General features: G+C 33.1%; 25 protein-coding genes, 1 long non-coding RNA gene, 2 other non-coding genes and 10 pseudogenes across 64 annotated transcripts; 18 read left to right on the top strand and 20 right to left on the bottom strand.

Annotated features, from left to right (window-relative positions):
- Positions 1–1,716: 1,716 nt before the first annotated feature.
- On the top strand, positions 1,717–7,927 carry LOC111301385 (telomere repeat-binding protein 5-like). Of its 4 annotated transcripts, none has more exons than XM_022897001.2 (11): positions 1,717–1,994; positions 3,287–3,470; positions 3,557–4,415; positions 4,535–4,729; positions 4,828–4,887; positions 4,992–5,071; positions 5,399–5,640; positions 6,077–6,394; positions 6,718–6,781; positions 7,043–7,123; positions 7,457–7,927. In XM_022897001.2, the coding sequence occupies exons 2-10, from the start codon at positions 3,390–3,392 to the stop codon at positions 7,106–7,108; spliced, it is 1,965 nt and encodes a 654-aa protein (XP_022752736.2). In that variant the 5' UTR covers positions 1,717–1,994; positions 3,287–3,389; the 3' UTR covers positions 7,109–7,123; positions 7,457–7,927. The 4 variants fall into 4 exon arrangements, with proteins under 4 accessions (XP_022752736.2, XP_089600954.1, XP_022752735.2 ...); XM_089744828.1 differs by having other exon boundaries at positions 6,983–7,123; XM_022897000.2 differs by lacking the exon at positions 7,043–7,123 and adding an exon at positions 2,085–2,147.
- Positions 7,928–10,935: 3,008 nt separating this feature from the next.
- Positions 10,936–13,576, top strand: LOC111301383 (scarecrow-like protein 30). 2 transcript variants are annotated; one of them, XM_022896998.2, is made up of 2 exons: positions 10,936–11,835; positions 12,010–13,576. In XM_022896998.2, exons 1-2 carry the CDS (start codon positions 11,328–11,330, stop codon positions 13,452–13,454), a joined length of 1,953 nt encoding a protein of 650 aa, XP_022752733.2. In that variant the 5' UTR covers positions 10,936–11,327; the 3' UTR covers positions 13,455–13,576. The 2 variants fall into 2 exon arrangements, with proteins under 2 accessions (XP_022752733.2, XP_022752732.2); XM_022896997.2 differs by having other exon boundaries at positions 10,936–13,576.
- Positions 13,577–15,829: 2,253 nt separating this feature from the next.
- On the top strand, positions 15,830–17,667 carry LOC111301382 (ubiquitin fusion degradation protein 1 B-like; annotated as a pseudogene). The gene is made up of 6 exons (XR_016328329.1): positions 15,830–15,974; positions 16,064–16,186; positions 16,285–16,415; positions 16,584–16,807; positions 16,930–17,165; positions 17,302–17,667. The product of XR_016328329.1 is annotated as a ubiquitin fusion degradation protein 1 B-like (transcript).
- Positions 17,668–17,947: 280 nt separating this feature from the next.
- Positions 17,948–20,140, bottom strand: LOC111301381 (uncharacterized protein C24B11.05-like). Of its 2 annotated transcripts, XM_022896995.2 has the most exons (9): positions 19,989–20,140; positions 19,556–19,635; positions 19,368–19,433; positions 19,175–19,272; positions 19,039–19,076; positions 18,868–18,955; positions 18,503–18,787; positions 18,339–18,404; positions 17,948–18,210 (listed from the first exon to the last, which is right to left on the bottom strand). In XM_022896995.2, the coding sequence occupies exons 2-9, from the start codon at positions 19,614–19,616 to the stop codon at positions 18,055–18,057; spliced, it is 858 nt and encodes a 285-aa protein (XP_022752730.2). In that variant the 5' UTR covers positions 19,617–19,635; positions 19,989–20,140; the 3' UTR covers positions 17,948–18,054. The 2 variants fall into 2 exon arrangements, with proteins under 2 accessions (XP_022752730.2, XP_089600953.1); XM_089744827.1 differs by lacking the exon at positions 19,556–19,635 and having other exon boundaries at positions 19,989–20,131.
- A 6,105-nt stretch (positions 20,141–26,245) lies between these two features.
- On the bottom strand, positions 26,246–31,366 carry LOC111302149 (abscisic acid 8'-hydroxylase 2-like). The gene is made up of 8 exons (XM_022898088.2): positions 30,825–31,366; positions 30,309–30,627; positions 30,053–30,202; positions 29,715–29,963; positions 29,492–29,581; positions 29,181–29,366; positions 28,144–28,262; positions 26,246–26,697 (listed from the first exon to the last, which is right to left on the bottom strand). The coding sequence occupies exons 1-8, from the start codon at positions 31,085–31,087 to the stop codon at positions 26,592–26,594; spliced, it is 1,482 nt and encodes a 493-aa protein (XP_022753823.2). The 5' UTR covers positions 31,088–31,366; the 3' UTR covers positions 26,246–26,591.
- A 15,212-nt stretch (positions 31,367–46,578) lies between these two features.
- On the top strand, positions 46,579–48,149 carry LOC111302146 (small polypeptide DEVIL 9 pseudogene; annotated as a pseudogene). 2 transcript variants are annotated; one of them, XR_016328328.1, is made up of 2 exons: positions 46,579–46,970; positions 47,461–48,149. The product of XR_016328328.1 is annotated as a small polypeptide DEVIL 9 pseudogene, transcript variant X2 (transcript). The 2 variants fall into 2 exon arrangements; XR_016328327.1 differs by having other exon boundaries at positions 46,579–46,975.
- Positions 48,150–50,078: 1,929 nt separating this feature from the next.
- Positions 50,079–53,040, bottom strand: LOC111301378 (laccase-2-like; annotated as a pseudogene).
- Positions 53,041–53,945: 905 nt separating this feature from the next.
- ZIP2 (ZRT/IRT-like protein 2) lies at positions 53,946–56,664 on the bottom strand. Of its 2 annotated transcripts, none has more exons than XM_022896987.2 (3): positions 56,527–56,664; positions 54,654–55,293; positions 53,946–54,470 (listed from the first exon to the last, which is right to left on the bottom strand). In XM_022896987.2, the coding sequence occupies exons 2-3, from the start codon at positions 55,255–55,257 to the stop codon at positions 54,079–54,081; spliced, it is 996 nt and encodes a 331-aa protein (XP_022752722.2). In that variant the 5' UTR covers positions 55,258–55,293; positions 56,527–56,664; the 3' UTR covers positions 53,946–54,078. The 2 variants fall into 2 exon arrangements, with proteins under 2 accessions (XP_022752722.2, XP_089600950.1); XM_089744824.1 differs by lacking the exon at positions 56,527–56,664 and adding an exon at positions 55,390–55,530.
- On the bottom strand, positions 56,253–60,512 carry LOC111301380 (E3 ubiquitin-protein ligase SDIR1-like). 5 transcript variants are annotated; one of them, XM_089744826.1, is made up of 10 exons: positions 60,293–60,471; positions 60,130–60,180; positions 59,054–59,213; positions 58,897–58,951; positions 58,723–58,775; positions 58,402–58,630; positions 58,150–58,264; positions 57,959–58,007; positions 57,515–57,640; positions 56,253–56,664 (listed from the first exon to the last, which is right to left on the bottom strand). In XM_089744826.1, exons 3-10 carry the CDS (start codon positions 59,129–59,131, stop codon positions 56,539–56,541), a joined length of 831 nt encoding a protein of 276 aa, XP_089600952.1. In that variant the 5' UTR covers positions 59,132–59,213; positions 60,130–60,180; positions 60,293–60,471; the 3' UTR covers positions 56,253–56,538. The 5 variants fall into 5 exon arrangements, with proteins under 5 accessions (XP_089600952.1, XP_089600951.1, XP_022752727.2 ...); XM_022896990.2 differs by having other exon boundaries at positions 56,298–56,664; positions 58,723–58,778; XM_089744825.1 differs by lacking the exon at positions 60,130–60,180 and having other exon boundaries at positions 58,723–58,778; positions 60,293–60,512.
- A 1,834-nt stretch (positions 60,513–62,346) lies between these two features.
- LOC111301377 (E3 ubiquitin-protein ligase RDUF2-like) lies at positions 62,347–63,622 on the bottom strand. Its single transcript, XM_022896986.2, has one exon. The coding sequence runs from the start codon at positions 63,541–63,543 to the stop codon at positions 62,476–62,478; it is 1,068 nt and encodes a 355-aa protein (XP_022752721.1). The 5' UTR covers positions 63,544–63,622; the 3' UTR covers positions 62,347–62,475.
- Positions 63,623–73,874: 10,252 nt separating this feature from the next.
- On the top strand, positions 73,875–80,647 carry LOC111301376 (pumilio homolog 2-like; annotated as a pseudogene). Its single transcript, XR_016328324.1, has 9 exons — positions 73,875–74,966; positions 75,968–77,523; positions 77,597–77,738; positions 77,833–77,940; positions 78,398–78,610; positions 78,707–78,817; positions 79,076–79,270; positions 79,502–79,676; positions 80,195–80,647. The product of XR_016328324.1 is annotated as a pumilio homolog 2-like (transcript).
- Positions 80,648–83,277: 2,630 nt separating this feature from the next.
- LOC111301375 (transcription factor LUX-like) lies at positions 83,278–86,647 on the top strand. 5 transcript variants are annotated; one of them, XR_016328325.1, is made up of 3 exons: positions 83,278–84,553; positions 85,664–85,892; positions 86,310–86,647. XR_016328325.1 is itself a non-coding variant. In XM_022896983.2 (2 exons), exon 1 carries the CDS (start codon positions 83,507–83,509, stop codon positions 84,533–84,535), a length of 1,029 nt encoding a protein of 342 aa, XP_022752718.2. In that variant the 5' UTR covers positions 83,278–83,506; the 3' UTR covers positions 84,536–84,553; positions 85,668–86,039. The 5 variants fall into 5 exon arrangements, 3 of the variants coding, with proteins under 3 accessions (XP_022752718.2, XP_022752719.2, XP_022752717.2); XR_016328326.1 differs by having other exon boundaries at positions 83,342–84,553; positions 85,664–85,946; XM_022896983.2 differs by lacking the exon at positions 86,310–86,647 and having other exon boundaries at positions 85,668–86,039.
- LOC111301374 (Tetratricopeptide repeat (TPR)-like superfamily protein) lies at positions 86,625–88,823 on the bottom strand. Of its 2 annotated transcripts, none has more exons than XM_022896980.2 (2): positions 87,804–88,705; positions 86,625–87,713 (listed from the first exon to the last, which is right to left on the bottom strand). In XM_022896980.2, the coding sequence occupies exons 1-2, from the start codon at positions 88,474–88,476 to the stop codon at positions 86,893–86,895; spliced, it is 1,494 nt and encodes a 497-aa protein (XP_022752715.2). In that variant the 5' UTR covers positions 88,477–88,705; the 3' UTR covers positions 86,625–86,892. The 2 variants fall into 2 exon arrangements, with proteins under 2 accessions (XP_022752715.2, XP_089600949.1); XM_089744823.1 differs by having other exon boundaries at positions 86,680–88,529; positions 88,686–88,823.
- Positions 88,824–89,593: 770 nt separating this feature from the next.
- Positions 89,594–93,943, bottom strand: LOC111301373 (protein TOC75-3, chloroplastic-like). Its single transcript, XM_022896977.2, has 7 exons — positions 92,688–93,943; positions 91,878–92,099; positions 91,646–91,753; positions 91,336–91,527; positions 91,004–91,252; positions 90,285–90,539; positions 89,594–90,054 (listed from the first exon to the last, which is right to left on the bottom strand). Exons 1-7 carry the CDS (start codon positions 93,870–93,872, stop codon positions 89,815–89,817), a joined length of 2,451 nt encoding a protein of 816 aa, XP_022752712.2. The 5' UTR covers positions 93,873–93,943; the 3' UTR covers positions 89,594–89,814.
- Positions 93,944–95,124: 1,181 nt separating this feature from the next.
- LOC111301849 (uncharacterized) lies at positions 95,125–97,197 on the top strand (annotated as a pseudogene).
- Positions 97,198–99,102: 1,905 nt separating this feature from the next.
- On the top strand, positions 99,103–99,976 carry LOC149514776 (uncharacterized). The gene has a single exon (XM_089744822.1). It carries the CDS (start codon positions 99,103–99,105, stop codon positions 99,487–99,489), a length of 387 nt encoding a protein of 128 aa, XP_089600948.1. The 3' UTR covers positions 99,490–99,976.
- Positions 99,977–99,999: 23 nt separating this feature from the next.
- On the bottom strand, positions 100,000–104,437 carry LOC111301372 (transcription initiation factor IIA large subunit-like; annotated as a pseudogene). Its single transcript, XR_016328323.1, has 11 exons — positions 103,989–104,437; positions 103,606–103,779; positions 103,360–103,512; positions 103,184–103,241; positions 103,051–103,108; positions 102,727–102,853; positions 101,214–101,366; positions 100,969–101,032; positions 100,680–100,819; positions 100,461–100,544; positions 100,000–100,362 (listed from the first exon to the last, which is right to left on the bottom strand). The product of XR_016328323.1 is annotated as a transcription initiation factor IIA large subunit-like (transcript).
- Positions 104,438–113,498: 9,061 nt separating this feature from the next.
- LOC111301369 (uncharacterized) lies at positions 113,499–118,401 on the top strand. 3 transcript variants are annotated; one of them, XM_022896974.2, is made up of 13 exons: positions 113,499–113,748; positions 113,837–113,926; positions 114,052–114,174; positions 114,464–114,631; positions 114,716–114,802; positions 114,942–115,072; positions 115,571–115,615; positions 115,704–115,760; positions 115,951–116,739; positions 116,840–117,016; positions 117,131–117,280; positions 117,382–117,495; positions 117,580–118,401. In XM_022896974.2, exons 1-13 carry the CDS (start codon positions 113,728–113,730, stop codon positions 118,226–118,228), a joined length of 2,601 nt encoding a protein of 866 aa, XP_022752709.2. In that variant the 5' UTR covers positions 113,499–113,727; the 3' UTR covers positions 118,229–118,401. The 3 variants fall into 3 exon arrangements, with proteins under 3 accessions (XP_022752709.2, XP_089600945.1, XP_089600946.1); XM_089744819.1 differs by lacking the exon at positions 115,571–115,615; XM_089744820.1 differs by lacking the exons at positions 115,571–115,615; positions 115,704–115,760.
- LOC111302468 (protein PLASTID TRANSCRIPTIONALLY ACTIVE 16, chloroplastic-like) lies at positions 118,308–122,971 on the top strand. Of its 6 annotated transcripts, none has more exons than XR_016328320.1 (7): positions 118,308–118,446; positions 118,759–118,793; positions 120,790–120,968; positions 121,508–121,975; positions 122,077–122,145; positions 122,403–122,476; positions 122,839–122,929. XR_016328320.1 is itself a non-coding variant. In XM_089744821.1 (6 exons), the coding sequence occupies exons 1-5, from the start codon at positions 118,421–118,423 to the stop codon at positions 122,137–122,139; spliced, it is 756 nt and encodes a 251-aa protein (XP_089600947.1). In that variant the 5' UTR covers positions 118,308–118,420; the 3' UTR covers positions 122,140–122,145; positions 122,839–122,971. The 6 variants fall into 6 exon arrangements, 1 of the variants encoding a protein (XP_089600947.1); XR_016328317.1 differs by having other exon boundaries at positions 121,508–121,960; positions 122,419–122,476; positions 122,839–122,918; XR_016328321.1 differs by lacking the exon at positions 122,403–122,476 and having other exon boundaries at positions 122,839–122,881.
- Positions 122,831–125,124, top strand: LOC111301370 (tropinone reductase homolog At2g29290-like). Of its 2 annotated transcripts, none has more exons than XM_022896976.2 (5): positions 122,831–123,028; positions 123,766–123,877; positions 124,090–124,306; positions 124,397–124,503; positions 124,695–125,124. In XM_022896976.2, the coding sequence occupies exons 1-5, from the start codon at positions 122,931–122,933 to the stop codon at positions 124,884–124,886; spliced, it is 726 nt and encodes a 241-aa protein (XP_022752711.2). In that variant the 5' UTR covers positions 122,831–122,930; the 3' UTR covers positions 124,887–125,124. The 2 variants fall into 2 exon arrangements, with proteins under 2 accessions (XP_022752711.2, XP_022752710.2); XM_022896975.2 differs by having other exon boundaries at positions 123,766–123,973.
- On the bottom strand, positions 124,945–125,852 carry LOC149514775 (uncharacterized). Its single transcript, XR_016328322.1, has 2 exons — positions 125,594–125,852; positions 124,945–125,402 (listed from the first exon to the last, which is right to left on the bottom strand). It is a non-coding gene; the product is annotated as an uncharacterized LOC149514775 (long non-coding RNA).
- A 5,385-nt stretch (positions 125,853–131,237) lies between these two features.
- On the top strand, positions 131,238–133,506 carry LOC111301368 (putative protein phosphatase 2C 24). Its single transcript, XM_022896973.2, has 4 exons — positions 131,238–131,909; positions 132,015–132,320; positions 132,808–132,913; positions 133,026–133,506. Exons 1-4 carry the CDS (start codon positions 131,415–131,417, stop codon positions 133,379–133,381), a joined length of 1,263 nt encoding a protein of 420 aa, XP_022752708.2. The 5' UTR covers positions 131,238–131,414; the 3' UTR covers positions 133,382–133,506.
- Positions 133,507–135,040: 1,534 nt separating this feature from the next.
- Positions 135,041–137,970, bottom strand: LOC111302145 (methylsterol monooxygenase 2-2-like). Its single transcript, XM_022898085.2, has 7 exons — positions 137,811–137,970; positions 136,906–137,043; positions 136,590–136,735; positions 136,303–136,422; positions 135,970–136,182; positions 135,782–135,862; positions 135,041–135,341 (listed from the first exon to the last, which is right to left on the bottom strand). The coding sequence occupies exons 1-7, from the start codon at positions 137,838–137,840 to the stop codon at positions 135,257–135,259; spliced, it is 813 nt and encodes a 270-aa protein (XP_022753820.1). The 5' UTR covers positions 137,841–137,970; the 3' UTR covers positions 135,041–135,256.
- A 4,761-nt stretch (positions 137,971–142,731) lies between these two features.
- LOC111302467 (uncharacterized) lies at positions 142,732–144,683 on the top strand. The gene is made up of 5 exons (XM_089744818.1): positions 142,732–142,839; positions 143,095–143,504; positions 143,589–143,733; positions 143,959–143,999; positions 144,324–144,683. Exons 2-5 carry the CDS (start codon positions 143,421–143,423, stop codon positions 144,453–144,455), a joined length of 402 nt encoding a protein of 133 aa, XP_089600944.1. The 5' UTR covers positions 142,732–142,839; positions 143,095–143,420; the 3' UTR covers positions 144,456–144,683.
- Positions 144,678–147,424, bottom strand: LOC111301366 (DNA-directed RNA polymerase II subunit RPB7-like). The gene is made up of 4 exons (XM_089744817.1): positions 146,529–147,424; positions 145,849–145,914; positions 145,692–145,760; positions 144,678–144,919 (listed from the first exon to the last, which is right to left on the bottom strand). The coding sequence occupies exons 1-4, from the start codon at positions 146,610–146,612 to the stop codon at positions 144,734–144,736; spliced, it is 405 nt and encodes a 134-aa protein (XP_089600943.1). The 5' UTR covers positions 146,613–147,424; the 3' UTR covers positions 144,678–144,733.
- Positions 147,425–148,639: 1,215 nt separating this feature from the next.
- LOC111301362 (serine/threonine-protein phosphatase PP1) lies at positions 148,640–153,730 on the bottom strand. 2 transcript variants are annotated; one of them, XM_089744816.1, is made up of 4 exons: positions 153,295–153,730; positions 150,754–151,313; positions 150,455–150,673; positions 148,640–149,062 (listed from the first exon to the last, which is right to left on the bottom strand). In XM_089744816.1, the coding sequence occupies exons 1-3, from the start codon at positions 153,395–153,397 to the stop codon at positions 150,500–150,502; spliced, it is 837 nt and encodes a 278-aa protein (XP_089600942.1). In that variant the 5' UTR covers positions 153,398–153,730; the 3' UTR covers positions 148,640–149,062; positions 150,455–150,499. The 2 variants fall into 2 exon arrangements, with proteins under 2 accessions (XP_089600942.1, XP_022752704.1); XM_022896969.2 differs by having other exon boundaries at positions 153,205–153,724.
- Positions 153,731–154,277: 547 nt separating this feature from the next.
- On the top strand, positions 154,278–156,932 carry LOC111301360 (metal tolerance protein B pseudogene; annotated as a pseudogene). 3 transcript variants are annotated; one of them, XR_016328316.1, is made up of 2 exons: positions 154,278–154,636; positions 155,764–156,932. The product of XR_016328316.1 is annotated as a metal tolerance protein B pseudogene, transcript variant X3 (transcript). The 3 variants fall into 3 exon arrangements; XR_016328314.1 differs by having other exon boundaries at positions 154,282–154,636; positions 155,760–156,932; XR_016328315.1 differs by lacking the exon at positions 154,278–154,636 and adding an exon at positions 154,657–155,216 and having other exon boundaries at positions 155,760–156,932.
- A 972-nt stretch (positions 156,933–157,904) lies between these two features.
- On the bottom strand, positions 157,905–160,008 carry LOC111301364 (ras-related protein Rab11C-like). The gene is made up of 3 exons (XM_022896971.2): positions 159,818–160,008; positions 159,535–159,739; positions 157,905–158,689 (listed from the first exon to the last, which is right to left on the bottom strand). The coding sequence occupies exons 2-3, from the start codon at positions 159,697–159,699 to the stop codon at positions 158,204–158,206; spliced, it is 651 nt and encodes a 216-aa protein (XP_022752706.1). The 5' UTR covers positions 159,700–159,739; positions 159,818–160,008; the 3' UTR covers positions 157,905–158,203.
- A 2,807-nt stretch (positions 160,009–162,815) lies between these two features.
- LOC111301367 (uncharacterized) lies at positions 162,816–164,722 on the top strand. Its single transcript, XM_022896972.2, has 4 exons — positions 162,816–163,062; positions 163,202–163,307; positions 164,160–164,262; positions 164,436–164,722. Exons 1-3 carry the CDS (start codon positions 162,951–162,953, stop codon positions 164,236–164,238), a joined length of 297 nt encoding a protein of 98 aa, XP_022752707.1. The 5' UTR covers positions 162,816–162,950; the 3' UTR covers positions 164,239–164,262; positions 164,436–164,722.
- A 121-nt stretch (positions 164,723–164,843) lies between these two features.
- On the bottom strand, positions 164,844–166,561 carry LOC111301363 (UDP-glucose iridoid glucosyltransferase-like; annotated as a pseudogene).
- A 969-nt stretch (positions 166,562–167,530) lies between these two features.
- TRNAS-AGA (transfer RNA serine (anticodon AGA)) lies at positions 167,531–167,612 on the top strand. The gene has a single exon. It is a non-coding gene; the product is annotated as a tRNA-Ser (tRNA).
- A 998-nt stretch (positions 167,613–168,610) lies between these two features.
- Positions 168,611–171,342, top strand: LOC111302144 (uncharacterized). 4 transcript variants are annotated; one of them, XM_089744813.1, is made up of 7 exons: positions 168,611–168,788; positions 169,400–169,462; positions 169,789–169,905; positions 170,323–170,489; positions 170,582–170,657; positions 170,741–170,802; positions 171,202–171,342. In XM_089744813.1, exons 1-6 carry the CDS (start codon positions 168,626–168,628, stop codon positions 170,755–170,757), a joined length of 603 nt encoding a protein of 200 aa, XP_089600939.1. In that variant the 5' UTR covers positions 168,611–168,625; the 3' UTR covers positions 170,758–170,802; positions 171,202–171,342. The 4 variants fall into 4 exon arrangements, with proteins under 4 accessions (XP_089600939.1, XP_089600940.1, XP_089600941.1 ...); XM_089744814.1 differs by lacking the exon at positions 168,611–168,788 and adding an exon at positions 168,835–169,048; XM_089744815.1 differs by lacking the exon at positions 168,611–168,788 and adding an exon at positions 168,845–169,048 and having other exon boundaries at positions 169,815–169,905.
- Positions 171,343–174,244: 2,902 nt separating this feature from the next.
- Positions 174,245–175,221, bottom strand: LOC149514774 (uncharacterized). The gene has a single exon (XM_089744812.1). The coding sequence runs from the start codon at positions 174,888–174,890 to the stop codon at positions 174,288–174,290; it is 603 nt and encodes a 200-aa protein (XP_089600938.1). The 5' UTR covers positions 174,891–175,221; the 3' UTR covers positions 174,245–174,287.
- On the bottom strand, positions 175,042–175,113 carry TRNAD-GUC (transfer RNA aspartic acid (anticodon GUC)). The gene has a single exon. It is a non-coding gene; the product is annotated as a tRNA-Asp (tRNA).
- Positions 175,222–175,325: 104 nt separating the features above from the next.
- On the bottom strand, positions 175,326–178,013 carry LOC111301358 (uncharacterized; annotated as a pseudogene). The gene is made up of 4 exons (XR_016328313.1): positions 177,333–178,013; positions 177,152–177,188; positions 176,547–176,808; positions 175,326–176,459 (listed from the first exon to the last, which is right to left on the bottom strand). The product of XR_016328313.1 is annotated as an uncharacterized LOC111301358 (transcript).
- A 151-nt stretch (positions 178,014–178,164) lies between these two features.
- On the bottom strand, positions 178,165–179,433 carry LOC111301359 (universal stress protein PHOS32-like). The gene is made up of 4 exons (XM_022896965.2): positions 179,006–179,433; positions 178,802–178,911; positions 178,593–178,711; positions 178,165–178,472 (listed from the first exon to the last, which is right to left on the bottom strand). The coding sequence occupies exons 1-4, from the start codon at positions 179,178–179,180 to the stop codon at positions 178,382–178,384; spliced, it is 495 nt and encodes a 164-aa protein (XP_022752700.1). The 5' UTR covers positions 179,181–179,433; the 3' UTR covers positions 178,165–178,381.
- A 2,433-nt stretch (positions 179,434–181,866) lies between these two features.
- On the top strand, positions 181,867–184,294 carry LOC111302142 (uncharacterized). The gene is made up of 6 exons (XM_089744811.1): positions 181,867–181,963; positions 182,048–182,370; positions 182,468–182,743; positions 182,823–183,129; positions 183,593–183,700; positions 183,799–184,294. The coding sequence occupies exons 1-6, from the start codon at positions 181,948–181,950 to the stop codon at positions 183,909–183,911; spliced, it is 1,143 nt and encodes a 380-aa protein (XP_089600937.1). The 5' UTR covers positions 181,867–181,947; the 3' UTR covers positions 183,912–184,294.
- Positions 184,295–185,749: 1,455 nt separating this feature from the next.
- On the bottom strand, positions 185,750–186,222 carry LOC111302141 (copper transporter 6 pseudogene; annotated as a pseudogene).
- Positions 186,223–202,481: the final 16,259 nt, after the last annotated feature.

Below are 202,481 nucleotides of genomic sequence, written 5' to 3'. Positions count from 1 at the left end.
TTGATGACATGATGTCCTTTTTCTCTCCTATCCTATATTTTTTACATTTCACTAATTTTTTTTTTCTGTCAAAGTTGCCATTCAATCTGCTCCATTTTAAGAGAGTAGCAAAACTTTTGTAATGAACATAAGATAGTAAACAAAATTACAAAATGTGTTTTAGATAGATAGGCTGGTGAATTAATTGTAGAATAATCACACCAATCATTTGTCAGATGGACACCAGGAGGGAAGAGGGAAAAAATCGAAAAATTAAAAATCAATTGAAAATTATAAATTTTGATGTAGCTTAGATTAAATATTTTTATTTGTTTCGAATTAAATTTAAATATTAAATATATATTAAATTTGAATTAAAATATAAAAAATAAAAAAAATTAAATTAAATTGAATTATATATTTTATTAATTTTTAAATTTTTATAAAATAATTATTTAAATATATTAAAATTTTTATTAAAATAATATATAAAAAATAAAAAAATTAAATTAAATCAAATCGATAAAATTTAATTCGAATCAAATTAATTTTAAATTTAAATTTAAATTTTATAAATTTATAATATTATATATTACCTACAAAATCAAACCGAATTCCCTGTTACACCCTATTCCTACCTCACATTGCCTGTTCAGTTTCACCCTCAGCTGGCTTCTTTGGTTTTCGACTGAGCAAACGATGTGACAAATGGGGATTTTTCAAAGGATTTCTCTTCATTTGAATTGAAGTATCTGAAAATCCCAGTATTTTAAATCAGCCTTGGGACAGATTTCTTGAATAAAACAACCAAAAAGTGCTGCCCTTTTCCAGCTTTCTATTCTCGGGAGCCTTTTATTTATTATTTATTATTTTTTTAACTTTTTGCCTTAAACCAAAGCAATTCTGTGTCTCGTAATATCCCATGGCCATGGGCCGGCTATTGCTTCCAAGGCAAACCAGCCTTTGTTGTTGTTGTTGTTGTTTATACAACCACTGTCATGCATCTTTGCCCTATGCCTTGATTTTCTTGGATTTGAGATTTCACGTTGGCAACATCCGCATTAGATTCTTAACCAACTCTCTCGCCTGTGCCATTCTTCGCCCTCTTTTTTTCTAAACTGACGCCGAGTGAATAGAACCTCTGTACTGCTTACCCACTGCCTTTTGGCCACGTGTCACCCATTCTTTCCAAGTTATCAAGAAGCTGAAATTATTATTTTTTATTTTCTCGCTATTAAGGACAAAATTTGTATGTGGGGTCCACCACTGATGTAGGACCCGCCATAAACTCTTTTCCCCTAATTTAACGGCATTGGATTCTCCGCGTTAATTTTAACGGAGATTCCTTTATGGCCGTCAAAGAATGGTTTGGAAAAAAAATTCTAAAAAAGGATCAGCCGCAACGTTGTCGATAACAAGGACCAAAAAGCGACCAATGACCGCCTTCCTTTGCCACGTAGGATTATTCGTATTTTCCTACGTGGCACTCGTATTAATACAGAAATAAAATACAGCCACAAATTTCTGCGAAGAAAAGGAAAGTAACATGCTTATCTTCCACCATGTGGTTAATTGACGAATTTGTCCTTTATGTGACCTGATTGGATCCTTCATCCTTGCCATCGGACTAGATTGTTCCTTCCTACCGGTCATAACTGGTGAAGTTTATGGTGAATACCGATAGGTCCGGTAACCTGGGGTCTGGTATAAGTGTTGGGGTTTAAGCAGAAGTTGGGTGATTTTCAGAGGGTTTTGGCGATCAGTGACAAAACAAAGAGAAAATAAATTATTTTCTTTTTGAATTAAGAATTTTGAGAGAATCCCAAATGGCTTTTGTTTAACATACACAGAGAAACCTTCCCCTTTTGTTTTCGCGGGAAAATATGGGATAGAAAATGGAAGAGAGTATTGTTCTTTCCTACTGGGAAGAAAATTTTCAATTTTGTTAGTTCTTTCTGCGATCTTACGTTTAGCTGCGAATTTCGTGTTTTGAGCGAACATTTCATTGTTTAGAGGTGAGAAAATCGATTTTTTGTTGATTTTCCGTAGCGAATTCCCAGAAAGTTCTAATATTTTTCATGTGTGTTTTTTTTTTTTTGGTCAAGGTGGGTCCTTTTGTGTTTGGTTGCCGAGAAATGGTGAGAAAGTGGAAGGAAAATTGGATTTTGGTTGGTAATTCGAGACAAAGTTGTTAAATGACCCCAACGTTTTAATCTTTTTTAGCTTACTAGTTTTAAGCTTTCAAATGCATGTACCTTTTGTCTCTCTGTTGTCAATTTTCTTCTGAAAATTCTTAAATTTTGTCTCTTTCTAACGTTAAATTCTTCTGTTTTCGATAATTTGGTTTATAACTTATTCGATCTGGGATTTTTGAGACACTTTATAGGAAAAGCCGAAGACAGGATCAAAGATTCTTTCTTTTTATCAGTTATTTATAGTTTTTTTTTTGTTTTTCGAGATGGATTTTTGTTCAGGGTTTTAGATCTTCTTAAAAGCAAAATTGTCTGGGATTTGATCTTTGGTGGTTTAAGGGTTTTTCTTTTTAAGTTTAATTTGCTAATTTCTCTTTCATTTATTCTCCCGTTCTCTCTTTTGAATTTGGAAAATTGTGATATTTTGAACAGAGAATTTTTGGTTTTTAAATGTCTCGATCAGTTCTCTTCTTTTTCAATGTTTTTCTTAATTTCTCAGATTTATGGTTTTATTTGATGCATAAGATTTTTTTTGGTTTTTGAAATATTAAGTTTCATAGAAGGCCCTTTCTTTTTATTGGAGGTGGGGGGTTGATGGTGGTTGGGATTTTCCATTTTTCATCAGCTCATGTGGATCTTTTTGAAGTTATAATTACAGGATTGAGTCAGTGCCCTTTGCTTTTGGGTTTATTGACAATTGTGTTAAAGTCACTGTAGGTTTTTTTTTTTTGGGGGGGGGGGGGGGGTGAATAGATGGAGTGAGATGTACAATCCTAAGCACAGCTAGCGATTTTGATTGTTTGTGGCTGACTGGATGTGGATCCAAATACAGTGGCTTTTGATATATAGATGTTTTTACGTGTAATTACTTTTTATTAGTTAGAGGGTTGCCCTTTGCTTGGTATTGGCATATGAGTTTTATTTTGTTATGTGTTTTTAATTTATTTTTTTACTATTTTCTCATAGAAGGAAAATTTTCTGTACTTTGATCATTTGTCGTGCCTTGAATTTCCTTTTCTGTTGTCTAATTTATTTCCTAAATGGTAGTGGCTTTTACTGTTGATTATAGATTCAATTTATGTCATTTTGATTAACTCTTGCATTCATCTCGTCAGGGTCTAACCTTAGTTGAGACATATACTTGTATCTCTTGGAAATTGATTTAAGAATGCTGGTGAATTGCATATGATGGGTTCTTTGTGGTGTGATCTTTGAGATATGGTGTTGCATAAGAGGTTAGACTATGGATTCAATGGCTATCAGGTGCCTGCTATTCCGCGAGCAACCAGATCAGCCAGGGTAATATATTGTTTACCTCTCTTTCCTGTTCTGTTTGCAAAAACACTGATCTATTTTAAATAACTACCATTATTTCTTTTTTATAGAAAAGGGTTCCATTTAGAAAGAGAGTTGATGATCAAATAAGTGCATTTGACTTACTGGCTACTGTAGCTGGAAAGTTTTTACTAGATAAAGAAAGTACTCCTGCTTCTAGTAATAAATTGAGTGCTGAAGATCAGTCTGCAGTTGGGAAAAATACTGTAAAAGTGGAAAGGCGGGATGGGGATCGGTCATTGAAGCTAGAAACTTGCAAACAAGACAGCACTGATAGGGAATTATTGGTTTCTGAACTTGTTTTACAAACCAATGATCCAAACTATAGTTCTAGGAAATCACAAAGCATTCAAAATGATGCCCATTTTGGATTTGCCTCTGTTATATCAACTTCTGATTGCTCAGAAAGAGTTGATGCTCAGAAGTTGATGAATGGTAAAATCAAGAATGAAATGGGAAGTTTGTCTTGTAAGGTAGAGACAGGTTCCTTTGTGTGTGGGACAGCCGGTGATTTTATTAAACCAGAGTCTGAAATTAAAGGGCTGATAGATGAGGAGCTGGATAGAGCTGATAAGGTTTCCATTGTAGAATTGGCTGATACATGCCCCTTAGAGGATCCAGTAGTCGTGGATGGTAAACCTCCCGCTCTAGTTAGTTCAGACAGTAGTGGTAAGTCATGTTCATGTGGGGACCACAATCCCCTTAGTTCTTTTCCTGCAAAACGGGATGATGTAAATGTAGTTAGTAGAGATGATGACGAAAAGTCTTCAGGTTGTACTCACCCTAGCCCAATAAAAAAATCATTTAGGCCAACACCTCGTATTGGAGACCGAAGAATAAGGAAGATACTGTCTTCTAAGTACTGGAAAGTAGCTCCAAAATTGAAGGATGTGACGTATTCCAATTCTGGTATGTGGCTTCTTGTATTTAAAATCAATGCAACTTTGAGAAAATTGTCTGGTACCAGTTAAAATAGGATATTGACAACTGTGTAATATTTTAATGAAATGGATATGTTGATCCTTCAGATGAGAATTTGAAGTCTGCTTACTGCGATAGGCATTTAAGATATGAAAGAAACTACCCTTTCAAAAAAAGGAAGTTTTTACACTGTAGCTCAGTGTCAAATTCGGATGGAGGAATCAGCAGTGAGGGCATTTCTTATTCACCCGAGAAGAGAATCAATGGAAATGCTTCCAGTGTATATTCAAAGAAGCATGGAGGTGATTTGCATACTTTTCATCTCTAACCATTATATTCTTGTCTTGGTGTTTATTGCTAACAGCAGTATTTTGCTAACTCATTCTAAATCTTTGTGGAGTCTCTGGAGAATCATCTTCACTAGCAGACCAACACAAATCTCACTCTAGGGATTCTCACGGTATGGGAGGCTTTAATGGAGTGATTCATATGTCCTCTTTTCACTTGATTGGTGTCTGACATTCAAAGAGTTTCTTACATCAAGATGTCTTTCCTTTTACTCAGTGAAGCTTAGGATCAAATCTTTCAGGGTGCCAGAATTGTTTATTGAAATTCCAGAATCTGCTACTGTTGGTTCATTGAAGGTATAATGATCTATGATTCTGATAATTGTGTTATAAGTGATTGGCTGTTGTTCATTTTAGTCGAATGTTGGTATTTGGCAGCAGAATGCTTAGAGATATTTTTGGCTTTTAATTTTTTTTATACTGGCTAATGGAGCTATCTTGGATTTTCTTATTGCATTTTGCTACGTGAGGACCTTGAAGAATTATGTCTATTAGTTTCACTATGTGCAAGTGTGTTTATGTCTTTCTGGCAGCACCACCCATTTGGGTAGTGTCTATTGTAAATTGTAATTCTACTTGTTGCTTGTTCATTAGCATTCCTTATGTTGTCAAATTGATCTGTAGAGGACTGTCATGGAGGCAGTGACAGCGATACTTGGAGGTGGATTGCGTGTTGGTGTACTTCTTCAAGGAAAGAAGGTTAGAGATGACAATAAAACTCTGCTGCAGATGGGGATTTCTTGTGATAACCAGATGGATGCTCTGGGTTTTAGCCTGGAGCCTAACCCTTCACGAAATTCCCCATCTTTATGTCCTGGAGGTTCTCCAATAATGCTTCCCTGTGATACCCCTCTACCTCTAGCTAGGTAATAAATATAGTTTTACGAGTTTAGCCGATATCTACACTTATGTAATGGTTTAAAATATGGTCTCACTAGGTGGTTTTTTTTTTTTTTTTGGAAAAAAGGAAAATGTTGCAATTGCTAGCAATTATTGGAGCTATGATCTTCTAGGATCTAGTTTGTTCTCCTAAATGCAGCCCCGAATAAGAGGCTGACTTTTTATTTGATAACAGTATTATGTTTCATGAGGCTGCATGGATTAGATGCATGAAGCTTGTTGTTGATCATGGAAAGTTGTTGCATGATAGTTACCATGGTCCATCAGATATTTAGCTCTTACATGTTAGAATTCAAGATTCTTACTCCTATCTCTCTCAAACATTCTAGGCTATCAAATCAATTAAGACTTATTTGGTTATTCTTCAGATTCAGTTTATGATTTAATACTTTTTGTTGCTAGATATCCAGCAACTTCCGGTTTAGGTAATCAGGTTAATTGTGATGCCTCACCTGAGCCTCACATGCCTATTTTGGGCAACTTTGTTGAGAGTGATCATGATTCTGCACCCTCACCTACTGACATGTCATTTGACAAAGGCGCAACTGATTCTAAAGCCCTGGTAGCTGTGCCAGCAATGACTATGAAAGCACAAGCTGTGGTTCCAGCTCATAGGAAATCTAAGTATTCTGAAGTTGTGCAGCGTAGAATTCGTCGACCTTTCTCTGTTGCTGAAGTTGAAACTCTGGTTCAGGCTGTTGAGATTCTTGGAACTGGAAGGTATGTTTGAACCTAATGAAGAAACTGAGGAGCTGTTGAGATGTGGTCGAGTCTTTGAAATTGGCTACTTTGCTAGTATTCAAATTGATTCAGCATGATACCCAATCGGAATTTTGTATAAATCCTGGCCTCAGTAGCTGCTCTAGGGGAAAATATATGCTCTGAAGATACTTAAAATTCTGTTTTCTTTGCCCACCACTCCTGTCCTTTACATGTAGGAGTGTGCTGGATGTAACTTAGAAACAACTGGCCTATTGTGTGGTTATACTAGACATCCCCTAAGCTATGATGGCCAGAATTTTAATGGTTTTATTAATCTGCAGGTGGCGTGATGTTAAATTAAGAGCTTTTGATAACGTGAAGCATCGCACATATGTGGATTTGAAGGTAAGTAAAAATTCTCTTGGTTTTTCATATAGTTGGTGCAAAACTGTTTCTTATGTTCTCTTCTTACCTCTCTCCCTCTCTCTCTCATAGTTCAGATTTTGGTCTAATTTCTAAAAGTTCTACTTGATCTGCTGATAAATCAGCTTTCTTTTCTTCTAATTGAATTCTTATATCCTGTCATATTTTCATTACTTTTATTAGGTTATTTGTTTGTTGCCCAACCGCTTTTATTTTAAACCTGATGCATTAAAATTCAAACAGTCCACTTTATGTCTTGGAACCACCAGGCAACATAGTTTAATCTGTTTCAACCTTTCCAGCGCATAGTTGATTGTACAACAGGTAAATGATTAGACAGCCATTACAAGCTTTTATCAACTGTGTAGCTTTATCTGTATAATTAAAAACTACCCCACAAGGAATCTTTTGAATCCTAATCTCGCACTATTTCTCCCAATATATTTGTTTATCCCTTTTACCAAGTGACCCAATGCCACTTTTTTCCTTTAGATTTTAGCTTAGTTGGATCTTCCTGCTGCATTTGATATTTCTCTTGGGAGAGTGAACAAACAGCATGAGTTGTTTTTCCTAGGTTTGACTCTTCTTGATGATTAGATCAAAAAGCATTATCACGTGGTTGTGAATTGTGATGGTATGTATTTTGGAACCGTGCAGGATAAGTGGAAAACGCTAGTGCACACGGCAAGAATATCCCCGCAGCAAAGGCGGGGAGAGCCGATGCCCCAGGAGCTCTTGGACAGGGTCCTAAGCGCACACGCCTACTGGTCCCAGCAGCAAGCCAAGCAGCAACTGAAGCCACATCCGCAGCAGCCAGAGAGCTGCCTTCTCCTCTATAACTATGAAATAAGAGCTAGTAGCAGAAGTGATTTTGGCCAAAAAAACTTAGGTTGATGATGGGTTTAGAGAAGGATTGTCGAATTATTTTCCCTTCCTTCATTGTCTTGTATTTTTATTGTTATGATGTAAAAAAGTTATGACAAGGAAGAAACAGAAGTACCAAGAAATCTGTATAATATTTTATCTGCTCTAGCCCTGATTCTTCCCTTGAAATTAAGAGGCTTGGGCCTTCTGTAAATTGGCTGTTGATGATGGAATAAGAGCTTGCTAAATTCGAAGCACTGAATTCAGATTAAGTTTTTTCTTTATTTTATTTTGTGATCAGATTAAATTATCAATTCAATTAAAATATACCGATTCATTAAATTTTTACTTATGAATTTTTTAAATTAACAAACCATCTATCAATAAAAAAAATTATTAAAAAAAATTAGAATCTAACTATTAATGCACTTGTTTACCACTTCTACCGAACCCAACGTCACTCCAGAAAATTTCAGGACCACAATAAAACTCACGCACGGCATGAGGTGGACTGTTGAGGCGTGTGCCATGCCGTGTTTTTGGGTGTGGAAGAGACTGAGTTTACACGTGTTCTAAAAATTAATGAAATTGTCAACTATAAATTTCTACAGGACCAAACATCTTTTTACCTTTTTTCACGCAAAAAGTCTCTTATTCCAGATGACTTGCTAGAAGAGAATAATTTCTTCAACTGTGAGAACATAAAAATTTCCTCTAGTTTCATGCGTGCGGCACATATAAATGATTGAAGAAATGAAAAAAAAAAAAATTTTTACTAAAGTTTCATTTGGATTCCTGCAATCGAATCATATGCATCAAATGCGGTTTTTGTATCCAATTACATAAAATATAAATCAAAATATCGTATAAAATATTAAAATTTATATATTTATATAATATATTATATAAAAATTACATATTTAATTTGTATTAATATAAAAATATAAAATATATTTTTTTAAATTTTATTAAACTTATATATAATTATTATTAAAATTTTAAATTATCACATTCATATTTTTTATTCATATTGTATTCGTATCATATTATTATATCATGTTTCAAATTATTAAATCTAATCATATATTATATATAATATTATATTACAACATACATAAAAATTTGATAAAATTTATTTATGTAAATGTTTAGGTGGATAACTTATATTATTAACATGTAAGATGGTTCTAAATAATTTTATCCAATCAATTATTCAATTTTTAAAAATTTTGAAGTTTCAAAATTTACATTTATCAAAATTTTTGAATGTATATAAATTTTATCCTAATTTAAACTTGAAAAAAAAGTATCTCATATCTTACTCTTACTCATTTATATGAAATACAAATTTCAAATGGTTTTTAAAGATTAAATCTCTAAATCTTAGTAATTATAAAAAATCACACACAATCTAAATTAATATTTAAATAAATTTAAATAAATAAAATTTATGATTGAATCACGGTTATTTAATAATATTTTTATATTTATTTTTCTATGATTTTTAATAAAAGAGAAAGATATTTTATCTTAATTTAAAATTACACATATATCTATATTTAAAATTATATTAGCATTTTTTATCTTAATTTAAAATTAAATTTAGATAAATTAAAATTTTAAAATTAAATAATGATCAAATATATATTTATGATTTTTTCTTACAATCGATATTTTCTTCTTTATTAAAGATAAGCGATCAGATATTTATCACAAAAGTTTGACATGATAAAATTTTAAAATCAAATATGAAAAAGTCTTTCATGATATGTCACATGTATAAATTTTAATTTTCATACTAAAATAATATATATTTTTAAGAGTGTATGTAATTGTAAAGTAGAGATTAACTTTTTTATTAAGGTTTGTATGTAATTTTACTTTTATAATTCAAAACTTTTATAATATTTATTGGAATTCTTTTATAATAATTTTTATATATGCGATTTTTGTAATTTTGCACAACAAATTATAAATTGTTATAAATATATATATATATATTTATATATAATATAAAATTAATATAAATTAAAAATTTAAGTTATAAAAATATAATTTAAAATTCCGTACGTGCATGACATGGGTAAAAAAAACTGGTAAAATATATTTAAATAGCATCTTTACAGTTTAAGTGTTAAAATAATATCGTTACGATTGAATTTACATTGCATTTTCTTTGTAGTTTCAAGTTAGAGAAGTTCGAATTTTTAACTGCATTCACACAATGCCTCAACCACAAACGTGATTGATCATGCGTTGCACCATTCTAGAATCAGATAAGGAGTCAAACCCATGAGCTGCATCAACATAGAAATTGGCTATCATTGTCTTTGAAGAGCGGCCACGAATGGTGGGAAAAAGAAACCACTATTTATTTCCCCATAGCAAATCGGAATAGCCCTTTTTCACATCCTCAATATTTATTCTTTATAGTCTATAGTGCATATTTCAAAGTAGTAGGAAGCCAAAACCAAATTGGAAAATCCAACAGAATAGGAAAAAAAATCAAATATAGTAAGGAAAGGTCTCAGCATGATCAGGTAATGCAAGAGAAAATTCCCTTTCGGATGGGATGGAATGAATCTGGCGTATATAACGGAGATAGATTAGCTAGATTCTTGTTGGTGTTTTCAGTTTTTTGAGCTTTGACCCAATCTAATCTGTCAAATGCATGATTATTTGAGCTATTTTTCCTTGCTTGAAGGCTATAATGTCTTTCTTTATCAGCTCTAGTCCTGACCCTACTACAGTCCAATGCAGAGTTGTCAGCTGTTTCATGATCTTGATGAACAAATTCATAGTGTAGGACACCCAACATTCCACTAGAGAGAAAATCCATTTTCATATGTAGCATTGTAAAGAATCCCGGCCTGAGGTTCCAAACAAAGAAGAAAGACAAGGAACCGGTGGCTCCAGGAGAGAAGTCCACAACAGTATTAGGTATAACTATAATTGAAGATTAATCAAATAATATTTCGGTTAAAATATCCGCAGCCAACGGTACTGTTTTGGCTTTGTTATCCATGGTTGGTATCGCGGGACATTTTCATAAAGTGACTTCAACTTTATCAAGTTTCAAAGTTGACTAATTGATTTTAAATTGAGTCATTGTCATGAGACAATACAGCCAATAGCTGCTCCATGGTGACGATGCAAAGACAATTCCGCGTTCCCACTGTGCCTTTTCAAATGGCTTGCACACCAAAAAAATGTCTTGCGCATTAAGCAACTTTTGTTAAAATGGTAAGTGCTGTCTCCAAAAAAGTCATATTTAATTAGAAGTTTATACATTAACTTGGCACTAAAATCTGTCTCAAAACGGTGAGTACGAGGTGGCGGCTGCTCTGCCTTAACTGTACTTTCCGAGAAGGTTCACTCAGAAAGCTCAACAGCTTGACTATTATAGGCGTCTTGAAATTATGGAATTATCCAGGTTCTTTGCTTAGCTCTTTGACTGCTCTTCTTTTCAACAAAGTTCTTTCCTTTCTTTCATTTATATATCTTCAACCCTTGTTCAGCCAGTTATCCTCTTTCCTATCTTGAGTTTTTCTCAAGATTTTGGCAATCAACAAGAGGGTAGAACACTTTTTTGGTTTTTGTCAATCCAATTTCATCCAGGTTTTTTTTTTTTTTTTTACTGTATCAAATAGGTTTCTAACTTTCTATGGATACCCTTTCCCAAGATTTTCCTAGTTTCACGTATGGGTTCAAATTTGATCATGGCTCAGTGCCAGTATATTCAAATCACAACCTTGTTAATGGGTTTGAAAACAGTCCTGAGCATATTGTTTCAACTCTGCCTTCCTTTCCAACTAGTCCAGAGTCTCCTGTTGATTCAGCTTCATCGTCAGGCATGAGTTCAGACGGACATCCCCTTGATAATATTCCTTTTGCCAATGAAATGCTCAAGTATATAAATGAGATGCTAATGGAAGAAGATCTGGAGGAAAAGACCTGCATGTTGCAGGATTGCTTAGCTCTCCAAGCTGCTGAAAAATCCTTCTATGAAGTCCTTGGCCACGAGTATCCACTTTCATCCGATCCTATATCTCTATGTCCCAGTCAAGATCATTATAGCCCAGATGATAATCTCACCCAAAGCAGTAGTGGTAGCAGTAACAGCTATACTGTTAGTACCAACTCCGTTGAATCGTATGGGATAGACAGTCCAGGTGAATTCAACTCCTCTTACAGTCAAACTTCTCTTATTGATTCTCTTGAAAGAACCTCTTTGTTTCCGGATTTACAAGGAGTGACCATGAAAGAGCCTTTGAGGCACTTCAGAAGAGAGATAGGGGAAGCTAGTAAATCCTCTCTCAATGTTGATAAGTTGCTTTTGGCTGCAGAAAGCAACCTATCTGGGCCTTCTCTTCCTGATGGAAGGTATCAATCACTTTCAGCATCAAGGGAAAGGAAAAATTATCAGCGTGATGATGGTGATTATTTGGAAGAAGGTAGGAGCAACAAGCAATCTGCACTTTCTCTTGAAGATTCAGAGCAGTCAGAGATGTTCGACGATGTACTGCTTTGCAAAGGTGAACATGAGGACTGGCCAAATTGTTCTCTTTATGGGAACTCGCAGCAAAATGGGCAGCTAAAAGGTTCTAATGGCGGAACAACACGCAGAAAGAAAAACGGCAAGACAAGTGAAGTGGTGGATTTGTGGAGTCTTCTTACTCAATGTGCACAAGCTGTAGCCATCAATGACCAAAGGACTGCCAATGAGCTGCTGAAACAGATAAGTCAGCACTCTTCAGATTCTGGCGATGGAACCCAAAGATTGGCACATTACTTTGCTAATGCCCTTAAGACGCGTTTGGCTGGCATGGGGGCACCATCGTATTCGCCTCTGGTAAGCAACAGGACTTCGGCTGCTGATATCCTAAAAGCTTATAGGGTGTATGTTTTAGCTTGCCCCTTTAAGAAAATGTTTAATTTCTATGCAAATAAAAAGATAATGGAAGTTGCAGAAAAGGCAACCACGCTCCACATCGTTGATTTTGGCATTTGCTATGGGTTTCAATGGCCTTGCCTCATCCAGCGTCTCTCAGCAAGGGCTGGTGGACCTCCCAAACTTCATATTACCGGTGTTGAGTTTCCACAACCAGGTTTCCGACCTGCAGAAAGGGTGGAAGAGACGGGGCGTCGCTTGAAAAGGTATTGTGAGAGATTCAAAGTCCCATTTGAGTACAACGTGATAGCAAAGAAATGGGAAACCATCAAACTTGAGGAACTTAAGATTAAGAAAGATGAAGTGGTTGTTGTTAACTGCATGTATCGGCTAAAGAACCTTCCAGATGACACAATGGCGCCAACCAGTGCGAGGGACACTGTTCTGAAATTGATCAGAAGCATCAATCCAGAATTATTCATCCATGGGATTGCAAACGGGACATATAACGCTCCATTCTTTGTTACAAGGTTCCGGGAGGCACTCTTCCATTTCTCTGCTCAGTTTGATATATTTGAAGCTAATGTTGGTCGGGAAGATCCACAGAGGATGATGTTTGAGAAGGAAAGACATGGGAAGGACATTATGAACGTTGTTGCATGCGAGGGTTCGGAGAGGGTTGAAAGACCAGAGACGTATAAGCAATGGCAGGCTAGGACTCTGAGGGCAGGGTTCAAGCTGGTTCCATTGGATCAGGAGCTCGTGAAGAAAGTGACGAATATGGTCCAATCTAGTTATCATAAAGATTTTATTGTAGATGTGGATGGCCGCTGGATGCTGCAGGGATGGAAGGGGAGAGTTATTTTTGCCCTTTCAATTTGGAAACCTGTCAGGGATTAACTCTGATTAGGAGTGATTTCTTCCAAAGCTTATTATATCATTCAGTAGACTCACTATCCTATTTGTTTTAGTTGTAAATATCAACTCCTAAAGTAAAGATTGCATGTGTGTTAAAGCTCCAATGTGCTTATTTAGAATGAATTCAAATGCATTCACAACAAGCATGTAGACAACAAATCCTATGCTTTTCTTTCATTTTTTCTTTTTCCCCCTTTTTGGATAGAGGGGGAATTGTCTTTCCATGGATTGCCTCTATCTAGATGGCTTTCTCCACAAGCACAGTGTTTCATCCCTGGAAACAAAATTTACAATTTTCAGGAAACAATCTCCTATTGCATACCCCATCATTAGATGAGGGTATGATGGACATCAGATGGAAATCTTTTTATGTTCATTGCTGATGAATCAGATATATACTCAGGGCACAAGCTAAGTCAAGAGTGCAACAATAGAATGCTTCATAGAGATGTTATCCAAACTCAAGCTCCTCCTCCAGGAGAAAGTGAAGGAGAGATGATATGAGAGTGCTTACTGCTGCAGTTATTTAAATATAAGAATCAATTAACAGATGGAAACCAAACAACTTTCATATTGAATATGAAATGGACTGAAGACAAATAGTTGAAGTAACATTATGGTTATGTGTCTCCTTTGAAAGACAAAAATTTTCAGTTTTTACTCTCTTGTAAGAGGGAAACAGAGGAAGGGAATTGTTCTGTTTTTGTAAGAGTTCAATTTTGGGCTGCCAATTTCTTTTTCTCGGCTGACTGGAGTTGAAATTTTAGGTCCAAAACCCATGTGGGCCCAATCTAAATGGGCCCATCGAGGTCCACCAAACCCAACCTTTGTAATTTGCAAATTGCCTTTTTTTTTTTTTTTTTTGGATAAATGGAAAAATTGCAAATTGCATTCACTAATTGGAGAGGATAATTTGGTATTTGATAAACGTGCCTTGAATTGGTCATCCATCTATGAAGTATAAGTACTGATTTAATGATTGAGTAAAATATTAAAATTTTAGCATCGATATTGTATTTATATAAAATTTATATATGAAATAAAAATATAAAATATATATTTTTTAATTTTATTAAATTTATATATAATAATTATTAAAATTTTAAATTATATTATCTTTATATTTAATTTTATATCACATTTAAATTATATCATCATATTATATTTTAAATTATTATATTTATAATTTTACATGAAAAAATAAATCAATAAATTATAAGAAAACACTTTGATTTTGGATAAAAAAGGAATTAATTAAAATCCAAATTTTATACAATTTATACCTTCACGATGAAAGGGTTCGCCCGGTTGGTTTAGGACTCATAAACCTATAAAAAGAAAAAGCAAAGAGCTTCCAATCTAACACAGATATTTGGCAATCCTCGTCTTCACTCATCAAAACCAACTCAAAGGTTTTATCTTTCAATCGGAAACCCAAAGCCCATTTTTATTTTCACAATTATGTCTTAATTTGTTTCACAATGTCCTCTCTTTCAAGCTTTGTCTCTTATCTTTTCATCTTTTAAAAAAATGGGTTTTTTTTTTTTCTTTATATTTGTTTCTTTGTACAATATGTTTTTTATGGGATTATTGTTTCATGTTAAAGTCTTAATCATTTATATAAAATCAGTTGTTTTGGTTTTGGTTGATCATGGGAACTGGGTTTTGTTTATTGCTTTGATTAATATCACTTACCTTTTTTAGTTATTGACTGTTTTCTTTTATGGCCGACTTTTTAGTGATTTTCTGGGAAGAAGTTTTGAACTCGATCTTAGTGATCATGGTATGTTTAATGATTTATAGTTTTTCCTTCTCGTTTTGTTTTTGTTTTATGGTCAATGGCAATTTGGTTTGAAGGCTATTGATTGATCACAAGCTAATGTAGCTTGAACGATCTTCTATTTAGCTTGACAAACTTACAGGCTGCCTCTAGCTTATATTATAGTTTTTAGATAATTAAGATTGTTCTCTTTTATTTGCTCATTTAGTTTTGTTGATTGCAGGACCGTGGAAATTCAACATTTGAACAGTGTTATCGTTGTTAATCTGTCTCTTTCATTGATAAGGTTGGTGGGTTACACGTTGAATACAGGACACTTAGAAAAAGGATTTTTGTTGGTTTAACTTTTATGCTATACTCTGTAGGTGATCCTATTGACACTTTTAGTTTATTGCTTGGTTAATTGAGGTGTAGAATATTCCAATTTAATGGCTACTGTTTTTTTATATTAGCAAATGAAGTGCTCTTGATTTTTTGATTGTTCCATTACTTTTCCTTCCACTTTGATTCTAATTCATTTAAAACTTTACAGGCGCACCTCGAGAAGGGAGATAAAGGTATGTTGATCTTCTTCACCAATTTATGTGATACTATCCCTCTCCCAATCTCTTACCCTCACTCTAATTTCAATTTCCAAAAGTAATTTTCAAGGCAAATGACTAATTATCAAGATTGTTTGTCATTGCCAGTTATTATGCCTCCCTCAGCTCTTCATCGCCTTGGTAAGTAGATAACTCAGCTTCCTTCTTTGTATCCCGGTTAATGCATGCAAATGGAAGCCTTGTTTAACCCTAATGACTCTTCTCTCCAGCATCCTTGCATGTCGAGTACCCTATGTTATTCAAGTTGACTAATGCTCCTGCGGAAAGAGTTTCTCATTGTGGGGTTTTAGAATTTGTTGCAGATGAGGGCCTGATATACTTTACCATACTGGGTATGGTTTTAAATTGTCTTTATTCGTTTAATATCATGATTTAAAGATGGTGTTTTGTTGATTTTGTGCCGTTTGCTCGTCCTGCGTTTTTGTTTCAGATGATGGGGAACATGCTCCTCCAAGAGGGAGATATTGTGCAGGTGAAAAATGCTAGCTTACCAAAGGGAACCTATGTGAAGCTGCAGCCGCACACTAATGACTTCTTAGACATCTCCAACCCCAAAGCAATGTTAGTTATGCTTACCAAAGGGAACCAATGTGAAGCTGCAGCCGCACACTAATGACTTCTTAGACATCTCCAACCCCAAAGCAATGTTAGTTATCTTTCTGGCAATTTCTTATGGAGTAGCTGATACATTTATTTCTTAAATTCCTTTTCTGCTGTGTTTGCTCGCAGCTTGGAAACTGCACTGAGGAGTTACTCTTGCTTAACCATTGGAGACACTATCATGGTCCCCTATAACAATAAGAAGTACTATAATAATATAGTTGAAACAAAACCCATCCCTGCAGTCAGTATCATTGAAACTGATTGTGAGGTGGACTTTGCCCCTCCTCTTGATTGTAAAGAACCTGAAAAGCCAGCACCCTCTCTACGATCGAACAATATTGCACCTGAAGGTTTTTCCCTCTTTTTTTTCTTTTCGTTTTTTAGTTTATAGAAAAAAATTTCATTGTTGAATTTGACTGTTACATTTGCAAATTATTCCATTCAACAAATGACCATTCTACGAATATTTCAGTTGAAGAAGAGCCGCCAAGAAAAGTTGCCAAGTTCATCCCTTTCAGTGGTTCATCAAGGCGCTTGGATGGCAAACCCTTGACACAACCAGCTCCACTACCTGTCTCTCCCTTGCTTAAACAATATAATTCAAATGAAGCTGTTGCTTCCAAGTCATCAAGCTCTACTTCACGTCAACATTCTGGGAAGCTTGTGTTTGGTTCGAATGAAAATCAGCCCCCAAAGGAAACGACAAAAGTATGTTGTGCTATACTAGTTTAATGATACAAGTTACTCTAGTCATTCACATAAATATTTTAAGAATTCTTATTTTATTTCCCAAAAAGTCAATTCATATTTGGTTCTTTCGAATTCTTATTGACTTTGTCTGTAGGTTGCCATGAAGAACAGTCAAGAGCCGCCTAAAGAGGAAGAACCAAAGTTTCAATTCACAGGGAAAAAGTATTCACTGAAAGGCTGATCACATTCAAACTTTTATGTGGGCCATCCTTCTTTGATATTTCAAATAGCCCACTTTTTGCTGATTGAAGACCCTTGCTCCAAAGGGCCCAAAAACTTATCTAGATTTTTTTGCTAGTATACATTTCAACTAATTATATTCTGACTGATTCAAATTTTGGGTATCGGCATGGGGCACATGAATGGTTACATGTCAAGGGTAAAAGAGACTGGCAAAGAGTATATAGACAAGATATTTAAATTTAGGTGTATATAAAGCTGAAAATCAGCAGTTTTTAAACACGCTTGTGGGTATGTTCTCATTTCCTTCTTCCCTCTCCGAGAAGCAGATGCCTTCTGTTTTAACTTCAAACATGATCTATGTGTTCCACCCCATTGGTGCCTTTGTTGTGTTCCTGGATAAGCTCCTTTGAATATGAAATAAGGAAATCTCCAAAATGCTTTCAAAAGTTAACGAGATCAACATAAGAAAATATGGTTTGTTTTATGATGGCTACTTTCGAGGCTGTCTCAAAGAACAGGTCAAAATGCTAGTAGTCAAACAACAATATGCAATTAAATTTGGAAAAGAGACCAATTTAATTAAATTTTTATTCCTAGGATCCCCTCTGTTACATGTTACAAAGAGAGTGGTGAACGCACGGCAAATATATATATGGTTTAAGATCTAAGCTCTAACCGTTGTCTCAACAGAAACCTTCCCAGAATACCGGATGTTCTCATCCTTCTCATCTGCTTCCCACAGCTCTGGCAATGCTTCCCTGACGTTGTGAATGCTCTCTAATGCATAATCCACACCGTCGGTTCGATGAGAAGTTCCCACCTATATGGGTATCATGGGAAACTAGCGAGTAAAACATTCTCAAACCAATTGAGGAATAACAAAATCGAATGGAAAAAAAATCACCAGGCAGCAAATTATTCTTTGTAGTTAGATATTCAGTGGCTTACCCACACCGTGTGAAGGCCCATAATTTTACCAGTCTGAAGATTGCGGATGCTGTCATCAAAGAACAACTGCAAAGCAAGACATTGTAACATTGAAAGGAGTTATTGAATTCAAATCACTCCGAAAGTTTTTAGACTCTGAAAAATAAAAACATTGATTAATTTACCGTTTTCTGGGGTTTGATTTTGGCAATCTGAAAAACTTGTTCAAACGCTTTTTCAAATGGTTTGCAGACAACTGGAGTGCTTGGAAGTTCAAGATCAGAGTCAGGACGAGCACTGTAGTTACTGATGTCAAAAATTTCACTGTTTGAGATGAAACCATCAGCAGAAGAGTTGTCTTTGTTTGTGGGATTCAGAGTCTCAAAGCATATAATCCCTTCAAAGCAGTCCTCCAATCCCAACCTGTTAAGCACCCTGGCAGCATGGTTCTTATCTGCATTCGTGAAAATCTGTATACAAGACCAGAACAAAGTCACCAGGGAGCCTCTAAATGATTACAAATGACAATTCATAAGAACTACGATCGTACAACTTTCCGAACAGGCAGGCTAAGCAAGAGATTCCTCAAAACAGGGTCAGGTTTTAGCATTGTATAAGGCAATCTCCCATGAACAAATCTGTAAGACAGGAATAAGTTAGAACCATACACGATACATAGAATCATCCACAGATAAAAGATGAATGGGAGAAAAATCAGTACCCATGAAAATCATCACAATCAAAGCTGTAGCCAATAGCCTGGAAGGAAAGAAAAAGAAAAAACTGTGTCATCATTCTATAGTTTAAGCATTCTCAAAAGAGTTTCACTGTCAAAAGAATGTTATGACAGCCTTTACCTTTAAACCAGCCATTGTTGTGCCATAATGCTTGTACAATGAAACACTTAATTCAGGAACTTTTTCCTCCTCTATTCCAAGAGTCTTAATCATATATTCTAGAAAAGGGTATCCAAAAAAAAGTTATGAATTTCAAGAGGAATCTAACAACTTGCCAAAGTAATGAGACCCTTCAAGGAAACACCAACAATACCTTGAATGTTCTTGGTAACTTCCTTGGACAAACCAGAAGTCAGAGGATAAAGAGTGTCATCTAAATCTGTAAGTTTTTTAATAATGGATCAAACCAAAAAAAAAAAAAAAATCAATGGTTAGCCAAAAAAGCTTACATTTTTATATATTAACAGATGAATGTTCATTACAGAAAGATAATAAATTTACCAAATAAGAGACATTCGTATTTTGGATCAAAGGCCTTATTACTCTGATCTTCATATTCCATTTTTGATCTTCAAAAAATGCTACGCCAGGAAAACTACCAATTCAGGCATAATCCAAAACAAATATTAAAAATATCTTAGAAACTCAAAAAATTACTTTGATTTCAAGGGAAAAAAAAAACAGTTTTTTATCACCAAAAGTTTTTGCATTGACGAAACAGGCCCCAAATTCAGACAAAGATTTCATTATCATTATTGTTTTAAATGTCCAGAGAGACAGAACAGAACACATTAAAACATCAATGTAAAATTAACCCAGAAAAAAAAAAACCCTTAATCGACATGAAATAAACCAATGTAGCATCAAACAAACTCAAAAACAAAAACTGAAAAGACAAAATGAAGAACACAACATGTAAAGAATCGAACATTACCAGATCCGAATCAACAATGTAAGAAAAAAAAATCTTTTAAAATTTTTAATGAAAGCCCAAAAACAACGAGGGAAAGGGAGAGAAAGCGAGAAGAAAGGAAAAGACACGATAGCGTTCAAGAAGGCATTAAATAGATGGAGAGAAGGAAAGTCGTTTGAAGGAGCGTTTGGAGAAGAAAAGGAGAAGCAGAGAAGTCATGATCTAGAAGGTACTGCAAAATTTGGGAGCTGAAGTGGTCCAATAAAAACAGGACACGTTGGGGACTTCATGCTTCCCTGTAAGGTCGAAGTAAAGATGCGTTGATGGCGACACGGACACGGTCAGCCAGATTTGTTTTTAATGTACCTCGTTAAAATTTTAGTTAAAATATTAAAAAAAACTTATGAACGATTTTATTTTTTTAACATAAGCGCTTTTATTTTTATTATATCTAAATAAACATTAATACTTTAATTTATATCAAAATAAGTTTTTATTTTAAATAAAAATATTTATGTTAAGGGTTCATTTAAATAAAAAATTAAAAGTTTATAAGTTTATTTGAATACAAATTAAAAATTAAAAATTTATTTGGGTGTAAATTAAAAATTAAAAATTTATTTAAATATGTAATAAAAATATAAAAATTTATCTAAATAAAATAATAAAATTTAGGAATTTTTTTATTATTTTAATTTAAAATTTTTCAAAATTTAAGTATTATATTAAATATTTTATTATAATTTAAATCTTATTTGTTACATTAGCTTTTTTAAAAACTTTCGTACCAAAAAAACACTTTTTTAAAACTTTAATTTTAGATTTTAATAAGTAGTTTAATTTCATCTGCATACTAAAATATAATAGTTAGTAAATTTAAAATTCAAATTTCATCATGTGTAATCTTTTCAAACAACAATTTTTTTTATAAAAAATTATGATAGAAATCACTTTATAATTACATTATTCTATATGAATTTTATCAAGTGAGATATGAAATGATATTTGGGCATTTAATTTTTAATAATAACTTAAGAGGCTAAAATGATAAAATTAAAAATTTATAATTCATAATAATAAAGTGAATGGTGTAGTATATTTAAAAATTTTCAATTATTATATATTTCAAAAACAAAAAAAAGAGAAGTAAATGGTTAGTGTAGTCCATATTGCAAATAGACCTAACAATCTAAAATACAATATGATAATATGATATAAATATGATATGAAAATAAGATATAAAAATGATACGGTTTAAAATTATAGTAATAAGTGTACATGAGTTTAATAAAATAAAAAAATTATATTTTATATTTTTGTGTCGATACAAATTATGACACGTAATTTTTATATAATACATGATACAAATACATGAATTTTAATATTTTATACAACATAAATACATAAATCGTCAGATCTAATTGCAGACACTAAATCATGAAAATATGCTTTATTGATGATTAAAATTAAAGATTACAAATTCCACGTTGAGGAGGAAAAGTGGGGTTGTGGATGCAAATCTAGAGCAAAAATATTAGAAGAGGGATTGTGAAATTGTGAAATTTTAGATTTGACATTTTGTTGTTGAGAAGCAATAATTGGACTTGAGTTATCAACTATGACATCACTTTTTTCTGAATATAATTTGCAACCATTTTAGAATATCTGACACCTTCTAATTTTTTATTATATGATTCCCACAGCTCTGGCAATGCTTCCTTGATGTTGTGTATGCTCTATAATCATTAGTCTGCATCATTTGTTCTATGAAAAATGCCCATCCAGATTATTTAAGGCGTTTGTTATTTAAAAATACCTTAAATAGTTTAAAAACACCTAAAATGATTCCTTAGAAGGTGTTTGTTATCCAAAAACAACTAAAATAGTCTAAAAATACTTAGAATAATCCTTTGAAAAACTTAAAAAAATGTTAGAATGAGGGATCAAACTTATGATCTTATAGTTAATAGCTATATGCTCTAACCAATTGAACTACTCTAATATTTTTATAATTAAAATATATTATTTAAACTAAGAATAATTTCATCTTACTTTTTTAAGATTATTCAAGATATTTTTGATCAAAAAAAGTCTTAAATAATCTCTTACAAAAAATTGAGTGGGGTTATTTAAAGTGTTTTTGACTAAAAACACTTTCAATAACCCCTGCCAATTTTTTTGATGGATTATTCAAGGTGTTTTTAGCCAAAAAATACCTTGGATAATTTTTTACAAAAAACTAAATAGGGATATTAAATACATTTTTGGTAAAAAAACAATTTCAATAATTCCCTTTAAATTTTTTTTTTTGAGATTATTCAAAGCATTTTTACCCATAAATGCCTTCAATAAAAATTGAAAGAGATTATTCAAAATATTTTTTTACCAGAAAACACATTAAATAATCCCTTATAAAAAATTAAATAAGCTTATTCAATACATTTTTTGACAAAAACGCCTTGAATAATCTTAAAAAAAAAATTGCAAGGGATTATTGAAAGCATTTCTATAAGCAAAAGCTGCTAAATTTCTTTTAAATTTCAAACTCACAAGACCTCATTTTTGTTTTTCTTTCCCGTACTCATTTCTTCCATTTCTACTCATTTTGGATCATTTTCTTCTCATTTTCTACCTAAGTTTCAGTTATTTTATGGTTAATTTTTATCTTCTTTCCTTTCATTTCAAGTTAGTTTTCTTGCATTTTGGGTCAAATCTCTAAATTTTTTGTCTAATTTATTTGGTCAAATCGTTAAACTTCTTGTCTTCTATGTTGCATTTTTGCTGTCGTTCAAGTTTCATTGGTAAGCTTCATTTTAACATTGATAATTTTCAGTGTTTTGCCATTTTTTTTTAACAATTTATTTTGTTATTGTAGTTCTGAGTTTGATTTTGTTTGATTTGTGAGAAAAATTCAAGATAGAACAAAAAGTGAAAAAAATATGATTTTTCTCTGAAAAACTTGAAATTGAATGTTGAATTTAGTTACAAACACAAATAAAATTTTAGGTTTAGTTTTTTTCTAACAGAATATTTTTTAAATTACTAAAAAGTTATTACTTGTTAACATAAATTTGTTGATTCATTCAAGATATCCTTAGGAAACTATTTTGAAATAGTCTATTATGTTTTAAATGTAATTTGAGTATTAAATAATCTTTTGTGGGATTTTTTTTGGATTCGTATCATTTTCTTACAAATTACAATGTTTAAGTATTTTTAACTCGATTTTGCTTTTTTTACTATTTCTTTTTGTCTTTATTTGCTAGTAATTTAATAAGATTGTTATTGAGTTATGTAAACTGGAACATGTATTAGATATTTACCTGGACTTATAGATCCTTGACTAGTAATTTGTTCATGTAAAAGACGTTATTTAGTACTTTTAAGCTTTATCCCTCGTTAAAAGACAAAGGGGGTGTTTGTGCTGTTTGTAGTTTATAGGTTTTGTGCATTGTCTATTTGTATTGCTATTGTTTATCAGTAGAAGCTTATTCTTTTACTAAAGTTATTAATACAAAATTTCTCTTTCCTTATGTAGCCAATGTTGTCGATTGTCAAACTAACAATCGTGTTTACAAACAGACGTATGCAAAGACTAGCATACATATATATGTCCGGTGGTGTGCATGTGCTTGTCTTCTTGATTTCATGTTAATGTTACTTGTTACCATATTCAATTAGATTATTTAGTATTTTTCTTCCAATATCTATTATTTTCATATGGTGTATGTTATATACTTAAACTTTACATCTTCAATTCAAAAGGAAATAGGTAGAACTTTGAAGGATTCTTGTAAAGTACTTTACATTTTTCAGATTATGATGTTTGATGAAACAACTTAATCTTACTTGAAAGGATTCGTTGTGCATGAAAATCATCAACAACAAAAGATAAAGAATCAAAGAAAGACATCTATAGTCATTTGTGAATACTGCACGGTAAAATATTTGCTATATACTTAATCTTTTTTTGTTACACTATAGATTTCTAGATGTATGAATATTTGATTAAAATTAGTATAAATTTTTTATTGATGTTATCTCTATTTTTTTTTGCATTGTTTAAAAAACACGATATTAATGCATGACATGTAATAGCTCTCAGCAATTTGCATTCTCAACAAGTCCATCTTTGCGAGACATCTCCTTATTGAGAGAGGGATTGCAAACTATACAATAATGTTTCATGCAAATGGAAGCAGAAATAGAACATGAACGTGTTAAAATTGAATAAAAGCATGTTAGAATGGACCAAGAGTGTGCAAGATTTCAACAATTGTATGATCGATTGATATTTTTATGAATTTTATGCAACAACAATTTTCAGGAACTAATTTAGGTGGTCCACCAACTCAGTTATTATATTTAGTAACTATTTATATTTTTTTAATATAAAAATAGCTTATTATTAAGTATTAAAATTTGTATTACTTTATTCAGTAGGTTCTTGAGCATGCTAATGATCAAAGTAAGAAAATCTTTCACTAAATGGTAGTGTTTCAAATCTATCAGTCATCAACTCTATACATTTTAGATTTTTGGTTAATGTACTAAAATAATTTGAATGTTGTTGCATGTATTAAACTTTTTGTTCCATCCATATTGAAACAAATTATGTATTTATAATATTCAGTTTATGAATTTAAGTTCGTTTTTATTTCTTTTAATATTTTTTATTTAATGATAATAATCAATATTAAAAAAATTTTAAAAAACAAAATTTGTTAATTTAGGGGTATTTGTGCCTACAAGCGTCACTAAATGCCAAAATATAATAACGATTTTTTCTATAAATACCGCTAAATTTAGTGGTGTTATCTATTATAAACGTTACTAAATTTAGCATTTAACGACATTTCTAAAAACAAACACCACTATTTTCTCTGATACAAGTATAGTCGACACTTTTAGCAGTATTTTTGACAAACATTGCTAATCTTTTAGTGACGTTTATAAATGTTACTAAACGTGAAAAAAAAAAAAAAAACGTCACTAAAAACCTAATCTCCTTAGTGTAAGTACGTTTTTACATTGTTGAGATTGATTTCTACTGGCCATTGTAGCATTTACAAATGCTTCATGCAGAATGTGCTTTGCCTTGTAAAATAGGTTTTGTTACAGTTCTGCTTTCAATGGGTTCTTAAACTTCATTGGCATGCATTACCACATTTTGCAAAAGAAAATCCAGTTTAACATTCTGATTTAAGTGAAAGAGCTATAGTGGTAGAGATACTGATGTGATTTTTACACGTTCCTATATGCAGACCATGACTACCATTCTGGTTATTGTAGGAAGAAAATATTTTGTTCTGTATCATAGCAACATGCACATGTGAGTTCTAAACAACGACAAAGATCGCTAAAACTCAGAAGGGCTTGAATGATGAGCATTTTTTAGGGTACCCCTCTGTCCCTATTTCAACCCTTTGAGCGGTGGTTCAGAATGTTGTTTCGAGTTCAATTCTCAGCTTATGTATTAGCCGCAGATAGATTAAAATTGGTTCCATGTGTGTGGTTTGAAATGTGGACCAATCTGCGGAGGGACCTCTCCTCGAGTTGTGCTCAGCTGGTGGGCTGTCAGATCTGCTCATATCTGTTGCAATTTGCCCTGATGGTGTTGGACACCATCCTGGTCCTTGTTAAGTACTTTAAGAATCCTAACCTATGTGGGGACTGGCAAAACTGAATGCTTGAACCAACAATTGAGAGAAAACACCTTGAACGATGCATCACAAGTTAGCAGTCAAAACAGATGATTTCGACATCAAAGGGTACAGATTGAAGGTCTCAGTTGCTGTTTTCTTTTCACATTTTGATGGGACTAAATTTAGCGGTGTGGTTTTTACATTTTATTAAAGATTCATTGTTCAAGGGCAATATCATGAACTTGTGTCCTATAAACATCTTGTAGATGAAGAAATTTGTCAAAAGTCATGGTTAGTTCAATGCCTTGTAATGAAAGATCACGCAACCCGAGAGGGAAGAATTGGAGCATGTTGAACACCCTTTCAAAATCTCACTTCTTAACCAAGTTTTTTTCACCCTGCAATTTTCCTCAGCAACACAAAAGTCTGATTGGACAGATTTCAGTGACCCATGTAAACTATACAAACTCGTGCTGAGCCTGAAATGCGTGGGATATTCCTGGCATGACCAACTTCTGCCACGTGTTAGGCAGCCTGATTCTTGGTGGTAACTTTCTATGGGTCAAAACCTTCTTTGGCAAAGGTTATCTTTGGTTCTTTATGCACCAGGTAACAAAGGAAGATGGAGACAAATTTCGGGCCTATGATAGCTACTTCATTCATGTTCTAAACCACATAGATTTGATCCGCAAGTCAAAGGGACTTGCTTTCAAACACCCCAATGCAAATACAGTTCTTGTTTCCTTTTTGCATTTTGCTTACTCTTTTTTTTTTGTACACAATACATGTACTTTACTCGAACAAACCAAGATAAAAAAAACCTACCTCAAGAAAGCTTCTAAGCAATTACAAAAGATTCCCAAAGCGTGTGGGGGGGGGGGGGGGGGGGGAAAGAAAAGCTTCACCGGGTTAACCTGCTTTTGGCCCGAGTGAACAATGTTTCAATCTTCAACGAGTCCAAATCTAGAAAACCTATTGTTCACGCTCTCTTGATTTTTCTAGGTGTGACGTTTACAGGTAAGCCCCGTTTGGGCACTGGAAAGGGACCATACTGGATCCCATCCTCATCTCCTACAACTTGCCACCTGCAGTGAAAACATTGGAAGGATTCAAGAAGAGCAAAATTTTCAATGAATATGGCTGGAAGATCTTTGTTTTCGTCAAAAGAAAAGATATTGAAAACAAAATTTATGGGAACATTTCTTGAACTTAAAACTCGCTAGCTAGACATTGACATTTATCCTCTTGCAGCTTTCGTTGAAAACTGACTACACACGATAAGATACCCGGATGTGGACTACAATTGTAGGCTTTTTTTTTTTTTTTTTGTGGCAGGACAATTTTTTTCAAAATCGATCTTTGTCTCGAAGACATGGACAAGTCCCATTCTCCTTGTAATAGTTCATGATCAAATACAGGGTCCCACTCTCGTAAACCATATCGTCGACAAAGCAAATTTGCGTTGTCATCCTAGTTCTCAGTATCTAAACATTGAACTTCCAAAAGATATCCAAAACTATAGTAGATGCGTATATCTGAATTATCCAGTTCAAATTGTTTGTGTGAAAAGCCTAAGTATGACATACAGAGTTGAAATTGGATAATCACAATGCCGAAACATCTTTTTTTCAAAGGTTTGGTATTGTCTTTCATGCAAATAGGTCAAAGAATGTTGCTCATGGACGCCAAGTGTAACGATAGATACAGTGGAAAAATCTTCCACTTCCGAAAATATCCACCATCGACTTTAAAAAAGATTTCACAATTCGTGTTATTTTATCGTGTTTCGTATCAAATATAATTTTAAACACAATACGAATAATTTTAACATAAATATAACATACTTATTATGTGTGTTATACATTATACGATATGATTAATATATTTAAAATTAATTTATACTCAAATAATATAATACAACATAACATAATTGATACAATTATATATGAATAATACAATTTGATATGATTAATTCATTTATTTAAACAAAAAATAATTTAAATTAACATTTAAACCAAAAAAATATTTAAAAATTAAAAATTTATAATCTATTTAAATACAAAAATAATAGTATAAATATAATTATTAATTTATTTCTTAAATAAATTAAAATAATTTATTATTTTTTGTGTTATAAATAGTATCATATTTTAAACGTATTATTATTTGACACATACACAACATAAATAATATCATATTTTAATCATATTGATATAATTAAAACACAAAATATAATTACACTAAATTCATATATAACTTTTTTATATTTTTATATTACATTATCGAATTGTATTTAAAATTATCAAATCTACTTTCAAATATATTTCACCCCATGCAAAAAAAATTGTAGCTTTTGATGCCCCCGAAGGGCTAAGCCAACTCGCCTTAAATGGCAGCATTGGGACTAAATTAGTAGTTAGGACCATTTCCACAGCCTAATGACTATGTTCTCGAATGGGGGGGAGTGAATTGAACTACTACGTTTTCGATCATCTCAATTATTTTGTGAACAAGAGAGAAGAAATGGGTACCTGTATCTGGTTGTGAGATGGTGGAGGAGAACCAGCATCTCAAGCTTAGCCAGTTCACTGCCTGGACAAGAGTGAACCCCACTGCCAAACGGCATAAACGTGTTGGGTCTCGGTGGAACCTGCAACAACATCACTCGAAAACAATATTAATATAGCAGAAAGTAATATTCTACACCAAAAAGGCCTAAGCTAATTTAGCTGAAATCTCTCAGATACTTCCAAAGAAAGTTTAGACACAGATTCAAACTGCCCTGTTGTTACTTACTACCCTACAGAATCAGGTCACGTCACGTGCCTCTGATACTTGAAAGATTTCATCAACAGATGGTTTGAGTAGAGGAAGATTAACGGTAAACAAATGAAAAGCTCACCAGCATCAGATAAACCATTGATAACCTTACATTTTTGCTCAAAACTGGATAGTGCATGAGCCACTTCACGAATCTTGGTCAGAGACTCCAAATATATTAAACAATGCCAATGCTATTCACACACACACACACACACACACACATATATATATATATATATATATATATAGACACACTATTAACAATTTTATATATGATTCGCCAAGATTTGAAAAGTCAACAAATTGCTGAGTGATAAATATATTCTTTGCAATATATTTTTTATGTTTAAAATGATCAAATTTAAATTTTAATCACTGAAATTAAAATTTTAATATTTTCTCAATAAACAATCTTAATTATAGACAAAAGGATACAACTTTGGCGATGTCAATTTAAATTTTTTATTCACTTTTACTCATTTGCTTTTTACTTTTAAAAATGTTAAAACTAGTGTGTATGTTTTCTTTATTTGATATTTTTAATCTATTATGATTTTACTATAGTTTTTGTTTTTTTTTTTGGTGAAAAATGTTAAAAAATGACAAAAGATTTGTTAAGGTGGTATATTTTTATAAATTAATATATTATTATTTCTTGTATATATAAAAAAATAAAAAAAAATTAATTATTTTTAACAAGTGTATAGAGAAACTGATTTATGTATTGCTTGGCCTGATCATTTACCTGGAATCTTGAAGGGTCAAATTTTTCGGGCTGAGGGAAGAAATCTGCGCAATGATGGATGGTTCTGAAGAGAGGAAGAACCTTCCAACCTTTGGGGATATAATAGCCATCAAACTCAACATCTTGCACTGCTTCTCTGAACGTGAATGATAGTATACTTGCTGTTCTTAATGTCTCTTGAATCACCTGGATTCCAACATCAAATATATATATATATGGTAAGTATGGGTTTTATCTATTAAAAAAACATTTTCTTAATTTGGTATTAAATAGTAAAACAGAATGAAACTTGTCAAATTGATATGATGCACCCTGGTTGTCAGTGGCATGTGCCTCGTATCATCCCACGTAAGCTTGCGATTTGCTTCAATTATTTTGCGTTGAATCCCTTCTTGTTCTCTCTGCAGGATATGATTGAGAAGGAATAAAATGTAGGATACAGAAAGATTTTGATTGCCTTCCATTTTTTTTTTAGTGAAATGAAAGCAAAAGCTACTCCTCAATCAAGATCATCAAGGTGAGAAGAATATTTACTGTGACAGCTTCTAGTAAATCTCCATTGTCATGCAAATACTTTACAACCCATGTTAAGACGCTTGCAGTAGTGTCATGAGCAGCAAAAATCACTCCAATTACATTATCAGCAATCTGGGAATCACTCAGTTGATCAACCTTCTGGTTTTTGGCCCCCAACAGACTTCCCAGCAATCCTCCTCCTTGTTTCTTATTATCTCTTCTATCTTGTATCAATCTTCTTAGGGTCCCATTCAGCAGCTTCCTAGCCTTTTCAAAACAGATAAGATGAACTGATCATATTAGGAATGAAGAGTCCAAACCGAAAGACTCTGAGACAGCAGAATGAAAATATATACCTTCATTGCTTTATGGAAAGAGGTCCCTGGAAGATCGAAAGGCATAGAATTGTAACCTTTCTCCAGGCATTGATAGCGTTGCTTGATTTCTGTCATTTCCAAGTCTTGTTTGTGGCCAAAGGCAGAAATCATTGCCACATCAAAAGCAAACTAAACATGCCAAAATAAAAACAAAAATTTTCTTAAAGATTCTTGGGGATGTGCAGAGACTAGTCATGCAGTAACAGATAAAAATATTTATAACAAGCGGACATACTCTCTTCATTTCTTGCAAGGTGTTAATAGTGGTATTCTCCCAAGTTGGTAGAAATTTCAAAACAATCTGCTCAATCTCTGAAACTGACCCTCTAATTGCAGAAGGTAAAAAAGCGGCCTGGACCAACTTCTTCAGCCTTGAATGATAGGCACCTTGATGGAAAAATAGAGCCTCAGGCCCTATCAACTTCTCTTTGCTTGGCGGATAAGTTGGCTTAAAAAGTTGAGCCTGTGTCACCAGAACAGTCCTTGCTGCCTCAGGATTTGAAATCATCACACAGGGACAGCCCAATATGTGAGTTTTGAATATATCTCCATACCTGAAATAAAATAAAGAATCTAGAACAACCAAATTGCCTGAACTGATAAATGAAAGACAAACAAAATGGTCAACAAGGAAAATGAAATTCTTTATTTATTTTTTCTATTAATTTGTTTTCTCCATAAAGTAAGAGAATATTAGTTACAATTTCTTTCATTAGCTTTATCTGAATCTTATATTTGTTTTTATGTATACCTTTGTTGCCTGTTGGCAAAGAAAGAATTGGGATTCTCGGTGTAAAGCTTGAGAGTCTCTCCAATATAAGGCCAACCCAAGGAACCAGGTGGCAGACGTTTGTCCTTGGGATGTTGCCATTGATGAATAGACAACAACAGCAGCAGCACCAACAACAAGAAGAAAGAAGAGAATAGAACTGGTGTAATCAGAAAGAGAACCTGTGGTGATGCTGGCAATGAGAGGAAAAGCAGTTGCATGGTGGCAGAAGAAAAAACGAGCATCAAATAGATAGGCGGCAAAGGCTAACTTGACCGTAAACGATAGGGGGATTTAGCTGGGGGGAGCTGGTGGGGTTTATTTATATAGCATTGAGGGGGTGTGGTCTAGCCTATGTGGGGGCCTTGTTTGACAGCCGTCACTACCTTTTGGGGAACACCTTGCATTAGTTCTTTCAATTTTTTTCTTCTCAGATACTCAAATAATTAAATTGAACAAAAACAAAGATGAACATCTCGACATTTGGCTCAAGGATTCAAATGATTTTTTCTCAATTAAAGAGAAAGAAAAACCGAAGTGAAAATATTGTGAGCACGGAATGGTAACCCCAACTCGTCATAGATAGGCCCAACCCTAAGGCTAAGGGTTGGGTAAATGAAAGCAGGTGAGGCCGAAAGCCGAAGGAACATTGGCTTACACGTGTCATCATACCAGCTCAGTACGTGCTATCTGTACTCTTGATCCCATTGTCCCCCAGTCCGTACTTCTCAGGCGACTTGAAGAAAGTTTCAAAACCCCACCTCTTGTTCATCTCCGTTCAATTTTGCTATTTTAGGCGAAAATAGAACGGAAAGGGGAAAAAAAAAAAACTAAAGCGTTTAATCGCTGCTTTTTGCTTAACTCTGCTTCGAATATCACTGCGACACGTTCTAACTGATTGGCGGTGTTTGAGAAGGGTTCGGTGGTAGGAAGTGTGTGGCTGCTTCTGTATCACGGATTAAGTTTTCTCTCAACAAGTAATAATTTGTGCGACATTTGAATGGACACTTTCACCTAAATCAATCTTTAATAGTTCGATATCTGAACAAATAATCATAAGTTACAGTTAGTCTCTAGCATACGTAGTAAGACACATTCATATCGAGATCAATTTTAAACACACACAAAAAAGTACATTCACATCGACAAAAAAAAATATTTCAAGGTAACAATCGGGACAATAGAATCGAGGGTGAATTTCATTAAAATCGAGGATATTACTTCAGGACTTCCCACCATCGCCAGGGCCAGGAGGCAACCCTTGGCAGATGGCCTAGGCCCGTATCGCGATCGGTGAGACAGCCCAACAGTACGCTGCCCGTTCACCCCCCTAAAAAGCCTTAAAGATTTTAGAGCTATGCTACCACTAACTATTATAATGTTTGAAATGGGGACACTTTTCCTAACATAAAAGATCTACCCGATCATGGTCTTATACATGGGTGGCTCATGACAACCTAAGCCTCGGTCATTGTCCTATACAAGGTTAGCTCATGACATCTTCCCCCACCTATTCTATCGACGTCCTCATCGACTTGCTAGCTTGAAATTCTTTAATCTTTCTTTTAAATCTCTGAAGATTGTGTTCTCTTTCCCAACTGGTTTCTTCTAGTCTTAATCATTCCCACTTCACTAAGTATTCATGAACTAGTCTTTGAGATATCTTAATTTTTCTGTCGGTTAAGATCTCTTCGACTTGATGTTCTGAAAGTGGCTTCATGGTGATGACGGTTCTGGTTAGCTCCCTTCGGCTAGCATCTGTAAGATCTACATGAAAAGGTTTTAGGTTGCTCACATGAAATACTAGGTGCACCTTTATCCATTTTGGTGGGTCAATTTTGTAAGAAGCATTTCCCACCTTAAAAAGATCTTCACTGAACCATTTTATCTATGACCCAGTCTACGATCTCTCTTTCTCAAGAACCTGATTTGTTCAGAGACTAGTCAAACAAGAACCAAATCACCAACTTAGAATTATTGTGCCCTGCGACTTTTGTCTGCCCATTTCTTTATTCGCTTCGATGCTTTCTCCAGGTAAGCTTGTTCAATCTCCGTGTTTTGTTTCCTCTCCTTACCGAGATTAAAGGCTTTCGGATTCTTCCCTTCATATTGTTTCAAAAAAGTGTGAGATAGCCTTGATAATTATCCGGTGACCACCTCAAATGGGCTCTTGTTAGTAGAAGAGCTTTTGTTAAAATTAAAGCAAAGTTGAGCAACGTCCAACAATGAAGGCCAGTTCTTCTGATCAGCTTGAACAAAGTGCCTTAAGTATTCTTCTAGTAATCCATTGAACCATTTCATTTGACCGTCGGTTTGAGGGTAGTAGCTTGAGGAGATGTTGAGTTGGGATCTCAATATCTTGAAAAGTTCTCTCTAAAAAAATCTCATGAATCTCGGATCTCTATCGTTAACAATATTTTGAGAGAGGCCCTAGTATTTGACCACATGTTTAAACAATAGTCGAGCTATGTCTTTCATTATACAATACTTGTGAGTGGGAATGAATGTAACATACTTAGAGAACCGATCAATCAATACCAAAATAGCTCTAAGATCACCAACTTTAGGTAGGCTCAAAATGAAATCGAAAGAGATACTTTCTTACGGTCTGACGGGTACCGATAGTGGTTCAAACATGCATGTAGGTTTCTTCTTTTTAACTTTATCTTGTTGGTAAATGAGGTAAGTCTTTGTATAGTCCATCACATCTTGTCGCATGTGAGGTCAATAGTATCCCTGTTTCAATAAAGCCAAAGTGCGTTGCCAACCCGAATGTCCAACCCATGGTGTGTAATGACATTCTCTTATCAGCATCTGTCTCAGACCTCTTACTCTTGGCACAAACAATCGAGGTTCCTTGGTCCACAAGACCTCATTTTCTTACCAAAAATACTTGGACTTTCTCTCTTTCACTAGTTTCAAGATGGTACTGGCCTGTGGGTCCTTCTTTAAATGATCTTCAATCAACTTGTGAATATCTATCGTGGTTCTACTAGCTACCATTGGGGCAATTCTTCTAAGGGCCGCTAACTCTGTTCGTCTGCTCAATGCATCGACCACTTGATTGGTCTTTCTAACGGTGTGCTCAAAACAAATATCGAACTTCGTTAAAAATTCTTACCATCTAACTTGTTTCACTGTAAGCTTTGGTTGGGTGAGGAAATGGCTAACGACCGCATTATCAATCTTTACGACAAAGTGTGAACCCAACAAATAATGTCGCCAAGCCTTCAAGCAGTGAACTACTGTCAAGAGCTCTTTTTTCTGGCCATATATTTCCTTTCAGCTTCGCTTAGCTTCCTACTTTCAAATGCTATCAGGTGATGTTGTTGTAAAAGCACTCCTTTAATAGTGAAATCAGATGTATCCGTCTGAACTTTGAAAGGCTTTTCAATATCAGAGAGAGCTAAGATGAGATCTTTCATAATAGCATTTTTTAATCCCTCAAAGGTCTCTTAGCACTCACTTGTCCAACACCATTTATGCTCTTTTTTTAATCGCTCCGTGAGGGCTGTGGTCTTGCGAGAGTACCCTTTCACAAACCTTCCATAATAGTTGGTTAGTCTCAAAAACCAGCGGAGTTCACTAATATTCTTCAATGTTATCCATTCCTTAATGGCTCTAACCTTTTTTATGTCCATTCGAATGTGGTCACGTTCGATAATGTGATCGAAAAAGTGGATTTGGGTCTGAGCAAATGCACATTTCTTCTTTTTCATGTATAACTGGTGGTCCTATAACCTTCGAAGCACCTAGCGCAGGTGTTCTTGATGTTCTTTCAGAGTGGAGCTATATACCACTATGTCGTCTAAATAGATGACTATAAATTTATCTAGATAGTCATGAAACACCTGATTCATCAATGTACAAAATGTGACAGGAGCATTGGTCAGTCTAAAAGGCATAACAAGAAATTCAAATGCACCATACCGTGTTACACAAGTGGTTTTTGGTTCATCTCTCTCAACGATTCTGACCTGATGGTAGCCAGATCTCAAGTCCAATTTAGAAAAGTACTTTACCCGACTCAATTGATCAAACAAATCTACTACAAGAGGGATGGGATATTTGTTTCTCATGGTGACTTTGTTCAGGGCCTTGTAGTCAACATATAATCGTAAACTTCTATCATGCTTATTCTGAAATAGCATTGACACTTCGAAATGAGCCTTTAATGGTTTAATGAACCCGACTTGTAAAAACTCATATAGTTGTTTTCTTAGTTCGACCAACTTTGGTAGGACTATGCGGTAAAGGGCTTTAGTATGGGGTTTAACTCTTGAGAGGAGCTCAATTTCATGGTTCACTATTCATCGAAGAGGTAGAACCTTAGGCAACATCTTTGGCATAACCTTTTCGAATTCTTCTAACATTTTTTTCACTCCATCGGGTATCGGTTCCACTCTCGACCCTTCTTTGTAGATCGATATGGCCTCAAAGGAGGGTTTTCCTCTCTTTACCCTTTTCTTGAACTATAAAGCTGAAATCATTTTCTTCTCACTCTTTGGTAGGATAGTGACCGGTACCACACATGGGTGTTTCTCTAAGAGCAACATGTAACTAGCGACGAGTATAGGGATCACTTGAACCAACATCATGAAGTTCAATCCAAGAACAACATCAAAGTCATCCATGAAAGAAACTATAAAGTCTACCTTTCCTTCTCATGGCCCCAATTTGGTCTTCACATTCTTAGAGCTTCCACTGATCGTAAAGGCTAACGAATTGACCGCCTTCATTCATCCACAGTCATTGCTAACTTAGAGACCATACATTTTTACTTCTTCTGGTGTGATGAAGGTATCGATTACACCCGTATCTACCATGGCCTTGGTGGCCTTCTCATTAATCATTAAGTTTACATACATCAAGCCTCTACCCTGCTCTTTCTTTATTGTATTCAATTGGGTGTGGAGGGCATTGAGAAACCTTATTGAACCCATATTGGTTGGCTCATCTTTAACTTTTTCAACGTTTTTTGGCACTTTTGCAGACTCTTGAGATGAGGCTCTTAAGACATTAAAGATTCCTCTGTGTGAGCATTCGCCACCTGATGCGACCCTTTGCAAAAAAAACAAGCTAACAGTTGCCTAGGCTTAAAAATCACTGCGTTGCTTATCTTAGGTTGGGTGCTATCACGATCAAAGGGCCTCTTATCTGATCCCTCATTGAAAGGTCGATCCAACCTAGTCATCTTTTTCTCACTCCCAAAGTTGAAGCTACTGCCAGCTGATGGAAGATTTTTTCATTTTGAGGAGACATCATTATAATGTGGAGACATTTAGCTGCAGCCATGGTCGTGGCCATGTCTTGCACATTTTATCTTTGTAGTTCTGTCCTAGCCCAAGGCTTGAGGCCCTCAAAAAAATAAAATATCTTGTCCTTTTTGGACATGTCTCGAATATCTAACATCAGGGTAGAAAAATTCCTTACAAACTCTTGTACTATTCCTGTTTGCACCAATTTTTGAAGTTTTCTTCGGGCCATATACTCCACATTCTCAGGAAAAAATTAGTTTTTCAATTCTTGTTTCAAGTTTATCCAAGTCTTAATCGGACACTCGTCATTGACAAACTTGGAGCACCACCATAGCTTGGTATCTCGGTACATCGACGCCATTGTTACCTTGTCTTTCTCTGAATCAGTGTGTACAATTAAGAAGTACTGTTCTATGTCAAACAAGAAGTTTTCAAGCTCCTTGACATCCCTTGCCCCCTCATAGCATCGAGGCTCCAGCACATTGGTCCTTTTTCTTTTTTTCGTCGAGCTCGAACCCGATCTGGTCACAGCCATTTGTAATATGCTCACTTGTGCTCTAAGCTCCTCAAACTCCTTTTGGAGAATATTCAAGGCATCTTTAGCCTCCTCGCTCATGTTGTGGAGAGTATCGGATAACTCCCGTTGGGTTGTCTCGATCTCTCTCAATCGATCTTTAGTCACCATGTCAGTTTTCACTGTGGCCACCGCGGCCTCAAGTTCCTCAATTCTCTATTGATAATTGGGTCCACCACTTGTGGCTATCTCCTCCATATTCTAACATTTCTCAACCGTGCTCTGATACCACGTGTCATGGACTAGACCTTCTCTCAACAAGCAATAGCCCGTGCGGCACTTGAATAGACACTCCCACCTAAGTCAGCCCTCAATAGTTCGATATCTAAACAAATAACCATAAGCCACAGTTAGTCCCTAGCATACGCAATAAGGCACATTCATACCGAGATCAATTCCAAGCACACACAAGAAAGCACATTCATATCGATAAAAGAAAAGCACTTCAATGCACTAATCGGGACACTAGAATCAAGGGTGAATTTCATTAAAATCGAAGATATTACATCGGGACTTCCCACCATCACCAGGGCCAGGGGGCAGCCCTTGACGGATGGCCTAGGCCCGTATCTCAATCGGTGAAACAATCCAACAGTACGCTACCCACTCACCCCCTAAAGAACCTTAAAAATTTTAAAACTATGCTACCACTAACTATTATAATATTTGAAATGGAGACACTTTTCTTAGCACAAGAGATCTACATGATCATGATCTTATACATGATAGGCTCATGACAACCTAAACTCCGATCATGACTTTATACAAAATTGGCTCATGACACTCTGCCTATGCCTGCATGCTTTGGGAAATTGATTTTACATTATGAAAATGCAGGGCTGCTGCTGCTACCAGGTTTCTTCATGTGGTTGCATGCCTGAAACTGATGTTCACAAACTTCCACTTTTTACGTGTTGGCATGGGAGTATTGTTCCAAGGTTTTTAACGCACGAATGTCATCAATCATTGGATGAACCCTGGGCTTTCTTTCAGTGGGTTTCTCCCTAACACCTGAAAAAGATATATACATTTTGTAAGCTTTTAAAGTTTTTAGTGTTAGCATCTTTTGATTGATATGACAAAGTTGGCCCATCTTGATAAATTTTTTGTTTTTACTTAATTTTTTAATTTGATTAATGAGTATGTATATATTTTTTAAAAAATTAATGTCATAAATAATTTTTAAATTATAATATAATATTTAAATTTAAAAAAATTTTAATATGATATTTGAGTTATAAATTTATTAATTAATATAATATTTTTAAAATTATTTATTCATCATATATTATTATTTAAAATTAAATATATTAAAATAAATATTATATTAATTATTAAATTTTATAATTTAAATACTTTATTAAAAAAATTTAAAATTTAAATTTTTATTAAATATTTTATTATAATTTAAAAAATATTCACATCGTTAATTTTTTTTAAATACCAATCTTACCAATATCTATAGACATCAATTATGTTTCTCAAGTTTTATGTGAAAATATATATATCAAAAATTAAAAAAGAAAAAAATATCTAAGAAGAAACGAAAAGCACGTGAGAGAAAAAAAAAAAAAAAGCAAGGAACCCAACACGCGCGTGGTACGTGTCCAAACACTTCACGTGGGTGCACCGTCCCTTGTTCGGCTACCTCAAACCAAGTGCCCCATCTCCCGACTCCCTCTACCGCCACCTCAGCTACAAATAGTTTTGCCCCGTTCGGCTCTTCACCACCTCCATCCAGACGTGTAACCCACTTCCCACGTGGACCCATCCGTACCTAGCGCTCTGTACTTCACATGTCCCACGTATGAAGACAAAGTCAAATTAAAGATACGCATGAGAAAAAAATGTGCAGGAATTTAATGCGGTCGGCCACAACGAAATCCAAGACACGTGGACGGTACACACATGGACACATATAAACAGTACTAGGAATGACCGCCGAATATTTTACTGTAGGAATGAACACGTGGGGTAGAAAAATAGAGACAGTCTTAAAGAGGACTGCACTGCTCTTGTCTGATAGCATCTCGCTAACCATGCAGACGACAATGGCGGATCTTTTCGTGATCATCATCGGGATGGTGTAATACTCAGTCACAGCCCACTCAAATAGCCAATGCCACCAAAATTTAATGCAAAGAAGAACAATTCAATTTTGACACGGCAAACAATTACAATTCAATATTTAAATAACTAGTACAGTACAAAGATATCTTGCCAAATCTTCTTCAACAGCTCAAAGAGTCACTCTAATTGATATTTTGTGAATTTATATTATATAAAACATAAAATATTTATATTATAATTTATATTAATATATAAATATAAAATATATTTTTTATTTTTATTAAATTAATATAATTTATAAAATTTTAAATTATATTATTTTATATTATTTTTATATCATATTTAATAAAATTGACAATAGCTAACTTTGATTTGATTGAATTTTACAGTGTTTTTTTTTAATCGAATTTTTAGTTGGGTCCATTTTTATTTTTAAAAGTGGAGTTGAGTTTTTTTTGCAAATCCATCGTGAACCAACTTAATATATATAATTTTTTTATTATTTATTTAATTATATATTTTATATTTATATTTAAAAATAATATTTTATTAATTTAAAATTATATCAATTATGATTTTATATATATGTAAATAGAGTGAGATTAAATATAAAAATTAATATTTTATTATTAAATTAACTTTAAATATTTATTATATAAAATTAAATTAAAATTTAAATAAACAAAAAGAAATTTTAATTTGATCCGATGTCATCTTTACTATTTAACCTATTGCGTGATTCACATTTTTTTTTCTTGGCTCCTTCGAAGACGGACGTTGGTGAAACTGAAAACAGCTAATTGAATTTTCTTGTTGAATTATCATTTTTTTTTTTTGCCACCAAGCATGCCCCATTGATAAAAACTGTGTCAAAATTTTCGATCCATATCCGTCACAATTCCTTCATAGCTCTTTCAAGTTATGGTTTTAGTTAATGTTAAGAACTGCACACATCTTCTCAGTGGATGTATCATCAGCTAGATGGGGTCGATAAATGGTTGGATCAAAGTCACCAATGGGGACAGTGCTTTGAACTTTTGAATGAAAAGGAATTAAGACTTTGTTTGCCGTTTCATTTTCGATCGATATGAAGTGACAACCAAATGATTGGATGGTAACATTTTTCCTACGAGAACGTCCATCGATGAACTAAAACCACAGTTTTGAACGCTGGGCCTAAAAACACCAACGTTTTTTGGATACATTAAAGCTTTAGATTAAATCTAAATATACGAATTTATGTCGTATAAAATATTAAATTTTTTTTATTCATATTTTATTTTATAAAAAAATATATATTATAATTTATATTGATACAAAAATATATATTATATTTTTTTATTTCATTAAATTTATATATAATTATTATTAATATTTTAAATTATATCATTTAATATTTTATTTTTATATCATGTTTATATTATATTATCGTATCATATTTTAAATTATCAAGTCTATTTTAAATCACTTATTGAAACTGTCAAACAAATTTGATAATTTAAAATATAATATAATAACATGATACAAAAATAATATGAATAAAAGATACGAAGATAATATGATTTAAAATTTAAAATTTTTTTTAAAATATATATGATAAAACTAAAAGCTTATATTTTATATTTTTATGTTAGGAACTATGACAATCTATTTTCATATAAAATATAATATAAATATAATATTTTATATAATACAATAATAAGATTTGTGAGATTTACTGTCAAGTTGTTCTAGATAAATGGGATTACAGTTTTGGTCAAGAAAATCCAGTAAAGTGGACATTGAAATGGGCCCTTTCTTGGATAGATGTGATCCAAGCAAACATGTTCATTACCCAATTAATTGTTTTGTACACTTGAAATGGGCCAAATTTGATTGTTTGTTCAAAAAATTTTTGTTTGATCTATTAGACTTGGTTTTTGCAAAAATTAAGTTTTAAATTTGCAAAACAATCTTTGAATATCACACATCTTTTTTATTATCAAAATAAAATCTCATTGACATAACATTTGAAATTGTAATTATACTTTTTTTATATGTACTCGATGTTGTTAGCCTTTAAATTTGATCATCAAAATTAAAAACTCAATACTATATTAATAAATCATACGACCGTCGATAATTATGCTCTTTATTATCATGACAAAATTTTATTAGCCTATAATAATGTTTAACAATCTAAATATACCATATATCATTATTGACAACATGTGGATCATTATTTGAAGACATATGATTGGTTTTATAATTATCGGATTTTTTATTTATTGGCTTAATATTAAAGTTGACGTTTGAAGATTATAAATTCAAAAAAATTTATACGTGTAATATATTTTAATCAATTAAATATAAAGATAGAAGATCCAATAATAGATTAAAAATAAAAAAAAAAAGATTGGTTTTATAATTCTTCTAGGCGGCGCAACTACCTTTATAATTATTTTCAAAGTCCCAGAATCAAGTGCGTCATTAGTTGTTTTTAATTTTTTTGGTTCCCATCAGACATCCCACTTTTAAGTAATACTACTTGTTTGTTTCGAACTGTTAATAGCTATGTTATCAGCCAACCTCAAAATAAATGTAATAATTTTAAACACGATACGATAATATGATAATAAAATAATATAATTTAAAATTTTAATAAAAATTATAAATAAATTTAATAAAATAAAAAAAAATTATATTTTCGTATCAACATAAATTATGATATATAATTTTTATATAAAATATAATATAAATATATAAATTTTTATATATATTATCAAATCTACCTCAAAACCATATACATACTATAATTGATAAAATTAATAATCCTAATCCATTAATATATAGTAATCTAGCTTTGATTCCCTCACAATATTCTAGAAATCTCTGAAAACCAAAACTAAAGTTGGTCACTTTCGATGATTCTGTCCTTGGCCGGCCCTTTACACGTAGAACAAGCACTGCGCTTCCAAATTAACTGCTAATTACAATCATGATTCGTACTAAACTAAAAACATATCATATGGTAGACCACTTGCCCTAATCAATATTGGATAAATTAATTATTCATAGTTTCACTTTTTTTCTCTTTTCTCTCTTATTTTTTCATTCGACATGATTGTCATCTTCTTCTTCATCATCATATATAATAATAATAATTGATTTTTTTTTTTAATTTTCTAATGATATGAAACATTCCCAGTTACAACCTGCAGCAAAACAATGATTTCTGATATCATAGTTGCTAACTGTTTTAAATATTTATAGTAGTGATAATAAAAGAAATTTTTATGAACAATGGAGTGTAAGCTACCATAGTTATATTTGTATGAGCTGTGCTCTTCATAATTTTCATGTATCAAACTAATATTTGTTTCTTCTTTTTTAATCTTAATACAATTTTTAATTATCTAAAAAAAAAAAAAAGATATCCTAGGTATGTAAGATAGATGTTTTCTTTTTTCTTTAAATATTTGAGGAATTGTTAATGAAACTTTTATACATGTTGGAAAAATAAACTTTTGAATATTTCTTAGTAATATTGCTGCATAATTTAGTGCATGGTATCTCTATCTTTGAAGAAAATTAAGGTTATGTGGACACAATTTCTAGGGTTTTTTTATTTTATTTTTTAAAGAAGATTAAGGTTAGACATTTGAAGTTGATTTTGATTTTTTTTTTTTTTTTTAACATGAGGCAGTACTGTATAGTTGGAATCATGGATTCCTGTATCTTAAATTTAGGGCAAAAAAATAAAAAGATTTTTGGCCACTGATATGTATAGAATTAGCTGTTGCAAAGCCATGGATTCCTGGAGTTACATTAATGGATGTACATGTAATTAAATTCTAGTTCTACCTAAACTTCTAATTTTAAGCCTGTGGGGATGCAATATGACAGAAAACTAGCTAGGCTCTGGCTGGTGTGTGCAAGAATCCCCAGGGAAGGCAGCCTTTTGATCAAATCTGAGACTTGGATCACTGACAAAGTAATTACTCCCATAATCCACATGAAAGGCTTGTTTTGAGGGGAATACAGGCCAGATTGTTGGGCTTTAATTGGTGCGTATAGATCATCATCATTATTTTATTGCTCTCGCGTTAACCAAAGCCAGCACTAGAGAAGTCACTCAATTTGTCATTATCTTTCAGTAGATCTTACTAAAAACAGTTATCTATTCAACACCTGTGTTTGTAAGTAGGCTAGGTATGGACTCCCCAGGATGATTGTTATCCTGGTACAGAAAGATTACAGTGGAAAAGCACCCTGATGCCATATTTATATATCTCAATTACTTCAACCAATCATCCCTCCCTTTCCTCTCTATATATACGTTCTTCTTCTCATTAATTTCTCACACAACAACTCTCTTCGGGGTTTTTGTTAACGCATCCTCTTTCTATATATAGTTTCATTCATATTTTCAGATTAAGGAAGAATCATAGCTATCATATTCTCCTTTCCTAGCTTCAATTTGATAGTCCTAGATCAGCTAGTTTCTTTCATTCAATATAAGTAGAAGGATTATGTGACCAGATTTGATATAAGGCAAACCTAGTCTAGCTAGCTAGGTTTTTCCTTTTTTCTTTTCTTTTTATCTCCCCATGTTCTTATTCTTTATTTGCACTTTGGGTGTGTCTTTCTTTATTGTTTTGAAGTTGCATAATGATTTATTGGGATGGGTTTGTTTGCTTTTTTCTTTTTTTTTTTCAGCAGTATTGATTTTACTAGATGGATTCTTTTCTGATTTAAAGGGTTAGGGTATTATCCATTTATTTGCACTTGCATGGGGGAGATCTCTTCAAGACCCATCAGTCAGTGTCTGCAGATGCGGCATCATCATGATTCACAAACTAGGTAAGGGCTTTTTTGGAGGCCAGGTGGTGGCATACTACAATCACCTCCTTTACTTGAAAGTTTCCTTTCATATTAATGGGAATCTTGATGATGCTGCATCAGCAAACATTTTGGCTACTCTCACTGTTCCATTTCAAATAAAGGAAGATTATTCCCAGTTTGCTCAAGGTGAAAGTCCTGTTACAGAGCATGCCATTCGGACAATATATATATATATATACACACACACGCACGCACGAAAGGTAATATATAATTTCTCTTTAACATCTATCATAATCTTTTGACTGATTCTACTCATGCCCTTGATTCTTTTCTGCTAAAACAGGTGACTGAGGGGGAGGGGGGTTTAGTTTATGGAGAGCCAGGAATCTAACCAACTTGAAGATCTTGATTTACCCTTTTTGCTTTTAGCCAGCTGCAACCTATTGCAACTATTCTCTTCAGATATTGGTAAATAAAATTGTATGGTTCTTCCTAAGGAACATCCTTCCTCAGGTTGGTATATATTTGAGTATGAAGGTTTTAATTTTACTTCTTATAATATAATAATTCATTTATACATTACTTTGAAATTGAAAACTTAGAAATTCTACCCTTTTTGTTAACAAATTTTATGCTGAAATTGTGAACTTATATAATAGCTGTCACAAAGAGGATGCCCAGTCATAAGCTCTCTTCCTATTTTCCTAGGAAAGGTTCATATTTGTCATCTAAAAATGTCTATATAAAATTGCTCCCTAATTATATATATCTTCAGCTTTCTACTCGAATGTAGATGATGACCTTGTTAAACACCAAATTAAAGCAGGAGGCAGCTGGAAGATTTCTGAAGGTTATCTCCATTCTAGTATGAAAATTACAGTGAGTACAAGTAAGGGGAGGATGAACATTAATATACTTTGGCAACAAATCAAGATTAGTCAGATAATTTGAAAATCATAACATATGGAAAGCTCTATAAATTCAACCCTTTGTGTGTTTTAGCATTACACCCCATTGGTGTTTCTTGCTTTATTTTTCTGCATGTTGTTTATTGGTTTTCTAGTAAAGGTTTTCTGTCTTGTGAGAAATTACTCCTTTTTTTTTCTTCTAATGCTTGAATAGTCACTGATCTCTAAACATCAGTAATTGTTTCTAGCTTGGTGTGGCAGCAGGTGACTGGCGGTTACCCAGTCCCCATTGTATGACAGGTGAGTGTGTGGACATAAGCTAGCATTGGCAAAAGGCTTCTCAATATGCTTACAATTTGTGACAGAAAGGGGGTCCATGTTGAAGATGTAATAATTAATATAGCAATTGTTTTCACTTATAAGCCTTTTGATGGAGAAGGCTGACCCAATTAGCTGAATATGTAGGTAGAACCAACTGGCAACTGGCATCTTGGTGTTGTTGACAGTCAAATAATATTGCTGATAGTCTAACCTCTCATAGGAACATGCCGCATTTAACCTGGGAAAAATGAGCAAACAATTTACAAATAATTTTTTTTCCCTTTACTTATGATGATCATGTAAATAGTAGTTCAAAAGATATCATATGTAGATTTTAACAACATATGAAACATCTATATCTTCTCCCCATAGGCCCAAGCATAGACAATTAGTATAATTAGTTGCTTAAACTCACAAGTTATACGCATCATATCAAAATCTGATTTCCCTCTGATATCATAATACATATCTTCATCCTTTTTATCATGCATGCCTTATGCATATACAAATACACATACACACATGCATATCTAAGTGCTTATATGATTGTGAATGTTTAGCATGTATGGTAACCTCGGAGCTGAATCGTGGAACAACTTGAAATGTAACCATCTTGTTGTTGGTTCAGATTTCAGCATTTGTGGTAAAACTAAGGTTTAAGAATATATCGTACACTGTACTTGCTTGCAAGAACAAGCTAGAAGTCTTTAACATAGACAGTACTTCAGCTTCATTCTTTAGCTTGTGGCAATAATGAAGTCTGCAGAAATTCCATGAATGAACTAGAATCATGGTTCTGATCAGATTCACCCACATTCCTTCTAGATTTTCACTACATAACTATAACAAGCACGCGCAGATTTCTTATTGAACCACAGGAAACTCCATTTTTTAAAATTTTTTGTTCATATAAAAGAAGGCAAACCCAGTAGTAATAAGTACTCTGACAAGAGGCTAACAAGGTAGTTAGCTTGGGATTTTTACTGTTTTAAGAAAATTAGCACAAGCTTTTCTGACTAGTTTGTCAGGCGTGGCATTTGATAATGGATCAAAATTGGGCCCAACACTGTTGAAACATTGTGGACCTGAACTCTCGAACTATATGTGGTGCGCAGCTCTCTGCAGTAGAGCTGGATTCTGGGGTTTAAACATGTTAAATTCCATGTATTTCTTTAGGTTTCAACAAATTTCAAAAGGAAACCAAAAAAAAAAATGTCAGACCTGATTTTCCATGAAATTTATAGGCTATATTTATGAAAAATGTTTTGCAAAAATACACAAAAAAGAAAAAAGAAAAACAATGGGCAAAATGTAACGCCCGCAAGATGTGAACAAACAATGTGAAAATGTGGTCTGTTCCTCTGAATTTATAGATTTACATTAATGGAGGCTGTCGACATAAATTTATTTGATGTTTGACCTGTTTTTAATTCAAGTTGGACCCATTATTTTTTTTCTTAAAAAGATATAAAAAATTAAAAGAAAAATTGAAGGTTACTACTACTACTACCACAATTTCTTCTGCCCATGCTTGTGCAGCTCACATGTTTCCATGTGGGACTCCCAAATGTTGATATTCTCAAACCCACATGATCATTAAGGGGGAAAAAAAAAATCTTTGCTAAACGCTAAATACACTAAAAAAAAAAAAGCAGTTCAAAAGATGCATTGTATTGCAGCCACAACACGCCATGTGATTTGATTTTGACCCCTCCTTACAATGTTTGACCATAAATCTACAGTTTTTTTTATATGTATAAACATAATTAAGTTCTTTATAACTTGTAAAAGAAAAGGAGAGGTGAAGTAAAGGGAAAGGAAAACCCAAGTTATAGGATCTTTGCCTCTATGGGGTAGTACAAAATTTACAAATCTTGAAGTTCATTTGTGTTTGAGATACTTTTACCATGTAAGCATGAAGGTATCTATTGATTGAAAACTTGTTGAAGAGAGTAATTTTTTGCAAAGACAGTAAATTAAAGTTATTGTAATGGCTGAAAGGCCTTCCTTGGATGTGAATAGTCTGACTTGGAAGGATGGGCATGGGCTACAACTACAAGAAGGGAAGATACATATGTAGAACTGTAACCTCTCAAACATGAAGTTGTGGAGAGAAGAGCAAAGAGGCCCCATTTATAGTTTGTGGGACTCCATCAAGAAGCAGAATGGCACTGTAATGTATATTCCATTCACCAAACTGCAAAAATTATTTGAGTCTTTAAACCTAACCCTGTCTTTTTGTAGAACAATGGACACAATATCCTTATCACAAGGACCAGCTAACAACGCTCTGACCCTCCCCCCCCCCCCCCCCTTTTTCCCTTTTTCCTCTCTCTTATGTGTGTGCTTTTTGTGTGATATGAACTTAAAATACTGACATTATTATAGAGCCCCGTACGACAATTGTGTCTATAAATATCAATGATGGAGCTCCAAGAGTAAGGAGATTCAAAAATCGGGCAAAGTCTTATACGAGAAGTGGCATTTTAAATGCTAAATAAACACTGATCAAATCAAACAAACAAAGCTAAAATTCTAAGGCCCTACTTCAGTATATATATGAGAACATATAGCCCCACTACTGTATGCAGCACTGAGAATCCTTCTCAATCACATCTCCTTCTCACTCTCGTTTTTTTTCTGTTCATCTCTCCCACGTGCAGACAAAGAGGTTATCAGGTTAAGTTAAAGAGATCAAACTCTGAGAACTGTCTATCCATTATTGCTATTGTTGCAGCTTCCAAGCTTATTACATGGATGAGAAGTGGAAAATATCAAAGAAGGAAGCTTCAGGTGCCCATTGTTCCAGTTCTTCAAAGTTTCCTCTCACCAGGAGTTTTTCAGCAAAGAGCATTTCTTCCAAGTCTCCTCTTCTTAGGAGTTCTTCACAGAAGAGCTCATGTTCTCCATCTTCTTCATCATCTAAATGTTCACTGCCTCGAAGTTTTTCACAAAAGAGCTCTTCCATTTCGCGTAAATGTAGTAGCTTGGCCAAGGAACAGAAGGCAAGATTTTACATTATGAGGCGCTGTGTTGCCATGCTTGTTTGCTGGCATAAGCATGGAGATTCTTGAAGGAAAAAAGAGACGCAGGGAAGGTTCCTTTCCATTTTCTCCACTCATTTATGCAGGATGGTTCTTGGATTTTGTTTGTTTTGAATTCATGGATTTCATCCATTGGATAAAGAACAGATAAATGTCGCAGTTTTTCTTGCTCAACTTCATTTTTAATTAGTCCAGTTCAGCTTGTAATTATAAATGAGAGAGCTACAAGTTTTATAGTTGTAAGGAAAAACTATATCAACAATTAGATTTCTGTCAAATCTTAAACCAGCAAGACTTTTTTTTCTAATCTTTTCTTCCTTCTTTTCCACCCTGTGATTTCTTTTTGTTTTCCCCTTGAGATATTAATCAAAGCAGATCTCAAAATCAGGTCTTCTTAAATTTGATTTTCCTTTTTGGAGTGGCTTTTGGTTGGGTATTTTTGTTCCAATTTTCTTCTTTGTTTGTTTGTGTTGATGACAGAGAGATTCCTTTCAGCTGTTCCAGTTGCCAATATAATAATAGGACATCATTGGATATTGGATCTGCATTGGGAATGAAAACAATCCTTTTCCCTTTTAGAAAAAGGGGTGGGAAATGAGTATTCTGTAAAAAGTAGAAGGCAAACCTTGGATTGATCCTTAAATAAAACTCTGGCTCTTTTCCTTTCAGTTCTGATCCCCCACTTTTCTCAATTTCATATTTCAACTCACCAAGTCAGCCCTGAAACTGTTTTTTAATGTGCTAAAACTCAGTAAATGGTGAATGATAAGCTTGAGAATCAGTGAAAAACTTTTCTTCAACACTTCATTGGAAGGAGTAGCACATCCTGACTGCTAAGTTTTCCAAGTGTAAGGCAACAAAACACAAGGAAAAATCTTTTAAACTCAAAACACACTTAAACCAAGAATTATGTCTGAGATGCATGTAATATGGTCATTCATCATGAAGCTCCATCTATCATCCAAGTTCCAGCCTTCCCCGAATAACATTTTAGCTAAAATTGGTGACGGTCATTACTTCAAAAGAAGGGGATCTCACTACCATGACGCATTAGAAAATTTGTTAAGTTGTGTTCAAGCTCTGATGACAGTAAGGAAATAGCAAGATGAATTGACTACCCCTTTCCTCATTCAAATTTGCCTAGGGCAATGTTTGTCTGATAACATAGATTAATATGTTCTTCCTCCTGTTTTTAACTTCCTTGCATTGTTGCAACAACTTCATCTTCATTAATGCTAATGGTGGTTCTGCAATTAGCACCAGGATTTTGCGAATATGGATGTGTTTTAACTTTCAGCTATGGTTTTACATAAAAAGCATCCATTAGATTAATAATGATCTTTGGTGTCCAACTACCTAGGCTCAACACAAAAGTTATTACTATGAATGAACCTCCGTACAAAGTTGAAAACAACTGACAGCAAATTTATCATATTACTTCAGTGCATTTGACTCCTGAGCCTTATGTCTTTTAGGCTACGAGGGAGAGGATTAGTATAAGTAACTGTAACTGTGATGATCAACACGATTTCAACCAATTCAAAAGGCTGTAAAAGCTCAAATTCTTTCAATAAACTTTAGATCTTAACCACGATTGATGTAACTTTGCAAATATAGAATTAACAAATCCAAAATCTTTTATGTGTAATATCAGAAAAAATAAGCAAAAATATCAATTTCTCTAGCTGTAGCTGAGCAATCTTGGTAAAATTAGAAATTAGCAAGAAAATAAGAAATGGGATGCCGCATACCTCATGACCAAGGCCCTTCCAAATAGCTTGATTCATGTGTTTCCCGAGAAAGATTGGCCACAGCAGGATCAACAGTAATCTCACAATGGGATTTGCATGGAATTCTTTATTGAAAAATATATAAGAAAATACAAGGATTAGTAAGGAATTTCTTCAGGATGAAACACGAGTCAAGAATATTAAAGGAATCAGGGAATTCTTATACCAAGCAGGGCGATTGGAATCAATGACTGAATCCAATAGTCGGGAACAAAAGAAAAAAGAAAGTTCACCATATATTATTCCTGTGATGAGATTAGAAAGCTTCAAAATTGGCTAAGAACAAGACATGAAAATTGGCATTGTTTGTTAAAAAAAAGGGAACTGGTAAGGACTAATAATTTCATCACTGCTCTCTTTGGATAGCCAGTTGGCAATACAGCAACTTTTGCCTAAAGTTTGGATTCAAACATTGTGATCAACATCAAAAAAATCAACAAAATAATCATGTCTTATCAGCTACAGGATTATAAGTTACTGACAAATAAACTATTAAGACAGAATTATTGCGTTTCCAAATCAAGTAATGCAAGTAATTTCGAATTTCTTTTCAATTGACCATAATTAACAAGTTTAATATTTTTGCAACCTGAATTATTGCTCCAACAACTGCATTGAAACTGTGGGTCGTACAAGTACAAAAACTCCACCATTTTCTTGGTGAAGGACTCTAGCTAGATCTCCGAGACAGGCTGAGAAAACAAGCAAAGAACCATATGTTCAATGCCAATGTTAGCTTTGGATATACTCGTAGACAATTTGTCTTAGGTAAAATACAGCATAACAAAACCATTATACAAGTTACAAGAAAACTATCCCAAAGAACGAATTAAGAAAGGAACAAAAATGGAGAAATTAAAATTATGCATAGCAGGGTGGATGCTACAAGTCCGAGTAAAGGACAAAGGTCAACACTTGGGAAGATCAGAATGTGGAGGAGGCAGCTTCTGGTTAGGGAGCTTTGCATCCAAGACTATCCATGTCATTCCTAAGCCCCAGCTCAGATGAACATCGAAGTGACAGTGCATAAGCCAAACTCCTGAATCATTTTAATTAAAAAAATATTTATCAGTAAAAGAAATATTCATATTATGTTTGAAATAAATTGTATAATCTCAGTTGTCACCAGGATTGTCTGTTTGAAAATGGATTGCCATCCCACCAGAAGGCATACCAACAGCGTTTCTTTCAGCAGGATCAACCAGGTTAAACTTGGCAGGGTTATTGTTAGGATCAAAGTTGCCAAAACCCTGACAAACAACATAGAAGTTATAGCCATGGAGATGGAAAGGATGGCTCTGAGCACCCAGGATTCCGGTGTCCTGCAGGACTACTTCCACACTTGTAGTGAATGGTACCACCACAACTTTAGTGCCATTAGTTACAAGTGTGTTGTTAGGGGGAGTATCTGTATAATTGAATGGATCAAGAGGGACGGTTGGGAAATCATTGGTGTAAACACCGTTAGATTGGGAGAAGTAGGATTGGAGAAATGCAGTTGTTGGAAGAGCAAAAGAGATATTGTTCATAGAAGCAGCAAATTTTGTGCCATTAGGTCTCTGGCAGGATTGGTTTTTGGGGCAGAGGCTGCTTCCAAGACCAACTGTGAAGAAAAACTTTTTGTCTACTTTTTGTGGGACATTGACAGGGAACTTTGTGGTGGCTAAACTTCGGAATTTGCTTGAAAATTGGCAACAAAATTTGTAGCATTGATAGTGGGCAAGCCTGGTTTAAGAAGTGGACGGTTCTTCAAACTGGTGGAAGATGAGGAATTTGAAGGTGTTTCATATTCAAGAATACCGGCTACATTGGTATGTCAAAGGTACCATACCAGTGAAATATGGTCAGGCTAACATGAAGAAAGTGGCATTGGGAGCTTGAGATTTGGTATTCAGGAGAACATTGGTGGTTTATCCAGGTGCTATCACCATTGTATTGGTTTCAAAAGGCTTGACATATACTGCATCAGCTTCCACAACAGTGAAACTGTGATTTGCAGTGTTGAAGAATAGCTCATCATTGAGTGCAGCATTGATCAACCTAAGGAGATATGTTTCAGTTCTCCAGGTTTACCCTCAGCTTATATGTATCTATAAATTACATACATAATCAAAACCCAGTATAAGAATTTTGCTGTGAATTTAATGGGCTATTGAATTTGTGACCAAAGGGATAAAATAATATACATTTGTCAGAACAATTGTACAATGGGCCTGAAGCCCATTTAGATTGTAGGCATCAGAAAAATTCGGGCCAGCTCCTGTTTAAAGAGACCGATTGATGACAGCCTCAGGATCTGCATTAAGCCACTCTGTTGTAGTTTGACAAGCCGAATTCATTCAGTTAATTGCCATCAAAGAACATCCCAATTTGCCACATGAAGAAAAAATTGATGATTTGCATAAGATTACCAAACAAGATTGGGACTTTTTTATAGGGTTTAACAAATGGGTAAGATTCATTGCGCAGATGCAGGATGATAAGTGGCCCGTAAACAGTTGCTCTAAGCCATGAAATGTGAGCATGCCAGAAGAGAGTTCCTCTTTGTCCAGGAATGGAGAAGTTGTAAACATAAGACTGGCCAGTTTGAATAGGACATTGTGTGTGATACATGAAGGCCCATCTGCGTATACACTAAATTTGCCATTCTCAAAAGGGTTATCCATTGAAATTAAAACATGTATAATTTTACAGAAATCCAACGGCTTCATAGTTCATACCAATGAATGCTGATATTGTTAGGAACATGGTTAACTGCTTAGTATAACACGGGGTCCAGGGAACTTCCTGTTGACTGTGACAATGCTCTTAGTGTGGCACAAGCGGGTGATATTTTTCAGCTTTTTCTGCAAACGGAATTGAGGACTATGTTACTTTCACTTCACAAGTTATCTAAAGCAAACAATGCCGCAATGCATACGTTGAACTTGTAGTGCCTGGTGACACCTGCATGCTTTGCATTGACAACCTCAGGATAGGCGATGAGACAGCCAACAGCAACAAGGAAGGTCGTGAGACATGGTGGTGATAAAAGAGCTGAAGCACCCATGTTGCTAGGCAAAGTAAAAACATGTAGGAAACATAATATTGATTAAGTCTTTGAAGTTTAGCTCATAATTTGGAGTGATTCATGTGTTCAAATAGAGACATTGTACAATCTTGTGTCCATGTTTGGTTGATTGGGTAATAAGATGTTACAGGTTTGAGAATTCAGAGAATTACAAAACCATGACCCAATCTTCACTGGAGTATCATTAAAATCAATTAATCTTTTGTCCTTGTTGATACACAAAATTTCACCATTCCTAACCTTAATACAGCAAATTGATGATGATACCTTCTCCTAGAGAGATTTCAAGAAATTGTTTCAATGGGGAGATAAACAAAAGAAGATTCTCAAAAAAACCAACTTAAATTACATGCATATAAAGAAAACCAAGTGAAAATACATGAAACATTTTCCATAGTTATTTAAAAAAAAAGTTCACAATGATCAGTCTGGTTAGTAAGAGTGCATCCTCTACCTTTTCTAACCTGATGATTCCAAACTCTCAAATTTTGCTTTAGGGATAATAAAAGAAAATTCTTTATTAAGATTAATGGAACCTTTGAAAGACATATTCATAGAAAATCATTTTACTTCATACGTATTACCACTGAAGAAAACTGTGAAAAAAACATCCCAACCCATGTGCATATGAATATTGTATCTTTTGACCTAATATTTATGATCATGAGAATATATTTCCACATATGCCATCTGTTATTATGATACAGCTAGATATTTTTCGAGGTCTACTCTAACCGTTATATCTTGGTGATGAAGACAAATCAAAAAAGTTACTAGCTACCATCTTCCCACAGCTTGCCAATCATTTACGTTCTTGATGATGATCATTTTCATGAAAGATTCACTGAGGCATGCACATTTGGTTGGTGATGGCAGCTCTCTCAACCAAACAGAACTCTGGGGAGTCGCAAAGCTAGTGGGAAGTGAAGGACTTTTGACCCACCTCCCTTTTAAGCAAGAATAGAAATGATTGGAAAGTTCTAACCGTAAATAACTAAGCAAATCACCCAAGCTTAATCATCAAGTTAAAGATAAACCAGATTTAGCCAGAGTATATGGCTAAAAGGGTTTTGTGAAAATAGTTCATTTATCAGATTTTATTTGTGATTAATAGAGTAATTTTAATGTATAATTTTATGTTCTTGCAATTAATTATCTGGTAGTATTTGATATTTGATGTTGCATTCATTGTGTATCAGCTTGTTGATGAACAAGCTGGCCAAATATGTCGAGACAATTGACACTTGCACAAGTTTTTTTCATTAATGATGTGATGATAACAAAATAAAGGTGGTGTTTTACAAACTCTGAAATTCATGTAATTAGTATATAGAGAATTGAAGAAACATACAAATTTGTAAGTAAACAGTTACAATATTAGTCCCAGATCATAACAACTGATATAACTGCTACTCCAAGAAGCACAGCAAGAAACTTGAAGAACGGAGTGTCAAAGTAACATTGAGCTTGTGGTTTGAAGCCCTTGGCAATAAGATGATTGACGGCAACATAAATGAAAACTCCACAAGCAAGTCCCATTGAGATTGCGTACATCCAGTCAGCTACTTTTCCTTGAGTTGTAGCATCAATGGCAATCCCGATCCCTACACCAATGGGGCTAGAAATAGCAAAGGCAAAAGAGTAAGCACAGGTTAACAGAAATGGCCTCTTCGGTAGCATTCTGAGAAGTGCAATGCCCATCGCAATGGCCGCAAAAATTTTGTGCAGCGAAATTGTCCAAAGATTCCTCCATGCATCTGCCTTGGTATCTGAAAACAAATAATTTATTTCAGCAAGGAACATATTTCTGAACAGACTTATCACTAATGGGTTTTAAATCTTAGGGCTGAAACTTGAAAGCAAGTTAATTAAGTTTGTGCAATTTTCAACTCGGATTCATCTCATATAACTGTTTATGCATAGCTTGTTGAATGAAAGCTCTAGAAACTTACCTGAAACACCAACGGCAATGCCCTCAAAAACTGAATGAAAACACAGGGCGAGAATAAGAAGTAAGGTATCCCCAAAAGACGTTGTTCTCAAGAAAACTGGATTGGCATCCATTCCTATATCTTTAGAATGATGCTCATTACCAGTTCTGCCTTCTTCCACTTGCACTCTTTCTCTTTCACCATTTGATGTAACATAGGTGACTATGCAATCACCAAGCATGGTGAGTAGAAAGCCCGCCGATGCCAGCATGAATGCAAAAGGGTAGGTGTTGGTCGTGAGATCACCGAAAGTTCCATTAGAATCGCTCAAGAAATGAATCAAAGAGGTGGCCAGAAAAACCCCACCGGCAAACTGTGTGCCTAAAAGGATAAAATTTTCGTTCCATCGATAAAAGTAGGGGGAGACGCCACCTGCAAAAGTGCTCACTAGAAGAATGATCAAGCACCATACTTTCACCAAGATTAAGCCCTTATCATGCAAGTTTGCATGGTCACCGCCACCCTCGTCCCCTCCATGACCTTTGGTTTTAGAGAATTGTAAGAGAAGGAGAAAAACAATCAGGGAAGTTGACTTCAGTTTTCCCAAGGAAGAAATTATAGCCATAGATAAGAGTTGATGGATATTTCTTCCCCTTTTTTCCTGGATTGGTGAACGTTAGTTATGATATAAGCGTGGAAAAAAGAAATTTATATAAAAAAATGAAAAAAAAAAAAAAAAACTAGATTTGCTCGCCACTTCTTAATTTGCAGTACAGCTTTGACTTTTTATAGTTTGTACTATGGTATAGTTGTACTACAGACGGTAAAATTTGTTAATTCCTGTTTGTTGTCGTTCAGACCAATCTGTCGAGGACGACCACAACAGGATTGGGCCAGGTTTCACTTGGAGGACAAGGACTCCACCCTTTTCCAATGAGCTGATCCTGTTCAAACAAAATGGGTTTTTTCCTTCTTTTTTTTTTTTCACAAAAATTTGCATCACCAAAATTTCCTTTTACCTCAACTATTACCATTTACCCACTTCTCGTTCAGACCAATCTGTACTATGGTATAGTTGTACTACAGACGGTAAAATTTGTTAATTCCTGTTTGTTGTCGTTCAGACCAATCTGTCGAGGACGACCACAACAGGATTGGGCCAGGTTTCACTTGGAGGACAAGGACTCCACCCTTTTCCAATGAGCTGATCCTGTTCAAACAAAATGGGTTTTTTCCTTTTTTTTTTTTTTCACATTAAAAAATTTGCATCACCAAAATTTCCTTTTACCTCAACTATTACCATTTACCCACTTCTCGGGAATAATCAATTTGCAGCCTAATCTCCAGGCTTCACTTCAGATTACGAGAAGAAGATCACCCAAATATCCTTTTCTATAGTATGAGAAAGATGATGAAGAATTTATATGACATAATAAGTGATGTTAATGAATGATTAAACAAACACTAGTGGTGCAGCTAATGCAAACCCCTCCAATGGTTCAAAGAAAGCATTTTCGTATTGCTTCGTTTTAGAGTTAAAGATGGAGTCAAACCAAAAATGAAGCATTTCATCATGTCCAATTAGGCGTGCAGAAAAAATGTATGCCATCATAATATGTGACATGTGGTGAAGTCCTAATCTTCCACAACTACCACCAGAATTTATGACCCCAGACAAAGTATATTAGATGAGATCATATGGAATTTTTTAGTTTAAAGTTACAGGGCTAAGTATGGTGAACCTAAAACCTCGTTTTCTCTCATGAAGCCTAAAGATAAATAACATAATGATCATAGAGGATATTTACAGACACAGCATAAAACATTATTTAATGCATACTTTAATGCAACTGCAAACTTGGACATACTTTAATGCATATACAGAGAGTATTACTTGGGAGTCAAGTTAAACCATGTCTGAATCATCTGATTCACTCTCCCTGTTTTCCCGCCAGCTTGACCCCATTCTAAACTTGCATACAGGACAGGTGCCTTGTTGCCGCAACCATGTATCGATACAGCTAGCATGAAACTGTAGGAAAGGAAGTTATTAATATAATAAATATCATATAATAGAAATGTGATCAAGATAACCACCATTTACAACTTGGTATTATATGAAAGATTTGGGTTTGGGATTTAACTATAAGCATCTCAATGAAGGACTAAGTATAAAACCACAAGGATGCCGGCACACGAAAAAGGATCAAGAATCATCAAGATTTCAGATATGTTTGGGCAATTATTTGGAAAAAAAAAATGTCAAGGGCAGACTTCAGAATGATAATGATAAAAGGTCATCCATTTGAGTTACGAAGACAGACATTTACACTTTAAACAAGTCAGGAATTCACAGCCACATGTAACTATGAAACATTTAGGCATAAGAATATTTTCTCAATTCACACCCATGAAAAAAAAATTGCACGAAATTGATCCTAATATGCTGTTTACAATGTTTATGAATGCAAAACTATTCATAAACGGAAAGATCGGAGGAAACACTAAAATTGTTACACTACTCAGAGATGGAAAATTTGCATATGATACAAAATTTCTAGCATTCAATGTTCAACAACATATATCATTGTTCATATGCAAATCGGAGGCTTGCAAAACCTTGAGCCTATGTCCAAGAAAGCGTTAGCTTAAATTGTTGTCAAGTCTATATAATTCACTAGAACAGTCACTGTTTCACTATTGATGTGACATGTTAATTAGTGTAATTCATTTGACATAGATATGATAATATAAGATATTGGGGGAAAACAGACAACAGTTTTGACAAACGAACGGTACAACTTTTTTTTTATAAGATGAACAGTACACTTTAAAATAGTTAGATGACAACAGAAAACATGAGCAGACTGTAAAAATAGAACCTGATGCAAACATGGCAAGCTCCGAACAAGCTCCCCCCTGTTAACTTGATCCAAGCAAATAGTACAAGTTAGTTCATCTTCTGAAGCCTTCATACTCCCATCAGCCTTCCTAGAATCGTGCTTTGGCTGCAATATTTATTTGTGACTAAGACTACAAAAGCCATCCATGAAGCATTGCATATGAAATGATTCAGAAAGATGCACAGACACAGAAAAATTTTTATTGAACACTTTAATGCCCTCTCCGATTATGTCAACTTTGAATATGAGATGTACTCAATGACTTGTTATGTTACCGAGACCTTCTTTGAAACATATTAAAGCTTCATGAAAATTTATTACTGCTTGAAAACTGAATGATCAACCACGGAAGGAATTGCTTGAGTGTGGTATGTAATCACCATTATTTTCTAATTGATTAGAAAAAATTATACTTAAAAGTACCTCAACTGGCACTGACGAAGATGATGCCTGCTGCAGTGATGATCCAGCACTGTAAAAAACAAGAAGAAAAATTGATGCAACTATGAATTCAGTCAAAGGAAAAATAAGCAAGCCCTGCATGCTAGTTCACAATCAAAGCAAGCTATAAGTAGTAAAATCCCTACTACCTAAAGAGAAGCATTTATGAGTACCTCTCTGGGCCAGGGACCTTGTACTTGTGCACAGGTAAGGCATTTATCTCTTCCTCACTCATTGAATGAGTTGTGGAAGTATTATCAGCATCCAATGCTCTCAGGGTTTCATAATCTGGAGCAGAAAGAAAGGAATTATTAATCTTCAGAACACCAAACTAGTTACAACCAAAGCTCTCTTTGCATATCAGTCAATGCATGTTAAACCCAAACCATAGAATCTTATAAGTGAATTTTGAAAAAGCACTGCACCTAGGTCATCAAATTCACGGTCAAGAAGTGCAAGTTGGAGTCTTAGTCCTTGTAAGCGTCCCCTTGTAGCAAAGGCAATTGACGGTGGCAAGTGCAAACGCAACTCGGTATGACCAAGCAAACCACTAGCTGCTGCAGCGTGAGCTCGGGCCTGAGCTTGAAGTTGCTGACAAGTTGCATACATCCTCAGGCTCGTAGCCATTAAAAAGACACCCACTACTACCCAAAGCTGCATACACAGACACACAGGATACCTCCATGATTGCCATGTGTTAATAGATACATCACCATGCTCCCAGTGAATGTTTAGAGAGTACATACCAGAAAGTTTGGTGACATTTGGTGAGAGTTTAAAATCATGAACAGCAAAAGAACTGCTGAAAACAAACAGATAAGAACCGATTAGAAATGCAAGTTAAAGATACAATAAGGAATGATTAAAGACAAAAGTTAACAGATACAATGGAAGAAAACATAAGGAACTAGAAACATTACCTGTAACAAGAAATGCCAGTGAATTGGAATTAACTGGTCGAGCAGCATGTATACGCTGAAAAAGAAATAGCAAGGGGAGATCAAGTCCCATTATGTAGTATAAGATAATCAGGCAGTCCAACAGGTAAAATGTGTAGATGTGAATAAGCAGACATACCACAGCAGGACGTTCAGGGATAAATCCTGAATACCCACTCTCAATATCTCCTCTAGCCCCTCGGTAAACAAAACTCATTGTTGCAAAAATGCAGAAATTTCACTTGTCTATAAGGTGGTAGATGGTATGCAAACAACTTCTTCTCTTGAAACTTCAAATCCTATGATATTTCAAATGTATGTGAATCAATATTACAAGTCATTTCAATCACACAAAGCATAGAAGCCATGAAATCATGCTTTATTTAAATTGAAATTTACTCAAAATTTAAGGATTACATAGGTTGATTATTAAGCTAAAACACTTGCGCTCACATACTCAATGTCTTATCCACCAATTCCATCTATGGCTGGTTAATGGTTATTCAAAATCAAAATATGTTATTCTACACTCACATGTTGACAATTTCTGAGCCAATGCTTATGCTTGTGGCTAAGATAGAAATCATTTTTTCTACATATGATTCCAAAATTTACCCATCTACCAAAATGCTGTAAGCTCTGAAGTGATCATTACAAAACCACAGATTTCTATCTTGTTAATACAAACCATAACTATAAAAATGTTATAAAACACCTTCAAACTCCAAAGAGAAAGCAACCTAAAAGGAATTGGTATTCAACATGGGAAAAGAAAAAATATCATAAAATTTTCAGTGCCGTTAAAGCTTAACAAATTTGACCTAGTTATGAAATCCAATAGACAATTTGTTTAAGCTTAACACCACCATATCTCTATCTCTCAGTTTCCATAAAAATAACTTAAAAAAAAAAAAAAAAAGCCAAAGCGCCTAATTGTTTATGAATTGCAATGTCATTTACCTTGTCAATTGTCATTATTTTAGTAATTTAATAGTCTTTAAAGACCCACCCTCTAAAGCATAGTTAATACTATATTATGCTGATTACTTCACACATTCTCAGAAGCAAAAGATTCAAACTTTATTATTTAAATTCCTTCCTTTATTAATGATTTGAACATTATTAAAAAATCAAATCCAAATACAGAACCAACTGGAAAATCAAGAAAAAGGAATAAAATTTGAAAGAAAATAAATAAATATAATAGTAACGCACGTAGCCTAGATTGCTCACGAAAAAAATGTCGACTTTCGAGGTCTGGTTTGGCTAATGAGAAATCGCAAGGTGAAAACAAAAGAAAATTGTCAGTTTTCCTCCGTTTTCTCAGCAAACAAACAGAATTCAATGCTAAGAGACAAAGAAAAGAAACAATACTTACACAAGAAAAACGAAGATCAATCGATCAAACGACCGTCCTTTTAATTGCTTAAAATGAGAAATTGGAGAAAAAATAAAAAGATAAAGAAAAGAAAATGCGAGAAAATTCACTCTCTCGCTCCTTTTTTTTTTTTTTCTTTTTCTTCTTTGCTGTTGCAATTGCGTTCTCTTTCTTTGTCCGAAACTGGCCTGTTGTAGCAATTTCTTTTTCTTTTTCTTTTTCTTTTTGGGTTCTAAATTTTTTTTGTGAAGAGATAGAACTCTGATAGTGACACGTGTCCTTGCTTTGGATCTCATCTCTGCCACGTCTTGTTACAGCGTGGATGACTTAATCACAGCCGTTCATCCGGCATTTGTCCACATCAGATTTCTGGTGTGAGGATTCATCATCCAAACTTCCAAATATCTCATTCTTTTCTTGCAATATTTTCTATACGGATTAAAAATAATTAAAATATTATTTCAAAAATATGTATTTAATTTATTATATTAATTAAATTAAAAAAACAACACCCTAATTATAATTTTTAAATGTCATAGTAATCAATATCCCCGAAATGTAAAACAATATCATTGTATTTAAATTTTGATTGTTTAATTATATTTTAATTTATTAATAGATTATTAGTTAATTATTTAATTAGTTTTATATAAATATAATATTTTATTGTAATTTTTCTAATATTTATAATTTAAAAAAATAAAAGTAATTCAAGCATGAGTGTTCCATGACAGTTTTAATGGTTTATCAAAGCCTCAAACTTGTATTAATTAAGTGATTTTAATCACTCTTTTAAATAAAAAAAAATAATTCAAACAATATTTTGGTTAAATAAATAAATAAATAAGTTGGTTAATTGTTGACGACATTTAAGACATTAATTAGATGTTAACAGCTCATCAATAAATTAGTATAGTTTGGAAATGAGTAGTTTCACAACATTAATGGATAACCAGATAGGCCGGAGAGCATAGTTTTCTCGCCACCATGTATTGGTTGGTGGAATCTCTTTTTCTTTATTTTCTTCCTTCTAAGTAGATTTAATAAATTTAAATATAATATGATGATATAATATAAAAATAATATAAATAAAATAAATATAAATAATATAATTTTAAAATATAATAAAATTATAAAAATATATTACATATTTTATATTAATATAAATTATAATATATAATTTGTTATAAAATAAATATATAAATTATTAATATTTTATATAACATAAATACAAAAATTATCAAATTTAATTCCACCGTTCCTCTTTGTCCAAGCTGTGTGCTGTCGCCATGTGAGCCTCATTTGGAAACATGGCTTGAGAGTTGGTCAATACAGCCTTTTACATTTCAGGAAATTCATTGACAAAATCTTTTTTTTTTTTTCTTTACCCTTGCAATGTCAGTCACAGCCCACAGATGCTGTAGGAATGAGGTGTTTGGTAATGCGGACAAGTGGGTTGACGGGCAGGATTTGACTAATTCCTTGTCTGGATAAAAGATTTTGTCAAAACTTTGCCGTATCAGCAACTTCAGAATTTATATTTTGCCAGCTTGCATTCCTACTTTCTTTATTTGCTTTCTAACCTCGAGAATTAAGTAATCTTCTACAATTTTTTTATACAAACAAGATTTGATTGAGTTTCCAATCAAACAACATATGCAACTTTATATTTAAAAATAAAACAATTTTTTTTTAAATCTCAAATGTAATCTAATTGATTCATACAATAAAACTTTAAATACTGTTTATAGAAGCTTCTATTTTGACTTTCATCTTTTAACATATGAAAGAGATACATGTAACAAGTTAATTTCCTAGAACTAGTATAAGCCATTAAAGTTAAAAGTGTAAATAATCAAAGTTTTGTGTAAATTATTTGTGAATATATTTTATATATAAATGGGGAAAAGTGTAAAAAAAAAAAATAGAACAATACCCCAAAACCTGTCTGAAACCAAAAGGTTTCTGTTTTTGATCAAACAAAAGCCCAAAATTGTATAGATTCTGTCAGTTCCATCCCTTGTTCTTGCATCGGAATAACAGAGAAATCAAGATGAAATTGCAACTTGAATACTACTATATCAAAATTTCGAATTCTTGCTAATAAAATGCTATTTACGATAATCAAAGAACACATATTTTCCATAAATTCAAAACCCAAAAAAAGTAAAAAAAAAAAAATCTCATTCCAAGACCGAGCTTGAGCTTCTGCTTCTACTTCTTGTAAACCTACCAAACATAGACGTTGAATCACTTCTGGTCAGACTGCCAGATTCTGCAATTCCACGATGAGAATGAGACCTCAAACCCCTCAAAAACGACGTCACACTTCTAATAACTCTCCTGAACCCATTCTCCCTCCTAACCCCAACCCACGAAACTCTCCTCGGAGCTCCATGACCAGAACCCGAGCCCGATTCCCCGAACCCACCATCCATCTCCGTATAAACCAAGGGCACTTCCCTTTCTCCTCGAAACCTTCCCACCGCAAACACCCCACCGGGTAATCTCCATATACTCAACCCCACCGCGTCCGAAACGTTTTCGTTTGACTCGTTTCGATCCGACGGCATTTCATATCGGCAAATGGGACACGAGTTTCGAAGTGAAAGCCATGGGATGATACAGTCTTGATGGTAAATATGCTTACATGGCATCTCCCTAGCTTCCGTCCCAAGCTCGAAAGGCTCCTTACAAACGGCACAGTAAGTTTCTGAACAAACATGGCTCGTCGCTATTTGAATCGTCGGCATTGATTCGATCGCTGATTTCGAAGCGGGCGGGTTCTCCGGTTGCCCTAGTCCGGTTATTTCGATCTGGGAAAGTTGTTCTAATAACCGATCAAAACCCAAACCCATTAGAGACTCGGACATCGAAGTCGGTATGGGCCTTAAACCCAACCCAGATCCGTCATCATAGAGAAATTCAAAGCCGCTGTTGTTGTTATCGCCGTCGGTGGTGCCACGGAGTACGATGATTGGATTGATGTTTGACCGGTCAACGGAACTCCGACGATTTCGACGAAAGACGAGATTTCGTGTCCGATTCGAATTTTGACGGTTATTATCGTTGCTGGTGATCATGAACATAGAAGGGAACCGACGGTTGTGATTATCCGATGTTTCGATCTCCTCGATGAAACCTCCGTCGCAGTACGGGCAAGCAACGGTGTTGTTGGCGCCGTTGTCTAAAGCCAAGACACGAACCAAACGGGTGCAGCTGTAACACCAATATGACGACGTTGAAGACATGCTTGACCGGCTAAAATTCCAGATCCAGAAAAAAGGCAAGCAGGAGTAAAAGAACAAAGGATTTTCGTGTTTGAAATGTGCTTCACTCGCTTTTAAAGGAAACGAGGCCACCTTAAAGTTTAAACGCCGTAAAATTATCAAGCCACTGGCGATTTATGAGTGGAGAAAAAAATTAACGGCGTTAAAGATTGACCGGTCAAGTGGAGGCTAAGGTTAAAGTTAAAAGTTAGGGTTGACTGGATTCTGGAAACAGTGAAACAGTTAAACTGTCGGGACGCCGAGTTTGAAATTCAAAGTCGGCGAGAAATGAGAGGCGCGTGTGACGTGTTGGTGCGTGGGTGGGCAATGACAGGTACAACTAGGAAGATTCTTGTAAACGAGGCAAAGAGTGTCTTGTTCTGTGTAGGCGCGTAGTATGGACCCACACGCGTCCAATGCCAGTAAAATATGGTCCCACAAACAGTAACTTCTGATTTTATTTCAATGCTAAATTTCGGCATGATCGATGTGCTAATTCCTTAAATTGAAATTATTAACATTAAATAAAAGTATAAAATTTGTTGAACAAAATTTAAAATGATAACTCTAAAAATTATTCAAACTCATAAATAATACGTCATTTATTGATAAAATTTTAAATTTTAAATTTTAATGATTAATATTAATTTTTTAATAATCTCAAATATTTAAAAAATATTTTTTTAATATTTTCAAATATTTAAAAAATATTTTTTTAATATTGGCATCTTTAGTCCAATTAAATAAATTTAAGTTCTTAAAATTTATCATCAAATTTTAATATAATATTATTTAGAGGTGATAACAGTTTGAATTGAACTGAATTTAATTCAAATTTTTTGAAAAATATATAAAATTATGAAATTTTAAAATTCGATCTAAATTTGAATTGAATTTTTATACGATCTAATCTAAATCAATTTCTATCAGTTCAGTTTGTAACCTTGTTTTATAAATTTTTAAATTTTTTATTTTTTATATATTATTTTAATATAATTTTTAATATATTTAAATAGAATTAGGTATAAAATAATTATTTTTATTTTAAAATATTTTAAAAATTAATAAAAATTAATAAAAATATATAATTTGATTCGATTTTTTTAATTTTTCACTTTTTGATTGAAAAATCGATTCAAACCGAACATATATATTTAATATCTGAATTTAATTTAAACCGAATAAAAAAATTGATATAATTCAATCTTAATTAAATTAAATATTACGATTATCGATTTTCTCAAAATTTTTCTCACCCCTAATATTATAGTGTATTTTTACAAATTTTGAGCATGTGCAATAAATTATTATTATTATTTGTAAAAATATATAAATTAAATTGAAGTAATATTTTTATATATTATTATGAGTAATAGTTCATGGTATTAAGTTAATGTGGCATAACATTTGAGATTTAATTTAATTATCATCAACTGGAATTTTTACTTTTTTTTTATGCATCACAATGTGATCATGATGACATTTTCTTTGATGATCATAACTCCATCCACAATGATAATAAACAGACCATACAATGTTGTCTCCGAAAGCACACCTCCAAAGAAAGAAATAGGCATGTGTTTGTCCTAAGATTTCATTTGGACGATTATGATAAATTAAAAATAGTAAAAAAATTTAATATAATTATGATTAAAAATATTTGATAAAAATTTTTATGTTAAATTACTCTCATTGAAATTAATAGTTTAATTTAACCGATAATACAATGAATTCAATTATATTATATCAAATATGCGATGAAATCCAAAGGAACATTAAGTTTAATGGCCAAAACTTAATTAAGTAAATTTTTGTTTAAAAAAAAAAAAAAAACAAGTCTCCCTTATTTTCACTACGGTCCATATGGCAAGACCAAGGAATGCGCTTATTTCCATTTGTTAATTGACAAAAAATAAAACATTAGCTCTAAAATCAATTTTTTTTTTTTAAATTCGAGGGTAGATAGATTATTTGAACATTCAAATCAATATAAAATGTATCGTATCTGACAACTTAAGACAGATAACTGTAAAATTAAAATTTAAAATCGTAATAAAAATAAATTTTTGTTTGTTTTATCATATGAATTTATATTTGATATATCGTTCGTGCATAAATTTTATAAATCTTTTAAAAATATATTAATAAGGTGATATTATATAATTTATTAATAATTATGGAATTTATATGATGATAATGTATTTAATATAAATTATTTATAATATTTCTCTAAAACAATCTTTTTTGGTATATTGTTAAGTCAAATGTTTTAAAGATGCCTGCTTACACCTTATTTATTATTCCAATTTAGTACCTGGACAAAATGGAGAACAAACAATAATATTTTTAGATAAATCAAATAAAAGTATTGAAAAACCAGTTTTTGAAAATACTTGTTATTAGGATTCCAATATTCAAATTAATCTCATTTCAATAAGCTAACGTTTTATTGCAAGAATAGAACTCTCTTTTAAAGAGAATGCATAAATTTATTGGGACTTAAAAAGACAAACATCGACTGTGGCCAAAGAAAATGGGAAAGAAAATAAATAAATAAATAGAAAGTTCGACAAATAATTTACGAATAAATTTTAGTTTTGTTTGTTTATATTGGTTTAGTAAATTTAATAATCGATCGATCATTAATAATATTTCAAGATTCGTAATTAAGAGTCGTTTGATATTATCATGAATTTTATATTTTTAAAAATTTTACTTTGTTTTATTTTTATTTTACTGAAATTGAAAACATACTTGAAAATTATATTTTTGTTGCAAAAATATTAAAACAAGAGACCATAATGGGAAGTGGTTGAGCGTATGATTTACTGATTGGTAGGGGTTTTAACTTTTAACCCAAGTTTTGGCAGCTTTGATGATCATCTTTCAATAATTTTGTTTTCAATTCTCAAAAAAAAAAAAAAAAAACCCATGAAACAAAAATATTTCCAAATGACCCTTAAATAAACACACCTAAACATAACAAAATTTATTTATATTCGATTTATTTATGATTTTAAACAAGTCGAAGAAAGTATTATAATATATATATATTTTTTTTTTATATATTGGTATGGTAACTGTTGTTTCACCTCTGTCTGATTTGGGTGACAGATAAAAAGATGAAAATTTTGGATATGCATTCATTGGTGTTTGTTTTTCCCAATTTCCATTTTCTTAAAAGCAAATGGTGCCTAAGTTTTGGTTCTAGTGCAAGTGCACGCCTTAAAAGTAACACTAACAAACATTTTGTTTGCAACTCCTATATCAATAATGATTGAGACTTCACTTTGAGGCCCCTTTTTTTTTGGAAGATCTTGCTTGTTACAAGGTCATGTACATCATAATTCACTACAAATGAAATTAAAGTATAAATATATGATGACATTTTAATCTAAAATCATCAAATCCTACATATAGCATAGTCTTAATTTAAACAAATATTTAAAAATGTGACTTAAGTCACACTTGTTTATCATAAAAAATTAAATGTCAACAATTTTTTTATTAAATAAATGGATTAATTGAGCTTTTACTCAATTATTTACGTAAAATAAATACATAAATTTATATATTTTTTAGTATAAAAAAGACCATAATCACCTAACCAAAAATAAAATTATAAATATTAAAATTTGAGCATCAGATCTGTTTGATGTTATATCTTAAAAACAATTGAATGAATCAATTTAATTAAATTTTAAATTTCATATAAGTAAAATCACAAATCCTTCAATGCAAAAATGGTTTGCTATTATTAAGGGTTTTTGTTTTTTAATAAATTGTGAATGGACATTTTTTCCATATACAAGTAAAACTCATAATTTATTGCTTTGATGTCATAAGGATTCTCATAATTTAGGACACGTGACATATTTTGGCATCAAATTTTTTTATGGGTACTTTTTTATAATTTGATTTACATCTCATCTTACTTAATTATTAATAACCTTATTTAAGTTTACTTTTAATCGGATTTTCTTGACTTTGCAAATTGAATTAGTCTTAAGCTAATTATTATTGAAGCCCATTTCCCTGTCTCCCTCTTTCTCATTGTTCTCAAAATTTGAACTTACTAATTAATACCATTTAAATATAGTTTGAGAATTAGTCAATACATGTGATGATCTTAAGACGTGTACCTACTTACCATATCAAAGTTAATGCTCACACATTCAAGCTTGGCTAACCAATTAACTTGTGATTTGGGTTTAGAATTTAATCTCAAAATAATACGATGATATGTTAAAAGTCATTTTAAAAAAAATATTTTTTTGAATACATAAAATATTATAATACGATATAAAATAAATTATAAATATTAAAATTTAAATTTATTAAATATTATATTTTAAAAATAATTATATGAATTGATTGAATTAAACTCGAGTTCACTTTCAAGATTTTGATGCCTAATTATAATCACCACATAATATTGGAGGAAAATGGAGCGTTTTCATATGGGAATTTGACTTGGACAAAGCTTCGTAAAGTGGTTACGCTCCAAAATTGTGACGCTTTTTTCTTTTGTGACCCGCTCCTTTCCCCTTTCACTTTTTTTCCAAAGTGAAAGTAGCTTTCGACATTTCACAAGAAAAAATAAAAGAAAAAGGCCAAAAGTATATTCTTGTGAAATGAGCAATGGCAGAGACATAATCAAAGTGCTGTTTCGTGTCATTTTCTGCATAAAAATATCCTTGTAATAAGAAAGCAATTTTTTTTTCTTTTTTTGGTTTTTTTTGGGCTGATTTTGTCATAAATTTCCTTTGAATTTAATGGACCCAGGCCGTGCATATGCTTGACCAACCAAGCAAGATGCTTGACCTAGGTCCAGTTAAATGTTTGATTTCTTGGTCTGAGAAAACATTGGGTCGGGTCTACCCTATTTGTTTCACTATCTGCAGCCTTGCTGGTAATTATAAATCTTGAAAATTTTCATGAATTGTATCACAAAATTATAAATAATTTACGTATTTATTTTATATAAAATATTAAAAATTTATATATTTATATAATATTTTATATAAAAATTACATATTATAATTTATGTTAACACAAAAACATTAAATATATATTTTTATTTTATTAAATTTAATTCTTGTTAAAATTTTAAATCACATTTTTATTTATATTATTTTTGTATTATATTATCATGTTGTATTTGAAATTATTATATCTAGTTACAACTATAATTTACTTACCAACAATCAATTTTTATCTTATATATATATATATATATATATATCATCCCTCCTTAGAAATAAAATGACCCTTGAATTTAGAGGGAAATTTTAGAGAAATTAGAGCCAACAAGCCAAAAAAAAAAAAAAAGCTTAAATTCTATTGCACCGATGCCATGGAACCAAAGTTCTTATATATGTAATGAAACATGGATTGGGACAAATTGCATGTTCTAACGTGGCAACAAAACAGTTAGAGTTGGCCATCGGGTCGAGTTCGGAGTAGGTTTTGCTCACCCCGAATTCGACCCGACTTTATGTGTTATTAAATCTAAACTCGATCTTACTCGATTTTTTTTTATTTTTTCATACTCGAACTTGATTTCGACTAGATATTATATAATCTGTATTCAACTCTATCCGACTTGAAATTAATAAAATATTATTTTTTAAATATAAATATTTAAAAATATCATTATATAAATATATATAAATAAAAAATCAAATAATTAATTAAAAATAAAGTTTTATATAATATTAGGTCAGGTCGGATTTACGTAAAACTTGAATTCGATCCGATTCTGATTATTTCTTAATCATATCCGATCTGATTGATTAGAACTTTAATTTAAAAAAAAAAAATTGACTCCATATGGTCGGATCGGGTCGGATCGAAATCCGTCGAGGACAAATTAGATTACCGACCCTAAAAACAGCATGGCATTGGGATCAAACACCGGAGAACAGAAAATGGATCAAAGTTTTGTTTTGTTTTTTTTTTTGTTTTTTGGTAACTAACGTACCAGAAAGCTGAAAGTTTAGACCATTTGAGAAACTGGATGATCAATGCCAACGGACCATTTGAAATGAAAAAGCTGAACAATCATCTAGCAATAGCAATTGCATATTAATTTGAGTTGGATTTTTTTTGGTTCAACTCACACACACGTAACCTTGCCCATATTTCACGGTTCTGTCTTTGATCATGCTGATGATAACAAGGACAAGTTGATGATATTGCAATTAAGTCTCAACCTAAATTTAAGATTACTCATTTGCAAATTGCTAAACAAAGGTTAAGAGTACAGTTTTTTTTTTTTTTGGTTAAAAAATAAAATTTAAAAATTTAAAAGTATTTTCGAGTTATAAATGTATAATTATTTTTTATCATTAAAAAGTAATTTATAATTAAATTATAAGTATTTTGATCATTTAATTTGAATGATGTATATAAATATCTCATCACTCCCTTTATAAGGGATCAATTATTCTTTTAACTCTCTTATTTTTACTTCTAAACTTTTTTTATTAATTTTTTTGTTCTTATCTCTTAACTTAAATTTCGATCATCGACATAAATAAGGATATTTTTAAATTAAAATAGATAAATTTTTTTAAAAAAATATTTATATTAGACTTACAAATTACTTATTAAAAAAATTAATGATAATTAAATTAAAATTAAAATTTTATAAATAAAATATTCTAATCTTACTAACCAGTTTTCATTGGTTTACAGGTAAAGTTGTGAAATGCAAAATACAAAACACCTTTCTTTTGCCAACAAACGGAGCACTTTATGCATTGAAATCATCAAAAACAATTCAAAGATTGAGTCAAGTATAATGATTTTTTGGCAAAAAAAAAAAAAGGTATAATGGAATTGAAGTGGGGCTCATTGTTTTGAAAACAAGGCGTGAAGCGAAGATTCAAAAGTTTCGGCTAATGACTTTATTAATTAAAGGGTGAAATTAACATATATACATATCAGTCATGACCAAGAAAATATTGAACCTACTAATATAAAGTTTGAAAATATGATTTCATATTAGAAAAATAAATATCATGCATACATTTATTTTGCAAATCTAAAACTATATATTCATCTTTATTATAGTAATATTTAATCAAATGGTTTATCCTATAATTAGTTTATTCTCATGGATCAAGAAATGATTTTACTTTGGGATTTTTTTTTATGGTAAATGGTAATTGTTGTCATTGTACATTGCTTAAAATGATATTAAAAGGATATGTAATCAATGCATTATATTTTTTGTTTTGTGAAAACGGTGCATTAAATATAAATTATTTTATTAAAAAATTTAAAAATTTTAAGTGCTTAGTATTATTAATTAAAATGATATTAAAATAAACAATATAATTAAAATATATTAGTTTTTATAAATAATTAGATTTAATAATTTATATTATCATATCGTGTTTTGTGTAAGATACGATTTTAGATACGATATGAATAATTTTTACTAAAATACATGATTGATATGAATAACTTAAATACAAATATGACACGTTTATTATACGTGTTACTTGTGATACGACATGATTAATATATTTAAAATTAATTTATACTCAACTAATACAACACGATACAATATAATTAATACAATTATATATATGAATAACAAGATTAGACATGATTAATTATTCAAATAATATGATATGATATGGTACGATGAATACGATTATATACGAATAACATGATTAGACACGATTAATCTATTTATTTAAATAAAAAATATCATTTAAATTAGTATTTAAATAAAAAATTATTTAAAAATTAAATATTTATGATCTATTTAAACATTAAAATAATATGATAAATATGATTATTAATTTATTTTTTAAATAAATTAAAATAATTTTTAAAATTTTTTTATATTATAAATAATACCATGTTTTAAGTATATTTTACTATTTGATATAAATATAATACGAATAATATTATATCTTAATCATATCGATATAATTAAGACATAAAATATAATTATATTAAAATTATATATATTTATTTTCGTATCATATTATTATATTGTATGTAAAATTATTAGGTTTATAAAAAAACTTGATACCGATGATGCCATATATGCTGAGATTAGCGCCGTACACGTGTTATAATTTGTATTGTTTTAGGGTTTTGTCAGATAAGTGTAAGAGATAATCTAAATTAAACTGTACCCCCCACGTGCCAAAGCCATTTCATTAAAAGCAGCAGATGGGTGGTGGATGGATGATGGGCACATGGAACAAGTCTCACACTTCCAATTTTTCTTTTCCTCCCTAAATAGGTTTTGTTTTCACTTTCCTTTTATGAGTTAACTATCTTTATCAATCAACAGACTTAAGTTTTAAGCTAACTCTTGCACCTGCAATTGGATACCCAGGAACTTTTATGGACTAGCATCTTGATGTACCTTAACAGCCACATCAATCGGTTCGACCCTCATCTCGATAGATTTAATATCATACAAGTCAATCAGTCACGTTATTATTTATAGAATATGAGATAAAATGATCAGATTAAGTAGGTAGAATATTTATTACTCTTCTCCTTCTACCTTCTGTAAATATATATTATTGACTTAAAGTATCGAAGTGCATACTATAATACTGTTTCGGTGTTCTTAATTTTCGTCTTTGATCACGTTTTCTGACCTTTTCAACCTCGAGCAAACCCTTCAATCATCAAACCAAAAATTACATCACTACAGTTTTTCAAACAGACTTAATGGCCACCAATCTCCTTAGATAGAGTTCCCCTATAGGTTTTTTCCCATGCTTGTTGCCTACCAAAGGAGTGAAAATGACAGTTTGCTGAAGACTTTCTTGTCAACTTGGTAATTTTTGTCAATTCATTAAGCAAAATGAACTTTAAGATTGGTGACAATTTGGGATCTGATATACAAATTCTATGCAGGAGTTTGGGTTGTTGAGTTTGAGTTGCCTTGTCTTAGAGGGCAGGTTAATTAGCGTTAGAGTTGGATGGAATTCAATGGTACTACTCGTACATATAAGGGTTTCCAATTTGTTCCACAGAAAATTTCCTACTATTAAAAACAAAGCATTTAAAGAAGAGAAGCAACGACCTTTTGATAGGCTTCTCTAGTAATTTTAATGTGGTAGGAAGTTTGGCAGTGTTGCCAGAACCACCCTAATTCCCTAAATGCAAGAGAAGATAAAATCTTATTAATGGATAAAAGAAAGATGAGACTTGGACTGTCATAATTTGATGTTGATAGTGAGAGTGTGAAACTGCCAATTTTAAATAAAAACAAATAAAGTTTAATAATTTGAATAATATTCGAAGAATTAGTTATGTGGTTAATGAAGTAAAAAAGAAGAGTTTTGATGGAAAAGTTGATAATGAGCCTAAGGCTAATGCAGGCTATCATTTTTCTCCTGGGCAACACTCAAATAAGCTAAAAGATGAAATGCTCCAATTGGCTGTACTTTTCTATATAGTAAAGAACCTCTTCTCTTCCATCTATTGCAAATTGCACCTTATTGCCATCTCCTTTTGAAAATGAGCTATCAATTTTCAAAGCAAGAACTCCCTGGTACCTACTGCCTAATGGCATGCTTCTTGCCACCATTAACAAGAGCTTCCATACCATTTAGTGCCTGAAGAACAGCTTTTATGAGAAATTTGGACATCAACAGGTTTTACTCTCAATTTGGTAGTTGTAGGGGCTGATTTTGCTTAGGCTTAACCAAAAACATGATTTCTTGAAACTAATGCACCGAGTCTGAAGTGCTTTGGAACTGCAAAACTTTCCACAGCTAAAGAGTTTAACTGTGTTTGCCATATCCTAAAAAGAACAAAAAAAACAAGACAAAGATTGGGAGAAGATCCAGGGCAAAACTCTAGAGTTATTAAGGTAAGAAAAAAAAAATCCAATGTGAAAATAAAGGTAACCAAAAAGGGGTAGTTCAGATATTCAACTAGATTTACCTGTACTGTACTTGACTTGTCTTACTGAGGCAATGCTTTAAAGCAGCATCCAATAAAAAGTGTTGACGTGTCAGTTACATATTTCATGTTTCTGGAACACGAGGTAACACAACCACCATTTTCTTTTGCAAAGATAAAATCTTTTCCCTACAACAGTCGGTTATCGCTTGGTCAATTACCCCTGATTTTTAGGAAATAAAAAGAAATATAAAAAAAAACAGATTTTTTTTTTAAACTCTTACTGTATTTAATCGTAGCCTCTCTGAATTGTAACAAAACCCTAAAAGGGTTCTTGTAAGAAACAATCGCCGCCGGATTTGATCTCAGCCGTCAATTGTTTCTTACTATATATCACTAAACTTCTTTTCACTCTCTTCTTTGATCTCAGCTTCAAAAATAAAGCTCTCTCCTTTCCAAGATATTTACTTTGTTTTTAGCTCTATTTTTATTTTTGTAGTTGCTGGTTTCACTAGGAAAAGATGGTTCTCTTACCTGGTTTTTGTTGGTTAATTTTATGATATCAAAATTTGAAGAATATTTAAGTTTGGGTATTTTTGTTTTCTTAGTTTGATAATCTCGGGAGATGGATTTTAGCTGTTTATGAGTTTAGGGTGGTTAAAGTTTTGATCTTTGACCTGTTTAGTAGCTTAAAGTGAGAATCTTTGAAGTTTGTAAATATGGGTTTTAGGTGTATTAGTGTAGAAAAGTTTACGTTTTTGGGTTTAGTTTAGGGTTTAGAGTTTGATTATTGATTTTGGGTAGTGATCATTTTGGGAGTTTTGATAGAGGGTAATGATCAATTAGGGTTCTTAAGAATGTTATCTGAATTGGGTAGGAGACCGATGATAGGAAGTAGTGAAGGATCATTTGGGGATGATTTGGAGAAGGAGATAGGATTATTGCTCCGTGAACAGCGTACTAGGCAAGACGCTGATGATCTTGAACGCGAGCTAAACTTGTATAGAAGTGGCTCTGCCCCTCCTACTGTGGAGGGTTCACTGAGTGCAGTTGGCGGTTTGTTTGGGGGTGGAGCTGCTGCTGGTACTGGTGGTGGTAGTGTGGCTACCGCCTTTTCAGCTTTTGCTGGAGCTAAAAATGGAAATGGTTTTGCATCTGAGGAAGAGCTTAGGTCTGATCCAGCTTATCATTCATACTATTACTCAAATGTGAATCTCAACCCGAGGCTCCCACCTCCGCTGCTTTCCAAGGAGGATTGGAAGTTTGCACAGAGGTTGAAGGGAGAGAGTTCAGTGATAGGTGGGATTGGAGATAGGAGAAAAGTGAATAGGGCTGATAATGGTAGCAGTAGGTCCTTGTTTTCTATGCCGCCAGGGTTTGATTCCAGGAAACAAGAGAGTGAAGTAGAGGCAGAGAAAGTGCATAGCTCCACGGATTGGGGTGGTGATGGACTGATTGGTTTGTCTGGTATAGGACTTGGAAGCAAACAGAAAAGCCTTGCTGAAATTTTTCAGGTGATAACCAATTGTAGTTTAACTCTTTGTCATAAATTTCACTTGTTCTAAGATTTTTGATTTTGTACAGTCTCTGCCTTTTGTTGCTTATAACAGTTTGCTTATCCAAGGACTCTCCCTTTATGAATTATTTGTAGTGACTTTTTTTTTCCTTAATTTTTATGTTTTGATATGTAGCATGCTGAATATCCTTATGGTACTGCTGTCTTCAATTGAAAATATGCTTAGTGACGCTTGTTTTGGAGAGTCTCAAGTGCAGTTTTCTGGCTTGTCTTTGGCATGTAATAAATGGATATGTACAAGGAAATTCTGTCATTGGTAAATAATGGAGCAGTTTGCTGAGTGTCTCTGAGTTGGATAAATTTGTTGCCTTACTTTCATTTCACTAATTTTAAATGCTGTTTGAAATTAACTTTCTATCTTTGTTGATAACTGGTGTGCCCATTTATGCTATTGTATGGGCTTGATTAATTTCGTTAGAAATGTGACTTGGGGGTAACTGACATAAATGGAATTTTGACGTGGTCATAGTTTGTCTACCACTTGAACAAGAATAGCAAAGAAAGAAAGTAACCAGTCGTCAAGTCTATTTCGTAATATTGTAAATTGGGTCACGGAAACCATAATAACAGCATCCTTTTTACTTGTGTGTGCTAAGTTGTCTCAAGATTTGTACTTGGACTCACAAATCATATCTATGACTAATACAATTATTCACCGTTCTTGTGATTCCCAAGGTAGTAATGGTACTATGTGTAAAACTTAGTAGGCCTATTTGTGATAAATTTGTGTCTGGTTTGCAAATAGCTAGGTTGTTTAAAGTATATCCTAGGTTTCAAAATGCAACTCTAAATATTTCTCATTTAAATTTTCAAGTTGTTCCTCTTCCCTTAGCTTTCTATGTAACTATCAAACTAAGTTCTTCTTGTTCTTATATTAAAAACTTCTGGAACTTTGCCTTTTCTTTTGTTGCAGTGATTTAATATCTGGTATCTTTGCAGGATGATTTGGGACAATCTGCTCCAGTTACAAGGATACCATCTCGTCCTGCTAGTCGTAATGCTTTTGACGAGAAATTTGAGAATGTAGGTTCTGCTGAATCTGAGCTGGCTCATTTGCGCCGTGAACTGACTTCTGCAGATACTTTACGGTCAAGTGCAAGTGGTCAAGGATTGTCCGTAGTCCATACTATTGGGCCACCTTCTTCTTACACTTATGCTGCTGCTGTAGGAGCTTCCTTGTCTAGGAGTACCACTCCTGATCCCCAACTAGTAGCTAGGGCTCCTAGTCCTTGCCTGACACCAATTGGAGCAGGCAGAGTTGGTAACTCAGAGAAAAGAAGCATAAATAGTTCAAGCACATTTGGTGGTGTCAAATCTGGTGTCAACGAGTCTGCAGATCTTGTAGCTGCTTTATCAGGCATGAACCTGTCATCAAATGGTGTGATAGATGAAGATAATCAGTTATCATCACAGATTGAACAAGATGTTGAAAATCACCAGAATTATTTGTTTGGTCTGCAAGATGGTCAAAATCATATCAAACAACCGGCTTTCTTGAAGAAACCTGAATCTGGCCATTTACATATGCCTTCAGCTAAGAGTAATGGAGGCAGATCAGACCTGAAAAACCCATCCTTGCTTTCTGATAGGCAAGCTGAGCTGCAGAAATCTACCATCCCCTCAAACAATTCTTACTTGAAAGGATCACCTACTTCCATTCTTAATGGTGGTAGCAGCTTACCGGCTCAGTATCAACATGGTGATGTTGCAAATTCGTCATTTCCAAACTATGGGTTAAGTGGTTACACTTTAAATCCTGCTTTGGCCTCTATGATGGGTAGCCAACTTGGAACTGGTAATCTGCCACCATTGTTTGAAAATGTTGCTGCTCCATCAGCTTTAGCAATCCCTGGAATGGACTCCAGAGTACTTGGGGGAGGTTTGGGTTCTGGACAAAACATTTCAAATGCTGCATCTGAGTCGCATAATCTTGGTAGAGTTGGAAGCCAAGTAGCTGGGAATGCTATGCAGGGACCTTTTATTGATCTTATGTATCTTCAATATCTAAGGACATCTGATTATGCTGCAGCACAGCTTGCAGCTCTTAATGACCCCTCTATGGATAGGAATTTCGTAGGTAATTCATACATGAACTTGCTTGACCTTCAAAAAGCTTATCTTGGAGCTTTGCTGTCACCTCAGAAATCTCAGTATGGTGTACCTTTGGGTGCTAAATCTGTTAGTTCTAATCTTCATGGTTTTTATGGAAATTCCTCCTTTGGAACGGGCATTTCTTATCCCGGAAGCCCCTTAGCTAGCTCTGTTATTCCAAATTCTCCAGTTGGACCCGGTAGCCCTATCAGACACACTGACCTGAATATCCGTTTTCCTTCTGGGATGAGGAATCTAGCTGGGGGTGTCATGGGATCCTGGCATTTGGATGCAGGATACAACATGGATGAAAGCTTTGCCTCCTCCTTACTTGAGGAGTTTAAGAGTAATAAAACAAAGTGTTTTGAACTTTCAGAAATCGTTGGTCATGTTGTTGAGTTCAGGTATGTTGTATCTTAAATCATGTTTTATGTTGTCATACTATCACCCTGACTTTTTTATGCTTCTTATGAGCAGCGCAGATCAGTATGGCAGCCGATTTATTCAGCAAAAACTTGAAACAGCTTCAGCTGAAGAGAAAATTATGGTTTATGAGGAAATCATGCCTCAAGCTCTTGCTTTGATGACTGATGTGTTTGGTAATTATGTTATTCAAAAGGTATCTGCTTCTTAATCTGTTGCATATCTGCATAGTTGTATAAGTTTATGGTTTATTGTATTTTTTACGGAATGAAATCTGTATCTGCGTACAGTTTTTTGAACATGGACTTCCAGCTCAGAGAAGAGAACTTGCTGGCAAGCTTTTTGGTCATGTTTTAACACTTAGTCTTCAAATGTATGGCTGTCGTGTGATTCAGAAGGTATTAGTATATGCTTGCTATTCTTCTGGACTTTATTTCTTGTTTTTCTTCAGTTTGGTTTGCTCATAATCATCAAGTTGCATGTTGAACAACTTCACCTGTTGATTGTTTTCATATATCTACCTTCTCATAATTGCAGTTTCTTGACAAGTTATGAGTTTCTTTCTAAATGACACTTGCACAATTTTGTAATTGACAAGTGAAAACGTGTCATTAGTGTTGTCATGTTATATTTTCCATTTCATACAAAATTCTATAAGTCTTGTTTATGTTTGTTTTTGAATGTGTGCTATTTATGCTTCAATCATGGTAACAGAGCTTAATTTTGTGATCGCCTTAACTTGCTTTTTATATAGATTTCATAAAAGTGCTCATGCTAATTGATCTGAGTCTGAATGGTTACATGAATGATGCCCCAGCTTTCTTACACTTATTTATGCTTTGTTTATCATTCAAGGCCATAGAAGTTGTCGATCTGGATCAGAAGATTAAAATGGTTCAAGAGCTTGATGGTAGTGTGATGCGTTGTGTACGTGATCAGAATGGCAACCATGTTATCCAAAAGTGTATTGAATGTGTTCCTGAGGAAAACATTCAATTTATAGTTACAACATTTTTTGATCAAGTTGTTTCCCTTTCCACTCACCCATATGGGTGCCGAGTGATACAGGTTCCGGGATTTTTTGCTTATGTTTTAACTTTTGGAACTGTTCTATGTTAAGAATGAGTCATTTGTGTTCTGTATTAATTTTTTTCAACACCTCAGAGAATACTGGAGCATTGCAAGGACCCAAAAACACAGAGTAAGGTTATGGACGAGATTTTAGGATCTGTTAGCATGTTGGCCCAAGACCAGTATGGCAATTATGTTGTTCAGGTTGTGATTCTTTTCTCTAAAACTTATATTTTGCATATTATAGGATCTGTTGGGGAAAAAGTAATCAACCAAATCTTCTTGAGGGTCTTCACTCCTCTTTCCTTTATATCTATTAATATGCTGTCCATAATTTTTGTGGTATTTGTTGTTTATTTTTACAGTGTATCTTTGAATGTGTTTATTTTTATCGTTAGTTTGGTCTCTATAGTATTCTTATACTGCTTGACGCACGAACTGACCTTTTCATTCACTTAGCAGCACGTACTGGAGCGCGGAAAGCCTCATGAGCGTTCAATTATAATTAAGGAGTTAGCTGGAAAGATTGTCCAGATGAGTCAGCAGAAGTTTGCCTCTAATGTTGTTGAGAAGTGCTTGACTTTTGGTGGTCCTTCTGAACGTCAGTTATTGGTGAATGAAATGCTTGGTTCCACTGATGAGAACGAGCCTCTTCAGGTTTGTCTATTTTTGTGCTGATTTTTTTAAACTTTGAACAGAAATACTTTTGATTTTTAAGTCCTCCTGTTTGGAAAAAAAAAATCCCAAAAGAACTTCCCCTCGTTTATAAATCATTGGATGAACCATGACTGCCATTGTCTGTGCCTGGTTTAGCTGAGTATGGTCATCTTATTCGTGAGAACTATGCATTCATTCATATTTTTACTGACAGCTGTTTGTCCATCTCAGGCAATGATGAAAGATCAATTTGCGAACTACGTTGTACAGAAAGTACTAGAGACTTGTGACGACCAACAACGTGAGCTGATCCTTTCTCGAATTAAGGTCCATTTAAATGCATTGAAGAAGTACACTTACGGAAAGCATATTGTTGCGCGTGTAGAGAAACTTGTTGCTGCTGGGGGTACTTATTTTTCCTTGTCTTCAATGGTTGCTTATAAGTTTACATACATACATATATATATATATACATGTAGAAGTGAATGCTATACTAAGTTTATATATATATGTATATATATGTATACACACACACACACTCACTAAGAAACTCATTTACACCATACATGGATAAAATTCAATATGCCGACACTCTCTGGCAAGTGTTTATAAACAGAGTGAAAATTTTAGTTGCTTATAATTTGTTTTTTCACAAACTGCAATTCAGTTTTCTATTAAAAAAAAAAAAAACCTTTTTAAGGACATTTTGATGCTAACCATAGGAGTTTGATGGAGTTTTGAAGTGAGCAGGCATATGGCTCTGTCAAAGCCATGAAAGACATATAGCTCCTATTACTGGATGTTGAACTATATTTACCAAAATTCACCTTTCTTTCTGATCGGTTCGAATTTGATCCCTATTATCATCTTATATTTTCTGTATGTTGAAGCCTTCTAACATGCGAATTTGCACTCTTTTTTCAGAAAGGAGAATTGCTGCTCAGTCTCCACACCCGGTGTAGGAAAGAATGTGTTTGTACAGCTAACAGAAGCCATGAGAGCTTCCCCACTTCCTTTCTTCCCATATCTAGGTCTATGGTTCTACCTCTCTTTTCAGACAGGTAAGAGCTGTACGGAAATAAAAGTTGTTGCGCTTGTATTTGAAACTGTACATTGTGTAGCTTAAGCTTTATACATAGAGTGGAGCAAAGCTGAGGTTCAGCTGTTGAACACAACTGATGCCCCTGCAGAGGAGATAAAAAATGATTATACAAGTTTTTAAGGGTGTAAAAATTTTTAAATGGTGAGGTAGTTCATATCATAACGCGACTGTACAAATGTTGGCTTGTGGAGAGCTGTTGATGTTTAGGTGATGAGGCCACAGTTTTTTTATCCCTCGATAAATTCTTAATGGCAATTTTCTTTTCTTCCCCTAAATGCACACTATTTTGGAAGTTTGTCTTTCCTTCTTGCCCTTTGTGAAAGTTGCAAATTAGATTTGATAATTTAAAATACGATACGAACATGATTCAAAAATAAAATATAAAAATAATATAATTTAAAAATTTAATAATAATTATATACGAATTTAATAAAATTAAAAAAATATATTTTATATTTTTGTGATGTAAACTATTATATATAATTTTTGTATAAAATATTATATGAATATATAAATTTTAATATTTTATATTATATAAATGCTCGAATCGGTATATTTAAGGTGAACTTATATTTTAGGCAATTATTGGGTACAAATCATTTGGAAAAAAATTGAAAATTATCTCTATGTATGTAGCCGGCAACCCAACTCAAAACACTGCAATTCAGAGACTACACGTAGTTACGAAATCATAAATTTAAGTCAATTCAGGACGAAAGAAAGAAGTAGCAATTTTGAGAACTTACCCAAATAGAGAGGATGGTTAGAGCAAGAAAGGCAACGAGGAGAAGAGCTTGTATAATTGTTGCCACACCTTCATCTCCAGGAGAGGGCATATCTGCTGGGAATTGCCAAGTGGGGTGGAATCCGACGATAAAACTCTTTCAAGAGTAATAAAAGTTTCCCAGTACATCGTCTCAATTGGGTTGTGAAAATGAATGGCTTGTCTTGGTGTTGTTGATAAGGAATCAAATATGATAATCAAATCGACTTTTCCCTTTTAATTTAATGATTAAGAGATGAATTAAAAATTATATGGACGTAGATTCGATCCTGTCATCCCTCCTCTTTTATAAAGACATTAGTCTTCTTTTGCAACAAAAAAAAATGATAATCAAATCTTATATTTGATCATCATATATTTATTTTATTTAAATTATATTATGTTATTGTATTAAGAAAAAAATTAATAATTTATTACATATCATATATATATATATATAAATTTATTAAAATATATTATTTAATTATCATATTTGATTTGTAATAAATGATTAGTTTTTTTTGAATATGTGATATTAATTAGAATGAAAAAGACATATTGGTACAGAATTATTGTTTCATACGATGTTTTCATCCGCCTTGGCAAAACCCGCCAACCGGTTTGAGAAAAATCCAAGTGTTGTACTTTATGAGACAAGACAGTTGGCGCCTAGGCTGATTTGGCTAGAAATCCAAGGGCATCGATTATTGCTCAGACCAGTTGCAGACAGCAGTCGGCTCTTTGGCTGATTGGGCTAAAAATTCAAGTGGCATATTTGAATGAAATTTTTTTAAAAAATATTTTAATAATTCTTTTTAATATTTATGTTTATTTATTTCATTTTTAATACATATAAAATTTAAAATTATTATATTATATTTTATGTCAATATCAAATATCAAATATATTATTTATTTAAGTTATATAAACTTTTTCATTACATTATTTTATATATTTTTCATATGTTTAAAATCTCCTATTAAATATAAAATTATTTTATTTTTAAAAGAATACATATTCGAATCATATTCGTTAAAAAAATTATTTTATTTATTCATATTTATTTATTAAAATAATATATTATTTATATTTAATTTATATTCATTCAATTAAATTAAATAAATTTTTTAGTAAATATTACACGAATATGTTCATTAATATATTCACAAATATATATAAATAAATATATTAATGAATAATAAATAAATTATAATTACATAAATTTAAATAAATAAATCTTAAATAAATATAAATAAATTCAAATAAATATAAACTAACTTCAAAATATGATTAGAATAAAAGATAAAAATATAATTTATTAATATTATTGTAAATTAATAATAAATAAATAATAAATAAATGAGTTTTAAATAAATAGTAAATAAATTTATAAAAAATTATTTATATTTAATTCATTTAATAAATGAATATATAAATAATATTTAAAATTATTTATTAAATTTAATAAATAAATAAAAATAAATAAAAATAAATAAAAATCAAATATATTTATGAACGATTTTTCGAATACTCCATTCACCTAAATTCCTAGTTAAAGATATAACATATAAACACATGTATAAGTATGGGGCTCCAAATTTTTTTTCCAACAAAAAAAAAAAAATGGTCTCAAAGTGGATAAGCCCAAGGGCTCCACTCATCAGCATCTCATCTCATTTTAAACCTTGTTATTCTCTTACCCATCCTATGATCTTCCACCTCTTTATCGTTCATGGTTTCCCATCATACGGTTCACAACTCCCCATGCTATCCATTCATGATTCTCCCATTTCTGTCCTCCCAGCTGTTCACCAACACCCTCTTCTTCCCTTGGTCAGTCCGCTTTAAGAAAAGGTCCAAGGGCAAAACCGTCTTAAAAAATACCAATTGTCACGTGCCCCGAAATACCCTCAAAAGTGCACCGACTTTGCTTACTGGGCCAACTCTCTTCCAACCCCACCATGTCCATTTCCGTAATAAAATCCCCTCCACAACCGACGATCCAGCGCGACCACTTACTTCCGTACGACACACAAGTAATTTACGTGGCAAACTCTAATTGGAGAAATTTGATATTTTAGTATGTAGAGATATTTGGCGGATCAAAAATATATGGCTAAGTCGTCCACGTTGGCACTAGCTAGACCGACCTGGAATCAGATATTGCACTTTTTTTCTTCTTCACTTCCTTTTCCTTTCTTTTCCCACGAAAAGTTTCTTTTTTTTTTTTCTTTTTCTTTCCTCCCAAACAGCCCCGATTTTCACGCGGATATCTGAAAATCTCTTAAGTTTTACTCTTTCTGTCCGATCCAAACAACAATATCCGAAAACTCATTCAAAAAATCCCTGATTTGATGGTCAATGAATAAATATGGGAGAAGAAGTGAAGATGAGTGAATTTGAAGCTAAAGGCGGAGACGATGAAGAAGCAACCGCAACCTCCATCGCTGCCGTCGTTGACGAAAGGGTTCTGGAATGGGAGATGGGATTACCGAACTGCGATGATTTAACTCCGTTATCTCAATCCTTAATCCCACCGGAACTCGCCTCCGCTTTCAGCATCTCGCCGGAACCTTGTCGGACCGCTCTCGACGTCAGCTGCGCTTCTCACAGTACCCTCTTTTCCATCCGCTCCATTGGGGTTCACTCCACCACCGATAACAATAACAACAACAATAATAACAATTTTCGTTCTTTTAGTGACTCGATGGTAGTTGAACCGGAAGGGGAGGGCTCGGGTTCCGGTTCCGGTTCCGGATCCGACCCGAAGAAGATGAGGAAGATGGATATTGCGGAGGAAGCGGATTCAGCGGTTAGGACAACGGAGGATTCGGACGATCCATCAGCTAGGACATTGAAACGACCACGTTTAGTGTGGACGCCTCAACTGCACAAAAGATTCGTTGATGTGGTGGCCCATTTAGGGATAAAAAACTCGGTTCCCAAAACGATCATGCAGCTAATGAACGTCGAAGGCTTGACCCGAGAGAACGTGGCCAGTCATTTGCAAAAATATCGGCTTTACTTGAAAAGAATGCAAGGGTTAAGCAACGAAGGCCCATCGGCTTCCGATCAGCTGTTTGCATCAACGCCGGTGCCGCAGAGTCTTCATGAGAGTGTAAACGGCGGCGGAGGAGGAAGTGGTGTTGGTGGTGGTAGTGCGAATGGGAATGGGCATGTGGGGATGGCTATACCGATACCTTATGGGGCACCGATGATGCCGGTACCGATGCCGATGTATGGTCATGTGGTGACGCATCAAGGAGGGTATCATCATCAGAATGGGTATGAAGCGAATTCGTATGGGATGATGCAGCAGAGAGATTGGTCTGGTGGGAATAAATATGGGTCAGTAGCGTCGTATCCCCATCATATGGCTCTCAATGATAATTTAAATTAGCTGGATTTTTGTACAAAGGTCAGTCCTTTTCTTTCTTTTTATCATTTTTATAATATAAGTTTTCATCTTTATTAATTGGTTGACTGTTAGTTATAAACTTGTAATCTAGTTTTTGTTGAAAAGACTGAATTGCTGTTAAGGAACTTCCTTTTGCTAAGAACTGAAATTTAATATGCTAATTTGCGTGAAAATTTTGGTTCTTAGATGTGAAGTAATCTTGATTCTTGACATATACAGTGATATATAATACTGTTGTTCTGGAACTTGCTTGGGTTTTGGGGGATTGGAATGGAATGGAAAGCGGTTGAGTTTAGATTATTTTGTTATTATTGAGAATGGATGAAGACATGATTTAAACAGGATTAAGAAGCAATAATTTCATATTTTGTACTCATCTCAAAGAAAAGAATCACTTTTGTTTTTAGGTTACTTTATTATGTATACTTGATTATGATTGATGCCTTTTCTGCATACAAAAGAGACATTCTATGCAAAAGGTAAGCATTTCATGTTCACCAGATGAATGGATGCTTTGCTCGGTGGTCTTACCCTCTTTTCTTCTGTGATGTATTGGAGCTTGTACTTTCCTCAGCAGTCAGCACTATCTTTGAGCAACTGTTCAGTGCTTATCTATTTCTCAGCTGTTGTTTCTATGTTTATTTATATTTTTATATATACTTTTTGAATAGAACTGTCTGCTTCATTTACCTTTTGCATTGCAAAATTTATCTAATCTATTTTCTTCTTTTCACCTACATTGCCTTCCATCTTCCTTATCTTTTTTTTTTTTCCCCATTCGTCACATTCATAGTATTAGTTAATGTAGTCCAACTGTTTCGAAACCTTGGTTGAAGTGGTTTTGCTCTAGGTTGCTCTTGATTATGCTGGGGATAACTGATAAAACCATAAGTTCTCCAGTTTCTCAGAAAACTGCTTAGATGGCTTTGATTTAATGTTTCTTATGTTTGCTGCCTGTTGATTTCTTTATCGTATTTATACAGTTTCAATTAAATCATTGCATTACAAAATCAATCATGGATATTATTCTTTTGTAGATTTAGAAAATTTTTATCAACTCGGTGTTCACTTGACTCTCTGAAATGTCTGGATTCTCATGGTTTTTGACAGACAGATGGTTCCTTATGAAGTACTTTGACCATATTTGAGTGGAGTATTCCAGTTATGAATGAGACTTGAATGAACATGGGCGAGGCAAAGCGATGAAACCTCTCATTGGATTGCTTTCTTGATTTAATTGATAGCGGACAGAAGTTCTCTGCATATTTTTCTTCTTCTACCTAGCTTATAGCCAGATAGCAGCAGCAAGTACCCCAACAGTTCCCTCATCCTATTCCTAGTACGTAGATTAGAGCAACTCCCTGAACTACTTTCTTAACTTGTAATTTAATCGGTAATTGCCATTACCTTGTGTATTATTGAATCATTAAACTTTATTTTTGGCCACGAAACTAAAGCTAAGCAAAAGTCCATCATTCATCAGCAATCTTGCTCGTTATTGGATATGACTCTATGACCTTTTCCTGTTTCTTTTTTAGAGAACTTTTTATCCCCTTTCCATTGGCTTGAAGTAATTAGCAGCCAATTGTGCATCCTCACATTATAATTTAAGTCATGTTTGCTTTTCTTCTTCTCAAGTATTCCATATGAATACATACAAAACTTTGAGTTTTGTTGACATATTGGGCATGGTTTGCATCGATTGATTTGCGCAGGTTACTAGTATTTGTCAAAATTTCTGTTCTATTTCTTGCAGGAGGTTTCCCTTGTGGTTCGCTAGTTCTACAGCTTGCTGCCAACTAAGGATAACAAAGGAGCACATGATGTCTGTAGATACACTGCTATTGCTGGAGTAGAACTGCCACATGAGAAAATTGACCGTTCGGTATGGGCAATGGTCTTTCCAAGTTTCAACATGTCACTGCCCAAACATCGGAAAGTTTTAGGTTATCAAGGAAGAAATTAACAAATCGATCTCGGGTTCTTGATTCTATTGTTCTATATGCTTTTGTTGGTTTCAGATTTTGAGTACTTTATTCCATTGTATGGGCATCTTTGCACTTATCCAAATGTTTAGAAGATCATTGATTGTCAGCATCGTCTACCCAAAAACAGGCAGCTGGATGCAATAACCAATAAAAACAGGGCATGGATACATTACTTTTTTGGCTCTACTAACCTTGCAATCATTCCTTCATGAGAATGCATGGCATGAATGAGAAGTAAGCCCAAAGCCAAACAGCTGATAATAGAGCTTTACAGGCGAACTTGAGATAATCATGATATAAAGCACGAGGAATACAATCACTCTCATGCAAATACATTACTTTTCTAAGAAATCAGGAACCTTCTATCCAACTGCATCCTAGAAATTTTCTTAGCTTCCTTTTCTTCATCATCTTCTTTAACCTTGCAACATTTCCCCAACTGCCCACATCAGCATATAAATTTGCTAACAGCAGATTGTTTCCCTTGCTACCAGGCTCAAGCTCCCGCAAATGCTTAACTGCTAGTTCAGCAAGATTAATATTCCCGTGGGTCCTACATGCTCCTAATAGTGCTCCCCACACAAATAAATCTGGTTCTATACGCATTGTCTTGATAACATCATAAGCCTCATCAAGTTTTCCTGCACGACCTAAGAGATCTACCAGACAGGCATAATGTTCTAATCTTGGGGTTATCTTGTACTTCTCTTGCATCGAGTTGAATATACTGTTTCCAAGCTCAACCAATCCAGCATGAGCACAAGCAGTGAGGACCGCTGTGAAAGTCAAGTGGTCCAGCTTCCTTCCCTCCTCCACCATTTGTTTGTAAAGCTGAATTGCTTCTTCACAGTATCCATGATTTGCATAAGCGAAAATCATTGAATTCCAAGCAACAGTGCCCTTTTCAGACATTTTATAAAACAGAGTTCTTGCTTCAGATATAAAGCCACACTTAGCATACATATCAACAAGAGCACTCTTCACATAAATATCATCTACAACCCCAATCACCACTGCATATCCCTGAACCTCCTTCCCACACTTGAACTTCACTGCACTCATGCAAGCAGGCAAAAGACTACTAATTGTAGCTGAACTTGGATACAACCCCTGCTTCATCATCTTCTTAAAAGTATCAAAAGCTTCACCATATCGAAAATTCTGCACAAGCCCTGAAATGACAGATGTCCAAGATACCACATCAGGCTCAATCCCAGAAGCCAACATCAATTCAAAAACTTTAGACACCAACAGATATTCACCTTTCTTTGAAAACCCAGCAATCAAAGTGTTCCAAGTAACCACATCAGGCTTAACTCCAATCAACTTCATCTCCTCCACCAAACGTAACCCTTCTTCTACAAGCCCCTTTCGAGCATATCCTGAAATAACAGCATTCAAAGCTACCAAATCTTTCTCAAACATTGCATCAAACACTTTTTTCGCCTTTTCAACTTGCCCGCATTTCGAGTACATATCAATAAGAGAACTGGTAACAAAAGCATCATTTTCAAAAGATTTCTTGAGGCACGAGCAATGAATTTTCTTTCCCGTTTCTTCATCCAAAACATGCGCACAAGCTTTCAAGATGCTGGGGATAACATATTTGTTGACTTCAAAACCTTCAGCTTGCATTTCAGAAAAAATATTAATCGCCTCTTGATAATACCCACGTCGAGAGTATGCCCCTATGATGGAAATCCAACGGTGGACATTTGTTTTGGGAATTTTATCGAACAGTTTACGAGCATCGGATATTTGCCCACACTCCGTGTAAAAAGTTATGAACTTGGATGTCAAATAAGTCAAATGAGCCAACCCATTGATGATTAAGTGCGCGTGGAGCAGTTTTCCTGGTTTCAGCGCTCGATCACGAGCGTATATTTCTATAAGATCGGCGTAAGCATCAGTTGATATTTGATGCGAACGGTGCATGATCAGGAAAATTGTTCACTTGGGGTACCCAAAAATGCTCCGCCGTTGATAACCTGTAAAAGGCCGGAAAATTGAGATGCGATTTAGTCGGCGGCTATGAAGGTCACCTGTTCTCGTTACTATAAAACTTATATAGTTTCATTAGGGGCCCCACTTGGACAGTAATGTCTACAAATTGATGAACAATGCTAGACGTTGATTTTGCTTACTTTGACATTAAGTTGGACCCATCACGGGGTATGCAAAATCTGATTGATATGAGCCGTTTGACCTTCATAATGGCACTGACTTGGATGAACTTAAGTTCCAGGCAATGAAGCAATGCTTCCATTGCCAGTAATCTCCATATGAAATACAACCTTTGTTGAAGTGATGAAACCTATAATTATCACTTAAGACTATTAACTCTGCCTGTAATCATTGATTCCAACTTCATAAACATATGACAATCAGTGCCAAACTCTGAGGTTCTTGAAAATTCTGACAGGCTTTCCTGCTGGCAAGCTGCAAGTTTTCCACTATGGTATAAACAAACAAGAATCTTCCTTGACCTGCAGTGGAGCCCCAGTAGTAGTATATGCAGGGCCTTTTATTTGCATCGTTACTTGCTTCAACTTATGGTACATTTTGCTGATTATTGCGCAAAAAGAATTTGTGTATCTTGTTGCTCACTTCTGTCCAACTAAATCCTGGTTCTTTTCTAACCTCCTTTAGAAGGGGGGAGGTACTTCCATACTTTAAGTCAGAATACAAAGATTGCTAGTTGCCAGTTGCAGTAATTGTAGAAAAGGGCTTTTCTCTGACGGGGAACCTGATAGCAGATAGCAGCCCAAAAAAAAAACTAGTTGCAGATTAGCAGCATAGCGTTAATAATTGTATGTGGCAATTCTTTGTAATCTGAAAGCAAATACAATTTTTTTTCTATTGATTAATAATCTGAAAGAAAATTAGGCCTTTGGAGTTAACTAATTTCCCTCCTATATTCTATGTTTGCTTTTCAAATCAGTAATTGTAATTGTTTGCTACTGAGTGAGATTGTGAGAAGGTAAAAATACTACCAAGTCTGCTTTAGGTAGATATATACTAGGCAAAAAGGGTCTTTGAGAAGTACAGAAAGTCTAATCAAGCACCAACAGTTTCCTTGTGATCCATCTCAATGTTTACAGAACACGATAAAAGTATAACGCACAAGATTAAACAAAATTATTTGAAACAAGAAAGATGATTAAATCGCATACCTAGTTCCATGCATCTCAAAAGATCAAGAACAGTTCTAACAATAACTAGAAACCGAAACGGCCACCCTGTATCAAGCAAAATTAGACCCTAAATCATATTTTAATATCTTTCTCCAAATCGGAAGAAGATTGCACCAGTTCCGGTGTTATGATCAACAGCATACTCGGCTCTCACTAGACCTAGCTTGACACCAACACCATATGATGAACCGTGACCCATTCGCCTGTAGACCTCTGTCGGATTTCCCTTTACATCCTTTGAACTTCCTAGATCATTCCCATGCTCAGCAAACGCGTAAACATGTGTATTCCTTACAGGTATTCTAATCTCAGCTCCAAGCTGCAGGTAACATCAGAAAATGGATTTCAGATAAATTTAGTCATATCATGTAACATAAACTCAAGCACACTTATCATATTTCAATTTATAGCTAATTAACTCTCCTACAGTTTTGTTAGCATTAGACTCCTCATTAGCTTCTATTTTAAAATGAAATACAACATAAATGATGACATTAAAAGATAAAAAAAATATTAGGAAAGGGAAACAGGTATCTGAAATATTATTACCTCAAGAATGTTTCTGGCTGCACCTAACTCACCCATGTTATAACCTCTCACAGAATAGGGGCCCCCAAGAGTAAAAGCATCATAACTTGGAAGGTCGCCCACACAACCTCCGTAATGGCCATGAAGGACTAGAACAGGTGGTGGGGGTTTATTAGCACCTTCTTCCACTTCCTTTAGTTGGAGAAATTGTGTAAGTGTTAATTGGTGGCGGTTAAAGAATGGAAACTTGCTGCCAATCCCAAGTCCTTGGTCCACCTGCATTGAGTAAATAAATGCCAGTAATTAAATAGGAAACAAAATTTTAATCAATATGTAGGTTTATAATACACCACATTGTAAGTAAAAGTAGGAAGTGGTTTACAGTAATAGAAGCACTTGTGAGTAAGCTTAAACTCATGCATTTGAACTATTTCAACAATGAACAAAACAAGATATATCCAACAGCCAGAATAATGAGGTATTATTCTGAATCTGATACATTTAATCCTGTTCATACCATAAGGAATGGCTAAAAAGCCTAAAATGATAAAAAAGATAATGCGAATGGCTTTGTATCTGTCTTGGAATAAATATGATATATTAAGGCCCGGTTACTAGCATGTTTCAAGCAAATGTTATACTATCAATGGTTTCACTTCATTCCCAATATTGAACAGTATCAGCAAAGACAGACTATCCTGGTTCAGTCGAAGATTCACAATGTGAATATATGGGCTAACCTGGAACACATTCCTCTCACCAACTATAGCCCCATTTACAAACTTGGTATTATCACGTGTGATATTTGCCTGTAGAAATGCCATTCGATCAACACCAGTACCACTAAGAGTGGTTGGAGGTCCATCTGCACTGATGCCTCCACTTGGCAGAACTCTTTGACCATTTGGAGAAATATGACTGCTTTCATCACGCGTTGTTATCTCTTCCATCACAAGTCCATAAGTGAATTTACTTTGACGGGTGAAATTCTGCCAGTCTCATATCAATCACAAATGATTCCATGGTACATAAAATCCAAAAATTACTTCATGAACTATATATAGCAGATTACCTCCGTAATGTTAGCTTTAACACCAGCTCGGTCAACCCATATTGGTGGAACTTCATCAACTCCTGGCCCACCAGTGAAAACTGGGCTCAGTTTCCGGCTGTTGAAGCAGCTTGTACGAAAAGTTCGGTTGCGTGGATTATAAACACCATCTAAATATGGATGCACATATTCTAGCTTGAAAGAAAGATCATCCTGAAGAAAAGAATAATAGGAACATCTTAGGATGCAAAATTTACACTACTCACAGGTGAAAACAGTCATTGCAAGAACCATGAGAGAGAAAGCAACATGTATATTTAGGAAAAATTACCTGAGGATTAAAAAAGTTACTGGTAGTCAAGGAACCGAGAATGGATCTGTTAAGCCCATTGAGATTTCGGTGCTCAAAAGAGACAGTTCCACCAGGTTGAAAGGAAGCCTGAACAGAAAACATAGCACAATATGTAAACGATATAAATAAAAAACTTTTAAGTTTGAGCCACAATCTCTTATTATCTACATGCAGAATTGCAGAGCACAAATATATAACCACATTTACATACCAATGTGGGACGCCCCCCACGTCCAGGTACAATACTCCACTCCGTACTGACTTCAGCTGATTTTTGATCCAGCTCTTTCAGCTTTATCTCAACAATGATGCCTCCCTCATTCTTCTCATCAGGTCGTGGGTTCACCTCGATATTTGAAAACAAAGCCAGTGAGTTTATGTTCCTCAGGGCTTGTTTCCCAGCTTCAATATTAAAAACATAGCCTTTTCGAAGCTGTAAATCAAAAGCACAGACATAAATCAACAGCAAGACTGAAACTAGTTACTTAAATCAGCAACCAAAAATACAATAAATGAGAAACTTAATAAATAGGCATAGTTTACAACTCTATAACTAAAGGTATAAACTAACAATTAAACCAAACATTTCAATCAACAAAAGATCACTCATTACTGCTTGAAATGAAGACATATATCTTATCAGAAAATCTATAGTTTATGAGAGCATATTCAAAAGCAGCAAATTCAGTGCTTGATTTGATATTCACACAATATTTTTTATCTATCTTCTACACTTGATTTGATTTTTCATGTTCCGCTAACTATCGAGTTAATTTTTCTGATAGTTTACAGCTATTTTTGAATGTAAAAAACAATCAAATGTATGCTTCAAGAATTTTATAATTAAACCAAATATCATATCCTACCCTAACTAGCATTGAAGGTAAAAAACTATAACATGAAATATCAGAATTCACAATGTGGCTTTTCGTTAGTTTTGCAGTAACTCAAAAACTACCCACAGACACTCTACACAGAAAAATAGATAATAAAAACCAAGAAACAGCCATCAATCATCTACCTGTCTAGGTAACTCTCTCCTGACAACAGGAAGTTTGGTGTTCCCTTCAACAACATTCCCAAGCTTATCCAGGAACTGAATCACAAGCTGTGTAATATCCCCTTCCACAACCTCACAAAGCACTTCCTTAGTATTCAAGTTCCCAAAATTGACAACCTGAGCACAAGCATACCCTTCATCATGGTACCATTTCTGAACCCTATCCCTTATCTTCTGCAACAACCTAGCACTCACTTGCCCTCGGCTCGTGATCATCTCCAACACTTCCATACGCACTTGCCTTGGCAGCAAACAAGGCCTAGCTTTCGCAATCCTCCTCTGATATTCCTCGTCTTGCTGCCTAAAATACTCCAATTTCTCCCTATCTGTCATATCAGGGTCCATTTCAATAGGCTTGGATTGAGGCATTAGCCCCACATTTATACACCTAAACCTATCAGCTGATTGCCAAGTACTTTCTGTAAAAGAAATGGTTAATCCCAAAGTTCCATCTGGTTTAGTTTTGCACTGCATATCAACTTTCTCAAACATTCCACAAGTGGCTAAAGTTTCAAGCTCTTTTTGTAACTGGGCTTTTGTGTAGATCCCTCCTGGTCTTAACGAAACCATTTCAAAGAATGAATCTTCAGATCGTACCGTGGTCCGGTACTGTCGGTCAAAGAATGAAATATCCGAAAGCTTGTACTTTTTGAACCCACTTAGCTTGTGGAGTTGAACTACTATGTTGGCTGGTAATCCATGAGAATCCCATTCTTGGGTTTGGTTGTTATCGTCCGCAATTGCAGGCGAAGGCGAAAAGATCTTTTCCCAGAAGTTGCCACTTCCATCACCGCCGCCGGAACCAGCTCCACCACCATCACCACCACTAGAGAAGCCACCATTGCCGCCGCTGCCGCCGAAGTTATCTCCACCGCCTCCAGGGAGACGGGTGGAAATGGGGCTGATGCGGATGAGGAGAGTGGCAGCGGAAGCGGAGGCGAGCACAAAGGGCTTGGAGAAGGAGTGCAGGAAGGAACTGAGCCTTTGCGGCTTAGGGTTTTGAGACGGGAGGTGACATTTGATACTGGTGGAGCGTCGAGAAGCGAGTGAAGAAGAGGAGGAAGAAGGGGGCAGTCGCCGGCGGGTGGTAGAGGAAAGATTGGTGGATGGGTTGAGGAGGTGTAAGGAGGCGGCGTAAGAATGCATCCTCTAAAGGTTTTCTTTTGTGGGTACGGTGTGAAGGGATAAGGGGACGAAGTAATTTCGCGTATACAGTCGATTTCTTATGAGAAATGGGGAGTATTGGGTTTTATCTTTTATGAGAAAGGCTAGTGTGACAAGGGTTTATCAGACGGTAGAGGGTGTTCAGGTCGAGTTACCATTTCTTAGATGGAGCCCTTTGGTTATTGAGACTCGGCGAAATCTACAATGTTATTGGTTGGTAGGAAAGGCAATTTATGTATTTATATAGTACAAAATATTAAAATTTATATATTTTTATTATATTTTATATGAAAATTATATATTATAAAATATATTTTTATAAAAATATAAAATATATTTTTATGATTTTATTAAATTTAATTATAATTATTATTAAAATTTTAAGTCGTATCATCTTCATGTTTTATATTCATATCATATTCGTATTATATTTTAAATTATCAAATTTAATTTTCAAAAAAATGCTAGAGAATTTACCTTTTCTTTTTTTCTTTTAATTTGCAAATATGAGCAAGTTTCCAATGCCGGGGAACACATTTCCATTTGTTATAACTTACAATTCATAAGCATAAATTACATGCACTTTGGAAAAATATTACTTGCTTGTTCAATAATGCTGTCTTTTTTAAATTTATCACGCTTTTATTTTTTTGATAAAAAAGTTGAAGTATGAAAATAAAAAAAAATTATAATTGTTGAAATTTAAAATTTTTACTATTATGCAAAAATTATCTGAATTAAACTCAAGTTTAAATTAAACGTGCCTTTCATCTCTTATCTCAAATAGAATGAGAATGTGCATGGAACTGCCTCATCATTAGACTTAGTAGAAGCAGGACATGATTGCAATGGCTCTTGTCAAATTCCTGTCACATTAGACATGAGGGTAGAGAAGAGGTAGAAGCTTGACTCTTGCCTAGTCAAATTGCTATTTTAGGAAAAGGAAATCAAAGCAATGTTATCCTTGTTTCATTGCCATGTGTACAAGTTGTGCCCACAGACATCTCAGCTGTTCATCAAATTATGAGTCAATTGTTAACTGTCCATGCAAAATCACCGGAGAGTAATGCTGGAATAATGTTCTTTTCTCTTAAATGTCTCTCATTTGGTTGAATCTAAAACGCAAAACTAATTGTGAAATCAGACTTTCAAGATCGGAAGCAATACAAAACTTCAAGACCCCTGATCTGTCAGCAATTGGAGAACATGACTCAACTTGATTCCATGCATAGATATGGCGATTATAATCCTTGAAGTACTACCACTCCAACTGAACAATTTCTTCGAGGTAATCAAGGGCCAAAGTTCTTCAGGATATTTTTTCTGCTCAACAAGTGATTTCTATCGTAGTTTTTTTTTTTTGTTTTAAATAACTTGATTTCGATCTTGTACAGTTGGGGATGCTCAAACCAGGTCGCCACGTTCATATTTTTCATCATCCACTAGGAGTCAAGAGGTCCACGATCCTGAAGATGTCCAGCACCATTCCATAAAGATAACCATTCTTGCAAAAGTCAAGGAGAAGGCTCGAAGATGGAGACAAAGTTTCATCAAAAAGAAGAACAGTGAAGGAGATAACACCACACCTTAATGGGGTGTTAGGTTGGAAGATGATGAGGACTACGAAGATGAAGATCCTGAATATCCTGGTGCTCCAAGTATTATCATAAAATCTTTTTATATATCATGAATTTGATAAGTGCTAACATTTTAAGCCTCAAAAGTTTTGACTCGATTTTGCTGATGCTCATGATTCTGACATTATATTTTCAGTGTATGAATCGGAGCTGGCACTTGAGGGATATAAGGAGAATGCAAGGCAGAATCCAAGGGCAGTGCCTGTAATCTCGGAGAAGCATGTTCTGGCAAGCAGTGTCAAAGCTGTTTCTGAACAAGGAAAAAAGAAGCCTACATTAGCTGAAACCGAGGCCAAGAAACATGTACCAGCTAATGCCACGGGAAAAGTTGCAACCCAGAACATTGCTTCGAAGATTCAAGGACTCTTTGTTTCGGCCCCAACAGCTTCAGAAACTGAGAAGCATGGTACTCATGAAGCTGAAAAGTATAATACTCAAGAAACTGACAAGCATACCCTAGAAACTGAAAAACCACTTAGCCCCAGACAGAACAAATGGGATAAAGGTGTTTCAGTGAAAGAGTATATAATGAACAAATTTGAGCCAGGGGAAGATGAGAAAGCACTTTCTCAGGTACTATCAGAGGCAACACGTCCAATGAGAACAACTCCTGGAGATGTGGATGTGATGGAAAAAGTGAAAGGGGCTGTAAACTCTTTGCTCTGTGGAGAGGAACCAGCCCAATCTACAATCAAGCAATCAGATACAAACTCATCTCCACAAGTTCCCATTTCTACCAATGCTCAAGCTGGTAATTTTCTCTTTTTTTCGTATTCAAACAACAGCTATATACTTTCACATTTGGTTTTAGTATTAGAGGAATCAAAATTTAATAAATGGATGCTATATCATATCTAAAATTCTTTCTGGAGTATAGATGCTCTTTCAAAAATTATCAGCAGATTTTATGGTAACAGAGTCAAATGTATATCAGTTGTAGCTCTTTCTGTCCTGTCCTGTTATGGAGGTCAATAGTCCTCATCTTTGGCCTCTGCTAACTTAAATTGATCCTTATTCAGGATATCAATGACTTTTTTCTTTTATCCTGCGTTTATGACAGATGACAGTAAAGGAAGAATACTCCAAACCAACTGAAAGATAAATCTAAACCCTGATGGCGAGACGATTTTCTGGACAGTGTTTCTAATAAATAGTTTCAAGAAATCTGATTTTATGTTTTGTATTCAATATGAAGCATCAACATCATTAACTGTAAATGACCGTACAAATGTTGAAAGTTTGTATCCAAGAATCCTCACCTTCCGAACTACTGCATCTGACTTTTGGTATGTGGTATAACAGTATAAATGAGCATATGACATAATGTGTTGAAGAACGTTACAACTAGTTAGGTCCTGAATCAGTTTCTTAAGATTGCTTGACGTCACCATTCAAGGCAAAAAAAAAAATGGGAACTTAAAAACAGAAAATTCCAAGCCGCCAGTCTGAAGAAAATTCAGGTGCAATAATGTCAACCACCATAATACACCTAGCTCAATATTCAGCTGTGATTCCTTCACAATGTTCTGCACTTTCTTGCTGTCATGAATTTGATAAGATTCCATATGGAAGCCAGTTCATTTCATGCTGAGGCCTCCTTTTCTGAAACTTTGTTCATAATAAAAGCAAAAGAAATTGAAAAGTTTGGCACCATATTTCATCAATCAAAAGTCTTGCTCTTTGGTCACCTATGCGTTAAAATTTGACAAATTCGATAAGTTGATACAAGTAACTGAATCTACATGATTCAGAAATGAAAAAAACTACAAAAAAGGCCAATATATATACCTTAATCAAAAAGTATCATTGTTCTTTTTTTAAAATGAGCAGGGAACGAAAGTTATTGTTCTTTCCATAGATAATCTTTTCATTGGATTCATTGTCCTGTTTTGATGTTACTTTTAAATTCCTTATAGTAGAATGCATCTTGCATTTTCAAAGCAGCCAATATGGCTGTATTCCTTTGAAGTATAGATAATTGAGGAAACAGAAAAACCCACGGCAAGATTCTTAATAAAAATAAACAAGCAATTGCATGTCATCTTCTCTTTTTTTCTTTATTCTCTCAATGGCTGCAGTTCTTAAATCACTCCATCTTCTGATAACATTTTTTTTTATGTTTTTAGAACAGTTTACCTAATCCCAAGAGGAAAACCACTTCATGTTTAATGGCTTTAATGGAGCCAAACTGCATCTAAACGCGATTGCTAAGATTCAACACAATGGTCTATTAGAGCTAAACAACACTTCAAAGGGACAAATTGGCTGCGCTTTCCTCCCATTTCCTCTCAAGTTCAACAAATATTCATCTGGCATCTTTGATTCCCAATCATTTTCAACCAATTTTGTATTTGCCATGGTTAAAGAACTGACCAATCCTAGTGACCATGTATTGCATTCACTATCTCACCTACGATGGAGCTGTAGGAGGCTGTAGCAAACCAGTTCCATGGACTTTATAATTCGCAATGGCCTTTCTTCAAACCATGTGTTTGCTCTAGATCTGGACACAAATCAAAACCCTGAATTTGGAGATATCAATGAAAGCCATGTTGGCATTGATGTAAGTAACTTGAGGTCCTTGGAATCAGCTCCAGCAACATACTTTGCAGAAAATGAAAGAGAAAATAAAAGCTTGGACCTCTTAACTGGAAATCCAGTGCAGCTCTGGATAGATCGTGATGAAGTAGCGAAGCTGCTCAATGAAACACTAGCTCCAATAAAGAGAAACAAGCCTAGTAGACCCTTTTATCAACAAGCATTGATGTTTGTACCGTTCTCTTGGATTCTATGTATGTTCGTTTCTCTTCACCCAACTCGTGAATTGGCTTGTAACCATTATATTCTTGGCTGGAGCTTCTATAAAACTGGGAAAAAGCACAATGCCTAAACTACTCAAACTTCCACTTCCTCCACGAAGAAAATCAAACTCGAAAGCAGATTTAAGAATTATTGTCCCTTCAATAACAGTCATTGGCTCATTGCTTTGCTTGGTACAATCTTTGGCGGTGTATATGACATATGAAGGAAGAAATATGAAGAAACACATGAAGTCTGGGAAAAAGAATATGGTCTTCAAAGATTCTCGACAAGGATCTTCCAACATTACAAAATCCTTGATAAAAATGAATCTGTCGTTTTGAAACATAGTTATTAGCTGCAGTTTAAGAGAAACATCTTTTCACCCTTCTTTCTTTTTATCCCTAAAATGCAAAAATAATTATGTGTTTGACTTGGAGAATTAAAAATTGTGTGAAAAAAATAATTAGCCACTCAAAATGTTCCAAGCCCTGACCAAGCCCTGAGTAATTTCAGTAAGTGACCGTTGCCCATAAGTTCATAACTGTCTTTCGAAAACGTCATTCCATTACTGTGCTTTTCACCCTATTAACTGACCCCATATTTCCCGGTTCCAAAGACAAGGCCTTGATTGACCATTCCCTTCATATCTTCTCCTTGCTCTTTCTCTATTTTTTACCCTTTTTTTTTTTCATATCTCTGCAATTACCTGGATAGATTTTGGAGTATTGAGAGAGATAGAAAAGAGAAAAGGGGGGGATCGTTTCATATCAAGAATGGAGGACGGTGGGAACATATTTGAGAAACAAGATATTGGCATGAGCAAAACCCAAGTAGGGAAATCACCCACCAGGCTACAAAAGCTTGCCCCAGCATCTCTTAAGCTTGATCAGATGAAAGCTGACGCTGCCAGGACCAGCCCTTTTGGGCCTTCTGAAGCTGCAACTCCAATTCCCCTACTGACACCGCTGGCTTTATCACCGAATCCATTTCCAGTGACAAAAGAATTCGTGCTTCCAACCGATGACAAGAAAGCTGCAACACCAGCACCAACAGCAACAGCATTTGGCTGGAAAAATCCAGCTGGGGCAGGATATGTGGAGGCTTCAACTTTGTTCGATTTGTTTCAAAACAAATGTGTTCTTGTCAATAATGCACAGTGATGTTTTTGTTCTGCATCTGCACATCAAATGGTTAACCTTCGTGTTTTTTCAGACCTTATAAGATAGATTTGCTAGTTTTATTCATAAAATGATAGTACCATGATTGATGGTGATCCTTCTCCATAGTCCATACCGGTGACTTTAATATATTGTACAATGCATTTCCCCACGCTGGCAAACTTTCTTGGGCGATTTATTGTTGCCTATTCTAGGTATTCTTTTGCTTGTCAAGAAATATGATCATGAGATCTGTCTCCCATAGTTGCCGTTGCTGATTTTACACTTGTTTTAACCATCTCAAATATGGGATTCTCTCTATTCATCTCTCCCGTTGCTTTACAATGACAAATTGTTGCCTTGAAAAATCTAATGCGATAAAAACAGAACACTCAAGGACACAAACACTCCATGATCATAACAGGAGAGGCGAATGCTTGTCATATGTTCGAATCATTTTCATTACAAGCAAAGGCGGTATTTCAGCCAAAACCAAACAAAGTGAGAATGATATAAAAGTAAACAAACAATGGGATTCGTAAATTGACCAAATCGTCTAAGTATATAGTATAAATGAAATTAAATATTCCATTGAAGAAATTTTTAAAACTTCATGAAGCATCATCTCAAGCAGTCATCTATTCGACAGCTGAAAAAAGCCCTTCCTTTATCTACAATAAGACAACCATCCAACCCAAGTCTTAAGGAAGGTATTAATATAAAGCATCCCATGCCCTTCCATCAAGCTTGACTCTAATATTAATTAAAGAAAATTTTCGAAACACCCCTTGACTTGTTGATCTTTTTAAAGCAACTGCTATTTGATGGTGAATGGACAATTTTCTAACAAAATGAGAATTCAAATTCACCTGTCGCCTGCAAAAGATAATAGCATTCAGCAAAAAAAGTTTACTAAGGAACGGAAAACATCAAAGAGTAAAAAAATGCCATATATTATTCAGTGACAAGCAAACCTTATTAAAGACAATGTCCTTATTGTTTATACGCAAGATGCCATCCTTCAGTAAGCATTTCCATCGGCTCTTGTGACGAGTCACCTACAAATAAAAGCATATAATGCCATCTTTTATTGTCTACATAGAAGTGATTAGAGTACCAAAACTTGTATAAGTACAAATTACTGAATTGGTTATGGGCAGCATTGATGCATGCTGCAAAAATAGCAAAACCACCTTGTCAAATTGAGCCAAAACTAGATGCTGCGTGTTCAGCTCCTCTCCCTGGTCCACATCATCTTCATTCAATGGCTCATCATCGTCATCATCTCCTGGATCATTTTGAGAAGCAGGGGCAGAAGTGGCAGCCTGAAGGTCTGGCAAAGAAACAACAAAAGCAAGTCAACCAAAAAAAACCAAGGTGCTTAGATAAGAGAGAGAGAGAGAGAGAGAGATACAGAAGAAAAGGAATAAAATCAAAGTACAATAAGATGCAATCCTCAGTTCAACCATCAGTCAAAGTTACCATTTGGAGCCGGTGTGTTCACTACATTGTAGTCTTCATTGACAACTCCTTGATAATTGTATATCTTCAAGGTGAGAGAAGAAAATCAAAAGGCAACAGCCTGTAAGTTATTGAAATCTCCAATGATCTACATGTGGAACAAAGAGAAAAGGTCCATTCCAAACCATATGCACAAAGTAACACTGTGTTGCAGAACTACACAAAATAAGATGAGAAATTGACCTATGATAGCATATGATACTTACATTGGGAGTAGAAAGCATATCATCATATGGATCGGAAGTTGGTCCATCCAGTTGAGGAATCTTTGAAGATGACCAAGCTAAGTGTTCTAAGATCTTGCCATTTGCAGTGGTTCCTGAGTCATTTCTACCCAGGAAATTACGAACTTCAGTTTCCTGAGAGTTTAAAACTATATGATTAAAAAAGATGTATAAAACATGACTAATAAAAACTCATATTCCAACAATGATTCTGGTATAAAAGTACCCTTTGGTTTCAATTAGAATGAAAAAGTTTCCGAATAAATATTCATCAAATTATAGCTCGGAATTTGAACTATTTGCTTTTGCAATTTTATTAAGATAAAAGGTAAGCAAAAAGAAAAGAATGTGGGGACAAAAAAAAAAAAAGCTTGTCTGAAGCAGATCCAACAATAATAGATCAAAGAATTCAGGCTAACAAGTACAAGTAATCCATCAGATAACAAACTTACAAATGTTTCATACTAGGAATCCCTCTCTAAAAGAATCCGTACCCCAAAAAGGACAACTAGCAAAACTGCAGTAAGCAATGATTCATACATGGAATTGACCGAGAAATGAATAAGCAGACACACGGTAATTCACTAAATTGAACCAGCAATTTCACTAGTAAGTGGAGTTAAGCAACATCATCTTATCACACTGATCTCAATGACCTGTCACATACTGTCGAACAACACCTTTAACCTTTGAGAACATTCTCTGTCAGCTCAAAATATACTTAAAAACACATCCTTTAAACCTTTGAGAATCTTATTTCCTGATTCACAAAGCGCTTAAACGATTGCTAACCTAAAACTTGTACCTAGACAGAAGACTACCATAAGTCTAATAAAGTCCAGAAACAGAACTTCAAGGAAGACTTGATCTGTGTCAAGCACTAGTAATTAACTCACCACTCCTTTATTCTCCATTTACATAGAAGAAACTAGTTCTACTCCTACCAAATATAAAATAACCAGTATTTGACCAAAAGGACATGAAGCTATCACAGAGAACAATGAGGACTACAAAAGAATTAGATTGACCTTACAATTCCGATTTCAACATTACTATTTTAACCAGATATAACAAACAGATCAATTTCCGTCTGTCAATAGTTTATCAACTGATGTTAGATTGGTAAGCAGGAAAGTTCTCACCTGCATAAGGCCCTTGGAAAATGATAATAGCCAATGGATGTCAGGTCTTAGAATACCTGTAGTTACAGTAATTCCAAGTTTGCTATAACTTATCAATGGCTGGAATTACTAAGATACTTTTTCTTTTACGCTGCAGCAACACAGAATCAAGAATCCTTTTTTCTTGCCCCAAAGAAATTTTGAAAATTTTCTGGGGAAGAAAGGAAAATCCATGACCCACGTACAAATGGAGATTGAGTAGATATCTACCAGAAACACACATCCACAGAAGATCTCTAACCAGGATTTGCATTAAAATGACAATGTCAAATGAACACAGATATGCTAGACTAACACTAATTAAGAGAACTAACCTCTGTCTTTGCAACTTCAGATGTAGCGTCTCCAGCTCCATCTTGTTGGGGTATATATCCACCATTTTGATATTGTGCAGCAAAATCATCACGTTTTCTCTTTCCAGAAGACATCGTAAACAAGTCCGGGAATTTTCTACAATATTAAAATTAATCACCCACTTAAGTAATAACAGTTCGTTTTGAAGCAAATGTTTCCCAACAGATTCAATTTAAACCTTTGGGTTTATTAAATCCTTTTGCCATGACCCGTGAGTTCAACTCAAACCAGAAAAAACCAGATATCATTGTGCAGTTGTAATGTTACTTATAACGGGAGTTACCTGTGTCAGGGGTTGATGAGAGGTTCCTCTGTCCACCTCATCCCGCCCTTCCACATAAGCTACAAGCAAATAGTGTTTATTATTAACAAACCATAGTGGGTTAGAACTGATAGATCTTTTTACACCGTACTAACCAACATTAACATCAACACTTAGTGGGGTCCTTTGATTCGGCCAAGGAGAAGGAGATTACTGCAGAGAAAAAAAAAGAATATATATCACCAATAAATCTACAATAACCCGACAAGCTAATTTTTACTTTCTGTGTCAAGTATAAAATTATGACTACTGTGAAAAGAGCATTGCTTACCATATACTGGCTAGGCCTTCCATCTTTTACATCAGTATTGCCACTGCTATCATTCACAGGAGTAGGATAGCCACTACTTCCAGTAGGGATGTTATACATAGAACCATCAGCACTTCCTGGCAACGGTGTAGGAACAGGTGTTTGCAACGGTGTCTACGCAATTTAAAACCCCACATTAAAAAGTAACAAACAAAATTTCCCACCACAATTTAAATTCATAAAGCACTCGAAAACAGAACTCGTTACCGGAGGGAAAAGCATATCAGCTCTAGGAGTTTCGTATTCCTCGGTCCCTTCGTAAGGAACATTAAGATCGTGCACTGGAGTAATTGGGCCACCGGGAGTGGCCTGTTTCCGAGCCGAAGACCTCTCTGTCGGACCACATATTACTCCCGCTTGCATCATCTTCATTTCCCAAATCTAAAACCCAATATCCCAGGCAATCAATTCAACAAGATCAGTTTCATTTCAATAACATTAATCAAAAACTCTAGTGTTTCAATAAGATCAAACCCTAACACACAAAGAATCCCAAAAACACAAATCTTTTTTTCTAAAATAAAGAAATCAAACCCTAAAAATTTCATAAAAAAATGGAATCAAACGGAAATGAGAGAAGGATTTTTTACTCCTTGAAGTTCGTTGAGGACAGTTTCGCCAGGTCCACCGTTGTTGATGAACTCATCTCGAACCTTGCTGATGACGTCTTCGATGACGTGGATGCATACGGTGCTCGTCGCCGACAAGGCCATTTTTTCTCTAATCTTCTACCTAGCTCCTCCTCGGATTCTTCCTTTCTCGGGAAAATTTTAGGAGAAACAAGAGCGGAAAATGGGAATCGAAGTGTGAATCGATCGGGTAAGATTAGAGGAGGGAAGGAGCCTAGGCTTTGGAGAATCGAAGAAAGAAAGAGAGGGACGGACGAGAAAAGGTGAATAAAGAGTGGAATATAAATAGGTTTGCATCCGATTGTAACCGGTTGACCACGTGGCGTAATCTGAATAGCTCCTTCAGATTTTATTTTTTTCCTGAGAGGAGAGAAAGAGAGAGAGAGGAGTAATGAGATAAGGCGCTTACTGTCCAATTCATATTTTTTTCCCTCTATATATAGAGCACTGAACAGGACAATCGTGTTTGATCACAGTCTTAGTCAGTGTGTGATTGAGTGTGGGCCCATTTCGAATGAACGGGGCTTGTCAGCATCTACTGTAATTTTACTTCTTTTTACTGTCCTTTCTAAGAAATTCGTTCCTGACGATTGGATACTTTTTTGTTTGTGAAGAGGAATATTTATTTTTTTTATTAATTTTACAATTAAGGCACGTTTAGACGGGGAGATTTTTTTTTTTTTTTAATTTTGTTTACGAGAACGTAATTTTTACTATTATTTCATAAATATAGATTTTTGGAGTAATTTTAAATTTTTAACTATACTCAAAAGTTTCAAAGTTAAGAACTTATTTCTTTTTATGATTTTTAAAATTTTAAAAAAGATTTTTTTATTTGATATTTGACCTAAATAAGAATTTTTTGTTTTATTTTACTATTTAAAAATCAACACATGGAAAGAATCTTTTATTACATTTTTTATTTAAAAAAAGAAATGTAATATTCGACTAAATAACAAAACACTTTTGACTAAATAACAATGACCAAACAAATATTATGTTTGTAATGTCATAAATATAGTCTTTAATAATACAAAGATTATATTTTTATCATAAAAATGTAATATCTGTTAAATAAAAAAAATTTAATAATAAAAGATGACGATTCATTGATCAAAAATATAGTATTTGTTTATATAAAAATTATATTTTTTACATAAGAAATATCGTCTTTGTGTAATAACTTTTTTGAAAAACAAAGATAATTTTTTTTTTTTTAGACTATATTACAGAGCTCTAATCAAATTGTTCTTTGTTTCAACCAACATCAATTTTAACCTTCGTGATTTTATTTTCATGTTGTTCTTTCTATCTTGTCTTTATCAGTAAATAATGAGTTTACTATCTATAACGAATAATCTATTTTATGTTATTTTTTTTATTTAAATGTCTTCTTGTTTTATTTATTTATATCTCATTTAGATCTTGATTGAAAAATTATTAATCTATCATATATTTTCTTGATTTTGGTTTTTGCTCTTGATTCACAAATGTTTTATCATTGGTTTTTATTTTTTGTTGGATGTGTCTTAGATGCCATCTACCAAATGCACATATTTGCTTTCGACACATGTTTTTAACATTAACAAAAATATTTTTTTAAACAATTATGACTTGTTTATCAATAACAAAGAAGATGCAATTGGTAACAATGCTTATTTTACAATTAAACCAAATGGATACTATATTTCAACTATTATTTATTGTTATTATGATATTAGTTGCATAAAAACTTAGAAAAAGACATAGATTATCTTATTCTGATGACACTAATGATAGGTTTTAGATTAGAGAGTTGAACTTAAACAAAATAGTTTTTTAGAGTGATAGATAAAGTATAGATAATTATGGAATAAATAGGAGAGTTTTAGCAAAATTATGTAAATTACTTTAAATACAATGGGGATTAAAAGCATATAGACATATGTTAATAGAAAAAATGGTTATTAGTTTTTTTCACATCATTGTCCATCATATAAAAAACAAGGTTGTGAAGTATTAAGTAACTAAATCTGAAGAAAAAATTAATAGGCATTCCCTATTATTTAAAAAGCCAAAACTGATACTAGAAAATTTAATAAATAATAGATGAAAATGGTTCAAAGGTTATTTGGGTGCCTTAGATAGAACATAAATAAAAGTGAATATAGACTCAGTTGATAGGCCTAGATACAGGACTCGAAAAAATGAATTTGCTACCAATATTCTTGGTGTTTGCACATTACACATACAATTCATATATGTCATACTGAGATAGAAAGGTTCTGTAGCAAATGACAATGCTTAATAATGCCATTACACGTAAAAAATAATTAAAGATCCCACAAGATATTAGCTTTAATATGTTGATCTTAGTTTTGCATGAAATATATTTGTAAAACATATATTAATGTTGTGACATTGGAATGATTTTTACTATTTATGTGATGTTAGATAAACAAATGGTGAAGGTTTTTTGGCACCTTATAAAGGTTAAAGATACTATTTGAATGATTGAAAGTCATGACACCAACCTACAACACCCTAGAAATACTTCAATATGAAACACTTTTAAGTAAGAAATTATATCAAGAGATGTTTCGGTAAATTGAAAGCTAGATGGGCAATTTTAAGGGAAAAGTCATTTTATCCAATAAAAACACAGTGTAGAATCATTTTTGCTTACTACTTTCTTTATAATATGGTTACACTGATGTTTACTCCATTTTTTTTACTATTTTATTGGTTACATTGATGTTTGTAAGATATGGTTAAGTGTAATATTTATTTTCTATATTTGTTTTATATATATTTTTCTTTTTTTTATTGGTGTACGATGTATTTGACTATTGTTTGTAATAATAATTGTTTTGGTTCCATGTTTATTGGTTTACTTCCTAAACTAATTATATGTTCATCTTCATTAGCTTTTGATTTGATATACATTTTATTGCATGATATCTAACTATATAATTATGATATCAAAATATCTTCATCTAGTGCCAAAATAAAAAATGCATCAAGAAGAAGAAAAGAAAACTCATCAATAGGTAATCACACCTGGATAAAAGATAATGATGTAATACTTATCTAATATCTACATGTATTTACAGATGATTTTATATGAAAAGCCAATAATGGAATGTTCAAAGTTGGCTATCTAGAACATCTGAAAAAGGATGTTGGAGTCAATACCTCATAAAATCTAACTTAAAGCAAACCCATACATTGAATCAAGGGTAAAACTACTCAAGAGACAATATCATACTTTTGTGATATGATTAAACATGCAAGTGGATTAGGTTGGAATGATCGGGACAAATGTATCACTATTGATAAGGTTGTTTTTTATAAGTGGATTCGAGCTTATAAAAATATTTGATACATATGTAATTTAACCTTTATGTACACTCATCTCCATGCTAGAGGGTTAAAGAATAAACATTTCTCTCACTTTGATGACTTCATCATGATATTTTGATCAAACAGAGCAATTGGTTAAAGAGTTGATGCAATTGAATCATTTAATGCTAATAAAGATATTGACTTTGGCTATCATGAGAATGAGCCTAACATTGATCATGAGGGGGAGAGATTAGAGGATGAAGAAGAAATAGGTTCAGCTTGTACGGCAACTTCAACCACAACTAGAATATTGTTAGGCAAGAAACATTCTAAAAGTGATGATTTGGTCAAGCACATAGGCGATATTAGTGCTGTATATTGTGAAGTAGCAAGCAAAACCAAGGACATTTAATCTTTCTTAAAGAAAAAAGCTAAGAGCAGTGATAGGCAAATGTCATTTTTTAATTAAATAATGTAACTAAATGGTTTTTGTCGAAATGAAATATTTTCTGTTGGTCAGTATATCTTGAGGGATACTCACAAAATTGATTTCTTCATTGCACTACCTTATGAATTTGGAAAAGATTACATACGAAAACAATTACATAAATGTAATAACTATCAACCATTATTTGACTTTTCTTATTCAGGACACATGTAGCTTAGTTGTATTCTTGACAACATTCAAATATTTTGTATTGTTAAGTTACATTTTTTCAATTATGAATATGGTTTTAGGGTTAAATATTATAATTACAAATTGTAATGGATCATATTAGTTTTGTTATTACAATTATATTGGTATTTTGTAATTACATTCTAATGTTTTGTATTGTATGTATATTATAATTACATAGATTAAATTTGGATACAACAAACATAAATTGAATTTGGATACGAGCCACATGTGAATGACAAAAGTTTATCTTGTATAACTGAAAATTTTTTTATTTGTATAAATAAAATAATTTTAGACTTGTGTAAATGATACAATTTAAACTTGTATATATGAACAAATTGTCACTTGTATAAATGAAACAATTATGAATTGTATTAATGAAAAAATATAGAATCGTATGAAGTACAAAGAATTTGGAGTTCAAAGGAGATACTTGATGACATTCTATAGGATTTTTTGTTTGAAAAACACAGAATGCATTATCACGGGATATTACAACAGAGGGAAAACATAAAGCTATATTTTCTTAGCACAATGGCAAAGCACTAGGGTCTGATGGTTATAATGCTCACTTTTTTAAATTTGCATGAAGCATAGTAGGGGAGGATGTTACTAGAGCCATTGCACATTTCTTTCAAAATGAAGAATTGCTACTGGCTTTTAACTCCACTATTATTGCTTTGATGCTAAAAAGTCAGTCTCCAACCAGCATAACTGATTTCAAAGTCATATCGTGCTACTCTATTATTTACAAGAGCATTACTAGGATATTGGGGAGTAAATTGTAACAGGTCCTGCCAACACTGGTCAGCAGGAATCAAAGCCCCTTTAAAGGGAGAAGCATCATGGATGATGTATGACTGGCATAAAAACTGGTGAAAGGTTGTAGTAGAACAATGCTTTCTTTAAGATGCGCATTAAAAATATATTTAAAGAAAACTTTTAATTCTTTAAATTAGGATTTTCTGATCATGGTGCTTGAGGCTATGAGGTTTTCATGGAGATTTATCAACTAGGTTAAAAGTTGCCTTACAACGCTATTATATTCATTGTTAATTAATGAAAGATTGGTTGGGTATTTTAAGGGAGCTAGAGAAGTAAGACAAAGGGACCCTATGTCACCCTGTTTATTTGTCATAGCAATGAATGTCCTCTCTAGGCTTTTAGACACAGTAGTAGCTCATAGAGTCTTTCTTATCTCCTTAAGTGTAAAAAGATCCAACTGACACATTTAAGTTTTGCAAATGACCTATTAATCTTCACAAAAGGGCACCTGGAGTCTATAATAGGTGTTTAGAAGGTACTAAAACTATTTTACTCATTTTTTGGCTTACAGCTAAATTGTGCAAAGAGTGAGCTATTTTGCAGAAGAGTGTCGAGAGAAAAATTAAATGAAATAATGGTTGGAACAGAGTTCAAGCATGGTTCTCTTCTTGTTAGATACCTAGAGGTACCACTGGTTTCTCGCAAGCTTAGTGTTGGAGACTGTACGCCATTAATTGAAAATATCATAATGAGAATTCAGTGTTGGGCAACAAGACACCTCACTTATGCTGGTCGGTTATAGTTAATTCAGTCTATTATCTTCAATCGTTATAATTATAAGTGTAGGTACTTTATTTTGCTTAAGCAGATTCTTAAGAAGATTACTTAGCTTTGCCTAAGGTTCTTTTAGAAAGGGCAAACCGGCATTGTAAAAGGGGCTCAAGTCAGTTGGCAAGTAATTTGTAAGGCCAAGTTTGAGGGAGGGCTTGGATTAAAAGATATAGAGGTATAGAATCAAGTTTATGTACTCAGACTTCTTTGGCATATTTTTACATAACTGGCTCTTTATGGATAACATGGATTCAGAGTTATGTGCTAAAAGGAAAAAATATATAGGAGATTCCAATCTCCCATAACTATAGCTGGGGATTGAAAAAGATGCTTAAACTTAGAAGTATTGCATCCATATTCTTAAAACAAACAGAGAATGGACTAATATAGAAAGATCCTAGATACTCTATTACCTATGTGGATGAGGAAATACGGAATAAGCAGTTGAAGGTCACTTGGCACAGACTTATCTTGCGCAAGTTACATGTTCCTAAACACTATAATAGCTTGGATGGCCATCTTTAACAGGCTCCCTGCGAAAGATAAGCTGATCTCATGGGGTATTATTATGGATGTAGGATGTGTGTTATGTAAAAAGGAAAACGATAACAGAAGTCACATTTTCTTTAGCTGTACATACTTCAAATGTGTCTGAAAATAGTTACTACAGTTATGTAATCTACAGAGAAAGGTAACTAACAGGGAATAAGAGTTCCAATGGGTAGTAAGCATGTTGAAAGGGAAAGCACTAGTTTCAATTATATTGAGGTTGGCCAGGGGAGCATATATTTACTTGATTTGGGCAGAAAAGAAAAGAAGACTTTTTAGATTACAAGAAAGCACATGCAAGCAGATCTTGGAGCAAGTAAAACAAATAGTAAAACTAAGTTTAGTAGGTATAAAAAATATAGAACATGACCAAATTAAGCAAGTGCTAAGTGAGAAATGGGAGCTAGGTAGAGAAATGTTTGTATAAAAGTTGAATAGTGTTGTATTGGTTACTTGGTAGTAGCAATTGCTACTTCTTGGATAATAAATTCATTACTTACAAAAAAAAAAATTGGAGTTCTATACATCAATTTATAAATTTACATAAATCAAAATAAGGAAATAACTTCGTATTCTTAATTTTCATTGTAAAAATCTAGATATGCAGTCACACAATTTATGACAAACTTTATCAATTTTCTCTTGCGTGAATATATTCTGCTAGGAATAAGTTCAGTAAAAGGGAAATTGCTCATATCATCAGCTAAGAGCCATTGAAACTTAAAGAAGTAGTATGTTGAACAATAATTAGCAATTTAATCAAATAGGGGATAGTAACAAACAAGTCATTGAAACTACTTCATTTTATACAAACAAGCCAACGCATCATTAACTAACATTAACTGACCCTTATTCTCCTAGTTCTTTAATCAAACAGATGATAGTAGAAGTAGTAACAAGCCTCTTATTTTCTGTTCTGGACATTTCTTTCCGAAAATGCCAAAAACCATAGAGATTTAGATAGCATTTGTTACCTCTAACAAAGGCGATGTTAAAAACAACAATAGCAGCAGTAAGACGACGACAATGATGGCTACGAACATTGGGGTTTTGGGGTTTTGCTACAATAAACTTGATTTTGGGATTATGGGGTTTATGTGAATTTATTAAAGATTACATCAAATGTGGCGTTTTTATATTAAAAAATTTAGTATTTATTTTCATATTTTTTTCATATATCAAATACGATATTTTCAATACGAAAATGTGCTATTTATATGAAAACCTAATCTTTGTTTATTAGGCAAATACGATATTTTTGTTACAAAAACATTGTATTTGTACTTTTTATTTTCGTTATTTTTTTTCAAATACGACATTTTTCAAGATGGAAATGATGTTTTATTTTTATTATTTTATTTTTTTTCTAAATATGACTGTGTTTTTGTTTTGAAAAACGTAATATTTGTTCAATTTCTATTTTTTCCTAAGGCAATTATGACGATTTTACATTAACGTAGCATTTCATTATATTTTATTTTTTTAATAACAAAAGCTATATTTAAATTCATATTTTATTGGTTAAATATTACGTTATATTTAATAAAATCAATTTATTCGACATGTAATGAAGGATATTATTATAAAAAATTTTATTAAATAATCTTATTTTTCTTTCAACCAAATATAAAAATATAAAATTTTCATACCAGTAAAATCATCTCTCTCCTAAATCAATATTTTCTCAAAAATCACTTTTTTTTTTTAAATCTAAAATTTTACAAACCAAACGTATCATTTGAAAATTTGAAATTAATAAACTTAGAACTTTCATTAAAACTTGATACAAGGAGTAAATCAAATCTAAACTTGATAATAGTTTGAGTTTTGTAATATTGTAGTGTCACGTCAATAATATTTTGATCATATAATTTCATAATTATTTATTTAGTTAATCACATTATTATTTATAAAACAATAAAAAAATTAAATTAAACATGCATATATTTTTATAATCTTTGTATCTCTCTCACTCTTATCTTTTTCCTTTGCTTTAATATTTTTTTTATAAACTCAATTAATTTAAAAGTTGAAACATTGTCTTAAAATATTATTTTTGACATCTTTTAGTATATATTTTTTTGTGATAAGTCTTATACGTTCTCTAAATCAATCTCTAACAAATTACATTTTCATCAAATCAAGAATTTTATCAACAAGCTTCAACATATAAATATTAAATCCAATTTAACTCACAATTTTAATTTAAAGTTGAGATCAAATTCAACAGAATGAAAAAAAAATAAAAAATAAAAAATCAAATAACTTATTTTCTTTAATAATTCAACAATCCCTTTTTGAATTCTGTAAATATTTAAATCATTAGCCTAATTATCTTCAGTATCATACATAAATGACGAATTTTTTTTCCTAAATGACGAAATATCTTTGCTGGATGAATCATCAAAATTTTCTAAGATGATTAAAAAAAAAAAAAACTTATTTTTTAGTTTTAAAAAATCTCCTTTAATATCCACATATAAGATGGAAACGACAAAAGCATATTTTCCCTGAATAATAATAAGAGCATAGTACGCATCATTTCCTGATCCAATGGATGTAATCTTTTGTCTTGTCTTTGGAGTCGATCGTTACTTGCAACTCTATGTAACCAAAACAACCTCGTATCAGTTTTGTCCCTTTCGACAAATATGAAGATATCCTTAAAAACTCTTGTATTTTTGGGCTAACGGTTGATGAGAAAAAAATTTAAAAAAATTTAAAATTAATTTAAAATTATAATATACAGTTTGATTTCAATTAATAGTTTTATTTGGTTCAGATTAAAATTAGATATTAAATATATATATATATATATTAAGTTTGAATCAAAATTTAAATTAAAATATAAAAAATTAAATAAAATTGAATTATATATTTTTATTAATTTATATATATTTAAATTTTTATAAAATAAAAATAATTATTTTATATAAAAATCTATTTAAATATATTAAAATTTTATTAAAATAATATATAAAAATTAATAAATTAAAAATTAATAAATCAAATTTAATCGAACTGAATTGATAAAATTTAATTTAAATTAAATTAATTTCAAAAAATATAATTCAAATTTAAATCGAATTTTAAAAATTTATAATATTATATGTAATTTAAAAAAATCAAATTAAATTCAATCAAATTTAAATTATTATCGTCCTTAATTGACGAAAAATCGGAGACCCTCTCAACCCAACCCAATCAAATTCAGATCAAATCGAAGAAACCCATTTGACCCAACACCCAAGAAGGGACAAAGTTGTAATTCCACTAGAACGAAGGCCTGCCCAATAAATATCAATTTCAACAACCATCTATCCGAAAAACAATCCAACCCTAAAACACTAAAAGCCCAAATCAAACAAGATATTCGCTCTCCTCTTGCGTCTCCACAGACATTTTTTTCGAATTTCCCTTTCCATTCGATTTAATCCCCAAGCTCTAGCAATTCATGGCGTAGAATTCAAGTACAAATCTATTGCTCTCTCTAACAAGTATTTCTCTCATCTCACCATCTCAAGGAAAGAATCGATCTTCAAACCCTAGAAAATGTCGGGCGGATTTTTCCGGGTAATTATTATATATATTTTCTCGTGTGTGTTGCTCAGATCTTTGCAATTGAATCGGTTCCGACTAATTTTTTTGTTTTTTAAATTAGGGTACTTCGGCTGATCAAGACACTCGATTCTCCAATAAGCAAGCGAAGCTACTGAAATCACAGAAATTTGCTCCTGAATTGGAGCATCTGGTTCGCTTTTAAATACATTATTATTGATTTTTCCATTAGAATTTGACACAATTAATGGTTTTAATGTTCTATTTTAGTGTTTAATTTCATCAAAACTAAAAAAAAAAAAATTGTTGTTTTTCTAGGTTGACATGACGAAGGTTAAGATGGATGTTATTAGACCTTGGATTGCTACTCGGGTAACTGAGCTTCTTGGTTTCGAAGATGAAGTTCTTATTAACTTCATCTACGGTCTTCTCGATGGAAAGGTAATATAATGTATTCCCCCTATCTTTTTTTTTTTCTCTGGTAATGTGTGTAGTTTTATAGTTTGACGTGGTTCGGAAGTGATACTGCTAGCTGTGGGGTTAGTAGCTTCAAGATATACTTCTTGTTAGTAGATCATTGCCTTGGGCGGGTGGCTTACACATTAGATCTTTTCCTTGAGTTGTGAGCTGTATCTCTATTCTGTGGCTTCCTGCAAAGTGTTTGCTACTACGATTTTTGATAATGGTGCAATGTTGTTTATAGTTCATCTTGTTGTTGCCTCCACTGCAGGAAGTTAATGGCAAGCAAGTTCAGATATCCCTCACTGGATTCATGGAAAAGAATACAGGAAAGTTTATGAAAGAGCTTTGGATCCTTCTGCTTAGTGCACAGAGAAATGCAAGTGGTGTTCCTCAACAATTCTTGGATGCCAAAGAAGAAGAAACTAGGAAGAAAAAGGTTAAAATATTTCTAGGAGTGTGGTTTGCGATCATGTTAGTATTCTTGTTTCTTGTTTAACAATATTGTCATGGGTGGCTGCAGGCAGAGTCAGACCGGATAGCAAATGAGATTCAGAAGAAGAAAGAAAAGGAAAGTAGAGAACTTGAACAAGAGAGATTGAGGAAGATGGTAATACTAAGTTTTTCATGCTGGAGTTGCAATGTATAGGGTTGGGTTTTTGGTTTTAACTTTCGTTTGTGTTTCTTATGGCATTCAGCTACCTTCTGCAATTATTTGGGTTCATGTCCTTTACCTCAAACTACTGTAGGACGATGGTGATGAAGCGAAGGCTGGTGATGTGGAGTTGGATCCATTCTCAAAGAATATGCCAAAAGGTTCAAGTGCACATCCTGAGGATGAGAGAGATGCTGACCAAAGGAATGGTGTCGGAAGGAGGAGGTGAGGACTGAGGAGTTTTTTCTTTGATTTGGTGCATTTTTTCTTTCTGTCTATGGGTTATCATAGGTCACTTTTGAACTTATCAAATAGTACCAATATCACCTGAAAATTTGCTGCTTTTGTTAGTTTGGGGTTTTCTTTTGGGGGGTGGGGGATTAAGAATTTATTTATTATTTCTTTCTCGGTACATTCAGTTTTGGGCCATGTGATTTTAGGTGGGTTTTGTTCATTCTATAGGCCTGTTCCCCCCCCCCAATCCCAAAATTGGAAATCCAAAGTTGTAAACAATTTCATATTTGTTGAAGTTTGAGATTGTCCATTAAAATGGTTTGAATTTGTAGCCTTTTCTTCCCAAATGGTTAAGCTCAGTAAGTTGAGGGATTATTAGGAAGTGGTTTTTGAATAGAAAAGATATTTATTGAAGTAAATCAATGCAGTTTATTTAAAACTAGGAATTTTTAATTTTTAGAACACTTATGATGTATTAATCTCTTGCAGAGTTTCTAAATCTCCACGTTCAACTGACTTTTCTCCATCCCCTCGGTAATTTAATCACTGCTAGGTTTTAATTGTATTGTTTGGATTGCATTCAAAAAACATGTTTATTAAATATCTTGGGTTTCATATGCAGAACATTGCTTTCTCGATCAGTCAGCAGATCATTTTCTAATTCGAGAAGCTATTCAGAGTATGTTCTCTCAATCTAAAAGTAAATCATAAATGCACTCAGATCATTGGGCCATGAGAAAATTTGTGTGTTAACCTTTCTATCCTTAAAATGGGTGATTACATGTTTAATTTTTATGCTTCTGATCTTTATTAGTGTTCCATTAGTGTAAGATTTTTTTTGAGATTTAAGCATCTGAATTTACATGCAGCGACAAACAGAAGTCTAGGAGTGTATCTAGATCACCTCAACCTTGGCGGCGCTCTATTTCAACTGATAGGATGTATCGTTCCCCAAGAAGGCAATCTCTAACTCCTAGGTCTAGGCATACACCTCGATCATCACGCTCTCCTTCAAGACAAAGACCATCTTATTCCAGGCGAAGATCTCATTCTCGTTCACTTCGCAGATCACCATCTCCTGTAAGACGTAGATTACGTTCTCCTTACCAGCGCAGGTCACCTACATCTGTGCATCGTAGATCCCGATCACCCATCCGACGTCATAGATCACCCTCACCTTTCCGACGTCATAGATCACCATCACCTATCCGACATCATAGATCTCCATTATCAATTCGACGTCGCAGATCACGATCTCCTGTTCGACGTCGCAGATCTCCATCACCCATGCATTATAGATCTCGTTCACCTGTACGCTGTAGATCTCGCTCGCCTGGGCAATGCATATCTCCTTCACCTAAACGCCGTAGATCTCCATTGCTTGTGCGCCGTAGATCTCCATCACCCTTGCAACGTAGATTACCCTCTCCTGTGCGACAGCGGCATCACAGATCTTCATCAACACCCCGACGTAGGTCATCATCTCTTGTGCGACGTAGATCACTTGCTTCTGGTCGTAGGTCAATAACTCCTCATGGTAAGTCTCCTTCACCTTATCAATCAAGTTCTTTGTCTCCTGTGCAACATAGATCTTCACCAGTTAGGAGATCTCCAAAGAAACGAAGATCACCTTTGCTTTCTCCTAGAGAAAGACAACGGTATGTTGACATCCTCTTCATAGAGATTTTGTTTATTTGAAACTTCTTAAATTGAATTTGCGGAGCAGTCTAAAGTCTATTGCAAAATTCTATGGTGCAGAATGCGTGGAAAGTTGTCTCCTGTGGGACTTAGACCCTCTAGTGTTAGACCCCCACGTAGAGATCTTATGGATCAGAGGGATGCAGGTGATAAAGTGCCGGCCTTATCACAGAATAAGTCTCCTGTCTCTGAATCTCCGTCACATGTGAGGAATCGATCTGCTAATGAAGATAGGAGGTAATTTATTAAACTTTGCTTTGAGATGTTTTGTTTGTATCATAATCCAGTACATTTTTATTGAGTATCCATGCTTATGCAAGTTATTTATTTTTTACATTGTTGATTCTGAAGGTCTTCGAGTCCATATGAGAGTCCTATGAAGCAAAGGAGGGAGCAAATTGCTCATAATGATAGCTTTAGTCCTGAATGGAAACCAAGAGAATTGAGAGGTCAGCGGGACAGTCAAGGTACTGGGAGAAAAAATGAAGCCAGCAGAAGCAGGTTAGATTCCAAATTAATCATTTTTCTGACTATTTTAGTGCTTCTGTTGGTTCTTGTTAGATGATGAATGTTCAATTTGTTTTGGTCTAATTTCTCTATAGGCATTCACCACCAGTCAGTAAGCAGAGGGTTTCTCCTAGGAAGGTTCATACTCCCGAACGATTGACAGGCAGTCTGTCTACAGAATCGAGAAAGAAAGACCTTGAAATGAAGAGGTATTATTTTGTCACAACCATAACGTTATTCTTGTTTGATTATCAGTACGTAGAGGCCTGACTATTCTAGCTCATTCCTCTCAGTGAGAGGTCCTCTGGAAAAGTGGTTCATTTGGGAACTCCTGATCGACAGAGATCACCAGCATTATCTGAGGACTCATTTCAAGGCGAGAAGCAAAGTGAATCACACCTTGGAGAAGGAAAAAGATCTGATGAGAGGAGCCGTTCCCGTCAAAATAATTTGAAGGACAGTGATCAACACCACAAAGCAGAAGCTTCACCAATGTTGCTTGAAAAGGTTGATCATAATAACCGTGGATTGGAATCAGGTTCTGAAGAAAGTGATAAGTGCAGAACTAAGTATAAGGAAAAGAGAAAGCATAAAAGGTCTGAGAGGCGTGAAGTTACTTCAGATGGCGATTCTAGCTATGATTCTGAAATTGAGAACAGGAAAGAGGCTAAGAGGAGGAGGAAGGAAGAAAAGAGATTAAGAAAGGAGGAGAAGCGTAGACGTCGTGAGGAGCGGCGTCGCAGAAGAGAAGAACGGAATGCAAAGAAGCTTAAAATGAAAGATCAAGATGTTGACTCTAATTCAGATGGTGAACATGCGGCAAGGATGAAGTCTCATCCAACTGATGATAAAGAGGCAGAGACTGAACAGAAGCAGCTTGAAATTGAGTTAAGGAAGAAGGCACTTGAATCACTCAAAGCAAAGAAGGGCATTAGTCGCTGAATCTTGTGTTTTGAACGCTAATATGTTATTTATCTTTGTTCTCGTTCAGCTGATACATTTAAAGTTTGATAGGAATTTTATGTTTCAAATTGGAGTGTCTCTATATTGGTTACTGCTTAATGTAGTTTGTGTTTACTGCTGGCAGCTGGAATGGATAAATGACGATTTCCTGAGCTTTTCTGTTGCAACTTTATGCAGACCTTGCTGCTAGATTTCTGGTAATAACTGTTTTCCCTTAATTGGGAATTTGTTTTCCTCATAATTTGTCATGATGGGTGTGAACTTTGAAGGCGTGTTGTTGCCTTGATTAATTTTTGTGGTTGACTTATTTGATGTAATTGATGTGAAATGTGAGTATGACTTATGCCTGTGGGTCGAAATTAAACTGGTCTGTATGATCAAATAGGTTGTTTATTTAGAAATGAAACGTTACATAGTCTTTTCTGATGCATTAATATGAGATTGCTAAATCACCTTTATGGTCAATTGGTAGATAAATTTATTTTCAACTAGATGACTTGGTTGAGCAGGCCATGTGCAGATCTCCAATTGAACTTCAATTCAGGTGCGGAGTTTTCATTCTTTTATGGGTTCTTTAGGAGAAGAAATCAGTCTGGAGACGAATCCTCTTTGTTCATTAATACTAACTAACTACTTTCTCACTGTTTGGTTTAACCTCTATGGTTGGCAGCTTGATAGTTGTTGCTGGGACATTTTTATCTTAAATTATTGCTGGTTCTCAGACTTGTGCTGTTCTGCTGATGACATTGTCATGTATTTATTTGCAATGATTAACTCTGTATGAGAATATTGCTTAAAATCTTAAGGGTATTGATTTATTGGAATTTCCTAATCAGCTACGGGTCTGGAATGTCATTATAATCAAATCTGAGCCTTTTGGGTTCTAGGTTGTTGGGCATGAGTTGCAATATGGCCTATGTTTGAAATGTAGTGTATGTTTGAAATACGGCTAGAATGAAAATCTTTCTTATGCATAGTTATATTTGGTGATCCTTCAATCGCCATGTGATGCTGCTTTTTCTCCTTTCTTGATGGGGTGTTGATGATTTCATACTTGTTAGTGAGGGTCTATCTGCCATGCTTCTTCATTATGTCTCAACTATTTGGGTTCTAACTTCTAAGCATTTATCAAATGCCCTGAATCGGTATTGGTGGCTTTGTTGCAAAGGAATATACTATAGTTAAAAGGTGGAGGCGGTGAAAGTTGAGCTTGAGCAGGATGTAGCATCTTGAAAGCTTAACTAAACGGAGTTGTCTTATCATATGCCATGGTCTCTTTATCTTGGCAGTTGGTAGAGTAACTTATCCCCCCGCCTCGGAAATTTCTAGTACGGTCACATTTTGGTTGGTTCTTGTTCATTCTTAATTTGTACAGCAATTTCACATCTTTTTCATTTTCACGAAGCTACTAAAGAGAATCTTTGGATGGTGAAATGGTTTTATGCGCTGTTAAGCTTCTGGGGTTGAGGTAGATTTTTCGAGTGCAGATAATTTTAGTTTTGTCATTATTGGTGGTTGATGACAGTTGACACTAGCTTCTATCCATGTGGTGTCTATTTACAATGGGATCTGTTAGTAACTTCTGAATCGGACAGAGTAGCAAATGTAATTTTCCCTGACTTCTCTTTCTCGAGAAATTATTTATTTTCATGTTCAGAGAAAGATGGGAAGAGGACCAGCCTGAAAACCAGGTTGATCCAAACAGCCATCTGGTTGTAGGATTCATCCAAGGCCTTCAATGGATGAGTGGCAGTTCTAGTTTTTTCTGTTCACAAGTGTTCTGTTGCCTGCTCTAGAGGTGATTATTTGCTCTACTAGAATCAGTATCTTTGCTAATTTGCCAATTGTTTATTGGTTGATATTCAGGAACCTGATATAATTAGGTAATTTACCCAGTTCATGGAAATAGAATTTCGTTTCTGTTAAAAAGTCCCAAAACCGAAAAGATTTAAACCTGAAAACTCTGATTCGTCTTAATTAATCTGGATTTCTGTTCGCATAAAGCTGTTGTCCTTCTGTTTATGTGGACCATGCTTATCCGACTGTAATCAGTGGATTAAGCTTGCTCGAAACCAAATGAACTGCTGACGGATCTGTCATTTTCTGGTGGTTCAGCACGCATTAAATCTGGTGTCCAATTTCCTTTAGTAGAAAAAATTGACTACGTGGCTCATCTCTATTTGATAGCTTGCCATCACGCTTTCTCATCTGGAAAAAACACAGTTCGGTTGCCATAGCCACAGGCATCGAGAACTATGACCTAGACAATAGTAACATACAGAGAATAGTACTAGAATTTAACCATATCCATGGCTCCAACTCTCACCTCAAACAACACGCCCTAGTCAAGGCTATCCCTCATGAACCCAAGATTCACAGTGTTGCCAAAAGCTCCGGTCCTTTTCAGCTTGGAAAAGCTAAAGGCAATCCCGAAGAAGGCCAAACTGTAGATTCAGGCAATTCTAGTCCTTTCCGTTTCAATTTCGGCAAGGTACCTGACGTGAAAACTTTAGTGCCAGTTGTGATTAAACCTTCTACAGGCTTATTGTTTGGGAACCCAAGGAGGAAAGATCCAAGCACTGCCTTTGTTGCTGGTGCAACGGGGCAGGCTGGCATCCGCAATGCACAGACATTATTGCGCCAGGGTTTCACTGTTCGGGCTGGTGTGCCAGAACTTGCTGCTGCACGAGAGCTGGCTCTTCTTGCTGCCAAATACAAGGTTAGCAATCCTAAACCATAGACACGAATAGAATTGTTAAAGGAGCAATGAACAAGTTGATATATCCAATTCTTGTGGAAATTGTTTATGTTAATCTGCCAAAATAGAAGAAACAGGATATTGTTATTAACCAAATCAGAAGTCATGAGACAAATTTCAACACTATATTGCATTCTAAGATTAGATGTAACAATTATATGTAAAAAGGTGTTGGAATATTTTCAAAATATAGCAAAAGAATGAATCTTAATTGATTTAACATTATGTATTATTAGTCATTGGAATGAGAAACTAATGACTAAGAAGCTATACAATAACTTTGGAAAATTTTCAAACAAAGAAACTTCCAATATAGGACATTTCAAATGCTCATACATGAGAATTCAAATTTCATTTGAAAAATAGTCCCCCGCTTATTTTCAGCAATTCTGGCAACTCAAATCATCAACTTTTGTCCAAAATGACACCGAAAGTAACATCTATGGACCATATAAAGACCTGAATTTTATCTGTCAAACACTAATCCGTTGTCACTACAGATCATATCCAATGAAGAATCAAAACGACTCAATGCTGTAGAATCCACCTTCCAAGATGCAGAATCAATAGCCAAAGCAATTGGCAATGCCAGCAAAGTTGTTGTCACTATTGGCCCTGGTGAAAGTGGTCCCAGTTCCGCGGTCTCCACATCAGACGACTTACAAGTGATCCAAGCTGCTCAACTTGCGGGCATAGGCCATGTGGCAATAGTTTATTATGGTAACGCAGCGGGTGCTTCTACTTATAACGTGCTTGATGGCATCACGTCATTCTTCGGCAACCTCTTGTCTCAATCTCAACCGTTGTCTCTGCCCGAATTCTTACAAAAAATAATCCAAACTGATGTTAGCTATACGTTCTTAAAGACAACCCTGATAGAAGATTATTCTGCAGAGAGCTCTTTCAATATTATCGTGTCAGCTAAAGGAAGCATTGTTGCAAACGACTACAAAGTAATGTAATATAATGTAATGTATGCAGTTTTATCTGATTCCTTGTGAAATTTTTTCTTTCTTGATCAGAATTTTCGTTTGTCTTATTGCTCAATGTTTTGAGAAATTGTGGTTAGGTTGTGAAATCTCAGATAGCCTCTCTGGTGGCAGATGTTTTCTCCAACACAACTGTTGCATAAGATAAGGTACAATTAATTTGAAGGGTTCATTATTGGGTGGTAACTCAGCTATATATATAGGTTCATTTAGCTGGTAAAGTGATCAGCTGAAGATGAGATATAAATCCAAGTGTGACCATGCATGGTTTTGATTCCATGTAAAAGTGATTTATTTGTAAACGCTTGTATCATGCATAATGCAAGTATTCAAAGTCTACTTAAAGATGGATAGTAGTTTATTTTATTTCAATGATCATTTCTCGGTTACCCACATATCTTAGCAGTTGATAAATGAGACAGGTTGTGGAAGTTTTTGCAAGCCCATCAGCTCCATTGAAGGGTGTAGATGAGCATTCAGGTAAATTGCTTGGGTAACAGTGTATCAATTATATAGTCATAAAAGATTTTAGATTTCTTGGGAAAGAAATATGTCCTGATTTTTGCTTTTGTTACTTGCTTGGGAAAGAAATTCGTGGGTTGATCTCACAAAAATTATGAATATACGTATACATACACATATACATATATATATATATATATATAGAGAACTTCTATAAAAAAAAAAAAAAGATATTATAAGGTACTATTGCAATGATAATGAACAAATGAAAATTGAGTTACATAAATGACAAGTGTGGATTTGTGGAAAGTTTCCATTGGTTACGTTTCAAATCTTATTGTTTATATGCTTATCCTTTTGTCCTCTCAATTTGTGGAAAGACTCTTCAACCTGCTAGATACTATTTAAGAAGGGAGATTCCAATGATTGAAGCCAAATAGATCAAAGAGAAGGAATAAGAAGATCAGTAGAAATGGCTGATGAGGCAGCAGATGTAAGCGGTTGCAGGAACAACAGATGGTCACTTCATGGCATGACTGCTCTTGTTACTGGTGGAACCAAAGGAATTGGGTTCTCTTTTTTCTTCACCTTGAATTTCTCTATTTTTCTCCTACAATACTATATGATTTTTCTTTTCATGGTTTGGTTAAATTCAAAGTATAAATGTATATGTTTCTTTCTGGTTTAGTCCCCACAAGAAAATCTCAACTTATGACATGAGAAAGACGTTATATTTTATTATTTAATCTAATATCATATACTATTTATTTTTTTATGCTAAAATCCAAAAGACATAATCATATGAATTTAAATAAAAATTGATAATTCGAAAACATAGTTACATAAAGAAAGTATACAAAATTTCAAATAATTTGAATATGTTCTTGTACTTTATTTTATAGGTATTTGCGTCTTTCAATAAACATCAATCATATTTTGCCCATAAATACTCATTTTATTTTATTTTTAATTATTGATCTTTTCATTAAATTTTATTAATTTATTTTTTAAATTATTTTTTATTATTTTTATGTTATTGTGCTTATTAAGCAAAGTAGACATCAATTATCATCTTATTATCATGATTTTAAGCCAATGTTAAAACTTGGTGTAATTGACCAACAAAAAAAACCAGTAAGGATTTTGATGAAGAGACTAGATTTCATGTGATTCCATATTATTTTGACTCTATAGGAAATTGATGATAAAGGGTTATATTATATTACAATTACCATTCTGATCTGAAGAAATTGATGAAACTTGCATTTGATAATTTGACTGATCTCAAGAAACCTGCAAATGATCAGCTACGCTATCGTAGAGGAATTAGCTGGACTGGGTGCAAGAATCCACACATGCTCGCGGACTGAAACTGACCTCAACAGATGCTTACTTGACTGGGAAGCAAAGGGTTTTCAGGTCACTGGTTCTGTCTGTGATGTATCATCTCAGGCCCAAAGAGAGAAGCTAATGAACACTGTCTCCTCTAAATTTGATGGAAAACTCAACATCCTGGTAACCAAACATATATATATATATATATATATATTCTTCTGCTTTCTCTCATTCTGCAAGCATTGTGTCCTGCGAAATCTGTGGTTCCAATCATGCCAAATTTGGTGTGGCTCTAGATTAACAATGTGGGGACATTTATTTCGAAGCCGACTCCAGAGTTCACAACAGAAGATTTCTCATTTATCATGGGGACGAATTTCGAGTCTGCTTACAACTTTTGCCAACTTGCATATCCTCTTTTGAAAGCTTCAGGGAGAGGAAGCATTGTTTTTCTGTCTTCAGTTAGTGGTGTGGTGACAGTAAGTGTTGGATCTATAAATGGAGCAACAAAAGGTATAGTATTTCGTGTTTTTCCCGCCAAAATAAAACCTCTACTCCATTGAAAGATTGAATTTAAGATGTCATTAACTCCATTGTTTGCAGGAGCCATAAACCAACTTGCAAAATACTTGGCTTGTGAGTGGGCAAAGGACAATATAAGGGTCAATTCTGTTGCACCATGGTTCATCCGAACTCCCCTTGTTGAATCTGTAAAAATATTTTTCCCCGATGTTTACTCTTTAATTTTATGTTTATATCAGCATGATCATATCATTCAGATCAGTAACCAACAATGATCTGTATAATATTTTTGTTCCTCGATCTGTATAAAACTTTCACTGTTGTAAGTAAATGTTTTTTCTTGGGTTGATAGCTGGTTTCATTCTCCATTATCTTGCAGATCATTGAAAATTTCTCGGAAGCCATCATCTCTCGAACTCCGATGGGTCGAATCGGAGAGCCAGACGAAGTGTCATCCTTTGTGGGGTTCCTGTGCCTACCAGCAGCTTCCTATATGACAGGGCAGACTATTTGCATTGATGGTGGGATGACAGTGAATGGCTTCTTCTACCCTGAAACCCTTACTGGATAAGAGCACCTAGGCCAATGCAATAGACACCTCAACTACATGATCAGCTTTCTAGTGTTGGAACATTTTCAAAATAATGTCACATAACTTGTGTGTGATGATAAGATCTTATGTCTTATTTCCTGAGACTTGTGTTGGGATAATTGTGTCTGCACAGACAGGCATATGAACAACTATGTAATATCTATTTGAATAATTATGTCTTTATAAAAATGCATCTATTTGATTATAAATAAAAGAACTTGTACATGCAACAAAAACCAAGAAAAACTACTCGTCTTCTGAAACCAAATCAGATAATGCTCGATAAATTAATTTCATCAATGCAAAATATAATTAATTATTAGGTATATAGATTTTATAATATCCTCAAAGTTTATACATAACCAAACTATTTCCAGGAAATCATTCATATATAAACATAATATATCTCAGTTAGAGCAGAGAAATAAGAATATGGCTGAAGCAGATAGCTCAAACAGATGGACTCTTCAAGGTATATGACTGCACTTGTCACTGCTGGAACCAAAGGAAAATGAAAAAATATCAATTATTTAACAATATAAAATCTTAAATTTTAGTCTGATCACTTGAAGCAAATAAAAGATGCCGATGATTGCATCACAGTGGCCAAAAAAATCAACGAATATCAATCCAAATCTACAATGGCACCATAGAAAATGATTTCACAGTCCAAGCTGGTAACTCACCCACCTTCCCCTCTGAAATTTCTTGCAGCTACCAAATCACCTATTCCCCTACCAAACCTCTCTCACTTTTTGAAGTTATGCCAGCACCAATCTGAGTCGACTAATTGGCAAAAAGCTGAGGAATCCTTGATGAGTTTGATCTAAGTTGGGGTGCCTCATTTTTCCTTGATGGGCAAATGGTGGGGAGGGAGGAGAAACCCGGCTGATATGTTCCTCGGAAGATTTCATTAATAGAGTGTTTATTTCATTAATTTCGTTAATTTTGAATTGAATTAATTAAATTATTTTATTTTATTTTTATTAATCAAACTTCAAATATTAATTTTAAAAATTAACCAATTAAATTTGTTTCAGTCAATTCAATTTTTTTTTTTTTGTTAACTGAATAATAAATATATTTAAATTAAATTATATGTTAAACTCCTAATTTCTCATTTTTTAAATAAATTAAATAAAACTACTTAATAAAATATTCAAATATCAAAATATTATATTAAAAACTTTAACAATTTATAAAATAAAATAATCAATTCCATATATCTTTTATTTTATATATGAATTATATTATATTTTAATTAAAATTTTGATTAATTCAATTTCAAATCAAATAAATCAAAATTAAATTTTTTTAAAAATTATTTTTATTAATCGATCGAAATTAATTCGATAATCAATCAATTAATTAAATTAAATTAATTCAATTAAAATCAAATTATAAACCGTCTTTATCATTCATATTTGTTTTATTCAATGTTACACCATTTCGAGGACATCATGGATGATGCTAAGTTAAGTTGCGTGAAATTTAATTGTTTTTTTATTAGGAAAATTTCTGATTAGGAAAGGAAACCTGACCAAACCAGAAACTTTGGTAACATTGTACACGCAAGAAACAGATCAGCTTTCATTCAGTAGTCTAATCTTAAGATAGATGAGACAATCTGTATCATTGATTTATGTAAAATATTATATTTATATTATATTTTATATAAAATTTATTTTTATATCAATATAAAAATATAAAATATAATTTTAAATTTATTAAATTTATTTATAATTTTTTTAAAATTTTAAATTATATTTTAAATTATTAAATCTAATTTGAGATATATTGGACAAAAATCATGAAATTTTTACCTTAAATTAAAAAAAAAAGAAGGAATCTCTCTGACTTAAGAATTTGTTAATAAAGAATTAATTTACACCTGTTTGATTGAGAGTGCTGTTACTGTTAGAGTTAGAGAAAGAAACCAAACTCTTTAACAGCCAATTACGTGAACTTAATTTTTAAAAATAATTGAAGGCTTTCTATCACTTTCTGACACGTTTTTTTTCTTAAGATAGGCCAGCTTCAATGCCAATTTTTTGAAAAAAAAATAAAAATCCTATTAGTTAATTATTTTGACTTCAAACCAAAGGAATATAAAATTTTTTGACTTGAAAGATATTTTACGGTATTTTTAAATAATCTTGATGTATATTCGTATCACTTTCTCAAGAAAATTATTAACACCCCTTTTAGGGTACATGAAATTTTCCATGGGATTTGCCCTTCAACAAAATATTTGATTTGCTCTTCAACAAAACCCCAAATCCAAATTCATGGTCATATCTTATGTCTTTGTTTACTATATATATATATATATATATATTTTTTTTTTTTTTTTTCAATAATTTTTTTCCTTTTTTTTTTTCACAAAATGAGTGTGTTAATTAGAAATGAATTTAGATTTATAAATCATAAGCCTTTCTTCACTTAATAAATATATATTTTCTGAATTCATGATAAGTGATATAAATATATTAGAACTTACTAAAATTTTCATTAATGTGTAAGAGATACAAAATTTTGTGTAGGTTTGTATCAAAGTGAATCCCTTTCTTTTAATAATTTATATAAAAAAATATATGAATCTTAGATGAAAATGATCTTCCACTTATATATTATGAGTCTTTCTTCACATAATAAATCAATGACAAACAATAGATGAGAGTGACCTTCCACTCATAAATTATGACTCTTTCTTCCCTTAATAAGTCATTGACAATTGTATGTATTTTAAGAAGGATACTTAAGTTAAGCTAGGGAAATTTTGATGTGAATGATGTAGTGATTTAGAGCAAATTTCTTACTTTAGGAATATATATATATATATATATATATAGAGAGAGAGAGAGAGAGAGAGAGAGAGAGAGAGAGAGAGATTTTTAAGGGAATGTTTGATTTGTGGAGTTTTAAATTTTAATAAGGAATGTTATTTTGGAAGAAAGTGATATTAAAAGAAAATGTGTGATTTTTAAGTTTTATTAACTTATGAAATATAAGATTTTTATATTTGATTTAAAAAAATATAAATTTACTTAATAAAATATTTTATTATATTGTTCTCGATAATATTTAAATAGCACATGATATTTGTAATATGTTACATATAAATAATAAGGTTTCATTGAAATTAAAAGAATTTTGAAATTTTTTTCATTTATTCAATAAAAATAATTTTACAATCTTAATTAGGTATCTTTATGCAAAAAAAATATGTAAATTAATTTTCACTATAAAATCGATGTGGGGGTTGAAAGGGGGTAGTAAACGTTTTTCCTAGAGGTTTTAAGAGGCAAAGCCCTGTAACAAATTTTACAAGTAATAATATCAAGTAAATATATTTTAGATTTTATATATAATAACATTAAATAAAAAATATTTTATATTTTATTTTAATTTTGTTATAAAAAGCAATGTCCACTATTTTTTTAAGCTCAAAATGCAATCTTTATTAAATTTTCAAAATTTTGTGGTCTTTATTAAAATTTCTAAATTTTGAAAATAAAGTTTCAATATCTACCACATTTTTTATGTTCAAACATGATTTTTGTTGAAATTTTAAATTTTCAAAAATAAAATTTCAACATTCAGTACGTTTTTTTTTTTTTATCTAAGAAATACAATTTTTATTAAAATTTCATAATTTTGAATAAAGTTTTAACATCAACTATATTTGTTATGCTCAAAATGAAGTATTTGTTAAAATTTTAAAAATAAAATTTCAACAATCATTACAATTTTTTTATGCTCAAAACACAATCTTTGTTAAAATTTCAATTTTCAAAAGCAAATTTTCAACATCCATTAAGTTTCTTATCTTAAAAACGTAATTTTTGTTAAATTTTTATAATTTTGAAAATTAAATTTTAAAATCTATTACGTTTTTTTATATTAAAAATATGGTATTTATTAAAATTCAAAATTTTCAAAAATGTAGTTTATCTTTCAAATATCAATACAATTAATATTTAAAATAATTTTAATTTCAAATAATTTAATATTATTGTATTTTTAATTTTAAATAATTTAATATTATTTACAAAATATATATTAACAACTATTATATTTTGTTAAATACGTTCAAATCAATTATATAAACTAAATACAATTTTTATCCTAATAAATAAAAACTCAGTACAAATAAAAACTAAATTAATTTTATATTTTTTAAAAAATAAAATTTAAACATGATTATTGTCGGTATCAAATAGGTAAATTTTACATTCCATTCAAATTATAAAAAACTTTCAAGGAAATGAAAATTTATGATTCAAATCTATTTTCATTCTTTTGATATTATTAGAAATTTTTAAAAAATTCAACCAATCATGTTAGGAGAATGACATATAAAAATCATATTATAAAAAAAATTTTACTTTCTTTCAAGCTAAAAGTAACAGTGTAATTAAATCAAGTTGAGTTGATATAGTAAAAAATTCGAACGCTCGATTTGAATTCGATCAAATTTTAATTTTTAAATTTAAATTTAATTTAAAATAAAAATTAAGTTATTTGAATTCATTTGATTATATTTATTTAATAAAAATAAATTTGATTTTTATATTTTATTTTAAATTTGATTGTGTTCAAACATAAGTTCATATTTAAATTAATATATATAAATAAAACAATAAGTTTTTAATTAAATTAATAAAAACATATTAAACTTTAAAATTTTAATTAAATTTATAAATTATTTAAATCAAATATTAAAATACTTAAACTTAATTTATTTGAAAAATTAAATTATTTAAATTTAAATTTAATTTAATAATAATTAAAACGAGTTTAAATTTTAATCAAAATGAATTGGAATAATATTTTAATCCCTATCCAAAACCCGGTAAAAGACAAGAGAAAAGGTGTCATTACCAGCAGCAAAGATTATCTACTTTCGTCGACTTTTAAACTCCTACAAATTAAAAAACCTTTTTTTTTTTTTGAGAAACCCAAAAAATCCTCCACTACCTGAACTTAAATCCCCTGTTCTAGGCTGTCAGATGCCACCCAGACTTAGGTGTCAACTGCAAAATCCTCCTCTTTCTACACTTGCACTTACCAGTTTTTTTGTGCATGCGTGGTTATGTCACAGGCGCCAAATGTAATCAAAACCATTCCCTGAAAACTACGCCTAAATGAAATCTGCCCAACATGCACAGAACTAGCCTCACCACGTAGCCATCCCCTTCAAATTTCCCTTACCTCAACTGATCCCAAATCCCTTCTTTTTCCTAGAAAACCAAACAACCCTTCTCTTACCTGCCCTCTTTTTCCATTTCCAAAAAAAAAAAAGGAAGAAAAAAACAAGTTGGGAAGAGTTTCAATTTCGAAGAAGAAGGTGGATATGAGACCAACACCAACCAACTAACCAGACATTTCCCATTTTGATTTGATTAAAGTAAACTCTGGTTAACGCTTTCCTCTTCCCTTTCCTCAAATTTTTATTGATTTTTGATTTTTCATTTTCAAAATCACGTGGCAATCTGACCTTCTTTTTCTCCAATGTGTCGACTTCATGCAAGATGTAACCCTCCTCAGTTACTATCAAGTTTTTGCTTGCCAGCTTGATTTTACACGTGTACCGTTCTCTAGTGGCTCTCCCACCTGTGGCCCCCACTCTTCCCGTATTCTCCTCTCTGTCACGTCACACGTGGTCCAACCTTATTCTTCCACGTGGATATTGTTGCCTAAAGCTCCCCTCTCTCATTATTGTGTACGGTAAAGGCCTCCTCTTGCTTGGGGGCCCAAACCGTAAAAATAATAAATTTTGTGGACCACAAGGGCTCTAGATATTCTATACGTAGGCGTCAACGATGTGGACGTGGGACCCACAAGTCAAATCAGCAACTGATACGTAGAAAAATATGATTGGACCACGATACCAAAACGGAATAAAGTTGGGACACGTGGCTCAATTTCGTATTCCTTGATAGAGACACGTGGACAGACTCGAAATCAAAAAAAGGAAAAGGTTTTATTATTATTATTTTTTTCATCTCAAAAAGAGTTCAAAATAAATGGAAAAAAATGGAGGACCACATGCGTGTCGAGAAGGGGTTCCTCTGATGCCGCTGTTGAAACCTGATTGGGCCACGTGAGACGGTACCTGATTAGAGAAAACACGTGGTGGATGCAAGGGAAGAGAGATGTGGGATCAACGGTGGAGATGAGTTCATTTAGGGGAAAGAGCACTGTGTCACGGTACAAATTGAGTACTACCTGTCTTTTTGTCTGCCCGTGATGGTGACGGGCAGCCTACCCGTACCCAAAAAAAAAATAGCTTCTACCTAAAACTGAAAGCCTCTTCCGTTTAAAAGCATTCGTCTGTAGGGCGCGCGAGCGTTCTTTCTATTTCGTTTTCGCATTCGACTTGCATCGATTCTTTTTAAAGCGTAATTAAGAAAAAATTTTCATTTTTAATTACGAGTGTAAGAGGTTGAGAGATTTGTTACCGGAAATTTTCATGATAATGATACGGTGGTTTAAGATGTTGTGATGGCGGAGATCAGCTGCGGAGTGGTGAGCGAAGGTGAAGCGTCAAGACCGTGCGAGCTGAGTTCACATGCAGCGAGAAGACGTAGAATGGAGATTAGACGGATAAAACTCGTGGAGGTGGCTCCATCTGAGACTAAGAACGGCCGGAAACGCCAGAAGCTCCAAATTTACACCGCCTCCCTTGCTCTTGACTGTGAAAACGCTGAAGACAATTCAGCCTCCGATGAAGACGGGAAAAAACAAACGGTAAAAGTTAAAAATGGAAGATCGAAAACGAAAGGAACGATAGTGAAAAGTCACTCGAGTCCCTCGCTTTCGGTACCTGTAATCAATTCGGAGTTATATCCTAAATTCGGCGTTGCTTCAGTTTGTGGAAGGCGTAGAGACATGGAAGATGCCGTCGCTATTCACCCGTCGTTTCACCGCCAAGGCCAGGACTCTACCGCAATTGGCTTCCACTATTTTGGCGTCTTCGATGGCCACGGTTGCTCTCACGTACGAGTCTTAAAATTTTAACAATGAAAATAAAAATCAGTTATTTCTTTTCTTTTCTGAAAAAATTATTTTTCTGTGGCCTTTTTGGTTGTTACTGTTTATTAGGTGGCGATGAAGTGCAGAGAGCGGTTACATGAGCTGGTGAAAGACGAGTTGGAGAGCGAGGAGGAATGGAAAGGTGCGATGGAGCGTAGCTTCACGCGCGTGGATAAGGAAGTGATCACGTGGAACGAGAGCATGGTTGGAGCTAATTGCCGATGCGAGTTACAGTCTCCCGAGTGCGATGCCGTTGGATCTACCGCCGTTGTCGCTATCGTAACGCCTGATAAAATCGTTGTTGCTAACTGTGGTGATTCCAGAGCTGTTTTGTGTCGTAACGGCAAGCCCTTTCCTTTGTCGTCTGATCACAAGGTTAGCACTTCCCAGCTCTCTCTCTCTTATTTAAGGCAATAAATACTTATGATTTCTTAGCCTGTTTGGTTTCCGGAAAAATGCCGGGTAATTTTCATGTGCAATAGAGACAAGATAACCGATAGTTTTTCTTTTCTTTTTTCAGTTTCTAGTTAACCAAACGACTTGCTTTAAGAAACAAGACTCGATTTCGTTCAAAAGCATCCCCTCCCCCTTCTTTTTTTTTTTTTTTGGTCCGATTAATTTCCAGGCAGCCAAACAGCTTAAGCTAGAACGTAGATTAAGCATTTAGGATTTAGGCGCATTATCTTCATGCAAATCATGTGGAAACATTGAGATTATCTGAATCCAACGGCTGGAATTTGCTTTGGCGGTTTCAATAACGAAGCTTTGAAAATAATTTTTGAATTATTGTCTTTATTAATACCATGATAAAACAATGTGTAATTAAGCTCCTTGTGTTTTTTCATTTAAAACATGTTAACAGCCGGATCGTCCAGATGAGTTGAACCGGATCGAAGAAGCGGGTGGTCGGGTCATTTACTGGGATGGCCCTCGGGTCCTCGGAGTCCTCGCAATGTCCAGAGCCATAGGTAAAAATTCGAAACACTGAACTAAACTCGCACTTTCTTTAACAACCGGAGCATGATAGCACCATTTCCTTATCCTGCGCCGCCTAACTCTAAAACATTGTGTACGCAACAGGCGATAACTACTTGAAACCTTACGTGAGTTGTGAGCCGGAGGTTACGATTACGGATCGGACGGCTGAGGACGAATGTTTGATCCTGGCGAGTGACGGTTTATGGGATGTGGTGTCAAACGATACTGCTTGCGGGGTGGCACGCATGTGTTTGAGAGCGAAGAGAGATGTGCCATGTTCGCCGCCAGGAGGAGTGGAAGAGGAGGCGGCCGTCGGGTCCACGATGGGAGCGGGAGGAGGAGATATCTCGGATAAGGCGTGCACTGACGCGTCCATGTTGCTGACAAAGCTGGCATTGGCCAGGCATAGTACGGACAACGTTAGCGTAGTCGTGGTGGATCTAAGGAGAGCCACGTAGCTATTTGAAGTTTCAATCTTTTTCTTTCTGTTCTCTTTCTTTTTGTTTTTGCTTTTCCAAGATTTATGGTGTATCACAGGTAAAATCAAGAGACAAGGGAAGTGCAGTGTTAAAATTTTCCTCAATGAGCGGAAAAGATCCTGAGTAACGCAAAACCAAAGCAAAAAATGCTTTCCTAGAATTTTTTTTAATTAATGCATTAGATATTTTTTAATTTATAAAAAACTGGTCTCACAATCACAAATGATTGATCGATTTTACTTTTTAATTTTGCGTAATCAAAGCGTTTGAAAGATATGAATGATAGTTTTATAAATGAGATAAGATGTAGGGAGCAAAGTGTCAAATTTAAGGATTTATGAATGGATTTGGAAGCTTCAAAAGAAGATAGCTGCTAAAGTATCACCTCGAGCAAACTTCGTAATTGTTTCTTACCCAACACAGAATTTTGCAACCCCAAAAATAAGCTAAATTAAGAAATTATTCCACCAAAAGTTTGGGGTTTGTTTGGTGAGAGACGTTTTGATAGAATGACATCCTCGTACGTCCAATCATCACATGCCAATCAACTATTCTTTCCAATTATTGGCATAAAGCGAGAGAAAATTAAGTGGCAAGGAATTCTGCCTCAGTCACTCAAAAAAAAAAGAAGAATAAGGCCACCCCATTTTATATATGCTAAATTGTATTACTAGATTAAACGTGTACACTTGAAAATGCAGGAAATCTTTTCTTCTAAAATGTTAGTGCCGTAAGGACACTTGAGCACATTACTCTCAAAAACAAACGTAGAAATAGTGGCTTAAGTTTTAAAATAATTTATTTAAAATTGGTTAGATATTGATTTATGGATTAAAAAAATTGCAAAAAAAAAAATTTAAGAGAAAAATTATTCTTAATAAATAAGTTTGTAATTTATGAATAAATAAATTTGTATATTTATAAACATGTGTCGTTTTCATAAGATTAAGTGTAAGATTTTATTATGTAGACATTCTATAAAATTAATGTATTTATAGAAGTGTATTTTTGAATGGATTAGATAAAAATAAAATGATCACATACGTATGATGCATGAATTCGTATGAGTATATGTTTAGATTTAAAATATTTCATCGAAAAACATTAGAAGAGTTTATAAATATTAATTATTGAATTATTGATATAATTTGTATGATTATAATTTTCTATAACTAGTGAATTTATTTTTTTTTTCATTTATAAACGTAAGTCAATTGAATTGAATCAAATTAACTTATTATATCTTATATGATTGATTAATTATTTATTTTCACTATTGTTGGTGCAAATATTCAATTAGAATAAGATTTTTTTATCTAACAAGTGATATCAAAATTGTAAAAATCTCACAAAAACATGATATGAATTTTCCAGGAAATACTACAAAATTAGCTTATGAGAAGAGCGCAATTTCTATCTTTTCTGGTAAAAGCTCAAAGATTCATCTCATTCAACACTACTCATGCTTGCCTTCATGCATTGTTTGCAGGAAATCAACTTATCAACTACCCTCAATTCTCATTTTTCCTTCCTTTTTTTTTTTTTTTTTTCCCTATCGTCTTAAACAACTCTCATGATAGGAATTTATATCGTCTTAAGAGCGATCAAGGACAGAGGAAGAGGACCATAGAACATGAGTTAAGAATAGGACAGCAACTTCATTCATGTACGGAACATGGGTCACAAAATGTCCAAAGAAATCTTTCCAATGATTCCACATTAGCACATGCTGTGAACATGAACAGCAATTAAACAGGAAAAAGGTGGATGAAGGAACACAATGAGACCTTTTCCAACATGCCCTTTATCAGGAACTCTATTCTAATGTCAAGACCTCGAAACTAATTTTCTCCATTATGTTTGCTTATTGTCATCTTCTTCAACTCCAATGTACTTTAGTGCTTTCAATTTCCTGTATCCCTTATCAGTGCCAAATATCCTGAGAGAATATACATGGCGATCGCCCATAGTCAGTATTACATTGATACCATTTTCTAGACATTGTTGCTACAAATAAAGGATTTCAGTGCACATTGAACCTAACAGCAAAATGATATTTGTCACCAGGAGATAATGTCCAGACCCCTCAATTTATTATGAAGAGTTGGATTGCAAATGGAAACAGAATTGACAGGAATGAAAGTAGTGTTGGTGAGAGCATTGACAGATATTTCAGATGGTTGTGACTTAGAAGTTATAACCTCAGACAGAGACTTAGGAAGACAATCCATAACAAATATGAACTCAGAATGGTGCTATTAAATCCCAAAAGCAGATTCAGCATCCAGAAGTAGGCCTTTTATGATAAAGTGGCTTCTTGAATGGAATCTGACCAAGAAAACATGCTAACGGTTCAAAGAATAAATGTGAAAAACTAACCAGTCCATGTATACAAATGTTGATGAGTAGTTGCCAGATTTCGTATATAGCAAACGGTGATGATAGTCATGAAAATCAGCACTGGAAAAATGAAAATATTAACGATTACGTCACAGCTGATGGATAAACATAAACATAGAACTACATACAATCACTGAAGCAAAGCAAAAAGTGAATGCCGAACTCACCCCCCATATAAAGGCAGAAAGTTTGAGAGGCTCCATGGAAAATGGTAACCACAATGTGCCTCAACTGTCTCAAGGACTCTAAGAACCATCCACAACCAAAGAGTTATGAGATGTGGGCCAGTAATGGCAGGACCAACGATTGTGGCAAAGCCGAGGAACAATATCTCAGCAGGGTGAGCATACTCAGAAGTCAGTCCAAATGGAGTAGCATATCTGAATGATTTATATTACATAAAGTAATCAATAAGCACATGCAAGAGAACCTAGCAAGAAAACTATTGTATTCGTAGTTTTAGGTTTTAATTAGTACAAGCACCTAATATTCAGACTTACTCATGATGGATACTATGCACATGCTTGTAAAGCCATTTTGTATGTAAAATACGATGTCCCCAGTAAAACACGAAATCCTCCAGGATGAAGTAGAATATTATCTGTGATAGAACCACTTTCCTGCAGAACCATATAAAGCATCTAGCTAATTAAAGCTCCAAAAAAGAGATGGTAAATATATGGAGGATATGTTTCTGGATAAGTAAAATATAATTCAAGGCTATTATGTCTGAATGGGGTAAAAATGGAGGATAAAAAGATCTAGCATATAAAGAACCTGAAAATACCAGGATGGCAATGGCAGACTACTTTTCATGCCCATCAATTTGAAGACAGGATAAGAGAGAATCATAAGCGGTAGGTTGACACTAATATGATACAGAAGCAGGCGGGTGATACATTTTTCCTGAGCAGCAGAGCTGTTGTTTTTTGTCTGCATAGAAACATTAATTAGAAACAAAACAAATTAATTATGAATTCTACTAGATAAAGACAAAGAAAGGATATTTTTTCATCCCTAACATCCCCTTCTAAAATTTATATTAACAAACTAAGAAAGTATTAACAGTCAATAAAAACAGCAGCAAAGAAGATGGAGTTAACCTGAATCTTGTATTTGCTCAGAAATCCAGCTCTTTCCAGATATATAAATGGAAGTCCGGATAAGAAAAAAACACTTTCATGAAGAAAGAAACTTCCCATACTTGCTAGTTGGAAGTCACTGAAATGTGTGATCAGATACTGCAAGGTGAACAAAGAAGACTTTCAGGTAGAATATCTTATTGGCATGGCATAAACTGCTCTTCTATGCATGCAAAGAGTATGATATGATTCAAACTAAATAACAAACTATCCGGCGGTGAAGTCAATAAGCAAAATGAGACAAATTTGCCAACAATTCGAAGTTCCGTTAAAGATCCTTTGCTACAGACCAATATACTATAGATCAAAATAATCACTTACAAGGAACACATCAAGGTTCTCTAGTCTAAATGCCATTTTCAGGTACTTGTTATTGTTCAGTAATATCCTTGATAAACTAATGAAGTAGGCAATCTAACAAAAAGCTATAGTGAAGCAGTAACATGGATTCAAAACCCAGACCAATCTCCTTTCTGCAGCGATCATCATCCCAGTTATGAAAACAATAACAATCATTTGCAAGACTTAGAAGCAAAAAAAAAAAATAATAATAAAAAAATGCTGGCAAAATGCAATTTCAGTGTGTAGGAGAGAGGAAAACCAAAGAGTATTATTCAATCAAATCCTGCTTTGCAAAAATCGAACATCAACATCCACCATCTACCCTTGAATGTCACCATCCAAAAACAGATAAAAACTAAAACTTTCAAATAATATAACCATTATCCAACCAACCAAATTTCAGATTTAACTACCTTAATCCCAAAACCACAAAAACCCAACAAAGACAGATCCAAAATAAGCAGTGGGCAGTCCCTAAAAAACTCGAAAAGCAACAAGAAAGAGCAAAAAGGAAGGAACTTTACCAGCCAGCCAGATTCAATAATGGAAGCCATGAGAGCTTGGAAGTGAAAAGAAGCTATTGATCTCCACAATGGTTTTTTAATAAAAATAAAATCTTTGCGAGAGAGAGAGAGTGTGTTAAGTAAAGAGACAGACAAAGAGTGAATATTGAGAGAAGCTAAGGCCACGAGGTGAGTACAGAACTACAGACTGTCAAAAGGAATCTGGCCTTTATTTATGGGCCCTTTTCTCTTCGGCCTTTTTGCATATAAATTCACCCACAGTTTTGCTTTTCACCAATTAAGATGAGCCACAACAATTAAGAAAAAAAATAATAAATTTTACTGTTTGTGTCCAGCTATCCGAAAGAAATAAAACTGTAAAAAAGCATCGGAGGGAAAAGAATGGTTAACAATAAAGGTTACAGATAATTTCAGTATTTATATTTCGATGTTTAAATCAGAAATTGACTTAAAAAATATGAAATAAAAGCCCAAAGCTTTTAAAATTCAAGATAAATTAAAAATACTTGAATAAAATTATTTATACTCGTGTAATAATAAATTTTTAATCTAAATTACTCGATCAATTTTAAAAAATTAAAATTAATCTCGTAAATTCGAGTTAAATTAATAATTAATTATCTATTTAAAACGTAACAAATTAACATCTTAAGACATTAACTTGTAAGTTATTGAGATAAGTAAGTCAATATTTGATTCAATACGTCGATTAGATTAAAATAATCAAAATACTTTTACTAATCAATCAACTTATATTAAAAAATAAATATTTTATTTTATCATTTAGATATTAAAATGCTACTACTACTATATAGGTGGGGGTTTTGAAGTTTAAAGAAGGGGACAAATATCTTTAATAAATTGAATGAGGTTTATTCATGAAAAACAATTATTTTTTATTGTCTAACTCACTATCACATATCATGTATTAAATAAAATTAATAATAATAAAAGTTAATGTTTCATAATTTTTAATACTTATGAATGATGATGAAAGATTTATTGAAAAGTAATAGGCAAAAAAACTATATATAAGATGAATTCTAAGTGAATAATAATTAATTATGGATTTATTGAAAAATAATAGACAAAAAAAAGCACGAATCCCCTATTTTACATTACATTTTTTGTAATTATTAAAGCTTTTATTTATTGCAAAAAATAAATGTAGTAAGAATTCACAAAAAATAATAATAAATTAAAGTTGAAAATAATTATACGAATCATATGAGCTAATTCAGGTTTATTTTTATTTATTTTTTGTTTATTAATTACTTTAAAGAATTGTTTCTCTCATTCACAGGAAAGAAAAAAATTTTAGAAGTTCAAATGATTTTCAAATCTTATTTTGAAACAAGAATCACTACAAATCCAAAGGCACAAAAAAACCATTAATGCAAAAGCACAACTTGAAATGAAATGAGATGTTGGCTAGTCTGCAAAGCTTCACCTGGCTTTACAGTTTACACAGATTCCACCAAAAACACCAAAAATATAAGATGAAAATCCATTAAAAAAAATTTTTTTTCTCCGTCCCATTTGCATACAAGAGAAAATTTATAAAATCAATATGACAAGATACATTGCCAAAGGCCAAAAACTATGCCAGCTGCTTTCATTTCGATAGTATCAGCCACCACCATCCCCTCCACCGCCGCCACCTCCATGAGAACTACCACAACCACTTCCTTCCATGGCATAGGCATGTGCTGCAGTAGCACCCACCACTACAGCAGCAGCCATGGCAGCATCATTACTGGCTGTTGTTGCAGCAGGATCAGCTCCCTGATAGCCCCCCTGATCACCAACACCTAAATCGCCTTTCTTTTTCCCAGTCCGACGGGACTTTTTATGTGACTTTATTTTGTGAGAAGAACTATCTGAATCTTCTTGCTTGGCTTCTTTCTTTGATCCTGGGATGCAAAAACAAAAGCTTCTTCTGCATTTCATGGCTGCAAACACAACACCCTCAAATATCAGCAGGCGATTGACTACACTTCAGCAAGAAAAACATAAGAACTCGCAAACCACCCCGACCATTGTTTATTCAGCTTTGGTTCCTTAGCAAACAAGTATTGTCAAGATACAAACAGGGAAATTTGTAGAAGGTTAATTGAAAAATCAGAAAAGCTAAGCTGTAAAGCTTGGGGAATTGGGATGTTGATAAAGCTAGAGATTCCCTTTCTAAGGTGCAAATTAACTCCTAGTGATCTGTTTTAAACTGATTAAAGAAGCATTTTAGACTTTAGACAAGGCTTGTATCACGGAAAATTAACAACTGCTGATTGACAGATATGAGTGGAAAATGAAGTTAAATCAATAATTCAGGGACAGGCTTTTGGCAAAATCATCATTGCTTATCATTTTTTTCTACCTAAAATTAATGATTTGGCTAACGTGATTATAAAAAACTTGTTTTTGTTTTTTTTTTACAAAGAATCTCATAATATTGAGATAGGAGAAAAAAAAATTATAAGAGTTAAATTTTGAATTTTAAATTTATTGAATATTATTATATTTATATAATTTTAATTATTATAATTAATTAATTATAATTTAAAATTATGTAAAATTTTATTAAAATTTTATATAAATCTTATATTTATAAGTGATGGATTTTAAAAAAATTTTAAATATGATTGAACAAGTATAAAATTATAATAAAAAATTATAAATAAAATACTTTTATCTCTTCAAAGTGATTGAAAATAAAAATTAATTGAACTAAATTTCATATTCAAAATTATATTTTTTTTTTATGTAGAGAGAAACATGATTTTAATTTAAAAATAAAAAAATAAAGATGAACGAAGATTGAAGTGCTTCGTCACATGGAATAGAGGATTGATTTTAAAGAACGAAGTAGTGCTTGTAATTTTCAATAACCACATCTGATGCATGAAAATGACATATTGAAAGATTAAACTAAAAAAAAAAAAAATGGATGATTTGATAGTGAGAATATTTGATCATGTAATGACTTTAGTCAATTTGAATTTTCAAAGCTTTGATTTTGCATGACATTTTCCCCCGAAAATGTTTTTCAAGAAGTTCAGTGAGTCCACCTAAAGTCATATATATATTATTTAAACCGGAAAAGAATATCAGAAAACAAAGTCGAACCCGGTTTGAACCGGCGATATCTGCGTTTAAGGCAAATAAATAAAAAGAAGAAGAATATTTCTTACCTCAATTTTTTATTTTTTACAACGTTCACCGTTTTTTGTAATTTAAAATTCATTATGATCTAAAATATAATATAATAATATGATATGAATATAATAAAAAAATATATAAAAATGATTGGATTTATAATTTTAATAAAATTTAAAAAATATTTTTTATATTGTTATGTAAATATAAATTATAATTCATAATTTTTATATAAAATATTATATAAATACATGAATTTTAATATTTTACATAACATGAATTATCAGATCTAATTATCATACTTTAGTAGGTCGGTGAATGGTAGAAAACAATTTCTTGGACGAAATTGTTTTTGTTTCTTTTGTTTTATAGAATTTTGTATTAATTTAAATCGAAAATTTGATTAATATTTATTTATTTTTAATTTTGCCGAGTTTTGATTATTATTGTTGTGATGATTTTGAATAGGTGGAGGGGATTCGTCAAAAGAGAGCCGCCGAAAGAGCGATCAAAGCTTCTTCTGGATCTGAATATCTGATCTCACCAAAGCTTCTATCCCTACCGGTCTCTATTTTTTAAAATTTATTTGCTAATTTCTTCATAATTTTTTTATTTTTTAATTCTTTTATGCTTCTAGATATTCCCAGTGAAGAAGAAATCGACTCTCTGACGTATTTTATAGTCATAATTTTTTTTAATTCTTTTTTTTAATGGAAATTTGGAAAATTTTAAGTTAATTTCTGAAAAAAAAAAAAACTACATAAATTTTCTTTAATTTTTCTACTTTATTATCTGTTTGGATGCTTAAACATCGAAAGAAAAAAATTTTTTTTTTGAATTTTCATGTGGTGTAATTTAATTACTTCTTATTTTTTCAGTATCATTGAAGCTTAGCGTTCAAATTCTCATGCATAATTCTATGTTGAAAATTTTGGTGAAACTTTTTAGTTTGTTTCATTGCAATAAGGAGCTTTTTGGAAAATCAAAACCATTCAATGCAAAAGAAGATTTAAATGATAACATATTCGTTGTTAGCACGGTGTTATAGTAAATACGTTGTTCTCGTGCTATTTACTTGGTAGTTCAAGCCGATATTATTTATTAATTTAAAATATAATATGATGATATAATATGAATATGATATGAAAATGATATGATTTAAAATCTTTATAATAATTATATATGAGCTTAACAAAATTAAAAAATTATATTTTATGTATTTATATTTATACAAATTATGACATAATTTTTATATAAAATATAATATAAATACATAAATTTTAATATTTTATACCAAATACATGAGTGTAAGATCTTATTCTCTTAGCTGAAGGACTTGCAGAAGAAAATTGCTGAATTAAAAGAAAATAACAAGATATTATCCTTGAAGGTATTATATTTGAGTTTGAGCTAAACGAAGATTTTGGGAACAGCAAATATGTGTTGAATGAATTTGTTGTTATTTTCCTGATTCAGCTTCAAGCAAATGAAGTTGATCATGAAGCACTGCAAACACGCTTTAATAAACTGGTAAATTGAAGCACCTTGATCATTTTTATAGTATGGCTTACTAGTTAGTATATCTTTTGCAAATTACTGCTTGTACATGTAATTGTTGGAGGAGCCTGTTAAACACTGTCTTTAGTTTACAAGTTTCTTCGTGGGTTGTGGGTTTGCTTTCTTCTCTACTTCAACTGCATGACTGTGATATGAAATTTACAGAACATGGGAGTGTTGGTTTTACTCAGGTCTGCTTATTTACGAAGATTTTGGGAACAGCAAATATGTGTTGAATGAATTTGTTGCTATTTTCCTGATTCAGCTTCAAGCAAATGAAGTTGATCATGAAGCACTGCAAACACGCTTTAATGAACTGGTAAATTGAAGCACCTTGATCTTTTTTATAGCATGGCTTACTAGTTAGTATATCTTTTGCAAATTACTGCTTGTATATGTAACTGTTGGAGGAGCCTGTTAAACACTGTTTTTAGTTTACAAGTTTCTTCGTGGGTGGTGGGTTTGCTTTCTTCTCTACTTCAACTGCAGGACTGTGATATGAAATTTACAGAATATGGGAGTGTTGGTTTTACTCAGGTCTGCTTATTTACATTCAAACTGTAATAATTTGCAGGATCGGAATACAGTACCATCTCTAAGAAGGACTCTGAATGATGTTGCAACGGAGAAAGATGCAGATGATGTTGCACGGGTATGCACCTTTTTCTTGCGTTTTATTTTATATAAAATCTTCAACATGTTCATTTTATGCTTTGCTTACAAAGTCTGATGTTTTAGCTCAGCCCAGCTTCTCACGCTCAAGAAACGTTTGAAAGAAGCAGAAGATGAGCAATACAGAGTAAATATGCAGTCTACTCTTGATACATGAAAGCATCTTAATTAGGCTGAGGAAGATGTAGCAGCTTGAGAGCAGAACTAAACTCACTGCAGCAACAAGCAATGAGCAGTAAATTTGGTGGAATAAATGCCATGGGGAATTCACCACACCAAGTACAGAAAAGGAGATTAAAGTCTGAATTACAGGTTATAATGAGCTTACTTTGTGTTTCCTTGTAAACCATTTTGAAGTGTTTTTGTGAATCTCTCATGGTGGTTTCTAAATTACAGAAAGAGTCATTGTTGAATGTTGAGGCAGCAAGAGCGACAATAATTAGAAGAGCAAGCTCGTGCTTCCACCCTGACATCAGAAAAGGAGGAATTGGAAGAAACACTCAATGCTATATCCAAAATGGGTTCAGTTATTACTCAAAAGGTTTCATGGACAAATAGTATATGTCAAAAAAAAATTTTAATGCATATGTGCCCACATCTCTGCATGTTTATGCACCTGAACTTTATAAAAATAAAAAATAGAGACAATTTTCGGTCCATTCCTTTTCCCAATTTGAAACCTAGATTTGGTTTATAATGCATGAATATTTAGTTAGTATGAAATCTAAGCAACCCTGATGCACTAGACTCCTGTTTTGCAATGCAGCAGTAGTCTCAGATAAAGCGAGCAGCAAGGAATTTTCAATGGTAAGAGATTGCCTTTAGTTATTAACCCTTCTACGAAATGTTTTAGTGCCTTTATGTGTTATGGTAACTTATATTTGGGTGCAGATGCATGTAAATGGTGTTCGCCCTTTCCACCCAAAAGGAAAAAGAAAATTTTTTATGCGGTTTCAATGGTTTGAAAACTATGGTCTCCTAGCCCCTGCCAACTCATTTTCATTCTTGTTTGTCTATTGCTGACTAGTTTTTAACTGAAACTTGGTCATTTACATCATTTCATGCACTGATAATAGATTCATTTTCAAAAAGGTTTATGCTTCATTAACGTGATCTTTTTCTATTGCACAGGAAGATGGAAAACTTGAGAAACAGATACATGATATGACTGTAGCAGTGGAGAGACTTGAAAGTAGTAGACAAAAACTTCTAATGGAGACAGAGCCATTGCTTATGTTCTTATATTTTTGCAGTAAGCATTAGAAATTTAAAGTGCAGTTTTGCATTAAGACAAAGTTGCCTTTTGCATTGGCAGATTGATAACCAATCTTCAAAGATAGAAAGGCTTTTTGAGGAAAATTCTAATGTCTCATCTTCTTATCAAGAGGCAATGACCACTGCAAAGCAATGGGAGAATTAGGTGAAAATCAGTTGTTATTGTTTACAAGATTATAAGCAAACTGTTTTCTTAAACTTTGGAAGAAGCAGAAGATTTTACAGCTATGGAAGCTTTGTCACGACCATGAAATTGAAGTCTATGTTCATTTCCTCAAATAACTAAATTGTAACAATGTGAGAAAAATCCAACGTCCATGGAAATATACAATGGAATGATACGAGAGTAACCGGGCAGAAATTCCCATGGAATGGGAAAATCCAACTGACGAAGCTGTTGTGGGATCATTAATCACACCCAAGAAATCGTCCTTTATGGTTCCAATACAAACCTGCAAGAGAAATGATCATTATTATTAGATGAAACATGAACAAAATATAAAGTAAAAATATTTTAACAAACGCACATAATACATGCTCACAAAGTTGCCTACATGTTCATATATTGACCCAAAATTTGATGTCTTTGATCTCTAATCATAGCTCAACCATAGATGGATGTGTATTTCAGGACTCATAACATAGTTTATATAGTTCTAAAAGCCTGTAGCATTTCACCTACAATAATTGTACTACAATTAACTAATCACAATTTAAAATTGTGTGAAGTTCATCAAAATTTTATATGTAATCAACACTTATAAGTAGTGAATCTCTACATAATTCTTTATTGTGAATAGACAATTATAAGATTATAGTAAAAAAATAGTAGATGAAGTGCTCAATCACAAAGAAACTCAAAATTAAATGCAGCTTAGTGAAAGGGATAGCCTGTTTAAGTGGTCCATGATTGCAAAAATCTCTTGACATATATTAAATGCATAACTTTCCCTAGCACCAGCTATCCTGAAGGCAACAACGTATTATTCGACTGCTGACCAGTTCTGATAATCAGTCACCAGTAGCATTAAGGAATACTAGAAATTCCAAGTGAGCTTAAAAGAGCACTACATCAGCTTGGTATCTAAATCTCTAGGTGAATCAAACCCTTAAAATGACAAGATTTGATTCATTACTCTAACCAAATAGGAAGATGCAGCACAGATAATTGCAAGAACCATGAGTGAGATAATAATGGGGAGGAAGAAAGGGTCAAGTTTATACTATTTCGTTAGCATCTACTCGAGTTCCAATTTTCTTCAAGTGCACTTCGCTATCCTTCCGAATCTTAACCTGTAAAAACATAAATGAAAAAGTCAAAAAGGAAGTTTCCACAACAGAAAATTAACAATTACTTGCCTTAAAATGAACTGAAGCATACCGATCCGTCAGAGGTAGTATAATTTGGCATATCTCCAGACTGAAACTCCATATCATCAGGAATCAACTGAAAAAACACTAAGTCTATTACAAACACGAAGGAGGTATAATATTAAAGGGAATTTATGAGCTGATCCGGTAATTCTGAAATACCTCCAAGATACAGAAGTTTCCTATATTTGATTTAAGTCATTCGTGAAACATATCAAAACAGGCATGCTTACAGTAATGCAGCTACATCTTCATATCTCACACATTAATCTTCACCCAGATTGCTAGGGTGAAAGACAAAGAATCTCAAAAAATGAAACTCACGTTCTCTCATATGTGTCATCGAAACAGAAAAACTCTCCCAAAGGAACTATGTTCAGTAAAGTCAATCAAATAGGATAATTTCAATTCTTCTTGTTCAAATACAGAAAATCATACAATGTGCATCCTATGATCTCTACTTTATCTTAAGATACAGAACATATCATTGGTCAAATAATTATTCAAGTCCATAACATCAAAAAAGAAAGGAAAACTTGAACCTTGGAAGCAGTGTATATAGGAAGATTCAATCAAAGCAAAAGCTCTATATAGGACATGAATCTGACAGGGATTACATGAAATGATTCCATGACAAAAGAACATAAAGTTTGCTAACAGATGCCATGATATAAAGGAAACAAGACTTACATGGTTAGAAACGAAAGTTTGAACAGGCCCAGCTTCTGCAAAAAATCCCATCTGTATGGAAACCACAAATCTAGTTACAAGCATAAAAAATGACAGAAATCAATAGTTAACAATCCAATTTTAAAAATAAAAGAAAACATTTCTTGTTCACCATAGTAACAACAGCTTCCAAGATCTCCCCCTTAAATGGTCTAAACACAACACATTGATACTTCACAGGGAATGTCACAAACCCTGTCCCGTCTCAAATCAAACCTTTCCCAATGTTTTCTATACCCGTTATCGCCACCACAAAACCATGTCTACCACTGCAAAGAATTAGCGAAGTCACCAATTTCAGCTACGTTTACCCCAATTTATTTTAGATTCTTTCAACCACTTAATCAATCAAAACTCAATTTGCACTCAACTAAGACTAAGCATTTGAGAATTTAACAGGAACCATAGTAGTTAGAACCTATAGCTTAATAAAAAGCTAAAAACCATTTTAATCTTACATTTTGTGCCTCTTTTAAGCTATAGAACCACCAACAAAACATTAATAAATAAGCTTAATTCAATTTTTAATTTTAAAAAAAAAAAAACCAAAAAATAAGAAGATAATTTTTGCCGCAACCCTTTTGAAATTGAAAAAAAAAGGAAAAGAAACTAACCCGAAAATAGAGATGTAATCGAGCTAAGTCGAGCCGATATAGTAAGAAGCTCGAGTTCGAGCTCAACTCCCAAGTCACAGCTCGATACTCGACTCGAATTAGATCGAGTTTTATTTTCTTAGTTCGAACTCGATTCGTGATCGAATTTGAGCTACTCAAACTCACGAGATTAAGCTTGAAAATATGTAAAAATAAGTTCGATTCTTATACTCGATAAGAGCTCGATTATTTGTGCTCGATTAAGTCGAGCTATTCGAATTTGAACTTGACTCGATAATAATCGAATCGAATTCGAATTTTATTTTAATCGAATTCGAATTTTATTTTAATCAAATCCGAATAACTTACGAATATTAATGTATCATTTACACTCCTACCTCAAAGTGCCCTTAACATCTTTCGTAAGCTTGGATACGAAGTTTTCCAGCAGGTTGCGACCGAAGTAGCGTGGATGCAACTGCATGTTCCTCTCGAATACTATGTGAAAAAACATGTTTTGTTTTTTTCTTCTCAAATGAGAACAGAGTTTCAACCAAAAGCCAATAAGGTCAACAGGTTAAAGCTGCTTCAGGTTAAGCGAATGTTTATTTCTGCTAAGATTAGTTTCTTTTCTTTTCTTTATTTGGGCTCCAGACGGCTTCGATTTTCGGGCTCTTGATTTCATGTCTATTTTTTTTAGTTTTAATAGATCTTTTGACTGTTATACTAGTTGTTTTTGTATTTCTTTATTTTTCTACCATTGTGATTACTGCCAAGTGCCAATCTGCCATTGTTATTAACGGGGTGGTTCTACGTGCAGCATTGGGCGTCTTACTGGGAATGATACTTCATGGTATGGCGGTGGCTAAGTATGGGGGGTGAATAGCCTCCTGAAGGTGGAGGATACCGGCAGTTTGGGAAGATGGAGGATACCTCGGCGTAACCTTGAGTTGGTGGCGTATATTGGCTTGGCGGTGGATGACCTTGAGTGGGTGGAGGAGAGTATCTAGATGGAGTATACCTTTGAGGTGGTGAGTGGCCTTGAGTTGGTGGTGGGTATTTGGCTAGGAGGAGGATGCCTATGAATAGGTGGTGAATACCTGCGAGAGGATGGCGGATAAAGGATAGTTGGTGGACTTTGAGGAGGCAGATACTAGCATGGTGGTGTCAATTAGCTACCACGTTCAGCCCTTGTGTTAAAGGCTAATAATGCATGGATTCAGTCACATGCATGCAAAGTTTGACACCTACAGATGAAGAAGGGACATCTTTGAAAAGGACGAGAATGGAAGGGGTAAAACATATAGTCTTCCTGCAGGCCTCCCATTGACGTTCACCTGCTGATATTATACAAGACAATTGGCACAATTTTTGTTCTAGGAACCCTAAGATGTGCGGACTTTTCTGCTATAGAGTCTTTAATGGTATTAGATTTCACCTGTGATTGATCCCTTCTGATGAAAAGCTTTGAGGCAGTGATGCAAGAAATCAGGCAACTTTCCATTTAAAACAAAATTCAACAAAATCCACTCAGATTTGAGCACTAAATAAGCTACAAACAACGTTTCAAAAGAAAAAAAAAAAGCTACAAAGGAAACCCTTTGTGCCCATCCGTAGCTATAGCAATTGTTGCCATCCAAAATTCAAGAATGCATATAAGCTTAGTGCAGAAATAAACACTAAACAGAATCTTCATTTTCAGTCAAATGAATCTGTTCCCCAATGTCAACCAACCATGTCTTGTCTTTTGATTTCATATATGCTTATAAATAAATATTTTAAACCAATATCCTGTACCCTTAACACGTGGAGGAAATGGTGATATTGCATATCACAGATCTTCAAGGAGCTTCAACATAAGCATCCTAATCTTTGAAAGTTTCTCCTCAAATCACTACTGGACTGCAAGAAATATGTCCAAATCAACAAAGACAATGGAGAAATTAGGTTCACAAATAAGGACAATCAAAAGTTTACAAGGAATGTCACAAACCAGCAATCATAAAACTTATTATATATGGGACAATTGAAGAGTCACAAGAAATTATAAAAAAAGCTTTTGACACCTTTACAAGTTTTAAATAAATATTCCATGCTTGTTAAAGACATACTATAAACTGACAAACAACATAAAATATGTGTAACTTTCTATGAGAATTTCAAAAACAACATGCATATAAACACAAGGAACGATGGCTAAGGATAACAAATGAAAATACACAGTTTGCAACTTGTAAGTACGGGGATGTGTGACCTAGGTGATCTATGTGACAATATGCATGGTTTTTGTGGGTAGAATCACATAAAACTGTTAACAAATTACAGAAAGGAACATAGAAAGTTTCAGGTCCATTAACATTTCCCTGCTCAAGGGCTCTTAGCATGTCCATAACTAGAAAAAATAATTCTAACCAAAACTCCTGAAAACAAACATAATTTTCAGCATTTAACCTATACCATTGGGTTAATGAAGCCATCGAGCAACTAACAAAGCAGAAAGATGGTTATTTTACTCCTGAGAATTGTAGCATAACTAACAACAGATTGGTTATTATTAGTTGGGACAAAGGGATGAATATGCGCTGGATGTAGAGTTGTTTCTTTAGTTATTACTAGCCATGATAGATGAACAGATCAAATCACGACAGAAAGTTTGGAGGGATTGCAAAGCGTTAGCAACAATGATGTTGGAATACTGATCCCAAGACCAAGGCAGAGGAGGTGGTTTCACGCTAGAGGTTGTAAAATCATTATAGAAAGGTTACGTGAAACAGAGATGAGTTATGTTACTAACATCAATATTTTTTAATACTTGGGTAAACCATGGAATCTTTTCTTCACTGAGATAGTGATTCTTTTGCTTCAACACAGAATCAGCACTTTAATTTTGGGTTTCTTTTCATATCACTAGTTAAAGTTTCAAAGAGGAAGAAAGTAATAGAGGACAAGTCATGACACAAACCTAATAAAATTAGGGCTTAAGATTATGCAGGTGTAAAATAAAGCAAAAACGTCAAATTGGAAATGCAAAGTTGTTCCATAGGATGAATTTAACTCAAATCTGGGTAATAAGCAATTTTGTTCATTGAATGTAACTTTTCTAGGTGTACAGTTTTATAAAGTACACATGGTTTTGTATAACAACCCCTAAAAAATAATTAAAACAGCAAAAACCAACATAAAAGAATAATCTTTCAAACTCCTGAAAATGTATAATTAACTCCATGGTTTTGTACCTCCAGAGCCATTCTACGGTTACCAGGTTATGTAATAAAAGTATATATTGAAACTTACATCAGCAATTCTATGTAGGAAGAGAGATAGCAGTCATCATGTCCCTCAAATGAACCTGGACCTTTTATCTGCAGGCTTAAGAATTTGGAAAGAGCACATTAGGCTTTCATCAACACTCATCATTGCACCAGCATTATCAAATTCACCACAATAGTTGGGAGCGGAAAATATTGTAACAAGCTGTCTGTCAGCAAAGAACTCATATCCATCTTCAACCACCTGAGAGAAGCATCAAGGTCAGCTGCTTAGATTACACATTCACACACATAAAGGAAAAAGAAAAGAGAAAATCTCCTAACCTGATGGGCACGGCAAACAAGGTCCATATCATTTTTCATTAAGAAGTCAGAGACTCTATCTGGCCCAAAGGTGAATGAGACTCCTCGATCATTCATACCCCAGCCTTTGATATCCCTACCAGGATCTGACCAAAGTAAATCACAAAGCAAACCAGAATCTGGAACATCAGTTGGACGGGGTAAATTCCTAATTTGATCCATATTTGTTAGATCAGGGGAAAGGCCACCATGCATGCACAATATTTTGTCATCTATCAGAGCAGCCACTGGAAGACAGTTGAAACAATCAGTAAAGGTTTTCCAAAGTCTCACATTGAACCTTCGTTTGCATTCATCATAAAATCCATAAATCCGATTAATAGAAGCACATTCATGATTCCCTCTCAAAATAAAGAAGTTCTCAGGATATTTGATCTTGTAGGCCAGCAAAAGGCATATTGTTTCTAGACTCTGCTTGCCACGATCAACATAGTCCCCCAGGAATAAATAATTAGCATTAGGAGGGAAACCCCCATATTCAAAAAGCCTCAGAAGATCAGCATACTGCCCATGAATGTCACCTTAAAGAAGAAAAAACACAGATTACTAAGATTTGTTTTAACAAGTTAACACCAATTATCAAAATTAGCAAGATATATTTCCAGAACTGATGTTTAAATAGCACGTGAGATATTGAGATATATTTCATGTTCCTCACTTTATCATTTTGACATGGTTGCTACCTAAGGCCACATAAATTGAAGGTGAAGTTAGTTCAATTAAACTCTAAATAGTTCCAATATATGGATCTAATAAGCAGCGTATTTCCAATATTTCTTTAGGCTGCGTTGCCTTACCTATTCATAATTGAAACAATCAACTAGTACCAAACAAGTACAATTTCATCAGTATCAATTAGTACTAAACAAGTATAATTTCATCATTTTGTGGTACTATAATGGAAGCAACTTCTTCAAGATAATTAGGATTAAACTGAATACAAAGAGATGAGCAATCATTTAGTCCCACGTAAGCTGTCACAACACTATAAGGCATCACCATTGATTTTCATAAAAATAGGTTTTAGCTTTCTAACACTTTCTAAGAACTTTGACGTTGCTCAAATAAGCACCCAATATTTTCCTATACAAGCCATACAAAAGCCCCATGCATATAAAATGGAGAAACAAAATGGAACAAAATGAAACAGAGAATATCTTAAACTAGAAAGGAGGCTATTTGCATTATTGCATAGACTCTACACACTCCAAAGCACAGAAATTGTATAAAGGAAATGTGATCCAATAAGGTGTTTGCTTACAAGTAATTATTTTAACTTATTTAAAGGGCATAAACTAATCCATTGTGTCCCCCAACAAAAGGCAACCTGCTCATTAATTTTATCATCTAATAAAATTGATAAAACTTGTGACAAAATCGTGTTTGTGTTATAAATCATTGAAATAATCTTCTCTACCCTCCCAACAAAAGTGATTATTCCAGCAAGGAACATCGATGATAACCTACCACATTTTCTTTTCTTAAGAAATGATTGTGCAAGTCTAAGATAAACATTTCTACATAATGCATTTCTTTCTTTCTTTTCTTTCTAGTGAAGGCTTCATAATGCTAGGACTCCTTCCTTTTTATGTGGTTCTTTACATTATCTTCTCTTTGCCCTTCATATACAAAACTACTAATAAATTGTTTCCACTTTAAACAATCAACCATACTTAAGAGTAGTCCTTGATGATTACCATAAATATCCTGCTTTACCTGTCCATTCCTCTGCAAGGGCTAACTTTTATCCACCTAGGAGACTTCCAGCCCTCAAGTAACTAAGATAAAATGAAGCAGCTAACCCAGTTTAAAACATCCTTGTATCTAAACCGTAGCTCCCCTCCACCCCCACAAAATCCTAGGAAAATCTAAAAGATGCAATGCATCATACAATTTCACACCATGAATCTCTCATCCAATTCAGATAATACGCATAGCATAGCTAATAAAACTGTGTATTTAACCTGATTTTCAATCTATTCCAAACCACAAATCCCATACTTTCACCTCATCTCAAATATATAAAAAAAACCTGGAAAAGAAACCAATCATACAAAGAATAACATCAAAAACATAAATTTTCAATTAATGCAATTTAATAAAAAAAATCAATTATGCCCCAATGCAGCCCCTAAGGACATACATAATCATTAATATATATATATATATATATATATATTTCCTTTAAAATTTTCAACTTTTCCCTCATCCAATCAAACTGTCAAAGAAAAACGAAAGAGCATTGCTTCAAGTTTTCAACTTTTCCCTTATCCAATTAAAATTCAATCCACCCAAATCCCAAAACTAAAAAAAAAAAAAAAAACCCACCCAAAACATGAATCTCCATCATTTTCAATTGAAAAAACAAAAAAAAAAGGCTAATATACATTGAAAGAAAAAATGAAGGCCTACCACAGATCTTAATGGGAGCTTCAAGTTCAAGAAGATTAGGCTGTTGAAGAAAGATTTCTTTTGAAACAGTGCAAAGCTGACGGATCTCACCTTCCATCAGCTGCACTTGCTTCCCTGGCCTCGCTTGCCTAAACTCCAATAAACGACATATTATATCATCCAAAAGGGCAGGGTCCATTGAAACAGATCCCATAAATAGGCCAAACAATCAAAATCTCTCCCAGAAACCCCCAAATACTTTGTTTTTCTCTCTGGGTTTTCCCAACTGTGTCGTGTTTTTGGTTGGGTTCTTTGAAAAAAGAGGCGGAGAAGAATGTGGCCTGGCTTTTCTTTTCTTTTCCTTTCTTTAATTAATATTTTTTGTGTGGGATAAAAGCAATACTACTACTATATATATAATTGATTAAAAAATAAAAATTTTAAAATAATGGAGGTGGTGACTGCAACTCCAATGTGGCGGAGAAGCCTATTTTTTTATATCTATTATGAATTAAATTTCGTCGGCGGCGATAAATCCGCTGTTTTTTATGTTTAGCTTGTTTAAAGCCATTGAATTTGTGATAAAATTTTGAAAAAGCCCTATTTTTTTTTAACTTATATTTCTAATATAGTATTGATTTTATTTAATCATGATTAAGTTAGATAATGATAAAGGTCACAATCTTACCTGTTTTGTCATTTTTTTATTTCAATTATTTATATTTTATTATATAATAATATGTAATTATTGATAAAAAATTTATTAATATTTTTGAAGAAAATATTTAAATAAAAAAATTAATTGATCTATAATTGTGAAAAAACTAAACAAAGCAAACTCATTAAAAATATCCATACCAATAATACTTTCTATTTTGGAAAAGTTTATGTTTATGGCCATTAATTGAAATACTAATTAAACCAAACAAATTGGAGTACAGCATAGGCTAGCTGTTGATTTGATCCAATTTAATTACGGTGAAGGCTTAAAAAAGGCTTGTTCAAACTTGTCATACAAAGGTAAGAACCAAGACAAAGTTTCATTTTTTCAAAAGAAGAAATAAAAAAAATATTTTTTTTGTTGATTTTGTTTACCTGTTTGGCCTTTTTTTTTTTTTATTTGACAACAGTTTGGTCAGAAAAATCCTTTGCAATTGCTTTTGGGCGCGTGGCAACTAAACTTTCCGAGAAAGTGGTGATTTTCCGTTTTCTCTGGAACAGGAAACGCTTGAAACATCAAACAAATGCTTCTTCAATTTTTATGTTTGTCGTCTAACGCAGACAGCAATACATGGAAACTCCGAATAAATTGGTTTCCATGCTTAGAGCATAGATGATTCTCATATCAAATCTATCCTTTTATAAATTTTGACCTAAGCCGATTCATGAAGTAAGAAGAGTCTGCATTCAAATCCAAAGTTCTCCTTTTTCTTCCTTCAATTCTGGGTCTCGGGTAAATTCATCAACTTTTACTTATTTTTCTGTGTTTTGGGTTTCTGTTGAGATTTCCTGAAATGGGTATTTGATTTCTTGTGAAAAATTTGTGTTTTGCTTTTCTTGTGTTTGAGCTGTAGCTAGGATCATATGTTTGTATAAAAGAAAAGAGGAAAAATTTTGCAGTTTGTTTTTTGAATGTATGGTTAATGGTTGAAAGTGTTGTTGTGCTGCCTATTTTGCATTTGTGTTTATATGTGAATGAACTGTGAATGAGGTTTGTGAATTGTGGATTGACTTTGGAAGATAGTAAAGTCAAGAAACTGGACAAAAAATGAAAAAAAAAAAGAAAAGAAAAGAAAGGTCTCAATAAATGATTGCTGTTGAGAAGAATGAGGTTCATAGGCATCAGAAATCATATAACAGCAAAAAAATAAAAATTGGGCAGCATTTAGGACTACGTGCAACAATTCACCTTTGGCATTTTGGTCAGCCATGTCGAAAACTGAAGAGTGCACAAAGAGGGGAAAGATAGTCGTCCGGAGTGATCCTATTATGTGGAGTTGAGAATTTGAAAGAAGCGATCATGGCTCCTCCTGGTGAGTGTAGACTTGGTTGTATCGATATTTTATGACATTTCAAAAGGTATTACTTGAGAAGGATCTCAAGGTGAAAATAGATCTGCCTGGCTGATCCCTTATGCCTTTGTAGGTGGATATTGATATGCCCAAATTTTCAGTTTAGTTTATAAGCTATCTTGTGTAAAGTGATATGCCTTTTCATTTAGAAGAGATATTGGATGATGTATATTAATTCTTAGACTGCTCGTTCAGTCCTGTTGATTAAAAAGTTTTGGTTGTGCTTGAAGCCTGGAGAAATTGTCCATCTACTCCCAATTTAAAACTATTGCTGTTTCTTGAAAAATGAAAGGCTATTGCCTTGTTTTTAGATTTAAAATCACCGAACTCATGCAATTTTATTGATGCCCTTGATCTTGGCAAGTTAAGTAATCACACATTTTCTTTTCTGGTCTAACCCCTAGAACTCCTGATTTGGCAGTTTGAATGAAATTATGGTTTCTGTAGATGGGGTCTTACTCTCATCTAGTTTGTTTGTTTGACTTTAATGGCCATGTTGTCCAGGCAGATGGAACATGATGAAGCCTCCATTTTGAGAGCTGAGGATCAGAAGAAAATTGAGATGCCAATGGTCTCTGAAGGAAATGATGTCATTTCGATGCCACTAGATTCTGAATGCTGCTCTGTTTGTGCCTTTTCCAAGCAAGAAAACGCTACTTTGGAATCTAAGCAACGATGGATGTCAGCAACCAAACTTTCTGGGCTTATTGTTTTCTATCTTATGGTTATGTTAGTAGAGATTATTGGTGGAGTGAAATCCAACAGCCTTGCAGTTATGACAGATGCAGCTCACTTGCTTACTGATGTTGCTGGATTCTCCATATCTCTTGTAACTGTCTGGGCTTCAGCATGGAAGGCAACATCATACCAATCTTTCGGATTCAATCGTCTTGAAGTCCTGGGTGCTCTTTTGTCAGTGCAGCTTATATGGCTTATATCTGCACTCTTAATTTATGAAGCACTTGACAGAATTCTACACAAAAATAAAGAGGTAAACGGGTTACTTATGTTCGAAATTGCTGCATTTGGATTTATTATCAACTTAGTAATGGTCCTTTGGCTGGGTCATGACCACACTCACCACCATGCTTGTGGGGACACAGATCATCAACAACATCACCACCACCATCACCATCATCATGACCATGAAAGAGGGAAACCTTGTGATTTAACTGAAGAGGAGACTAGTCTGGTGCCAAGCAGTCCAGCGAAGACCAAGATATTGAACATAAATCTACAAGGAGCTTACTTGCATGTCATGGCTGACCTCATTCAATCTGTTGGGGTAATGATTGCTGGAGCTGTTATCTGGATAAAACCAAAGTGGTTGATAGTTGATCTTCTCTCCACCCTCGTCTTCTCTACCATTGCTCTTTGTACCACTCTACCCATGCTTAGAGATATCTTTGGTATATTAATGGAAAGGACGCCAAGTGACATCAATATTGATATGCTGGAAAGTGGTATCAAGGGAATCAACGGAGTCCAAAATATCCATGACCTCCATGTATGGGCTATAACTGTTGGGAAACTTGTATTATCCTGCCATGTAGTAGCTGAGCCTGGAGTCAGCTCTAATGAGTTACTTGGCAAGATCAGGGATTACTGTCAAAAAACTTACAAAATTCATCACATAACTATACAAATCGAGTAGTCTTTTACTAGTTTCTCAACAAATTTTGCAGGAGAATGTAGATTAAAGCATCAAAAAGATTTCTGAACCTTGCTGTTGCTTTGGCATAAATGATATATTTTTGAACAGGTTAATGTCATTAAAAGTATTTAAACTATAATGAAATATTTAATATAGTACTTAAATTTTAAAAATTTTTAATATGATACTTAAATTATAAATTTAATAACTAATCTAATAATTAGAGAATTATTTATTAATCAAATGGTATTATCTAGAGTTAGTTACGTTAAATATGAGTATCACGTTAAGTTGATAGATTCATAGTTTAAATATTAAATTAAAAATTTTTAAAACTCAAGTATTACATTACACATTTCATTATAATTTATGAATTAGTAATCATATTAACCTTTTTTGAGTTAATGACTTGGAAAGATTGGATTTGTGAGTGGCGCTGCAATGTGCATGCTTGTAAGCTACTTGATTTGATTTCTCAGCAACACGTTCGAGGTGCTTATGTTATGTCCCATTTATTTTTATTTTATATTTGAAATTATCAAAAATTAAATTTGATTATTAAAATTAAAAATTTAATATTTCGTAATAGACACAATTATTGTAAATATTACTAAAATTAAGAATTCAACATTATATGATAAACGCATATTGTTGTAAATATTACAGAGGGAGGATTTCTCTCCTTGGCACTGTCTTCCAATCTTTTATGCGTGTTTTTATTTTGGTCAAACAGCCACCAAGTTTAAGGGGCTTTAATTTCCTCACACATTATTCTTTTCTTGTTCGGCCTCTTTATTTCCATTTGAATGAACAGAGTCAAGTTTCTTGAACTCTCGTTTCCTTGACATGGTAACCTGCAGGTGAGATTAACAGGCATTTGAATTCAGACAAAGATCTATTTCATACCTCACAGTTCTCACAACCATGTTCTTCGAATAAGCCATTCATTGTCGTGGCTGACCCAGTGATGCTGAAAAATATAGGGACAGTAAATCTTAAAGGATACACTTTCATCACAACTGACTTATCAAATAAAACAAATCATACTTCTTTGTTTCCAGTAGCAACTTCCCATTGAACCTTCCAACCTCACTTTTTGAGGGAAACATGTTGAGAAAAGAGCAAAGAAAAAGCAGGCCTTTCCAAGCTATTAACAATATGGTTTGTGTAAAATATCACAAGCTTCCTTACCACAATTAAGTAAAAATAAGTATTCTCATGTCTCTCTCGCAGTCAAAAATTGACAAAAAAAGTGAAAAAAAAATACTTTCGATTTGAATATAACCTATCACTTTTAAGAAGAACAGCATCCTTTCTTAGTGTTCCCTGAAGCATCAGAGACATTAATGGAGGTTCCTTGACCAGGAAGCGTGGTACTAGAAACTGCTTCTTGTGCTGCCAATGCCTTTTTACTTATGATATGGTAGATCTCATTTAATATGGTTTGGAATGCCTTCTCAATGTTGGTTGCTTCCAGCGCTGATGTCTCAAGAAACGAAAGGCCTTCCTTCTCGGCCAGAGCATGACCATCCTCCTCAGAAACAGCTCTGAGATGAATCAAGTCAGATTTATTTCCAGCCATCATGATGACAATGTTAGAATCTGCATGGTCCCTCAATTCACGCAACCACCTCTGAACGTTATCAAAGGTTTGCCTCTTGGTTATGTCATAGACAAGAAGTGCACCAACAGCTCCTCTGTAGTAAGCACTAGTGATAGCTCGATATCTCTCCTGACCTGCCGTATCCCAAATCTGTGCCTTAACAGTCTTTCCCTCTACCTGTATTATGATAAAGAATTGAAATTAACAGCAAAATACAAGGCAACAATTTACCAAATTACATTACCATGATTCTTTTCAGTGGTTACGAATTCTTAAGATTCACCCGGAACATCCCCTCCCCAGATAAATCCAATTATGTTTATCTACGTCAGACCTAACGAATTCATAAAAAATTATCTTCTCACAACTTTCCAACAGATTCGAACTCTCCTACATCCATTGATATTGCATTACCATGTTTTACTAACTAACAAAGGATCAAAAGAAGGTTCTAATAAATCTAATATGACAGGCTGGCAAATGCAATAAAGGATTATTTATTCAGACTCAAAGTCTCAATTATATCATGGGCCCATAAATAAGAACAATGTGCTCCTATTATTAAAAATGGCAGTAAAACGGCATAATAACAGCTTGGATTAATAAAATAACTTAATTTTTAATTCAATAAAATAATCAGCCAACAGAAAAAAAAAAAAAAAACCCTTTGAATTGATCAACTCTTGAACATTTCTTACATGTAGAATTCGTTACTAAAAAATAGAAATGAAACAATCATCTCAACTCAACTACATTGTTTCAATGCAAAAAAATGAAATGGAAGTGCCTTCGATGATCAGAATGCAAGAGAAAGCAATTGGATTCGTCATGTAATATTACTGAAATGACCCTTTTATGTAATAGTTATTTAATTAATTCCTAAACTAAATCAGATTATAAGTATTCAAATACACTTAAAAATATCAAAGATAGAGAATTATCAGGCAAAATTCAGCAGATAATTAAAAAAAAAAAGAACATGAAGATGGATGAAAGAGGAGTTGATTGCATAGATGAAAAACCTGGAGAGTTCTGGTAGCGAATTCGACGCCGATAGTGGATTTAGATTCCAAACAAAACTCATTTCTAGTGAACCTAGAGAGAATATTCGATTTTCCAACTCCAGAATCGCCGATCAACACGATCTTGAAAAGGTAATCGTACTCGTGGTCTACTCTATGCGCCATTCCTCCCCTTCTCTCTTATCTTATCTCTTCTCTCTCAAATCTGCAAGATCCAAAAATCAATCAATCAAAAAATAAAGGAAAAAAAAAAAGAGAGAGATCTGGATGCCATTGAACTTACCCGAACCGGATAGATCGAGAAGAGAAAATTTTCAAAAAGGAAAATTGATAATTTTGGAGAAATTATACTATAAATTTCAGAAAAAAAAAAAAAGAAAAAAGAGCAGTTATCGAATGAGAGGAAATGGACAAAACAACGGGTAATGTAGAGAAGTGGGAAAGGGGGCCATGCCAGGAAGGGCTTTGATTTTGATTTCTGAAACGGGCAAGATTAAATATATATAAATTTTCTATTTTATTACGGTTTTCGTTAGAGATGAAAAATAAATTAAGATTATCGAAAATCCATTCAAAGTTACAATGTTTAATTCGATTGGATTAAATTTTTTTAGTTGATTTCGATCAAATTTAAATATTAAATATATATATATATATTAAGTTGAAATTGAATTTCTGATCATAATAAAAAAATTTTAAAAATCAAATGAATTATATATTTTTATTAATTTTTTTATATATTTAAAATTTTTATAAAATAAAAATATTTATTTTATATATAAATTTATTAAAAATATATAAAAAATTTAAAATTTAAAAATTAATAAATCAAATCAAATTAAATTAATAAAATTTAATTTCAATTGCATCAATTTTAAAAAAATAATAATTTAAATTTGAATCAAATTTTAAATATTTATAATATTATATATTATTTGAAAAAATTAAATCAAATTAAATCTAATCCGATTTATTATTTTATTTAATATTTACCTTTTTGGTAAGGCAAAACGGTGTCGTTCGAGTGGCAATTTTATGAAAAAAACAATTTCAAAAGGTAATATGTTCGTTTGTTAACCCAATATATAATCCCTGAATTTGTCTTTTTCTTGAGCTTTAATCCAGCGCAATCAGAACTACGGTCTCCAGCTCTTTCTAAGTAGCTTACTGTTGCGGATGTCGTCGAATTGAATCATGGTCGGTTTACTGTAATTGATGGTTTCTTTTGATTGGTTGATGTTTGGTCAAAAGATTTAAAGTGGTTGTAGAATATCATTTTCCAAATGTCATCATGTCACCTTCATAATTTTATTTTTATTTCATTAATGGGTTTATTTAAATATGAATGACATAAAGATTCTTCTATCATATGATTAGGAAATAATGAGAGTTTTATTGGTCGATATGTAATCATCTTTTGTTAGAAATTCGAAATATATACCATTTTTCTAACAAATTTATCTTATCGAAAAAATAATAATTATGTTAATCATCAAGAAAAATTTAGGGGTGAGAAAAAATTTAAATTGATTTAAAATTATGATGTTCGGATTAATTCGAATTAATTTTTTTATTTGATTTAAATCAAATTCGGATATTAAATTCATATATTACGTTCGAATCGAATTTTAAATTGAGATGTAACAAAAAAAATAAATGAAATTGAATTTTTTAATTTTTACATATATTTTTAATTTTTATAAAATAAAAACAATAATTTTATATCAAAATCTATTTAAATATATTAAAATTTTATATTAAAATAATATATAAAAATAAAAAATAAAAATCAGTAATCAAATTTAATTGAATCGATAAAATTTAGTTCTATTTAAATTAAATGAAGATTCAGATTTTAAATTTTTATAATATTATGTAATATAAAAAAAAATCTAACAAAATATGATTTGAAGTAAACCGGTTTCACTCCCAAAAATTCTTATCATTAATCCTAAATTTTTTTTTATATAATATTTTTATAAATTTGCAGAAATCACAATTAATAAAATGTTTTTGATTCATAAGTTTAAATTAAAAAAAAAAACTAACTTGTTTTTCGACAAATTCTTTAATTATCAGAATTTAATAAATATTTGTTTGAAAGTTTCGAAATCAATTCTTGTGACTAGTGGACGAAATTAATAAAGAAAAAAATTACCTCTAATATATAATTAAATATTACAAAAAAAAAATGCATGCATCTATGTATGTGTTAATTCATGAATTAATACTATATTTAGCAATTTTAAAATTCAGATAACAAAGTTATTTTCATTCAATTACATATGGGAATGCTATTTTTCAAGTCAATTATAAGGTTCATTATCAATTTGAAGTCAATGACAAAATGATTAAAACCATTATTGCTAAACTTTATTCAAGGAAATTAGATAAATAAAATAATAAAAAAAAGGATAGATAGAAATTATCAATATATATATATATATATATATATAGAAGAAAGATCCAATTATATTAATATAATTCTTACATTCTTATATTAAAATTAAATTTATGATTCATTTGAATTCAAATAATTTTAAATTTAATAATTTTGATCAAACGATCTAAAAAAATATAAATTACATTAATATAAGTGGATCTTTATTATATATATATATAAAGTAAATGTTAAAGTAACATTATTACAAACTATTATTACATAATATAAAAGTGAATGATGAACCTTACATAATAGGCACCAAAAAAGGTTAAAGATGATTGTGATTTCCATCACTTATTAGTTATTATGTTTCTTTTTTATATATTTTCAAAGTAAAATGCAAAATTTTATGAAAAAACGTAGATCATAATCATTGGATTTTCATTTTCATGAGATTTTGTTTCAATGATATGTTATTTAATTGTAATTAAAGTTTTCATTAATACATATCAAACTTTATAAAAAAGAAAAACCTTTCATCTTCACATTTGAATTTATAAATAATAGTATTTTTTAAAATTGTTAAAATTATAGTTAAATACTATATCTATATAATTAATTAAATAATTATTTATTAGATTATAATTAAATTATAATTAATAATAATCAATTAACAAATTATAATATATTAAATAATCAAACTTACACACAATTTCATTTAAACCTACGACTTTAGATATAAATTTGAGCAATAAGGCAGCCATGGTTATCCTATCCATGATTTCGCTAAGTCATGCCGAAGTAAACCCGCTATCCAAACACCCTCAATCGATCTTCGTACCGTGAGAAACACGCGCGACAACTGAGAGCATTCTTAAATCTAACTCCCCTGAAAAAACGCAATGTAATAGAAATAAGAAAAAAAAAAAAGAAAAAGAATCCGGTAAATACAGAAAATTTTTCCTCTTATTTTATTTTCAAATAAGCCATCGTCGCGATCTGTCCAGATTGCAGATAAGCGGAGAGAGAAAAGATGAAGAAAGAAGACACGGTGAAACTCATCAGCGCTGAAGGGATCGAATTTGTGATTGACAAGGAAGCTGCCATGGTTTCTCAAACCATCCGTAACATGCTTACTTCCCCAGGTGCCTATATCTCTTTGTTTAGTCTTTTAGGAAAACTGGACTTCTGAGTTCTTAGTTGGTTTTTTTATGGTAAGGTGTAATATTTTGTTTTTTTTTGTTTTGTTTCGTTTTTTTTTTTTTCTTTTGGGTGATTATGAAGGTGGATTTGCGGAGACGGAGCATGGGGAAGTGACTTTCCCGGAGATAAGTGCTGTGATTCTTGAGAAAATCTGTCAGTATTTCTATTGGTCTCTTCAATATTCCAGGTTTGTGTTTTTTTACTTGAATTTTAGCTTTATGAGATATGAAATACGTTGATAAACAGTATGTGAATGAATCCCATGTTGGTTGTCGATTTTCACTAGGAGAGTTCTAGCATGATTATGCAGGAGCCTGGAGGTGAATTATCAAATTATATACTGGGAACACCTTCATTGTTTTAACTTAGAAGCAAATGTTAGGGTTTCATTGAAGTCTTTGACTATTCATTAATAGCTTCTTCAGTTGAGAGGGGTCGTTGTTAAAGTGGAAATCAACATTGCACACTTTTCCTTGCTATATAAAGATTTTAGCACTCCATTTTACATAATGTGTTTCTTAGTGTCAGCTTAAGATGCTTCTGTAACAATTCATCATGTTTTATTGTGATATAAACGAGCCAAGACACATTTTTTTAAAAATATTCTGGTTGTTTCAACTGTAGTTAGAATCTCTATTAAAAAATTTATCATCTGAAAATAAGCATTAGTTTCCTGATGGAACTAGAGGAATACACTTTGGCATGGAATAGGCTGTCGATATTGGATCATTGAGCATGGTATCCTCTTCCTGCGTGATTGTATACTTCCACTTGGATGAGTATAGAATATAGATATTAGATATTTGAATTTTAAAATACAAAAAATAGAGTGCTTTGTATATCCTCATTCTATGCCGTACGATATTTTAACAATGATACAATTTCTCAAACTCATCAAATTTATTTTGTTGTGCATGAACTATCAACTGACTTGTTTACTTTTTTTGATTGCTCAAATTACCTATTTTAACTTTGAGTTATGTTTATGAGCTCTTGCTCTTTTTGTTTTGCACTGAACAAAGAGTTAACATTTGGTCAGGGGTAAAGAGACTGAGTTCCACATTGAACCTGAACTGACTCTGGAGCTGATGATGGCTGCTAATTATCTCCATACTTAGTCAGTTACTTTCTTTGCTTATTAGGTAAGATCTTCTTTTAAACTTGAAATCTTTTTGCTGCAAGAATATTATCTATTTTGATTGTTTTCCTTATTTCTGTCCTTTAATTAGCAATGGATTGGTAATTTTTTATTTCTTATGAGTGTCATTGTCATTCCGGCAAGTAACCATCTTTCTCCTTTGTGTATACCTTGCAGAATTACTCCGGGGCGGTATTATTGCCCCAAGAGGAGTATCTATGTCGTGTATTTTAGGACTCTGCTGCACTGCATAGTGGTGTGTTTACGATTATCTTGTGTGATTGTTTTGACTTAGGACACAGACTTGTGTAGGCAAATGAATGCAGTTATTACAAGATGTATAATTGCTACTAGACACCGAAATAACTTGAGCACAATCTTAAAATGCTACCATACACTGTATGCTTATTGGCACTATTGTAATCTTGTATTTCTTCCATAAGATATCAAAAGACTTTATAGAATATCTTGGTGTGTTCTTGGAAATTTTGCCCACACATGGCACCGGGTCACAAACTATACTGCAGAGTCTGTTGCATTGGGCATTTGAGGCTAGCCCTGGCCGTAGCAATGCCAGCTATGTGATCAAAGTGCTATAATCATCTCAATTAACTGATTCAAGGAATTGTAGGAAGAACCCCTTTCTCTGATGCAGATTTCAACCTTCTCCTTCAAAATTTTGGCCCTTTGCCTCATTTCTTCCCCTTCTTTATCCACCATTAGCCTCTTGATTGCTCTCTCTATCTCTCCTCTTTCGAATTTATTCTCCAAGTGTAAGCTGATCTTCCATACGTGACTGACATGCCTTGCATTGGCCCTTTGATCACCAAAACATGGTTTGCAGATCATTGGAACCCCTTCTGATATGCTTTCCAGTGTTGAATTCCAACCGCAATGGGTCCAAAACCCTCCGACAGCGCCATGTGCTAAAACCTGTGTTTAGGGTGCCCATTTTACAATACAACCATTTTCTCCAACAGCTTCCATGAAACCCTCAGGCAACAACTGGTTCCATTCCAGATCGTCAACCGACCCAGGCCTAATAACCCACAAGAATGGCTGCTTGCTATTGGCCAAACCCCAAGCCATTTCAACTAGCTGGTTCTTGTCTATAGTTGCTACACTTCCCGAACTTACGTATAGAACTGAGTTCTGAACTTGCTTGTCAAGCCATCTAATGCAGCTGGTGTCCTCCATTATTAAGCTGCTTGAGGAGGCCGGAGCAACTTTATGCAACGGACCGATAGGGAATATTTGAATTTTGCATTGTTTGCGAATCTTTTGCAATGATGATTGTTCGAGGACATCAATTGTATTCAAGATAACAGCTGAAGATGTTCTTGTGTTGCACATATTAGATATCAACTGCAAGAAATTTTTTGGTGTTCCGAATTTGGAAACGGGCGGATCCTTGAATCTGAGGGGATGAAGCCCAGGCACCAAGTCTTGAGATGTTGAACCTATGTCGACCAAAAAGAAAAATTCTAGTATCAATGATTCAAAGGCTATGATTAAACATATGCTACAGTCTAGATCAGGAGCCCCTCGATTACTGGTTCTACCACGTGAAACTGCAGAACAAATACTGTGGGCAAAGCATGGCTGCACGCTAGGAATCTAAGTTTTGTAATATGCTTTTCTGGAATCTTTCATTTGAAATACAGTGACATTTAGATTCAGAAAAGAGAAAAAGGGTTTTGCAAAAATATTGACTCTTTTGATTGATAAAACTGAAAATGCTCTATGAAGGTTTTCTAGGTGCTATAAAACATGATACATACTTTGCGAAGTAAGAAAACCTTGTACTTTGAGTTGGGGAATCGCATTTCGAGAAAAATATGTTGAAGCACAGGTGGTGCGCAAAATAATACTTGGCAGCTTCACATGCTTTGCTGCTGCTTCAGAGAAGTACATGCATTCATCATAGATAATGCAGGAAATCTTTTCTTTTTCTTCCTGCTGTTCTACCATCTTAACCAAACATTCCTGGAGGGGCACTTGACAATTCACATTGAGAAGTGATATAAGAACCACTAGATTGCCAGAAGAGATGACTTCATCAGATAAGTTATCACCTATGGATACGAAACGAAATTCAGGATGGTTTGAGGGGATAGGGGAGTTGAATGCAGTGTGAACAACTGTGATGGAGAATCCCTTGGAATGAAGAATGGAGCCAAGCTGAAGCATTGGATTTATGTGGCCTTGGAATGGCAGTGGAACGAGTATAAGCCCGCGGCAATGGCTCCGTCTTTGCTTTTCCATCTGTCCTAGCGCTGTGTGACTGTATGGTGAAATTTCTTTAGGTGCCTCAGCTTCCTCCTTAAAATTTCATTCAAGTAAAATATATATAAGAGCACATGCCATGAATAATGATGAGTATCTGTTTCTCATCAATGTCCGTAAGTTGTTTATCCGGTTCCGGGACTAGGAGTTCTCACATCACATGCTGGTCATCTCTGTCTCTCAATCAAATGCTGATCTGGGTCACACTAGCCTTTTCTATTTGTCTTGAAATCTGAGATGAAGTGGCCATTTCAGTTTCAGATATAGATTTGGATGCTTGTCCATTTAAGCTAGTTTTTGCATTGGAGTTAATGCTAAGCTGACATAAAATCTTTTGGCACTGTTCCTCTTTGCATTTGTTGCAAGCTGCCATTGACCTGGCAGCATCTTCAACAACATTATTATGTAATTGTGAATTGATCATTCATGTGCCAAAAAAGAATTTGATTAGTTTAATATTAATCCTGATGTGGCTCAACTAGTAGAAGGAGAAAAAGGGGAAAAATAAGTGCTGGACTCAAATGCAGGTCTAATATTTACTGTGCTTATAGTTCAAAAAAAAAAAAAAATACTATGCTTGTAATCTTGTTTAATTTGAAATTTTCAATTCAACCAAACAAAAATATAGAAATGCAGAAAAATGGGTTCAAAGAGCTACATATTTTGCATCTGTGATGTAAATCTAGCATATCAGTAAAAGGGAGGCTCTAAGGAAGATAATTTGCAAATCTGTATTGCAGTATATTAATACAGGTTTAGCATATCTATATGTAAAATAGATAAGATTGCTTGATATTGGCTCTCTCTTTCAACCACATTTTTTCCCTAGCATATTGCCTTAACCATGATACCCTTTCAACATCTCATCACAGCCCATGGCCATAAAATCCAGGTATTTCTGTGAAATAAACAAATAAAAAGAACTAAAAAAAATGTAGTTTAGAGATCAAGGACTAGAAATAGATTAGGACTCTTGCAATAACAGAGTGGGCGTGCCGGAGTGGTTATCGGGCATGACTAGAAATCATGTGGGCTTCGCCCGCGCAGGTTCGAATCCTGCCGCTCACGCTTTTCCTTTTTCTTTTGTTTTGTCAATGTATTGTAGTCAGTCTCTCTGTACATATAGCTTTATTCTCAGTTACAATTATGGACCTCGCTTTTGGAAATATCAACAAAGTGATAAAGGAAAAGGACGATAGGATTCTGAAACTATGATTTTAAACTTCAACAATTAAAAAAAAAATAGTATGTTTCAAGCTACTACCACCAATTATGGATTCCCACAAGTTGCATGAAAGTTGATCAATATTGTTGGTGAACTTGGAATCAATTTTCATCTTGATTAATCATACTTATCATTATCCCACTCATCATTTTATTTCACAAATTTGATATACGCATGGATTCCATTCCATGGACTCCCAAGTAAATTCTTACAGCCAAAAAGATATCGAGTTCAAACATGTAGGAAGAGAGTACAAATAACATGATATGCTTTTCAACATGGTGAGACATTAGATTCAAAGTTCTTGTCAAACAAAATCATAGCTTGCTCTCTCAACCATTATTTTTCCCATGGCGAAAATCATCATGTGAAAATGACCACAACGTTCGAGGATATGTGCCAGGAAAAATTAGTCAATCCAATTGAGTGAGCTGACACATCAACTTTATCTCAATGATTGAACCATATTTTTGACTAACAACAGTACTAACTTTGCTCTTAATAAGATGCAATTTGCTTATAACATGGAACTGGAACCCCACCTCATTCCTGGAAAAGCAATGGGAATTTCGACAATGTTAAAATGTGGATATATTGATGGAAAAACAGAACTATTTCTCAATTTGGTTCGACTAACCAGTTTAGTATACAACAGACAGCAATAAATAAGGAAAGCAGAAGATAATGAAGGAGATGCATTTTAGTATCTTCTTCATGAAAAAACACAAACAATATGATCATCCGTTGAGTAGCTTCAGGCATAAATGGTATCATTTTGATGGTATTTTAGTACCATCAACTTTGGTATTTAAAGTAGAATAATTAAAGTCAACTATTAAGAGCACATAAAAGGGTTATGCCTGCTATTAATAAAGTTGAGTGGGGAGAACAACCTTATCTATTTATCTTGATGTGGGATCACAGGAATAGAAATTTCTCATCTCTCCTTCACTCAAGCCCTATTGGAGCTATATCCAAAGAAAATTATTCCAATGAAAGGTCATTAGCCCAAGTAAGAGGTAAGAGATAGAATGAACTTGAGGGTTTTTTTTTTTTTTTTTGACCCTATAGAGCCAAGAGAGGGTGCATTTATCCATTAGAGGACAGGTGGCAGTAAATGGTTAGCCACTTGGGATGCCAAGTGGACCCCTGGTGGCACTTATCCGTTATGTTCAATTGAAAAAAGTAAGATTGATATTATATTGCAGAGATCCAAATGTGAATGAGAGAGGAAACTGCAGAGAAAAATTCCTTCAAATATTTGATTTTCAAAGAAAAGGTGAAAAAAAATTACCATAAAATATAGTCATCGAACACCATTTTTTTATTGATGATGGGCACATGGGCTGCGCTGCAAATGGCAATTTGTGTATATATATTTGATGGTTACTAAGACAGTTTGAGATACGTCCTCCCATGTACTGTGATCTTCACTTGCAGTGCTGTTTTCCTTTGTAATCTCTCGTCAAATCTTATCTTTCTTTGAAGGTCTGTACACAGAATTTGATTAGTTCTTTTACTTGGGAATTCAATTCTGTTGGGTTTGTTTGTCAAAGAAGAAAAGGAAATGGAGAGTAAGAGACAAGTTGGTTCTTCTTCCTCATTTACTGCTGGTCTTTTTGGTTCCCAGGAGTCATCATCATCATCACCATCAAAAGGGATTTTCAGTTCCATTTTTCCACCTCCACCTATGGTATATACACTGTTTTATATTGGGACAGCATTTGTTTTGGTTTTCTTTTCTTCGGTTCTTATCTTTCTTCTCTTTTTCACGTATTGGATTCTGCTGATTGGACATACTTCGTGCTCTAGTAATTTTCCTTTATCTGAAATATGACTTTTTCTAGCATATAATCAGAACTCTTTAAACTGAAGCTGAAAAGTTCCATATCACACAGTCTCTTCTTTAATTTGTAACTTCAATCAAAGGGTGAAAGTGCCAGTTCTGCTGTTCTGGAATACAAGTGCAAAAATGTGGAAACCATGAATTTTCTGTAATCTGATTTCTAGCCTTTATAGGGAGCTTTCTTCATTTGAAATTTCAGGTGGGAGGGAGGAACTATTCAAGCTCTAAGGCGCTAGAATCTTGGCCAAAACAGCCTTTAGAAGGTTCAGCTTGGAGACACGGAATGCAAGGTTATTGATCGGGATATTTTGTCTTCTTATAATTTCAGTCCATTTCTTCCCTCAGCCCTCAGGTCAAGACCTTTCTTATTACTTGAACTGTGCAGCATTGTGAAAAACAAATTCCAGGTCTATTTGCTTGTCAACTCAAGTACTTTTGTGTCAATAGGAGCATATCCTCAAAATTTTTCCGTTTTCAGTAAGAGTCATCTGAGGACCTATTATCAAATTTTCTCTAAATTACTTTCATGTTTACTGCTTCCCTGGAAGCTGTGTTTCATTGGCTTTTAGTATTAATTTCCCTCATTCTTTGAAATTATTATCCTCATTTTGTGAAAAATTCAATACTTCTTACTTATTTGACAATGTAAATCCAGTATAAATTTGTCTTATTCTTGTTTCTTTCCTGTTTTTGCTCATACATTGTAGCTTCACTTGCTGAGAGTGCAAACTATAACATTCCCAACAAGGACAGGAACTCTGGTTTTCAGGAAGGAAGGGTGGAACCGTGCCATTTAAGTTCATCTCTTTACTATGGTGGTCAAGACATATGTTCCCGTTCCTCCATTACCCAGTCGTCTACATCATACCCCATTGTGAGTCTTCACTGGTTGACTATGATACAAAAAATTACTTTATGATAGATGTATGAAAGTAATTGTACCATATATATTTCGTGAACGCATAGTTTAAGAAAGATGGAGGAGGAGAAGACCCTGATGGAACCAATTCACAGGATGCTTCTAGAGGAAACTGGTGGCAAGGTACTGATATTCTAGATGATGATCAATGCAACTATGAATTTAGGCTATACCAACATCTAAAAACTTGACTTGGATTTCTGCAGGTTCGCTTTATTATTAGATCCTAGTTTTCGAATGCATATGAATTCTTTATCAGTTTGCCAAGGTATTTTCATTTACAAAACTTAACTACTTTTCTCACTTAACCAAACCCTTTAACTGCTTAAAGTTTTGTTTGCATTAGCAATAGGTTTACAGTTTCTGAAAAGCAAACTGCATTGTTCCTTACGAATAAACCTGACAATTTGTGTATGCATATTTGTTTATTTCATATCAAACACGTGTAAACTATGAAAATGTGCAAACTAATGATATGGGCATCGTCTACTTATGAACCAAGAAACTAGCAAACATGAAAATGGGTAAACTTATGATATGGGCATGGTGAAGAAAATGTGCAAACTTATGATATAGCAACTTTTATATTTCTATGAACAAAATTCTCTGAAGATTTCAGTTGGGTTTCTGATATAATATACTCTTTGTTAATCTTGACATTTTGCAGGAATTCATAAAAGCAAGCAAATAATCATGGAAGACATGAAGCATAAATAAATTCTGGCACTTAGGATTTCAAATCCTTTCTGTAATACAGTATCTTTTCTCATAATTTTATCTGAAAATGAATGTTGAGAATCCATCACCACATTATAGACTCTGCCGTGGGATAAGTTCTTTGGCTGAGGAGAGTGGAATATGTTTAGATGCTCCTACCCATCCTCCCCACTAATGTGTGCAAGGGCTGAGAACTGATAGATAATTTAGGCTTTCTTTTTTAACTGTCGATATCAATGCTTGAGATTCTGTACCCAAAATACCATCTCTTTGCTATGTATGAAAGTTACACAACAAAACTTAACATACAAGCAATACCCTTTTCATTATTCATATATAAGGATCGCCTTTTTCAAGGAAAAGAAATTAAATGCAAGATCAGTGAAGTGCAAGTAGCATATCATAATATTTCCAGTGGCAGTGAGCAAGAAAGCTAATTCTACTGCTATATTTCTACTGACTATGCTTGGCTGCCAAAGCACATGGTTCCAGGTGCAGATATCCCATTTTCTCAAGATATTTGCAGTTAAATACGAAATGCAAATTCCATACCATGCCACTTGCTTTTCTTGCCTAAATAAACCAAGAATTTATAGGTCCACATCTGGCTGCAAAGAGTAAGTACGCTATGTACAGAAATTTTTCTGTTCAATGCTCTTTAGTTAACGGTGACAACTGTCAGAAACTTTGTTGCCTCACCTACTGCCTATAATACAGAAAGATTTGTTGTACAACTCTTCCTCCGCTCTATGGACGGTCGGGACTATCAATGAGATAGAGATCATAGAAATTCACCAAGCCTTAAAAAGAGGTACCACCTTAAAGAGGATATTATTGATTCTTGCACCACTTGCTGTCATAAACTTGAATACGAAACTAACATTCATATGCCAATTTTATGGATTTTGGTATTTGCAATATTATTCTTTTGATATGCAGAGAATTAGTCTTTCATATGCAGCTGCCATTTTGGTGGCGGTGAACAATTGCAACCCTCTTTGCCTAGCAGTCTTGCCTTTCTTCACCAAAACCTCTCTGCCATCATTCCAAACCCTATAGAGAGCCTTTCTTAAGGACACCGCTGTAGGTGAGAAAGTTTAACTCATTTCTGGTCTGACAACTACTGACCCTGTGATGCTGGCAAGTCTTGTAGCCATCAATGGTTTCCCAGTGAGCAATGCTTCTAACAAAGTATGATCCAATCCTCTAGCTCGAAGAGTTGGATTCACAAAAATATCTATTGCATTATAAAACCTTGCTAATTGAGCTAGTTCCAATGGACCCAAAACAAGTACATTGGCCCCTAAATCTCTGAATCTAGTGCCCCAACGACCATCACAAGCAACAAGAACAATAACACCTAGGAATTTGTTGTTTTCCATGAATATTTGCTTCAAAGCTTCAAAATCAAAGGGTGCCCTTTGTCTTTCATTAATCTCCCAGCCATTCCCAATATCAGAGATATACCTTTTGAGATTTCAAACTTCTCTTTAAAATCATTTCCTTGAGAGAAATCAGGTTTGAAAATCTCCACATCTACTCCATTGATAATGATATGGACTCGTTCTTCTGGGATCATGTAAATCCTTTTCAGGACATCTCCAGCATGATCACTTGTAGCAACATCGTGAGAATATCTCGGATAAAAACCTCACCTCTTCAACAACTTTCATAACTCTTTCAGTCAGTACATAAGCCTGTTGTTCTTCAGGAGTCCGCGGAAAATGATGTCAGAATGAATATGCAATTCCATTCCAAGTAACAGCTAGATTTGTCAAGTTCTTTGCTCGAGTATGCAACAGTCCAACGCTTTCTATGTGGATCACATCAAATGGTCTCCCAGTTGAGTTTTGAGTTTGAAATTGCTTCCAGACCACGGCCTGCACCAGATAACCAGCAGCTGTTGGCTTTGAGAGGTGTAAAGTTAAATTGCTAAATGGATATCTTGTAAAGGAGGAATTTGGAGAAGAAGTGGTGAAAATGAGCAGTTCATGGCCCTTTTTAGCAAGGGCAAGGTGTATAGTCAAGGCATGCCTTTCAAGTCCTCCTGCATGAGATCTATGAGGCCATTTCTGGACAAAAAGGGCAATTTGAAGGATTTTGGGAGGAGGATCAGAAGGGAAAAAAAGATGATTCCAGGCAGAAAGGAATGTAAGTAGGTCAATGTCTTCCTTTGGCTTTTGCATCATTATTTGGTTTATGGAATAGCAATTTTCCGAAAAATGACACCAATAAAAGATTGGGATGAAAGAAAATACAGAAAGGATTGCAATTATGCAGCAGAAATAATGGAACCTGAAGATAGTAGTAATCTGATCCTTTGCCATGTAAACTTTCAACAAAATTCCCCCTAGCAAAACCTTCACCAATCCAAAATACTTGGGGGACAATTTTGACAAGATATTAGACTAAGTTTCTGATTCAAGGTGCTGCCACATGGATATTTAGTAGCATAAGAGAAGCAGAATCCAGGAAATGAGCCACTTCCCATGGACTGATTTTCAAGAGTAAATAAATCAGCCTTAGCAAGTTATCATTGAAAAATAAATTGACTTGGTGGACAAATTTAATCTATTTGTGCTGATTTCTAAGCCCTATTATTTCTATAAACAAAGAGGGAATTTGGAAATGTTGCACCTGCCGACTGTTTAAAGCAGCAGTGAATTTAATTAAGTAAACCAAGCGAAACATTCCCAATACAATCAGTTACAATATTTAACACTCCAAATCTACCAAATTATGCACCTAAACTACTAGATCACCTCAAGATTGTCAAACTACGAAATAAATTAGTAATTAAGAGACATCAGACCAGATGCACTTGTAGTTTAGATGGAACAATTAAAGTAGCTAAATTTCTACCAATGTATAGTTGGCTCAAGTGGTAAAGCTGGGAATCCTCTTACACCTCCAAAAAATTTCCATGTTCAAATTCATAGTTTAATTTAAAGCTGCTGAAATGTTTGATTAGCAGCTAAAATAAAAGAATAAAGAAGTCCAAGTCCATAATATTGATATATTTATATATCATTATTTCTAGCGAGTGAAGGCATAAATAACAAGACAAACATAGATAACAAGAGCCAAAGGGACCAAAACTACCAAAGGACCAATGGCCGCAAAGCTGTAAAGACTCCCACAACTCAAAGTCCCCAACTTAATCTCAACCATAGCCACCAAAGCCATCATCAAAAACACACATCCGAAAACCGAACCAACACCCGAAACCAACATCCCAACCCTCAAAGCCATCAAGTTCACATCCACAAGAGTGGCGCCAACTCCATGCCCTTTCACGTCCTTGCTATCTTTACTTATTTTTATGGCTTGTTTGATGGTTGATGCGATGAGGCTCGAGAAGAGAAAGGAACTGAATGAGTACACGTGGTATGCAACTAGCCTCTCGGCGACATTGGACCCAGCGGCGCAGGCAGAGAAGCTGTCGTCAATGAGGGTAGGGGTGGGGTACCATGCAAGGCCAAGGAATAAAGCGAAGGTGAAGAGTGAGTTGACGTTGACTAACCCGTCCAGTGCCATTATGTGGATGGTGGTGGTGCTGACGCGGCGTTGGACGGAGGTTGTCCGCGGAGATGGGGCGGAGGAAGGTGGAGGAGAAAAGAAATATTTCAGCGGAAACATTTTTTTTTTTTTTTTAATTTGGAAGTGATGGTTGCTTTGGAGATTAAAATAAGAATTGAAGAAAAGGTGAAGGAAACTTTCGGATTTGTGTTAGCGTGGATTTCCCGCCAGGGAAAGGTATTATTTACAGTTATTTGAAAAAAGAAAAAAACGCCGTTGCCGGGGATCGAACCCGGGTCGCCCGCGTGACAGGCGGGAATACTCACCACTATACTACAACGACAAAGTTGAAGTTTGGGAAACAAAGCAAATACCCATGAACAAACAAATGCTGCAAAACACTCCTCCAGCTATAAATTTGAAGCTAAATAAAGTTATAAATGTTCTGAATGTAAATTCATAATTTTGGATTTTCCAATATTTTGGTATCAACTCACACAATTGCATTAGATATGCGGCATTTGGCCATACAACATCGAATCATCTGTGTCAACATGATTAAAGCATTTCAGATAAAGAGAAGGAATTTTACATTCCTTTGTTCCTTTGGTAGTATAAAATTCGCAATTTTAGCCAAAAAATCATACATATAAAGTCTTCGGATGTCTCAACTAAGAGCTGATAATGATCCCAGTAATGCTACCCTAACTAGATACATAGTTAGACAGCCACCTGTGGTTGCTACTAACCTAAAATTCCCCACCAATAGGGCCAAGGCCATAATGTCTCCCTTAGCAACAGATTTTGCAGTCACTTACATACATTCTAGCATAGCTGCATGTTAAATGCCTCTTTCACCTTAACCCAGTGCACCAATATCTATCTTCTGTAAGTTCTGCAGCTGTGACCTGCATAGAGAAATCTTATGATTGGTCTCATATAACTCGTTACTTCAAAGTATTATTTAGGTTATGGCTGCCATCTTGATGGCTCCTGCTTTCTTGTCACTGAAAGGTGACAAGTTAGGGAATCAGATTTGAATCAGGAAATTCATCGGTTTAATGTTGCCATCCCTTTTTGAAAACCAAGATCGCTTCTAAAGATTTAAGTCCCATTCCTCAGGTTTTGCAAGAAGTGTCAGAACCACAACCTATTACGGTGCTGATGGAAAGTACTTCAATCAAGTAAGTTAAAAAGTATAAAGGTGAGATAAACCAGAAAGCTATAGTTGCTATGCACTTAAAAATCAGATGGTCAATAGCCTCCAGTTCAAGAAAAAATCAATCACACAATTCAATATTAACAGCTGAAAAGTGAGAGTGATACCTTACTTGTCCTCAAGAGACATGATTGTCCAGAAATGCTTTGGCCAGATTACTGAAGCTTACATTTATAGTTTGAGCTGCAGCATACCTCTTAATGACATCAACTGCTTCAGGCTTAAGAATCTCCTCCCCGTTAAGACTTGTTACAAAGATGATAAAGGGCCCCCAGAGCATAATTCACCTGACAATCAATTGCTTCTCAGATGTGTATATATGTAACAGAGTTAAAAGCAAGCAGATTTAATGCATCAAATTCCCGCATTTGCTTAATCCCACTTGCTGTTTTTCCAACTGGACTTGATAAACACTGAATGACAAGAGGGATTCCAACACTCTTGAGTAATAATAGCAGCATTTGCTAGATCTACAAAGGAAAATAAATGAACTCATGATGCAAGGGTCATCATAAACAAAGAAAACCATAATTTCATAACTAAAAGTACAGACTTACCTACACAAGACTTGCAGACACCTCCAACTCCAAATTCCACAAGCTTCTCATTTGGTTCTGTCATGCAATCTAGGAAGAGTTCCAAAACATTGAGCCGTTTAGAAAGTAAGATGTCAATGAGGCAGAAAAGTACATAAAAGACATTATTCAAATTTGAGGACAAATTATTTCACAGAAAATTGGGTTTTGAACCTGGCGCAAGAATGAATTATATGGATCATAAGAAAGTTAGCCAATTTTGCAGCAATCTTCTCCTTTATTTCTGCGGAGACAAGCACCCATTCTGTTAAGGAATTGTGAAACTGAGGATCTAAGAGATGTTAATATAATACCAAGTTGGAATTGCATGTGCTTTCATTCTAAATAAACTTATCAAACAATGATAAAGAAACCAAAAGTATCCGATAATGTTATCACACATTTTAGATAAGCAATTAAATCTGAACACCCCAAGTATGAAACATTATCTGAAAAACCTGTACTAACTCTTACAATAAAGTGAATTAATCTACACAAATACTGTTGACAAAGGACCTCTCACTCAAAGATCATTAACAACATAAGCAATGCAGGAAAGAACTTATATTCTAAAAATGCTGGCTTACCTCCATCAGTTGTGTTCTGAAACTGACACACCAGTTCCTAAAGTGAAATGGTAAACAAGTATTAATGAATTGTTCTCCTCTATGCTCTCTAACATGAAAATTTAGACTCAGAAACCTTGGTGTGTAAGAAAACAGATACCCAGATATTAAAATTGAAAAAAAAAAAAGGTATAAAGATTACCTAAAGACATTGCAGCCTTGAAGTTCCAGATTTTCCAGTTCTTTCTTCCTGCCTTTGATCATTGGTAAACATGTGGCCTGTTTATATGAATCTACACACAGTGGATTGAAATTTTAGACAGGAAAAGGTCAAAGTTTGCAATTTTTTTAACCCAAGTTTAACAAGAAAGCATACAAATTGATTTGGAGAAGCCCAGGTCCAAAAGTGGGCAAAAGGTTAACCGTAAAACAATGCTCAAAAATGAAATAGCTTTGCTGGGTTTTGCTTCCTCTGAGATTCAACAAAATTACAAGAATAGAAGAGAGATAGGAAGAAGAAAACGGAAAAAGGTAGTAAAAATGCATAAAACAATTATTTTTATCCGAAATGGGTATTAACTAAACTATAAATTTAATGAAATAGTAAGGTGTTTCACTTCCACTTGTATTGACTCTCTTATTTGAGAAAATACTGAATTTTATGGATTAAAAGAAAATCTTTCCTTTTATCCTTTTAATCATTTTTTCTACAGGAAAATGAAGTATAACCCACCGTTTATATGGGAACAGAGAGGGAGATGAAGTTAATTGCTCTTATAATAAAGCTTATTCATTGGAGAAAAATTATTTAATTACCTGCACAGAACATTTACTGTAAATCTAAACTTTCCGGTAACAGCAAGTGGTCATGTGCCGCCTTCTTCCCTATATTCTAGCCGATCGTAGGCAGTTTCTTTCAAAAAATAAGGCAGACACCGACAGTTCAACAGGCAACCCTCTCTTCCTCCCAAGAACACAAAAAATCACACGAGCAAAACTTTAATAGGTTCAGGATCCCATGACTAACAATAATATATAGAAAGTAAAACTTTGTTATTTAATGCAACCAAGAACAATGTCCATGAACATACAAAGTTTAGTCATGGAAACAGCACAGGAACTGATCTAAACACACTCAGGATTTCAGCACAACCTGAGAATCAAGATGTCCTTACGTCTCTGTAGAGATACAAGATCAGCAATTATTTTCAAAGATACAATACTTTGCACAAAACTAAATAGACTTTCTGATCAAAATCCATGAGCACTGGGATCCTTGACAATTGTTACAGGACAAGTTGCATTAACCATCACATAGTTGCTCACACTTCCAATCAGTACCCTATTTCAATCAAAATCAGAATATGAGAATCAAATAATTATTTACCTATGAATGATTTGAAGTAAAAGAATCGACCATTCAAAAGATAAATCAGTTTCCACGAAGACAATAAGGGTTTACCTTTGGATGGTGCCAAGGCCTCTGCTACCCATGACCAAACAGTCAAGCTTCAAATCTCCAACAGCTTCACATAGTCTGTCCCTGGCATCACCCCAGTAAATCTTTGTGACAATAGTCACCTGTTGAGTTTGTTAGCAAAGTCAGATCAAAGATCAACAAATAATGACAAAAAAAAAAGGTAGAAATACACATAGAGATGCCAGGGAAACCTGTTTCTGCCTGGAAGCAGTATCAACCAAGTCCAGAACCTCAGGATCAAGGTCAACCTCATACTTCTGCATCACCTCTTTTTCACGAAACTCAGCCAAAGGAATCAGAGCTACAATCAGATCATCGAATTAATCACTGTCTAATACAAATGATCATAGCATAAAACTTGATCAAATATGAAACCGATTTGTGCAGTGACTTACGTGAGCCAGTGGTAGACCAAAGGAGGTTGCGAGATTCACCACCCTGTTGGGGCTTGACATGGATGAGATAGAGGTTATCACCTTGATCTAGCAGATTGTCAATTGCCCACTTGAGAGCTAATTTGCTTCCCTTGGAGAAGTCCACCGCCACACCAATTTTCCTATCTTTTGTCATCTTTTTCCTTAAGAATTCAAACCCAGAAAGAATAATAAAATCTGTCACAGGAATAAGGTCTTGAAGTCTTAGCCAACAGTTTTGAGGAGACAAGGGAAAGGTACTGGATGCTTCTCTTTCACTCTAGTTGAAACTGTAGTTTAGCCTCTTTTTCTCTTTCTACTGTTTCTTATTTGTCGAAGGCCAAAGCTTGTGGTCAAGAACTCTTTGATTGCCTTGCCATGTTCTGTCACGCGTGATTGCTGCCAGAATTGAAACAAACTAAGTGATAGTTTTGACCGATTAATTTATAGAGATTAATAATAATAATAATAATAATGATTATAATTAAGATTGAAAATTTTATTATAATTATAATTAAAAAAATTTTATAAAAAAATTTATCTTAAATAAATTTTATTAAAATTAATATTTAAATTCAATCAATTATACCATTATAATATTTTCATTTTCATCTCTAAAATATTCATACCAATTTTTATTTAAATAAAAATTAGATACCATCATATTTGAGTAAAATTAATATATCAAAGTATAATAATATCAGTTAAATTCCCAAACTTTTGCATCAAAGAAACAGAAAACCAATAAATTTTGATATACTTTCATAATTCTTAATCATTTCATCTTTTGTAAGCAAGAACAGAAAGAATAATAATATCAGAACAAGTGAAATTGTTCAAGGGATGATTTTTTTTTCAAGCAATATATCATGAAAATAACATGATGCACCATGCATACTTTGAGAGCATTTCAAATTAGGCCTTAATTTTGGCCCAAAACAAGGAAAGTCTCCCAACTCAAGAAAACCAGGCCCAACTGAAGGCTATTGGGCTGAATAAAATGGCCTACTAACTTGTTACCTTCTTTACTCCAATGCTTAAGGTTTAAGCCGAGAGTTAAATATGACGATCACTTGTTGAAAACTTAAAAAAGCTTCAAGTTTTACAGAGATTAGCATATGCTTGAGAACTAATATATGATCTTTTTGTGTTTTTGGAGATAATTTATGGAAAAGAAATGTGAGGGGAAGTTTTTATAGCATATCTGTATCATCCAAGGACGGATCCAGAATTTTTGGTTAATGGGGGTAAATATTTTAAATTAACTTAAAATTTTTTATTGAAATAAAAATTAATATAAAAAAATTATAAATAAAATCAAGATGTATAACATATTTTCTGCACGTAAAAAATTTTTTTTTTGCCATAAAAATAATGTTTGTATAGTTAAAATTAATTATATGATTCTTAATAAATATAGCCTAAATACTATTTGGACAAATCAACTTTCAATATGAAAATACATATATTAATTTAATAAAATTTTACTTATGAAATTCTTAAAGATAGATATAATATGTGAAAAAATAATATAAAAATTAACATATCTAATTTTATTATTCACTTTTAATGTATCTAGTTTTATTATTTACTTCAAATAAGTAAATATATTTTATTTCTTATTCATTATAATTGAAAGAATAAAAATGTTTCTTTTCTTATATACAATGAAAAGAAAATTGAAGATATAAATCTAAATGATTTTTTGGATTACTTCACATTTTATATATTACTTTTTTTGTGTTAAAAAAAGTGGTTAAAAAATTTAAGTAGTTCAAGCTTTAATTTTCATTACCCTTATAAGATCATCTCACATTAATCTTAATAAATTATTAAGAAAAATTTAAAATTTAATAATTTCAAACCCTTTAAATGTAATTTACTTTTATTTTACAAAGTTATATATATATATATATTATCGAAATTGTTTAGCACCCAAACAATAAAATATTTTATTGTACGAGCCTTACTTTAGTAAGGGCAAATTTGAAAAAAATATTTTTAGTGGGGTAATATTTTAAATTTTTAAAATTTTTGAGTTTTTTTTATTTAGTGGGGGCAATTGCCCCCTCTGACTACTGTGTACATCCCTCCTTGATATCATCAAGATCTGGAAAGCCGAGTTGTTTTTCCTAATAACTATAGTTTCTTTTTCTTTCCTATAATTTTTCAATCACCATTCCAGCTAACTCCAAATTTCATTACCAATAACCAAACCTATCATCCAACTAAAATCTAAATCCAATGCACTCCATTCATTCTTACCTAATCCATTAATCAGCTGATTTTGTTGACTAATACTTGAGCCTTTAAAAAGATAAAATAAAGGAAAAAAATAATATTAAAAAATCATTAAAAAAATCATATAATTTATTGGTAAAATACTGAAATACCCTCAAATGTTAAAAAAATTTCAACATAAACTAGCACTTTTAACAAAGTCCTGTTACCACAAACTGATCTTTTAGTCTTTTTATAATGGCTAACTTTTCTGTTTATACTCTTGAATGTCAAGACAGAAGAAAAGTGATCATCAGTCAACCGCATTAACCTTTCTTTTGGTTGTGGAAGCAACAATTCCCTTGAACCCCAACTTGTACAACAACTCAAATTGAATTTGCATAAATCCCCTTTCAGCATCACCTGACTGGACTGCTCCTCAAAAGAGCGTAATTCCCCAACAAATGGCAGGTGACTTTGTATAGCTGGACAAGTGTACTGTCCAACTTACTTGAGCCCACAAAAAACAAAACACAAGAAAACACACTACCCAAGCTTCCTTGGGCCTGGTTTCCATGTCCTCTACTCAATTTGTCTTTTTCTTAAAAAAAAACCCTGTTCCATAATTCCATTCTTTATAGCATTCATTAAGAAGTCCCACAAGATTCTCTCTCTCTCTCCCTTTTTTTTTTTTCTTTCTGTTCATGCGTGAGAGACCAGGTAATCATTGTATCTTATCTAACCAGTAACATCCATAATAGCAAATCATCAACCCCCTCGACTGATTTTTGTTCCACTTCGCAGTACTTGTAATTTCACTTATGATGGCTGCTGACCTACACAAGTGTGAGCTATTGCTCCCTTCTGATCAGTTTTTCACTCCTCAAGGTCGCCTGGATGGTCTTTCACTGGACAACAGCAGCAGCAACAACATCAACAAAGTCATCAACCAAAAAGCGTCTTACTTATTTGGCTCATCTGATTCCGGGTCCGAGTTGAGTTCACCTATTGGTTCTGAGAAGACTTCAAGCTCAACAGGGAGCAGTGAAGAGGAAGACGATTACAATAGGCAGTTGACTCGCCAGATGGCTCAATACATGCTTCAAGATGAAGACAAACATGAAAAGGTATTTCCTCTTCTTGATCATGTTAACAAAGATTCGATTTTGGCTTCACGGTTTTATTTTACAAAACTTAATCTTTTTATTTTCTTTTGGTTTTTAGGCCTCGGGTTTGTCTGGTTCACTGGAATCAACACTCTGGTCACAGCTTCGGTCGAACCTTGATAGTCCTGCTGGCCCATCTAGGGAGCCATCTCCTCCATTGACACCTATGATTGGGAATTTTGAAAAGCTGAAGAGAAATGAAGAAACAGCAAGATATAACCAAGGTGAAAGATTTACAAGTGCATCCACCTCAATCCAAGTATCCAGGAGAAACCCGAAAGCTGGATTTCAATCAAAGCAAGTCCTGATTGATGATCGAATAAGAGCTATTCAAGTAAGTTGGAACATCATAAGTTTTTTTCTAGAATTGTTTACAAATGAAATTGACTGATTTTACTTCCTATAATTTACAGTTTTACAGGCTTAAGCAAGAGCAAGCCATGAAGCAAATGGAACAAAAGCCAAGGGTTAAGAATTATCAGAGGAAAGGGAGAGTCTTTGGTGGGTTTAAAGATGGTCAAAAAGTTTCCCCTAACTCTAATAATCCCTGGTATAATCTCCAGCAGCAGCAGCAGCAACAACAACAAAGCAACCAACAAGCTGGTTCTGATATGAGGGCGGTTTTCCTTAATGCATCTGGTTCAAGAAATGGTTCCTGTGGAACCGGTGTGTTCTTGCCTCGTGGAATAGGAGCTTGTTGCGAGTCACGCAAGAAACAAGGTTCAAAAAAGTTCCTCATGATTTTTTTTAAACTTTTGCTTCTTAGAATGACTGAAAGGTTATGTAATTTTGGGGTCGCTTTAGGAGTTAGGCAAATGTTTGGTCTGATTTGTTGGGGGGAAATAAGTGTTCAGTGGACAATCAGTTATCCCATATTCTGATCAGGATTGCATTTTATGATGTTGGGTTTCCGAGTTTTTGATTCTGGAATCTGGTAAATGGTTTTTATTCCCGTGTTCCAGGATTCCTTTTCATCAACTATTATCTTTCTCGATTACTAGTTTCCAAGATTTGGTAAGTGTGAACTGAAATATTCCCTCGTGGTCCCCCACTGGTTGAGTCCATTTGCACGTTGCTTTTAGAAGAAATTTGGAAACCAAAATCCTAATTAAGAACCCTTCCGGTAATTTCACTGTATCTAGATATCCTTCCCAGATATTTACCTTGATTCTATTTTGATCAGGATGTGCCACGGTTCTGATTCCTGCAAGAGTAGTTCAGGCCCTGAAGCTCCACTTCGAGAAAACAGGTGTCCCATCAAGGTTCAGTAATGGTTTCCCTCTTGAACACGGTAGCTAACTGATCAACCAATAATTTTTTTGAAGCTTTTTTCCCATTTATCTTCACCGTCTAGCATATCAATTTATAACTTTTTCTGATTCCATGCAGATGCTTCTGCGAGTGGGAGGAATCGCATGTATTCACAGCAAAACCGCCAGTTCAGGACGGTGCCGGCTATGAACCATCAAGAAATAGGTCTACCTCAAGAATGGACATATTAAAATAAGAACCCTCTCAAGCAACATGGTTGTTTCTCACTTCGAATTCTTCATTTACGCTAAATGAAGGGAACAAAACAAGTTCAAGCCAATGAATAAAGAGGAAGAAAAAAGACAGACAATGGTCAAATATAGGGAATCTATCTACAGAAAATAAGACAGATTAATACTATCAAGGTTAAGAATATGTATTTTTTTTCCTTTTTTCTTCCAATTTTAGGGGTTAAGTTAGATGGGCAAAAATAAAATAATGAAAAACATTGGTACACTTATTGTTCCTTCCTCTGGCTGGCTTGTAAGCTTATTATTGAGGATGTATTTTGTAAAATCCTTGTAATAAAATCAGCTATCAGCAATATGAGCTTCACTAATTCGGTTTCCATTTCCATCTTTATTTTCCACTGTATATATAAAAATCTTTTCATGTCATCATTGTGATGAATAAGTTTTTGACAAATAATGAAAATTGATTAGTGCTTTAAATCCAGATTTTAGTTGAATTGATTTGTATAATCACAAGTGACATTTAATTTAATTAATTTATATATTCACAAATGACATTTAGCAAGTTTGATTTCAAATCTAAGCACGTGATACTTTTTTTTTTTTTTTTTAATGTCTATGTACTGCCACTTTCTTTGTTAAGAAAATCAAAGATTGATTGGTATACATTTCCTCGTAAATAATCATGACAGTCAATTTCTAGCAGCAGCAAACTTCATTACGTTAGTTTTACAAGGGATCTCATTGAAACTGAATGGCTGAAGATCAAGTGAACAAATAAGCAAAAAATCAACCTTTTCTTCCTTTTCTTAAATGTTCTATGCAAGTTGTTGTTGCTTCTTCTTTTACACTTTTGAACTTGAACTTAAAGAAGCTCTAGGGGCGGAGGGGGCCCCAACAACTGCCACAGTCCAGAAACCAAATTCGTGCCTTTCACTCAAATACTAGAATGGAGAAGACCCACTTGGTCCAGTTGTAACCTTAAATCAAACACAAATATGACTAGAAAACTAATCCAGTTGGGCTCCGTATTCTGTAAGCTTGAAAATTGGCATCTACAAGAATCAAAATTCACTCCAAACCATCTACAAGAATCAAAATTCACTCCAAACCATCTACAAGAATCAAAAGCTCAACAACATAGTACTGAAACTGGCATTGAAAAACCTTTCAGATGGCTAAAATTAATTACCTTAATACATACGTTGATGCAGAAGTAATTGTAAAATATAATTGGTTTTCTTATGTCTTGTCGATGCTTGGTGTTACTCACATTAGAAATTTACATGGCAACTGGTGAAACAAAAGGCAAATATTCCCTTGCCTTTGCGGGAAAATCCCGGGGCTAATCAGGAATGAAAAATTATTAATCCTTTCTGTATGAAGAAAATAGGCAAAAGAATTTATTTGATGTTAAAATGCTGAACTAGATTTCATGCTTTTGAAAAGGGTATTCAAGTGATAATCCTTTTGGACACGTCGGTTTTGGATTCTGGTGGGATAAGTTTAAGGCACTACCAAAATTTACAAGACACCAAGCCATGGAACATGACAATTATGCTTCCAAAATGTGCAAATTACCTTTCTTTTATTCCTTTTCTTGAGGAAAAGAAAAGAAAAAAGATGCAGAATCCAATCCTCGTAATCATGTGCAATATTCACCTTTATAAGTCAAATATTACGACAGAAAAAAAATGCCTTTTTTTTTAATAATTTGGTTATCAATTGATGAAAAATATTCCTTTATCAACTTATATAGCAAAAAGGTAAAGATAAAACAAAAGACTACAGGAAATTAGAAACTGAGACAGAAGGATTCAATATATAGATATCATACGTCAACAACTCATTGGAGGAATATCAGATGTTTTTTCATAAGACAACACTTCTGTATTTTTCTTGAAAACCCTACTCCCAAAAAGCAAAAAGCCCAAGGTGTGACCAGCAACCACCACAAGAAACACCCCACCATTAAACGACATGACAGCAAGCATTACCAAATAAGCAAGACCAACCCTCATGGCATGCAAGAACGTTTGCACAAGACCAGCTGAGACATTGCTTGATGCTGGCTTGATCAACCGAGAATGAGAGATCCATTCAACAAGGAAAGCAAGAACAAAGACGAATATCAAGGCTAATGCATACATGCCCGCACGCATACCGGGCCAGCCTGAGAAGAGGATCTCGGCGTTCTTGCCCCAGAAGAAGGTCATATGCATCATCATCATGTGGTGGTGCATCCCAGAGGTGCCATTGGTTGACAATGGTGGTGGTGCCATGCCTTCCATGCCATGATCATGATTCATTGTAGCTCTGATAAGTACTGTAAAGATTTATTTTGACGGATATATGATAGAAATTTAAACCCAAAAAAATCAAAGCACATAAATCATCTCAAGTGTAGACTAGGGTTTTGGGTCAAAATGAGTGTTGGAATTAGGAAAATGATAAGGATTAAGCACCTTGTTAATATGACCAATATTTAAAGGTTTTTGGATGATTAACTATTAGTACATTATCCTCTGTTGTACTATTAAAGTTTGTACCGCACATTAATTTTAATTTTCTTGGTTCCTATATAGGCAATTGGCATGTTCTACTTAGAATTTTCTTCTCCAAAGATGACCATTGACCCAAATTAAAAAAATAATAAATAAATGGTAAAAAAATCCTTCCTTATATATGCATATATTTTTTTTCTCTACATTATATATGCATATATCAGTTTGACGACACATTCATCACTCATCAGACAAGAAAGGGATCGAGAAGAAAGGCTATATACCTACAGGAACCATTAATTTCTTGCCTGTTTCTCATATAGTTCAAGGCAATATGGCATGTTCCATGCCTTCCCTGGGAGATTTTTCATTTTTTCCATGGGACGGCTGATATATATGGTCAAATTAATATATATTGTCGCCATCTCATCAATTCTCAAAGTTTCTATTTGCAACAAAGCCTCAGATCTAAAATTGATGGCATGCAGCCCTTTGGAGGAAAAAAATGGTTCATATCATCAGTATTTGAATATTTGCCGACAGCAACATTTATATTATGATGGAATAAAGCGACTATATATTATATATTATTTGTTTCTTTTCCTTTTTCATTAAATAATTAAAACCAACATGACAGCATAAAAGAAAAGAAAGAATGTAAAAATTTTCAATATACAGGAAAGGAAAGTGGGTTTAATTGATAGGTTTGCTTGGAGTAACTCATTTCAAAGGGAGAAATTAAGGGTTCGTTTGGTATTATTGTGTATTTTATATTTTATATTTAAAAATTTTTTTGTTTTATTTTTAATTTATTGAATTTGAAAATATGTTTGGATAGAATCTTTTTGTTTTAAAAATGTGAAAGCAAAAACATGTAAGAAAAAGTGGTTAAAATTTTTAGGTTTCATTTGTTATTAATAATATAATAATATTAATATAATAATATTTATTAATATATTATTTATAAATATAATATTAATTAATATTATATAAATAAATAATATATTATTAATCTAAACACCCTAATTGGTCTTAGTTCAAGCCTATTAGGCTTGGTTCCATAAGGTCCGAGCCTAAATCCATTGAACTTGGTTCTATGGGGACTAATTTGTCAAGTCTAATTGTTTTTTTATTATTGTTAATTAATTAATTTATTGATTTTTGGGTTTTATCTTTTTTTCAGGTGCTAAAAAAAAAAGGGAGAATCTTACTGCGAATGGGGGTTGAATAGAATCATAGTTGGTTTTAATTTCTATGGGATAAATCTAATAATTTTGTGAATTCTTATTAACAATGGACTTAGAGTTAATTAGGGACTCTTCTAATTTATTCTATAAATACCTGTACTGATCACAGAAAGGAATCATAAAAAAACATAAATATTAGAGAAGCAAATTACACAACAACAGAAAGACACCACATAAGAAAGATCACATAGAAACACAACAAGCAAAAAGCAAAAAAAAAATTTAGAGTTTTTTAGGTAAAAAACATTTTTTTTTGGGAAATTTTTTAGAAAATTTTCAGATTTCGAGAAATTTTTCAGCCCTAATTGAATTTTTTGACTAGTTTTTTAGCACTGGTTGAATTTTTCGACAAGCTTCCTAGAATTTGGCCCAAATTCCAGTGTCGGTTTAATTTTTCAGCAACTTCTCGGTGAACTAACCCAAATTTCGATAATGTTTTTTAGAATCTGATGAAAATTCAATCAGAGTTCATCTGGTTCTAAAGTGAGAGAGAGAGAAAATAAAGGGAAATGAGAAAGCGGGGAAGGAGGAATTTGAGGAAAAAGAAGGAATTCGGCTTTTTATACGTCACCAAAACGATGTCGTTTTGGCGTTTAAGAAGACCCAAGATCCACGTGTTTTTCATTGGGGTGACTCGACCTGTAGCCCGACCCGTTTTTGACCCGTGTACCAACTGATCTTTGGAGCTGAGCCCCAACCACCAAACCACATCCCTCGAGCCATTTTTTGTGCTTGGAGTTGAGCCGCGTCGAATTTTTTGAGCCAAATCGTTTTATTTTTTTTGTTATTTTTTATTTTTATTTTGGTTTTATTATGTGTTTATTTATTTTTATGAGTATTTTTGCATGATTAAAATTGAAAAAAAATAAGCAAAATAAAAAATTTTGGCAATAAATATTAATTATCCAATGATGAAATTTATAGAAATTTCAAATGATAAATTTTTATAAAATCCATAGGTAAGAAATTTTGTCTAAATTTATCCTAAATGGTGGAATAATTTAGATAAAGTTTTAATAACAATAATTAATATTTATTTTCAAAACAAAAAATAAAAAATATAAAAATTTTGGAATTAAATACAAATTACCCAATAATGAGATTCTTAAAAATTTCAAATGGTAAAATTTATAATAATCTCTAGTTGAAAACTTTTCTTTAAATTTGTCCCAAATGGTGAAATAATTTAGATAAAATTTTAATAAAAGTATTTGTATTTTTTTTCAAATAAAATTTTGATTGAAAATATTTGATAATTATTCAAGGATGAGATTGTTAAAGTTTTCAAATGGTAAATTTTTTAAAAAATCTCTAGGTGAGAAATTTCTTTAAATTTGTCCCAAATGATAAAAGAATTAAAATGAGATTTTAATAAAAAAATAATTGTCATATTATTTTCTTTCTTAAAACAATAAATTTTTTTTTTTTAAATAAGCCCAAATGGTAGAGAATTTAGAAATTTAAAAGAGAAAATATTTCTAATTTGGCCTAAATGGTAGAATAATTAGATATATTTTCAATAAAAAATAATTAAACTTTTTTTGACAATGGAGCCTCTTCAGAAAAATAAATAAGATTCTTGAATACTCTTGAGGTAAAAAAATATTTTTAAGAATTTTACTAGATTGATGGTGAGTTTTAAGAATTATTTTTAATATTTCAACATAAAAAATTAAGACCATTGAACCAAGACCCTAGGATAAATTTAAAATAAAATAGTACCATTTTTTGGATGGGCATGTGGGGGTGTTATAACCTTCCCCACATGTAATTGAACTTTCGAATCTTGTTTTGATTAGTAGACTCAAACCTATTATTTTAAAAACCCTTAGTCAAGCTTAGGAGCTCCTTAAAATGATAGATTTCTTAAGTGGCCAATCACACCTAATTAAAAAAGATTGGTGGCGACTCCATTTATTAAGTATAGCTATAGATTTTTGGATCTATATATTATGACAGTTTGGCAACTCCACAGGGGACGGCCATAGAAAGTTAAGCCATAAACTTTTAAATTTATCTTATCCTTTGGTCTAATGGTTTTAAATTATAATGATTTGTGTTATCTATTTACTAACATTTTTTTCATCTTTTATTGTTGGGGCATGAAACCTATATGCTCTTTTACACACATTATCACCTACATTTGCATTATATGAGCTCTATACATGGGTTTCATCCCTTTTAGGAAGGAGTAAAGTATCTACGCTCTCATGATATGATAATCTTTGCAATGGCTAGAGAAATACTCTCACTCAAATTAAATCATGTTCATTGGTAGCCTGTGTGGGTAAGGATTGGACTGCCTTACTAGTCTGTGATGGACTATGATGTAAGGAACAATTTGAGAACCTTTAGTGGTTAAAGTCACCTAACCTTACATATAATCAACACCTAAAAGGACCAACCTTAAAATAGAGCCATTCCTATCTAGTGATAGATGTAACCTAAAGGTAAGACACAAGAAGGAACAATTTGTGACTTGCTAACCATTTTGATTGTTTGATTTTGTACATTTGCAAGTCATGTATCATTTTCATTGTCATATGTAACATTGTGCATCTGTATCACTTTCATTTCATCCATGAAACGAACCATTTTGTTTGTTTGACCTTGTGCATTTGCATTATCATGTCATGCATTTGTATTAGTTTCATCCATGAAAATCCACATTCCATTTATGCATCAACATATCATGCATAAAGCATAGCATTTCTAATAATACATAATTATGGTATTCAAGGTTCAAAGATAGCTTCACCAACCAAGAATCCCATCTAATCAACTCACCAAAACAACACAAGAGCTCAAGCCAGACAAATAAAACAAGAAAATTTCAATCGTCTTGAGAGGATAGAGAAAGCTCAAGAAAAGCTAGAAGAAGACTTGAATAAGATTTTAGAGGTTTTGAATAAGTTAAACAAGGGAAAAAAGTATAGAAAAAAGTACTAGCCAATAAGATAATTTATCACAAGAAGTAGATAACTCACTGTACCCTCTTAGTTTTGGGTCACATCAAGCTCAACCCGCACAAGGTCTACCACCTCAGCAATTTACATACCCTGTAAGGTACATATATTTCAGAATGGTATCAACTTCAAATCTAAGACAGTATTAGAGTTATATAAATCCTATCTTTATCGAAAAGATAGTAGAACCAATACCAATTCTTAATTTAGATGATCAAAAAGAAAAAAAAAGTTGAAGCCTAAGAAGAAGGAGACTTTAGAAGCCTCAAAAGCTGAATAGAAGATGAACTTGTTAGAGGAAAGGCTACAAGTAGTGGAAGAAGTTAGTTTTTATAGTTCAGTAGATATTGTTGGGCTCTGTTTAGTCTTAAATATGGTTATTCTTCTAAAGTTCAAGGTGCCAGAGTTCGAGAAGTATGATGGTATGAAATGTCCAAAGACTTACTTTACTATATACTATCGAAAAATGGTTGTCCATGCTAATAATGAAAAACTTTTGATGCATATTTTTTAAGATAATTTTATGAGCTCTGCTGTTAGGTGCTATATCTAGTTAGACAAGACTTGTATTCACTCATAGAGTGATATGACCTATAACTTTTTTAATCAGTATTGGCATATTATGGACTTAGCCATTGTCGCCTTTTTTTACAGAATATGGAAAAAAAAGTGACTGAATCATTTAAAGAGTATGTCCAAAGGTGGAAGAACATTACTTTTTAAGTGCGACCTCTTTTAACTGAGAATGAGACTACAGTATTATTTGTCAGTACTTTGAAATCTCTTTATTATGAAAAAATGATAAGAAATGTAATAAAAAATTTCATCGATATGGTGATCTTAGGCGAAATCATTGAAAATACCATTAAAAATGATAAGTTGAAAGGAGAAAAAACCAAAAAGGCACCAGAGAATAAAGAGATTGAAACTCAAGCAGTGAGCTTTGACAGACAGTTCATGGGTTATCATCAATTCTATCCATAGAGTTACTCCCCATACTATCTTGCTGTGAACAACACCTTATCCTACCCATATCAGATAATCCCATTTCATTTTACTCATCAACATACAAACCTATTTTTAGCCTTAACATCCAACCGTTCATAAGACCTCAGATTTGTCCTACTAACCCAACAAATGGTTCACAAGAACTATGAACTACTTGAAAAAATTTCATGTTTGACCCAATTCCCATGACTTATATGGAGTTATACTGAGAGCTTTACAACAACCACTTGATTACCCTCAGTCATATGAAACTGCTTAAGCCATTTTATCCTAAATGGTATGATCCTACAGCTCACTGTGACTACCACTATGAAATTACCGATCATTCCATAAATAATTATACTACTCTAAAGCATAAAGTGCAATGGTTGATCAAGGATGAAATGATAAGTTTTGATCAAAGAGGGCAACAACACCTAATGTTAGTGGTAATCTATTACCTAATTATAATGTCAATGCTTTGAATGAGAATCAAGAACACATTGATTTGAAAAGGCTTGAAGAGCTTTAATGAATTAGAGAGCTAAATGTTAATAAAGATCATTCACCTAATTACACATGGGCATAATTTTGGAGAAGGATGTTAAAGCTGATTGAAAGTTGTTTGTTATTTTAGGATTTTTTTAAGAGTAATGTTAGGAATTCTTCTATGCAATAGGATTTTATTTATTATCATTTTAATAAAAGGCAAGGATAATGCATTTCATTACATTTTCTCTTTCATTCAACCATTGTTCCATGCTTTGTTACCTTTTATAACTTTTCATTCCCATTATCAAATTTTAAATGATGAATATTTAGACAATGATAATAATAATTTTGAAATTTAATTTTAAAAAATCATTCACATTGATATGAGAATACTATTTAGGCAAAAGAAGTCAACCACTAGTAAATATGAAATAAATATATCTCAAAGATGTGTAGTTATTTATAAAGATTCATGAACTTTTTTTTTTTCAATAAATGATGTTCAAGGAAAACATTCACATTTGAGATGAAAAATTATCATCTTTTTTTTACCATTTGAAAAACCATTCATTGCTACCTTTTTGAACCTACTATGATTTTTTTTTAAAAAAACTCCGACCAAGGATCACCCTTCACACCGAGAGGTAATTTTTAAAAAAGAAAAGAGCCAAAAAATCATAAAAAGATCTCAAAGATAAAAAGCAAAAAAAAAAAAAAAAGCAAAACAAAGAAAAAATAGAGAAAAAAAAAATGAATGCCACACATGATTTAGGGTAAAGTAATGAAAGTCTTTTTGTGAGGAATGAGATGAAAAAGAAAAAAGTAGTGAAATAAAGTGGAATGGGGCAAAATGCCAAGTTGTATCAAATAATGAGAAATGATCATTTGGCTTTGAAGCCTTTGAACACATGTTTTGAGCCTATTTTATCCATTTCTTTCATGACCTCTCACCAAGGCCTACATTACAATTTTTAGAAGATCATTTGGATTAAATGTAAATACTTAAATTGAATGATCACATGTTAGACTAAGGCATGCTCATGATGAAATGATAGAATCATGTTTTGTTGTTGTAGAGATTAATGTGAAAGAGATATCAATAACGGGTGAAAGAATAAAAGAAAAAAAAATAAAAAATAAAAAAAATGAAAAGGAGAGAAAGGGAAAACTTAAATTGAAAATCCAAAAGGATGATTTAGGTAAAAAAATCTCTAAATTGAAAGTTGAATAGACAATTCATATGGATGAAAGGTCAAAGACATTTGAAGATCTCTTAAAGCTGAGGCAAAGCTCAGTGAACTCAAAATGACTTTGAAGTCATAGCAATGAATTTTTGAAAAAATTTTGGATTAATGTTAAGAGTTGTCTTAGTATTTATTGTGTGGACACCGTTGTATCATTCAATACCATCCCTTTTGATATGCTTTGAATTCATTCCTTTGTCAATTTGTTTTTGTGCCAGACTCATTTCTCATTAACTACCTTTCTCCCAATTCACTTTGTGCTCTCACATCTCTAAAATGGATCGAGAAAACATATGAATGCATTATATTTGTCATGATTTGAAATGATGATGAATGAATGATAATGTGCATAAAAGAGTCTTGCATTCTTTTGAAAAAAAATCCAAGATGATAAGAAAAAAATGAAGAGATGGTAAAAGCCTAAAAAAGATTATTTGAGAAAGTACATGGTATGACTAAATGATGAATATGGTGATAGATTGACCAATAAAATGAAGATAAGGTAAAATTTGAAAAGATAACAGATCAAGTGATGGATATAGGGATGAATCGATCAACATAATCTATAAGTTGTGATCAAGTGATGAAAATAATATAGGTCATTGGATAGAATTTATTTTGAAATGGTTAGTGCTGAAAAATCTATGAGTGGTGATTAAATGATGGAAGACGAAATTTGTTCTGAAATGGCTAGTGCTAAGAAGCTTATGAGCGATGATCAAGCGATAGAAGATAAAATTTATTTTGAGATGGCTAGTGCTGAGAAGCTCAAAATGGTGGAGTCTTGATAATCATATTACCATAATTATTTAGAATTTCATGACATTATTGACATTCGCATCCCATGCGTTATGATAGCATTGTTGTTTGAATAGTACATTCACATAATTCGATGAATTAAAACTTTGTTTAGACATGCATCAGCCACCAAGCATTTGAATCATGATTGAGAATAGGGCATTATGAGAATCTAGATTGTTGCATTTGCATCATTAATTATGACATTGATTACATATAAAATTTTAACTTTGGTAAAAGTTTGAAAGTCATCTAGAAAAAAAATTTGGGATCTTTGGATGAAGTCTTTTAAGATAAGATTGAGAAGAACTCAAATGAGAACCTTTGATATTCTAGATGTGAAACTTTAACCTTTGAACTCTAATAAAGAGCTTTGAACTTTTGGATGTGAATCTCTAAAATTTGAATGAAAAGCTTAAACTTTTTGGATGTGAATCCCAAATTTATCAAATGTGAATATTTGAACTTTTGGATGTGAATCTCCAAAATTCGAATGAGAATATTTAAATGTTGGATGCGAGTCTCACAATTTACAAATGCAAATCTTGAGATCTTGCAAATTTGAATTCTTATGAAATTAAAATTTTGAGAATCAAATTTCAATGAATTCTTGCAAAGTTAAAAGGTTCTTGCAAATTTGAACCTTTGAATTTTGAACTCAAATTATGGATCTTTGAGTTTTCATTACATCAAACATGATCTTGACTCCTCTAAACATGATTGTCAATGAGCTTTTTATTTTTCAAAGTTGTGGTGTCTTTGTTTAGATAAGCATTTTATTTTTCAAAGTTGTGTTGCTTTTGTTTAGAGGAACATTTATTTTCTAAAGTTATGGTGCCTCTGTTTAAAAAAGCATTTTTTCCAAAGTTATGGTATCTCTGTTTAGAGGAGCATTTTATTTTTCAAAGTTTTAGTGCCTCTATTTAGAGGATTATTTATTTTTCAAAATTGTGGTGCCTCTGTTTAGAGAAGCTTTTATTTTTTTCAAAGCTATGGAGCCTCTATTTAGAGGAGCATTTATTTTTCAAAGTTGTTATGCCTCTAATTAGAGGAGCTTTTTATTTTTTATTTTTAAAAAGTTGTTGTGCCTCTAATTAGATGAGCCTTTTATTTTTTCAAAAAGTCATTGAGCCTCTGATTAGAAAAGCTTTCTATTTTTCAAAATCGTTAAGCCTCTGTTTAAAAGAACATTTCATTTTTTCAAAGTTGTGAGCCTTTGTTTAGGGGAGTTTTGTGTCATTTAGCCAGTTTAAGTGTCTAATTTAAAAAATAAAAAAAAAATAAAAAAAGATGAATATGTTGAGGTGATCATATGCATGGTGTCTACATTTTTGCATAATTCTTATTACACAGAAAATGCACAAAGATGGGCAACTGTAGACTCCCTAATTGGTTTAGGACTAAGCCTATTAGGCTTGGTTTAATAGGGTCCAGGCCTAAGCCCATTGAGCTTGGTTCTATGGGGTCCAATTTGTCAAGCTTAACTATTTTTTATTATTGTTTATTTATTAGTTTAAATATTTATTTATTTATTGATTTTTGGGTTTTATCTTTTTTTTAGGTGCTAAAAAAAAGGGAGAATCTCGCCGTGAATAGGGGCTGAATAGAATCATAGTTTGTTTTAATTTCTGTGGGATAAATCAAATGATTTTGTGAATTCTTATTAACAGTAGACTTAGAGTTAATTACGGACTCTCTTAATTTATTATATAAATGCTCATACTGATCATAGAAAGGAATCACACAAAAACATAAAGATTAGAGAGGCAGATCACACAACAATAGAAAGACACCACATAAGAAAATCACACAGAAACACAGCAAGCAGAAAGCAAAAAAAACTTTTAGAGTTTTTTGGGTAAAAAAGTTTTTATTTTGAAAATTTTTTGAAAAATTTTCAGATTTCAACGAATTTTTCTGATGCAGGTTGAATTTTTCGATGAGTTTTTCGGCACTGATTGAATTTTTTTGACAAATTTCCCAGAATTTGACCCTGATTCTAGCATCAGTTGAATTTTTCGATGACCTTTCGACAAACCAACCTAGATTTCAGTAATGTTTTCCAAAATTTGATGAAGATTTAACTGAAGTTCATCCAGTTCTAGAGAGAATAAAAGAAAAGAAATGGAAAAGAGAGAGCAAGGAATGAGGAATCTGAGGAAAAAGAAAGAATTTGACCTTTTATAGCGTCACCAAAATGATGTTGTTTTGGCATTTAATAAGACTTAGGATCCGCGTGTTTTTCATTCGGGCGACCCGACCCTTAATGTGACTTGCTTTTGATCCGCATTTGACCCGCATACCAGTTGATCCTTAGAGCCGAACTGAGCCGTCAAGCAGTGCCCCTCGAGCCGTTTTTTATGCCTAGAGCCATGCCGTGCCGAGTCCCTTGAGTCGAGTTGTTTTATTTTTTTGTATTTTGTATTTTGTATTTATTTTGTATTATGTGTTTATTTATTTTTAAGAGTATTTTTGCATGATTAAATTTAAGAAAAAATAAAAAAAATAAATTTTTTTTTTGTGAATAAATATTAATTATCCAATGATGGAATTTATAAAAATTTCAAATGTTAAATTTCTATAAAATTTCTAGGTGAGAAATTTTGTCTAAATTTATCCCAAATGGTGGAATAATTTAGATAAAATTTTAATAACAATAATTAATATTTATTTTCAAAACAAAAGATATAAAATATAAAAAATATAAAAATTTTGGAATTAAATACAAATTACCCAATGATGAGATTCTTAAAAATTTTAAATGATAAAATTTCTAAAAAATCTCTAAATGAGAAATTTTCTCTAAATTTGTCCCAAATGATGAAATAATTTAGATAAAATTTCAATAAAAGTAATTGTATTCCTTTTCAAATAAAATTCAGTTTAAAAATATTTGATAATTATCCAAGGATGAGATTCTTAGAAATTTCAAATAGTAATTTTTTTAAGAAATTTCTTTAAATTTGTCCCAAATAGTGAAAGAATTTAAATAAGATTTCAATAAAAATTAATTATTATATTATTTTCTTTCTAAAAATAATAAAAAAATTTCTAAATAAGCCTAAATGGTGAGGAATTTAGAAATTCAAAAGAGAAAATATTTCTAATTTGGCCTAAATGGTAGAATAATTAGATATATTTTAAAATAAAAAATAATAAAAAAATAATTAAACTTTTTTCAACGACGGAGCATTTTCAAAAAAACAAATGAGATTTTTGAATACTTTTGGGGAGAAAAAATATTTTTAAGAATTCTATTAGACTGATGGTGAGTCTTAAGAATTGTTTTCAATATTTCAATATAAAAAATTTCAGACCATTAGAACCAAGACCCTAAAATAAATTTAAAATAAAATGGTATCATCCTTTGGATGGGTATGTGAGTGTGCTATAACTTTTCTCATATGTCACTAAACTTTTAAACCCTGTTTTAGTTAGTAGACTCGAACTTATTCTTTTAGAGACTCTTAGTCAAGCTTACTAGCTCCTTAAGAGAATATATTTCTTAGGTGATCAATCAAACCTAGTTAAAAAAGATTGGTGGCGATTCCATTTGTTAAGTCTAGCTATAGATTTTCGGATTTATATATTATGACAATTAATAGAATACATTATTTATTTATTAATATAATATTATTTATGTAATAAATATAATAATATTATTAACTTATTATTTATTAATAAAATATTTATATAATAAAAATATTATTTTATTAATATAAATTATAATGTCATTATAGTAGTTTAATTGTAATTTTTGTAAATAGTTGTGCATGTGTCGTAATAGTGCCAATTGTTTCCAAAAAATTGAAAATATTATTTTTTTTATTTTCAATAATTTCCAAAACTTTCCAAAATTCTGTTTTCAATTTTCAAAAATAGAAAATAAAAATAACCTACCAAACATGTTTTTATTTTCAATTTTCAAAAAAACAGAAAACAAAAACAAAAAACAAAAAATGAGAACAAAAACAAACAACCACTGTGGTAGTATTTGATTTTGAAAAATAGAGTTATTTTTTGTTTTTATTTTATTGAAAATTGAAAAATGTGAGTACAAATATGTTTGATAATTGAAAATGAAAATATATTTTTTAAAAATAAAAATGAGTTAAAATATGAAAAAAAATAATTCAATTGTGAAAACAAGGGATGTACATTATCATATTTGAATACTTTTTAATGTCATTAATTAATAAATATATCTATAATATTATATTTATAATTAGAAGCCATTAATAATAGTATCATTAAATATTTCATTTATTTCTTTATTTTTGTTTTTTTTATAAATTTTATTTTCCTTAACCAAATACATTCTCTAAAAAATTAAAAATAAAAATTATTTTCTAAAAAATGAAAATAAAAAAAAAACATTTTCTTAAACCAAACAAATCCTAAAGTTTCACAATTCATATAGCTTTTCTATTAAAGTCGTTCCTTAAGGGTAGTCAAAATAATATTTATAGTAACAATGTTTTAATATTAAATACAATAATTGAGTAGTTATTTTCAGTTCATACGTGACTGTACTATTCAATACTGTAATTTTAATGAATTTCTTGAAACATTTTTAGCAAAATCTTTCATATATATATATATATAGAGAAAGGCATAAATTACATGTGCTTATAGGAAAAGTAATTAATACAAGAGTATAGTTACATGAAAGTTATCAGAGTTTCATGACTTGTAAATTATCATTTGTTTCAAGAATTATTTGATTTTAAAAATTTAAGCATTTAAGTACTTAATTCAAGGTAAATAAATTTTTTTTTATTCAAAGAGTTGAACTAAATCCCTAATTAAAAATTGATGAGTTTAAGTTATTTTATGGGAGTATGAAAAAAAAAATACTAGTTTTTATTCATTAACATGCCATGCCATTTGCATGCAATCTCATTGGAAGCATGAATAAAGTAGAAGTTCATTTTGCATCTTCTGTTGAAATTTAAATACTAAAAGTAGATAGGGGTTATTATAATTTGAACTTTAATTCACTTAATCAAGCATTTTGATATCTTGTTAAGAAACACCCAAAAAGTATTTTTTTCCCCAGTAACAACCTTTAAAGTCAATAATCAACCCTCACATTCATGGATTTAAATTGTAATACCCACAAAATTACCTTATAGTTTTAATTTATTATATGATTATGTCTTAAAAAAAAAAACTTATTTCTTAAAATTTTATTTTTCAACCCATGTTTTACTATAATTAAAAACTTGACCCAATAAAATTTTTATTTACAAAAAAAGTATTTTATTAACATGCTTTTTTAATATATCACTACAAGAAAATGAAAGATTAGTGACAGTTTTGTAGCGACGTTTTACTTACAAACGTCGTTAGCTTCCGTATTTTTATAAAACTTAAAGCATTTATTATCAAAATGCCACTAAATATTCAAATAGCGGTGTTGTTATTTATAAACGCTACCCAAAACTTGATATTAGCAGTGTTTCTCGACTAAAACGCCTTAAATAATCTTGTTTTAAAAATTTGAGTGAATACTAAAAGCGTTTTTAGCAAAAAATAACTTAAATAATCCTGTTAAAAAAATTTATAGGGATGTACTAAAGGTATTTTTGGTAGACAATGCCTTCAATAATCTCCTCATAAAAAAATATATGCGATTATTGAAGGCATTTACTATAAGAAACACCTTTAATAATTTCACCAAAAAATTTCACAAGCTTATTTAAGGTATTTTTAGTCAAAAATGCCTTCAATAAATATCATATCAAAATTTTAGGATCATAGAATATTAACCATAAGATGGTAGGTTCAATCCCTCCCTTTAGCCTTTTTTGAGTTTTTGTAAAAATTATTTGTAATTGATTATTCTAGGCATTTTCTTGACAAAAATGTCTTCACTAATTGTTTTAAAATTTTTTTGAGAGAATACTGAAGGCATTTTTCATAGAGAAACGCCCTTAATAATCCATAGAAAAAATATGAAACCAATTCTCGATTATGTTTTTGACCAAACTTGTCTTCTACAATCTAATCAATAAATTTTTAGCTATAATTATTAAAGGCGATTTTTGTCAAAAATGCCTTCAATAATCCATAGACAAAAGTTGAAAAAGATTCTTGAAGGCATTTTTTGCCCAAAACGCCTTTAATATTCTACACGATAAAATTTTAGGTAAGATAATTGAAAGGGTTTTGATAAAAAAATACATTCAATAACATTTTATTATGGATTATTCAAGGCATTTTTTTGTTAAATATGCCCTTAATAATTCATAGGAAAAATATAAAACAGATTCTTGAAGGCATTTTTTGGTGAAAGCGCTTTCAATAATCCAATAAATAAATTTTTAACAGAAATTATTGAAGGTAATTTTTTTAAAAAATGCCTTCAATAATCCATACACAATATTTGATATGATTCTTGAATGCATTTTTTTTTCTCAAAATGCCTTTAATATTCCACACAATATATTTTTAGGTGGGATTATTGAAGGCAGTTTTGGTTAAAAACGCCTTCAATAACATTTTGTTATGGATGATTTAAGGTGTTTTCTTGCTAAAAATGACTTCGTTAGTCTCATAGAAAAAACATATTTGATATTGTACATGTCAAGTCAATTGTAGGTTTATGCCCAGAAAACATTTGAAGTCAGTTGTATAATTATGTCCAGAAAACATTTGGTTTATATATGTGATACTATGAATTACATTTTGGAATTTACATAATGAACATTGTTGTATTTCAATAAATTGACCACACATCCAAAATTAAAACTGATAACATTATCATATTAATATACTTTTTTGAAATAATTGTACTTAATAATCTATTAAGTACACATAGTATATTCATATTAAGTATACCAATAATATTAAACCAATACCCCAATGTACAAACTTAAAGTTTCCATTCAACATGGCATGTTAAAAACATTATAACAATTTGTTCCTCATATATTTACATTCAACCAATAATGTCTAACCTCAAGGTTTATCAACATTGATAAATGATAACACATACTCACACCATTTTTTACGAACTTTATCCAATTCCTCTTCCATGAAGCTTTTTTTACTCTCCCACTAAAAAAAATATCAGAAGTAAATGTTAATAAATAAAAACGTAATGTACCTTTTTATTTTTTTGAAAATATAATGAGTTTATGAAATTTATACTAACCTTAAATGGTGTGATCATAAAATCATCTAACACTATCTCTTGCATAAAACAAATACATAATATCCACATTCAATATTATCGAGTTAACGAGGTACTTGAAAATTAAATTGAGTAGGTTTACGAAACATTTGTCTACACAAACTCAGCATAAAAGAATAAATGTCACATTTACTAGTAATGACACCTATTTTGGTTTTTTTGTCTTCTTATCGAATGTAGATATTACCTTAAATTGAAAAGAAAAAAAATTACTTAATACATAAATAAATTTACTTATGAAGAAACAGAATATATATAATATAATAAAGTGTAATACCTTTTTATAAAAGTTTGAATATCGGGGTTAGGCATCGCCATTAGATGGCGTTAAGGATTTGGTGTCAATCACAATAAGCACTCAATGATGACTGTAAAATAATAATAATAATATACTCAAATTATGCATCAAATCAGATTTGGGTAAGGTTGAAATAATTATGGTTGGAATATAACTTACTGCGCATTATACGGGAGTAAATAATAATCAGTTGATCTTTTCACGTATTCGATCACATGATTAGCACGATAAATGACTATGTCACTTTACTCATTAATGAAGTTGGGGTCAACAAATCTAAATTTATTGGTCAACTATCTCATTTTGAGCTCTCTATATAGGAAGCTGGATGATAACAATCAACACTGCTAGTTACTATTACACCCTAATATAGATTACTACATATTGAATGTGCATATTTGTATTTATAAGCTAACCTTATATAAGCAACAATATCAACAACTAATAATTCATCTAGTTCATAAAATTCTTTGACCTCCTCCACACCAATGAAAGAAAATGATGGTTTATCAAATAACCCTTTCCTCAAACTCAATGGATATGAAGTTTCCTTCGAATATTTGGATAACTCATCCATAGTAGCCTGAGCAAGGGTCATACTGTAAGTTCCAACATCCTGCTACAATATTTAATAAAATATAAGTATTAAAACCAAATCAATAAATATAATAAACAAATTAATATTAAAATTATAAACACAATCATACTTCTTGAGTGGTAGCGAAGGATGGGCTCGCTCCTTTACTTGCAACGAAAGCTTATCTTACGTGGACAATGTTATCAGACTAGCCTATTGGCATGTTAGGCTGCATTGCTGCCAACATAAACTCCAAAAC

The sequence above is a fragment of the Durio zibethinus genome, chromosome 15 (assembly GCF_047325235.1).
Source record: "Durio zibethinus cultivar Kanyao isolate XHJ-2024 chromosome 15, ASM4732523v1, whole genome shotgun sequence".
NCBI lineage: Eukaryota > Viridiplantae > Streptophyta > Magnoliopsida > Malvales > Malvaceae > Durio > Durio zibethinus.
This window is presented reverse-complemented; position numbering and strand designations above follow the sequence as displayed.

Excerpts from the sequence above, each read along its gene's own strand:
- LOC111301380 (XM_089744825.1), bottom strand. The coding sequence starts at position 59,131 with ATGAGTTTTGTTTACCGAGGGGCTAGAGGAGATATTGAGAGTGGGTAT. Across the intron at positions 58,779-58,896 it reads ACTGGCATTTCTTGTTACAG|CAGTTCTTTTGCTGTTCATG; the intron begins GTAATGTTTCTA and ends GTTTGTTTTCAG. Across the intron at positions 58,631-58,722 it reads AAATGTCACCAAACTTTCTG|CTTTGGGTAGTAGTGGGTGT; the intron begins GTATGTACTCTC and ends CTGTGTATGCAG.
- ZIP2 (XM_022896987.2), bottom strand. The coding sequence starts at position 55,257 with ATGGCTATAATTTCTTCCTTGGGAAAACTGAAGTCAACTTCCCTGATT. Across the intron at positions 54,471-54,653 it reads CATTGCCGTTGGTGTTTCAG|ATACCAAGGCAGATGCATGG; the intron begins GTAAGTTTCTAG and ends ATTTGTTTTCAG.
- LOC149514776 (XM_089744822.1), top strand. The coding sequence starts at position 99,103 with ATGGAGGACGGTGGGAACATATTTGAGAAACAAGATATTGGCATGAGC.
- LOC111301370 (XM_022896975.2), top strand. The coding sequence starts at position 122,931 with ATGGCTGATGAGGCAGCAGATGTAAGCGGTTGCAGGAACAACAGATGG. Across the intron at positions 123,029-123,765 it reads GGTGGAACCAAAGGAATTGG|CTACGCTATCGTAGAGGAAT; the intron begins GTTCTCTTTTTT and ends GCAAATGATCAG. Across the intron at positions 124,504-124,694 it reads GAACTCCCCTTGTTGAATCT|ATCATTGAAAATTTCTCGGA; the intron begins GTAAAAATATTT and ends ATTATCTTGCAG.
- LOC111302467 (XM_089744818.1), top strand. The coding sequence starts at position 143,421 with ATGAGCAGTAAATTTGGTGGAATAAATGCCATGGGGAATTCACCACAC. Across the intron at positions 143,734-143,958 it reads GTTCAGTTATTACTCAAAAG|CAGTAGTCTCAGATAAAGCG; the intron begins GTTTCATGGACA and ends TTTGCAATGCAG. Across the intron at positions 144,000-144,323 it reads GCAGCAAGGAATTTTCAATG|GAAGATGGAAAACTTGAGAA; the intron begins GTAAGAGATTGC and ends TCTATTGCACAG.
- LOC111301364 (XM_022896971.2), bottom strand. The coding sequence starts at position 159,699 with ATGGCGCATAGAGTAGACCACGAGTACGATTACCTTTTCAAGATCGTG. Across the intron at positions 158,690-159,534 it reads TCGCTACCAGAACTCTCCAG|GTAGAGGGAAAGACTGTTAA; the intron begins GTTTTTCATCTA and ends ATCATAATACAG.
- LOC111301381 (XM_022896995.2), bottom strand. The coding sequence starts at position 19,616 with ATGGAATATGAAGATCAGAGTAATAAGGCCTTTGATCCAAAATACGAA. Across the intron at positions 19,434-19,555 it reads ATACGAATGTCTCTTATTTG|ATTTAGATGACACTCTTTAT; the intron begins GTAAATTTATTA and ends AAAAACTTACAG. Across the intron at positions 19,077-19,174 it reads CAACAATGGCTGGTTTAAAG|GCTATTGGCTACAGCTTTGA; the intron begins GTAAAGGCTGTC and ends CTTTCCTTCCAG.
- LOC111301366 (XM_089744817.1), bottom strand. The coding sequence starts at position 146,612 with ATGCTTGTAACTAGATTTGTGGTTTCCATACAGATGGGATTTTTTGCA. Across the intron at positions 145,915-146,528 it reads AAACTTTCGTTTCTAACCAT|TTGATTCCTGATGATATGGA; the intron begins GTAAGTCTTGTT and ends GTGTTTTTTCAG. Across the intron at positions 144,920-145,691 it reads GAGTAGATGCTAACGAAATA|GTTTGTATTGGAACCATAAA; the intron begins GTATAAACTTGA and ends TTTCTCTTGCAG.
- LOC111301385 (XM_022896999.2), top strand. The coding sequence starts at position 3,390 with ATGGTGTTGCATAAGAGGTTAGACTATGGATTCAATGGCTATCAGGTG. Across the intron at positions 3,471-3,556 it reads GAGCAACCAGATCAGCCAGG|AAAAGGGTTCCATTTAGAAA; the intron begins GTAATATATTGT and ends TCTTTTTTATAG. Across the intron at positions 5,641-6,076 it reads ACCCCTCTACCTCTAGCTAG|ATATCCAGCAACTTCCGGTT; the intron begins GTAATAAATATA and ends TTTTGTTGCTAG.
- LOC111302142 (XM_089744811.1), top strand. Across the intron at positions 182,371-182,467 it reads ATGAAGACAAACATGAAAAG|GCCTCGGGTTTGTCTGGTTC; the intron begins GTATTTCCTCTT and ends TTTGGTTTTTAG. Across the intron at positions 183,130-183,592 it reads CGAGTCACGCAAGAAACAAG|GATGTGCCACGGTTCTGATT; the intron begins GTTCAAAAAAGT and ends TATTTTGATCAG.
- LOC111302144 (XM_089744813.1), top strand. The coding sequence starts at position 168,626 with ATGCCTGCTATTAATAAAGTTGAGTGGGGAGAACAACCTTATCTATTT. Across the intron at positions 168,789-169,399 it reads GTCATTAGCCCAAGTAAGAG|GAGTCATCATCATCATCACC; the intron begins GTAAGAGATAGA and ends TTTGGTTCCCAG. Across the intron at positions 169,906-170,322 it reads TTGGAGACACGGAATGCAAG|CTTCACTTGCTGAGAGTGCA; the intron begins GTTATTGATCGG and ends CATACATTGTAG.
- LOC111301383 (XM_022896997.2), top strand. The coding sequence starts at position 11,328 with ATGGATACCCTTTCCCAAGATTTTCCTAGTTTCACGTATGGGTTCAAA.
- LOC111301368 (XM_022896973.2), top strand. The coding sequence starts at position 131,415 with ATGGCGGAGATCAGCTGCGGAGTGGTGAGCGAAGGTGAAGCGTCAAGA. Across the intron at positions 131,910-132,014 it reads ATGGCCACGGTTGCTCTCAC|GTGGCGATGAAGTGCAGAGA; the intron begins GTACGAGTCTTA and ends ACTGTTTATTAG. Across the intron at positions 132,914-133,025 it reads CGCAATGTCCAGAGCCATAG|GCGATAACTACTTGAAACCT; the intron begins GTAAAAATTCGA and ends TGTACGCAACAG.
- LOC111301374 (XM_089744823.1), bottom strand. The coding sequence starts at position 88,476 with ATGCACCGTTCGCATCAAATATCAACTGATGCTTACGCCGATCTTATA.
- LOC111302145 (XM_022898085.2), bottom strand. The coding sequence starts at position 137,840 with ATGGCTTCCATTATTGAATCTGGCTGGCTG. Across the intron at positions 137,044-137,810 it reads TTATTGAATCTGGCTGGCTG|TATCTGATCACACATTTCAG; the intron begins GTAAAGTTCCTT and ends TTCACCTTGCAG. Across the intron at positions 136,423-136,589 it reads AGTCTGCCATTGCCATCCTG|GAAAGTGGTTCTATCACAGA; the intron begins GTATTTTCAGGT and ends ATGGTTCTGCAG.
- LOC111301375 (XM_022896984.2), top strand. The coding sequence starts at position 83,507 with ATGGGAGAAGAAGTGAAGATGAGTGAATTTGAAGCTAAAGGCGGAGAC.
- LOC149514774 (XM_089744812.1), bottom strand. The coding sequence starts at position 174,890 with ATGTTTCCGCTGAAATATTTCTTTTCTCCTCCACCTTCCTCCGCCCCA.
- LOC111301362 (XM_022896969.2), bottom strand. The coding sequence starts at position 153,397 with ATGGGATCTGTTTCAATGGACCCTGCCCTTTTGGATGATATAATATGT. Across the intron at positions 151,314-153,204 it reads AGCTCCCATTAAGATCTGTG|GTGACATTCATGGGCAGTAT; the intron begins GTAGGCCTTCAT and ends TTCTTCTTTAAG. Across the intron at positions 150,674-150,753 it reads TTGTTTGCCGTGCCCATCAG|GTGGTTGAAGATGGATATGA; the intron begins GTTAGGAGATTT and ends TGCTTCTCTCAG.
- LOC111301367 (XM_022896972.2), top strand. The coding sequence starts at position 162,951 with ATGAAGAAAGAAGACACGGTGAAACTCATCAGCGCTGAAGGGATCGAA. Across the intron at positions 163,063-163,201 it reads TAACATGCTTACTTCCCCAG|GTGGATTTGCGGAGACGGAG; the intron begins GTGCCTATATCT and ends GTGATTATGAAG. Across the intron at positions 163,308-164,159 it reads TGGTCTCTTCAATATTCCAG|GGGTAAAGAGACTGAGTTCC; the intron begins GTTTGTGTTTTT and ends ACATTTGGTCAG.
- LOC111302468 (XM_089744821.1), top strand. The coding sequence starts at position 118,421 with ATGCAGACCTTGCTGCTAGATTTCTG. Across the intron at positions 118,794-120,789 it reads CCAATTGAACTTCAATTCAG|GCTTATTGTTTGGGAACCCA; the intron begins GTGCGGAGTTTT and ends AACCTTCTACAG. Across the intron at positions 121,961-122,076 it reads TTGTTGCAAACGACTACAAA|GTTGTGAAATCTCAGATAGC; the intron begins GTAATGTAATAT and ends AATTGTGGTTAG.
- LOC111301359 (XM_022896965.2), bottom strand. The coding sequence starts at position 179,180 with ATGACAAAAGATAGGAAAATTGGTGTGGCGGTGGACTTCTCCAAGGGA. Across the intron at positions 178,912-179,005 it reads TTGGTCTACCACTGGCTCAC|CTCTGATTCCTTTGGCTGAG; the intron begins GTAAGTCACTGC and ends ATCTGATTGTAG. Across the intron at positions 178,473-178,592 it reads GGCCTTGGCACCATCCAAAG|GGTACTGATTGGAAGTGTGA; the intron begins GTAAACCCTTAT and ends TGATTGAAATAG.
- LOC111301369 (XM_022896974.2), top strand. The coding sequence starts at position 113,728 with ATGTCGGGCGGATTTTTCCGG. Across the intron at positions 114,632-114,715 it reads AAGAAACTAGGAAGAAAAAG|GCAGAGTCAGACCGGATAGC; the intron begins GTTAAAATATTT and ends GGGTGGCTGCAG. Across the intron at positions 117,017-117,130 it reads TCTGCTAATGAAGATAGGAG|GTCTTCGAGTCCATATGAGA; the intron begins GTAATTTATTAA and ends TTGATTCTGAAG.
- LOC111301373 (XM_022896977.2), bottom strand. The coding sequence starts at position 93,872 with ATGCATTCTTACGCCGCCTCCTTACACCTCCTCAACCCATCCACCAAT. Across the intron at positions 90,540-91,003 it reads GTGAGAGGAATGTGTTCCAG|GTGGACCAAGGACTTGGGAT; the intron begins GTTAGCCCATAT and ends TACTCAATGCAG. Across the intron at positions 90,055-90,284 it reads CAGCCAGAAACATTCTTGAG|CTTGGAGCTGAGATTAGAAT; the intron begins GTAATAATATTT and ends TGTTACCTGCAG.
- LOC111301377 (XM_022896986.2), bottom strand. The coding sequence starts at position 63,543 with ATGTCTTCAACGTCGTCATATTGGTGTTACAGCTGCACCCGTTTGGTT.
- LOC111302149 (XM_022898088.2), bottom strand. The coding sequence starts at position 31,087 with ATGCTCGTTTTTTCTTCTGCCACCATGCAACTGCTTTTCCTCTCATTG. Across the intron at positions 30,628-30,824 it reads TTTGCCAACAGGCAACAAAG|GTATGGAGATATATTCAAAA; the intron begins GTATACATAAAA and ends ATTTTATTTCAG. Across the intron at positions 29,367-29,491 it reads ACATGCCACTGACAACCAGG|GTGATTCAAGAGACATTAAG; the intron begins GTGCATCATATC and ends GTTGGAATCCAG.